Source organism: Peromyscus californicus, unplaced genomic scaffold, assembly GCF_007827085.1.
Source record: "Peromyscus californicus insignis strain IS unplaced genomic scaffold, ASM782708v3 Scaffold_4__1_contigs__length_199733344, whole genome shotgun sequence".
NCBI lineage: Eukaryota > Metazoa > Chordata > Mammalia > Rodentia > Cricetidae > Peromyscus > Peromyscus californicus.
Genome location: NW_026294562.1, coordinates 5233105 through 5521462, shown reverse-complemented (window position 1 = coordinate 5521462; position 288358 = coordinate 5233105). Strand labels below are relative to the sequence as shown.

General features: G+C 46.7%; 2 protein-coding genes, 2 long non-coding RNA genes and 1 other non-coding gene across 11 annotated transcripts; 4 read left to right on the top strand and 1 right to left on the bottom strand.

Annotated features, from left to right (window-relative positions):
- Nucleotides 1–103249: 103249 nt before the first annotated feature.
- On the top strand, nucleotides 103250–103356 carry LOC128095708 (U6 spliceosomal RNA). The gene has a single exon (XR_008213320.1). It is a non-coding gene; the product is annotated as a U6 spliceosomal RNA (small nuclear RNA).
- A 36624-nt stretch (nucleotides 103357–139980) lies between these two features.
- On the top strand, nucleotides 139981–149291 carry LOC128125270 (uncharacterized). Its single transcript, XR_008223127.1, has 5 exons — nucleotides 139981–140329; nucleotides 141194–141296; nucleotides 141795–141874; nucleotides 145321–145417; nucleotides 147477–149291. It is a non-coding gene; the product is annotated as an uncharacterized LOC128125270 (long non-coding RNA).
- Nucleotides 149292–170830: 21539 nt separating this feature from the next.
- On the top strand, nucleotides 170831–203390 carry Habp2 (hyaluronan binding protein 2). The gene is made up of 13 exons (XM_052713396.1): nucleotides 170831–170887; nucleotides 180567–180603; nucleotides 189946–190056; nucleotides 192658–192765; nucleotides 193493–193609; nucleotides 194445–194564; nucleotides 195001–195172; nucleotides 196255–196352; nucleotides 197314–197569; nucleotides 198870–199012; nucleotides 199801–199935; nucleotides 201473–201618; nucleotides 203226–203390. Exons 1-13 carry the CDS (start codon nucleotides 170831–170833, stop codon nucleotides 203388–203390), a joined length of 1665 nt encoding a protein of 554 aa, XP_052569356.1.
- A 462-nt stretch (nucleotides 203391–203852) lies between these two features.
- On the bottom strand, nucleotides 203853–275396 carry Nrap (nebulin related anchoring protein). Of its 5 annotated transcripts, none has more exons than XM_052762433.1 (42): nucleotides 275290–275396; nucleotides 274887–274981; nucleotides 274314–274401; nucleotides 269938–270042; nucleotides 267029–267130; nucleotides 265585–265692; nucleotides 264490–264594; nucleotides 263554–263661; nucleotides 263170–263274; nucleotides 262358–262462; nucleotides 260863–260979; nucleotides 257081–257185; nucleotides 255669–255776; nucleotides 254608–254712; nucleotides 248328–248426; nucleotides 247173–247277; nucleotides 246021–246128; nucleotides 245684–245785; nucleotides 243219–243416; nucleotides 242605–242709; nucleotides 238709–238807; nucleotides 237080–237184; nucleotides 235937–236044; nucleotides 234689–235000; nucleotides 233280–233384; nucleotides 230227–230325; nucleotides 228573–228677; nucleotides 227770–227877; nucleotides 227121–227234; nucleotides 225028–225225; nucleotides 223563–223667; nucleotides 221629–221727; nucleotides 220208–220312; nucleotides 219773–219880; nucleotides 218652–218963; nucleotides 212793–212897; nucleotides 211944–212042; nucleotides 210637–210741; nucleotides 207376–207483; nucleotides 205593–205904; nucleotides 204666–204797; nucleotides 203853–204108 (listed from the first exon to the last, which is right to left on the bottom strand). In XM_052762433.1, the coding sequence occupies exons 1-42, from the start codon at nucleotides 275359–275361 to the stop codon at nucleotides 204004–204006; spliced, it is 5193 nt and encodes a 1730-aa protein (XP_052618393.1). In that variant the 5' UTR covers nucleotides 275362–275396; the 3' UTR covers nucleotides 203853–204003. The 5 variants fall into 5 exon arrangements, with proteins under 5 accessions (XP_052618393.1, XP_052618394.1, XP_052618395.1 ...); XM_052762434.1 differs by having other exon boundaries at nucleotides 265585–265689; XM_052762435.1 differs by lacking the exon at nucleotides 257081–257185.
- Nucleotides 227182–275426, top strand: LOC128125268 (uncharacterized). 3 transcript variants are annotated; one of them, XR_008223124.1, is made up of 3 exons: nucleotides 227182–227296; nucleotides 245958–246147; nucleotides 275319–275426. It is a non-coding gene; the product is annotated as an uncharacterized LOC128125268 (long non-coding RNA). The 3 variants fall into 3 exon arrangements; XR_008223122.1 differs by having other exon boundaries at nucleotides 227187–227296; nucleotides 245961–246147; XR_008223123.1 differs by lacking the exon at nucleotides 275319–275426 and adding an exon at nucleotides 247709–248261 and having other exon boundaries at nucleotides 227187–227296; nucleotides 245961–246147.
- Nucleotides 275427–288358: the final 12932 nt, after the last annotated feature.

The following is a 288358-nucleotide window of genomic DNA, read 5'->3' as shown; positions in this document are numbered from 1 at the left end:
AAGCACAAAGATTGAGTAGAAACGGCACAGTCCTTTAAACTCTCTAAGCTGCATCCAGTGGCATACCCTTTCCAACAAGGCGACACCTCGTAAACCTCCCTAGACAGCACCACCAACCAGAGATTAAGTGTTCAGATGCCTGAGAACATGGGGGGATATTTTCATTCAAAACATACATCATTCAAATCAGATCTAGGAAATGAGAGGTAGTCATAAAGATACAGTCTTCAAGGGAATCTAGAAAACATTACAACCATTATGTTTGAAAAAGAAGTAAAATCAAGACATGTGTTTCTCTCCCTGTGTTCTTTTCTGTTGTCTCCCACCCCAGTCTCAGCTTTCATAGAAGCCAGTATGATGGCACCGTTGGCTCCCTGCACAAACTCTTGCAGGCATCCCAGGTCTATCCGTCAGCACTTGGGACTCAGCAAATTTCACACAGCAGAAACCAGAATTCCTAGGGAATCAGCAGCTCTTACAAATGGCCTTTAAACCATAGCTAGAGGTTAAGTGTCCCCCACCCTTATCCCTTGACACATGCTACTCTGGCTCTCTGTGGACACGTGATTGGCTGACTTTCCTGTCTTACTTCTCTGCCCTTAGCCAATGTGTTTTGGGCTACCACCCTAATAAACCCAGTGGTCTATTGAGGGACCTGCTCAAGCAGCCCGTCATGGCTCAGGTCCAGCATTTATGTCTCAATGCAGCTCTTGTTTCCTATAGCTCATGGGTAATTTCATTCCATCACACTTTGTTCAAATTTCCCCAGACACAGATCCTCTAAACTCAGCTTTTCAAATCATGCTGTGTTTAAAGGTGACCAGCATGGCCACAGATGGCCAGCCACCTTAGTTCAGATAACTGCCCCGGTCCAATCGTTGCTGGCCAAGAGGAGAGAGTTATGTCAGTTCACAGCGTTATGAGTAGAGAGGTACCCTGGGACTCAACTGGTACTGCTTACCTTTCAAACAATTGTCATGTCAGTAGATCTGTGGGATAGCCAACAGGCAAGGGTGTTTAGCAAGCATCAAATTACTGTTTTCAAACAATAATTTTGTGGGTTAGAATCAGAAGACATATGGATTAAATCTTCACTGAAATACACACTTGGATTTGCAAATGAACAGGCGCTGTACTTGCTAAGGGCATTTTCTCTCATTTGTTTTGCCAAGTCAGATTATTTGGAAAATAACTTAGTGATTTTTCACAGCCCAGACAACCTCTTGGCCACTCCCTCTATTCCTTTGTTTCAGTTTCCCCCTCACATAGAGGTAATTAGTAAAAGTAACATTTATCAAATATGGCAAATCAGTCGTACAGTGCTGTGCATGTCATATGGAGGTGGGGATGGGTGTGATAATTGGCAAGATGGGTCCACTTCTGGGAGACATGAATGACGAACATTCCTTGCACATATACCATGTGTCAAGTGCACTGCAGAGTGTTTAATACGATCATTTAGCCCCATGGGAGACCATCCTCCTTGAGGGAGGTAGTATCCCTACTCTTCATTTACATATGAGAGAGTTAGTCTGGCGTTGGGTGTCTGTTTCCCAGCTGTATGCGGCTAGGCGGTAACAGAGCTGGCATTTGAATCCTCTCTCTCTCCAGAAACTGTTAGGTGCTCTTGACCTCTCTATGAGTAGCGGTTCACATAACCTCCACATCATGAGGGGGTTTGAAAGCCCCCCCACCTCATGCCATTATACAGAGCCAGAAACAGGGACCCAGAGAGACACATAATTGAGCTAGATTGTTGTACTTGGGAGTCTGGTTTAGACAGAAAAAACGTCACCCCGTCATCTGATGGCTTCTCTGGATGTGAAATAGTTGAAAGAGGCAAAGGACAAATGTTTAGTCATAGATGTAACATCTAGTACTTGAGTGATAGTTCCTCACTCCTTGTACGTGTTCATTTACATGTAAGGCACAATCATGAGGGCAAAGTTTCTTTAACATCAAGCCAGGTGAATGTTGGGAATCCTTAGTCTGGCACTAAGCAAAGAAATAACTTCATATTAGAAGTGATCAGAGATGTACCAGATGGACCACAAATCCCTCAATGCCTCTTCCAATGCCTCACTTACTCCCTAATATTTCCAGCTAAGCCTTCCCTTTGTGGTGTTTCGTGGCACCGTGTGGTATCTCCAGGTAGTCCAAGATCTAGTGAGAAGTTGTCACAAAGGAAGAAGAACAGCTTGAACTCTTAAGGCCAGTCAACTTGATGGATTTGCTAGCTGCAAGGGTCACAGTCCTGAGGGGAAGGTGTACATTTGTACAAGTTCAGAAAGACAGGATGGAAGATCACAGAGACGATTGCTGTCACATGGACACAACCAGAGCCAGCCACACAGAGACATGTCATAGTCCAGATTCATCTGGTTGGAAATAAAGGAAACCCACCCAAACTAGCTTAAGCTCAAAGTGAAAAAAACTTTTTTAGGGCATGGCAGGTAAGAATCTCATCTGAGGCAGAGGACAGAACATAACTGAGCCCCTGATCCAGAAAAGCACCAGATATCAAGGCCGCCTTTCTTTCAGACCTTGCCTGGCCAGGGTCCCATGACTCATGCTTCCTTCTTTCTAAGCCTCTGCAGAACATGTCAAAGAACATGTCAGAACCAGACAAAGTCAACAGGAGGGGACATCTCTATAGTATCCTATGTTGTTCCTGCCGAAAGACCATCAACACTTGGAACCTTGATTCTGAATTCCCAGGAGAGAAAACATGGTTGATGTGGCTTGAGTTTTCTATACATTAGTCTGATTCATGAACATCTGGTGTCTGGATTATCATTATGACCACAGATTGATTGATCTGTCCCTGTTGCCAGAAGAAGGTGGCATGGATTGAGAAAGACTTTACCCAAAGCTATAAGACCTTAGGGACGGTGCAGAGACTCATAGTTGTTTCTCAAGACCTAATCTTCTTGTCTTGGGTAGGTGGAGAATCTCTTGGCTTTTAGCTGAGTATTTAGTCTGTCCAAATACTAATTACATCCCTATCTCTTCTTGTGGTCAGTTAAGGCCATGGGTATAAAGGTAAGTGTTGTTATCCCGACCAAGTAAACACAGAGACTTATACTGGTTACAAACTGTATGGCCGTGGCAGGCTTCTTGCTAACTGTTCTTACAGCTTAAATTAACCCATTTCTATTAATCTATACCTTGCCACATGGCTCGTGGCTTACCGGCATCTTTATATGCTGTTTCTCATCATGGCGGCTGGCAGTGTCTCTCTGACTCAGCCTTCCACTTCCCAGCTCTATTCTCCTCCTTGTCCCGCCTATACTTCCTGCCTGGCCACGGGCCAATCAGTGATTTATTTATTGACCAATCAGCAACACATTTGACATACAGACCATCCCACAGCACTTCCCCCCTTTTTTTTTTCTTAAAAAGGAAGATTTTAACCTTTACACATCTCCAAAGTCAGCTTGGTATATTTGGGAATTTGGGCGTAGCTTCTCTTACTACTATAAATGTAAGTGTTGTTATGCCTGTTGGGAGGAGGAGCCCTACCATCCTCCTTGATTTTCTGAAAGCAGACAATGTTTAGAGATAAAACAGCCACCTTGAACCAACAGTGGAAGCCATGCACGGGGAGATAGCAGAGAAAAAAATAATGAGAGTCTGAGGTCCTGCTGGCAGTGGGCCTGACCTGTTCATGCTGACTCCCCTGACAGGGAGATAAATGTCTGTTTTGTGTACGGTTTTGTTATTTTTGAGTTTTCTATCAATCTTGGCCAAAAAAACCTTTTATATGAGAGGGCATATAGAGAAACAAGCCTAGGCATTTGGGGTTAGTTTCTCTACACACACACACACACACACACACACACACGCACACGCACACACACGCACACGTACACACCTGTCACCAAATAGCAAAGGGCACATTTCTTCAGTTACAATGGCCCCTAACTCTGCCTCTCTAACCTGTGCACAAGACCTGAGTCTTCAGCATCTTCCTCTTTCTAGGCTGTTGATATTTACTGAGGGGTTTCTGGGAGAGAGTAACCAGGGATTCTAGGAGGTTTTCCTGCTAACGAACATAGTCTCTGTCCTGCTAATGACAGGAGAGCTTCTGGGGAGAGAAGAAACCCTTTGTTCTTTGTTCTCAAGGAGACACATTACTATTTCTGTCCTCTATAGAAGCTTCTCAAATGCTGGGCAAAATATCACAACTAATTAGACCAAATAGCGGTTAAAGTCCCATTAGAAGGGATGCACCGGTGATTTTACTGTCTGTTAGAGCTTCTGCCTGGTTTAGACTGGTGTAAAGGGAGCTGTGGGTAGCCCCTGTCCAAGAACTCTAAGCACGCTCTTTATTGAATGTTTCCCGTTTCCTATTTGCTTCTTCTCTTGACCCATTGTTTCACAATTGAGAAGTCCCACTACTCTTCTGAGCTCCTAGAAGCCCTCTCCAGCCCACGGATGCCTTGTTGATGAGACTCTTGTTGATGAGATGTCTTGGTGAAGTGTCTGAGCATGCCAAAAGGCTTGTGAACTGTGTAACTCGTTGTGTTCAATGGTGTTCATAAAGAAGCTTGCTGCAGAGCTGCCCCAGGTCTGGTGAGTTAACCAAATCACCCAGATACTCAGGGCAGAGTGCTGGCATGAGAGCCACCTGGGCCCAGGCCTCTTCCCACAAGCCAACAAGTGAAACTGGATGGGCATCATGGGCGTTCTGGGCAACTACTGGCCCTCAACAGATTTTTTTTTTGTCAGCTGGTAGGTAGAAGTCTACAAGAGTTTTAAGGCAAACACTGTGTTTCCACTAGAGACGAGATGTTGATCAAATTCTGTAGAAAGCAATAACATCAAAGGTATTGAAGACTTAGCTTGATTTATGTTCCATTTCTGAACTCCCAGTTGCTGTGTGAAGGAAATCCTTGTGATGTCATCAACCAATAAAGGAGTAATAGGTGAGTCCTCACTATGTATTCAGCACTGAGCCAGATGTCATGAGTCATATAGAAACAGGAGACGCATTTCCTGCCTCTGTGGGCCTTCTAATCCAGTCTCAGTGAGGGAGTAATTTAGCAAGGATGTATGGATGTATGAGGTATGTTTATAAATAATGAGACTGATTCAGCAAGCCAGGATACCAATTACTTATGGTAGGGAACCAGCCAAACCTCCATGGCATCCAAAATTAGTCCTATTTAAAGACTAATAACAGTCACTACTCTAATTTCAAATTCCTAATAGGAAAAAAAATCAACACAGTAAAGAGGCCAGAAATGAGGAGCAAAGTCCAGAGCTCCTGGTGGTATTACCGGGTTTTCTGGGTCCATGATAGGAATAATCTGTAATATGCAAAGCACAGTATAACACAGTATGAAAGTTTTAACGTATCTCCTATTGCTATGGCAGTATATCCCAAACCAGGGAATTTACAGACTTGATGTCTGTTAATTCACAGTATTAGAGGTGGAAAAGCTCAATGTCAGGAGCCAGCATCTGTGAGGGCCTCCTTGCGGCACCCCAGCATGGTGGAGGGCATCACAGGGTGAGACAGAGCAAGTGTGCCAGCTTGTGTCTCTCTCCCCCTTCTCATAGACCATAAATGCCAGTATGGAGCATCACCCGCAAGACCTCAGCTAATGTTGATTTATCTTCTGCAAAGGCTCTACCTCTGGACTTGATAAGAACTAGGGGTTTAAAATATGCTATAGGCATATTCAAACCATAGCAATAACACAGTGGGAAAGCTCCAAAGGAAGACAAGGGATCAAATCCCAGCTCCCCTCCACACCAGCTATGCCTGCGACTCCTACCAAGTCACTTCGCTTCTTGTCCAGGCCTCACGTTCTCCATCTGGAGGACGAAGGTGTTAATAGTAATAGAATCTGCATTGCAGGATTTAGTGAGAATTAAACAAGGTGATGCACACGTAGTGCTTGACTTAGAGCAGTGACGTCTCATCTCAGCCTGGCTAAATGACGGTGAAGGAACCTCATGAGACTACGCAGTGAATCGTGGTTCACTCAACAGCTACTCACTGAGTGTCCGATTTGGTACAGGCCCTGACCACAAGGTGAGAAGTAGGAAAAGATGCTGCCTGGCTCCTCAGGGCTTACAACACAGAAGGAGAGTCATGCTTCAGTAACAACACTCACAGATTCCTGAGAAGAACTGGAATTGTCAAGAGAGGAGCTACATGCTTGTAAAAGTTGAAAACAGAGGAACCCAAGCAAATCTAGGGCCCAAGGCAAGTTTCCAGGGGAAAGGAGGATCAGGTGAGGAGTCTGAAGCATGGTTGGAAGTTTTCAAGAGAAAAGGAGGGGAGCAAACAGGTTGCCAAGCCAGGGGTCCAAAAGGAGAGAGGTGGAGCTAGGGGTGGAAGTGCCAGGAAAGAGAACCCCAAGTCACTTAAGCCCTTGAACCCTTGCTGCTGCAGCTGCTGAGCTTAGGGCTTTCACTGGGAGAGCCTCTGCAGGGGGATGGATCTACAAAATAGTAATGTTAAATCACACATACTTGTATTACCTGGGTGATCCAAACATTTAGACATATCATTTCCCCTAGTCCTCATTTCAAAGGTTTAAATCATGAAATAATCATATCATCTTCTTCTGGTAGACATATATCACATGCCTTCGTTGTACTGAAGCCATTTTGAATCATCTAATGTAGCTCTTCATCATGTGTCATTTCTACTTCTAAATTCTTCAAGACACAGCACTTTGTACCCATGCAAGATGCAGTCATTCAAAACGTTATTCAAAGTCCCATGAACTTTTTCCCCATTTGTCCTTTTGGAGGGTATTTATTATCTCCTCAAGGTCATTGTTTACAATATGCTTTTTAAAAAAGAAAATGGACTTTAGAAGATTTGCTTAAAATAATACTCCAAGATGTTCAATGATGAAGTCATAGCTTCAGAAATAATAGCTGAGCCTGTGTTAGGTAGTTCTTGTTTCTCCTTTTCCTCCTCATACTATCAGGTGACATCTGAAAATCTCCTACCCCGTCTTTCCCATCAATCCTCACTCAATGACGTCACTTGAGGCTAATAACATCTTTCTCCAAACACTTCCTTCATGTTCAAAACAAAGTAATTGAGAAAGTGTCAGGAATGTGAAGTGTTTAGGGGTCTCTGTTCTGTGGAACAGCTTTTGAGCAGTCAGAAATGTACATTAAGTACTTATCAAATGAACACACTTGCTTACTTTGCCTTGGTCCCGGCTCAAGGGACACAAGGTAACATGGGTATTTTTGCCAGCAGAAGTATTAGAATGTAAAGTGAGCCCAAGGCAGGAGTGGTAACAATTTTGTCCACAGAGTACATTTGGTAATGTATGGAGACATTTTTGTTGGCCACTATTAGGGGAAGGGTACCATCAGTATGTGGAGAGTAGAAGTCAGGGATGTCACTAAACACCATCCATTCCACAAGGAAGTTCACAACAAAGAATTACCAGACATAAAATGTCGTCAGTGGTAATACTGAGAACCCTGGCTTACTCAGAATCAAGGACAACTGTCAAACTGAGTGGAGAACAATGGTGGATCACTGGGGAGCGTCTGTCCCCACAGGCTCTCTAAGGTCCCTCCTAACAAGAAAGCAGTCTCACAGTCCTGTGTACTGTTCCCTGTTCTTGAGAGAAATCACCCTCTTGCCCTATTTTTCACATTTCTTCCCTCCCTCACCCCAACTTGCAAGTTTCTCTGTGAGTGAATGGATGAACGAATGAATGATTGAATCAAGGATGCAAGTGCATCTAGTCTAGCCTTGTTTATCTAAGGAAGGTGGGATTTCAAAGAGTAACAGAGATTGCAAGTACTTCCTACCTTCCTTCCTCTTTCAAGACTGACCCTGAGATTCAGTTGGTTCTGAAAGTGGGGCCACGGTCAAAATGAAGGGTTCTCATGTCAGTCAGAGCCCGAGTTCTGGCATTAGGGTGAGTGGGCTTTGCCTCTCACTGAAGAGTAACCACAGGATGGGTAGTTCATATTTCTGGGTCTCTGTTCCCTTATTTGTGAAATGGCAATGATAATAGTCTCTACCGCATGGAGCTCTTAAAAGGATTGCTCAAGATAGTGTAAGTGACATATTTGGATGGGCATAGCATCTGGTCAGGAGTTAATAGTATCCATTACTGGAATCATAGTATTAAACTTTTGTGAGTCATATCTGTAGATTATGAAATATTTGATGGCTGTTCAGGAACTCTCCTATTGATTGAGTTATCGTGTTGTATAAAACATCCATTTCTTGAGATACGTGAAGATTAATTTTGATTGTCAACTTGCCTAGGGGAGATTGGTAAAGAATGTCTCTGGCTGTCTGTGGGAGCGTTTCCAGAGGGGATTGGGTTATGAGGACGCTGGTCTAACGGAGGGGTTCAGCGATGGCTTCAACCTTTGATTGGAGGTGATGGAACTGTGGGATGTGAGGCCTAGTCAGAGGAAGTGAACCACTGGGGAACCCCAGGGAGCTATAGCCTACTGTGGCAACTTCCTGTTGTTGCTTTACTCTTAGCTGCCTGCCTTGATGTGAGTTGTTCCGTGAAACCCTCATTGTTGTGATGGATTGAAACCTGGAAACCATGAATAGCAGACCTAATTCTTCCATTTACCTTGTTTCTACTAGACACTCAGTAAAAGTAACAATAAAGCTAACAGCAAATTTCTCAAAAATTTCTCTGTGCAAAGCTTTGTCCAATTGCAGGGCTTAAAGTATGAGGTGTACAGAACAGGCGGGGCTTCTCAGGAGAAGGACATTCATGATCGCACAGGCTAGCTTCTCTGAAAGGTGAGGCCTGGGGATCAACCTACAGATCCCAGAGTAGGGCTCATCTCCCTGTAGGCTCCTTCCATTGTTCTAACAACCCACAAGTGAAGGCAAATCAGCTGATGTCTAGGGCTGGCTGGTCCTTTTATGCACTTCATTCTGGACTTCTCAGATTCCTAAAAACCACATCCTACTGCCAGAAAAAAATATGTAGTGCTGGAAGCCCCCATGCCTCCCCTTCAAGTCACAGATAAATGGATAGCCTGTGAGGATTGAGGCTGGAAGGCTTTCCTGTGGGGGAGTTGCATCTGACTGCAGGTGCCACTTGCATGCCGCCGCTGTTGTGTGTCCTCAGAGGTGTGCAGAGTGATGGGGAAGGGAGACAGACCAAGCCTCATGTTGACCCCATGCACTTTCTCATCAGTCTCAGACAATTCCAACACTAAAGAAACATTGCTTCTCACTTTCCAAAGTGATCTTGATGGGCACTGATGTTTTTATGATTATTAATAAAATCTCGAAGGGTGAATTTTATGGGCACATGGAGACTCTAAAGAGTCACTCTTTGCCTTAGAAAATTGTATATGTTAAGGATGATGAAGGGAAATTTAAATTAAAATAGTCAAGTGGAAAGTGGGGGTGCAAGATGCAGACTTTACAGAACCAGCAGTAGATCTGAGACTGCATTTGCTTGCTGCACACGCTTCCATGGGATGTGTTTCCTGGAGACAGCACGCTCCAGGAAGTGGGGTTTAGGCTTAGGTGGGTGGCCACAAGTCCCCTCTGAAAGTGAGTCATTAAATATTGGGGTTTTTTGTTTGTTTGTTGTTGTTGTTATTGTTTTATGATCTTCTCTCCTTTCCCCTCCCCCACTTCCATTCTGCCAACATACTCTTCAGAGTTTCTTGGACTGGTTCACCAAAACTGAGAAATCAAAGCGACTTAAAAAGAAACCCCAGTTCCTTTTAACCATCTAAATAAGAATGGACTAAAAAAAAAAAAAGAGACAAAGGCGAGGGGCATGGTGAGTTAATCACTGGGAGCACCCTGGCTGAACGGGAAGGGCAGACCCCTGACATCTGGTTAGAAGTTAACTTCAAAATTCATGCAGGCATCAGGGAGGACATTCCTCAGAGAAGCCTGGAAAAACTTAGCTCTGCTTAATGCCGGCACTGAACCAGTGTGGTTGCTCTGTGCCGCTGCTGCTTTGGAGAGTGAGGGGGACTGGGGCCAGAGGAGCCCCACAGTGTCTCTGCACCACCTCCTCCCCCTCCTCCCAGCTTCCAGACTTCTCTAAAGCCCTGTGTTTAGAGTCCTGGAGAACTTGGTCATTACCAGTGTCTAATTACATGTTGATCAATTAACAGCAGGCCTTTCAAATGGGAGGGACACAAACTGGGGAGCTCGTTCTGATGACAAACAGATTTGAAGACACCAGATGACAGGGTCCTCTTTATGCAGTTCCGCACCAGCCATGTTTTTGTTTGGGTTTGGCATTAATTTTAGAAACTGTAAAACACAGCATGCCAAATTGGTTGATTGAAAATAGCGCTACTTCCCAGAGGCCAGCAATCTACTGCCTCATACAAGAGGAGAGAATATGCTAAGGAGCACGTGGGAGGTGAGGGGACCTCCACGTGAGCTGAGGAGTGAGGCCATGGTCCAGGGGACACCTTCGTGAATCACCTCAGCATTTCCATTCAGTGTCGTGTCTCTCTGAACTCACTCAGGTGTTTGTGTTCCTGCTTATTGTATGATTGGCTCTGTGGTAAAAATGAGCAATATTTTTTATCTGGGATATTGCCTTTTTTGTAGAATTTATATAGACTGTTCTCCCTTAAGTGGAGGTTGGCTGTTTTAAATAATGGAGTGCTTTCTCCTGGAAGGGTAGTGAGTTGTTACAGACTTTAAGAATTCAACAACATCCAGTTTTGGGGGGTTAAAAGGAAGGAAGGAGGAAGGAAAGGAGGGAAGAGAATGGGAGGGGGAAGGAAGAAGGAAGGAGGAGAGTGGAGGGAGGGAGATGGATTGGTTTGTGATTTTAAAATCAGACAAGCACGGAGGAAACACTTAACCTTTATTTACACAATAAATCCTGCCTGCTAAGTTGTTGAACTTTAAGGCCTATGATAAAGAGGTACTTGCTGATGCTGTCCACAACCAGGATAAACATTTTTGTTCCCATGGGATTTCTACGTAAGAGATAGGAAAGATTATCTTAGCGGAGCTTTGTCTGATACCACACACAGTAGCTGGCGTCTTACGACATGGCAGATGTTAATTTCTGAATCACATTTTGTGAAAATTATTAGTAAGCAGGGTTCAACATTTCGGTCTCAACGCAGGTTGACTGTTCATTAAAAGACTCACAGCACAGGACGTGATTTAATGGGAAGTGAAACTGGTCCTGTTTTAAAGGGGAGCCCTCACTGCTAGGAATGTCCCCCCAGAATACCAGTGAGGTACTTCAGTTAAGGATGCAGAATTACCTCCTGGCTAAACAAGCCAGTCAGGGAAAAAAAAAAAAAAGAAAAGAAAGAGAGAAAGAAAAGAAAAAGGAAAAAGAACAAATGTTAGTCGAGACCCCGGTGGCAAGTGGTAGGATTCGGAGCGGCTCGTGGATTGAGCCTGTAGTGTTTTGTGAGCTGTTTCATCTAGCAGCTCCTCTAGATGTTACAGCATCCTTGCTTGTTGCAAGATAAATAAAAATAAACATTCAGGCACTCCGGGAGAATTTAACTGTTTTTTGTTTTCTTTTTTCCTCATTAGAGTCTGTTTGGATCCCTCCCTCACCCCTTCGCAAGCCTTTCTATTTCATGCTCACTCTTTCAAGAAGAGATGGAAGCACAAAACAAACAGAAGTTAGAAGCAAGCACCCTTGTGCCCCGGGTGGGGCTTCCCGCGAATGTATTTAGAAATGAACACAAGTCTCCCTGAGCCAGCGTTTATGAAACTCCATCACCGGGGCCACTGGTAATGAGAAAGAGGCATGGTTTTGATTTACTATTGTCGTTTAAATAGATTTAAATCCACTGAAATGGTTTTGTTCCAATTCTTCTATCCATTTTTTCTCAGTTCACCGACTTCTCAAAGAGCGACTTTCCCAGTGTTGCTGACAGTTTCCCACTCCGAAGAGGCAATTGGGTGAGAAAGTTTTGTCCCGGATTTCTTTGTCTGCCCTTTCCACTCCTGCAGCACTCTGAGGCCCCAGGGAAATCCTTGGTGTGCACTTGGCCAGTATGGACCATTATAAATAAAATACAAATCAAAGGCATCATTTCTCTGGCTCCTTTAGGTTTCTTAGGCAGAAAAATGTTCTGATCACTGAAGCCATTTCGGGGCCTGAAATTAGAAAGTAATAAAAAATATCACACTCTCCCTGGTGGGCAGTGCATTTAATTGGTTCCCCAGCAGGAGTCCGGCTCTTGAGTCAGAAGTGCTTATGGTGTGGATCTCTGCTTTGGAAGGACTACATGCAAACACTACCAAATAAGTTTCTTAAAAATACAGCAAATGAAAGCATAAACACCAGAGGCAAATCCAGAGGTGGCTGAAAGGTGCGAGAGAACATAAAGGAAGAGACACACTTGTCCCGAATTCCTTTAAAAACCTGCTACATGGGATGAGAGGGTAAATGTTTATGTTTAGATCATGTGGGGCTCTCCCCAGGTCCCTGTTTAGGACTTGCAATTATCTTTTAGGTTAAATTCTGGCTACATGATGTTTTTAGGTAGAAAAGGGACCACGATCATTTTCTGGATATTTGGAGTTTGTCTTTGAAAGCTGCCGGTGCCTTGATTTTCAGATCACTCCTGGCTGAAGCATGCCATTCGTGGCTGCACCAGTGAGTTTTGTGCCTGAAGAGGAAGCTGATGCCTGAGAGGGTTGGGACGGTGAGTGTCCTCTGGACGGCTTGGGCCTTGCAGCCTGATGCTCTGCTGCCACCTCCTGTCCCAGCTGCTGTGAAGAGGCAGCTCAGCTCCGAGCTGTCTGGAAAACTCTGTGGCCGGGGCCTTCTGCTTCAGTGAGCCGGGTTCCACGGGAACCCAGTGTGTTCCCAAAGCAGAAATGTCCTCTCAAGGGCTGGGGGTTTGGCTTCTTGAAATAGCTTTTCCCAGAACAAGTGTCAACTTGTTCAGCTTGCCTCCACCCTTCTGTGTCTTCCCCCCACCTCCTTCCAGATCTGGAAGTTTCCACAGGTAGGGGATCTGGGAATGAAAGGAAAGGCAAAAGCGTGGCCTTTTGTTTCAACCACTGCATATGCCCGTCTGTGTCACTGCCAAAGAAATGGGATGGGTGAGACTGAACAGCGAGGAAAGGGTCCTGACAGGCGAGATCCAGCGCCCTGTGGAGAGGTATTCCCAGGTATGAGCCGTCAGTTGAGATATTTAAAACCTGAGTGGACAAAACATTAGACCCTTCACCCCAGGGAACAAGGCTCTGGTGGCTCTGGGGACCTGACCCTGGTGAGCACAGAGCCCTTCCCAACTCTACTTTGTTTCTGATTTCTCAATTGACTTCTTCCCATTCTATAAAAAGTATTGTGTTTCTGCTGAAAAACTCCAACAGCTTTGACATTCGGTCTGAGGTCAGGCTGGCTTCAATACACTTTCATTTCTGTGGAGCATTAAAATGCCCCTGTATCTACTTACTTTGTGCTAAGGGCAAGTGAACTCACATAATTAAGCCTATAAATACATATTTTAGACAGGAGATGGGGGAGTTTTCCCTTGACAACCAGCCAAAGCATGACTCTTAGTATACCTGGGAGGTGCCAGGAGGTCCTTTGCAGATCTACACCCACTTCTGGCTGCCCAGTTCTAATTTGTTGTCTCTTTGGTCAGGGTGCTGGTATCTGATGCTTGCTTTGAAGCTCTGGGCAAGACTGTGAGGTAGGAGAATAAACTTATATACTATATATATATATATACAATGTATATATATATATACACAATATATATATATGCATATATACAAGGAAATAAACATTTCCTTGACAAATGTTCCCTGGACAGATTTTATATTCTATACTGGACAGCAGGAGACAAAGGAAGAGAAGAGGGGACATATGTCACCTTGCTTAGAGAGTCCTCTCTTCCGGGTGGCTTGGTTCTACTATGCAGTTGATCACAATGAGGTTCCCATTGATTGTCAGGAGTTGAGTTCAGACCCAGTGGGGCAAAGTGGAATAAGCCCGTTAGGAGAAAACTCTCAGGAGCTTTGAACATTCTCAGGGAAAAGTTTAAAATCCCACACTCTTCAAACTACCACGTGACCCGGTCCCATCCTGTGTCTTCCCTCTCATCTCTGTCCTTCAGGCCAGGCCTGCTCTCCTGTCCTTGGGAACTAAGTTATGTCATTCTTCAGTGCCTGCCTGAGTGCTCAGCCCAGATATGGCCAGTCTTCCTCCCAGCACTCTCAGCTCATCAGCGCGGCCCCTCGTCTGCCAGTTCCCAGCTCAAAAGTCATATGTATAGAGAAGGCTTCCCAGAACCTTCAGGCTGGGTCAGGCCTCTGGAGCGATCATTTGCTCCCTTGGCTCTCGCCCCACCAGAACACAAGTCATGGAGACAACACAGGAGGCCAGGACTGCTGACATGCTGTTGGTCTCCGTGAGAGAAGCAAGCAGGCATCCACCTGTGCTGTTTGCTTGCTCCCCACGCCTTTTCCTGGGTCTTGCTCATGGTGTAGCTAGCAGGTAGGTGGATGAACAATAGGCTGAAATAACAAAGTTTACCATTCAGATAAGGTGAGAGTCAGCTCTGCAGAAATAGAGCTAATGTGTTCCACCTGGAAGGTCTTCCTAGCAGGAGGAATTTCCCAAAGAGAGAGAATTTTTTTGTAGAGGTTCTAGAAGCGATTTCCACAGGGCATGTCCCTGCCAGCCTAAGCATGGGACCATTCTTTACAGATCTTAGGACCAAATACTGCGTAACTATGGTAAGAAATCTAAGCATTGTGGAACTATAAAATCCTAAGACACAAATGTCATTCTTAGCCTCCATACAGCCCCTGCTTTCCGGTGAACCATTAGCCTCTGGGCATGCTTCCTTCCCATCCAGACCATCGTTTATTTGTTTATTTTATGTCTTTCTCCAAGTTGTGATGTTATTTTAAGAGGTATATTATCCATACAGAAAGATCTACTATAAAGTCCCCGAGAGGGCTGAGCTCCTTTTACTTAGCTGGGGTTCTTGGGCGAGTATGAAGGAATTTGTCATCATGGTTTACTTCCTGTGAACCAGGGAAGATTCAGTGAAACGGTTGTGATACAGTGCATCTTCCCTAACCTCCCTGCTCTAGGAAGTGGAGGTTTTCATTTGGTGACATCCCTGTCACAGGTACCATCACTACTAGGTCTGTCACTTAAAAAGAACTGAAAATCAAGACATACCAGGAGATCCTAGTAGAATAGAACATAGGAATAATTTAAAGGCATTTCTGCCCAATAATTCCTAAGTCAAATGGCTTAGTCAGGGTTTCTGTTGCTGTGGCAAGAACGCCAGGACCAAAAGTAGCTTGGGGAGGAAAGGGTTTATTCCCTCTTACAACTCTCAGGTCACACTCCATCACTGAGGGAAGTCGGGGAAGGAACCCAAGGCAGGAACCTGGAGGCAGGAAGTGAAGCAGGGACCATGGAGGAACACTGCTGACTGGCTTACTCTCTGGGTCGTGCTCAGTTTGCTTTCTTATATAATCCAGGACCACAAGTCCAGGGTGTCACTGCCCACAGTGGACTGGACATCAATTATTAATCAAGAAAATGCCTACAGACTTGTCAACCAGCCAATCTAATGGTGGCCTTTTCTTAGTTGAGCTCCCTCTTCCCAGATGACTCTAGTTTGTGTCAAGTTGACAAAAAGCTAACCGGGATGTCATACAAGATCTTCGACGCCATATTTTCTCATCCCCCTTCTCTCTAGCTCCTTCTCCATGGCCTACCTCCTGATGTCCTTATTGACAGAGATAAAGAAATGAAGAATGTGTGGGCAGATCAAGTGAGCACCCATGGCTGCTGTTGTGGCAAATGTCTGGGAAAACGACTTAGAGGAAGGAACCATTATTGTGGGTGCTGGTTTCGGAGGTGTTGGTCTCAGCCACAGTAGAGCAGCTCACTCTGTGGTAGCCAGAAAACAGAGGGATGGGGAAGACCTGACATGGCCTTTAAAGGCATGCCCCATTAAGCTATCTACTTTATCTGTCTAGACCTCACTTCCTACATCCCCCCCCCCCCCCCCCCGCATGCCATCAGTAGATAGACCCATTTGTTAGCACAGAGCCATCAGGATTTAATTGTCTCTGGAAACATCCTCACAGGTACTTCTTAATTCACTTGAGTATACAATCAAGATTAACTATCAAAACATCAGAACTGGAACTCGTGGCTCAGGATCCTACAAGCCAAACAACTGGGTAGTTGCTTTGGTGTTGAACTAAGTTTGAGATTAGGATAGGGAATCAGAAAACCCATCTCCATCCCCTCTTAGGGAATCAGAAAACCCATCTCCATCCCCTCTTAGCTATGGTGCTGGAGGAAATCCTTGGTCTCTGAGTCTCACTTGGAACTCTTATCAATGGAGACGATGAGAATTCAAGGGCTTCTGAATGGAATCCCAAGTATAACTATTCAATCCCCTCTAGTCCATTCTCTGGTTTTCACGAGGGGCTCTTAGCTAATTTCATAGTGGTCCTTTCATCATGGTTAAGGCTGGCTGAAGTCCCTGAGAAGAAGACAAGTAGCCAACAGGAGGTGGGGAGAGCTGGAGATGAGGTTGTCCTTCCTAACGAACTGTCTACTCCGAGTCTCATTCTCACATGATCATTATTGATGTGGCTTTATGTCCATAGTCTTTAACGTGACTACTTAAAAATTGTCTTTATCAAGTAATTTGTGCTGATAGAAGAATCAAATAATGTAGAAAATGAAAACTCAACATAATTTTAAGATGTTCACCCCTGTGCTTTCAAGGCTCTTGGCTTTGTGGCTCTAGGAAGTGGATTAGAAATTTCATATCATGTAGAACCAACTTCTCCAAGAGTGTGCAAGCTCTACCCTTCCCTCAGTCTTGCTGAGATGTCAGTAGGTAGACTAAATAAAGTATAGAAAGTCTGTTAAAAGAATCAGGTGAGCATTCCCAACCACAGCAATGAGGACCAGACTTCTCTCCTGCTTATGGATGTTCAAATTTCGATACCACACATGAGGAAGGAGGACCTTCTTTACAATGTCCTGAGAATGCCAATTTTGTTTTTTCTAAATAAAAACTCCCAAAGCATCACAGAGAGTGTGAATACTTTTCCTCTCCTGCTTTACAGTCTCATTCCTCCAGCAATCACGTGTGAAATCTCACACATACTCACGCTCACTAAGGTTGACTCAAGATGACAAGGCTGTTCTCCATGTGTCTTTCAGATGTGCCAGAACCCCCAAAGTAAAATGAGACCAAATGGGAAACCATAGACCTCTGTCTATGAAAAGGACCTCTGTCCTCGTCAGTGTGTTCTCACCTCATTTGGGTATTCATCAAGTGAAAAGACCAAGAAGGTCAATTCTCATTCTAAATCACACTTAACAAATGGGGCATCTTCACCTTGACCACTGGAAAGCCACTGACATGTCCATGTCCAACTTACTAGGTTTACCTTCCCCTGTATAGAATGAATCCCGGAACTAGAACCCAGATGCATTGTGGGAACAAAGGCTATCCTGATAGCAATTATATATCCTGGGTTTATGAGCTGCTATTTTGGTTAGTTTCAGTGGAGTGGATGGAAATCATGGAATTCTTTGTTCCTTTGACTCTCTTGGCAGCTGGCAGATCCCCCTCTTTTTTTTTTTTAAGCAGAGAAAGATAGTGAACAGAAGTAGCACCCAAATTATCCTCAGTGCACCTCAGACTGCCAAGCATTTGGTGTTGAGATCTCATTCGACTCTCTTGGCCATTATAAACTGAATAAAGCTCTTGTTCCAGTATCACAGGAGGGGGTATTGAGACTCAGGAAGGTTGAGCCACCATGTAGTTCCATCACATAGTAATGGGGCTGGGAATCCCATTCATCATGCCTTTGCACAGAACTCGTCTTGGGAGCTCCCAATGGACTTGCTCTTCCCAGAGCAGAAGATGAACTTAGAGGAATGACCCAAGCCAACAGTTGCAGGAACCCACTCTCTTGGAACCCATTTTCAGCTCTGTCCTGGACTGTGTAGTGTGCCCAGTGCCTAGTGTAGCTATGTGACCTCCTTCATTCTGCACAGCAGCTTGTCATGATCTGAGCAGAAGGCTGACAGTGGCCAGAGCTGGTATGTCTGTGAGTACCACTGTGATGGGGCAGACTGACATTGGGTGGGGAGGAAGGTGTCCTAGGTGATACTTCTCACACTTCGTTTTGAAAAACTGAAAAATCAAGTCTGGTTAGTGTCTCCCTGATCGGGCAGGGAAGGTTGTGGGTAGCATCAGACATGGTGATCTTGAGTTGCCCCAGGGCAGAAAGAAGTGCAGAGAGAGAAACACAGTTCTTTGACCCGCACGAATTTGAAGAAAACTGACACACTGGTGTAGCTAGAGTTTTCCTGCCTGGCCCACAGTCAGGGCAAATCTCTCTCACCTGCCAGTCCCACAGCCACTCAGACCCGACCAAGTAAACACAGAGACTTGTATTGGTTTCAAACTGTATGGCCATGGCAGGCTTCTTGCTAACTGTTCTTTCAGCTTAAATTAATCCATTTTTATAAATCTATACCTTGCCACATGGCTCGTGGCTTACCGGCATCTTCACATGCTGTTTCTCATCGTGGCGGCTGGCAGTGTCTCTCTGACTCAGTCTTCCACTTCCCAGCTTTATTCTCCTCCTTGTCCCGCCTACACTTCCTGCCTAGCCAATGGCCAATCAGTGTTTTAATTATTGACTAATCAGCAACACATTTGACATACAGAACATCCCACAGCACTTCCCCCCCTTTTTTTTTTTAAAAAAAAGGAAGGTTTTAACCTTAACAAAGTAAAATTACATATAATTTGGGAATTTGGGCGTAGCTTCTCTTACTACTTCCTGCTGGAGGGGGGCGCTGTATCTTATGGGGACACAAAGAAAATTTTAGGATTATGGAAAAGTCCATGAGGGTGTATCGTCTGAGCCAGTTGCCTTCAAACCATTCTGGATGTTGGATCATCTGGGCCATGGTGTCATCGGAGACCTTTCAGGGGGTCTTGGCTGGTCAAACCTGATGTATCTTAATCTGGAACAAATCCATAGCCTTTTGCTTTCTGTGGGAACAAAAGCAGAGTCTCCTTTCCAAAGTAACATATCCTTATATCCAAATTTTGAAGTCAAGGCACCTTTAAAATATACATTTTGGCATAACTCAACAGCTTTTACAATCAAATATTTTTCTGCAGTTAAAAGTCCCAAAGACAACACAATGCAGATTCTCTGTGTAATATCCATTTTTATGTGGCTTATTTTTTATACTACCTTTACTGTCTCTTTAAAGACTTTATTTTTTAAAACTATGTATTTATTTCTATAACTCTATATATCATCTTTTTTGTCTCTTTCAAGCCTACGTATCTTTTACACACATTGTAAACTATTACATCTGAATCTGTCTTATTGTGAATCTATTGCCTTAAACTGCAGCAGCTGTGGCTGCTGGATCCACCCACCTCAGCTTCCCAACATGGCCATGGTTTACCGCCAGCTCTGGGAGCTATCGGGGGTCTATGCTTTTAGCCAAGCAGCGTGTAGCCCAGAAACCTCCCCTTTTGCTCTGCACCAGCAAAGGCTAAATCCACTATGCAGCTCAAAGTGCCACTTGCAAAGGCCTCATTCCCGCCATAGGCAGGTCGAGCACGCACGTTAGGAACCCACCAGTAGCTCAAACCAGCAGCTGCCGCTCATTTGAGAGAGACAATTAGGAACTGTTTTTAGCTCCGTTTTAGAATCTTTTCTCAGGTTTTTAGGTGGAAACTCTTGCCACCACGTTGGACGCCATTTGTAGCTAGAGTTTTCCTGCCTGGCCCACAGTCAGGGCAAATCTCTCTCACCTGCCAGTCCCACAGCCACTCAGACCCGACCAAGTAAACACAGAGACTTGTATTGGTTTCAAACTGTATGGCCATGGCAGGCTTCTTGCTAACTGTTCTTTCAGCTTAAATTAATCCATTTTTATAAATCTATACCTTGCCACATGGCTCGTGACTTACCGGTATCTTCACATGCTGTTTCTCATCGTGGCGGCTGGCAGTGTCTCTCTGACTCAGTCTTCCACTTCCCAGCTTTATTCTCCTCCTTGTCCCGCCTACACTTCCTGCCTAGCCAATGGCCAATCAGTGTTTTAATTATTGACTAATCAGCAACACATTTGACATACAGAACATCCCACAGCACACTGGAGTTGTGCTGGCCCTTGGTTCCAACAGCTGAGACGGATCAAAGACCCCAGTGTTTGCCATGACCCTGGCCCTCATCTTCTTGCATTTGCTAGGGGACCATACCCAGGTGTATAAAATCCTCTTACAAGGGCTGGCCACTTGGTTGTGATTTGCATAAGATTCCACCAGCTGAGAACTGCCTTATTTAAACTGTCTTCAGCTTCAAGTTCTAGAAGCCCCTTCCTTCTCTACCTGTCAGCCACCTGCTCCCTTTCCCACCATTACAGTCTGCTCATCCTGTGGTGGCCAGATAGGAGCCTGGGAGGCAACTGGGAGGGGAAGCGGAGAAGACCCCTTAGTGAACCGTTTGCTTATTGGATGAATTCGAAACAAATGAATATTTTGTAGCAATAAGAATGCTGACCCAAGCACTATGCTAAGGATTTTATAAACAAGGTCTCAATTAATTCTTAGGTTAATTTTGATACAAATATGTTAGTATCTGCATTTTATAGATGAGAAAAAAAATGATGCTTAAGGAAGCCAGTGACCTCACCTAAAATCATACTCCGGCAGAGAGAGGTGGAATCCCCACACAGGACCAGCTTGCTCTAGAATATGCGCTGTGAGCCACTGTCCCCAGTAGAGTGACCCCCAGTCCTAGGTGCAGCTGAGAAGCCATTTGTCTTTTGGCTGCACCTGCAATTCTGCATCTCTTCCTCTCCAGCCCCGTCAGTGACAGAGTCCTTGGTGACACTGGGACAACTCTATTCCACAGTCAATAACTCAGCTCTGCTGAGTGTACAGGCCTGACTATGCAAGGGCAGCATTCTAGAACTACAGGAAGCAGAAAGAGTCAAGGATGGAGGCCCTTTTCTGATCCAAGTGTTGCCAGATAATATACATTTGCCTGGTTGATTTACATTCTGGGTGAACAAGGAATACATTTTTACAATAAGTATGTCTCATGTCGAATTCGGGCTATCCTTATCCTTAAAAATTATTCACCTATTTATCTGAAAAGCAAATAATTGGATACTTCATGTTTTACTTTTTTAAAGATTCCTTTAGTTTTATGGGTATGGGTGTTTTGCCTGCACGTGTTTGTGCTCCATGCAGTGTCCATGAAGGCCAGGAGAGGGCACCAGACCTGGGACTGGAGACATAGATGGCTGTGAGCTGCCATTTGGGTGCTGGGGATCAAAGCTGGGTCCTCTGGAAGTATAACCTCTGTGCCATCCCTCCAGCTCCCAGATACAGTCTATCTATGTTTATTTGCTTGCACTACTGTCCCTGCTGGAATTCGAAGCAAGTATATCTGAGTGAACCCTAAGAGTGTGCTGGAGTCTGGGTCCAAGAGTATCTCAGAGACACGGATCGTATTGTAGCTGTGGTAATAGCAACAGTTCAGCATTGGAACACTGGGATTTCTGGAAACATCTGTGTGGGACTGACATAACCATCTGGGACCATGGTTGCTGCAGTGTGTTTCGGAGGCATCTTGTCCACTGGGATTCTCAGTCTTAGCTGCATGCTAGAATCACATAAGGAGTTGTAGAAATACTGGTGTACTGGTCCAGCTTTGGAGGCTCTGGAGTAAGTGGTCCAGAGTGACAGTGGTGGAGAGCAAAAGGGAGAGAGCAGCGGGCACAGAATGCCGGGCTACTGCACTGGCTCAGCATAGGCGGTCAGGGAAAAACAAAACAAAACTGCGTGCTGAGTGCAGAAGTTGGGCCACTCAGACCCACAGGGCACACCTAAATGTGTGGATTGTTAAAAATCATTTGCTTTTCTTTCTCTGTAGAATAAAAAGTATATTAAGTTGCAGAATTTAGGAAAATGCAGTTAAAATTGACAAAAACATTGGCTATTAATTCATCATTAAACAGGCATCACTTTAAAATTTTTGCTGCTATTCTTTGCCCTTAGGACCTGTCTTAGGATTTCTGTTGCTGTGGAGAGACACCATGACCATGGCAATTTTTATAAAGGAAAACATTTGATTAGGGTGGCTGACAGTTCAGAGGTTTAGTCCATTATCATCATGGTGGCATGCAGGCAGACATGGTGCAGGAGAAGGAGCTAAGAGTCCTACATCTTGACTTGGAGGCAACAGGAAGTGGTCTGTGTCACTGGGTGTAGTTCAAGCATAGGAAGCCTCAAAGCCCGCCTCCCACAGTGTCAGTGTCACGCTTCTTCCAACAAGGTTACACCTAGTTCAATAAGGCCACACTCTTAATAGAGCCACTCTCTGTGAGCTTATGGGGGCCAATTACATTCAAAATACCACAGACATAGTTTAGAATACACTTTGTACTGATTTTGTCTCTGTGTGTATGTGTGTGTGTTGTGCACATGTGTGTACAAATACACACAGAGGCAAGAGGCTGATGTTGGTGTCTTCCTAAATTAGTTCTCCACATTATGTTTTGAGGCAGGGTCTCTCACTGAACTTTGAACTCACTGTTGCAGTTAGACTGGCTGCGACTACAGGTGTACATAGCCACGTGGGTGTGGGGCATCTGAACTCAGAACCTCACGCTTGTGTGGCAAGCGTTCTGCCCACTGAGCCATCTCCCCAACCCATTTCCACACATTTTTTATTTAACATTATGTCACAAGCATTTCCCTGTGTCATTAAGAAATTCTTCATGGACATCTGTGCTGGCTATAAACGACGGCATGTTACCAAGGCAATGCAAGGCTCCTGTGGTGGTTTGAAAGAAAATGGCCCCCAAAGGGAGTGGCACTATTAGGAGGTGTGGAATTGGGTGTGTGGCCTTGTTGAAGGAAGTGTGTCCCTGTGGAGGTGGGCTTTGAGGTCTCCTTTGCTCAAGCTATGCTCAGTGTGACGCACAGTCTCCTTCTGTTGCCTGTAGATCAAGATGTAGGACTCTGAACTTCTTCCCTAGCATCATGTCTGCCTGTATGTCACCATGCCATCCGCCATGATGATAACAGACTGAACCTCTGAAACTGCCAGCCCAAATTAAATGTTTTCCTTTATAAGAGTTGCCGTGGCCATGGTGTCCTTTCACAGCAATAGAAATCCTTACTAAGACAGCTCCCAACTTTTCTCCTCAAATTAGACATTTAGATCGTATATTTTTTAAAATGTATTTGAGAGGATTGACTGTGAGAACTGAGTGGTAGGATACCAAGTTTGTGTGTTTCACTAATAACCTCTGACTGAGAGACTCGGCAGGTGTGTGCTTCAGCTGCGCTCTTGCAAATCTCAGAGAATAGCCTTGAAATCTTCAACATCCAAACTGGGTTTCAGGTTCTCTTTCAAGGTCAAAATGAAACCTACTCTGGGGAATTCTGGGTAGTATGTCTCACATTCTCTTTCCAGCTCTGAAATCACAACTCCCAATAAATGGAGGTACCAATTCTTCCCTCCATCTGGCCAAGGAACTACTACTGTTGGGACCTAAGATATTTTTAACACCCAATTAAATTGGTGTAATTGGATAGAATTGCAACTTCTTTGCCTCTAGCTGTGAGCTGTAATCTGTTTCACACCTGAGTGTTGTTTTAGTCCCTTTTCAGTGCTTGTCCCAGAGTTGTGGAGATGGGGTTCAGGGAAGATCTCATTCTTGGTCCTCTGATAAATAGAGTATTTCCCCATCATCTTGGAGTCACAGTGTCACAGTGGTTGGATTAACCCCAGTAAGTTACCTCTGTTCTCCAAGACTCGAATTACCTCTGTTCTCCAAGACTCTTCTTCGAGTCTAAGTTTTCAGAACTAAATTTTCTCTGAGGCAGCTAGTTAGTAGCGAAACAATACAGAGAAGAGTCTGAGCCGGAAAGGACAGTGTTCAAGTCTCAGCTGACCTCACAGTTGCCCCAGTGGATGCTCGACAGTTCTATGGAACACTTGTTTGTTGAATTATTGTGTATCATCCTGCCTAAGTGTGCTCTGGAATCACCTGAGGGCACTGTAGGGAATCTGTCCTGATGCAGTGGGTTTGGGCTTGGAGCTCAAGAGGTTTCTAGCTGCTGCTGCTATTACCATGGGGACCAACTTTAAGAGTGGCTGTGTTAGATTTTGAAGGTTCCATTTTAAGCATATGGTTTGACTATGGGACATGTCCAGTCATTCTGTCTCCTTGCCCATCCCCAAGGAAGTATCAATAAGCTGTCCTGCTATTTTTTTAAGGGGGGGGGCACAACTTGGCTTCATTGTGTTTCCAAAACAGCAGTTTAGACCTTGCTTCAAAAAATGTGCTTCGTAGACTAACAGCACTGCATTCCCTGGAGTCTGACAGAACTTTGAAATCTCAAGCCCCGCTCCAAAGTCCTTGAGCTGGAATATATGCTAACAAGGTCTTAGGCGAGCTGCCTATACAATACATATTAAGAAGCAAGCTCTAGGCCACAGAGTTATAATGGAGTTGAAGCTTGTCTGCATACTCTAACTTAACCCTGTTAGCTAGCGATGAGAAAATCAGAGCTTACAAAAATCAAGCTGCAGCCTCTTATAAGCGGCTGGTTGTTCTGGGCTTGCCATGTTGATGACTTACATAAAACGTCAGCCAGTAACCTTAGGAACACAACACAGATCCCAAGTTTCACCACCTCCAGTAACACCTCCCCCATCTCTTCTCCTTTCTCTTCCCTTCCACTCTTGTTCTTCCCCTTCTCTCTCATTCATCTTCTCCTTCAACGTGTCTACGTATCTGTTTGTTGAGGCAGGGTCTTGCTACATAGCCCAGGCTTGCCTTGCCATCCTCTTGACTCCTCCTCCCCAGTGCTGGGATAGCAAGCATGTCAATACAGCCAACAAAAATTCTTGTTCAATCAGTCTAGAAATAGAAAAGTTTGGACTTGATGAGAAGATGCAGTGACAGTTGTCTGACAGTCAGAAGGGCCGAGATAAATAACACTTTCCCTGAATGCATGCCGACACACAGTGGCTAACTGGTCTACCCTGCCTCTGCCTGTCTGAGATTTTGGCTATGGGACCCAGTATCTATTCACACACATTCTGCTCTGTACAAATCAGGGCAACAGAACCTATGCTTATTACCTTTGTAGCTTTTCACAGACACTTGCCTTCCCATTCTCAAACGTCCCCCAAAGCTAGTCTTGCAAGCAAGTTCAGGTAGAAATGATCATCAGTTTGGGATATAACAAAGACATTGTGTACATTTTTGTACTCTTGTTTAAAGATGGAAAGGAAAAAGGGGTTGAATGTGGAGCTGAAATGGACCATGGCAATGAGCCACCTGGCAGGTCTGAGTCCTGCCACTGGAGCCATTTGGTTTTGGAGCCTGGGACAGAGAGGAGAGAATCATCTAATAGAGGAGCACTAAAGGAACCCCAGGAGGCATGTGGGTGGAAGGGGTGCCATGTGCAAACATCCATGATATACATGCAGAGCATGCCTAACTTAATTTCTCCCACCACCGTCCCAGCTTTAAAAGAAACGGAGATGGGTTCCTAACTCTTTCATCATGCAACCCTTAGGGAAATTGGTTAACGCTCTCTCTCACCACCTGTGAGTATCTACTTGGGCTGTTCACATCCAGGCACACAATTTCATGGATTTCATTGTCCCAGAGCATGGATGTCTAGAAGATCTGAAGACCACAAACGGAGACTTTTTGATCAATGGTTTAAGTCCATGCTTGTCCAAGTCACACAGCTGGGTGAGTGGTGAAAGGGGGTCCCAAATCCCTGCATAAAGGTCTCTAGAAGGTCTCAGAGTCTGCTGCTGGGAGGCATAGGAGGCAGCTGAATTTGGAAACTTAACCTAACTGAGCTTAAATCTCAAAATAATATCTTGTCTGTGCATCTTTGAATGTGAAATGAAAAGCAAAGGTCTAAACTGATGCATTCATTCCATAAATATGCATTAAACACCTACTATGTAAAAGACCACTCTAAACACAGGATGAACCAACCAACCAGATACTGGCCCTGCCCTTGGGATCACTGTGGTCTAACCGAGAGACAGAAAAGGAACAAGTGCTAATTATTACCAGTTGCTGCTTAATGAGCATGATAAAGGTTAGCTTGAACTCTTTTGGAGAAACTGTACTAAATAAATGATTAACTTTAATACTATAAATAGTGTTAAACCCTCATGTTGATGAATAATTAAAGGTACTTCCATTATAGACTCTCAAAGCTCAGGGCACCTCTGCCACACTGCTCCTCCTCAGAGCGCTTGTCCCAGCTTGGAGCCATAGCCCTCCCACATCCCTGTGGGGTTCTTCTGCAATTCATGTCTGCCTCGCCTGTGGGAGATGTGGATGGGCCACGTGGAGACCAAACCCAACTCTCCAATCAGAGTCCTCTGTAAATATTTACACTACTTCTCTACACGCTCTTCTCACATCAAATGCCAGGGATAATCAGAAAAACTAATGGCATCAAACCAGCCCTGTGTGATGCGCTGATACGTAGTTAGATGATGCATTTGGGAGGTTGACTGTGGAGCTAGAGGAAGTGACTGTTGTAGCAGGAATTTCAACAGTTCTTATTAATAAAATCAAACCTGAGCCAGGTATTGGAGTGAACTGGGAGATCAGATAACCAGAACAAGCCACAGCTAACCTCACCTGGCCAACTTCTCAGCTGATCTTGTTTCCTCAGACTGGAAGCCTCTGTGTCCTCATGTCCAAATGGCTCTCAGCTGAACTGTGCTGCTCAAAACCTAAAAGCTTAACCAGCCAAATGCTTAACCAGCCAAATTCTTCTAGTTTCTGGTCTTCACGCCTTACCTATCTTTCTCTTTCTGCTGCCACTCCCTGGGATTAAAGGCTTGCTATCTGGGATTAAAGGCGATTAAAGGTGTGAGTCCACATGTTTGGCTGTATCCTTGAACAGATGGATTTCTGCCTCTGGAATGCTAGGATTAAAGGCGTGAGTGCCACCATTTTCTAACCTCTGTATCTAGTGGCTGTTCTGTCTCTGACCCTAGATAAGTTTATTAGGGTGCACAATATTTTGGGGAACACAATGCCACCACAGACTGTGCGACTCTCACCACCATTCTCACTCTGACTTTTAAGCAGTCACAGCCTAACTGGGGACAGCATCCCCAGGACAACTGGGATGACTAAGAGTCAGTGCCATTTTATTGTGTTAGACGTTATCTTCTCATGTGGGTTCTGGGTAGTTGGGAGCCTGTGCATAAAACTGATGACTTAATCATAATTGGGGAATTGGGAGATGGACCCGTGTTAGCATTCTAGGACTGTTGAAAAGGCTGTGTTGGCTATCAATGTTTTTAAGTACAGTGTGCATCAGAAGACTGCTAGTGGAATTCCCTGAGTTGGTGGCTGCCATGTCTTTAATGTGTTCCTCAAAAGCTTACAAATTGGAAATCCCTAATTTATGTGTTGGAAGCATTTGGAGATGGGGCCCATGGGTTAAATTGGGGTTAGATGAAATCATGAGGATGGGGTGCCCTAAAATCAGGGTGTTATAAGAACAAGGAAGGAAATCTCAGTTTTGCACTCTCTCCACTATGGAGTTTCCGCCATGTTATGACACCTCAGAAAGGCCCTCAGCAGAGGCAGTCCCTCTGTCTCACACTTAGCCCCCAGTACCACAAGGGAACAACTTCCTGCTTGTAGACTACCAAGCCTCAGGTGTTTTGTTATAGTAAGACAAGACAACCTTAGACTTGCCTCCCAGCTATGTTTGGGACAGGGCAGATTTCAATCCTCTCTTTCCCCAGTTTCTTTTCTGGCATAGGTTTCCCAAGCTATCAGGATCTAATCACTAAACTGGCCAAGACTGGGTCCAAATTAACACCTGTAGGGCAAGATAAGAAGACAAGGAGAGGCGTGCATACAGAAGTACCTATTTCTGAGTAGCTGCCAGTATTTTAAACATGCCAGTGGGCTGGCAAGATGGCTTAGTGGTTAAGAGCACTTACTGTTCTTGCAGAGGTTCCAGGTTTGATTCTTCTAACCCATACCAGACAGCTCATACTACTTGTAAGTCCAGTTCCTGGAGTTCTGATGCCCTCTTCTGGCACTCAAAGGTACCCATATGCATGTGGTGTGCATAAACTCACACAGATACACACACACACACACACACACACACACACACACACACACACACACACACACTAAATAAATAAATAAATAAATAAATAAACAAATAAAACAGTTTAAAATAAACAATGTCTTCATTCTGATCTGCTCTGAGCTGTGCCTGTGAATGTGTGTTGTGTGGACATGTGTACCCACCTGGCAAATTTGATCATCTGGACTCACAGTTAAGTTATTGAAAAGAGAAATTGTTTTTCATGAGAAGGTGGCCTTTCTAAAAGCTTACGTTTGGGTATATCAACAAGCCTTCATAATCAGTCATAAGAATTGAATCAGTTTAGAAACCAAATCAACCATTGTACCAAGCTCCTGGTCTAAGTGGGTACCAGATGTTGGCGAACACACTTGGTCACAGCTTAGGGTCAAAGGGTCAGCATCTGACTGTGCTTCCCGAGTATCTCTGATTTCTGCACGTGTGGTTCTGCTGTCCAGGACAAGCCACACACATGTGCACGCACACCCACCCTGCCTCTCTCTGGGAGATTTTTGAGCTTGTAGCCTGGAGCACTTGCCTGTGTTGAGCGTGACATTGGCTCCCTAGGCTTCTCTGGATGGCCCGGCGAAGTTCATGCATTTGAGGAGCATGCTCAGCCACGTTGGGGAAACAGATGTCTCATGGAAGTAGAAAGATGTTATTGCTTCAAGGGTCTTGGCTGAGTATGTGTGTGGATTTGAACATTGAGTTGGGTTGACTGTTCTAACAGCAGAGGCTAAAAAGGAAATGTCTGTGTCGCCCTCATAGCACAGAACATTGCTCATTCAGTCGTGCCATCTACCTGCTGAGCGACTGGGGCTGGCCATGGAGGAACTCAAGGCTTAACAAGAACTATAATTTGGTGGATTGTAACAATTTCTCACAGTAGTATGACAAAACAGGGGATGATTTCATTCTGTTCTGACTCCTGAATGATGTTGATTCTCCACTTAACACCAAATTTGCACGTCTCTAGGGCTAAGCTCTATTCGAGTGTGTGTCCCCAAAGTTTTGTGGTTCTGAGATCTCTAAGCTCTCTCTCCCAACTTGGTCAAATGACTGAGAGTTTACTGTCCTTGAGGACACATACCTGGGTGGGTAGGCATGCAGGACACCTTCAGTGGGAGAGAGTTAGTTACCTGTTCTTTGGTTTCTTTATCTGTAACAGCAATGAGCTTTCTCACCTTGTGAATGTTTATCATTGATGGTGAGATCTGGGTCATGAGTACCTCACCCTGTCCCAGCATGAAGGAGGATTACAGAGAATACTAGCACCTCCCCACTGACCCAGCTCAGGGAGTAGCAGGCAGCCCCAGAGTGAAGGCGACAGGGGAGGGGTGGGTGCACAGGGCTCTTCAGCAGGGGTAGGCTGCCCCTCTTCTTTGCTGCAGTCCAGTGGGGTGGGAAGCCTAGGACAGCATTTCTCGACCTTTTTTTTTCCTTTTTCTTTCTATTTTTTTCATAACCTAGCTGAGAGCCAGATAAAAGCAGTGGTGCCCATGTATAAAAAAATGCAAACAGGAGGAGGAGGTGCAGAGCGTCTGTGAGCACGCACTGTGTGCCCAGTGTCTGCCCAGTACTGTCACCGGTTATTTATTCTTTGAACAACCCTGGAAGGCTATTGTGCATTGCCAAATACAACACAGAAGCATGGCAAGGCAAATGACTTGGCCGCAGCTACATGGCATGTGATTCCTACAACGGGCATCATTAAGAGTGACCGATGAAGTGGCCACAAGCAACAAAAATCGATTCTCTCACAGTTCTGGGGACTGGATCCAAACCAAAGGTCAGAGTGGAGCAGGGCTGTGTTCTCATGTCTTTGCATCCTGAGTTGGCAGCACCTCTGTCCTGGTGTCTGGGGCCATTGGAAGTCCCTAGCATTTCTTCACTGTGGCCGGATAGCTCCAGTCTCCTCACTGTCATGTCCGTTCTCTGCCTCTGCCTCTCTCTGTATGTCTCTTCTTCCTCTTCTATAAGGCTGCCACCTATGTTAGGTCCACCCAATAATGACCTCACCTTGAGTGGATTATTTATGTGGGAATTCCATTTCCAACAAAGGACACCTCACTGGTGGTAGGAGTGAGGACTTTGCATGTGCTTTTGGAGGACATAGTAGTCAAGTTGAGGCCTAGACTCCTGAGCCTGACTCCTTACTCACCATACTGAACTTCATCCTTGAAGCAGATGTGTGCCTACTCCAACAGCCGCATCTTCCTCACAGACACTTCTTCTCTGCTTCCCACATCTCCATGTGTTAGAAGGACATAAGTGTCTCCTCCAGCTGTCTAAAAGGTCTCAGATGCCATGCATGAGATGGTAGCTTTATCATGTCCCAGGACCCAGCTCTTAATCCCACATTGGAGTTGAGGGGAGCCAAGCATTCAGACAGCCACGGTGAGCATGCAGGCTGCTGGTAGACAAAACCCTTATCATAGACCCGAGCTCACAGGCAAGAGCAGAAAATTGGCCACAGCTGTTTGGAAGGAACAGCTGTAGGCAGGTAGGAAAATAAGCATGCCTGTCTTCATCTGATATATCTGTGAGACCATAAAACCTTTTAATTCATGGGCACATGCTTGAGGACAGACCTTGAAGGATCAAGACTCCATTCAAAACCTGTCTCCTCACCCTGTATGCCTTTGGGCAAGTGTCTCAGCCTCCCGGTCCTCAGTTCTCTATGTCAGATGTGACCATCACCTAGTCTTCTTTTATAGTAGGAATTGAGTGCAAGGGTCACCTACATGTAAGAAAGGATGAAATGACGCCGCGTGCTTAGTACAGCACCGCACAGAACACCGAACAAGCACCCAATCAACAGTCATTACTGAGAACACCACTCATTATTATGATAATGGCTTGGGTCAAAGATACCTGAGCAAACCAGAGCTATGCTCTTAGATTGGTTTAATCGGAACATTTAACCCAACCTCCTTTGTTGGGTACAGCTCTCCACAACAGCCACAGAAATCCTTTCAAGATCGGCTCGAAAGACTTTGAAATGATTCAGCCTCTTGACACGGGTGTATTTTCAAGACCCAAATGTTCCTTGAGAAATTACATTTTTAGGGTCTGTTATCCTCTCAACAATAGTTCAGGAATCCCAAAAGTGAGGTGTTTGATCCTTTTTCTCTGAAGGGCTGAGATGAGGAAATAGTTCAAGGTCAGACTCAGCTGTGAGATCTGTTGGATGCCAGAGAAAAAGGCTCTGCGGGAGGATGAACCCCCTGATGAGGAACGAGACTGGAGCCCGCAGGATGGAATTCACCCACACTTCTCACCAAGAGACCCGTGCAACTTTATTTCTGCACGTTTTAAAGACCTCTGTCTCTCCCAAATACAGGTCCTCATGCCTGGACTGTACGCATTCAAGATCAGTGTGAAGTGACTGGGCACCTCGCTGTGGCTCTGGCGGGTTTAGGTCTTTAGGCAAGTTACTCAACATCTTTGAACCTGTTTTCCCCATCTACTTAAAGAACACTGGGCCAGCTGACAGAGACACTCTCCAGACCTGGCCTTCTCTGCCAGGGTTCCGCCTACCTCCTGGTGCAAGACTGCCATTCACATAGAGAAGGTCGGTCAGGACCCGAAGCACATCTCATCACTAACACCTGGCCAGCTGCACTGGGGCCGCCTCGTAAGTACCCCTCTTCAGTTTCCTCTTCTGCAAAGGGGATGAGAGGCCACGTGAAGGTGTAAGTGAAGAGACACCCAAGGTTTCTGGCCCTGCTTCCCTCTGACACCAGCCAAGCTGTGCAAGCTCAGCTGCTCTCTCTTCTCCAGTGTTTCTCTCTGTTCCTACAAGACCTAGACAAGGAGGTGGGAGTCTTAGAACACATCCTTCTCCGTGGGTGCTCAGAGTCCTGTTCCCTGCCCCTCCTCGGGTGGCAACAGAATCCCCATTCCAACCCCCGCTCCCAGTGCTCCTTTTCTGATGAGGCTGTCAGGTGATGGCAGGTTTGTGCTGAGCCATTGTATAGGCATCCTGTGCTTTCTTCTCACACAAAGAAGACAATGTACCCAGTTACCCCTCTGTTAACATCGTTAAATGTTCAGCAGATCCTGTCTGATCTTTCAGGTGTATCTTTGAGTCATAATATTAATCCAACTTGTCAGTAAGTCTTCTAATGCCAACTCCCACACTCAACAATGTGGCCTGTCCGAAAATCAGGTGCTCCAGTGACATCACTGAACCCCATCTTGGGGCAGAGTGGCAACACATCTACTGTGGGTGGACTGGCTGATGCCACTGTGGCCCTAAGAGGCCAGCTCTAGTGCATCCTCACCTCCCCAGGCTCACAGGGGAAAGTCATATGTTCAAGGCTACAGGGCAAGTACAAGGGGTTCAAAACCAGCATCTGGAAGAGAATGCTCTAAGTGATAAAGGGCAATGCTGCTCCCATCATAGGAAGAGAATGCTCACAGTGATGAAGGGCAATGCCGCTCCCATCATAGGAAGAGAATGCTCACAGTGATGAAGGGCAGGGCCTCTCCCATCATTGGAAGAGAACTCTCTAAGTGATAAAGGGCGGGGCCTCTCCCATCATTGGAAGAGAACGCTCTAAGTGATGAAGGGCAGGGCCTCTCCCATCACAGTTGTGCAGACTCACGCCATCTCTTAGCCACTTCATTACATCAACATGTGCAGGAGAGGACCAATGAAGATTTTAGAAAAGGGGAAAGGGGGCAATTTTTTCTGAAATTGCCTTCTTTGGATGTGTTTTGAACATATACATCCCAAATAGCTGCAGAGGCACATGATTCCACCCTTGACTGACAAGACAATATGTGTGTATTTAACTTCATATTGCCTCAGAGCTAACACAGATGCCAAATTCTGCTTCAGAACCGTAATCCACAGCAATGGGGAAAGGTGTAGTCTTTAGATTACATTCAACTACATTGAGTTGAATATTGTCTCCTGAAAAGACGTAAAGTCTTGACCCCTACCTCCATAAAGTGTGGTCTCATTGGAACATAGGTCTTTGTAGACTTGCAAAAAGCTCATATTATGTCCAGGTGCTACTGTCCCAGTGACTGCTGTCCTTAAGTGAAGAGAAACATTGGGACAGAGATAGACACACAGAGAAAATGACACAGCTGGAGACTAGATGATATAGTCACAGCCAGAGAATGACAGGGATTCCCAGAAACCCAAGGAAATGAGGCAACAGCAGGAGAGGGCATTAAGTAATGCTGCTGCCACACAGAAGCCGTTTCCAACACATAACTGTGCTCTAACTCTCTCACCTGGCCTCCCCACAGCATGAAGAAAGGAGCCCCAGACAGTCATCCTGACGGTCTTAAACATGCTCTGCCCACAGCTTCCCCGAAGACTGCATTATTGACCTCTGTTGAGGAGCTTTAGGAATCCTGAAGAAATTCTGCAATGCACAGGAGACAGTGTCACTAATCTGAAGTCACTTTCCTGCCATGCCCCCAGGATTCCAGTGGGGGCCGTGAGACTGCAAGGCAAGGTTTCTCACCAATTATCCTGCCTAACCCAGCTGACTGGGAGTCAGGCAGTTGCTGGGAGACCAGGATCCAAGGCTGCCCTGGTAGGAAAGTGCACTTTGTAGTGTGTTAAATATTGGGAGTGGGTAGGGTAATGGGACTTGGCCACACACATAGTTGTCTCATTTGCTGAACTTTGTTGAGGAGGTCCAACCTGTCAACACAGGGCCTAACATCTTTGGGTCATAAATGAGTTCACCTATTCACCTTCTCACTCATTTACATATATTTATTCATAGGTATAAAATTAATTTTCAGGTACTCATGAGCTATTAGAGACTTCAGTGTGAGTGGTTGAGTCTTTGCTTGCTTATTAGATTTTACCACTTTCAAAACTATTAAGAAAACTTTACCACTTTCAAAACTATTAAGAAAACTTCTTTACCACTTTCAAAACTATTAAGAAAACTTCTTCTTCAAAAACTCTATTAGGAATAAGAAATGACCACCTCTCCATAAATTATCATTTTGGGTTCAGATTCCTGTGAGCCTGTAAACACAGAGCTAACATGTTGAGCATGCAGAGGTTCCAGAAGTTTCTTTCTTGACCTAGAGAACTTGGGGAGAAGAGGTATATGAAGAGATGCCAACTGGCTTTACCCCTCTCTTTTCTAAATATTACTTAAAAACAACAACCACAATATGGCAGCTCTTTTATTTCTAGTAGGGAAAATAAAGATAACAGCTCAGAGAAACTTCCAGAAACACAGATACTACATAGAACACTAGCTGCTACCCATAGTCCTTTAGGGAAAGAGAACCAATCATTTTGATCGGATTGAGAAAAAAACAGACTGTTGACTGGGTTCTGGATTTTTTGCCTTCATCTCTAGCCAGTGCCTGAACCTCACCTACACACAGGTGGAGCTTCAGAGGACCTTGGAGGATTTAAGATGGAGAAATTCTTAGAAGTTCCTATAACTGCCATGGAGTTTTCCAGACCTCCCTCTTCCTTGCACTCATTCTGGCTGGCATTACCCCCAGCCCTCACCAGGAAGAAGGCAATGAAGGTGCTCCAGGGAGAAACTGGTTTCCAGTGGCCACGATGACCGTGAGGAGGGCTGCATCTGCCCTGCTTCTTTCTGCCACCCCACAACTTTCACCCTGGTTGCAAACAATGGGCCACCTCTTCCCTGTCTACAGAGTCCACCAGACCCTCTGTCTACCGTGTGTGACTTGTGATCTCATGCTGGCTTTCCCATTGTGTCCTTATGCCGTGTCTTGTAAAATCGGTTTCCTATAGCAGGGAAGACCACGTATGGACACTTAGGTGTCTAAAGGGACCAAAGTGCAGTCCCCTGTCACCACATTCATGTCCCAGTACATGCAAATATACCTCTGGGGTCCTCTGTGTAGTTGACCACCCACCGTTCTGCATCTGAGCTTCCCTCCTTACACTTAGGACCTTGTCCCTGTTTGTTGTGACTTCCTCCTCTTGTTCTCCCGGACACCTACTGTGCCTCCACCTGTGACATCACTGCTCATCTCAGAGTTACCTCACCTCTGCCACGAGTCCACAGTGTTACCTCACTCTGTCTCAGAGTCTTTTCAAAGGTGTTTCTGTAGGTGTTCTGAGGTGAAGGTCATTTCCCAGATGCAGGAGAATATACTCAAAATTCTTATAGCAATGCTTTACTCTTAAGTACAAAACTAGGTCTTTTCAAAGGCTCCCTAAAAAGCCAAGAACATGCCCCGTGTAAAGAAGGACACCCTTAACCTTCATGGTTCTTAAACAGAGAAACACCCAAATGATTTGGCTGCTGGGGTGTGAAATCATTTAGACAGTGTACCATAGGGGTGGCCACAGTATGCAGAGACTCCTATAGTATACTGAAGATTCCTGGCCAAGGGTTGGCACAACCAGCTCTGGAACCTGGTCACCTCTGTTCTGGCAGGGCCAGTTCTGTAGCCATCAAGGCCAACACTAAGCACAGATCATTTGCTCATGTGCTGGTAAGGGAAGTCACCCAAATGCCCCCTGCCGCCAATTCATTGTACCCCAATGGCCTTGCCAAAGCAGTCCCTTTATACTCAGTCAATGTCAGAGCTTACTGCTGGCGTCATTCTCTGTGGTTTCACTCTGACCCTCTAGGTCGTAGAAGCCAAGAGCCAGAACGATGTGTCCATATCCTGATCGCTCTTGAGAAGGATTGGTTGCTATACCATTCCTTTCAGAGAAATGTTTATCTTATAGTTTATTCAGGGGGATTGAAATGAACATTGTAGAAAACAGGCTTCCATGTCCAACAAGGCAAAATGTCAGCAGAGTGGTTCATATTTTGCCTTCCGAAAATTTTTATTGAGTACTTCTTAGTTGTTCTTCTTGCTAGGTATATTAGGAGGACTCTCCAAAAGTTTGGACAAGGAAAGAAGAGATTGCATGCAGAAATACATGGGATGGAGTAGGAGAGGGCTGTAGTTACTGAAAATAGAAGGGAAGGCTTGTCATTCTTAGGAGGTGACTTTGGGCCTGAAAAGAAGGGGCAGCCTTTTAGAAAGAGGGACGGTCAACCACAAGGACTAGATGAATTGGGGATATTTCCATGTGGCAGTTGGACCTGGTAATGGAGACGAGGAGGCAATGAGGTGTATGGCTGGGCCTGCAGGTGGGCTGTGGCCAGGAAATGAAATGCCACATAAGTAGGGATAATGTCATCCAATTGCCCCAGGACAAGCACCCTCTCATGTGGGACATCCTTTTGTCACTGTGGCTTCTGAATGCTGAGATTTTCCTTTCTCAATAGAGGAGGAAGTGAGATTTCTGCTAAGGGGTCCAGGGAAGTAGACGTAGAGCCTGGAATCTTGTTTTATGACGGACAATGCTTTGAAATGCCTTGAATATATTCCCAACTGCTTCCCGACTCTTTCAGGCTGCTTGCAGCTCACTTGAGCTGTAATGAAGGTGGCCCTTATCAGTCTGAGCTTGAGCTGCCTTAATTAGACCGAGATTCTCTATCTTTAAATTGGCCTTACATCAAAGCTAGAGTTATAATTGCAGGTGATGTATTTGGGAGTTGCATTGTTATGTAGAATACAGCTGCCAGCAGGTTGTGTGGGGATTATTGAAAAGCAATTTGCAGGAGAGGTCTATGGGGGAAAGGTAGATCACCTCACTAAGCCAAAAAAAAAAAAAAAAAAAAAAGAGCAATAGATAGCTGGGGGTCTTGGAAAAGCATGTTTAACAAGAGGTATTATAAAGAGAGCCATTCAGTATTTTAGCAGCTCTATTTTACATGCACATCTGGTTTAAGCCACTCCTGACTTTAACATGCATGGCCCTTATGGTCTACATTGTTAGAGGTAATTATTGGTTCGCATTCGACATGGCTGTGGGATTGGCTTATGGGGAGTCAAAATAGGTTATCAGGACAGCTCAGGCAGCTGGAGGCAATTCCTCAGTCACTCACCAACTCCCCACTCTGAGTTCTGGACTAGGGGGAGCTTACAGAAACTGTTTGTCCCGGGCTGACTGTAACTTGGCTCTTGGGGACAGGGCTGCCCACAAGTGGGGAGGACAGACATCTCTTTGACACACTGATTTCAAGTCTTTAGGGCAAATACTCTAAAGTGGGATGTGACAACACAGATGGAATTGAAGACCATCATGCTAAATGGGATCAGCCAGACACAGGCACTTCCAGTTCTCTCTGTTTCTCCCCTCGCCAGACTGAAGCGACTGCAAGTAGAATGCTGGTTACCAGGAGCTGAGGAGCTGGGGGGCAGGGAGTAGCTCAAGGGGCTGAGGAGCTGGGGGGCGGGGAGTAGCTCAAGGGGCTGAGGAGCTGAGGAGCTGGGGGGCGGGGAGCAGCTCAAGGGGCTGAGGAGCTGGGGGGTGGGGAGTAGCTCAAGTGTATGAAGCTTTGTAGACAGGAGAGGGATCCTTGATCTTAAGGACCCCTACTGAAGAGCTCTGGCTCTCCCTTGTGATAGGAATTCCAACCATGCCCCCATGGTCATGCATGCCCAGCGGAACACTTAGTCATCTCTGCCTAGTCATTTCCAGGTCATACATCCTGCATAACCCATGCCCCGTGGCTGCGTGGTCTCGTAATTGTGCGGCTTGACCACGTGATCTATGCACATGCGTGGAGTAGCCACAAGGGCCTGTGTGTGCAGGTGCAAGCTGGCCCTTAGAAGACGAGCCCCATGTTCCCCCGCCATCTTTCTCACACGTGTCCTTCCACAGACCTGATCACATCTATCGCTTTCTTCTTGTCTTGATAAAACTCTTGTTAGTGGATTCTGTCATGTTTCGTGACTTTTCCTTGGGGGTAAGAATGCCGCTGAAAAACCATCACCTTGTCCTCATGATGATGTTGCCAGAGCTGTTTGCCTGTGTAACCAGGCTTTCTCAGTGAACTCTGACCTTTGGTATTTGGATATTGTTGTGTGTCACCTACAACTGTGCCCACAGTTCAGCTCCAGACACTGATGGCCTCAGTGCTCTAGAGCTTAGGGACAGGAGCCACCATCTGTCAAAGGATGGGAAAAGCTGAGGTTTTCAAGTCCAACTATTTTCCAGGGTGAACACTGTTGGCCGCTGGGGAGATAAGTAACCCCTCACCTCTTACACTGAGATAATTTTCCCCAGCCATAGGCAGCTTCATCTCCAGAGGGTTTAGGCTGGGGGAACGGGAGGTCAAGTTAGTCACCAAGGACAGGATCTCGGGCCTCAGCTCCAAACCACATTTCCCTTTCTAATCAAACTGCCTCATGTGATTCCAATTACTCTCCCACCCTCTCCAAGGCAGTGGGCCATGGGGTAGGCTGATGACCTGTGAAATTTCAATTAAAAAAATGAAACTGGTTTTGATTAACTCAAAACCCAGCCCACATTGCTCTAGCTGGTGCAGATGGAGAGAGGGCACCAAGAGCAGCCAGAAGACTGGATCACATTCGGTGACCGGCTCCCCGACTCCATCCTTGGTGGCCCTGCAGCCTAAGCCTACATACTGATGACCCTCAGCAAATACCCCTGACTCCACAGGGCAATGTGCTTCAGCCCCGGAGCAATCACGCTACTGAGCCTGGAAGTGCAGTTGGTGGTGGTTCGTGAGGCAGGGTCACACAGACTTCCTAGAAGGTGTAGGTTTGCCAGGGCGGCTACAACTGGTTCAGGACCCACTGTGCTGTGACGTCATCCTGCTCCCCCTTTATGGCAGATGCTGTTGAATGTGCTGTCTGTCTCCATCTCTGTAGGCCTGGGAGGAACCCTGCAGACAGTGCTACCCCCTGGGGGACATTCCTCTTGTTCTCTCAGAAATTCTGCCTGCACATTCTTTGTCTTATTGACGTCATACTGTAGCAAGCTGCTCAGGTGTTGGCATACGGTGGACTGTGTGTACAGGTACATATGCCAAAATACGTGGATCTTAAAAACAAGATCTCACATTAAAAATAAAGACAAAAGAGAAGGAATGGACTAAGATATCGGTGAAAGAACCGTAGTGGGGGAGACATTTCCTTCAGCGTGGTAACCACTAGTAAGGTGCCTTTCCTGTAAGTAGTCCTTCACCTTTGCTCATGTTAGCAACATTGAGTCACACATACACACATACACATATGCACACATAGCATACACATACATATACTCATATACACACACATATACGCATACACACATACACGCACATACACTCACATGCACATGTGCACACATGTATTTGCATGCACACATACATGCACATGCATATACATATACTCACCCACACATACACACACATGCGCACATCCATAAATTGGATGTAGAGAGGGAATCAGTTGGGAAGATCAGTGGGAGGGAACAAGAGTGAATAATGGGATGAATATAATTAAAAATTTAATAAACATATTATGTTTATTAAAATGTCATAATGAAATCCATTATTATGCATAATCAATATACACTAGTAAAATAAAATTGAAGTTACAGTCTATAAAGAAGAATCTGGCATAAGGACATAGAGATACAGAAATTCATGTTCAACACTAGATGAGCTACTTGGGGGAGGAAAGGAAAAAGGACTAACAAGAATAATACAAATCAGTGACTGACTGAACCAGCTCTTCAGTGGTGCTGACATGCCTGAGTGGTCCATTATGACATCAGTGAGTGATGCTGACATGTCCTGAGTGGTCCAGTATGATGTCAGGGATGCTGACATGCCTGAGCGGTTCAGTATGACATCAGTGAGTGATGTTGACATGTCCTGAGTGGTCCAGTATGACATCAGTAAGTGATGCTGACATGTCCTGACTGGTCCAGTATATGTCAGTGATGCTGACATGTCCTGAGTGGTCCAGTATGATGTCAGGGATGCTGACATGTCCTGAGTGGTCCAGTATGACATCAGTGAGTGATGTTGACATGTCCTGAGTGGTCCAGTATGACATCAGTGAGTGATGTTGACATGTCCTGAGTGGTCCAGTATGACATCAGTGAGTAATGCTGACATGTCCTGAGTGGTCCATTATGACATCAGTGAGTGATGCTGACATGTCCTGAGTGGTCCAGTATATGTCAGTGATGCTGACATGTCCTGAGTGGTCCAGTATGATATCAGAAATGCTGACATGTCCTGAGCAGTCCAGTATGACATCAGTGAGTGATGTTGACATGTCCTGAGTGGTCCAATATGACATCAGTGAGTGATGTTGACATGTCCTGAGTGGTCCAGTATGACATCAGTGAGTGATGCTGACATGTCCTGAGTGGTCCAGTATGATGTCAGGGATGCTGACATGTCCTGAGTGGTCCAGTATGATATCAGTGAGTGATGCTGACATGTCCTGAGTGGTCCAGTATGACATCAGTGAGTGATGCTGACATGTCCTGAGTGGTCCAGTATGATGTCAGGGATGCTGACATGTCCTGAGTGGTCCAGTATGATATCAGTGAGTGATGCTGACATGCCTGAGCGGTCCATTATGACATCAGTGAGTGATGCTGACATGTCCTGAGTGGTCCAGTATGACATCAGTGAGTGATGCTGACATGTCCTGAGTGGTCCAGTATGATGTCAGTGAGGCTTACATGTCCTAAGTGGTCCAGCATGATGTACTCTATACCTTGTTCTTGCGTAGAGAGACCAGCGAGAAGCAATGTGATGTTGATAAGCTTCCAACACTGAATGTGGCACCTCGGAGCCACATGATGCCACAATGCCAGTATGACCAGCTCAGCTTAGACTCCTCCATGCTCCTAGAGCCAGCACCTGCCAGTAGATCACATCGGCTACAGTCAGGCTACTTCTCCTTGATATAGTACCCATCCCCTGACAAGTGATGTGTATTGTTAGGAAGCCAGGTTGGGCTGAGAATCAGTCTTATAACATGTGCACTGCTGGCCCCTCTCTCCTGAGGCTGTGGAGAAGAATGTGAACATGTGGGACCTGCCCTCACCACAGAGCCTGGCTCTCAGGAAAGGCTCACCATTGTCGTGAGCACCAGCATGGTCTCTGCTGCACTCGTTTTGGCCAGGGTGCTGGGGAACTCAGTGTCCCATGTCCCTCCAGTTGACTAAGATGATCACAGCAGATTAATGACAATAACTGTAACATAGCATGCCATAGAAGCATTTTTCAAGTTCTTTTTAACTTTACTCAAAGGTCCACTGTTGTGGGATAATCTTTTTGTACAATTTGGAGATGTACACCTTCTGATTGGTTTAACAAAGAGTTCAGTAGCCAATAACTAGGCAGGAGAGGATAGATGGGACTTTCAGGAAGAGAGAGGAACTCTGGGAAGAATCTGAGGTGAATGGGATTTGCCAGCAAGATGCTGAGGGAGTAGTACATACAGTATGGGAGAGAGGTACTGATCCATATGGTAGAACATAGATTAATATAAACAGGTTAATTTAAGTTATAAGAGCTAGTTGGGAACAAGCCTAAGCTAAGGCCAAGAATTCATAATTAATAGGAAGTCTCCATGTCATTATTTGGGAACTGGCCATTCAAAGAAAGTCTGACTATGTCTACTTTTGGGATCATTCTGAAGACTTCTGTGATCAGCCAGAAGCAAGAAGCTTATATAGCCACTGAAGTCTCCTAGGGCCTGGGAGACAGAATGTTGTTTGTCTTTTAAGTCTCTCAAGAACCCTACAGGGTTGTAGCCACAGTTACAGGAGCGCTATCTCCCCAATCAAAGCCAGAATGAATACCTAATCCTAGAGCCTCAGACAGAGGGCTGAGTTGGTAGCTAAAACGATGAACTATGTGCAGGTGTTGTGAGTCTGGTGACCCACACTGCATGTGGTGACTTACAGAAGGAAGAGTTTATTGGGACTCACAGTTCCAGGGATTACAGTCTGAGACCGCCACAGTGGGGAGCATGGCAGCAGGAGGCAGGCATGGTGCTGGAACAGTAGCTGAGAGCTTACCTCTTGTGAGGTGCAGACTTCAGGTCACATCATTCATCATAGAGGGGTATGTGTGAAATGGTGGTACTGGGTCCCATCAGCCTCACTCTGAAAGGTCAATGGAGATCTTCACCAAGGGGAGTGAGATTGAGTTCAGTGTGCATTGACCTGTACTGAGTCTTCCGCCGTTTCTTAAATTACCTTCCCCTTCTCTTTCTTCATCTTGTGACCCTCAGCCTAAAAATGCATAGAGGTGACAATGGTGCTGTCCCTGTAGAACAAAAATGAAAACTGACGTCTACATCTAACAGCACAGTTTGTCCAGTAAAGCTTGGGAGCTAGCAGGAGTGACTGCAGACATGCTCTCTTCTACCCAGGGCTCTCTCCTCCTCAGCCCTGGGCCCATAGTCCTGTCTTCTGTCCTGATAGGGCTGACATCTGTGCTTACTCTTGCTGACCACAGGAGCAATTCAGCTCTGTAAGAGTCTGTAGAACCTCAAGCCCTGCCCTATGAGGACTTGCAGCACCCAGGCCACTGACTCATTATAGTTTTGAAGTTATAGCACTCAATGGTTCTAAAACTGTTTAAGACATGAATCCATTTGAGATTATGCAAAAGTTTTGAGCCTTCTTTGGGTCCACAGAATCATGATTTACATTATATATATATATATATATATATATATCCCTCTGAGGTCTATCTCAGACCTCTGCCTGTACAAACATCTACCTGTACAAACAGGTGTACACCAGTTCCTCTGGTGGTATCACTAGTTTCCTTTTGTGCTAGTTTCTCTGTTGCAAAATGAACAGCTTAGTTGGACCATTCATAAAGTTTTTTTTCCTCTATAGCACATGCCTGTAATCCCAGAACTTGGGAGGTGGAGGCAAAAGAATTGAGATTTCAAGGTTATCTTTAGCTACAAAGTGAGTTTCAAGACCATCCCAGGAAACCTGAGACATGAGATATTATCACAAAAGTAACACACACACACACACACACACACACACACACACACACACACACACACACAGTGAGAAGGGAGAGGGTTCTGTGCCCCATATTTGACCTCTTGCCTGGGAGCTTTTCCAAACTGGCCAGCCTGAAGCTATTTTCTGGGGGTGGTAATGGGAATAAGCAGAGGGAGACTTCTGGGCTTGTTTTTAATTTAACATCTTTGCTTTCGTAAGCAGAGAGAAGGAAGAATGATATGCCCAGGAGACTTCTGTGTATTCCCTACTTTCTGAAATTGGAGGGACCAAAAAAATGAACATAAGAAAAACCTTAATGTGGACTCTGCCTTAGCAATCTACTTGGGGCCTGATCTTCTAAATTCCGTCCCTCATTGTTACTTTGAGGATAGAGCCAAGCGACATAATTTTCTTAATAATTACTTCTTGAACACGGAGGATGGGCCAGGCAGCTGTCCTACTTGTTTTCTACCCCCCTTCTCCTTTGTTGTGGGGAGAGGAAGCTGATATATTTTTAACCACTCCTTTATTTTTAACCTTTGTATGTCATTTTATTTGGGGTATTTCTTCTAAGAACCACATAGCTTTTGGACATTTTAAAATTCAACATGAAAGTCTTTATCTTTTAATATGAAGGCTTTGATCCATTCACATTTATTGTGACCACTCAGCTGCTTGGATTTGTTGAAACTGTTTTCTTTTGTGTTGTTTCACTTGTCACATCTCTCTGTCTTAACAATCTGCTTTGTAAAAAAAACAAAAACCAAACAATCTGCTTTGTATTGAACACAAGAGATGAGAGAACTTTCTGTTGCCTTTCACTCTCATATAAAGACTGCACATCTGTGCTTCCCTAACTCCTTCAGGACATCTCTCCTTTATCAGTCTTCCAACTCTTTGTTTGCCTAAGGCCAGGAGATCAATTATAGGAAAGAAAATATTTCTTGGCTTAGAGAATGGGTCTTGCTCCCATCTTCCTGGCCACATAGTAAAGGGAATGGCTGGGGAACGAGATCAGAGAAAACAACAGCAGAGATGAGAAAGGGTAGCTTAAAATTTGGTCAAAGAGAGTTAGATTAAACTCACAATCTCAATCCTAGGATTCCATTTACCCAGTTGAGGACTCTGCTTTCATGCCATAGGGCTATCAGCCTTCTGAGTCTATGAGACTGGTCGTAGAGTTGTCTTTCTCTTTGCTCCAACCTCAACCATTAGGACACTTCTCTCTCTTAACTGTGGCTGATGACCAACACTTGGAACACAAGTATATAGTCTCCAGATGTTAGCAATCGCCTTTAGCTTCCAGGAGATTCCATCAACCTTCAGCTTTGCAGCTTCTCCAGTGGCCAACCTGCAAGATCAGTGGCCACACACTGTCTCTCAATTTGTTCTACCTCTGGGAACAAGTGGGGAGCTGTGCTGTAGAAGTCACGTATGTGTGGCCCAGCCGAAAGTGTTTAAAGGGTGTTCCAAGGGATACAACCCACAGCAAGCAGCTGTGAACTGTTCCATTCTCATGCCTCCAGCCAGAGGCCAAGAGATTTCCCAATCTTTTAATGGAGGAGGAAAATCAGTCTATAATCTGGTGCTCCCTGCTAGCCAGGAAGAGCCATGCACAAATACAGGGATCTTCAGTGGACAGCATGGGGCAGAGGAATCTACAGCCATGTTAACAAGCCAGAGTCATGAGCTGCTCATGTGGAAGAAAGCCCAGCTGCACCAGCGGGACCCATGCTGATTTTATGCTTTGTTCACATAGAGCCCACACTCCTCCCCAGTGGCTGTCTGAGGCAGTGGCCTGCTGCAGCTGGGCTTGGCCAAGACACAAAACACACAGGCTGGACTAGAGGAGCCTTGGAAGTCTCCACACACTGACTGCCATGCAGCTTTGCTGAGGCAAGGGCCTGGATGCAATTCAATTTCAGTGACATCTACTGGAGACAGGGGTCTCTGCTAGGGTGAATGTTGGGAGCCCAGCAGTATCAGACACAGTCCCTGGCATAGCACAGCAAATGTGCATGTGTGCTCTCATCCTTGTTCTGCTGGAGACCACACTCAGGACCTTGTGCATGCTAGGCCAGTGATTTACCATCTCCAAGACAATGTTTAAGTCTAAGCTGAGGCTTTGGGATGGAGAAGACACAGTAAATCTGATGCCAGTCAGCATGTGTTTCAGAACGTCTTCACTACCGAAAGCTCCATCACACAGAGTGGTCTATAGGATTAACCAATGTGAGGCTTTCTGGAACTCCTAGGAAGGCATTTGGCCCTGAGCATTATAATACAACCACCTGATGTGATGAGCACTTACCTGCAGAGTATGGACACTGGAGTTACCCCTTGGTGTACGCCTATCCCCTGACATTGGGGTGACCCCTTTTGTACACCTATCCCTTAGACATTGGGGTGATCCCTTCGTGTATACTGATCCCTCCAGCTCTGAGCAGTGTTCACGCTGTGGCTTGTGCCACAGATCTAGAGGTGACTCCACCTTTCTAGCAAACGATAACTTCAAAATGAGCAGTAAATTGGTTGAAGGTGATGCCATCGGAGGCTGAGAGGAGACTTCTGAGAGTGTCTGTCCTTAATGAGGGTCTTTCCCTCTGCTCCCATCCTGAGGGACTGTGTCAGCTGCTTTCTTGTTCTGGTACAATCAAAAGAGGTAGGATTTATTTTATCTCACAGTTCCAGAGAGTTCTGTCCACTGTTGGCCCATGTGTTTGGGTAGAACATCATGGCAATGGGTGTGCTTGGCAGAGAAACCTCTTATTGGCAGACAGGACCATGGTGAGACAGGACCAGCAAAATCTATTCTCAAGGCTTGCTCTCCAGTGGCCTTTGTCCTTATCATAGGCATCTCGTATCTTCCAGCACATCCTCATCATGTCATAAATCCATCAAGAAATTAATTCAGCCTATTAGGTCAGAACTCTCATGATCTAATCACAGAAACAATCATAGACACATCCAGGATTGTGCTTTCCCTGCCTCTTAGGAATCTGTGAACCAAATAGAGTTGACAATCAAAATTAATTATTGCACCCCTCCATCTGACCATCGTTGCTAGCACACTACCATCATGATGTACAGTCACCCATCCTGGATGATGCTAACTCCATGGACACCAGAGTGGAGAGACGAGAAGAGCCCAGTCGTTTGATGTTCTAGCAAATGGTCAAGAATCAACCTGAAATCTTGCTGCCTCTCGTCTCTCTGCATGAGGAACGCAATGCCCTCCAAGTGTTTAAACTAGTTTGGCTGGAGTTTCTACTGTTTGCTTTATATTTCATCCTAAAAGACTTGTAAAGTAGAGCCAGCAATCCTTTCAAATGCTGCCCTTCTTCAAAGGAAGAGGGTTCACCCAAGCCCCATCCCACCAACAGCCTCTAAGATGCTCAGGAACATGTGGATGGAATTCTATTAGAATTATGACTGATAGTGCTGCCAACCATTTGGATGGAGCCATGTTTAATAGTAGCAAGCCCTTTGCAGAGCATGCTGTGTGCACATCAGGAACCCTCTGTCTAGTTAACTTGAGTCTTAATCTTCCAGCAACAATAAGAGGAGTTCTATCATTCTCTACATTCTAGAGATGAGTAAAATTAGATAAGGGGATGTGCTGGCTAGTTTTATGTCAACTTGATACAAGCTAGAATCATCAGAGAAAAAGGAGCCTCAATTGAGAAAATGCCTCCCTTAGATGGGGTTATGTAGGCAAAACTGTAGGGCATTTTCTTAATTAGTGATTGATGGGAGAGGGTCCAGCCTATTGTGGGTGACATTCCTAGACTGGTGGTCCTGGGTTCTATAAGAAAACAGGCTGAGCAAGCCATAAAGAGCAAGCAAGTAAGCAGCACCCCTCCACAGTCTTTGCATCAGCTCCTGCCTCCAAGTTTCTACCCTGTTTGAGTTCCTGTCTTGGCTTCCTTCAACAGTGGACTACAATGTGGAAGTGTAAGCCAAATAAACTCTTTCCTCCTCAACTAACTTGCTTTTTGATCACAGTGTTTCATCACAGCAATAGAAACCTTAACTAGGACAGATGACATTAAGTTACTTGTCCAAGTACACACAGCTGAAACTAGATTCCAATTTAATTTGGTTCCAGAAGAATCCATGCTTCTCACTGTCTTGCTTTGCACTTTGTGGTGGGCAAAGAAAGAGGCAGAAATTCTTAATTAACATAGAACTCACTTAAAATTATAACATGGGAAAATCACCCCTTTAAGAGTTTGCCCTTTTCCTGGGAGTACATTGAGGGCTTTGGAGAACAGGGTGTTCAGTTACAGGGCAGTGAACTAGTCTCGTGGCATGACCCCATCTCCTTTATCTCTAGCCATCCCTCTTCCCAGCTCTTCATCTTCATGAAGGGCAAGTGTAACATCAGCCTACCCTGTCGGAAGAATCCTTCAACCTCTGGCCACGGTGCCTTGCCAAAAATTCCACATGTTTACCCGTAACTCGGGCAGAGAGGAAGCCCTGCTGGTGGGGAACGATGCTTCCCCTTCTCTTCCACGTGGCTCAGGCTCATTCTAATTCTATAGCACATTTGTGCTGCATCCTTTGTTTCCCATGTAAACAGCAAGCCAGATCATGGAAGGCCTGTAGGGATGAGCTGCCTGGCCTGGCCACCATGGTAGGCTGCAGGTGCTCAAGAAGGCTGGCCAACGAGGGAGTCTTCTTGGAATAAGCCTGACAAGTTACTAGGGTCTCATCCTCTCTGCTCAGGGCCTCAAGTCACCAAAAGGAAATGTATTTAATTTTGAAATCCCCCCTAGAGCCAAAAGGAATTTCAGCAAAACAGCCATAAACACTTAAAAAAAAAAGCCTTGTCTGATTTAGGAAAACATTCCATTGGATTTAAAATGAAATGTCCTGTGACTAATCTCGTGTAAGACTTGGGAATGGGTCTAACTGTTGGGTTTGGTGGTCAGGGAAGGGACTGAAGACAGACTAACCCCCTTCCCACCACCACTTGGGCACGGTACTAAATCAGTTGGGGCTGAGTTTTCAAACAAGGATTTGGAATAGTTTGCTGTTTGATCCTCAGGACCCCCCCTTTTTCTCAATTTGTCATTGATTTCCCATCAAGAGAGTTTGTGCAACCGAATCCCCCATGCAATCCTGGCACTTTGGGAGCCAGTAAATAAAACCCAAATGTTAATTCTTATGAGCACAGCATTGCCTGCCAAGAAGTGAATAATGCACGGTGGAAGAAACAGCGTCATGTGTCCTGGGGGGTGGGCGAGCCAGTGGGGGAAGTCGGAGCAGGGGGAGAGCCAGCAGGGCGAAGGAAGAAAGGAGGATGGGAGAGGAAGAGGAGGTGAAGCTAACCCTCAGGGTACACATCCTGTAGCCTTGAATCCAGTGTGGGGACAGTCAGCAATGAGGGATTGTCAGGTCCCCTGTGGAGGTTCTGCAGGGAGTACTGTCCATGCATGCTAGCTCAGTCTTTACAGTGAAGCAGATGGCTACTCTCCTCAGTCACAGATGAGGAAACCCAAGCTCACAGAGGCTAAGAAATTCACCCCACACGAGGCCCATGCTTGCCATGGTTTGAATGTATCCCCAAGAGTTCACTAAGTCCTCATTGTGGCATTGTTGGGACATGGGCTGTAGTGGAACATGAGTCATGAAAACAAGACCTTCATGAGTCCTGTCTTCTTAGTGAGTTATCAGTCTCGGAGACTAGATCAACTATCCACAGAGTAGGTAGTTATAAAGTGTTCTGTCTCTCCAATACACACAGCTTGCCCTCGGCTTTCCACTATGAGTTGAAACAGCACGAGACCCTCACTACAAGCTGAGAAGATGTATCTCAGCCTCTAAAACCAGTTTGCAAAAAAAAAAGAAAACCTTATTCTTTATAAATCACCCCATTTCAAGTAATTTGTTTTAGCCACGGAAAATGGACTAAGACAATTCTCCTTACTAGAATGAAGACTCAAGCCCAACGTATTCCCCTGACCCACATGGGGAAGGTGAGATGTGGGTAGGGAGAGGAGGGATGGAGCTCCTGGTAGACAGGATTTCCAGTGTTAACTCACAAATGTCCTGGAGTGACTAAATTAGCTGACACCATAGCTTCTTTTTATCCCCCAGCCCGCCAAAATGGGGACAGAGTGTCAGGATCTGACCAGCCCAGGTTAACCTTTCAATGCAGCTGACGATTAATGTAGCTGGTTTTCCTGGTCCTGCCTGGCCCACGGTCCCACAGCTGCTCAGACCCAACCAAGTAAACACACAGAGACTTATATTGCTTACAAACTGTATGGTCATGGCAGGCTTCTTGTTATCTAGTTCTTCTATCTTAAATTAACCCATTTCTATTAATCTATACCTTGCCACATGGCTTGTGACTTACCGGTACCTTACATCTCGCTTGTCATGGCGGCAGTGGGCAGCATCTCTCTGCCTCAGCCTTCCACCTCCCAGAATTCTCCTCTCTGCTTGTCCTGCCTATACTTGCTGCCTGGCTACTGGCCAATCGGTGTTTTATTTATTAACCATTCAGAGCAACACGTTTAACATACAGAACATCCCACAGCAGATGACCTTGAAATTCTTCTTTCCTTCCCGGTGCCACACCTGGTTTATGCAACACTGACGACAGAATGCAGGGCATTGTGCATGCTAGGCACGAATTCCGCCAACAGAACCAGATACCAGCCGCACACTGGACACCCAGAGGAGTTCATGCCAACAGACGAGAGACACTGTTGCTGCAGTGCTCCGGCACATTGGTCCAGGGGAGACCAGCCTGTTCATGCCTTTTGTCTCCCTCTCCCACGAAAATACTCGCCTCGTATAACAAATACTGAAAGATACAGCAATAACGACACTCTAGCTGTTGTGTACCAAGGACAAGAAAACTTTCCCTTCAAATAGGCAAGAAAAAAAAAAAAAGAAGAATACCTTAAATTCCAACCCTAGGAGGTTTGTAAGTAACCCATAGTGTCTCTCCAGTAGCTTTTAACCAGCAGCCCATTTGAAGGCACACAGGGACCGCCCATTTAACACTGGACCTGTGTAAAGCAGAAGAAAAAATACCTAATCAGGAACCCTGTTCCTATTTCTTGAACCCTACTTTATAAGGCTTGTGAGTTATGTGACTCCCAGCCTCTGGAGAAAGCAAGTGGATCTTGGAATGAACCCAACAATAATAGTGCCCGATTGCAAACAGAGCCATGCATTTGAAAACAACTTTGTCATATATGTTATCTGACTTGGGCTCTGGGAGACCCCATGACACAGGGCAGGCATAATGAGTTCCACATTCCATGAAGTGGGGGCTCAGGCTAGAAAACTTAAATGACTTCTAGAAGATTGTGCAGTAAAGGAGGGTCACAGCAGAAATCAGATCCACACCCTTTTTTATATTTTGCACTTGTGTGAGTGCATGCATGAGTAGATGTGTTCATGTGGGTGTAGGGTGTGCATGACCCAGGCAATGTGGAGGTCAGAGGACAACCTTGTGTATCGGTCCTCACCCTAGCCTTCAGGTACCTTCCACCGGCCTGAAAGTTTAGCATATAGACTAAGCTATCTGGCAACAACCCATGGGGCTCTTCCTGCTTCTTCCTCCCATCACTGGAGTCCTAAGCAAACATCCTTTTTTACACAGAGCCCTGGGCTGGTCCTGATTCTGTACCAGCTGAGCCATCTCCCCAGTCTCAAACCCAAACTTTTGATTCCAAATTCCACGTTCTTTTCCTGTATCCTACCATTCTGGTGTCAGGACAGCCTAATTGTTTTTTAGACAGAGATAGACAGAAACTACCTCACACAAGCTCTTTGGAAAGGAGGGGGTTGCTGTCCTAACACTAATCAAGCGCTCAGCTCCCCCCAAAGCAGGCGAGACCAAGGGAAGCATCTAGATTTTGATGTCAGCCAAGATCAAGTTTAAATACTAGCTTGAATCCCTACCGATGTGTGTCCACGCAAATTACCTAACTTCTCTGGCCATCAGTTCATTCCCAGACAGATGTGCAGGTGAGCCGCCTTTAGAACTTGTGACGGCTGGTGCTAACAGCCGAGGGGGACTTGCCTCTAAGTGGATGCTCACACCATGCAGACACTATTGCTTTCTGGACCCAGGACTTAGGGAACTTTCTAATGCCCCAATGGAAATATTCTGACCCAGGGATGACGCCCTGATCACTGGAAGTGGGTGCCTGACTCAGAGGCTTTCTGACCCTCTGTCACACTGAGCTCCCTTTCTTATCCTGACGAAGAGTGCTTATGATCCAGCCAGGCATTTACGGTGCTGCTGACTACCCCTTCCACTGTGCCTGGGGCCAAGCTACAGGTGATAATTAGCTCTCAGACAGTAGAAGGACATTAACTCTGGTATCTTGACTCTGTTCCAATTGAGATAATTAAATAAAGTGCCCACAGGTGGATCTCGTTAATGAGGCATTGATTGGGCAGCTGCTGAGCTGAGCTGAGCCGAGCCACGTGGAGCAGGGAGTGATTTTAGCGCAGATGCTTAAGCCGTGGGCTCAGGCCTCAGTGCTATCTGAAGCACAGAGCGTGGCATTTCCTCCTTTCCCGCCCTCACTGTCTCAGGCCTATGAGCATCCTCAGGAACACGCTGGGAGCAGAGGACTTGTGCTGTGAGCTCAGCTTTGCCGATACATGTGTATGGTTGGCCAAGCACCTTTGCTCTCTGGGTTCAGTTGTCCCAAGCAGAAACAGACAGAAGCAGTTCTGAGCAGAGTTCACAAAACCAAAACAAGGGCTTGGGACGGTTGGGTCCAGTCTCCCCTTCTGCTGCTGCTTTCTGCCCCTCCCTCCTGGCCCTTCCCTCCCGCTATCAACACACTGCTTCCTCTGCTGGCGTTATGTTACCTAAAGCAGAGCCCACCCACTGCCTGTCCATGATGAGAGATGGGCCAGGAAGGACTCGCCACCAGAAGACTTCACAGTTCCAGCCGTGGGAAGGACACTGATTGGCCCAGGTTAGGTTCAAGATTCACCTGGCAAACTAGTCACGGTTGTGTGAAAAGACACAGATCTAATTGACCTATCAACACAAGAGGGGACTAAGTCAGTCTTCAGCGGCAAAACCGCCCTAATCCAGATCTGCCATGAGGATGAGAGCCCTGCTGACGCTTTCTCAAAAAGCAGGAGCCTGTGCTCCTGACGTGTGAGTGCCCACATGCGTGTGTGCGTGTGTGTGCGCGTGTGTGCGTGTGTGTGCGTGTGTGTGTGTGTGTGTGCATGCGCACGCACATGTGTGTATGAGACAGTAATAGGAAGGTATCTTCAGACTTGAAAGAAATTAACTGGATGGCTGAAGGCATATATTCTTTATTCTTTTTCAGCTTCAGTTTCTGTATTAAAATTTCTATTGTATTTGTTTTTCTTTGTGTGTGTGAGAAGGGGTTCCCTTGAAGAGCAGACAAGGGCTTCTGATCGCCTTAGAGCTGGAGTTAAAGGTGATTGTGAGGCACCATGTGAGTTCTAGGAGCAGAATTCAGATCCTCTGGAAGAGCAGCCAGTGGTTTCTGTATAAAAAATGAGAACAATAGCAGTGCAGTCACCCATGGGTGGCTGAGGTAATTAAAAACCAACAGACATGGTCCTTGGTGCACTGTCTAGGTGTGAGGAAGAACCCAGGGTGGGTAGCCATTATTACTACAAAAAAATGCTGCATGGATGTGCTATAACAAAGAAAAAAATCACACCAAGCTCCTGACGAAAATGCTTTGCTTTTCTCAAGCTCTGCTGGAGGAAGAGATGCAGCCTCCGTAGAGGCTGGAAAGTAGGTCCTGAAGCGAGCTTTGAGGGCCTTAGATGGACATGTTCTTCCTAACCCTAGTAGTTCGCTCTTTCTCTGTCACTGCTTGTCTTTTTAGTGGTGTTTGATTGGGGATGGGGGCAGGAATAGGACCAAGAAGCAGCTAGGAGAGTGAGGAAGAGACTGAGATCAAGGTCATCTTTGTGTTTCTGGGAAGGGTGTGGCCAGGTTGAGGAAGCTGGGTCTGCCAGCCCCAGGAAGGATGACTGACAGGCTGACTATAGTAGTGAGCTTTGGGTGGGTAGAAGGCGGAGCAAAGCAAGAGCCTAGGACAAGTGTCCCTTGTCTGAGGGGAAGTGACGCACTCCTTGTGCTGAGCTCCAGAGGTGAGGGGGCCAGGAACATTTTTATTGCTTCTGAGAGTCAGGAGTTGGGCATCTGGGGGGGGGGGGCAGTGGTCCTGTTTAATGGGCCTCTCTTGAACATTCTGTACGGAGTGCCCTTCGTTCTGCAGCCACACCCTGTGAAGCATTGCCTTCCAGTCGGCCACAGCACTCAGCTGGGATCATGCAGTAATGTCTTCATTCTTCATTCAGCCAGCACTGCCTGCGGATCCTGCCGCCTGTAAGGCTGTGGTGAGGAACGCACCAAACAAGAGAGGCAAAATCAGCGGCCTCCTGGAACCCACACTCTGTGGGAGAAGTCAGATGAGAGACCGCCAACGGCACGTCACAGGTGGCAAACACTACCAGTAAAATTCAGATGCCTTCACAAGGAGGGCCTAACAGAACCTAGCAAGAGGCTCAGTCCCTGTTTCCAAAGCAGGATCCATCTTCTTCTTAGAACTCTTCTTATGTTTATATTTGTGAAGGAAATACTTTTGTTATGGGAAACATGGAAAATATAGAAAGGAAAGATACAAAAATCTCTCATAAAGCATGTTGCAGCCACACCATTTCGAGCCTCCTTGGGATCATGTTGCATAATTTGTAACCTGCTTTTTCACTTCAAATTACATGGTAAGCTTCTCCCCAGTCACAAAAATGTAATTTAAAACATCATGTTAAGTAACCGGATCACATAGCATTACATAGATGTGCTATCGACTGTTAAATCATCTCCCTATTGTTTCTGCTCTTAACAAATCATGCTTCGATGCTTTACCTCCCTTTTTCCCAAGTCCTGTTTTAGATTCCACTGGTTCTTAGGATAGTTTCTTACTCAGTCAGTGCGCAAATATTCATTTAGCTCTTATTACCAAGCATACTACCTTGGCCTCTTCTAAACCAATCCTGCTGAGAATTTGTGATGAAACCCCAGGTTTTGTCCCCCATCAGGTAGCCTTGGCTGTAGCTCGGGCTCTGGGTACGAGGGATTCCTTGCTTTATCTGCTGCTTTTCAGAATCTCATCTGTTCTGTTACTTGGCTCTCCATTACTTAGAACTCATGCTCCCAGGACTGTGTTCTGGGCTCTCATGGACATTCTATATATTACCCATTCTTCTGGGAAATTGGAGGCTCTGGCAGGGAGGACCTTCATAAACCTGCCTGGGGCTGCGTGGAAGTGGTTGGTGGTTTGTCCGGGTGAGGGAGGACAGAGCTGTTGATCCTCAAGTGGCATCATGGGAAAAGATGAAGAAAGATGTGTCCAGCTAAAGATGACCAATAGCTAATCCAACAGCTTCTTGACCATTTCTCTGGAAAGACTGAAAATGGACTTATCCCACTGACCTTGGTCTATGAATCTGACCAGAAATTCATAGACTGCAAGAAACCCCCAGGCCTGGGTTTCTTGGTTACCTGTTCCCTGGAGCAGCTTGCAAGAAGTGACCCTATTCTGAGCTCATGACAGCATCCCACATTCAGGCAGCACCAGGTTGGGGGAACAGGTGTTCTCTGAGCTGGATCAGACCACCTCCAGCTCCAAGCACCCCCCATTTGCCTCATATTCATTTCATAGGTGCTTGTGGGGCTACACAAGGCACAAAACCAGAACCAGACCTACAGTTCACACAGTGCGCGTCCATGGCTAGCCCTCCAGTTTCTTTTTCCTCCAAGCTGGCTTCCAAACTAGAGAAACACAAGTCGCCCTCCACTTTCCCTCAATATTACATGGTGGTTTCAATCTCATTACTATTGCATTATATGTAGCACATCTGTTACTGGGCAGGAGCCAACTATTTAATTCTATTAGATACATCTATACAGCGAAGTGATAATCTACACCAGGTTTGTGGATCAAGCACTTAATACTTGGCAGCAGGCAGCCAAAGGCTTGCTACACAAACGAGAGGAATGGAGGAGCCTGTGGCTGAGGGTCGGAGGAGTCCAGAGAGATCTGCTTCCTTCCTCCCAGGCCGGCATTCCAGTGTGGGAACGGAGTCCATCAATGCGTTGTTCCAACATCTGCAAGATATTGCTGGAGAGGGGAAACGTGAGGAGGGGAGGGAGAGGGGAAGCGTTTACCTAACCAAAAGCTAACTCTTCCAAGGGGATTCATGTCAGCACAGACTAAACGATGTGAGAGCCTCAGGCACATGTGGTAGCATTTACGCCCCAAGAAATGGACACAGATTCGTGTCTTGTTCAGTAACTTCAGCACGGTCAACGTGCCTTCTGCGTTTTCTCTGAGTTCCTATTTGGCTTCATTTCTGCACAGCGGTAAATGGGGGCAACTCTTAGCACAGCCAGTGAGAGTAGGCCCTGGGTTGCATGGAGAACTCTGGCCACGGCCCTTGCCACAGTACGCGTCCCATAGAAGACCGGGACAGCCGTTCTGTCCACTTTGCCCCCAGCCGTTGGTCCCTTTTGTCAGGTTTCCCTCTGAATTTACATCCAGAAGGCTGGAGGGAGAGGGACAGGATGATGACAGGACTGTGGCTGGGATTAGCTTCCCCTTCAGCCCAGAGGAAGAACCATTTCTAAACCTCAAATTGATGAGGAAAAGTGAGGAGGGCAGGGTGAGAAAGAATCACGATTCCAAGTAAGATGTCAGCAGTCTCCAGAGGCACCTCTCTTTTATATGTCACTAAGAAATCAAAACAAAAAAGTTGATTCAAACTATGACATGTCATCAATGAAAAGACAATCCCAGTTTCAGAGGTAGTAAAATGAGTGTGTACACATGTGTGTGTGTGCATGTGTGTACATTTGCATGTGAGGGGTTCATCTTGGGATGCCAAGTGCCAGGGTTCTCCAAACTGTTGGATAATGAGCAAATTATTTAGCCTTCCTGTGCCTCAGTTTACTCATCTGTGAATGAGCACAGTGAACTCACCCACTTCATGCAGCAGTGGCAAGAGCTAAACATTCAGGAGTAGAAAGCGATTAAAAGGTGTTTGGTGTTACTGTTCGACCTTTGACACACTGCCCAGTCCTCGGCTACAAAGTGCAGATACTAATACTGTCTGTTTAATGTCTACTTGTGCTGGCTCCTAGGTTGTGTGGATGACGGGAGTGTCCACTCTGGCTGGTGTCACAGGGTAACCTGTCCCTCCTCGTCCCCCTCCCAGCTAGCCATGCTACATCTGCAAGCACCTTCTCACTGAACTCACCGGCCATATCAGGCTGCCTTTCTCACCAGGAGCTTCAGGGAAGTCCAGGCTCTGTTCTTGCACAGGCATGCCACATAGACCCTGTGTTCTGTTGTTGTTTTGCTGTGCACCGTGCATGCGTGTGTGTGTGTGTGTGTGTGTGTGTGTGTGTGTGTGTGTGTGTGTGTGTGTGTGGTGTGCGGTGTGTGCATGTGTGTGCGTGTGTGTGAGGGCAGTGCTCACCACCAGGCCCAGGTCTTGGTACATGAGTTCTGGGCATTGAACTCAAGCCCTCTAACAAGGCAAGCACTTGCCCACGTGCTTGCCCGCTCTCCAGCTCCTAGAGAACCTGTTCTGTCACCCTCTACCTGGTTTTGTATTTGTATACACTGACTTTCTGGTAGACTTAAAAGCCTTTAGTTGGTAGGGTGCTTTAGGAATCTCTTTGCAGGGACTTCAGAGCATGCGTATGCTGGCTTTTCGAAGGGGCGCTGTCTGGCAGGCAGAACCATGACTCCCATTAACTGAACAGGTAGACTAAGATCCAGAGAAGTGAATGATATCCCGAGCTACTGGTTCTCCGAGAGCGAAACCATGGCTGGATAGAATGAAGTGACATATCTGATTTCTGTCACTCATGGCAGACCCCTCTCCCTGTGATGGATCCTCCCTGTGGAAAGATCAGACATTCCTGCCTGTTTACATAAGACTTGGCCATGCAACTTCAACTGGCCAGTGAAATGTGAACGCTATCCAAGAAGAGACCTGGGAGCGATGGATAAATTTCCCAATACCTTTTCCCTCTTTCATAAAGTCAGCAAGCAAAGTCCCACTCTTGGTCTTAGCCAAAAAGGCTGAGGAGCTATTCCAAACACAGGCTGCATCATCCCCCCAGGTCCCGTGGGGGTGTTATGGAGTGGGATCCTTGTGGGCTCCAGTGAACGTGTAGAATGACTACAAAGCAGGTCTTTGTCATCTATTGAAATGGGGTCTGGTGTTACCACAGCAAACCTAGCTCACCCTAACACATGTAGTGGATTCTCTCAACATAGCCCTCTTGCACAAGACCTCTGCTCTCTGCTTTCCCTCCATGAAGCACTTAGGAGGAGGTAATTCAAGTGGCCAGATGATGATGGCCTCTGCCTTACACTTCAGCATCATCAGTCTTCTATCTCACAGCAAGAGCCCTGAATCTGGTCACTGACCCTGAACCAAGGTGGTACCCTGGCCAGTGACATTAGAAGCTTAATAAGCAAATGCACTTAGTTCCTCCATCAAGACTCCTATGAGTCCTAATGGTCCTATTTCTGCCTTTCCTTGGTCCAAAGAGATGTTCTCTGGTCAGATAGGGCTCCTGTGTAGAATCCTCATCCTGATCATCCTCCATCTCCTTCCTAACTCCACGTGTGCTGATCATAGTGTGTGGAAGAAACTGTTCTCATCAAATCAGTGACTTGGAAATTGGAGTCCCTCATCTTATATGCAGCTGTACAATGTTAGGTATACAAGAGACACCTACATACATGTGTCAAATGAATGGTTAGTATGTAGAAAATCCTGCCAGCTTGGGAAGACACTGCAGGGGAATTCCAACACTGTAAAATCATTGTATACTAGGGTCATATGGCTTCTACATATGACTACATTTCTATGATTTTTACAAAGGCCAGTAACATTCTCTGCCTCAGTTTCTCCATGGAAGAAATAATGAACATGACACTCACTGTTAGAGGGGACGTGGGATGATGTCTTAGTCTTGTTACCTGTTGCTGTGATAAAAAACACTCTGATTAAGGCCGGGCGGTGGTGGCGCACGTCTTTAATCCCAGCACTCGGGAGGCAGAGCCAGGTGGATCTCTGTGAGTTCGAGGCCAGCCTGGGCTACCAAGTGAGTCCCAGGAAAGGCGCAAAGCTATACAGAGAAACCCTGTCTCGAAAAACCAAAAAAAAAAAAAAAAACACTCTGATTAATATAGCATAGGAAGAAAGACTTTATCTTAGGCCACAACACCAGGCTCTGCCCATCATAGCAGGGAGGTCAAGTGGCAGGAAGCTTAAGTGGCCAGTCACGTCTCTAGTCAAGAGCAGAAAGTGAATGGATGCATGCCTGTTTGCTTCTGCTTTATACAGTTCAGGATCCCAGCTTAGGTCTTCCCACCTCAGCATAAATACCACACACACATACAGAGGCCAACTCCACAATTCCTTAGGGAGATTCTCTGCCCAGGGGTTGTAGACTGTGTCCAGTTGACAAACTAACCATCACAGATGTGGTACAAAGACCCCAAACATCCAAGAGATTCGAGGGTTTGTTCTGCTGTGTGAGAGCTTGGGTTAACATCTTACCTCTCTAGACCTCAGTTCTCATGCACTTATAACGAGTGGGTAGAGTCGGAGGATTTATCAGGATCCTTTCTGTTTTCACCATTCATGTATCTTGTTATAAAGGGAACTGTGTCCCCTCCAAGCTTATACCCCCACCCAGTCTTCATTGTCAGTACATCACATGTGACCCTATTTGGAAACAGTCTTTACAGAGGATAAAAAGGGATTATTAGTTGGGCTCTAATATGGTATGCATGGGATGCTAATAAAGAGGACTTGGGACTCAAGACAGGTTCATAGAGAACACAGCATGTAAGCATGAAGACCATCACCCACGAGGTCTGGACCAGCCTCTGCTCACAGTCCTCCGATAGGAACAATCCCATACAACCCTGATTTCAAACGTGCAGCCTTCAGGAGTGTGTGATGACATTTCTATCACGTAGGCCACTTGCCTTAGGGGACAGCAGCCCTAGAAAACCGATGCAGGTCTCAACTTCATAAGGCCCTAGAGCTGTAACAAACTGTGCCTTTGAGTCAGACACAATCTGATAAATAAAAATGGGGTTGAGAGCTTGATGCAATGGGGCCGCATATAATTTTAGCACTTGGGGGACAGAAGTAGGAAGGTTGCCATGAGTTTGAGACCAGCCTGGATTACACATTGAGATTCTATTAAAAGCAAATAGCAACAATGAAAACCTAAGAAGACTAAAAAACCTGGCTAGAGAGGTGGCTCAGCTATTAAAAACACTTGCTGTTTTTGCAGGGGACCCAGATCTCATTTCCAGCATCTCAAGCTCACAACCATCTGTAATTCACTCCAGTTCCAGGGGCTCTCACACCCTCTTCTGGTCTTTGTGAACACCAGACATGCACATGATACAAACATACATGCAGGCAAAATACTCATACATATAAAATGAAAGCTAATTAATTACTTAATTAAACAAAGAATACCGCCCCCCCCGCCCCCCCCCCCCCCCCCCCCCCCCCCCCGCCGCCGCCATGGAGTAGGGGAGGAAGCGGCAGACATTCTAGACCAGGGAGAAACATCAGCGAGAACCTCAGGTATGCCGCCACCTTGTGTTTGAGAATCGGCATATACTTGATGCAGCCCCAATGAGGGGCTGGAGAGGTAGGTCAGGCACTGTGATGATTTGAGTGAGAACCGTCCCCATAGACTTATGCATTTAAACTCTTGGTTTCTGGTTGATGGTGCTATTCGGCAAGGTTATGGAACTTTAAGGAGGCGCAGCCTCGCTGATGGAAGTACACCCCAGGGGGCCAGCTTTAAGAGCTTGTAGCCTTGGCCCACTTCCAGTTAGCTCTCTCTGCTTTCTTCTCATGGTCGAAGGTGTGCTCAGGCTCCCTCTCACCCTAGCGACCCGCTACCGTGCCTTTGTAAGCATCATGGGCTCTCCTTGGGAACCATAAGCCAAAACAAACTCTTCCTTGGATCTCTTTAGGCCATGATGTTTCATCACAGCAGATTTGAAGACTGCTCAACTAGCCCAGTCTTGATGAATGGCCCAATAGAAGGGTTTTCATTCCAATGTCAGCTGTTGCTCCAGATTCCTAAGGAAGGATTCTGTAGGGGATCTGGAGTTTGTAAATGGTCAAAATTTAATACTAACCAATGTCCTAGAACAAGGGAAATCAAGTTGGCCCAGTAAATCATGAAGTAAGGAAAGATTCAAGAGTGCTTGACTTTTGTGACGTAGGTACATCTCCCTCCAACCACCTGGCTGAGCTTCCTAAAGAACCTACTTTGTTGGCTGAGTTTCTGGAACTTAAGATCCCTCAGCAGTGACCCTGCAACCATTGCCTAGGAGGTGGCTCTTCGGTATCCTGACCCAGCCATCCCAGAGATCATCCCTCCCAGTAAGCAGCCCCTTCCAGAGTTGGGAAGCCCAAGGTATTGCAGCATCAAGGCCTGGCCTGATGGTTCATGCCTATAATCTTAGTACCTGGGAGGTGGAGGCAGGAGGATCAGGAGTTCAAGGCTTGAACTACACAGAAAGTTTAATACCAGACAGGCTACATGAAATCTTGTCTCAAAAACAAAATATTGAAGCACCTGACTGGAACGGATGGAGTCTGTCATGGATGTGGAGTTTGTCCCGTGTTTGTGGCACTGGGCTGGCCAAGGCAGACCTCAGTCTCAATCTAACCTTCCCACATGAGCCCCACTCACATAACATGGCTTCTCCCATTGTTTTTACTTTCCATCTTAGCATTCCCATCACTCCAGATGCAGAGGGCTGAGTTTCAGCCTGGCCCCTGGGCCTCAACAACCACCTACCTCATCATCCAAGAGATTCTTCCTTCAGGCAAATGAGCCTCTCATCTGGAGAACTGACAGCATCCCTGGACCCAGCTCTGGTGGACCAGACTAGGCAATGTGTCACCTTTCTGAGAATTGGTTATCAGACTTTTAGCCAGGGTAATGTCTAATTAGCTATACCACCTGGACTGCCAAAGATGCCCCCCCACACCCACACACCCCTGATACATCAAAAAGCTCCATTTCCTGACTCAAAACCACCGTCTTCTTTTCTATAGAGAGCAGCACATGCTGGCCTGTTCCTGATCTCCTACACGTACATGGGACTGACTGCCTCCTTTTGAAGGTACCCAGGGGCCCACAGACAAATGGCAGCACTCAGAAGCCAGAGGCTCAAGTTACTCCAGAGCTTCCCCCCACTCCACTCAAGTGCTTTGGAATAGGTCTTTTCCATCTGTCTGTCTCCTGCTCCCTGGGGAGCTGGTCCAGGGCTCTGGAGCATGGGGCATGGGCTTGGAATCCATTCCAAGTTCATGAGTGACAAGCAGCTAGTTTCCAAAGCTGTGCAGCGGATATCTTTTCTTCCCTCAACCCTCTGGGAGAAGAAAAAAATGATGCAAATGAAATACCCCAAGGGGGAGCAGCTTGTTATAACTTACGATTAATCTTGAAAAACCACAGGAGTTGAGCATTCCAGTCCTGAAGCTAACCCAAACCCAGGAACGTGATACGGCTCACTCACCAGCCCCCTGGCTCTCTCCTTCCAGAACCTTTACAGGAGGCAGCTTTTTGCTGCCCACCTGGGCACCTTAGTTGGGACCAACTAAGAAAATGGCAGCCTTGGGGTCAGTTTTGAAGGAGAAACCCTTTTGATCAGATAAAAGCCACCACATTTTTATAGGTTTTGCTTTTCTAAGGCCTTGATCCCTACGTTCTTAGTGACAGTACCATGCTGGGGATCATTGCTCCCCATGACACTGTAGTGCTGGGGACCATCTCATCCTTCCCTAGGGCACCGAGAAGATGGAGCCATGGCTATTGTGGTCAACAGCTCCTGAAGGCAAAGGATGGGTCATGGCTGTGGCACATCTTCAGAAGCAGGATGTCTCAGAGAGAAGTATGAAGTGACGTCATCTGAAGGGAACTGGATGGAATGGAAGACTAATGTTAGAACAATCAGCTAGACTCAAAGGACAGACTTCATGTTTTCTGTCATGCATGAAGAATTTAGAAGTGTGTGGGATGCCTGTGTGTGCATGTATGTGGTGTGTGTGTGTGTGTTGTATGTGTGGTGTGTGTGTGTGTGTGTGTGTGTGTGTATGTGTGTGTGTGGTGTATGTGGTGTATGTGTGTGTGATGTGTGGTTGGTGTGTGTGTGTGTGGTGTATGTGGTATGTGTGTGTGTGTGTGTGTGTGTGTGGTGTATGTGGTATGTGTGTGTGTGATGTGTGGTTGGTGTGTGTGTGTGTGGTGTATGTGGTGTGTGTGTGTGGTGTGTGTGTGTGGTATATGTGTGGTGTATGTGTGGTGTGTGTGTGTGGTGTGAGGGGTGTGTGTGTGTGTGGTGTGTGTGTGGTGTATGTGTGTGTGTGTGTGGTGTGTGTGTGGTGTATGTGTGTGTGTGTGTGGTGTGTGTGTGGTGTATGTGTGTGTGTGTGTGGTGTATGTGTGGTGTGTGTGTGTGGTGTATGTGGTATGTGTGTGTGTGTGTGTGTGTGTGTGTGTGTGTGTGTGTGTGTGGTGTATGTGGTGTATGTGTGTGTGATGTGTGGTTGGTGTGTGTGTGTGTGTGGTGTATGTGGTATGTGTGTGTGTGTGGTGTGTGGTGTATGTGTGTGTGATGTGTGGTTGGTGTGTGTGTGGTGTGTGTGTGTGGTGTATGTGGTGTGTGTGTGTGTGGTATATGTGTGGTGTATGTGTGGTGTGTGTGTGTGGGGGGTGTGTGTGTGGGGGGTGTGTGTGTGTATGTGAGGGGTGTGTGTGTGTGGTGTGTGTGTGGTGTATGTGTGTGTGTGTATGTGTGTGTGATGTGTAGTGTGTGTGTGTGTATGTATGGGGTGTGTGTGTGTGTGTGTGTGTGTGTGTGTGTGTGTGTGAAATAGAAGGGAGCGCTATGTGGGGGAAAGAGAAACAAGAGAGGGTAAACTGGAGGAAGAAAAAGAAAACGTTTTTCTCAAATGTGTACTCTATGACATGGAAGGAGAAGGAGCCCCTTTGGTGGTGGGGTATCAGGAGGAGGGAGGGGAGGTGGGAGCTGAATATGAACAAAGTCCAGTGCACATGTATGTACGAATGTGTCACAATGAAACTCATTATTTTGTATATTAACTAAAAAAATAAGAAAAACAAAGAGTAAGTTAGACACATGTCCCCTAAGATGGGGGACCGTTGCTAGCTAGCCAGCTCTGACTACCTCTGACTATGAACAAGTCAACCCTCTACCCCATCCCAGGCTTCTGTCCTTCACATCAAAAGTGTCACTAACATTGTTTGCCTGACCACCAAGATGTCTTGGGGAAGCAAAGTCACAGGGGCCACATCTCCACCTGTCTCAGTCCCCTCTGGTGTTTTCATTGTCCTGTTAATCAATGTGAAATGAGCTAATGCACGTGCTTAAGATGTGCCTGGCACACAACAAGGGCTGCGTATGTGCTGGCCGGTCCTTCCGTGTGGCACTGATAACCACGGGTCGCCTCCCTGCTGTTGCGTATGTGACAGTTTCTGAGGAACCAGTTGGGAAAGAAGTCTTCCATCCTGACTGTGATCTCCTTGCACCCATGTCACCAGAAGCAAGGTGGAAGCTGTGGACAGGGCCACCTTAAGTGAGGAACCTTGACTCGGTCCCTCTGAGATTCAGCTGCCACAGTGTAAACACTTTTTTCTCTATTGAGACAAGGTTCGCTATGATCCAGGCTGGCCTTGAACTTGCAGCAATGCTCCTGCCTCAGGGCCTCCTAAATGTTTGGATTACAAGAGTAAACCATTATGCTCAGTTGAAAAAACACTTTTAGGGCCAGGCATAGTGGTAGACATCTGTGATCCCTGCACTGGGAGGTGAAGGCAGAAGGATCAGAAGTTCAAAGCCTGCCTGGCCTGCCTAGTGAATTTGAGGTCAGCTCGAACCACGTGAGACACTGTCTCCAAAAACAAACAAGCAAATGGACATTACCCTTAAAGTAGTGAATATTGAGGCAAGAGACAGTCTGGAGTACATTTTTGTCCTTGAATTTGACCCTTCTTAGCTTTAGTGGGACGTGTCCTTATCACCCACATTTCTTTTTTTTATTTAGTGTTTTGTTTGTTTCATTACAGTTCTAAGCATCTGTCATCTAGGATACATCAGGATACTGTGGTTCAACGTGAGGGCTGGAGTTTGTTTTCATCTCCCACTCCCAACCAGTGTTTTAAGGCGGGGCCTCATTCCTGGAGTTGACTTCCCAGTAACTGGCCTAAGAAGCTGTCAGGGGTGCCCCAAGGGTGGTGTGAGACCCCACCTTCCCCTAAAGGAAAGGAAGCAGCATTGCTGGTCACAGCGTGGGAGAGCCTGGGAAGGAGGACTGGGATGTCCTAGATTGAAGGCTTTTACATTATGTACGGTAGCAACAGTCTCGTTCCCAGCTCCGATTTTAATCAGCCTCTTCCACATGGAATCTCCCACCTCCATCTGTGTTAACCGTGCATCGGTCTGACGGCCCCTGATTTATGCACATCAATACTGTTTACAAACATGAAAGCCGACCAGCAGTGTTTGAACTTTAGGCATCACCATTGGTTATCAATAAGGACAGGAGTCTCAGCAGGTGGCATGTCAATAGCACCAGGTCAATATTCCACTCTGGAAGATCTCGGCCCTGGTGCCTGGCTGGGGGAAGGGGGTGGCCCCTGTGGGCCGAGTCTTCAGCTCTCTTGCCATTAACTTCTTCAGTGGCCATCTTATTTCCCAATTTGGGTGCCCCGTCATACCATGTGGGGCCCATCTGGTGATTTTAAGGAATTCCCTGTTGGGCAATAGGAGAAAGACACCATTTGAAACTAACACATTTTTTTGGTGACACTTGAGGTCAAGGTGCCCATGAGAAGCTCAGTGTGGCTTGTGGCCCCTGCCCTTCACTCTTCAAGTCTCTGAAAGTCAGAACTGTCCCAATCAGAGACAGAGATAATCGGTCAGAGCCAGCTCTGGTTGACCTGAGCATCGGCTCCAGCAGCGGGGGATGGGACTGGGAGAGGCTAAGACTCCAGGCTAGAAGAAATCAGGAGGAGGGCTCTGCGCTCTAGCTGGCTGGAAGGACAGACCAGCACTGGCGGTGTGATTCAACCTGAGTGGAAACCCACGAGAGACTGCCAGCTAACTCCAAACGAGTCTGGGCCACACACCACACACATGCTTCAAGTTCCAAGCTTCTAGTCACCAGTTTCAAACCTAACCCCTTCCCCACTCTCCATGTCGAGCATGGAGCCAGGCAGCCCAACCCTAGAGTCTAACTATGGCCACCAGGACTTCAGGAAGCAAGAATCTGGTTCTTCCCTGAAGGTCCTCAGAGTCTTCTGCTCTGCTTCCCTGGTTCCTCCTCACTGGTCCAGCCACCCGACCCTGACCCCTTTCGTCCCAACCTAAGAATGTTGACCAGTTTATCTGAGACTTGGGTTGGCTGGCTCTCAGAAGCATGATGAGCTGGAGATATGGGGCTGGAAGAGACAACTGCTCAAGGTTCTCCCCTAATGGAGTAAAGAACGGAAGTGTGAGAGTGGCAGCCGTACCTGATCCCGTGTTGTGGGACACTTCATGTGTACATGGGGGTGTCGTATGTGAATGTATGCCTATGTGCGTCTGGTGCACTTGCGTGTGTGTGAGTGTGCACGTGTGCACACCGGGTATGTTCATCTGTCACATTACCTTCCTTGATGCAGGGTCTCCCACTGAACCTGAGCTCACTCACTTAGCTGGACCGGCTGGCCAATGAGCTCCAGGAACTCGCTGTCTTTGCTCTCCCTCTAACCCTCAGCAGTGGGGATTCCAACGCATGCACCGTGCCTGGATTTAAACACGGGTGCTAGGGAGCTGAACTTCGTTTCCCCAAGCTCTCTCAGCAAGCACTCTACTGTCTGAACCATCTCTCCTCCAGCTTTAAGTTTCTGGAAGCCTCTTTGAGCTCCCAGGCACTGTGTTGATTATTCCTCAGTGGGAGAGCGTGGACTGCCGCCTTCACCCGTGTTCTCAGTGGGAGAGCGTGGACTGCCGCCTTCACCCGTGTTCTCAGTGGAAGAGCGTGGACTGCCGCCTTCACCCGTGTCCTCAGTGGGATAGCGTGGACTGCCGCCTTCACCCGTGTTCTCAGTGGGAGAGCGTGGACTGCCGCCTTCACCCGTGTTCTCAGTGGGAGAGCGTGGACTGCCGCCTTCACCCGTGTTCTCAGCGGGAGAGCGTGGACTGCCGCCTTCACCCGTGTTCACAGTGGGAGAGCGTGGACTGTCGCCTTCACCCGTGTTCTCAGTGGGAGAGCGTGGACTGCCGCCTTCACCCTGGTTCACAGTGGGAGAGCGTGGACTGCCGCCTTCACCCGTGTTCACAGCGGGAGAGCGTGGACTGTCGCCTTCACCCGTGTTCTCAGCGGGAGAGCGTGGACTGCCGCCTTCACCCGTGTTCACAGTGGGAGAGCGTGGACTGCTGCCTTCACCCGTGTTCACAGTGGGAGAGCGTGGACTGTCGCCTTCACCCGTGTTCTCAGTGGGAGAGCGTGGACTGCCGCCTTCACCCTGGTTCACAGCGGGAGAGCGTGGACTGTCGCCTTCACCCGTGTTCTCAGTGGGAGAGCGTGGACTGCCGCCTTCACCCGTGTTCACAGTGGGAGAGCGTGGACTGTCGCCTTCACCCGTGTTCACAGTGGGAGAGCGTGGACTGCCGCCTTCACCCGTGTTTGGAGCTAAGAGGCTCTGGAGCCATTTTGTTAAAACAACCAAGCTGGGTCTGGTAGATAATCACTACCTTTGCATCCAACCGGCTAGGTTGCAAATCGGCCTTTTTCCCCATCTCTCTCTTCTACCGTTTCCCTCCTTGCTAATTGGCAGAAAACTAATGAACAAGGCACTGTCTGAGCAGATGTTCCTAGTGGAAAAAGGGCAGAATTGGAGTTTGTCTTGCCTTAAAAAAAATTCTTTTTGAACACATCAAGAAGACAGAGCATGTGAGGAGGCGGAATGAAGAGGCAGTCACTATAGAGTGCAAAGCACACAGAGGAGTCGGGTGCCCGCTTGTGTGCAGAATGCACGAGGATTTTCTCTTTTGTCTTAATTTCCTTGCATCTTTTTTCCTTTTCTTTCTTTTTTTCCCCTCTCATATTTGGCTGTAGCTCATAATTAGCAGCTAGGCCTCTGGGACCTAATTAACCAATTCAATTAACAGGAGAAGCACACAAGTCACCCTGACATTTGTCAGCTGTGAGTCGGCATGTCAGGCCGGCAGCTTCAGCCACCACATTAGTGCTGATTAGCTCATTTGTGACTCACTCTGCTGGCCTGGAGGGAAGCCTTTAAGCCACACTGCCCAGAGCTGAGGGGTCAGCAGGTTGCCCTTCCCAGGTCACTAGGAAACCCCTGACCAGGTCTCCCAGTGGACCACAGGCTCTATACTAATTCCAGTCAAAACATGCCCCTGCTTCTCCTAAGTTCCCATGAAAAGCCAGTTTGGGTAACTGGAAAAGCTTGTCTGTCTCTCCAGGAGTAGAATTCTGCAAAGGTTTCTGTATTAGGGAAAAGGCCTTTTAAATGTCATTGCTGTTAAGATTTGGGGCCTGTTGATTTTCAGATCCTCTCCTTTCACTTGGCAGGGTTGCCCCAGACAGTGCAGCAGGCAGTGCCTTCATTCTGGAACTGCCTTTGTTTTCTTGGAGTAGATTCCCTCTAGCACCTTCTAGGATGCAGACAGGATTTATAAAGTGCTGCAGCCATCTTTGCCTCTGGAGAAATGGAGTTAAACTAAGGCAGATCAGGGCAAAGGAATCCTAGGTAGATAATGATGGTGGTGTCGGTGGTGGTGGTGGTGATGGTGTTGATGATGATGGTGGTGGTAGTGGTGACACTCAGGTGCCTGGATTAACAGAAAACGAGGTGGCAAACATCTGAAGCATTAGATTCCTTGTAATACGTCTCCCAGGGTAATTCTTTCCCTTTCTCTGAATCAGTCTCCAAGGAAGTTTCCAAAGCCTCGTTATGCTAGCTTGCAGAAATAACCAATCATCATTTAGAGACTGTGTATGGCCACGTGTAGTAGAGCTCCAGCAACATCGCCTGCAGAGGAAAATATTGTTCTCACAGGAGGTCCTATGGGGGCAGCTGAAGCCGGGTACCAATCAGTACCTTCACCTCCCTCCTGTTCTTCTCTTCCGTTCTCGTAAACGCTAGCAGAGTTAGTCCTCTTGGTTGCAAGATGGTGGCCCCATGATTCTACCCATCATGACTGCATTCCAGTCAGGACCAAAGGGAGCAGGAAAAATGTCAAAGGCTCATCTTCCTTTTTATTTAAATCAAAGAACCAATAGCTTTCCAGGACACTCTACCCCGCGGGCAACCCCTTCTGACTGACCAGGACTATATTATATTGTTGCTCCAACTGCAGGGGATGCTAGGAAACTGTTTTTTTCCTTGGGTGATGGCATTACTGTGCTGCAAGACCCTTACATAGAGGTGGTGGCACCTGCTTGATTGACCCCACACAGGTGCTCAGAGTCTCATTTGCCTCAAATCACGCTGCTGGTCAGTGACAGTGCAATGACTTGGCTTCAGATGTGCTGTATTCTAGGAATGCTTTTCCACCCTCCAGTCCTACGATGTACAAGTCATGGTTTCTTCAGTGCTTACTCTGAAGCCCATGACAGGCATCCCCAGTCACCAACATTCCCTACCCCCACTCCCCCGAAAATAAAAGGGCTGAAAACCCCAGAAGATGCTTTGGTTTTCAGTTTGCCTATGCTGCTTGCTTGGTGTCCAGCTGCATGCCAATGGGGCACATATGGGTCTCATTTCCTGGAGTGCTCACCCAAATAAGCCTCCAGAGGAACCTCGCTTGCCACCCTCTGCTCCCTCTCCTGCAGCCTCCCCCCACCCCCAGTCATGCAGCCACACAAAATTGACCCATTCAAGCTGGAGACGCCCTGGGCTGTGCAATTAGACTAGAGGAGAAAACAGACCCCCGTTTCCAAAGGTGACTCCTATCATTTGGTAATCAGACTTTATTAATTGCAGGCCCCTATTGATTCATCACCACAAAACAGCCTGGATTGCTTGCCTGGGCCATAACCTTTCTCCACAGAGGGAGCCGGACCTTCTTTACAGGTAATCTGCAGGGCCCAACAGCAAATACCGAGAATGGAGACTATTCACGCAGGAACACTGTAGCAGGCCCTTATTGTTACGCCCATTGTTCCCTCACAAAGAGCAACGGGCAGGTGAAATCTATTTTAGCTGAGAAGGCTCGACAGAAATCCTTGCTGCCGAGCGTTTGATACTGATTATAGAGTCGCATCAGGGAAGGGCGCTGGAGGGAGAAAGTCGTTTATATCTCTGAACTTTAGAGGAGACAGCCTCTCCAGTGCCCCGGCTCACCGGGACTTGGGCCTCTAAGTGGGGAGTGAGGGTTTTGTGTTGTGTTGTGTTGTATTTTGTTTTGCTTTTAATGATGCTCAATGAGAATGGGTTTTAGGGGGTGACTGAGGGGTAGAAAGCCAGGGAGGATATAAAAGATATTACAATGTCACATGCCGGCAACATATGTTCCTCTGAGATCATTCCATTCGAAAAACATGTTTCCGGGGAATGGAGCCTGAGCTGTGAATGGCAATGAAGGGTGTGGCAGACTGAGAGCTGGTGGTGCTAAATGGTACCATTTGGTACATTGGACCCCATGCAGGAAACAGGAACTTGACTCTGCTTTGTGTTGGCCTCTGTTCAGTGGGCAGGAGAAATGCCACAAACTCCCTCCCCTGACAGGAGACACTTTAGAGTGGTTCTCTAGAGACTTCTGCCGTACTCACCTGCACGAGGGCAGATGGGTGACTCAGCAGTTTGGCAGCAAAGAGGCCAATGGCATGACTTTTGTCCAGTCCAGTAACAGACGGGAGCAGCGAGGGAATGTGGCTGGCCCTGCTAATGAGTGTGGAGACTGAAGGACAACACACGCTCTTCCTCCTCCATGGAAATTTCTAGTAGGAAGCATGGTGCTGTGGGGAGACTGGGAGATCTACAGCACTTTAGTTTGGGGTGGTGTGTGTCTACAGCGGGAATTGTTAATCCCACCAAACTCGAGTGAAGACCATTACCCAAATTCTTTGGTCAAATTAAGCAACTTTTATTTTCTCTCAGACAGGGCTATCTCCCCAAAGCTGGGTTTGAAAAACATAGCACTGGACACAGGAAAGGGTGGGATTTATATAGTCAAGAAACCTGCAAGACTAGGATTTTTTTTTTTTAAGGATTTGGGAATTTCCAGAGGAATTTTGGTTATATCAGAACCTGGTTGAACATTTTAAAATTATTTAGCAGAACGTCTTATCTTATCAGGGTACATTCAAGGTGTGAGTCAAACTCCGTAGGGTGGGGAGCGTGGCAAACTCCAGAAACAGGTTGAAGAATGGTCAACTTGAACTTTGCAGCAAACAGAAATGAACTGTTCTGACCGTATGACAAAATGGCTTCCATCTTTAAGATGGAGTCAGGCTGGTCCATCAGAATATCCAAAATACATAACTACCAGTCTGCATTGGCACCAGGCATTCAAAGGCATGGGGCCATGAGACTGAGTACCAACTGTCTGAGCTCTGCCAGAAGGACTGAGACGGCCCATCTGGCCTGTTCTCGACTTCAGTGAAAGCATCCAGGCATGTGCCAGACCAAAGAAAAGAGCCAGCAGCAGTCACCCATTCACTGACTGGTGTAGCAAGAGACTGAATCAAGAAAGAAGGTGATTCCATTGATGGTTTGAAATATTATGTTCCACAAGTGTCTAAAAAGAAGCATGGGAATAAAAACCAAGTATATGAGAAAGCAAGGGCTATTCATTTTGAGCTTCCTGAAGAAGGGCATAGGTCACCATCATCCATGCTGGGCAAAGACTCAGAGGCAGGCAAGACAGTGTGGAGGTGTTCTCATAGAGAAAGCATGATTGGGGTGTGCCCTGACTAGAGGCTAATGGCTACCATGTTATTGATGAGTTAGCTGGAAGGGGCATCCATCAGATTAGTTCAATTCCAGTAGTCAGTTTTCTCTGGTTGCCTTAATTTGTAAGTAGTGGCAATATTAGAGACAGTTGTCAGTTACTGATCTAGATCTGCCTTCCTGGACTATCATTATGGAAGTTATTGCTTGGTTTCCTGGATGTTGTCACTAGAGATGGCAGTTGGGAGTTAAAGTAGACATTCAAAGTAGATGGCACTACAGAGTCATTCTCTGAATATTGGAAGTCTTCGTTTTGCAGGACTCTGACTTCCTGGGTCATTCATTTTAGATAGGAAGTTGCTCAGACTGTGGGTCCAAGTCTGATTTTTATGTGTGTGTTGTATCTGTTGGTACATTCAGTCTCTTGGATGTGTGAAGCTGTAAGTTGGGGCTTGATAAACTCAGGCCTTGGCTTCTCTCTTGGTTGGTTCAGTACTTCCTCCTTTGTCAATCTTCACCCCAGGAAAATGGAGACAATTCTATAGGTTGCTGTGATGCTCCTTCTTCACAGCCCAACCCTCCCCTTAAGGATTTATGTACGCATTCTCCCACCCAAAGTGTCGCATCCCACACCGCTCTGGGCCAGTGAGGGAATGAAAAGATGGGCAGGTACACACAGAAAAGCTGGGATCAGCGGGACTGGGCTACCCGATGGAGAAGCCGTAGCACCCCTGTAGTTAGCGGGTTTGTGTTTGTTATATACGGTTGAACAGGGAGGCGGGGTACAGACCTGACTCAAGGGTGCAGGGTTTATGATACACAAATAACTCAAGTAGGCAGGTTTAGCTAAGCAGTCTCTACAGTGAAGTCTTCAGGCTGTAAACATCCGGGCGAGAAAGCAACAGTGTACATTTTCTGGACACACTGTCAGCATCCTCACATGGACAGCGCAAGCCTTTGCCTCTGAGCCTTGCCTGGTAAAGGCTTTGCCATTTCCCCTGGGTCTAAGGCATTGGGGGATCATAACATGGCTGTGTCCCTGTTAAGAACACACATTCGCTTAGGACTTTATTCACTCAGGCTTCCTCTGCTCCCCACACCAAAGGTCTCTGTCTGGAACTTGAAGTTGACTTAGGCTACTACACACAGGAAACAGAATGCCACCTCATTAGCCACTAAACAAGAAGGGTTTTTATGTGTACCTCTCTTTTCTTGTGTCCTGATTTTTCACATAGTCAAGTACTCACTTCAAGTGTGGGCAAATTTCATTTTTTTCTTGGTTTCCTTACCTCTTCCGTCTAATTCCCAGGGCTGATATTCCCACCGTGTGGTGAAGAGCATGTGCTCAGTTCTATACCCGCTGTCACGTAGCTAGATTTGTGTTGCTTACCCTACAGTCAAGACGTAGAGCAACCTCATGGGCACAGAGATCTTCCCTGTTGTCTTCAGCCAAGCCTATCTCCTTCTGCCTTTACCTTCCGTCACAATCCCTGGAAACGACCACTGTGTTCTCCTCCTCATAGAGAGATGATAGATGATAGGCAGACAGACAGATAGATAAATAGATGATAGATGATAGATAGATAGATAGATAGATAGATAGATAGATAGATAGATAGAAAGGCAGATGATAGATAAATCATAGACAGACAGACAAATAGATGATAGGTAGATATAGATAGACAGATAGATACAGATAGGTATAGGTAGACAGATAAAGCTAGATAGATGATAGGTAGATATATTATAGATAGATGGATAGATGAATAGATAGGTGAGAGGTAAATAGACAGATGATAGATAGATAGATAGATAGATAGATAGATAGATAGACAGATAGATAGATAGATAGATAGATAGATACACACAGATGTTTTTCGTGTCGAGAATGCTGTTTAAAAGGAACCGTATCACACATAACTTCCTGAGATTGGCTGTGGTAGCTGTGCATAGTTCCAGAAGACTCACCTGAGTGGTCTTGCCTGTCAATAGGTCGTTACTCTGCTGAGGAATAGTCCATGACATAAGTGGACCACAGTTCTTTTTTTTTTTTTAAACCTATTGAAGAACATCTAGATTTTTTTTTATAAGTTTGGGATTTAAAGAGTAGAGCTGCTGTGGACATTTGCATATGGTTTTCTATGTGGATATGGTTTTGTTTCTGTGAAGAATACCATCACAGGGTCGTGCTTTAGTCTTAGAGAAACTGCTCCTGCTAGCAAAGAGCGAACAATATAGTCTGTCCACCTCTTCTCCTCCTGCAGTGGATGGACATCTCAGCATGGATTTCACCTGCATTTCCCACATGGCTCACGATGCTAACATCCTTTCATGATCTTGTCAGCCATTTGCTGCCCTTTTCTGTGTGAAATGTCTGTTCATGTCTGTTTCCTTCATCCACGGGTACCACATGGTTTTTATTTGTTTCTTTGTTTTAGTTATTTATGGGTGGTGGTGGCATGGGACTTGAGAGCCTCTTATAAGGTGCGTTCTAGACAATCATGCTTTGTCACACATGTGGCTTGGAACATATTTGCTCACAAAGATGTTTTTAAGAGCTCTCTAGGCTACATGTAAGCTCTTCTTCAAACCCTCCTTGGCAGACAGCACTTTTCTGTTGCTGTGATAAGTCAGCAGGGCCAAAGGCAGCATGAGGTAGAGAGCTTATTCTGGCTGACGGTTCCATTGGGCTGAGTCCACCATAACAGGTGGAGACAGCAGTGAGTGGCGTGTATGGTGGCAGGAACAGGAGATGGGAGATAGTGTTTTTAACACCAAGAGGGAAGCAGAGAGCAAACAGGGTAGGGTGAGGCTTCAAACTCTCAAACCCTGACCTTCCTCTAGAGAACATCAGGGGACCAAGTGTTCAAATGCCTGAACCACCACTCGGCTGACATTTCTCCATCTCAACCTCTCCCATCTTTGGGGAAGAAGATAACCTTTGTTAAGAAAACAGTCACCATCCACCTATCTACAAATCCAACCTGGGCATGAGCAATTCAATGTGGCTAAATAAGAGGCAGGCTTGCCTTCTCCACCAGCAGCAGCTACTTGGAAGGGCTCTTTGGAGACAGCCGTATTTCCTTTCCCTGTGTCTGCTTCTTCCTGGGCATGCTGTTCAGTTCCTTCTTTGCCCATTTAAAATGGCCAGATGAATCCACACCACACAGGAGAAACACTCTGAATTCCAGAGCTCCAAGATCTAGGTGCAAACTGGGGTGTGATGACTGCCCAGGTGAAATTAGGAAGCACAAGACCCATCAGCCCGACTGTCAGGAAGGGAACACTCACAAAGAAAGGCTATGCACTCACAGACGTCCCCTAAAGTACTCTTCACAGGGTTAGTGTCCACCCTTGCCCATATTTATAGAATGGATCCGTTGTGCCGGGCCTACAGCAGGGACTCAAATAGAAATACGACAAAGCACACCTGACCCCACACTCGTGGGGAGCGTGCTCTGTAGCAGCCGCAATCCACTTTCCTCACTGCATTCGCCCCATCCTTTCTCCTCTTCCAAGACTTCCACTTTACCCCCAGCTCAGAGAGACTCTTGAAAAAGCCTTGCAGCTGCCACTTTCCATCCCAGAGATGCTAACTTCAGATATGCCCAGGATCTCCACTCACTGGATCCCTGAATCTGGGTTCTCTGCTGAGAAGCAGGGTGGCTTCCCCTCCATCAGGAGCAGAGCTCATTCGCCTGTGCTCAGGTAGAGCCTTGCTTGTGCCCAGATGCCACAGCCGGCACAGCCGTGAGCATCACAGGACCTGGGGTAGGGAGTGGGGGTGGGGTGGGGGAGGATGGTAGACCGAGAACAAGACTCTGGGTCAATTTCAAGAACGAACAATTTCTATTTTCCCTGCTGCTACTTATATATTGTTGAGCTAGCTGCCAAAGACAGCACTTTAACCACAGAACCCCAAACCCTTCTGTGAAGGCTCAGCACCATGCTCCCCGCTCCCCTGACTCTTTCACTCTGAAACAATGGCCATTATACACAGAAACTGAAGGAAAGCCCAGTTCTCTCCAGCACTACCCAGTGAAGGAAAGTAGAAAGCAGACAAAGTGACTGAATGTTTTGGAAAGGTGTTAGAGGTTTGGTTAAGCACAGAAGAAAAATGAGAGGGCCAAGCTGTCTTTAGCTTTGGGGGAGGCCACAAACGGAAAGATGGAGAGTAAGAGAAGGGTGTTCTCGTGTTAAAGATGGAACTTGTAGGGAGATGAGAATCAGGCAAGTCTTCAGGCAGGAAAAGATCATCAAGCCCTCAGGGCAGTCCTTAGAGATCAACCCCAGCGCTCTATCAGCTGGACAAGGTAAGTTAAGCCTCATGCTTCCAGGGACTATAGTTGCGGCCAACACAACAGACAGCATCTTACATCAACCCGGAAGCCCACATGAAGACATCACTGTGGGTTGCCCCCAATGCCCTTTTTCCTAATTACTTCCTAAAACTCCTCCAAACAGATCTTGTTGGCTCATCTGGGGTCTTTGGGAACTGCAGATGCGAGTATGCTCGTGAGAGAGACAACATAGGCAGCGGAGCAGAGCTCCTGTGTGGAAGGGCTCCGCGCTCTTCCTCTCTGCCTACACCTTTCAGCTGACACAAGGGAGGTTCACCTTGAGTACCCCCAAGCAAAATCTCCAAAGCCTAAGACTCTGGGCACTGATAATTACACACAAAAGTTTCAGATCAAAGTTTAGATAAGTATTCCAAAATTGGAGTGAAAAAAAATCAATACCCACCGCTCTGGTCTCCATCATTTTGGATAAAAGATGCTCAGCCTATCTTGGCAGATAAATGCTTGAATGAGAAAGAAGGCACTGTTCTTGACCAGGGTTAGAGAACCAGTCAATTCCAGGATAGCTATTCTTAACTGTGTCCTCAGCAACTGCTCACAGCAAACCAGATTCTGTCATCAAATGAAATCTGGTCCTGGAAAGACAAGACACACATGAGCCTGCACAAGGCCGAAAAGCTACAGCTCAAAACCTGTTTGACCTTTTTCTACCTCCCCAGTTTTGAAAGCATTGCTGACCAGGGAGCTCTGTATTTTGTGGAATGAAAGCTTCAGGCTCACAGCTCCACATGCCACAGAACAGATTTCAGGAGTCGGAGTTAGTGAACAGTGTTGTTTATCTTACTCTTAGCTCTTTTGGGGGCCCACCACCCAGCTCCCAGATAAATCACACACAGAGACTTATTATTACTTATAAATGTCTGGCCTTAGCTTGCCTTGTTTCTAGCCAGCTTTTCTTAACTTAAATTATCCTGTCTACCTTTTGCCTCTGGACTTCTATCTTTCTACATTTTACATGCCTTTCTTTACTTCTTATTCCAAGGCTGGCTGTGGACTTGGGTGGCAGGCCCCTGACATCCTCCTCTCCTCATTTTCTCATTACCTGATCTTTTCTCTCTCTTTTTCTTCTTCTGTTTATTCTCTCTGACTGCCAGCCCAATCTATCCTTTCTCCTATTGCTATTGGCCATTCAACTCTTTTTGTTTTAGACAGGCAAAGTAACACAGCTTCACAGAGTTAAACAAATGCAACATAAAAGGATACAGCACATCTTTGCATCATTAAAACAAATGTTCCACAGCATAAACAAGTGTAACATATCAAAATAATATTCCACAACAAAGCAGAGGCACCCTATCCTCTCCACTTCCCTGTTGCTTTTCAATTTCGTAAAAAGTCAAAGAGAAGATGAACATCACTAAACTGAGAATCTGAGATCCAAACAGGAGGAGGAGAGTGGTCTGGGGCTGTGACTCAGGGGATAAAAAGTGCTTACCATGCAAGCAAGTTCCAGAATGTGAATTCAGATCCCAAGCACCACACACACACACACACACACACACACACACACACACACACACACACACACACACACGTGAAAAGCCACATGTGGCAGCATGATTGCTTATATCCGGTTCTAGGGAGGTAAAAACAGGAAGACACTGGGGACTTGCTGGCCAGCCGGGCTAGCCAGCTGATGAACTCCAGATTCAGTGAGAGATCCTGTCTCAAAACAAAACAAAAATAAACAAATAAAAACCCAAACAGAGAAGAACGAAGCAGGGAGCAATTGTGATTAGGGAGACACCCAGGGTCAGCCTCTGGCCTCCACAACCACACTGCACACACGTGGACACTCACCACACATGTGTGCTCACATGAACATCTACATACATATACTCACATCAAAATTTAAAAAGGGAGAGAAGGGAGAAAAGCTGTCGCCATGGAAGCTAAAGATGCTTCGGAGTTACCACAGGGTGAGCTGTCCAGAGGCCCCCGCCACTACAGAGGCCTTTATGCTCCTCTATGGAACTTAGGTTTGACCTGGAGGATGGTATAAGAAACCCAGATGACCAGTGTACAGGCTACCATGCTGTTTGGGTGGAAGACCCTAGGGTCTCATAATAAGCATCCTTTGGTGTAAGAGTAGATGATTTGCCATGTTTTATGTTCCCAGCCTGGACCAAGAACTTGAGAAAATAGTCCTGAAAGCCTGTCTACAGAGAGCCTGCTGGCACTAAAGGCAAAGGAGACCCACTGAGAAGGAGCAGTGGATGACACTATGACCAGGGCTTGAGGAAGAAATTGAGGAGCTGGATTGCTCCAGGACAGGGACTCCGCCCTCTGTTCGTTTATCTTTGCTTTCAGTTTTACTTTGCACTGTCTGGTACAGATTGGGCTCTCCACAGACAGCCTCTTGAGTGAATGAACAGATCAACTTCTTTGTTTAAAGCTGCCTTGGCCTATTTTCCATTGCTGTGACTGAATACTCCAGACTGAATTATTCATAAGTTATGAAGAGGTTTATTTAGTTCACAGTTCTGGAAGTTGGAATCACAGGATCATGTGAAATAATCTCAAAAATATTTATTTTATTATATGTGTATGAGTGATTTGTCTGTGTGTATGCATGTGTACCACATGCATGGTGGCGCCCTCCAAGGTCAGCAGAGGGTGTTGGGTCCCCAGAAATGGAGTTGAAGTTGGTTTTGTGAGGCATCATACGGGGCACAGACTTTGTAACTTATGGTGCAGATCACATGGCAGAGAAAGACTGAAGGACAGATGGACAAATGAGGAAAAGAGAGGGGAGAATGGAGCTGGACTAGGAGAGACCCATGTTGTGGTAACTAACCTACTCTTGTGATAATTGCATTAATCTCTTCAAGGTGGCAGAATTCCCATGATGCAACACCTCTCAGTGACCCTACCACCTCTCACTGTCATTAGACTGGCAATTAAATCTCAACACGAGTTTTGGCAGGGACATTCCATCCCAAACCACAGCAGTTGTCCGCCACCTTGAACAAGTCTACCCCTTTTCAAAGAGAGACTCACACAGCAAGAGCAGCCAGAACAAGATGCCCTTCGTCACTCGGATTTTTCCTCCAAGGTCTCATTAAGTTACTGTTTAAGATTATCAGCTTATCCGTTTAAAAACTGAGTGTTGGTTAGGGCATCTGGGACTTCAGGGGCATGCACACAGTGGAACAAATAAGCCTGTTGCCAGGGGACACAGAGGCTGTTCCAAGTCAGCCCTCTGCTCCCCGCCCTCTCCCAGTCCACCCCTCCCACCCCAGCCCATATTGTCCCAAAGCATTTGTCCTTAATGGTCAATTCGAGTGTGTTTCAGGGGAAATTTAACGCATATGGTTTTGATTCGTTTACACTTAACTCATCAAAACACTTTTTTTTCCCTGAGAGTTTGTTGCCATTTGGGAAACATTTTCAGATGTGATAAAAGCTTTTTAAATGATCAGGAAAGACCTGGAAACTCAGTCAACAAGGCAGGCTCAACATGGAAGCAGGCTGAGGGCCAAGCCTGGTTCCGAGATGGACAATTTGGAGACCCATTTTCCTTCCTTGGAGATGGGCCAGGCTAGAGAAAGATGGAAACCTCAGTATAGAAGACCCAGTGTGGATGCCTCGAACTGGGCCCATGCCTGCAGATGGACGGACGGCAGGCCAAGTAGAGTTCTATCTCCGCTGCCTTGAGCAAAACTCCTCACTATGCACTGTGGCATTGCCTGGGTCACTTGTTCCTGAATTTAATGCTTGTCTGTGGTTACAGTGGGAGGCCCTGAAGACCTTTGATTTATATCCAAGAAACCAAAGACCAGAAACAACTTTCCCAAATTCAAATGTACTTCGTATATAAAACCAGATCTCCTGTAGGCACGGCCCGCTGCAGGCACGGCCCACTGCAGGCACAGTCCGCTGTAGACACAGCCTGCACTGAAATGTCATTGGCTTCTCTGTGCTCTCCCTAACAGCTACTGAGGCTCACCAGGTTCAGGGACAAATAATAGCAGGCACTGTCATGAGGGATGTGACATTGGGCAAGTTTCAAAGCTTCTCTGAGTCACAAGTGATGGTTGATACCATGGCCAGGAGGCAATGCTCTGAACTACATGCTGGGTCCAAACCTCAGCCTTGAGTCTGACCAGTTGGCTGATCTTGGGCAAGCTTCTTATAATCGTCCTGCCTCTCATGGTGGTGTTTGCAAACTGGCTATTCTTACTGTTTCATACAATCCCTTACGACCAAGTGATGCAAGTGCTTCTGAAAATATTACAGATGAGTAAACTGACGCCCATGATGATTATGGGTCCTGTAGTTGTCCAAGGTAATTAGCAGATCATGAATTCAAACTTGGGTCTTTCTGAACCTAGAGCAGCAAGTTTCTGGGATTTATTAGGAATGAGGTCTAGAATGATGGCTTCAGATTATTTTCCGGTTGTATCGAGTGGGCATTTTCTAATATCTTTCATCTATGCAACATAATAATGAGTGATGCTATATGCCAGAGAAATTTCAAATAACATTTCCATTGAATTAACACCTAATATGCCAATTTGTTTTGGAAATGTCTCGCAGGATGCTTGCAGACCTATCTATCAGTGAGTCTAATTGCTCAGATATTCTCAGGATTCTCCACCATCCTCTGGCAAGCTTCAGTCTCAGGGGCAATCCCTATGGCCACCAGAAATTTTAGGCCAATAGACAGCCGGTTTAGCCATGTTGGAAGGAAGAGAGTGTTGTCAACATGTTCCATCAAAACCTCAGGATTGATTCTCATCTGATGTGGTTGGAATATCTCCTACCACCCTGCCACTACCAAAATCTCATCACTCCAGATGTGGAGTCCAGCCCTTGTAGTGGACTCACCTCTGGGGATGGTGGCAAAGTGGTACCCATTCAAACCAGAAAACTGGGGGCAGGGTTGACTCCATTGTAGAGACCCAACAAACCCTTAAGTGCCTCTTGCCAGACTAGGGACAATACCAAAACATTCAAGATAACATATTTTTCTGGGTGCCTTTGGACCCCACTTCCTATTTTATAAAATAAGGATGCTAAAATGCAAGCCCATTCTTTGGGCTGCCTTGAGAGTTACTTGAGATGACATCTAACAAGTCAGTAGCTACCCCTGTAGAAGTCACTCAACATAGGTGTGGTCTTCCTCCATTCATCCACCATCCCTTGGATGGTTCTCTGCCAATGTCCCTGTTCATCTGATTAGACAAACCCTCCTTCCGTGATCTAGAGCTTGGCACTTGTCAGACCATGAATGCTCAGAGAGAGTGGTGTAGGCTCATAGCCAGTTCAACTACATGAACAAGTCCTTCAGGCAGTAGGAAGGAAGAGGAAGGAGTTCTCTGATGAAAGTTGGTCATTAATCAGCCACGCATTCTGAAGTCCACCCTGAGGCCCTAGTTATGACTTCAAATGCAGGTTTAAATCTTTGTATTTAGCTCTGACAATTGAGGCATCTAAATCAAATAATAATGACAGGCACCAGGTATGGAGATCAACTTAGTCACATAATTTATTTATTTAATCCTCACAACAGCAGTCCCCCAATCACATCACAGATAGGTAACTGACTTATGCAATAAAGGTTGCCTAAGTAGGTTATGTAAACAGTGCCCTCTGGTGTTGGGAGGCTGCATAGCAGTAATTAAAACTACACAGCTCTCCTCTGGCATGTTGTAAATCCATACATTCCATTTATTCTTGAATTGCTACAAATATTCTATACAACATCTCAGGCTCAACACAAGGGCTCAGCTATTAGATGATAGAGGCTTCTAAAGTCCTTTCTGTCACCTTACAAGACACTTTGCAATAGAGTTCCATGACCTCAGCCTCCAGCCTCATATCCTAGATGAAGGTTCCAGGATGGAAGAGCTTTGTCCTGTTTCCCTGGAGAATCTGGCTCAGAAGATGCCAAACAAATGCCTATTTTAAGTGAATAAATGAATGGACTATTCAAGTCAGACACCAAGAAGAGTTTTCATAACAAACCTGCCTGTGAGGTCACAGTGAACAGCTGGTGCCGATGTTGGTGGTTGGAAGAACATGACTACTGGTCTTGATGCCAGGCAGATTAGATGAAGACCTCAGTGCCCAGACTGAGGCTGGAAGAATACGCTTTCTGAAGCACCCCAGAGTCCTTTGGCCTCATGTAACATCTGACAAAAAGGCATTTTCTTGGAGAAGTGAAGTCAACCCAACCCAATGTCCAAGTGGCCACTGAGTTGATGTTGTTGAGAAACCTGAACATGGGTGGACCTTGGAGATCCAGCCCTTCTGCTCTCCTGAAGAGCAGATCTCCTTGTCAGAAGTCTTAATGCCTCTTAACACAGGGAAGACAGGTCAGGCCAAGGCATCCCAGGGCACTGTAGGCTGGCCCCAGCTCATAGAGAATATTCAGAAACGCTGCCATCTTGTGGCAGCTCCAGGCTAGAACAAGGTGGTCCCCCAGCTCCATCTAGCAAACCAATCCTTGGGTCCCCATCCCTCTCTCATCTTCCTCCCCCATCTTTTCCTAGCTGAGCACCAGCAGAGTGAAGGAAAATTTATGTGTGGATATAATTTGGATTTTTTAAAATTTTCTTTCCTGAAAAGAACTGAAGAGAGCCCTTTTAAATTCTTAGAATCTCCCAAAAGAGCACTCTGTCAAAGCCACAAGAAGTCCCTCACATCTGGGACAATGTCCTGGACCCAGCTCAGGGTATAGGCAATAGAAACCAAACATGCCCATCAGACCAGCTGGTCCTGAGTGGGGCCTTGAGACTAAGAATTCCAGAGTGGGCATGAGAAAGACTCTCAGCTTCTGAAAGCTTTGATCACAAACTGGATAATACCACACTAAAATATTGATCTGAGCTGATAGGGCCTGTTGATCAGGGAGCCCAGCACACGGTCCCTCGGTTTCTAGATGGAGTAGGCACTTGATATGCCCAAGGAGACTGCACTGTGACAACAGATCAGAATACTCAGCCTTTCTCAGCTTCTCGATGTCTGCAGCATTCTAAATAACTAAAGCCCAGACAGGTGATTCCTCAGTGTGCTTCAAGACTGCACATTTGCATTGCAGTCACAGAGCTGTGTGCGGGTCTGCCCGCCCACTGCTGCTCTGCCTATGGAGGCTGTCTTGGGTAAAACTGTCAAGGTGAGAAGATTGAGCTTGGCACCTCCCAGCTCTCCTAGAAGTTATCAGATCTGTGGGGATCAGGTCTCTGAAGGAAGAGGTTGAGGGGGAAAGGTGATAAATTATGACAGAAAAGGGGAAGTGGAAAGCTAGACGTGGTTATGTCATTCATGTCTATAAATCCCAGCATGAATGAGGCGGAGGAAGAGCACTGCTACCAGTTTAAGGCCAGCCTGGGCTACAGAGTGAGGCCAGCCTGGGCTACAGAGTGAGCCTGTCAAAAAAAGAAAGGGGGAGGCTGGTTATATTGCTAAGGTGAAAGAATGGAAGGAAAGGAGGGAGGGAGAGAAAGAAAAAGAAAACCAGGTTAGGTTGCTGAGCACTGAACTGAGATACGAGCATATGAACTCAAGAGCAAGGGACAGTTCATCCAGATGCTTGCTGGTCTGCCCTGTGAGGCAGTCGGAGTGAGCCTCACAACCACAGCTTCGTACCGCAGAGAAGAGACTGGAATAAAGAGGAGGGCATCAAACCGACTGCTTAGTTTCCACCCTAGAGCGTAAGGCAGGCTGACCTCCCAGAACGGGGAAGAAGACATGAGATACAAAACTGGAGAGCTCCCCGAACCACAGCCCAGGTCTGCTGGGGCCCCATGGCTCAAAAAGGAGACGCTAAATGACAGCCCACTCCTGAGTGTCACCTCTACCAGCTCAGGGCAGGGACTGCAGCCCATCGTGGAGTGTAGCTAGGACTTGGGCTCCGTGCTGTTATTTCTGGATTTTAGAAATGCAGTCTGAGGGAGGAGGGGCTTGGACCTGCCTCAACTGAATGTACCAGGCTCTGCTGACTCCTCATGGGGAGACCTTGCCTTGGAGGAGGTGGGAATGGGGGTGGGTTGGGGGGAAAGCTGCGGGGTGAGAGGAGGGAGGAGAGGGGAATCTGTGGTTGATATGTAAAATGAAAAGAAAATCTCTTAATTAAAAAAAAAGGAAAAAAAAAAAGAAGAAAAAACGCAGTCTGTGTTTCTCCTATGACCATATCCCCAGGAAGAGTACAATATATGGTTACATGGAACTGTCATGAAGGCAGCCTGTGGGGATACAGAGCATCCTTGTGGAAGGTAGAGTGAAACAGGCTAGCACTAAAAGGCAGGACTGAGGGCCAGACACATCTCCTCCAGGAGGGTGGGGCCTTCATTCCCATCCCAGCATGCTTTGTTTCAGCCTCCTGCTTACATTTGACCAATGAGTTTGAGCAGAAATGACCTGGGCATCTTTCAAACTAGCGTAGACTTCTGAAGCTCTTTTTCTTGGGATTTGAAATCTAGATGATTTGATATGACGGTAGTGCCATCAGTCTCCTTGGCTCCATGGCACCATTAACAGATTCCTGATATCAACATAGGATGATGGTCTTAGAAGAGGTCCATAAATAAAGGTGAATTAAGAATGAATGTTTGTTACAGTGTGTCCCTGCAATGCGAGGGCTGTTTGTTACCACAGCACAGCTTAGTCTGTGCTGACTGATCTGTGGACTTGGATCAAGTGTGACTCTGCTTATCAAAGAAGGTGTGTCTTTGAACCAGTCACTTCTCTTCTCTCAACTTCATTTGACAACATGCTCCAGGAAGGCTGGGCTAAGGGTCAGTACTCAGGGCAGGAAGAAAGAGGAGCTGCAGACTCACTTACTGGTGAGTAAGACTCAGCAGTTTATAGAAAAGTCTAGAGACTGTCCTGCTTCCTTCAGCAACCCAAGGAAGGAGGCGAAGAAGTGGGTTTTCTAGAGTACTTCTGAGGAGAAGCTTCAGTCCTCCCGATCCCTGATTTCCCATCACTCCCCGCAAACCCACCCAACTCTAAACCCAGCTTACACACTGATTTACACACTGGTATGTGGTTTTTGCTTCTGGAAGTCTGTCAAAAAAGCCAAGTTCAGTTTTTATTTTACTTTTTTATGAACTAAAAACTTATTTCTGTGTCTTAAATTCATTTTTCACATGCTTTAGACTCACCCAAGTGACCCAAGTCTATGGTGACAGCTTTATACAGAGAAAAGTGATGTTCTCCAGGACCTGATACACGTATACATATGTACATAGAGATATACTTCTCTGAACATAGAATTTGAATTTCTCAACAATGGAGAAAATGCATCCCAATTTACAGTGTTAAGCCATACTAGTGCAGAAACATCAGGCTTATTTTTCCCGTCTGTGTGGGGGTAACTGTATTAAATATGAAAGGACTCACTTATGTAAGCTAGAGTAAAGAAGCTAGTAAAATATTGTCTGCACATACGAAAGGAGAAAATGAAAGAAAAACTGTTACACATGAATGTCCATTAGTTAAAAACGACATTGCCTAGGTCAACAACTTCAAGCTTTCAGTGAGAAATAGAAGTGGGAAGGTTCAATGACTCAAGCCAACGACACAGACAGGATTGTCAGTGGACAAATCCAGACAAACCCCACTCCCCAAATTTCCGATGTCCTTTTGTCTGTTTTTGTTTTGCATAAGGTCTTACGCAGCCAAGGCTGGCTACCAGCTTGCTGTGGAGCCAAGGACCACCTTGGATGTCTTGATCCTCCTGCCTCTGCCTTCCGAGTACTAGGATCGCAGGCTTGAATCACCACATTCTGCTTATGTGGTGCTGGGAATTGAACTGAGGGCCTTGTGTGTACAAGGCATGCACTCTACCAACAGAGCCCCTCCTAATGTTGTTTGGATGAACGATAGTTTGTAGGGTGTAGCTAGAGTTTTCCTGCCTGGCCCACAGTCAGGACAAATCTCTCTCACCTGCCAGTCCCACAGCCGCTCAGACCCAACCAAGTAAACACAGAGACTTATATTGCTTACAAACTGTATGGCCGTGGCAGACTTCTTGCTAACTGTTCTTACAGCTTAAATTAATCCATTTCCATTCATCTATACCTTGCCACATGGCTCGTGGCTTACCGCCATCTTCACATGCTGTTTGTCATTGCAGCGGCTGGCAGTGTCTCTCTGACTCAGCCTTCCACTTCCCAGCTTTATTCTCCTCCTTGTCCCGCCTACAACACTTCCTGCCTGTCCACTGGCCAATCAGTGATTTATTTATTGACCAATCAGCAACACTCTTGACATACAGGACATCCCACAGCAGTAGGGTCTTGAAATGGCAGAGCCAGCACATCTGGGATAAGGGTTTTCCAGGAAGCCTCATTTGGAAATTTCCTCTGCACAGGGAAACTGAGGCAGGAGAATCATGAATCCAAGTAAGGTCTGGATACTAAGTTGCAAGCTAGCCTGGAGTACCTGGTGAGTCCTTGTCTCAAATCAGTCTATCAAATTCCCCAAAGCAGAGAGCCCTGAGCTGTATGAATGAGCAATCAACTAGTGTTTGTGGGACGGACTCAGGAGTGCTCTTCCTGCTGCTAAGCTTAGGCTGAATGTGGAAAGTCAGCAAGAAAGCCGCAGACTGTTTCATAAGAGGGCCTGGAGTGAGGGCCATTGTCCTCAGGAGTACCAGAGGGAAGAAACCCACCCAGGGCCACTGCCACAGCATGTTCAAGCAGAGACTCATGTTCACGCCTTATCATTAAGCTGATCTTACCAGTCCATGTGGGCTAGCAGTTTGAATGATCGAAACTGGATTCAGACCCACTTTACAGATTGAAGCACTCAGAAGAGGCTCATTCAGTTTGGTGGCAAAGAGTCTGACTTAGCAGACAACAGGGTAGAGCCAGACTCCACAGTCCGTGTGTGGTACCAAACACCACTGAAGTGGTGATATAACCACAGGGCAAAATGAGCCTCCCTGGGCTAAGGCCAAGCGGCCTTGTGGAGGGAAGAATATACTCCCTGGCGTTTGCCATCTTTTGAGGTCACCTGTGTTCCATGGCTCCTGAACCCTCTTCAAAGCCAGGGTAGGATGTGCCAGTGACAGTCCTTCTGAGTCACATCTGAGAACGGATCCTCATTTTGTGTGACCAAGCACACCCATCAGGCAATCCCAGATCACATCTTCATCTCTGGGTCCTTAACCTCAAACGCGTCCACAGCCCTTCTGTGGCAGGGGTGGCATGAGTGCAGGTTCTGTGGATTCCGCACAGACAGCGGGGGCGGGGGTGTGGCTAGGTTAGAGCTCCACAGCAGGCTACAGTGTGCATCTGTCCTTCTTCCCTGTTCTTTCCCCCAACTTCCCTCAGATGCAGGTGGTGACTTCACCCCGGGCCACATCTGTTTCCAAACCACTCTCATAGCTCAGCCACAGCCACCATTTGATTCAGAAATTACATGCAGGACTAATTGTTGCTGGAGGCTACTTGTGAAATGGGGATCTCATGCAACACAAAAGCCCAGCACGTGGCTTAAGGTAAAAAATGGACTGCTCTAGGAGAAGCCGAGAAGACACACAGAACCTGATGCACCCTTAGCCCAGATTCCCCAGCGACAGCATCTTATAAAACTATAATGCAGCTTCTTAACTAGGATATCGACATTGATATAATACCTTGATTTTATTCATAATTGCCCAGTTTTACTTGTTACGTGTATTCCTGTGGTGTGTGTGTGTGTGTGTGTGTGTGTGTGTGTGTGTGTGTGTGTGTGTGAGAGAGAGAGAGAGAGAGAGAGAGAAAGAGAGAGAGAGAGAGAGAGAGAGAGAGAGAGAGAGAGAGAGAGAGAGAGGTCTAAGCACACATCCATGTGAGCTTAGATCAATGCAATTTTATCTCATGTTTCAGTTTGGGTATTTATTGCTCTACCCTAGAGACTGAACAATTCTTTAACCATAAAGATCTTTCATAAAAACTTGGTTTTTAAAAAGGGAGAAGATATAATAATACCTTACCTAATGAAAACAGATAAATGTCACTTCAGAAGAGATTAGAGAATGTAGCAGTCCCCTTTACCCATGGGGCATGTTCCAACATCCACAGTGGATACTCACAACCACACTTTAGCACCAAGTCCTGTGCATAAGAAGCCCTGAATTTTTGCAACTATCCTTAGGGTACAGTAAATGCAGGTGGTCATTGGTTCTGGGGATCCCCTGCTAATCACACAGGCTCAGTGTCTTCTGGTGAATCATGTTGCCGGAAATTGGAACACATTTCCTGTCTGTGTCTTCCACTCACAAACATAGTGCCTTCTCTGCTTTCGCTAAGCACTCTGGACTTGCAATCTGAGGTGTACTGACGAAATTTTAATATGGATATCTTTGTAGATGGAAGATTCCTTCTTAGCAACCTCAGCATAGGATATTCTTGTAGTGATACATTTTTATGAACATATCTCTTGACTCCAGAAAAGACTGAACTTGCAGCAGACCTCATGACAAAGTTAACAGTATACCTTGATATCATTTAAGACTATGCGCTACTGTGTACTCAGCCTGTTTAACCTGAGAACAATGCAACAGCCTTGGATTTCCCTGGAATCAGCTTTTACAACATAAGCTAAACGCACAGCTTCAACCTTCGGTTGTGTACTTTTCCATGCCCCTGACACAGAGTAATGCATGTGTGTGCGTTACCGCTAACATTTGTTGAAAGCAGCGAACAGGTTGGAGTAGACCTGCTTGATAACATCTGTTTGCAGTACTGTGTGTTTCTGGGTCAGCTGGGACCAGTAAAATGACTTCCTTCTTCCCTTGTAAAACAGTTCAAGATTCCTGTAAAGAAATCCCATGCCATGTTCTCTGTGCAGTTCAATACAGAGCAAAGCCTTTTGTCAGGGACAGACGGACACACACAGAGAGAGCAAGAAGCACAGATTCAGGCACACAGCAGACACAGGTGTAGATTCACTCATCAGAAACTGCCACAGTTAAGAGGCATCAGGTCCAATGCATACAACAGACAGATCACAGAGGTCACTAGCCTCAGACACAGACAGACAGACAGACGCAGGACACAGAGGGAGAAGTAGAGAATTTGAATGTGAGCTCTTTCTTGGTAAAATTAATATGAGAGGAAGTTGCTTTGTTTTCACCCCTTAGTGCAGGCCACACTTCCGTACCCTCTGTGGTTATCTTTAATGTGTGAGCTGACACACTTTTCCTGTCCTTAGTAAGCCGAGAACTTTCTCTTTTCCTCATAGAGGAAGCACAGCCAGCAGCAGCAGCCTTGAACTTCGGGGCTGTTAGTAAGCAGATTAAGAGCAACTTGAACACAAGCATATGACAGGGTGACAACTGATCTGACAACCAAGGTATCTGTTATGTGGCCAGTGAGGTGGAATGTGCACAGTGGCTGTGGATGCAGCATGGGCAAGGTGATAGATACGGTGACTATGCAGCTCTCCACACTAACCCCTACCATCAGAAGGCTTCAGAAACCAGTTCTGTTAAATGGTCGAGGAGGAGATAACCTCAACCTAATGGTCACTTCAGAAACCAGAAAGAGGCAAAACAGTCAACACATTTACTGCCAGACTATGCTTCAAAACTGGATGAGAACTGAAAAATCAAATGTCTTCGAAAGACTTCAACCAACTGAATCTAACATGCAAAAAATAAGAATGACAAGGCCAGGTGTGTTTCACAATGCAGAGATGTGTGGTGATCTATTGTGTACCCCAATAAAGCTTGCCTGAGGATCAGAGGACAGAGCCAGCCACTAGATTAGACACAGAGGCCAGACAGTGGTGGCACACATCTTTAATCCTATCAATGGGAGGCAGAGATCCAACTCGATCTCTGTGAGTTCAAGGCCACACTGGAAACAGAGCCAGGCAGTGGTGGCACACACCTTTAATCCCAGTACTGGGAAGTACACACGCCTTTAATCCCAGGAAGTGACCGCAAGGTGGGGAAAAAGGTATAAAAGGCGTGAGGAAACAGGAACTAAACCAGTTCAGCTGAGACCCTTTCGGGTGAGGACTCAGAGGATGTCAGTCGGAGGAAACAGGATTGGCTGAGGAGTTGGCGAGGTGAGGTTGGCCGTGGCTTCTTCTGCTCTGATCTTTCAACTTTCACCCCAGTATCTGTCTCTGGGTTTTTTACTATATGACCATCTAAGATTCGAACAACAGAGATGGCTAAACCGTGGAGAACCTCTTACCATATAATTCAACATACTGATAGACTAGAGGAGAACACCTGTGCATGTGTCAATGGATTTGGAATGCTTTAAATAAAATTCAATACCTAATTATTATTTTTAAGTCAGACAAAAAGATTCCTTCAAAATGTTTCTTTAGTTTGACAAATGCTAAAATACAAACAGTCATGCAAAAATTAAACTTGAAAACATTCAGATGATTCCATGGACATTGCCAATATGACAAAAATATATACTGTCCTTTTTGAGATAATCCAGCATGGGTGTTCTATCCCAACGACAATGTGAAGAAAAAGAACAGCATGCAGATATTCAAAGAATAAGAATAAAATGTGTACTTATTTAGAGAGGATAGTGATCTTTTCCACAGGACTCTAACAGAGTCCACTGAAAAGTTCTCAGGCACACTAAGATATCAGCAATGTTACCATATGCAACAGCAATTTACAGGCCTCAGACAAAATTTCATCTCTGCCATCTACTGTGGCCACACTGGTGTCATTTTGACTAGACTTAATACCTTAAGACAAAGAAAAATGAAACAGGATACAATATACAAAGTAGAATTTTTGGCAATGGACCGCAGGCAGTGGAAGGCTATGATCCCTGAAAAAGTGAAACAATTCAGGCCCAGATCCCCTGCCTGGAGGAACATTTTGAAATACAGCATAAAGAGGAGGGGCCAGCACATGACTACTGAAATGTGCATGTGTATGCCAAAAGTCCAGGAGGCCATCCAAACAGCACTGGAGACCTGTGAAGCCGACAGCCTCCAGGTCACTTCAGGACAGAGTGAGACACACCTGAGTTCTACCCATTAGGTAGACCACGTGGCTCTTACACTACTCAACCAGCCCAGAGAAAGGTTGACTCTAAGCCCATCCTAATAAAAGAGTTTTAAAGGCAAGAATTACCCAACATGCAAGTAACTAAAGCACCTGCAGAAAAAGCCCCACAGCCGTAAGAACAGCAAAACCCAGTAAACAACATAAAATGCTCAGTGCATAGAAGTCAGCAACAACTTCTATTAATATCCAGAGGCAGGAAAATATCAGACATGGCTGGGGGTCAGGGGTGGGGGACACCCAAAGAAACAATGGAATTAGTAGCAAGGGTTCTAAAGTGTCTGTTAGAAACATGTTCAAGGACTTAAAAGAAAGTATAAACACAATGATGAGAGAAATATGCATAGATAAAAATACAATCTGGGTGCAGAGAGATGATTCAGTGATTGAGCTGTCTGCTGTTTTCGCAGAGGACAAGAGTTTGGTTTCCAGTAACACCAGCTCCAGGGGATCCAACAATCTCTCCTGGCATCCACAAGCACTTACACACACATACATGCATGTAGCACGGATCTTAAAAGTTCTTATTAATAAAATCAAACCTGAGGCCAGTTATTGGGGTGAATGCTGGAAGATCCAGAGAAGCAGAACAAGCCACAGCTACCTCACCTTGCCAGTTCCTCAGCTGATCCTGTTTCCTGAGACTGGAAGCTTCTGAGTCCTTACCCAAATGAATCTCAGCTGAACTGTTGCTCAAAAGCCTAAAAGCTTCACTAGCCAAAAGCTTCTAGTTTCTGGTCTTCACACCTTATAAACCTTTCTGCTTTCTGCCATCACTCCCTGGGACTAAAGGCTCACTTTCTGGGACTAAAGGCATGAGTCACCATGCTTGGCTGTATCCTTGAACACACAGAGATTCAGATGGATTTCTGCCTCTGGAATGCTAGAATTAAAGGTGTGTGCTACCACTGCCTATCCTCTATGTTTAATATTGTGGCTGTTCCATTCTCTGACCCCAGATAAGTTTATTAGCATACACAGTATTTCAAGGAACACAATACCACCATACTTGCACATACCCACACACAGACACACATACTCCCCTCCACAATTATAAATAATAAAATAGTCAGGCTTGATAGCATATGCCTTCAATACCATCACTCAGGAGGCAGAGGCTGGCAGATCTCTGTGGGTTCAAGGTCAGCCTGGTCTACATAGTTAGTTCCAGGCCAGTCAAGGGTTATGTAGTAAGGACCTATGTCAACAAAATAAAATATTTTATAAGCATGACAGGCTAAATTCTGTAGTAAGCAGGGAAAACAGTGTTTTAAGGAAGGTTTATGGGCATCTGAGCTCCTTTTTAGAACATAACATTATAAGAAACTAGAAAAATATGAAAAAATAAGACAAAATTCAGCAGAAGAATGAACCTACTCAAGATAAAAATGAGAGACTGTGAAACAGAGGAAACAAGAAAAAAACTGATAAAAACAAAAGCTGGTTTATTACAAATATAAATAAAACTAATGCACTTTAAAAATAAATTGATCAAGAAGAAAGAGAACACAGAAGACTAGTAATAAAACAATAAGACATTATTACAGCCCCTACTATGTTAAAATGTAATTAAGACAATATATTATGAAAAATACCATGCCAATTAATCTAATAACCTATGTAAAATAATTTGATCTTTTTCCAACATATTTTTATTAATTTTTAAAATTTATTTTACATACCAACCACAGCCTCCCCTCTCTCCTCTCCTCAAAGAGGTTAAGGCCTGGGGAGTCAACAAAGCACGGCATATCAAGTTGAGGCAGGAACAAGCTCCTCGCCCCTGCATCAAGGCTGAGCGAGGCATCCCACCACAGGGGATAGGTTCCAAAAAGCCAGTTCATGCACAAGGACAGATCTGGGTCCCACTGCGAGGGGCCACAAACAGACCAAACTACACAACTGTCACTTACATGCAGAGGGCCTAGGTTGGTCCCATGCAGGCTCCCTAGCTGTCAGTCTAGAGTCCGTGAGCTCCCACGAGCTTGGGGCATCTGTCTAGTGGGTTTCCCCGTCATGATCTTGCTCCTTTCTTGCTTATATAATTCCTTCTCCCTTTCTTCAACTGGACTCCCGGAGCTGGGCCCAGTGATTCACTGTGGGTCTCTGCAACAGCTTCCATCAGTTGCTAGATAAAGGCTCTCTGATGACATTTAGGGTATTAACCAATCTGATTACAGGAGAAGGCTAGTTCAGGCATCCTCTCCACTATTGCTGGGAGTCTTAGCTGGGGTCATCCTTGTGGATTCCTGGGAGTTTCCCTGGCACCAGGCTCCTCCCTAACCCCATAATGGCTCCCTATCAAGATATCTCTTTCATTGCTCTCCCTCTCCATCCCTCCCCCAGCTCGACCATCTGGATCCTCTAACACTCCACCCCACCCCACCCCACCCCCACGAAGTTTACCCAGGAGATCTCATCTATTTCCCCTTTCCAGGGCAATCCATGTGTCCCTCTCAGGGTCCTCCTTGCTAGCTAGCTTCTCTGGGGCTATGGATTCTAGCCTGGTTATCCTTTGCTTTACATCTAATATCCACTTATGAGTGAGTACATACCATGTTTGTCTTTCTGGGTCTGGGTTACCTCACTCAGGATGAAATTTACTAGTTCCATCTATTTGCCTGCAAATTTCATGATGTCATTGTTTTTCTCTGCTGAGTAGTACTCCATTGTGCATATGTACCACATTTTCTTTATCCATTCTTCAGTTGACAGGCATCTAGGTTCTTTCCAGGTTCTGGCTATTAAGAATAATGCTGCTATGAATGTAGTTGAGCAAGTGTCCTTGTGGTATGATTGAGCATACTTTGGCTATATGCCCAAGAGTGGTATTACTGGGTCTTTAGCTAGATTGATTCCCAGTTTTCTGAGAAGCTGCCATACTGATTTCCAAAGTGATTGTATAAGTTTGCATTCCCACCCACAGTTGATGAATGTTACTTACTCCACATCCTCTCCAACATAAGCTGTTATCAGTGTTTTTTATCTTAGCCATTCTGATAGGTGTAAGTACGATAGTATCTCAGAGTTGTTCTGATTTGCATTTCCCTGATGACTAAGGATGTTGAGCAATTCCTTAAATGTCTTTCGACCATTTGAGATTCTGCTGTTGAGAATTCTCTGTATAGATCTGTAGTCCATTTTTAATTGGACTGTTAGGTATTTTGATATCGAGCTTCTTGAGTTCTTTATATATTTTGGAAATCAGCCTTCTGTCAGATGTGGAACTGGTGAAGATCTTTTCCCATTCTGTAGGCTGCTGTTTTGTCTTATTGACAGTGTTCTTTGCTTTACAGAAGGTTTTCAGTTTCAGGAGTTCCCATTTATTAGTTGTCAATCTCAGTGTCTGTGCTACTGGTGTTATATTCAGAAAGTAGTCTCCTGTGCCAATGCGTTCAAGGGTACCTCCCATTTTCTCTTCTATCAGGTTCAGTGTAACTGGATTTATGTTGAGGTCTTTGATCCACTAGGACTTGAGTTTTGTGCAGGGCGATAGATATGGATCTATTTGCAATCTTCTACATGCTGCCAACCAGTTATGCCAACACCAGCTGTTGAAGATGCTTTCTTTTTTCCATTGTGCATTTTTTACTTCTTTGTAAAAAAAAAATCAGGTGTTCATAGGTGTGTGGATTTATGTCAGGGTCTTCAATTCTATTCCATTGATCCATGTGTCTGTTTTTATGCCAATACCAAGCTGTTCTTATTACTATAGCTCTATAGTAAAGCTTAAAGTCAGGGATGGTGATGCCTCTGGAAGTTCTGTTATTGTACTGGATTGTTTTAGAAATCCTGGGTTTTTTGTTTTTCCATATGAAGTTGAGTATTTTTCTTTTGAAGTCTGTGAGGAATTGTGTTGGGATTTTGATGGGGATTGCATTGAATCTGTAGATTGCTTTTGGTAAGATTGCCATTTTTACCATGTTAATCCCACCTATCCAAGAGTATGGGAGATCTTTCCATTTTCTGATATCTTCTTCAATTTCTTTCTTCAAAGACTTGAAGTTCTTGTCATACAGGTCTTTCATTTGTTTGGTTAGAGTTACTCCAAGATATTTTATATTATTTGTGGCTGTTGTAAAGGGTATTATTCCTCTGATTTCTTTCTCAGCCCATTTATCACTTGTATATAGGAGAACTACTGATTTTTTTGGGTTAATCTTGTATCCTTCCACATTACTGAAGGTGTTAATCAGCTGTAGGAGTTCCCTGGTAGAATTTTTTTGGGTCACTTATGTATACTATCATATCATCTGCAAATATCAAAAGTTTGACTTCTTCCTTTCCAATTTGTATTCCCTTGATCTCCTTTTGTTTTCTTAGTGCTCTAGCTAGAACTTCAAGTACTATATTGAATAGATATGGAAAGAGTGGATAGCCTTGTCTTGTTCCTGATTTTAGTGGGATCACTTTGAGTTTCTCTCCATTTAATTTGATGTTGGCTGTCTGCTTTCTGTAAATTGCCTTTATTACGTTTAGTTATGTTCCTTGTATTACTGATCTCTTCAAGACCCTTATCATGAAGGGGTGTTGGATTTTATCAACGGCTTTTTCAGCGTCTAATGAGATGAACATGTTTTTTTTTTTCCTTTCAGTTTGTTTATATGGTGGAGTACATTGACAGATTTTTGTATGTTGAACTATCCCTGCATCTCTTGGATGAAGCCTACATATCTTAGCTAAGAACATTTTAGATACTAAAGTTAGATTCTTCAGGATAGGACAGCTATCGGAGTAATCTCTGTAACATACTATTTACCTATGGTCTGGACATTTCTGAACGTTTAGTGTGTGTTTCTTGCTTGACGTTTTTGTTATTGGTTGTATTTCCGTTTTGTTTATGTTATTACCTTTCCCCTCTCCTGGACAATACTTGATAATCATTCCTATTGTATATAGTTTTGTATAAGGTTAGAACTTTCTTATTTAGACAAGAGAGGGAGATGTAATGTATATCTGCTCTACCTATGACCTTGAAGTACAGCCTCTAGAGATGTAGCAGGTAACTGTTTTACCTATAACTTGAAGTACTTGCCCCTGGGGCAAGGTCTCAGGGTTATTGTTAAGACCTGAAACACACATACAGGCTCTCTAGCTCTTGAGCTTGGGTGGTACAGATTGATTTAGGCAGCAGAATAGCATGGGGGCTGTACCTCAGCCTTCCAGGACCCTGCGACAATTCTCCTATTCTGTTTAGTGAGTTTTCTTTCCTAATAAATTCCTTTTATCCTTTAAGCAGTCTCCCGTGGCTTTCTTGCTATATATGGTGGAGTACATTGACAGATTTTTGTATGTTGAACCATCTTTGAATCTCTGAGATGAAGCCTACTTGATCATGGTGGATGATTTTTTGATGTGTTCTTGGATTTGGTTTTCCAGTATTTTATTGAGTATTTTTATATCAATGTTCATGAGGGAGATTGGTCTGTAATTCTCTTTGTTGTATCTTTGTGTGGTTTGGGTATCAGGGTAACTGTAGCCTCATAAAAAGAGTTTGGCAATATTCCTTCTGTCTATGTTGTGTGAAACAATTTGAGGAATATTGGTATTAGCTCTTCTTTGAAATTCTGGTAGAGTTCTGCGCTCAGAACTTTTAATGACTGCTTCCATTTCCTTCAGGGTTATGGTTTATCTGGTCTTAATTTAATTTTGGTATGTAGGACCTATCCAGAAAATTTTTCATTTCTTTTAGATTTTCCAATTTTGTGGAGTACAGGTTTTTGAAGTATGACCTAATAATTCTCTGGATTTCCTCAGTGTCTGTTGTTATGTCCCCCTTTTCATTTCTGATTTTGTTAATTTGGATGTTCTCTCTCTGCCTTTTAGTTAGTTTGGATAAGGGTTTGTCTATCTTGTTGATTTTCTCAAAGAGCCAACTCTTTGTTTCATTATTCTTTGCATTGTTCTCTTTGTTTCTATTTTACTGATTTCAGCCCTGAGTCTGATTATTTCCTGTCCTCTACTCCTCCTGGGTGAATTTGCTTCTTTTTGTTCTAGAGCTTTCATGTGTGCTATTAAGTCACTGGTGTGAGATTCCTTCAAAATCTTTATGTAGGCACTTAGTGCTATGAACTTTCCTCTTAGCACTACTTTCATAGTGTCCCATAAGTTTGGGTATGCTGTGCATCAATTTTCATTGAATTCTAGGAAGTCTTTAATTTCTTTCTTTATTTCTTCCTTGACCCACTGGTGATTCAGTTGAGCATTGATCAGTTCCCATGAGTTAATAGGTTTTCTGTAAGTTGTGTTGTTGTTGATTTCTAACTTTAAGCCATGGTGATACAATAAGATACAGGGTGTTATTCCATTTTTTTTTGTAATTGTTGAGATTTGCTTTGTGACTGAGTTTGTGGTCAGTTTTAGAGAAGGTATTGAATGCTGAGAAGTGCTGAGAAGAAAGTATATTCTTTTGTGTTTGAGTGAAATATTCTGTAGATATCTGTTAAGTCCATTTGAGTCATATCTGTTAGTTGCCTTATTTCTCTGTTAAGTTTCTGTCTGGCAGATCTGTCCATTGGTGAGAGTAGGGTGTTGAAGTTCCCCACTATTAGTGTGTGGGGTTTGATATGTGATTTAAACTTTAGTAATTTTTTTTTTTACAAATGTGAGTGCCCTTGTATTTGGAATATAAATGTTCAGAATTGAGACTTCATCTTGATGGATTTTTCCTGTGATGAACATGAAAAGTTCTTCTCCATCTCTTTTGATTAATTTTAGTTTGAAGTCTATCTTGTTAGATATTAGGATAGCTACACCGGCTTGCTTCTTAGGTCTATTTGATTGGAAAATCTTTTCTCAACCCTTCACTCTGAGGTAATGTCTGTCTTTAAAGTTGAGGTGTGTTTCTTGTATGCAGCAGAAGGATGGACCCTGTTTTTTATCCATTCTGTTATCTGTGTCTTTTTATAGGTGAACTGAGACCATTGATATTAAGAGGTATTAGTGACCAGTGATTGTTAATTCTTGTTATTTTTTGGTTCTGTTGTTGTTGTTAGCAGTGTATGCATGTTTCCCTTCTTTGGGATTTGCAGGTGTGAGATTATCTGTTGCCTGTGTTTTTATAGGTGCAGCTAATTTCCTTGGGTTGGACTTTTTCTTTTAGTACTTTCTGTAGGGCTGGATTTGTTGATAGGTATTTTTTAAATTTGTTTTTGGCATGGAATAACTTGTTTTCTCCATCTATGGTGATTGAAAGTTTTGCTAGGTATAGTAGTCTGGGCTGGCATCCATGGTCTCTTAGTGTCTATAAAACATCTGTCTAAGACCTTCTGGCTTTTAGAGTCTCCATTGAGAAGTTGGGTGTAATTCTGATAGGTCTGCCTTTATATGTTACTTGGCCTTTCTCCTTTTCAGATCTTATTATTCTTTCTTTTTTCTGTATGTTTAGTGTTTTGATTATTATGTGGTGAGGGGACTTTTTTTTTTTTTTTTGGTCCAGTCTATTTGGTGTTCTGCAAACTTCTTATACCTTCATAAGCGTGTCCTTCTTTAGGTTGAGAAAGTTATCTTTTATGATTTTGTTGAATGTATTTTCTGTGCCTTTGAGCTGGAATTCTTCTCTTTCTTCTACCCCTATTATTCTTAGGTTTGGTCTTTTCATGGTATTCCATGGATGCTTTGTGTTAAGAATTTGTTGGATTTAACATTTTCTTTGGCATATGAATCTATTTCTTCTATTGTGAATGCAATGCCTGAGATTCTTTCTTCTATCTCTTGTATTCTGTTGGTGATGCTTGCATCTGTAGTTCCTGTTTGTTTACTCAGATTTTCCATTTCCAGAATTCCCTTGGTTTGTGTCTTCTTTATTGCCTCTATTTCAATTTTCAAGTCTTGAACTGTTTCTTTCACCTGTTTGATTCTTTTTCTTGGTTTTCTTGCCTTTCTTTAAGGGATTTATTGATTTCTTCCAATTTTTTGTTTGTCTTTTCCTCGATTTCTGTAAGGGAATTTTTCATTTCCTCTTTAAGGGCCTTTATCATCGTCATAGAGTTATTTTTAAATTTGTTTTCTTCTGCTTCATCTGTGTTGGAATGTTCAGGTAAACCACTAGGCTCTGGTGGTGCCATATTGCTCTTTATGCTGTTGAATGTATTCTTACACTGCTGTTTATCCATCTGGGTTTGGGATAATGATAGGTACATGTATTGATTCTTGTGATGTCTTTGTTGGATGGGTCTTTTGTTCCTTTATTGTTTGTTTCCTTTATTGTCTTATCTGCTGGCCAGTTGCTGGGGATGAGATGGGAGGGGGAGAGGCATGAGATGTTCCCTGAGGCTTAGGGCCTTGAGATAGGGGCAGCTCAGCTAGGAGACCACTCACCTCTTCTTCCAATTGGTGCAGGTGATGCTTGTGCCTCTCAGGGCTGTTGATGTTGAGGGGGATGGTTGGCCAGGAGGAGGGTGATGGGTTTAGTGGGTTTGGGCAGCAGAGTGAATCTTGTAGGTTACAGAGTTCAGTGGGTGGAGGTGGTGGTGGAGTGACCTGCCCACAGGACCCCAACATAATATATTTATTGATCATTTGGAAATTTCATACAATGCATCCTAATCACACTCGGTTCTCGTTCTTCCTGGATCCATCTTCCCACTCTATGCCCTTCCAAAAAAAGAAAAAAAAAACACCAAGTCCAATTTATATTGCCCATATACTCATTGGAGCATGGTCAAACTCCCGCAGTGGCCAATTCCTTAAAGATAACTGAGTCTTCCCCCGACGCACACTCCCATCTCCCCCACACCAGAAGTCATCAACTATGAAGAGAATCACTTCAGCATCTTTATCACATTTTTTTTTTTAATTTGGCACTCTTTTCCTCCCATACATTACATTCCTACCACAGTTTTCCCTCCCTCCACCTCCCCCTTTCCCCCAGATCTACTCCTCCTTCCCCCCTCCCCCCCACAAAAGAAAAACAGTAGCCTTCCTAGTGATATACACTAACCGTAGCACAGCAAGTTACAAATGAGACTAGGCATGAACCCTAATAAAAATGCTGGACCAGGCAACCCAGAAGGAGGGAAATGGTCCCAAGTGTAGGAAAAGAATCAGAGACAGCCCCTGCTCCCACTGTTGGGAGTCCCACAAGAACACCATGCTATACAAACACAACATATCTATGTATGTATGTATGTATGTGTATATATATATATATATATATATATATATATATATATATATATATATAGAGAGAGAGAGAGAGAGAGAGAGAGAGAGAGAGAGAGAGAGAGAGATGACCTATGCCAGGCCCATGCATGCTCCCTGACTGGATTGTCTGTTTAGCCTCTGTGAGCCCCTATGAGCCCTATTAGTTGATTCTGTGGCCTGTGTTCTTGTGGAATCCTTGACCCCTCTGGCCCCCTCAATCCTTCCTCCCCCTCTTTTGCAGGGTCCCTTTGGCTCCACCTAGTGTGTGGTTGTGGGTCTCTGCATCTGCTCTCATTGGTTGCTGGATGATGCCCCTCTAATGATGATTATGCCAAGGCTCTGGTCTGCGAATATAGCAGAATATCATTAAGAATCATATCATTGACTTTTTGTTTTTGTTTTGCCAGTCATATTTGGTTCTATCATGGGTTTCTGGGATGTCCTGCCTCTGGTTCCTGGTTATCCAGGCAATATCAGATGTGGGTTCCCTCTCATGGTTTGACCATCAAGTTGGACTAGTCATTGGTTGGCCACTCACACAAGTCCTGCAACACCATTATCCCAGCACATCTTGCAGGCAGGACAGACTGTAGGTTAAAGGTTTTGTGGCTGGGTTGGTATCCCAATCCCTCCACCAGAAACCTTGCCTGATGATAGAAGATGGACAGTTTGGGCTCTGAATCCTCCATTACTAGGAGACTTCTCTAGAGTCACATAGATTCCAGGGAGTTTCTACTGTCTACATCAACCCCCCCAAGTTCCCCCCAATTCCAGTCATCTCTCCCAGTACTCTCTCCCTCAATCCCCTCCCCGCCTCATCCCTATTGTTCCCATTCCCCACCTTCCCCACAAAATCTGCTCATTTCCCCTTCCCAGGGAGATCCATGCATCCTGCCTTGAGCCTTCCTTGTTACTTAATTTTTCTGGGTCTGTGGGTTGTAGCATGGTTATCCTTTACTTTACAGCTACTATATACTTATGAGTGAGTACATACTGTGTTTGTCTTTCTGGGTCTGGGTTATCTCACTCAGGATGAATTTTTCTAGTCCCATCCATTTGCCTGCAAATTTAATGTGCCATCGTTTTTTTTACAGCTGAGTAATACTCCATTGTGCAAATGTAACACATTTTCTTTATCCTTCTTTGGTTGAGGGACATCTAGGTTGTTTCCACTTTCTGGCTATTACGAATAAAGCTGCAATGATCATGGTTGAGCAAGAGTCCTTGTGGTAGGATGGAGTGTCCTTTGAGTATGTGCCCAAGAGTGGAATAGCTGGGTTTTGAAGAAGATCAATTCCCAATTTTCTATAGTGGTTGTACAAGTTTGTACTCCCACCAGCAATGGAGGAGTGTTCCTCTTGATCCACATCCTCTCCAGCATTTTTAAGGACTCTCCTCAATGGCTTCCTGTCTGAACTGTTTCTCTTTGTGTGTGTGTGGGGGGGGGTTGTCACAGAAGCCTTCAATGTCCCCCATTCTCTCTCAGTTATGAGTCTGTAGTCATCAACACCACTTCAAAAGAAGCTTCCTGAAGCACAGACTGTGGACTTCCACATGGTTCCCGGTGGTAGCACAGACCACGGACATCAACATGGCCTTGGTTGGCAATGTCCACATGTCCTTCGGTGACAACGTAGACCATACCCATACCACTTCTCTGGTTTGCTTCTCTCCACTTAGCTACACCATCTTTTTTTCCAACTTCTTGAGACCACTTTTTAAAAGTGTCTTCCCATCAGACCTGCTGTTCTCAGTTGTTCCGGATATTGCACACTCTGCACACTCACTCTCCTCCTTCTCCCCTGCTGCCTCCGCATCTCTGCTCAAAGCCTCTGTGGGTCTCTCAGGCTCCTCAGAGTGGCTCCCAAGTCCCACAGGTGCCAGTGGCCACTGCCATCTTGAATCAAGTGTCTCATTTGATCTGAAGAAGAGGAAAATCTAGCAAATTCTCACAAAGGAAAACTCCAATTCAAATGGCTTTACTGGCCATGACTAGCAAATATTGGGGAAGAAACAGTGTTGGTCTCAAATTCTTTCAGAAAACAAGTAAGAGGCCACAGTTCCCAATCCATGTGATGAGAAGAAACTCTATGCACAAAATTTTCCGTATTTATACATCCTGAAATCCATACCAAAATATGAATAAATCTAATCTATGGATAATACACACAAGACATGTGACCAGGTGAGCTCGTCACAAGAATGAAAGGGTGCCTTAGCATTCAAAATCAGTTACCATAACTCACCTTGTTAACAAACTAAAACAGAAATTTCCTGTGATTATTTCTATGTAGGAACTTCCTCAAAGTAATAATGGTCTTCTACAAAACACTCTATGGTTGACATCACATTTAATAGTAAAAAAACAAAAATTCTTAAAGATTGAAAAACATGTTAAGGCACTTGCTCTCAGTATTTCTGTCTGTTCAGCTTTATAATGGAGGTCCTAGGATGTGCAATACAATAAGAAAAAGTTTAAATAAGAGGCCTGGGGTGGATAGGAGATGTAAGAATTAATTACAAAGGGATGAGAAGGAACTTTGTGAGGTAGATAAAATAGGCTATGTTTTGATTGTGGCAGAGATTAAATGGATACACACACACACACACACACACACACACACACACACACACACACACACGAACATATACAAAGCCTAAAGTTAAAATGAATTTTATCTTATTGTTGATAACATTTTGTCTCAATAAAGTTGATGTTTCAAAAATGAAACGGTGTTGAGGAAAGACCCCACTATATCAGCAACAACTTACTAGAAAAATTAGAAAGACCCCAGTCTCAGCTATGAATGGCCTGCCCTACATCCATCACCATGAATATCTAGGAATTAATTGAAAAATACACAGGATCCTTACAGAGAAAAATATAAATAAAATAAGACCCAAATAAATAGAGTTATAGAACATCTTTGGGAACATATTGACATCAAATCCCTCAATTTTAATACTTTAAATTATATGCAAAACTAATAAATTTGATTTTAATGGATCTTAATAAAAATAAATCTATATGAATAGCAAAGGCATTTTGGAAAACTGAGAAGGAGCAAAGAAAGAAAACTTTGCTCTGATATTTAGACATTCTACCTGGCATGGCCATAAGCCATGTGTGTGGCCATAAGTCACACACACACACACCAGGGGGGCACCAGTGTGGAGATAGGTAGAAAAATGGAGTAAAGAAAGGAACTCAGAAAGAATTCCTATCATGACCCGTGAAGAGGAGGCACCAGACTCGCAAGGCAAAGGAATGGATTATGAAGAAGGTGCTGTTGGTTAACTGGCAACTCTAATGAAGGCTGTAAAATGAAGTTGTAGCTCCAATTCAAAACACATTCAAAAACACTTTTAAAAAAGCACTAAATGTGAGAGAAAAATGTTAGGGATTTGTAGAAGTCCCACCATTGGACCTGAGGGTGGTAAGGGCTTAGTAAGACACACAAAACATAAACCATAGGATAAAAAATGGTGAATTTGATTACATTAAAATTAAAAATATATGTGCAAACACAGCCATTAGAAGCATAATTAATGAGTTGCAAATAATGAGCATTGTCCAGCTCAACACAGAAATGGGCTCTAGAATACAAGATTCCGCAAAGCAATAGGGTGGAAGCAAGAAATTCAGCAGGGAGAATGGACATTCGCAGAAGGGGAATTCGAAGTGTCATGAGTGTGGGAAATGTTGAAGCCCATTGCTGGTTTAAAAGATGTAAATGAAAATAGTGCTCGCTTCAGCAGCACATATACTAAAATTGGAACGATACAGAGAAGATTAGCATGGCCCCTGCGCAAGGATGACACGCAAATTCGTGAAGCATTCCATATTTAAAAAAAAAAAAAGATGTAAATGAAAATAGCAATGGAATGCAGTTGCTAAAACCTGGAAGTCAGAGAGTAAGCGTTAGTGTTGGTGAGGATGTGGGCAACGGAGCCCCATGCCAGCACTCAGCATGGTGCACAGTTCTGAAGACATCCTAAGCATGGTGGTGAGCTCATGGTTGTTGTTAGGATCTTGTACATGTGCAGCTCAGGGTCTTGTGTCTTACATCATCAGTGGGCTCTGGCGACTGTGTACCCACTTTAAAAAGCCGGACGCAGACCCCCACCCTCTCTCTCTCTCTCTCTCTCTGCTCTCTGCTCTGCTCCCTGCTTCCCTCCCCCACCAGGCCTGGCTCTCCTCTCTTTCCCTCCCCCCTTCCCTTAAGCTCTAAAAACTAACAGTGGGTTTTGCCATGGACCATGACTTTTCTGCCAGTAACCAGAGCCACCAACCAGTGCCGTTTACCTTTCAGTTGTTAGCTGTGTCCTTGAGAAAGAACATCCCACAGCCAGGGTGCAGTCCTGCAGGAGAGACCCTGGTGGCCTCCAGGTCCTGTAGCTTGTCCAGATGAGACAAGGAAGGTGCAGAATGCAGCATCTGTTCAATCAGCACGGAACAGGTGGGAGATGTGCAGGTCTGTCAGGGGTGTTAGGGTCCTGAACATCTCTTTCTCAGTCTTCCAAGGACGGAAAGCAGGTAGGGCCTTTAGCACACTCTGGGAGCTTCTGCGGGCCCTCCCCACCTTAGAATGCCCATTCATGCTGTGGACAGGCCACCACTCCCACTCTATCTCTGGGGCCAAGTTATATAACCAGGCAGCAGGAAGCATTTGCAGGGCCCTCTGAGGTCTGACCTATTTATTTTCCACCAGGAGATTTTTTTTTTTTTTGAAAATTCTCTTTGTTGAGATTTCTCCTCTTCTCCTCTTTTCTTCCCTCTGATTTTGACATCAACACAGAAGCCAGTGTGGACAGAATTTGGGAATTCAGAGATACTGCAGTTCACTGAGTACTAGTCCCTGTCCCCTCCTCACCCTTAAGAGGTCTCTATAAGAGTTTCCCTGCAACCCAAAGACAAAGAACAAGGTTCCACCTCCACCCCCAGCCTTCCTCCCCAGGTCTCATCTTCTGAAGCCTTTAGAAACCCAGGGCTAGGATCCCAAGTGGAGGCCTGAGGGCCCAACATTCGACCTGGACTTTCGAGCCTCAAGACCTAGTCATACTTCTTAAATCCATTACTCCAAAGAGGATCTATGGGTCTACAGAGTATGTTCCCAGCAGAACACGTCAGGGGACAAGATAGATCTACCTGTGGGAAGGGATGCCAGACACCAGCTTTGAGTTGCTTAACATCTCCCCTGCCTGGCTGACCCCTGTCTGGGAATGTGTCATTAGACGTGAAAGCAAGGAGTCTCCGAAGGGGGTTCTATCAGTCATGTGTACCTCAGTGTGAATAGGATGCAAACAGACTTCTCTGAGGGTGGAGTGTAAGAGCTCTCGAGCATTCTGTCAGGAAAGACACAGACTTCTGAGGCAGAAGGCGGCACACGAAGAAGTGATGGGGTTGCCGATGACAGGTCTCCCTCACTCCTGCCTGGCTCGGGCTTGGGCTGCTCCAAAGCTTACAGAGCCCCTAGTATACAGGACACCTGCCAGGCCTGGCCACTCCGCCAGCAGTAGGCGACTTCGGACAAACCTTCCCGTGCTTTTTCCCTCTCTAGAAGTTGCTCCTCTTTGTCTTTGTCTCTGTTCTTCTGTGTTCTTTTGTCCTTCATTTTACTCATCTGCCATTTTTTTCTCTTTGTCTTTCTCTTCTTCATCCCCTCTTCCTCCTACGCAGCTGTGACTGGCCTGATACTCACAAGCTGGCATCAAGTTCACAGCAATCCTCCTGCCTCAGCCTCCCAAGTGCTAAGATTGCATGGGTGGGCCCTCAACACCCTGTACTTGCTTGTCTCCTATTTATCCTGTCCCCTCTCATGGGATTTCCTTATAATCTTCTTGTTTCCTGCATCCCCTTTGATGTCTCTTACCCACTTTTTAACTTGTAAGAGTCTGTTTTTAAAAATTGTACACTACTTTTAAAAATATGTTTATATGTGTGCATCTGTGCATGGGTTTGTGAGCGCAAGTGTCCACAGAAGCCAGAGGAGGGCTTTGGAATCCCCTGGAACTGGAGTTATAGAAGGTTGTGAGCTGCTCACGGTGGATGCTGGGAACCCAGCCCATGTTCTCTGCAAGAGCAGCAAGTGCTCCTGACTGCTAAGCGTCTCCCTAGGCCTCTGCCCACTCTAAAAATCAGTCTGTGGTTTCAGAAACATGGTATTTCTTACTTCATTCATTTTGACCACATGCACAGAAATAAAATTAGTTGTGTGTGGGGGAGTTATTAGGAGCACCTCTAGGCCTTGCACGTGCTAGGCAAGCTCCTGTCACTGGGCTTCATCCTAACCTCTTATGTTTCCCTTTGTTTGGCTGGTTGGTTTGTATGTGACATGGTCTCACATAGCTCTGGCTGGTTTTGAACTCCCTATGGAACTGAGGATGACTTTGCCCTCCTGATCTTCCTGCCTCCACCTACCGAGTACTGGGGCTGCACCACACCAGGCCTCCTTTGTTTCATTTTTCATTTTGAGACAGACTCTTGCCATGTCACCCAGGTTAGCTTTGAACTCTCGGTTGCTCACACATTCCTTGATATCTCTGCCTCAGCTTCCTGGGTGCTTGGATCACAGACCCATACCACCAGCCCACTAACACTTCATTCTTCGTGATGTGTGCACTTTCGGGGAGTCACTTTTTCCCTTCCTTCTCCCATATGCGAGACTCTTCTCTGTAAAGACCTTCCCTCTCCTCTCCCTCCCCTCCCCCTCCCCCTCCCTCCTCCTTTCTCTTTCCTTCTCCTCCCGCTTCCCCCACTTCCTCCTCCTCCATCTCTCTTTCTTGCCTTCCTCATTTCAGCTTCCTAAACATCTCAGTCATACCGTGTCTGCAGATCTTTGCTGGTCTGATACTTTATACTAGGTGTGTCTGCTTCAACCATTCCCCTTAAAAATTAAACCCATCTGCCCTGAACTGAAAACAGCCTCCCCTCTACTGGGGACAATAAATATTGATGACTTGAGGCATGATTGGCTTTTATGATGTTTGATGACAACTGGTATCGGTTACAGAACTTAATCATTTAATAAAAAAATAAAAAGCCTAGCAGGGATGTTGCTTGTCAACAGACATTATTAAGTGTCAAAAGAAATCCGAATCTTCCCAGAGTCTGGGATCTAAACAGTATGAGAGTGGGCAGTGGATCCAGTGGGGGAGTTTGGTTAGCTTTTGTGCAAAGTTAGGACATTGTTTCTCTTTGTGTCCACCCTAATTTGTGCTAATGGAGGGACTGCTGTAATCCCTGACACAAAGCCTTCCTCAAGCAAGGCTCCTTCCTCTTCATCATGACTTGAAAGCAAAGCCTGTTTGGTGTCTTTCACCCTCACCGTGGGAGGCCTCTGAGACACCTCCAGTCGGATAAACTGAAAGCCACAGGGGCTGGGAGACCAACGGGAGGTAAGGACACTTGTGCCCCTCTTTATTTTTGTCATCAGCACAGGATGAGAGGTGCCTGGCTCTGAGGTTTAAAGCGAATAAACCAAGATCTGGTACAAGAACCCAGGATGCTGCTATTTATTCTTGGCTGTGTTAAATATAAGTAGCACTATTAAAGGTGGCTGCCGGCATTTCTATTTAGAGTATATTCAGTCATAAAAGGAAGAATGGAAACCATTCGCTGAGGATTTGAGTGTATTTATATGGTTTCTGGGGCCAGATTCTGACTACCTAAGATACTTCCAGAGACTCATTGGGTATTTTTAGAAGGATCATAAATTCCTGTGGTCTTGAGGGTGGCTTGGTAAAGTAAGCCACTGAAAGGCTTTTGTAATTAGAAAGAGTAACCCGGTTTTGTTGAGCTGTTGACTGGCCTGTCTCCCACCCACCTGCACCTTTGGCCCTGGGAGAGTTAGGCTCCTTTTTAAACACAAGGAAGGTTATGGAAAAAGAGGCCACAACCCGGCAGATAACATGGGGAGTCAAACATTGATGAGACAAGGTAGCCATGAAAGCTCCCACGGGGTCCTCGTGAAAGGTCACAGAGTTTGTAGAGGGAGTTTGAAGATGGGAACAACTGAGTGTTATCTCTGGAGAAGCAGGATTTCTCTTAGTTGGAGACTCACCATCTGTGAGATGGAAATGGTACTTGTCACCTTGGAGGCCTTTCGTGGGAAGTATAAATAGAGTGTGTATACGATTTCATTCTGAAGTATAGCAGCACTGGATGTGTGCCAGGGAGGCTGTGGGAGCAAGGCTGGAGAGAAGGTAGAGGAAAAGATGCTTTCTGACCCTGGAGGCAGCAGTGGGCAGCTCTCAGATGGAGGCGCTTCAGTTTCAGCAAAGGTGGGTGCAGGAAGATGAGAGGCAGAAGTCACAGGGCAGATGTATAGCAAAGAGCAAAGGGGTCCACAAATCGCCCTGGATTCGGAGGATGGCAAGCCCAACCCTGAGGTGTCAGGCCATTGCCCTTCATTTGTTGGAGTCACCCAAGGCCAATGGAGACACAGGAACAGTGCTGAGTGGGAAGAGTGAGGCTCAGCTCGGCATGAGGCAGGGAGTGGTGGGCTGCGAGGTTAGACTAATGTGTTCCAAGACCCAGGATGAGGAGGCTGTGGAGGAAAGTGAAAAGTTTGTCAGGACCTTTATAGCTCCTGGCTGGTTTTTGTTTGTTTGTTTTTGCATTGTTAAGGTTGTAATGAAACAGGACTGCTCCGCACTTGGAAGGTGCTATCTGGGCTCAGATTGGCCCTTCTAGGGAGTCACTGGGAGCTGGGGAGCTGGCAGGAGCCTCTCAGAGATGCTTTCTGGTGATATGGCAGCAAATCCTTCCCTCAGCCAAACCAGAAATACCTCTGCCCCTGAGACACTTGGCAACATGGTGATGGATCCTCAAAGGACAAAAGGCTGTAAAAGTCAGTGTGTGTGTGTGTGTGTGTGTGTGTGTGTGTGTGTGTGTGTGTGTGTGTGTGTGTGTAGCTTTACTAAGATCAAATGCTAACAGACAAAGCAGTGGTAATTATGAAGGATGCTTTCCTTGACCACCATCACATTAAAAAGCAAACCCCCTGCCTCCAGTTCCCCTCCTTTTGGATTTTGTCCCTGTAAGTGAGGTAGGCAAGCTCGAGTTTTACCCCATGGGACTCAAGGGAATCAACATGCTTTCCTTTTCTAGGTGCATTGCTGAAAATACTTCGTTACTTAAAAATAACCTCCATTTGTTGGGCTAGATTTTTGGGTTTTATTGTTGTTTTTTAATTTTTTCTTACAATATACATATATAATTTTTTAAGGTCTGGAAAACCAGCTTTTGGAAAAGAAAAAGAAGAAGAAGAAAGAAAAAAACCCACCGTAACTCCTAGTTGTCAGAAGCGAGATGCATATCAGTTATGCTGGGAGACAATGAAAACATCAAAAAGCGCATACAGACCATAAAAAATTCAAGTCCTCTGAAGCAATGTGGGACACGCTTGGTTGTGCTCCTCATTTGCATGTCGGTACCCACAATGCTCTGCAAGCTCCCAGATCTTTCTGAGCAGCCCTGGTGTCTGAGCTCTAGGGAACAAAGCGAGAGGATCCAGCCTGCTTGTGGGGAGGCTCTTCTGTGTCTGCACTGGAGCGCTGGGGCTGGGGTGGGCCCGGGAACCTCTCCCACTGTGGTGATTAGCAGGCAACCCTTGAGGGCTCCATCACAGGCTGCGGAGCAGGGCCCGGCCTTGTGTTTTGTTGTGCTGTGGTTGGACTTCCCCTCATTGCCATTCCCGAGATGGCTGTGCTGCGGAGGCACACGGTGAGCTGAGCGTGCCAACCCTCAGATGTGGCGGCCTGGGTTGCTACAGCCGCTAGCCTAGAATCGGGGGGCGATGTGCAAGGTGTGCTTTCTTTGGCGTGGCCACACCACGTGAGGCACACAGAGAGTTGGTGTTTAGTGCCCCCGTGGCTTGCTGCTGGTGGGATGCTGTTTCTCGCATCCTCGCTTCAGGGCTCACCTTTCCTGCTCGCACACATTACTTTCCCCTACGGAACTGATTGTTCACAGAGCCCAGCAGGGCCATTGTCTACATCTAGGGGGTCAAAGCCCAGAGGAGGCCTGGAGTACAAGCCTCAAACTTAGAGCTGGAGGAAAAGAGTCGAATCCAGCCACCACACAGGCCCTAACATCCCACCTCTCTCTCTCTCTCTCTCTCTCTCTCTCTCTCTCTCTCTCTCTCTCTCTCTCTCTCTCTCTCTCTCTCTCTCACACACACACACACACACACACACACACACACACACGTGCCCATATCCCACTGGCCAAAGCTACCCTGAATGCCCCAGAGTGGCTGAGAACTATTATTCTTGTGGGTTTAGCATGATAAACTATTCTGAAGCATTACAAAACATGTCATCATCATCATCATCATCATCATCATCATCATCATCATCATCTTGGAGTGTATGACCTCGAAGGTTTGGGCCTGGGTTTGTGCTTTGATTTTCCAGCCTTACGTTTCTCAATGCCAGTGAGGAATTCATAGGCCAGATTAATTTTGCAGTAAGAAAGCAGGTGAGAAAAATAAGCGAACATATCCGTGGGCTGGCAGCCCACCTCCTGCAACACGGGCTTCAGTGGTAAGATGAAAAGAGCCTCGTGTCCCCACACTCAGGAGCGGCTGGTCCACCCAGGAAGCGCCAGCCAGCCAGAGACTCGTTTGCTTTGTGTCCGATGGCTTGCCTACGTATTTATTGTTTGCTCATTCATTTGTTTATTTTTGTGGCACAGGGTACTGAACCTGGGCTTTGCACCTGCTTGCCAGGCACCACTGAGCCTTATTCACGGCCCCCTATCCCCATTTAAAATTCTCTGTGAAGGTTTATTTTTAAAACAGGATAACATTAAGTTGCCCAGGCCTTGAACTTGAGGTCCTCCTGCCCCACTCACTCAAGTACTTAGAATTACAGAACTGTACCACCAGGCTCAGCTACAGGCCAACATGAGGCTTGCCATTTTTTCATAGGATCCACCAGATAGGACTGTGTGGACAGGGTTCCTTCAAGTCAGGCTCCTTCTTGCTGGGCCTGCAGTGGCGGATCTACCAGTCCTAAAGGCCTTGGTCTTTCTTAGGGTAGCCTGAAGCAAGTGTGCTCCTGCTTAGCTCAGGCTTGGCATGCTCATTCCTGGCTGGACTCACAGACCGAACCCCTGATTGTTTCTATTTATTACCCAGAACTCCAGCACTTGGATGACCCAGCCCCTAGTCTGACAGTTCATCCTGGTGTGGGCAGAGAAGAGTTGGGCCCAAGGTCTTGGCTCATAAGCATCTCCAGCTTTGCTATCTCAGTCCCAATCTATCAGTAGATGCATCCTGTACCTGCTCCAGCCTGAAGGGTCCTCTCTGGCCTCCTACCTCCTCCGAGTATTTGTGTTTCCCTTCTGTGTGATACTGCAAGAAACATAGAGGGAGTGGGGTGGTGGACGGTTTGGATTTTAAAATTCCTCTTGAGGTTTGTTGTGTCTAATTTGGGCTGTAAGTGGTTTGGGGTGTCAACAACTCACCACTTTTAGTCTGCACAGTCCTTTCTGTTGAACTTGGGTGGTGGTGAAAGCCCGTTTCCCCCAAATAAAGTCTGCACACTTAACCCACATGCATCTTTATATTTCTGCCTGTCTTACCACACCTCAGAAATCACAGAAGCAGGTGTCTGAGGGGAAAACAGGCAGGTGAACCCAAACTTGTGATGTAAGCTCTGGAGAAGAAAAATCTCCTGCCAGTCAACCATGGCCACAATGAAGATCTGAGTGAGAGTTTGGTCTGGAATTGTCTTTTCTTATGACCCAAAGAACAAACAATGATGCCACTAAGCCAATGCATGGGAAATAAAATTGGAGGTAAGAAAAATAAGAAAAAAATAAAGGAGGAGGTCACTTCTTAAAATGACCCTCTTATCTCTAAAACAGAACTGGATTCCTCAGCTATACCGGCACCCTAAAGAGGGTTACCTGCCACCATTTGCACAGTGGTGGGAAGCAGGGGTTGCACCCGTATTAGCTTCTTCTTATGGCTGTGACAAAACACTTGAGAAAAAACTTAGGGAAAGGTTTAGTGTGACTCACAGTTGAGGACACGGGAGTCATGTCCACGGGAGCTTGGGCTAAGCCACCGTCAAGAGGGAGTGAGCCATGAATGCCGATGCTCAGCTCCGTTTCTCCTTTTTATTCAGTGTGGGAAGGGGGTCCCCTCATAGGCACACCCAGAGGTGTGTTTCCACGGAGATTCTAAACTTTGTCAAGCTGACAGTGATAACCATCACTCCTAGGTTGTAATAATGCTGCTGATGATGATAGTGTTTATCAAGGGCTCGTTTTCTTCTAGCAACACAGCTAATGTCTTCTTCCCTTGTAGATACTCTGTAAAATCCACATGTCACTGTAATGTCAAGAAAATGGACACACTCAACATGAGCAGGTCTAAAGCCAGACAGGGGGTGAGGGAGAGTCTGCATGGGTCACCGCCTGGAGGACTCTTCATCAGGAATCCCCAGGCTAGGCTGGGCCTTGGGGTGTGCTCCATACCTGGGGCCAGGGGGAGCTGGGGTCTGACTAAGCTGAGGAAGCCAAACCTAAGGCAAGGCCAAGGTGGACCAAGAGTCTGTGCTGAAAGAGAAAAGCCACATGAACCTCTGTCACATCTAAGCCCCAAAGCACATGCTGGGAAAGACACAAACATTGTCGGGAACCCTGGTGACTTCTCATGTTGACTATCAGATGTGGCCATTGCTTAGTTAGGCAGGGTGAGGCAGGAGGCCCCACCTGTAGGTACCCAGCTCCTACAGATTTGGGGAGACACCAGGGGGCCAAGACAGGATCTTCACTCGTCAGATTCTTGGACAGATTCGTGTGGGTAGCAGAAAGTGAGTGTATGTTGTGTCTGTTGAGGCTGGACTTGAGAGAGAGAGAGAGAGAGAGAGAGAGAGAGAGAGAGAGAGAGAGAGAGAGAGAGAGATCAACAGCTTCAATACATAGAGCATGTAGCATGGAGCCTGGAGGTTAAGAACCCTATGGCAGCAGGATAGCTTCATGTGTACTCTGTATGACTTTTTCCTGTTTTTCTGCTCTTTGATCTTAAGTGCATGAATTAACCCCAGGATTGCCTTATGGTACCAGGACAGCTGCTGGAGCCCCATTGCTCACACCTACTTTCTAAGCAGGAAGATGTAGTATTGGGAGAAGGGACCATCTTCCCAGAAGGCTCATTAGACTTCTGCATATTTCACTGTCCATTTCTAATTAGAAAGGAGACTAGGAAATATCCTCAATTGTAGCTAGAATTTTCCTGCCTGGCCCACAGTCAGGATAAATCTCTGCTACCCGCCAGTCCCACAACCGCTCAGACCCGACCAAGTAAATAAGGAGACTTATATTGGTTACAAACTGTATGGCCGTGGCAGGCTTCTTGCTAACTGTTCTTACAGCTTAAATTAATCCATTTCCATTCATCTATACCTTGCCACATGGCTCGTGGCTTACCGGCATCTTCACATGCTGTTTGTCATCCTGGCGGCTGACAGTGTCTCTCTGCCTCAGCCTTTCACTTCCCAGCTCTATTCTCCTCCTTGTCCTGCCTATACTTCCTGCCTGGCCACGGACCAATCAGTGATTTATTTATTGACCAATCAGCAACACATTTGACATACAGACCATCCCACAGCACTCAATTTCCTGGGCGTGTTCGCAATTTCAGTACAATCTGTTAGTAAAGACAAAGAAGAGGGCGGATAAACACAGAGCACTCTGCTCTGAGAGCCCAGGTCTTCTGTACAGAATGTCCAAGGGAAGGAGTTCACCAGGTAACACCCATCCATCCTCACTCCCATCCTGAGAGATCCTCAGCTCTAGGACACTCCTTATTGTGGCCCTGATGATGTGGCATATACGATGCTCCTGTGGTGCCTGGGGCACAGAATTAGCTCTTTTTCTGTTCTGATCCTGCTGCCAAGGGCTCAGCTAATTGCACTGATTTCCCCTTCATTATTTTCAGCTGTTTAGAGTGCCTCTCAGACACTCTGGCGAAAGAGGGATCCTGACAGGTATGTGGCCAGAGCCCCTTGGCAGTGGCTGGCAGAGTTGCTGGGTTAGCCAGGCAGGTGGATGGGTTGGAAAACCTCAAGCACTACTCAACAGAAAATTTACTGCCTCTCCCTGACTCAGGTGCCTACAGAAAATTTAATGACTTCTGCTAAGCAAAACACTGGAATTTCTTGGTTTAAAAAAAAAAAAAAAAAATCCAGCCGGGCGGTGGTGGCGCACGCCTTTAATCCCAGCACTCGGGAGGCAGAGGCAGGCGGATCTCTGTGAGTTCGAGGCCAGCCTGGTCTACGGCGCGAGACCCAGGAAAGGCGCAATGCTACACAGAGAAACCCTGTCTCGAAAAACCAAAAAAAATAAAATAAAAATAAAAATAAAAAAAAATCCACAAAAATTAAAGCTACCTTAAAGCTCTTGTGTAAGTTAAGGGCCAATTTCCACTCCTGTTTGTTCAGCTTCCTCTGCCTTTCCCACCCCACTGCCCCAACCCAAAGCAGAGACACTATCAGTTTTCCCAAGATGGCAGCCCCAAAGTTAGCCAGCTGCTCTCAGATAAAGTGAGTTCTTTGGTCACAGAGCTTACTGGGAACCTGATATGTTCCAGATCTCTCTACCTCAGGGCTAGGGAAGCCAGACCAGGTTTTGGAAGTGGAAAGGCAAGACTATAAAATGGGCCCTTTGGGGCACCTCCTACCCATTTTCAAAGAATCGCAGGAGGCAAAGGTCACCTCTTGAAATCACCAGGTACTTACTTCTAGGTGTGTTGACAATGAGCAGTCTTCGAAAGCAAGGCCACTGTAGAGGACCCTCAGTCTCACCAACACCCCACTCTGCAGAACCACCCATCTGGAAAGGATGTCTGCCTGTAATCATGCTGGCTAGGTTCCCCTGCAGAGGCAGTATAGCAGGGACAGCACAGGACTGTGTCTTTCCTGATTCCGGCTCTCATTTGTCCAAACATGAGCAGTGCTCTGAAGTGTTAGTTTAATGATGACGGAGCTAATGTCACCTCACTTCTTTCTAGAATCATGTCAGGGCTGGCTTCTCCTTTCTCTTTCTTACTGCATTTTTTGACATATTCCCTCCTTCCTGCCTGCCTTTCTTCCCTCCTCCTTTTTTAATATTTTTTTTTTAAATAGAGTCTCATGTAGCTCTGGCTAGCCTCGAACTCACTAGGTAGCCAAGGACCTTGGAAATCTGATCCAGCTGCTTGCTAAGTGTTGGGATTGCAGGCATGTGCCACCATGCTTTGTTCATGCAGGTAGGGATGGAACCCAGGGCTTCATGCCTGGAAGGCAAGTGTTCTATAAAGTGCACTACATCCCAGCCACCGCCTGGGCATTTTCTTTATACGCACTGAGGACAGAACCCAGGGCCTTGCTCCTGCTAGGCAATCACTCCACCACTGAAGGAACCCTCCCACCCTTCTCTGTGTATATTTTAGTGATCAAGGTTCTATTGCACATGCATTGTGCAGGATGTCTCACCAAGTGGCACTATAGCATGATGTGTTCCCATGTATGTTATAAGCTGCTGTAACAAAGATACCCAAACACAGGGGATTAAACTCTAGAAGTGGAATGTGATGCTCTCTTGGATGACTAGTTCAGGCAGGTGGCTAGTTCTCTACAAGACCATTCAGGAAGCAGGCTGCAGGAGCAGCTCTGACTTCCCTGAAACACATGTTTACATCTTGGTCCTTTCTTCAGTTTTCATCACTTCCAAGTCAGGAGGAAAAGAGAGGGAGAATGGAAGACAGTCAACTTTCCCATAAAAACACAACCTATAAGTGTCCATTCACTTCTACCGATGCCCCATTGAGCAAAATATTCAGGACTATAGTTACGCGCTAAGAGGCTAGAATGTACCATCTCTGACACAACAGTCATGTGTCAGGAATTGATGCTAACTAGTCAGTGTTAATATTCCAAGTTTACAAAGGTGATCTTGGAACTACTGGTAATACATGGACACCCTGAACTCAAGAGTCATTCTTAAGCTATCTCAATGGTTTGTGTACTACTACAAATATCTAACAAAACTACTTAAGTGAATAAGGTTTTTCTCTGTTTCTTTTGTTTTTATTTATTTCTGTTTTACATCCTGATGTAAGTTTTCCTCCCTTTCTCCAAGTCCCTCCACCCATCCTGGCCCCCCACTCCTCCTCCTCGCTTTCTCTTCAGAAAAGGGTAGGCCTCCAATTAATCAACCATGGTATATCAAGTTGCAGTGACACTAGGCACCTTTTCTCCTATTAAGGCTAGATGAGGCAACTTGGTAGGAGGAAAGAATTCCAAAAGCAGGCAACAGAGTCAGAGACAACCCCTGCTCTCACTGTTAGGAGTCACACAAGAAGACCAAACTACACAAGTGTAACATATATGCAGAGAACCTAAGTCAGTCCCATGCAGGTTCCCTGGTTGTCAGTTCAGTTATATTTAGAAAATTTACAAATAACTACAGTCTATAGTAACTAAATAAAATTTTAAAGATACTTATGAATATCATTGGGCAATATTCAAGTGAAATGGTTTTCAGAGCTTTTAGCTAATAGATACAAAGAACCATACCATGATTGCCAATTGGGGACTGACTCAGCTTCTCAAAATTAGTATTTCTGAGAGTAGAGTATCATTAACAGGGTTTGAGAAACACATGTATATATATGAACTTAATATTATTTATTTCCAATTATGACTATTAATTAGCAGCAGCTGGGGTCACAAACAAAGACTTGGAAAACAGGACAGCAGCCACAAGCACTCCAACTAATGGGCTCAGGATCAGGTCCTACTTGTGTCTCTTAGTCTGCTTCCACGACTGTCACCCTGGCCCTGTCCAGGGTGTCTCTTACATCTTCTTCGACTCTAATGCATTTGACTCAGTGATACATCCATGTGGATGCTTGCCCTGGTTTGCTGTCTGCCACTCTTGTGATAAACAGTGTGACCAAAGCAACCTGAGGAGGAAAGCTTTTATTTTAGCTTACAGGTTCATGGCTGAGAAAGTCAGGGCAGGAACTCAAATGAAAACCATGGGGAAGTCTGTTTGCTGGCTCATGCTCAGCTGGCTTTCTTATACAGCTCGGGCCCACCTGCCGGGGATGGTGCTGCCCATGATGAGCCAAGTCCTCCTCATCCATCACCAGTCAAGATAACCTCTCATAGGTAAAGTCCCACCCTGTAGCTCAGGCTGTCCTATAACTCAATATGCAGCCCAGGCTCGCCTCAAATTCACAGAAATCTCCTGCCTCAGCTTCCCAAGTGCTGGAATTATAGATGTAGGCCATGATTCCCAGCCTTGAGGTGTTTTTTTTTTCTGTGTTAAATATCTGTTTTTCCTCTGTTCGTTCTTAAAATATGCAAAAAAAATTAAAGAAGCTTGCATAGTAAGAGCATTCAACATGAAGTCAATACTCTTGTTAGTGTGTAGTAGAGTTATTTATTTATTGGTAATTGAACTCAGGGCCTTGCACGTACTAGACAAGCTCTCTACCACAGAGCAAGATACAAGTGCTTTATCGCTGGAAATTAGGCAAGCACTGAGTCCTCTAGAAGTGTTCATTTCTCATAACTGAACCTCTATCCTTTTTTTTTTTTTAAGACAGGGTTTCTCTGTGTAGCTTTGTGCCTTTCCTGGAACTCACTTGGTAACCCAGGCTGGCCTTGAACTCACAAAGATCTGCCTGCCTCTGCCTCCCAAGTGCTGGGATTAAAGGCGTGCACCACCACCGCCTGAACCTCTATCCTTATGATCCCCATTTTCCCATTTTCCTCTCTCCCAGCTCTGGAAGCCACAATTCCATCCTTTGCTTCCATGAATGTGGATACCCCTGTGAGTTCTTTAGAGACCATATGTCCCTTTTAAGCTTGTCCGGCTGGCCCTCTCAAAGGGGGCTTTGCAAAGGAATTCTCTCCAGCCCTAGACCCCTTGTTGGCTGTAGAAGGTTGAAAATGGTCCACAGTAATGGTATCGCCAGGACCTAAACAGAATGGATTTCTTCATCACAGAATGTCCTAAAGGGCATCTTAAGATGAAGATGTAGGTCCTGGTCTCTGGTAAGATAGAGGAATCTGTTCTTATTTTAAAGGTTCCCAGAATTCTATGCTCAGACAAATACCTGGCCAGCTCTGGGCCAACCTCCTTACCTTTACTTAATCCTCCCAAGATGATTCCAAGGCTTACTCTCCAAGCTCCTAAATCCCACAGTTGCCTATTTACTCCACTCCCCCTACAAGGCCCCACACATTTTTAAACGTCCATTTGTTACGTTCACTGCAAGGCAGGGGGCACTGAACGTGTGTTAATACCTGAAGCAATGGCTGTGCTCCAAGAAGGAAATGATTTCCCATGGGCTCAGCCAGCTGGGGAAGCCAGACCTTGTGCACTCAGCTCAGGGGCTCAGGAGACATTGGTCTGGGAAGATGTCGGTGTTTCCAAGTCAACGCCCAAGGCTTGGTGGTGGGCAGAAGAGCCATTGATTTTTCCTGCAATAATAACTCAAACGTGTTTGCTCAGTGCCCTTCGGAAGCAGAGCTTTGTCTGATTATATTTTTGTTTTGGGTTTGGTTTTTCTGTTTGTTCTGAGAGAAAAAAAAAACAGACAGACTAAAGCAAAATCTTCAGTGTTTTTGTTCAGTGGCTCCTGGGGTCGAGGCATCCCCACTCTTCAGTCAGATACATTGATTTTCAACACATACTTAATGAGTGCCTACTGTGTGTTGCTGTGGGCACTGAGGTCTGTGGGGAAGTCCAAGGCTCGGTGATGTCTGAGAGGGCGGCCTGGTTTCTGAAGTCCACCATCCTCTCTGAGGGGTCTTCACCCGAGTCCTCCATTAGCAAGCCAATGCTGGACCACAGTACTGAAAGGAAATGGACCAAACGTTCAGCCAACCATGCTTGCTTTGGGCCGGGTGCCTCATTTCCTCTTCCTAATTCCTGCCTTATTCCATGTGAGCCAGTCCTTCCCCATCTTGTCTATTGAGGGCCAGCCTTGCAACATGGTGCTCAATGCTGTGTGCTTGCTGGCCCAGTTCATCAGCTCACAGCCATAGCAGGGAAAAACCGCAACACCTCTTGTGCTGCTTGTTTTGGAGAGGTGTAAGAGTGTCTACCAACCTCAGAGAGGACACAGACAGACCAGAGAGATTGCCTTCCCCAGTCCAGTGCAGTGAACAAGAGGTTTATCAGAGTTACTCACAGGAGTCACTACAGCGTGGTGACTCAAACGTAACTGCAACATTACACAGCGATGACAATGACAAGGAAGCTGTGTCACTGACTGCTGAAGCCCAGCTTCCCACCTCTAGATACTCTAGCACACACCCTGCGAAGACCACATGTAGTAGAGGGGGGTTACAAACAAGCATTTGGGGTGATGCAAGAGGAATCTCAGGTGGGCCCTCTCCGTAAGGGAGTAGGAGAGTCTCATATAGGTAATCACAGATACTCTAATTTTAAAACAGCAGCCAATGCTCATGTACTGTCTAGACAACAGAGTTCCAGTATAGTAATATTCGACAGGTAAGGACATGGAGAGCCAAGGATCATTGATCTGGGCTTTGAAGCCAAGTAGCCGACATCAAGAGTTAGTACTTCCGCCTTACGCCATGACTTCAGCAACAGGATTAACTGTGCCTCTAAACGGGATTTCATCTCAAGGCCCCCATCCTGGCCATTACATATCAAATATTCTTTCACCGCAGTGATTGGTTGGGAAATAGTACATTTCTATGTCAAAAAACAGGCCTTCAAATAATCAGAATCCCTGACTCACACTTAAAAGATTACATCTCAAAATACAATCCCTGTCTCAGCAGCACCCACAGCACCTGGAATTATGAAAGATGTACATTTTGGGCCTCACTCCTGACATATTGACCCAGAGCCTCCAGGGTCTGACTCAGGAAGCGTATTTTAATTCTATGTGCAGGCGGCAGAGATTCACTTCAAGTTCACATTGAACATGTTTCATCAGGATCAAATTCCTTGATGCTGTGCCGGACATTCAGGAACATAATGTATAATTTTTAACTTTCCCTTTGGGATCTGTGCAGACCAGCAATGCTTCAAGGGACTATCCACGTGAACAGGGACACCTACCCACCCTGGACTTGGGCAGCACTTGAGTCTGGACCTATCACCAAGTACTGGATTAATGAAAGGCTGGAGAACTAAAACATTTCCATCTACCAGAAATCATTTGAGATCTCAGGGTTTGAGGGAACCCAGGGAGCATGTTTCCAAGATGCTCTTTTAACTCTTTTAACAGCATGGAAAATACTTCAAGACTAACTTTGCCAACTGTAACAATGCCAACAAACCCACTAACCTGGCTGTGGTCCTTCTGGATCTCTAAGGCCAGCTCACGCTACATTTTGACAGACTTTGATAGGAACACTCTTCATTTAGGTACCATCTTCCATCACTAAGTCTCAAGGCTCTAGTAGAGAGACGATTGTCAAGAGAATTCCCCAACACGGAAGTCCCTCCTCCAGTGGGATGGCGACAGGAGCAGGGGACTTGCAGATGCCAGAGTCATTATCTCACTATTGGTGATGTCATCAAAACTAATCAGCAGACCGAGGGGTCAGTCTAGACACCTATAGGCTTCCCATTTCCATGAATTAGTTTAAGAACAATAAAAGGAATAGATAGTTCTTATTCTCTTTGTGGTATCATAAGAACTTCACATTTCGTCAAGAGATACTTGATATCTGCAGGTCCCAGACATGTTTGAGAAGTGACTCCAAATTGCTCTGCAATAGATCTGGTTCTGTGTTGGTCAAGGAACCTCAAATGCTAGACACACATGGAAGCTGGGCATGGGGCAAGGCAAAGGCCAGATGTATGTACCTCTCTGTTTGGCAGGTGATTTCTTTCCCTCTTATTTTCAAGAAAAATTTATTACTTTTTTTTCTTTTTTAACAAGAATACATTGTTATTAGAGGAAATTTCAGCAAAATAGCAATGCCAGACACAAAGAAACTCCCATCATCCAAAGAGAAGCCCTATTAACAAGTGGGTGTATGTCCTTCTGGTCTTTCTTCCTCTGAAGTTTAGGAGACAGAAGGGAATGTGGCTTACTTGGTAGAGTGCTTATTCAACACACAAGAAGGCCTGGGTTCCATCTCCAGCAATAAACCAAGCATGGTGGCCCCAATCCATAATTCCAACACTCAGAAAATGACAGGAGGATCAAGAGTTCAAGGTCATACTCGTCTGCATTGCAAGTTTGAGGCCAACCTAAATACATGATGCTGTATTTCCAAATATGCAATGGAGACCAACCTTGAAGGTGAGAATCACACTTGTCTTTACTGATCTTAGTGACTCTGGAACCCAGCACAGGGCTGCTAAGTGGATGTGGCCGAAGAAAACAGCAATGGGCAATACAGTGTTGAGTGGGACCGTGGGCGCTCAGGGAACCCACCCTCAGATACACTGTGGTATGCAATGCTGCAGTTCCGTTGGGCTAATTAATAATAGAAACTGTCATCATGTCAATCATTTACCCTCAGCTCTCCTCAGATGTGAGAAGACAGTCCCTGACAGTTCCCTGGCTTCCTGTGTCACCTGCCTGAGCTTGTTCTCTGGCCAACTGGGCATGTACTTGTAGAACAGCCTGGATATACCAGTGCTGGTGGCCCCAAGCAGTCCTTCCCCAATGGGGACACAGTTGTTAGATAATGTCCCAGATCCCTTGTTTTTCAGAGTGACAACTGTAAGGTCAGCTCTGGGCAGCCCTTCTGACAACGTTCAAGGATTGTCCATCGCCCTCAGCACAGCTCAGTAGTGTATCCATCCCTTCTGATCCCTCTCAGCCTTGCTTCTCATATTTCCCACTCCCTGTATTTCCCAGGATCACCTCCCAGAGAACTGTCTGCAGCAGATCCTCCTGTCAGCCTCTGCTTCTAGAGGGATCCCAGCCAGACCATTCCCTCTGGACAGTCTCAGAAGCAGAATTAAACCAGGTCAAGTCTTTAGAGACCCAGGGTACATATTGATTGGCAAGTAACTTCCAGGCGCTCCTTTGCCAGCCCTTGATTTGACTCTTGAATCTGAACTCTGACCCCAACACTTAGGAAGAGGGGAAAGGAGCCATAGCCCCAGCCTGCTGGGTCAGCTCTGCGGGATCGTTAAGCAGCCTCGTTTGAGTTTGTTCTTTGTGGTTTCTTCTCTGTTGTTTGCTTTGTTTGGTTTTCTCCTGCACTCCTGGACAGGAGCCAGTGCTCTGGGAATTTTTTTTCTTTTGTCTCTACAAATGGAAAGGGAGCAGGGATTGAACATGGCAGAGAAAAGAACCCGGGAGGAAGGCAAGCAAGAGACAGCTTCGGAATATTCCAGCCCTAGGTCTCGGTGACAATCAGAGCTGGGTACTTTCAGGAAAATGAAAAGGGACAGACTGCAGAGGAAACAGGTTTTTTCATTACGAGACCCTGCGATCTGTGAGGACCGTGTACAGTTGTGTTATAAAACAAAGCTGTGTTGGGGGGTTGTCATGGTGACCTAGAAAGCACACTTCTCAGGGGAATCCCAGGAATGAAACTTCCTGGTGGCTGTACTGATGAGCTGGTGGCTGCACTTAGCAGAAGAGTTGAGGCTAACCCTGAAAGCAAAAGCTAGGCATGCACTCACCCTGCTCCAGATCACTTGGACATTCCCCGAAAGCATGAGCTTGGCTGAGTGACAGGGACTGGAACACCCCCACTTTGTGGAAAGAACCCCAATCAACCCAGTTCTGCTGTCCGCCACCTCCCCGGCAGCACATTGCCAGCTCTCTCTGGCCCCTCTACCTTTTCCTCTGTAAATAGGACAAGCTTCTGGCCTTCTTGGCTTTGGGCATTCCTGCTTTATCTCATAGGCTTAACCCATGAGTTGATCATGGACTCCGAAGAACAGAGTTGTTCATCCAGGTGGTATTTCAAAATAGCTGGGAATATTTATGCGTTATTAGTATTAACTAAATAAAAGTAGATAGAAAAAAAACAGTACTTATGAGTTCAGCAACCTTGGCTGGAATTCTTCAAGCTCCTCTGGCCTCCACATCTGCCTTGAAGATGGGCATCTGTAGTCACCCAGAGATTCCAGGGAGGGAGTAAACGAAACACACAATGTGAAAGTACTTTGCTCACAGCCAGCAGCTAGCCCTTCCTACACTTGAGGTTCCTCCACTCTGTATGAGAACAGAAGGTACAGAGCTAGTCCAACTGTACAAATGAAATGTCCCCCATGGGCTCGTGTGTTTAACACTGGATCTCCAGCACGTGGCGCTGTTTTGGAAGGTCATGGAACTTTCCGAAGATAGAGTCTTGCTGGAGGAAGCGAGTCACTGGGGGGCAGGACTTGAGATTTTATAACTCAGTCCCTTTCCTGTCCACTCTGCTTCACAGTCATTCAAGATGTGAGCCCATGAGGGGCTCCCGCTGTCCTCTCCGGCCACCATGCTCTCTCTTCTACCCTCCCTCTCTTCCTCCATGGACTGCATCCCCTTGAACTGTAAGCCAAAATAAAGTCCCTTCTTGTCAGGTATTTGGGGCACAGCCACAAGCCAAGCATCTGACTGAGAGGGTGAACTAAGGACCCAGCACCAGCAGCTCTCGGAGTGGAAGCCAGTTGCCCTGCAACACACTCTCAAGTTTCCTGCTCAACCTCCAGGTGACCTTGAAGGAAGAGTTGTTTCCTCTGCCTCTAGCTGAGTGTTCCCACCACAGGGAAAACATGCCCACCCCGTGTCCCCCAGGGTGGGTTGTGAAGGTTAATGAGTTGGAATTTGTGAAGTGGTTTGAGATCCGTGGATGAAAGGCCCTATGAAGTCAAAAGCATTTGGATGATTATTAAATTGCCTTGCCTGAGGTCAGACAGCACAGGACGAGGGGAGCCGGGAGGGGAGGACACTGCCTTTTCTTCCATTCCCTTGCCAGAATAACTAAGACAGTAACCTGTGCTTGTTAAGATGGGCTGTCCCACGGTGTGCGAATGTCCTCAGGCCTCGCATCCTGTCTCCGTTAGTCACAGAACTCTGGCTAGGCCCACTCTCCACACCTCACCAACTCTGCTCACCAGAATGCCAAACAGCCCCCTCAGTCTTGGGGGAGACTTCTGGTTCACGGGGCTGAACTCAAGCAAGCTGGTGAAGGCAGACACTCAACTTGACCTTCACACGCTGCTTGGAAACAGGGCAGTCATTTTAAGCCAACCAGACGTCCAGTGAAGGAGGAGCTCAGCTCTGGTCGGATTTGGGGGGCTGGGTTCCACCTCCTCTGAGTCTTTCCTGTACCCTGTTTTCTAGGGGTTGCGATATTTGTTTTACAAACATCTTTCCGGCTCTTTTGTTTTTTCCTCCCCCACTCTGGCTGTTGCAGATAGCTCATTGCAATTCAGACACCTGTCACTTTGGAATGTCAGTGTGGCTGTTGCCAAGCTGATTAGTTAAGATGAAGAAAAAAAAATACAGCACCATATAAATAAAAAATTACAGACTGTCACATTGTTTCAAAAGAGCCCACCTTGCCGTACTAGACCTCAGCAAAGTGGCCTCCCTTCTGTTCCCAGCTAAAGGGAACACTTATAATGTCTTGTTTTTAGTGATTAAGTGGTTAATGATTTAATGAACTAAAAAAAAAAAAATCCTCATTTGTTGCTTCCCTTGGACTCAGGGAAAAAAAAAAAAAAAACCTCAAAGAGCTGATTTTCTGTGTACCTCAGTCCAATATTGCTACCTGCTGGGATACGAACACAGTCTCTAAATAAATTGCTAGTGGCCTTAGGCGGGTGGAAGAGCCTTTCTTTGATCCTGCCGGAGCGGATGAAGTCAAATGTTCAATCAATCAATCACATTCATAACTTGCAGCTACTATCGGGTTGACAACAGCCTATTATTTATTTTTAAAATCATATATTTCATTATTGTAAAACACACAGGCTCTCATGAGGGGGAAGAGACTAAATTATTGATAAGCCACATAGATGGTGGAGTCTGTTGTTCCTGACACGCTTGTCACTAACTATTGTCAGGAGGAATTTACTAAGGTGCAGAGTCTAGAAAGTTGGCCAGGAATGCGCGTCGTGCTGGAGCAGCGACGGGAAGAGGAAATGCTAACGGCCTCCCTCCCTTATTGAATTCTTGTAGGCAAAAGGCAGCTGAAGGCAGAACAGGTTTCTATTGTAAACTGAGACTTGAAAAGGCCCCCATTCGATTGCTATGGCAAGGGAGATTTGGTTCTCAAAATAGCCATGCGTTTGGGAAATGAATTTTTGCTGGTGTCTGTTATTCCTGGAAATAACAATTGCGACTCTCCAGAACTCCCTCATGGAGCTGGGCCAGACATATTTATTCAATATTATGCCCTGGGGTGGGGGAGTGTGCAGCCGCAGCAGCTGAAGAATCGGGCTCGGAGGAGGCCAGCTATGGGCTCCGCTGGCTTTTGAGGGTGGGCAGCGAAGGAAGGGATCTTCTGTTGCAGCCTGTTATGATCTCTGAGTTACAGGACATTAGCAATGGGGCTCCTTCCCCTATGGACCCCTAAGAGTGTGTGTGCGCGCGTGTGTGTATGTGTCTGTCTATTCTCTCTTCCACTGTGTGGGTTCTAGGAATTGAACTTGGGTCCTTAGGCTTGTTGGCAAGTGCTTTTAGCAGCTGAGCCACCTAGCCAGCCATGCAAATGAATTTTTTGTAATGGGCTTCGGAAAAGGAAGAATATTTAGAAAAATGTTGGCCTTGCCCCTCCCCCAAGTAGTAGGACCCAAATTCAGGGGCTCATGCACTCTACCACTGAGCTTAACCCTCAACTCCCAACCATTCCTTTTTATAGTTCTCTATTTCTTGTTTTCTGGGTCACTGGATGATGAGGCCCTGACGAGCTAAGGTCCTGAAGCTGTACATACCTCTCCTGTTTGGACTGGAAATTCTCCCAGATTGTCACCCAGTTCTCATCTACACCATGGAGAAAAAGTTGTTCCAGAGACAGGCTAAAAGAAAGAGCCCCCTGGACTGAGGGAAAAGAGATGTTTTATTAAAGGATGCAGACCAACCTCATCTGAACAAGTTTGACACACTTGAACAAAACATCTGTGGAACTAAGATTTCTAACAGTCACCTCTCCCCCATCCGATGATGCCCGCTAGAACATAAGTACAATAAAGTGAAATCAAAGCTCCTGTGGGGGTCTGTGGGAGGTTTGGCTTGTACTCCTAACTCACTCTCTAACCACAGTGTGGCATGGAGTGGGATGGGGCTACAGGGTGCCCTGGAGCCAAGATTTCTCAAGGTCAAAATGCCCTTTGGGATCCATCTGTTCAATTCTCTGCTTCCGACTCCATAGATGAGAAAAGTAGAAGGCAGAGGAATTCGAATTAGATAGCCGTTTAGGGGCAGATCTGGGGAGAGAGTGACGTAGGGAACCAGACCCCTCTCCCCCAAGGTGAAGCAGGAAGCTTTAGCAGAGTTGAAATCAGAAGAGAGGCGCCTGCTTGCTGTGCTTTGGACTCAGAAGGTGAGGCTAACTCCTAGGGTGAGATCCCATAATGCACTGGTTGGGTTAGAAGGCCAGTTGCACTCGCATAGATGGAGAGCATTGGCCCTTGTCTTTCTCATCCTCTTCTGCTCTCTGGGTTGCATGGTGCATTTACACACTAGCTGCACACTGGGGACTGCTCTTTGCCAGTGTCCATAATCATTTGGTAATTTCCTGTGTGTGGTTCTCTTTTGTATCTTGTTCGCAGCTCACATCAGTGAGGGCTGTCTCTTCAAGGATGCCTGAATTACCTGCAAGGGGATGGATGAGGGGGAGGGCAGACAGATAGTTCCCCCACCCCCCACAAGAGAAGACTCTATTAAGTATGACTATTAATAGTCTCTGTCCAAGCCCTGGATCCCTGAGGAGCCTTCTGTGATTGGTCAGTTGGACAGTTATAATGGGCACTAATTATACCTAGAAGCCAAGGATAGCAGGCCTGCCTGACAAGGCCTTTGGTGATTCGGATTCGGGTAAACAGGAAGAGTTAAAACGACTTCACCATTCCAAAGGAACAAAGGAATTTCTTCTTGAAAAAATGAGCAATTTAGGAAAACTGTTAAAAATGAGAATAAGAAATAAAACAGAAATGCTTCTGGCCTTTTCCTGGTTAGGGGAGAAGATGAAATGACCTCTCTGTGGGCCACTGTGATGTCAGTAAGCACCGTCCTCATCTTGTCCGGGAGGATGCTGCGAATTCTTGGACTTGACAGTGACTCCCCAAACGTGGCTCTTTTCTTTAGATCCCAAATAAATACACTGAACCAAGAAATGGGCCATGTGCAAAAAGCTCCATCTTCTACCTCCAAGTGACCCCTCCACAGCTGTGACCCCTCTAGATCCTTGACCCTCCTACAGCTGTGACCCCTCTAGAGCTGTGACCCTCCACAGCTGTGACCCCTCTAGAGCTGTGACCCTCCACAGCTGTGACCCCTCTAGAGCCGTGAATCCTCTACAGCTATGACCCCTCTATGTCTGTGACCCCTCTACAGTCATGGTCTTTCTAGAACTGTGACCCCTCTACCCCAGACTGTGAAGTTAGTTGTTAACTTACAGCTCCTCCACTAAGCATTTGTCAGACTAACTTTTCCACATGAGCTGCAAAAGGAACCATCTAGAGTGGGAGTGCTAAGAAGAGTTGGTGATTTGCATAGACAAGCTGACCCCAGTGCCTGACATACCATAAGACTGAAATTCTCATTCATTTCCTCCCCATAGAATGGCTTAACTTCCTGGTGTCTCAGCAGCAGCCAGAGAAACAGATGGAATTGTCAATGTTGGGGGGCTGAATGCTCTATCCCTTTGACATGTCTGGCTACACTGGGCAGGACACCCACCCACGCCCAACTCTAGTGTAGAGTGAGTTTTTCACATACATGAAGGGGTTCAGGTTGAAGTGGCAAACGGTTTGGGAGTAGACAAGTTCATCTGGTTCAGTGAGTGCAGACCCCAAGTTTGGGGTTCTTAGACCTCATAACCCATGTGTCTGACCCTGCCACTTTAGCAGCCTCCTTTATTAGTCTCCTACCACATGTTCCCCATGATCTGCAACTTGGTGTTCCGTTGACTTCAGGCTGATCTAGTTCCTTCCCCAAGACTGTCCTGCCCCTTCTCCTCTGTCTTGGCACTCTGCTGCTGCTTCTTACATCTTCCTTCGGATTTTTCTCCAAGGTACCCCATTTCATAAGCACCCCCCAACACTCTGAACTTCCTGTGTCACCTTTACTGGGATATGACACACCATGTGGACTCCTTTATACCCGGTGGTCTAAAACCGCAACTAGAAGAACTCTGTGTAAAAGAAGACAGCCATATTTCAACCCAAGAACTTCCTTGTGGTGGGTGTACCAGAGGCCTCTTAGCACGCTGTTGTCCTGTGGTATTGACCTTGATGAATACTCATGGTTGAGTCCCGGTGGAGAAAGGTCCAGTGACCAGTCCACAGATGATGCACAAAAGCACAAGTTTGTTCAAGTGGTTTCTAATCAGTTTAGGTAGCTCTCTTCTCAGGCTGCTTCCTAGGGCAGCTGCTGAGGACTGGGATGTGACTCAGGTGGAAGAGCATTTGCCAAGCAAGCATTCATCAACGCTGCAGGTCACCAGGTGCACACCGCTAATCGAGGCACTCCAGAGGTAGAAGCAGGAGGGTCACAAGTTTAAAGATGTCTTCGGCTACATGACATCCTGTTTCAGAACAGCAGCGACAAAAGGAGACGTGGAGGCCCCCTATCGGCCTGCAGTAGCTGGCTACGTGGAACCTTCCAAGCACCATGTCGCCACTGCTCTCAATTTCATCTATTTTAACAGAAATTTGTTCCTAGACTTTTTGGCAAACATCAGTCATTTCTCTAGATTCTCCTCACCTGGTATATTAGATACTTTTCTATTGCTATGAGAAAACACCATGACCAAGGTAACTATAGAAGAAAGAGTTTGAGTTTACAGTTCCACAGGGATATCAGCCCATCATGGTGGGAGGCGTGGCAGCCGGCAGGCCTGGCATCCGGAGCAGGAAGCTGAGATCTCGCATCCTTGCCAGTAAGCATGAAGTGTATGTGTGCATGGGGTGGGGGTGGAGGGACTGGAAAGAAAGGCAAATTGTAAAGTTTCAAAGCCTGCCTCCCATGACAAACGTCCCCCAGCAAACGAGACCACCTAAAACTCCCCACACAGCATCAACTGAGAGTCAAGTGTTCAAATACCTGAGCCTACAGGAACATTCTCCTTCACCTAGGTTATCAGAGGGAATGAAACGCTGTTCTGGGGTTCAGTGGGAGACTGGATTGGAGAAGGCGGCTTCAGCTGCTGCCATTCCTGCAGCCCCTGAACCTTACAGCACCTCACAGCCAGGCCTCCGGGCTTCCAACCCAGGCTTGTGGACTGAGTGAGTTATCTTTACATGATGTCCCCTTCTGTCCTTACACTGCTCCCTGTGAGTGGGGTATACGTCCTTGCACCTTGGGTATCAGACTTGGCTAGGTAACTTGCTCTAGCTTGTAATAGGGACAGAGATGTGCCGGTTCTGAGCCTACGGTGACAGAAGGATTGCTTTTAGTTTCTATCTGTCCCTCTGTAGGTTCTGATACTCACAGTGAGATGAGCTGTGAAGAGTGAGTAACCCAAGGGATACCTGAGCAGAATCCACAACTGGAAGCACAGCTGCCCAGCCAACCCCCAGTCTCATGAGTAAGAAAGGCGTGTGCTAGTTGTCAAGATCATTTGTTACCCGGCATTATTGGACCAATAGCTGACCAACACATTTCAGTCATTCTAGTGCCCCAGACTTTCCAGTCTAAAAAAAAAAAATGCGTAACATAGAGGTATAAGAGAAAGACAAAGGAAGGTATAGCTCACAGTTTGTGAGAGATGGAGGATGTCAGGATGATGTATTGACATTGGAGTTGTCATTATGACAATGGATTGGCTTTGCTTGTCTCTTGTCCTATATTTCAAAAGCAAGTCTCTAAATTATTGATGACTTTGGTGGACTCGGATGCTCTCTAATTAATGATGGAGGTTTTCCTGGATGAAGGCAAAAACTGATTCCCTGGAGTAAAAGCTTTCCTCATTGACTTATTTAATCATTGTCCTGTTTGAACAACAAGGCTTTGGGGTGTCTTGCCATTAAACAGCAGGGTATCATTCCAGGAAGGAGAGGGTGGGATAAAGTAGATGACCTCTTAGGAAAATTAACCGAGGCCGTTACTCCTTTTAGGAGTTTAGAAGATACTCTTGGACACCTGCATACAGGGGCAGCATGGATCTTGCAGATCCCACCATTCCATCAGCTTCCTCCAGAGGGTGTGCACCATAGCAACACCTCCTGCTCCCTGGCTCCATGGATCAAGGACACCGGTATTGATGGAGGGCCCATTGAATGTCAGCTGCTCTGTACACTCCACACCAGGGGCCTCATCTATGTCTCACGGAAAATCCAATTACAAACTGCATTTTACTCATGGGGAGTCAGGTACCAGCCCAGCGAGGACCTGGAGGGCTACGTGTAGACCCTGACAGTCTCTGAGACCTTGTGACAGTCTCTGAGACCTTGTGTTCTAGAAGCTCCCCCGAATTACTTTTTAAATTATTACCTTTTAATTAATTGATTAATTAATTGGGGGTGCATGTGTAGAAGCATAGGACAACTTGCAGGAGTCAGTTCTTTCCCTTGCCATGTGGGTCCAAGGATCAAATTCCTGTCTTCAACCTTGGCTCCAGGAGTCTTTACTGACTGAGATACCTTGTGGCTTCCTCTCAGCTCCTGCTCAAGAGGATGCGCTCCAGCTCCTGGCTCCTTGACCAATTGTTGAAAGCGCAGCTAAGCATATAAAGCAGATGTGGACCTTGTTCCATATCCCCGAGTGCACGTGTCTGGATTAAGGGAGCATCACAGAAGAGTGACTCTTGACCCTTCCCAGGGACTCCGCTAAACTGCTCTTGCGGTCAGGTGAGTCATCTTACGTGGAGGGTGCTGGGTGAAGTGCTATGTTACACTGTCCTTTTGCACGGGAAGGATACCACTAGGGGCCTTGGCCTCAATATAACCCAGTGACCACCCCATGAAAATACATGGAGAAGTTCATTTATTCCAATATCAAGCCAAGGCGTGGAGACACACCTTATAGACACAGCAAACTGGGTAACTTAGTTTTCCCTGCTTCACACCGCCTGTGGGGATGGAGTACAGGAACACGTGGGAGGGCTTCATAGCTCAAGCTCGGGAGCTGGCCTTCCTCTGACACGAGATGATTCCTCCAGCTTTGCTCCCCTTTGCCCTGCATTTGAACTGTTTTAGCTGCATTGTGTGTATGGGAGGGCAATGCATTCATTGAACTGTACGCTTCTCCAGCTTAGGGCTCCCTTCAACCCCCACCCCTTCCCAAACCCCTGAGCCGCCGTTAAAGACAGTGAAATGTTTGGGTCTACTTCTAACTGTGGGATAGACAGAGAAACGGGATGGTGCCCTGGGCTTTTGCTGTGGCTACTGGTACATGGCACCCCCGCTGGTCCTTCATAGTCCCAGATTCCTGCTGGGATCTCAAGGTGGCTACCATGGACCTTTTGTCTGCTGCTTCGTGCCTACCATTTATCCTCAAAGCAAGACTCAAGCCAGAGTGACAACCTTAAGCACACAAGCCCCAAACAAAATTCCTAGGTCCTTGGAATAAACATGGACCATCCGTGAGCAGTGACCCTCCCCTGCCTGATCTCTATCACCAAGAGCTTCTAGGGAGCCTTTATCTTCTACAGGATAGAAAGATCTATTTATAGAGAGAAAATTAATAAATGTATCAAGTTCAGGATGCATTCATAAGCAAGAATCTGGCAGATGTCTTGGTTCTTTCTTGCACTTCATCCTGGAGATGGTTTCGTGGTCTCCTTAGATAGCTCGGAAAGGGTATCCAAAGCCCCGAAGGAGGAATCCTTAGGTGAAGCCAAGGGAAAGGAGAGAGGCACATGCTCAGAGAGCAGAGTGGGAATCAGAGAACTCCAGAAGCCCCCTGAGATTGCTAAACGGTGGGCAAAGACCTATAGATCAAATGTCTCCTAAACACTCCTCTTCCTTGTTCGAAGCCGTGTTGAAACATGAAATCAGTGTTGAGAGGAGAAGTCAGGATGTGCCCAATGGCATGTGAGGCATTCCCCTTGCTTTTGGTGCAAGAAACTTAGGTCAGCCCATAGTCTCCTCCTCTTCTGTGGAGAGCTTTCCTCTGCACTCAGCAGATTTACCCACTGCAAACGCTCACTGTTTGGGTCTCCTGTTTGGTCACTGTGCCTGTTACAGGATGAATGCACAGCATGCACACTGTATGCTGTGTCTGTTGAGCAGTATGGTGTCCTTGGAGCCTTTCTCAAAACCCTCCCCATAGACATTATTTATCAATCAGTGGTTGCATTCAAGGGAAAACCTACTTCCTTCCCTGTCCCAATGGATAGTTGTTCTCCCTGGTAGATATTCGACAATGTATTCCAATAACTGTTTTTAATTCTCCTTCTGCCTCCTCCAATAAGTATTGATAAATAGGTACTTTCTCACACCCTTCTTGAAGTTAAGTATGGCCCTGGATGCACCAGTTGGAGTACTAGAGATATTTTTGGGAACCTTTCAGTTTCCAGACGCCAGGAGCTAGACCTAGTGACCCACCTCTCCCTCCTCTTGCCTTGAACATAGACATACTCTTTAAAGAAACACTGCTCACTGGTGACCATCCCATTCTTTTAGACCCACCAGGAGATCATTTAGCTTCAGGTGATTAGCTGAGTATGTAGCAACATCCTGATAGCTGATACACTATTGGTTTGGTTTCTCTTACATAAACAGATTTTTAAAAAGTCCTTCAGGTATACTTGTATTCTAGTACATTTTTATTACATTAACTATAGTAGATGGTAGGTGTGGTGATCAACTTTAACTGCCAACTTGACACAGACTGAGTCACCTGAGAAGGAGGTCTCAGTTGAGGACTTGCCAAGCTCAGATTGGCCTGTAAGCATGTCTGTCTTGTGGGGGCACATCTGTCTTCATTGTTAATTGATGCAGAAGGGCCCAGCCCACTTAGAGCAATGCTATTCCCTGGGCAGGTGGTCCTGGGTGTTTAAGAACACTGGAAAAGCATGCATTAGCAAGTGAACCAGCAAGCTGTTGCTCCCAGGGTTTCTGCTTCAGATTCCTGCTTGAGTTTCCACCCTGTCTTTCCCTCAGTGATGGTTATGACCTGGGAGCGCAAGCCACAGAAGCCCTTTCCTCCTCATGTTGCTGTTGGGCAGAATGTTATTATATCACAGCAACAGAATGAAACTGTAATACTGAGGGTATTACAAAGATTTGACCGCCAAATATGCAATGTTTTGGAGACAAAATAAACAATAAATGTACCACTTTCACCATTATGTTTTTAGTGCATTAGAGACAGAATCTTTTGCTTTAGCCCAGGATGGCCTGAAACTCACTATGTAGCTCAGGCTAGACTTGAACTGCCTCTGACTCATGGATGCTTAGTGCACTCATAATACCATACACCATCACCACTATTGAATGCCAAAACATCTGTATCATTCATAAAGGAAACTCCATTCCCATTCAGCAATCACCTCCTCCCAGCCCCTGGACACCACTCATCTTTCTGTCTCTATGGATCTGACTTTTCTTAACCTTGCATATAAATGGAATCATACAATAAGTGGCCTTTTGTCTGGGCTTTTTCACATAGCGTAATATTTTCAAGGTGCAGCCATGATGCAGCATTCATTGGTGCTACAGTGCTCTTCGTGGCTGAACAATCTACGTATGATCTTCCATATCTGGCTTATCCATTTATCAGTTGATGGGCATTTGGGTTGTTTCCACTTGGGGGCTGTTATGAGTAATGCCACTATAAGCACTTGGGTACATGTTTTTTTGTTTGAACAGATGTTTTCAATGATCATGAGAATATACCTAGAAGTAGAATTGCTGGTTACCATAGAAATTCTATTTTTAACTTCTTGGGGAACTGCCAAGCCATTTTCCACAGTGGCTCCAACAATTTACATTTCCACAGCAATGCAGAAAACTTCCAATGGCTTCTCATCCTCGGCAACATTTTGGGCTTTTTGAGATAAAGTGTCCTGTAGCACAAGCTGGCCTTGAACTCCTACTTTATCTTCCAGAGTGGAAGGATTAAGACACAAGCTGCCATACCTGGCTCTAACCAACTCTTACAATTGTTGTGTGTTTTTTTTTTCATGTTGGCCATCCTACTGGGTGTAAAGTATCTGCAGTCTGGGTGGGCATTTTCTCTAATGACTGTTGAAGCTGAATTTTTTATTGACACATTTCTTGTCAATTTATGCATCTTCCTTGCAAAAATGTCAGTTCTAGTTTTTTTGCCCATTATTGATAGGATATTTCTTTATGTTGAATTTTAGAAATTCTTTTTCTATTGTGAATACTAAACCTATATCCAGTATATGATTTGTCAATATTTTATCTCATCCTGTAGATTGCCTTTTCATTTCATTAATAACATCCCTTTGACCCAAAATTGTAATTTCAGTGAAATCTAATTTACTTACTGTTTTCCTTTTGCAACTGGTGTTTTGGTGTCGTGTTTTATAAACCGTTGCCTATTTTAAAATCATCAGGGGGCTGGAGAGATGATTTGTTAAGAGCATCTGTGGCTCTTGCAGAGGACAGTGGTTCTCTGAGTTCTGCCAGCTACTCCAGCTTCGGGGCTCTGACGCCCTCTTCTGGCCTCTAAGGGCACTTGCACTCATGTGCACATACCCATACACAGACAAATACACATAATTTAAAAAATAAAGTAACCTCCTAAAACACAGGGAGTCCGTAGCTATGCTTCCTTCTGTTCTGTCTTCTTTTGGCTTTTATGTATAGGGGTTTGGTCCTTTTGAGTTATTTTTTAAACACTCTAAGAGGCAGGGGCCCAAGCTAGTATTTTTCTAGGTGTAACTTCAGTTGTCTCAGATCCATTTGTTGAAAACTATGGTGATATTTTATTTGTACTGAAATGTGATTTTATTTGTATGTTAATAAATAAAGTTGCCTGGGGGTCAGAGCTAACAGCAAGCCATAGCAGAGCTGGGCGTTCGTGGCACATGCCTTTAATCCCAGCACTTGGTAGGCAGAACTACGTAGATCTCTGTATGGTCAAGGATACAGCCAGCATTGGAGACACATGCCTTTAATCTCAATACTAACCATAGAAGATCTGGAGGTCTGTACAAACAGGCAGTGATGAGGCAGTCATGTGGTTGGGTTTACAACCAATGAGAAGGCAGAACAGAAAGTCTATATAAAGACAAACAGACAGGAAGTAGGTCTCTTTCAGAGAGGTCTCTTGGCTGAAGAGGCTAGCTGCAGGGTAAGGCTCTTAGCTCTGATCTCTTGGCTTTCTTCTTTGCATTTGGTTCTGTTTCTTATTTAATGAGACGGTTGGTTACATCTACAGAAAACATCATTCTTTTCTCCTTGAATGATCTTGAAACTCTTGCCAAAGGCAATTGATAGCATCATATGGGCTTAAATTTGGATTCTCAATTCCACCTCATACATAGTACTTCATCATTCATATTGAGAGGATCTATGCTTTGAGGTGTATGAGTTACTGTTATGACAAACATTTTCTGGAGTGACTTTTTGGTAACATTGTAATCTCTTTAGTCTCTTTAACAATGTTTATCTTAAGGTCTGTCATGCTGGATGATGTAGTGGGTAGCCATTCCAACCTTGATATGGAAGTTCCAACCCCCATTGAGGCTTCAGTAACTGTCATGCCTAATAAGATGGGACCAAGAGAAGACCCTAAAGACCCGAGATGGTTGGAACTTCCAGATCAAGGTTGGAATGGCTACCCACTACAGGATATCAGTAGTCACTTAGGTTCCTTTTGGTCACTCTTTCTAGACAGATATTTTCCACTTCACACTTCTGACCTATTTGCCTCTTTGCATCTAAAATGAGTTTCTTGTAGACAGCACACAGTTCTGCTCTGCCTTTTAAATGGACACGTTGGACCATTTGCTTTTAAAGTTATTATTGATAAGAATGAATTGAAAGAAATTACACTCATTTTGCTGTTCTGTACATATTGTAGTTCTGCCTCAAGTCTACCATTACTGCCTTCTTCAGGAATGTGTGTACATGTATGTGCACATATGTGTGTATATATGGGTGTGCATGAGTGTGGCAGTCAGAAGTCGACATCAGATGTCCTCAACAATTGCTTTCCCAGTCCTTATTTTTTTTTTGAAACGTGTTCTCTCACTGAACCTGTAGCTCACCCATGTGAGTGGATGAGCTAGTCAGTGAGCTTTACAGATCCTCCTGTTTCTGCTCTGGGACTACAGATGGGAGCTACTGTACTCCAACTCTGGCCCTCAGGCTTGCACAGCAGGCACTTGATTGACTGAGCCTTCTCTATAGTCCTTCCATTTTTAATTTTGTTGATTTTTTTTCTTTCTCTCACTCAAGTGTGTTGTTGGGTACACATAGTATACTTTCTTGTTCCTTTTCAACTGAAGCATTTATTTTTTATTTTATAATTTACATCTTTCTACTGTGTTCCATTGGCTTTCTTTATTCTTCCTTTCTTCATCTTTTTATATCCTTTATCCTTTAAGTCTTTGAGCACATTTTAAATAATTATTATTTTTTACCTAGCTAACTAGATTGCTAACTAACCATTTTTAGTACTAGAACATAGCCACCCCAGAAATCAGATCTCCCCGCCAGTGTGCAGTCAACACCCATAGCTATTGCCTGTGTAGTGATTCTCTGAATAGATGTTTCCAAGTCTGTAGTCACCATCATCTGAGACTACCAGAATTTCTGCTCTATTAGCCCGGCAGTTAGATAGTGAGTGGGCTGAGCTTTCCTTAAACGCAATAGAGCAAAAATCAAGCAGGCATCTACCCCTAGTCTTTGAAGATGGGCTCTGGGGGTGTTTGGGGGCAAGTCTTCAACATTCAAGTGGCAGTCACTTGATGTTAATTTGCCCTTGACTTCCTGCCTATGTGGTATCTGAAGGTCAGCCAGAGTTGAGAACATGGAGCTTCCTTGACTCATTCCTGAGCCTGGAACTGATTCTGAACTGTATGAGTCCCAGGAAAATACCTGTCTGAGCTTTTCCAAAGCCTGTATTTGCCAACCTGTCTCCATGCCAGGCCTTTGCTGCCAAGGTTTCTAGTTGGTCATTCATCTCAATTGTTGCCAGAGATAAAATACAGAAGAATAAGGCAATACCTTTTGTCCTAATACCATATAATATGAACAGAGACTCTTGGTAAAGTACTCTGGTCCTACATACCAAAACACCCCATGGCAGGGCTCCTCAGTCCAGGACATGTTCCTTTTTCTCTCCTCTTTTGTGTCCCCCTCCTAACTCCTTTTACTTTTCTGTCCTTTCACGAATAGATGTCCTAGGAACTGTCTTATCTATCATAAACTAAAGCACTAACAAATGCAGACTTGGCTTTGGGAACCCTGAAATCCAGTGGTTGGATCAGAAATTTGAAAGGCAGTCATGGAACACGACTGATCACTGACTCCAGAGAACAGCAGATCCCAGGCTGAGGAACGTTTAACAGGGGTAAAGACAGGGAAATAATGAGCCAAGAGAAGGCAATGAGGGGTGTACTAGGAGGAAGACTGGGGAGATGCCAAGGACCCAAGACGGGTGGAAATCAGAGCAAGCCAGAGAGGAGGCCTGGTACCAGGAGACACTGGGAAAGGACCAGTGCAAGACCCTCCATCTGGGGTCCTGGGGTCCAGATGTGAACCTTATCTTAAAAGCAACAGTAGCTATAAAATGATCACCGACCCAGGTAAGGAGGGGGCCTAAGCAACATCTGGAAAGATGTGGCTTCAATGCCGGTTTCAGTCAATCTTGGTGAGACTACAAAACACCCTCCATGCCTGCACATTTGCCAAGAAAGAGGCAATTCACAGCTTATGCAGACTTGATTAAATAAATATATAAATAAATGGCGCACTTTAAAGCGTGGGGATTAAGTGGGTAGGCTTTATGCTGAAGTCGGAAGAGAGACAAAAACATCAGGTCATGTATCTAGGTTTAAACAAACATCTTCTAATTCTTATTTATTTGGATAACACTTCGGAGCAGGAGAAGAAAGTCAAATGTTAGTCTCGGCATCAAAAACACATGTAAGGGAGTTCCTGCAAGCCCACAGTCGATGGGAACTGCCTTTCGGAAGGGGCAGGCGAGAATGCTTTGTGCTGTGCTGCCGCATTTCTGTGTCCTTCTTGACTTAGCAGATCAAGGACAAATGCGAATGCATTTTCTCCTTCATAATCAACAAGGATTATTGCAACCTGAAGCAGAAGGGGAAGAGAGCAGCTCTTTCTAGGAAGCAGTTCTTTCTATTAATGGGCAGAGAGGGAGCTTTGCGTGTGTACTTGGATTCTTGGAGAGAAATATGATCTGAGGGAGGAGAGGGGGCTGAGGTGTCTCCTGGTGCTATGAGAAGCTTCCCTGTGGCTTCCTGGGGTAGAGGCACCTCTTGGAATCCACTGCCTATCTTGTCTGGTGGTCCCAAACCAGCAGGAAAGCCTTTGGAGTTAGGAAGAACTAAGAAGAACATTCTAAATCCTGTATGGTGAATTATGTGCATTACCCCATTTGATTTCCAGAATCATCTTCTGAGGAAGGTCTTTATTCAAAGCTTTATAGGGTCTGACACATTTTAAAATTGAGACTTTTTATATATGGGATTTTTTTCTTTTCATTGTGAAGCAGAATCTCATGAAGCTGCACAAGTTAGCCTTGAACTTACGATCCCTGCCTTGGCCTTGTGAGTATTATTTAATGTTTTTGAGACAAGGTCTCTCATACTGTGGCTCAGACCGGCCTCGCCTAGAACTCACTGGCTAACTCGGGCTAGCCCTGGACTCTCAGCAATCCTCCTGTGTCAAACTTTGAGTGCTGAAATTATAGGTATGAGGCACCAAGCCCAGCTTGAGATTTTTTTTCCTTTTAGATCTCAGAAAAAGGATAATTTGTTGCCTAGATGATCTTATGTAACAGCCACAGCATCTGCAGTGGTGCCTTCTGCTCCGGAAGATTAGTGCATTCCATGAAATTTGATTAATATTCACATTTGGTGGGACACACAGAAGTTACAATTGGCTTCAGAACCACTCAGGTCAGGTTTTCTGCTAAGTGAGAGTTAGTGGCAATGGTTTTGGGGGAGGCAAGGCTTTCTCCGTCAACAGCCCTTTGGATGTGAGGAAGGCAATGCCCTTGCCACAGAGAAGGCTGAGCTTGACTCAATCTGGTTTCAGTGATGGCTTCAGACGCCGCCATCTCTGATAAGTCTTTGCACCCTGAAGGCCTCTCCCCCGACACATCAATCCAAATTAAACCGAATCAGGAAAATCTCAGGTTTGATGGGTAAAGTGTTCCTGGGTGATTCACCAGCCCCTCAGAGAGGAGACTGGGAAGAGAGACTGGAAGAACCACGTGTCTGTTTTCTGCGATGCAGTTTATATACCTTGTGGGAGTGGTCTTGAGCCTCTCTGGGGGAGAAGCTGTGTTTGGCAGACTTTGAAGGGGTGGGTTTGGGGAAAGAGATGGGGAGGGGAATTGAGGCGGATCTTCCACCAGAACAGTCTCTTTGGGAGATGAGCTCAATCCTTCTGGAATTTGAGCTCCGTCAGTCTTTGCTTCCCCTCTCTGCCAGCCCCTCTGCTGGGCACTGTGGTACCTGCCCTACTTCAGAGATCTGCCTACCTCCCTCCCCTCAGCTAACACTGCTTCTTCCTCCTTGGCTCTCAAGAGGGAGGATCAGCCAACAGGTAGACAAAAGGTAAAATATGGCTCATTTTTACCAAAAAATAGAAAAAAAAAATGGTCCCACAGTAGACTCCTCTGCCTGGGATGCTGCATGGCTTGGGAACTGTCATTGGGGGTCTGGAACAGTCCATGTCAGCATTACAGTAAACATTTCCAGAGCAGCAGGCAAGGTCCTTGTCTGGTGCTCAGAAAAGGGGGGAGATCACCCCGATTCTAGGGCAGGTGAGTGGGTATCACTCTGCCTCTGAAGAATACCCCCTGGGGTCACCAGGGTCTGGGACAGGTTGCTTTTGGCCTATGTGAGCGAGTCTGTGGGCCACCTGGAAAGGCCAAGTCTTAGCAGAGCGCAGGCCAGCCTTTTTCAATAGCAGAGTGTTTTGGATTGTCTCTACCTCTCTCTCCTCCTAAGTTCTGTTCAAGTGGAAGCATAAAGGCACAGAGCCACGAGGCCGAGGCAGTGGATATAATGTTTGTACAGCACAGCTCAGGACCAGGAGACCGTGGCAATAGAGAAACTGTGTGGGCAATAGGACCCAGAGCCTCGAGGCCCAGGCAATGGACAGACTTTGTGTGCAGTAGGGCCAGGCACCATGGCCCTGCCAGAGAACCCCCGCTCTGCCCACTGATAGATGACTAGTCTCTTCCACAAATTGCCAGCTGTGAGTGACAGGGGCTCCTGGCTCATTGCTCTGGGTCTGCAGAGCTAGCAGCCACTGAGGTTGCCTCTGGCCTCTGCAGTCGCCTTGTGGCTGACTTTCAAGCAATTGAAAAGGCCTCGCCATTGCAAGAGCAAGCAGCACTGAGCTGGGGATGGGGAGAGAACTCCATCATGCCTCAGGAGGAAGGAAAGTTTTGCTGCAGCACAGAACTTCTGCTGTGTGCTTGGCTCCCTGCTGACCCAGCTAATGTTCCAACTTTCAAAGAATCAGGTAGGAGTCTGACAGGCTCACCGAGAACAGAGAGGAGTCAAATTTTCCCGGAGAATCTTGCAAGGTACTTTCTTCTCTCTGTTTCTGAAGGGACTTGGGTCCAAGTTCTTGCCTGGGGAGAAACTGCTCCCAAGAGCTTGGGGGCATGAAGAGAGAGCGTGCTAGAGAGGCACTCCCTGAGGGCAGAGGGAATTCCAACAGGGACCCTAAGCAAACTGCAATGTGGCTAATGAGCCCCATATTCCATCAGTGGTGGCTCTGAGCAAGACACTTATGCTAAGGGATTTATATGGGGACCACAAGGTCACCATTTCTTGAACAAACATCCATTACATGAGATAGCATCATAATGTGTGTGTTTCTTACAATACATAGCATTTCATCATTGAGATATAGTTTAATTGACATCTGTGTGTGTGTGTGTGTGTGTGTGTGTGTGTGTGTGTGTGTGTGTGAAAAGATCTCACACTATAGTCCAGGCTGACCACAAACTCACTGTGATCCTCCTGCCTCAGCCTCTCAAATGCTGGAACTCAAGGTGTTCACCACAATACCCAGCTGAGCAGCAGTTTTTATTTTTATTTTCAGTGATAATTAAAAGCAACTGGGGACCTTAAATTTGTGCAACACAGTGATACTTCATTGTTGTGACTTGAGTGTAACGTGTCCCCTGAGTTTGAACACTTGTTCTCCACCAGTGGCGCCATTTGGGGAGCTCATGGGACATTTAGGATGTGTGGTTTGGGTGGAGGAAAAAACCTGTGGGGGCAGGGCAGGCTCTGAGGCTTTGTTGCCTGGTCCCTTCCCTGTTCTCCCGTCCTGTTCTGCTTTGTGAGCACAGCTGCACTGAACCGTGGCCCCGCTGGATCTATAGAAGATCTGTAAGCCAAAATTAACCTCTCCTCCCTTACACTGTTTTTAATCACAGCAATGGAAAAGAGAAACTCACCTTGTAGACTGAGAACACTGAGGCCAGAGAGGTTAGAAGACCAACCCAGGGCCACATCGCCCCTGTCTGGACTTGAAATGAGGTATGCCTGGCTTCCTGTGAAGCAGGAAAAGGGGAAGCCATCCTTCAGGGACGGGAGCGCCTGCTCTTCAGGCAAGCCTGAGGAGAGGAGGGTGATACAAGAATCCATCCAGGCTAGCCGCTGCAGGGAGGCATGGGGAGGGAAGAGGACCCAGGGCTGGCTCCATCCTCACTACAAGGTCCTACATTGGTCACTGCTCAGCTCACAGACATCAACTGACTTTAAGACGCTGCCCCTAAGTTAGATTCCGTTTTTAAATAAATTATTTCACTGATGGGTTGATTGATCAATCGATTGACTGATTTGGGGGTGCCCTGGAACTCGTGCTGAGGTACAAAGAGAGCTTAGAGGAGTCCTAAGCACTGAACTCCGTCATTGGTCAGCACCTTGGTCTGCTCAGCCATCTCTCTGGCCCCAGTTCACTTGAATTCAAGGTAACTGAATTGTCAAGGGAAAAACAAACAATCAAAGCCCCAGAAAGGAACTTTTTCCTCGCAGATCAGATCAACAGTGACTGACTCTTCCATCGAAGCAGCTGGAAATGGAAGAATTCTGAACTTCCAGGTTAAATGAACACAGTAAGTTTGGATCTTGGTTCTTGGTGGCTCCCGTGTGTGTGTGTGGGGGGGGGGAGGTTGGTGGGGGTGGGGGTGGGCAAGGATTCAGAGACTGAACTTACTCTGTAGCCCAGGCTAGCCTTAAATCTTCAGTCCTACCTCAGCCTCCGTCCGAGCAGCTCGGGCTCCAGGTTTATGCTACCAGGCCCGGCATCTTGCACTTTTTAGCGAGTCTCCGTTCCTTAAATCTCTGTGCGTCAGTTTGTTCAGCTGTAAAATGGGAACAGTAAGGACAAGGATGTGCTACTGTATGGGAAAAGCCTGGCGCGGCCGTTCTCAGCAAACCAAAATTAGGGTTTTATTGTCGTTGCTGTGAGATCATCGCGGTGGTAGTGATAAACACACATGGTTGGACCTTTCCATCCATGTGGCCCCCTGAGACCACAGGAACCACGCTGCTCCCTCAGCCTCCAGGAGACAGCAGGAAGGGTGTACCTGCCCTCTAGCGCCCCCAGGTGACAGTTCCTGCACAGTACTTCGGCGGCAGCCTAGCTTGCCACGGTTTTCCAGCTGTGGTTCCACAAACTGAGGGGAAGAGAATAGGCGACTACCCCAGGGCTTCCCAGGGACTTAGCCCACCACCCTTGCCCTGGTGCTACCACTCCCCCAGACCTAACCCCCAAGATTCTCAGGCATGCTGGGTCCACAACTCAGGCCATCCGAGGAAGGGACTATGATGAACAATCTCAGTTATGAAACCTATCTGTCCTTCTCCAGTTCTGCCTATCTGGGATGCCCACCTTTGACTGTCAATGTAAGCTCAAATGTCACCTCCTCCAGGATGCCCTCCTGACTCTCAGACAAACTCTGGGCCTCCCAGACTTCGGGCATCTTTCCACAAATGCACTAGAGTTTGCCAGTCAACCCTATCCTGCATGGTCTTCCCTCGCATCCCAGACAGCACAGAGCTGTATTATAGTAGACACTCAATAAATATAGGCTGGACAAAGAGATAGATGGCTAAATGCCCATTCCCGCGTTCTCCTGGAAGTTGCAAGGAAATTATCCATTAGATCTTTGCGTCAGCCTGCTGTGACAGCAGCCACAATAAAGAAACAACCACACTCCCGCCACCGGATTCCCCTTGCTTTATGAGGCTGTGTAGGAGTTGGGTTTGGTAGCCTTGTCTTTACTGCCCTCTTGTGGAAAAATGTTGCTACTGCATCTGTGGAAGTTAGACACTTCATTAGGAGTGGAGGGGCCGTTTTGACCCCTGGAGCAGTGTGTTTAGGACCCCTGAGACATTTCGAACCAAACCCCACGTTCTATATGCATCTGTGATCTTCAACCCATATTCCCAAAATATAACAGAACTGTAAGATGTTAAATAGACCCACCCCCAAAAGAGCAGGGACCCATCAGTTCTGGATTGGCTGTGCTGGGTACTTCCCTGTGTCAGAGGAGGATACAATAAAGTATATGACAAGTTTCTGCCTCAGAGACTTTACAGTAGAATTGTAGCAACTCCACCCAGAGCGAGTGTCTCAGGATCGCACCGACCACCAGTACACGCCGAGAAACATGTTAGTCTAACACGTCAGGGCTCGGGCCAGAGGGTCCTGGTCCCACCACTCACTGCCTCGTTGACCCTGAAAAGGCCACGTATCACTCTGAACATTGTTTCCCCACCCCCAGTGGCTCTTCGAGAGACCCTCCTTCATGGAGTGGTGACAGGGACAGGGACATGGCCAGCACTTCAGATGAACTCTCATCAGAACTAGCCACGACAATGATAAGTGGGGTCCTTAACTATCTGGATCAGATAGAGAATGGAAATGAGCCAGATCCCACCCCCACCCCCCCAGAGCCCCTACAATAAGGTGTTTATTGATAGGGTAGTCTATGATGAGCAAGACAAGCCATTGTTATAGGCTGCATGGGAGAGGCAGATATCCATTGGCTCTAGCCAAAGTCCACTTCCTCTTCTATCCATGGTAGGCACCAAAAATCAATAATGTCTCCTTCTTTTACCTATGGCAGACATCATTCATCAATAACGTCTCCCTCCTATAACCATGGCAGACATCACTAATCAATAACTAACTTCCTCCTATACTCATGGCAGACATCACTAATCACTACTCTTTCATGTAGATCATGTATCTATTGCTGAGTATACATCTTAGAGGGCTCTAGGCAGTTACAATAACTGAGCAGAGTGGGAAAATGTCAGACAATGGAAGCTATCTTTCCAGGTCATGGCACCTGGGTAGATTAAAGCCGCACGGAGGAAGGAGGAAGGCATTTTAGCCAGAGGCAGCGGAGTAAGATGAAGTGTGAGTGAAAAGACAGATCTAAGAGGAAGAGGAAGTGAATTAAAGATGGGCTGGGTTATGGAGCCCTTGACAGCAGGCTTCCTACATGTCAGAGACAACAGGGAACCACACAGGGTGCTGGGCAGGGGAGGGTGTGGCAGCGCTCCCATGAGGCACCTTCTCTGGCAGCCAGTGCCAGCTGAACTGGGCGACTGAGTCCAGCTTAGGCTGAAGGTGAGGGAGGTACCTTGGAGGAAGGAAGCCTTGAGGGACCACTTCCTCTTGGCTCCTCAGAATGAAAGAAAAGGTGCCCACCCACGTGGCTCCTTTGTCTCTAACTCCACTTGCTGAGGGGCAGTGGCTCCCACCAGAAAACAGATTGGGGAGAGAACAGAGGAAATGCCTTCTTTCCTGCTCCTGGCCTTCGAGGGCTTTGGGCCATCCAGCTGTGACTTCCTGTGGGCAGCTCCTGGCAGGGAGACTGGAGCCAGAACTGGCGTTTCAGAGAGGAAAGACAGGAGACGGTTAATGCTTTCTGGGTCCAGCCTCGTTTCCATGCAGAGCAGTGTAAGTAGGAAAAGAAAGCCAGAGACAGGAAACAGCTGAACTGGGTGAAGGTCACAGCTTAATTAAGAGGCATTCTCTGCGATCTGCTTATTGGAAGAGACACTCCGTATCTGGGTCAAGTGTCCTTTTCACATCCTCGCCTAAAATGAGGAGGAAAAAGAACTTTTTTGGTACTGGGGTTTGAAGAGTCTCATACACAGGACCCCTAATGTCCCTGTTGCTAAGAAAGAACGTACACATTTAACTGAAATACCCAAGGAATCAGAAGCAGGGTCAAAGCGGCAACCCCTTTATTCCAAGACTCCATTTCCTAATAGGTAACAAGGTCCCTCAGACTTAAAGGTCAAACAGACTTGGATTTGAACCTCGGATTCACCACTTCCTAGCTGGGTGACCCTGGACAAGATACTTAGCCTATCTGAACCTTGATTCCCTCATCCATCGAGCAGAGATAATAGAGTGTCTAGTTCATAGGGCTGGGGTGGCAATCAGACGAAATAATGCATATGCAGGCTTGGTGCAGGACTTGACACATAATTGAACGGATTAGAATCATCTTTTTATCCAATCACCTGCCTGTTTCAGGAACCAATTTGAAACATCCAATCTGTCTTTTCATGGCTGACATGGCTCCTTGTACCCGCCAGGGACACAGAGAAACAGAACGCTGTAAGTCAACAGGGTAAGTGCCTTTCATCTGAGTCCTCCCCATCATCCAGAAGGCACAACGTAGAAAAAGACCTGGGAATGGGAAGGGAGAGCACAGCTCACCAGCCACAACCCCTAGGTCTGTGCTTCTGGGGGGCTCTGTCGCCCATCCTCTGGAACAGGCTGCAGTTTAAGGACGGGGCAGTTCGCTGAGGGAGGGTTCTGATACAGTCCAATGACAGTGCTCACGTTGACTGAGCAATCACTGCATCAGGAACTGTGCTGGACCTAGCACCAGCTTCACCTTCATCGAAATCTGTGAAGAGTCACCCCACTTTTCACATGATCACTGTGTCCCAGAGTTCTTAACCAACCAGGGTCTTGCAGGCAGTAAGTTGCAAAGAAAGATTGGAGCAGAGGCAGCTGGGCTTCAAAGACTACGGTAACAGTTTCCTAGGGTGAGCTCTTCTCTTTCTTGGAATAAACAGAAGGCAGAGACAATTTCTCCCATTATGTAGTTTACCTGTATTAGCCCACCGATCTTTCCTTCTAGTACAAGACATGAACACATCAACTGTGGTATTCACCTCCTCCTAGCTGGTGGAGCAACTGCAAGTGTAACAAGTCACCCGCTCCTTACCCTCCACCTGGTCCACAGCAAGGCTGAGGGGTGCGGGCGAGAGTGGAGAGGCCCCACCTCCCAGCCACTGGCATAAAGAGTATGAGAATGAGTCTTGGATTCTTAGCAGAGGTCTCAGGTAGAGACAGCAGATATGAGAAGGGAACGTGTCTTTCAGACACGGAGACCTTTGGAAGTAAGGTGCACAGACCCCCGAGGCTCTCCTGAGCCTGGTCTAGTCCAGACATAGGAATACGATGGAAGGAAATATGAGCACACTCATTCATGGATTTGCTCTTTCATTCCACCTATATTTGGGGAGTGTTCGGCTGTGCCCAGAATCCTGCTGTGAGCTGGGGACTCAGAACTAGAAGAGAAACTCTCCAAGGACACTGGAGAACAGGCGCCCCCAGGCACCCACTGGAGGTTCACCCGTCCCCAAATCACTGCCTGGAAATTCAGAGACCCCACGGTACCTTATCACTTATGATCCAACAGTTGATTAATTTTGACTCCGAGACTCGGAAGGCTTTCAGCCTATCCTAAGAGGGAGGCAGGAAGGAGTGTTCTGTCCATAGCTGTGGGTCCACCAGCCGGAGCAGCTGCCTACATGGTGGTTGACCTAGAAGTAGGAAACACAGACCAGAACCAGGGGCCGGTATAACTTTCAAAGGCCCACCCCTAATGCCTCTTCCTACCAGCCAGGCCCCATCTCTTAAAAGCCCCACAGCCTTCGAAACAGTACCACAAACTAGGGGCTGAATTTTCTGAACACAAGCTTGTGGAGATGTTTCAAATGCAAACCACCACAGCTCCCTTTATTACAGCCTCCATTTGGAAGATATTGGCAAAGTGACTCTACCTGGGCATTGGGGGAAGGTAGGTGGCCACTAGCACCCTGTCAAGTGGGTTACCTGTGGCCCGCGTACCCAGCACTCAGCCTGCCTTCTTCCTTACCCATCCCAAGGAAACTCTGCACTGGCTGATCTCAGCTAAGCTGAAGGTGTGGAGAGCTGCTTTCCCCTGTTCTCATCTTTTCAAACAGCATCAGGTCATGGGGACATGGACCCCTGGAGTCATCCTCTTTGAGGAGCAGGCAAAATATTACAAAGGTCACACACACAGATTGGAAGCCAGATTCATCTTGGTTCCAATCAGGGCTCTGCCCCGTGGGCAAGTGTCTTAATCTCCCTGGTCTTCGGCTCCCCCACCTGCACACAGTGGAGGATTAGAGGACCTTCCTCACAGGAACGTGGCGACAATGAAACACACGGGTGACTTCAAGGCTCTTAGCATAGCGCCCAGCACATCGGAGCCTGCAACAAATGCCGGCCGTTACTACAATGGTATCAAAAGTGTTTTTCATCGCGTTCCCGGGCTTTGAAAATCAGAGTGAATTTAGAGTCAGAGGAGCTGGCTTAGAATCTGGTCCTGTCTCACCTCGCCATTCTTTATGTCCATCTGTATTCCCCAGGCCTCTCTTTCCCGGTCACTGAGAAAGAATGTCTGCCCTACTGTGTTGTGAGAATTAAATACCATGGAGGATGGACAAGAGTTTTGAACATCAGGAGCAGTGTGAATGAAGATCAGGAGCCCAGTGTTCCTGCCCTCTTTCATCTCTCTGGGATAAGCACTGCCTGGCACTCAGCCCCCTCCTAACCCCAGTCTTCCAGAATCCCTTTGCCATTAGTATTCCCACCCTGTTCAAATCTTTTTTGACTTTTCCTGCTCTCCGATGCAATCCTAAGTCTCCCAAGGATGAGCCTGCACCTATCACTCACTATATAATCAAAGTCGCATTCCCTGCCCTGGGGATATGCTGGCTTTCTGTGGCCATCACCTCATCCTACATGTGCAGCTCAAGGGGGGCGGGGAGCTGGAAACTAGCCTGTGACTTTGCCCCAGAAGTTTGAATCAGCTTAGTTCCAAGCCAAGTTCTTAGTCTCACACAGACAGGCTGGTGGTCACCTCTCCTTCATGCATGCACTTTCTAAATTAATTTTCATTTCTGTTTTATTCTCTCCTCACACTATAGGAGAAACAGCACAAGAATTCATGACCCAGCTCCCAATGCCTCTTAGACCTTACTGTGTAGGCATTTTCCTGTATCCTGGGAGTCACTCCCAAATAACCACAAGAGACTTAATATAAATTATAAATGCTGGGCTGATAGCTCAGGCTTATTACTAACTAGCTCTTATAACTTAAATTAACCCATTTCTATTAATCTATGTATTGACACTTGACTCGAGGCTTTACCTGTGCTCCTGCACGTCTTATCCCCTCTGTGTCTCCTGGTGACTCCACTAATTCCGCCCTCTTTCCCATCATTCTGTTTGGCTTTCCACCTAACTCTATCCTTTTCAGCTATTGACCAGCCAGCTTCTTTATTAAACCAATCGTAGCGACATATATTCACACAGTGTAAAGGAATATTTAGAGTGTAGACAGCCTGGGGCCTTGCTTCCCTCCAAACTGGGGAAAATGCACAGATTCCCATGAGTGAGTCCCAGTCTCTGCCCTGATTTCTACACCTCTTCTTTCTACTTCATGCCAAGCCTGGCCTTCCAAATAAGTGAGACTGTGCAGACCCTGGAAAGAAGGCTTCTTGTTTGCCCAACAATGTGAATGATCTTTGGGAAGCCGCTGCCTGCAGCCACACTCTGTGCCCTCGAAACTTGAGTTTCCAGCTTCCTTCCAAAATCACCCCCAATGGAGGCTGCCAGGCCCCTTCGCATTTTATAAATTATATAAAATAGGGTTGCTGAGTCTTCAGCCTACACTTCCCCAGGAAGAGGCAGCACTCACCCGCCCCCACCCCATGTCAACTCTAACATGACTAGGGTGGTTCTGGTGTCAGTGGCTGATTCCTCAAACACTAATGTACATTGCTCATGCGAGTTCATCTCAGCAGAGACGCCCTGAACAGGGTCTTTCTGTCTCCTCTGAGTGCGTGAGGCTGCCATGGGTTCCACTTGGCATAGAGGTTCCTTCTCTGGGTGTGTCAGCAAGCTCACACTCTGCCCATGGTTGCCCTCCATCACTGCCCACAACATTCCTCTTCACTTCAAACAGCCAGACTGTGATGGGCCACAGGAAGGCTGGTCAAGTCAGAGCCTTGAGACCTGGCACTGGGCCTCATGACTGACATCTGTTGGGTGGGCTCGTCCCCTCTCTGAGGCTCTGCTTTCTCAGCTGGAAACTTCCCTCCGTGGGTTGTGAGCAGGAGATGAAACAACACCAGCGAAGCAGCTCCTAAGCGGCAAGGAGGATGCTCTTCTGATCAGTGGTTGGTTGTGCCACAAATGGAGAGGATGGCGGGGAGGAGGATGGGGAGGACGGTGGGGAGAATGATGGGGAGGATGGTGGGGAGGACGGTGGAAAGGACGGTGGGGAGGACGGTGGGGAGGATGGTGGGGAGGACGGTGGGGAGGACGGTGGGGAGGATAGTGGGGAGGATGGTGGGGAGGATGATGGAAAGGATGGTGGGGAAGATGGTGGGGAGGATGGTGGGGAGGATGGTGGGGAGGATGGTGGGGAGGACAGTGGGGAGGATGGTGGGGAGGATGGTGGGGAGGACGGTGGGGAGGATGGTGGGGAGGATGGTGGGGAGGATGGTGGGGAGGATGGTGGAAAGGATGGTGGGGAAGATAAGGGGAGGATGGTAGGGAGGATGGTGGGGAGGACGGTGGGGAGGATGGTGGGGAGGATGGTGGGGAGGATGGTGGAAAGGATGGTGGGGAAGATAAGGGGAGGATGGTAGGGAGGACGGTGGGGAGGATGGTGGGGAGGATGGTAGAAAGGATGGTGGGGAGGATGGTAGAAAGGATGGTGGGGAGGATGGTGGGGAGGATGGTAGAAAGGATGGTGGGGAGGATGGTGGGGAGGATGGTGGGGAGGATGGTGGGGAGGATGGTGGGGAGGATGGTGGGGAGGATGGTGGGGAGGACAGTGGGGAGGATGGTGGGGAGGATGGTGGAAAGGATGGTGGGGAGGATGGTGGGGAGGACAGTGGGGAGGATGTAGGGAGGACGATAGGTAGGATGGTGGGAAGGATGGTAGGGAGGACGGTGGGGAGGATGATGGGGAGAACACTTCCTCTAGATTGAGTTAGTGCCCACCCCTTGGGCTGAGCTGGCGTGAAGCAGTCTTGTTGGATGTCCCTGTTTGAGCAGGTGAGTAGGTGGAGGGATGAGCTGGCATGTGTGAGGGTCACGGTGGCCCTCTTCTCCCTGAGGAGAAAGCATCTGAGGGTGTTAGAAAGTGAGACAACGCAAGAACAAGTTTTCTCTTCTGCCTGGTGCATGGGAGCGGGATTGGAGAGCAGAGTTCTCACACTAACTTTTGAAATCATTCCTGTTTAGCTCATCAATAGTTGCCTTATAGGAATGATTCCAGGCCTAAGAAGCATTTTAAGCCTTTTAAGCTCCAAAGATTAGGGTGGGGAAGGAGGAAGACAGATAAACAACAGACCTGAGAGGATTCTCCATGCAGAGGGGTAGATGGTTCACTTGGGTTAGATTAATCCCCACACTGAAACCAGCTGAATATCGTTCCGAGGACGGAGAGTGGGAGATAAGAGAAAGCCCCCTTGGCAAAACCTGACATTGAGCAGTTTGCAGAACAGTAGACCACGTCCTTTTCTCTGCAGCCAAGGACACGGAGACCAGCTTGTGGAGGGCGGGTAGAGGGTGAGCAGTAGAGGGACCAGATGAGGAAGGAAATGGGGGGAGGTTACATGGATGGTACCCGCACATCCTGCAGGGGTGTGCCGTATCTTTCCTCCTCAGACCATTTGCCTGCCTGGTGCACACCATAGGAAGTCATGGCATTGGGCAATGCAAAGGTCAAGAGGTAGGGTGGCCAACCTTGGCAGGAGGACCTTCACAGAGGACCTCAGCACTCACCAGGGGAAGCCACCCTTTTCCATTCCCAGGACCTTGGCCTTCTTGGAAGAGGGAGTCTAGGCTGGAAGAACAGAGGCTGGCATCAGAAAGGCCAAAATAGGGCAGGAGATACCCCAGCTGGACACCAGCTGGAGGGACTTGGTGAGGCTCCAGATGGACTCAGGGTTCTGAGACGACAGCGCTCATTTGGAGGTGTTGGTGGCTTAAACATCAGTCAGATGGCAGCATAGTCACCTCTAGAAAGACCGAACTTCAACCCCTGCAGGCAGGACCCGGAGTTGCCTGCTCTCAAGAGAAGGCAGTGATGGAATCCTGTGTGTCAGGAAGGGTTGCTAGTCAGGAAGCTAGCCAGAGCAGCGGTGTGACCTCAGAACTGGAGGAGGGCAGCAGCTGGAGAGGCTCGGGGAAGGAGAAGCTGCAGAAACCTGGTCCTTGCTGGGCCCTCCTGTGGAAGGTTTGGAGCACTGCTGGGTCGGATGCAGCCCAAGCCCCAGGGCCAAGTGAGGATGAAGGATGCCGGCTGTGGACCACGGCCCCTGGAGAGCACATTGGGAAGAACCCTGAGATGTCGCCAAGGTCTCCATCTTCATTCCTGCCCCACAGAAGGGCCCAGCCTGCCTCTGTGGGGGTGTGGACTTCAAGACACCATTTGGAGTTGTATCTAGCTGCTCAATGGCTCTATTGAGGACCGTCTTGCCTACCCAGGACCATGTGGGTTACATCGTTTTCATTACTAAGACCGGATACAAGCAATTAGATGAAGGAAGGGTTATTTGGACTGCCTTTTGAGGATACGGTTCCCCACAGCTGCGGAAGCTTGAGGCAGCTGCTCATATTCTATCAGTCAAGAAGCTAAGATGAATGCTGCTTGCTTCCTCTACTCAGTCTGGGACCCAGGCCCGTGAGAGGCACCTCCTCACAGTCAGGACATCTCTCTGCCCTGGTTAAGCCTCTCTAGAAATACCTTCACTGATATGCCTGTGGTCAGGTGCAATCAAGTTGGCAGTGAATTTTAACCCTCATAGAGACCCAAGATATTTTCCAGAGCTCAGACTAGGGCGGGACTGGAGGACAATGCCAGACGGGCACCAGCTCAGGCAGCCAGCCTGGGAGCCTGGGAGACATTACGGAGGAGCAGGTCTCAAATAGTTCTCCAGATTACTAAGGCATCCGGCACCTGCCTCCACCTAACCTGGTTGCTCTGATACCCTATCACAGATCTTTTCATTTCAAAAAGAATTTATGTCTAAGAAAATATGACAAATTTTATAATTGTATCCAAATTACAGAGCAGTACAATTATATAATTGAAGTCAAGCATGGTGGTACACAGCTTTAATTCCAGAACTCAGGAGACAGAGGCAGACAGATTTCTGTGAATTCCAGCCCAAATTTTGCCTATATAGCAAATTCCAGGCCAGTCAGGGTGACATAGTAAGATCCTGTCTAAAAATAAGTGAGTTGTATCAAGTTATAGGAATGCATGGCTTTAAAAAGTTCATAGTGCTGTCCGACTTATGATGGAAAACAGCTCTCCTCTCAAAACCAGAGGCGACTTCCCTGCCGTTCAACGGTTTCTGGTTTTAGCCTTGGTGACCAACTCCCATGCTCAAATTATCTACTTCTTACCTCTCTATTGGGCACTTACCTGTTGACCTTGGAACTTTGCAGAAGTAGACTCTCCACTCAGAAGGCCTCAGCTTCCTCTCCCCCTCCCTTCTTTCCTCCACACAGCTAAACCATATCATCTCTTGGTCACATTCTCTAAATAATGTTTTCATAAGTATTACTCAAAACTACAATCACAGGCCACTAACAACAGGATCTGTTCTGAGTGACCCATCCTTAGGATCTTTTGTCATAGTTTAGAAATGTTTTCATCTGTGTGATCTCAGGATGGGTAATGAATTATGGCCAGGTGGGGTGGATGCATGTGGAGCTCATGTCCCCAGTCGTAGACACAGACTCAAGTGAAATGATAAACTCACAGCCTACATCACCACACATTTGTACACATGGTGCTTTCCAGTAGAGGATAGGACATCAGTAGACAAGCTAGCCTTCTTGTCCCCTCCTTGACCTCCCACCTCCCAGCAGTCAACAGACTGCATTCTCTGCCTCTCGGGGATGTGGTCACCTCCGGACCTCTTGCAGCATCTACCTGCGCATCTAAAGCTCTGCTTTCCTTCTCTGCACCAACCAGCCATGGGTTCCACAAATATCTCTCGAGCTTCTGCTTTGTGCTTGGACACCAACGACACAGCAGGCATAAACACACAATTCTCTGAATCCTGGATCTGAGACATAAGAGGCCACTGAAAGGGATAGATAATAAATAACTGTGTGTTGTGGGATCTCTCAAAAAGATGTTGAGTTAGAAAAAATAGACCTCTTCTCCGGGGAAAGATGGAACCCAGCATGTCAGCAGCTGAGGCCAGACGGTGTGAAAGAGTGAGACTCACAGACAGCTGACTGAAGGGATGTCCAGGGGAGGAGAATCGGTGTGCAGAGCCTGCAGGAGTGACGATGGAGAAGAATGTGTTGAAGAACTGTGGAGGAGTGTTGCTCACTTGGAGTGTGGCAGTCAAAGGGGAGAGTGGTCCAGGGTAAACTGATCACACAGGGCCTGCTTGGCCCACTAATGCATTCTGACTTTTTCCAAGTACACCAGGAAGAAGGTAACAAATGATTTCAACACGGAAAGAGCCAGATTTGGGTCCTGAAGGGCATCCTTCCTGGGGCATCCACAGGACCCCGCTTTTCTAACCAGAGGCACACACATCCCATTTTTGTGGTCCTTACTGCAGGTTTTATCCTCTGTAGCCAGCAAGCATTCAGGGATCTGCTGGGAGGAAGGGACGTAGCAGGAGAGGCATTCAAACCAAGATGTCTGCGTGGCGCATTTAACGCGAAGACGCTTTCATCCCAAGCTGAGAGAGTGTTCCTCAGCTCTGAGCGACCTCTCGGGATGTGTGCAGTGTAGCTGGGCACTAAGATGCAGCAGCCTGATACGCTCTGCCCCCGGGATTCCCACTGGGAATTAGAAGACAGTGTGGCAGCTCTCTATTAACTTTTATATATATATTTTTTTTATCACCTGAACTCATTCGAGGTCCCCCTGGCTCCACAGCAGGGGTCCCCATGTGATATCTGCCAGGATCCACCCCCACTTTCAGAGAGTGGGTTTGTATGCTGCCCTCCATTTTTCAAAGCCTTTCCCTGGTCATCAGAGACTGTCTCACAGGGTTGGGCTCTGTGAGATCAGGGGCTTTCTCTCCTCTCGTCTTCTCCCTCTTCTACCTCCTCCACCCCTTCACTTTCTCTTCTCCTTTATACCGAGTGATCTGTTCAAAGCAAGCCATACCCTGGAAGTGCCTGCGTGGGATCTGGTCTCCCATCAAAGCTACAGCTGCTTCCTGCGGCTTAGCCCGGGTATCTGTCACAAGAAACCACCATAGATTTGGGGGGCTGCTTCCCACTTCTTGGGGCTGCAGTGTTGGGTGCTAGGGCTGGCCTGGTGGTTGGGGTCACAGTTGGCTAATAGAAGTGAGCCTTGAACCAGGTCAGCCCAGGTGTTCCATTCTTGGCTAGTAAAAGGGCCATGGTAGCATGGTTACAGACACATTGGTAACCTTGGGTCTCTTTCTGGCTGAACCACTGACTGGCAGCAGATGGTGGCAGGCAAGTTCCCTACTCTGAGACTCAATGTTTTCATCTGCAAAGTGGGGCTAATGATTAGAATATCCTCTTCTCGGGGTTATTGAGATGGTGAGATGAAGTAAGATGCTCACTGAATACTCAGTGTGTGGAACTGGCAAGCTTCCCTGACAGAGCCAGCCGAAGTCCACTAGATTCTGAGCAGGCACAAGAACGGTAGAGGAGACCACATATACCCAGAGTGGCTACAGGAAGCAAAGGAAGAGGAGGGACCCCAACAAGTACTTCCTCCCATCTTCTAATCTCTCTCTAGTGCTCATGAGTGGCTAAACCCACTCAGAAGCCCAAGGGCAACAGAACCGAAGAAATACAGTTCCCACCATGCAAAGTGATGCAGGGGAAGGACCGGGGCTAAGAAAACAGTGTCCTGTGCAGTGTGTGAGTGTTGTCACACTTGGGTACACACAGTCTAGGCTAGGAGGAACATCTAACCTTCACAAAGACCCTGAAAGGGAAGGAAACTGAGGCTCTGAGTGGACCAGACCAGGGTCCAAACTCATCTCCTGGAAAAACCAATGTCCGTGGACAACTGGTAGGAAAGAAGAAGGCTTTATTCAGTGGGTGAAGGATGGACCAAACAGAATTTTACTTGCGAATCAGCTCCTGGACTCCAGGAGTGTGGAGGAGTCACGGATACAGAATGGGAATAACAAGGGGGAGGCATGTGCTGATAAAGGGGCATTCCCGTCTTCTCAGGAACAGCAGCCATCTCCCAGGAACTGGAGTGCCATTTCACTTCCCTCCTCCAGGCTCATGGCGGCTGCTACATGCCTTTTGGATCCAGTTAGCCCTGCGTCATTGTCCTGGGCAGATTTCTCAGTGATTGACATGTTGATGTGCAGAACTGAGTGGCATTTGACCCGTAGGTTAAGACGACACAGAAGACAGGCAGAACATGAAGGGAGAGCTGGCACACCTTCACTAGTTCTGGCCATCCATCACATGTCTACAGAGCCAAGTGAAGAGCTAGTGTTTTCAGAAGAAAACCGTCCTTCAACACCAGGCATGGCAGCCCATGCCTGTAGTCTCAGCACTTTGGAGACTGAGGCAGGAGGCTAGTGAGTTCAAAGCCAGCCCAGGCTACACAGTGAGGCGTTACTTCAAAACCAAACAAAAGGCTTTGGAGTCCCTGCACAGCTGCCTAGGCCACTGTGACGATGACCCATCCAGACATGCTGTAATGGCTAGGCTAGTGGGAAGCTAACACTGTGTCCTCCAGCCACGTTGCCACCCAAATTAGTGATCTTCAAGTTAACTGAGAGCGAAGGAAGGCAGATGGTGTCTTAAGGCACTTTCTCAGCAACACCAAGGGGGTCACGTTCTAAAGGGACAGAGAACCTGACACAAGAAGCTGCTTGACAGTTGTGGGGCTGCTCTTGATTGTCAACTTGACTACATCTGGGACTAAAACCCAAATGGCTGGGTACGCTGGTGAGGGATTTTTCTTAATTAAATCATTTGAAGTGGGAAGATCCACTTCTAACTTGGGCCACACCTGGTGGCAGCCTATCCAGAGGACATGGAAGAAGAAAGCTCTTGCCCTCTCCTGCTTGTCCTCACTCTCTCTGGCAAGTTCATTCCTTCACTGGCATTATTGCCTTCTTCTTCAGGATTCTAGCGTATGCTGAGGACCCGATGAAACATCCAGCCCGTGGACTTTCCATTGGCAGTCAGCCATCATTAGATAAGCCACTCGAATGAATCCCAAGCTCTCCTGGGTTCGGTGGCCAGCCTTGATTGTCAGCTTGACGGAACTTCAGAATCAGCACAGAACACACCTCTGAGTGTGTTTGTGAGAGGATTTCCAGAACGGTTTACTGAGGCAGTAAGACCTGTGGACGTGAGCAGTGGCCTCCAATGCACATGGCCTGGGGCTGGATTAACAGGACAAGGAAGCTGAGTGTTTGCATCCATCTCCCTCTGCTTTGTAACCGTGAACACAGTGTGACTAGCGGTTCAAGACCCTGACACCACTGCTTTCCCATCACAGTAGACTGTGCTCAAACTATAAGCCATAAAACAACAATAACACCACCACCACCACACACACACACACACACACACACACACACACACACACACACACAAACCCTTCCTTAACTTTTTCCCCAGGTGTTTGGCTATACGAAGAGGAGTAACTAACACACTTTCTGACAGCAGGCATTGATTCATCCAAGGTCACATGTGCCTTAAGCAGTAGACTCAGGCAGCTGCCCAGCTGGCCTCACTTGGAACAGAGTTGTGGTGGTATTGTGTTCCCCAAAATATTGTGCACCCTAATAAACTTATCTGGGGTCAGAGAACAGAACAGCCACTAGATACAAAGGCTAGAAAATGGTGGCACTCATGCCTTTAATCCTAGCCTTTTGGAGGCAGAAATCCGTCTGGATCTCTGTGAGTTCAAAGCCACACTGGAAACAGTCAGGCATGGTGACACACACCTTTAATCCCAGGAAGTGATGGCAGGAAGCAGAAAGGTATATAAGGCGTAAGGATCAGGAACTAGAGTTGGTTAAGCTTTTAGGCTTTTGAGCAGCAGTTCAGCTGAGATCCATTTGGATGAGAACTCAGAAGCTTCCAGTCTGAGGAAACAAGATCAGCTGAGGAACTGGCAAGGTGAGGAAGCTGTGGCTTGTTCTGCTTCTCTGATCTTCCAGCATTCACCCCAGTACCTGGCTCCAGGTTTGTTTTTATTAATAAGAACTTTCAAGATTCATGTAACACAGAGCCTGCGATTCTGATCTCACGGCATTGTGCAGTGGATGAAGTGAGCACACGTCTTCTGTCAGGAGCAGCAATCTACCCCTTTGGGAGGGAAAATCCTGCTGAGGAAAATCTGGGACGGCGACCACTCTAGCTTTGTCTACTTCTGTCTGTGCAATTTGCCACTTAGAAATGCTTCCTCAGCAAACCGGGTCTAGTGCTATAGGAAAGTAGGAATCAATCACCCCAGATAGATAGATAGTAGCTTTGGGGAAGAAAAATATTGAATTCTGTCCACACAGATGAGTTTCTGGCAAGAAATTCAAATCACTGCCCTCCCCCCACGAAGTCTGAGTGACAAGACCAAGGAAGGGGCTGTGCACCATCAGTGCAGGTCTGAGCCTGTCCCTAGCTTGGCTTCCTGCAACAAGGTCCGGGGTCGAGGGGAAGTTGGGGGTTTGCTAAACCAGCCGATGCAATCTGTTCCTTCTTCCTTTCTCTGGAGGTGGGAGTGGGCTCTGGGGGGTGATCATATCCCTGCGTTTCATAATAATCACCTAGACTGCAGCAGACAGGCCCAGCCCTTTCCTCCTTTAAGACCAAACTGCTGAGTTTGGGGCCTAACTTCCTGCAAAGGGGGAGGAGACGGGGCCTAAAATCCGGGGAGCAGGCCAGAAGCAGGAAGCACAGGTGTGACGCTCTCACCCGCTCTTGGACATCCGATGGATTCCGGGCTCCTGGTAGCTTTTTATTCCAAGGTCACCGGGAACCATATTCCAGAAGGGTCACGATGTGGGTGGGACTTTCTAGATGGACCAAAGGCCCTCACTGATCCCTTGTCCTTCTCTTCCCAGAAGTTCAGTGCCACAGCCTCCCTCTGCCATTCTCCCCTCCCTCTGCCCTTCCCTCCCCCCTCTGCCGTTCCCCCCTCTGCCGTTCCCCCCTCCCTCCCTCTGCCCTTCCCTCCCCCCTCTGCCGTTCCCCCCTCTGCCATTCCCCCCTCTCCCGTCCCCCCCTGCCGTTCCCCTCTGCCCTTCCCTCCTCCCCTCTGCCCTTCCCTCCCCCTTTTGCCATTCCCCCCCTGCTGTTCCCCCCCTCCTCCGTTCCCCCCTCCATTGTCACTGTCAATGATCTTCTAGGCTCTATGGTAATCTGCATTTGCAGCCCCATGCCACTCAGTCACAACTGTCACTGTCCCTTGACATCAGAGCCCTGGAATTACCTCCACTCCGGCTCCTCTTGCCTACCCCTACTCCTTTGTGAGATAAGGTCTCATGTATCTCAGGCTGGCCAATGCCACTGAGGATGACCTTGAACATCTGATGTGCCGGGACTATAGGCAGGTACTACCAATACCAGGTTTATATAGTGCTGGGAATTGAACCCAGGACTTTATGTATGCTAAGCAAGCATGCTACCATGAGCCACAGGTCTCTGTGGGTTAAAATCAAGGTGGAGGCAGGGCTAGTTTCCTCACTGACCTGCACTTTCATGCCAACTATCAGCAGAGGGCCATTTCTCTGCTTGGCAGGCCCCTCTGGCTCATGGTCCCCTCTGTCCGACTTCAAAGGCTTGCCTCTCACATCTCCAGCATCTCTTCTCTTGTCTTTATGACACAGCCAGGAAAGCTTTTCTGCTCCTCTTAAAGGATTCATGGCTTTAAAAAAAAACAAACAAACAAGCAAACAACAGCAAAAACAAAAACAAACAAAAAACAAAACAAAACAAAAACAAGACTTCCAGATAGTCTAAAGTCACATTTCTACCAGAAGGTTTTCGTAGTTAATCACATCTACAAACTTCCTTTTGACACAGGAAGTTCTGGATTCATGGGTTCTGAGGGATGGATGGGCACCTTTGGAAGCCATTGTATGTACTATCAATGTATTTATCTATGTAACCAAGTGTGGATCCATCTCCCCATCTACCCACTCTGCACCTACCTGATGTCCAATTCAAACCTTTCTAAAATGCCCTTCCTGGCACCTCTCAACCAGTGTGCAGCGTGACCCTGAGATGCAGTTGACCTCTCTGGTTCTCATTTCCAGCAGGTGCTGGGCAGGCCGGCAAACTTGAAACTGGCTCTGGGTTGTAAATACGCCCACGTGGCTGACTTCAAGCTGCTGGTCTGAGGGCAGGAAATGCAGTCAGTTCTTGCCAGCCAGACTGCACCAGCCCTGCAAGCCTGCCTGGTATGAATGAGGCCCTGGCCACTTGATTAGTGTATCACTTGTGAATTAAGTATCTCTCAAAAACTTGAAAGTTTTCCACAATTCTCCATATCAGGCCGTTCCTGTTTGGGATTGGAACTATCTGCCGCATAAGCATTCCAAAATCATCTCTGCAAAGAACAAGAACAGAGAGTCAGTTTCATGAGGAGGGACCAGAAGATGCCCACCTAAAGGGAGGCCTAGCCCCAGAGGCCCTTGGGATGCGTTGGTTGCGGTGTGGCCACAAAGTCCCAAGAGCAACAAACAGCAAAATGAGTGTGGCCTCGGGGCAATGTGTGATTTCTTCCCGGAAGACCAGCCAGGAATGTGTGCCGTGGGTTCTCTTATGATTTTTCAGATGCTCATGACACGGGACAGACAGACTGTCTGCTTCACGAGAGAACTGAGTGGCATGGGGCTGCAAATACAGATTACCATAGAGCCTAGAAGATCATTGACAGTGACAGCAGAGGGGGGAACGGCAGAGGGGGGAACGGTAGAGGGGGGAGGGAACGGCAGAGGGGGGAATGGCGGAGGAGGGAACGGCGGAGGGGGGAACTCCCAACGTGTCAGATGAAGCCATTACTAAGTTTCGGTTGTAAGTATGGTAGCTGATGGCTGCTGCGTCTCAGTAGTCCAGGCAGGGATCCTGACTCAGCAGGTGCTCACACCCTGTGAGTGTCCCGCCCTAGGCCTTCACATATGTTCTCTCATCCAAATCACCTCAATGGCCTCAAAGGGCTAAACAGCAAACCCAGATTACCACACTTGTGTCTGAGTTAGGTTTCTGTTGCTGTGATAAGACACCATGTCTAAAAGCAGCTTGGGGAGGAAAGGGTTTATTTTACCCTATGGTTTGTAGTCCCCCATCCAGGGAGTCAGAGCAGGAACCTGCATGCAGGAACTGAAGGAGAGACCACAGAGGGGCGCTGCTTACTGGCGTGTTCCCTATGGCTTGCTCAGCCTGCTTTCTTATACCATCCGGGACCACACACCCAGAGGTGGCACCATGCCCTGTGGGACGAGTCCACCCACATCAATCAGTCAAGAAAATGCACCACAGACTTTTCCACCAGCCAATTCGGTAGGAGCTTTTTCTCTATTGAGGTTCCCTCTTCCAAAATGACTCTTACCTGTGACAAGTGAATATAAAAAAACTAACCAGGACAATTGACTCCTTCTCAACCTGACACACAAATACATTATTGTTAAACCATAACCTTTTCTTGCTTATCTCCAAAATCTCATATTAATATCAAATACCACAGTATAAAAGAATCATCTCTCAGGGGCCCCATGATCCAAGCCCTCAGCAGCTTTGCTCCAATGCTCCCGCCTGTGAACAGCAGCAGGTCTCAGAGCAGGCTCCCCACGATGGTCTGAATGGAAGCCAGGACAAGGGTCAAGCTGAGTAAGCTCCCATGATCATGAGCAGGGGTGGTGTAGGGAGACCTCTCTACACGTCAAGAACCAGGCATAGTGGCCTGTGCCAAGGCAGGGGGAACCTCCAGTGTGAGATCAGTTTGAATGATGTCACAGTTACAAAGTGGAAGCTGGAGAGAGAAAACCAGTTTCCACAGGCCCGTTTACTGCCGTGTGCTTTATTCGCTGGCTGCTGCTGACTTTCCTGTGACTGAACTACAAAGATTGGTGTCTGAGGAGACACAGACTGAATTCAGGGACCTGCCGTCTCTGTTACTCCATTTCTAAACACACCTTGCGATTTCTCTTCTTCCTTCCCTTCTCCCTCCCAGCCACACCCCTCCCAGCCATCCCTCTGAGATCTGGGTTTTCTCACACATCCATAAAGTGATGCATCCACGTTTACACCTTCAGGAGACAATTCTGAGCACCAACTGAGCACAGTGTCAGCCCCGAAGTGTCCCCAGAATGACACACCAGGGTCCTAAGGCCACAGGTGGACAAGATGCCAAAGTGGCCTTTCTGTAAGTGGAGAGCTAGCTCCAGGGAAGATAAGACCTTTGAGCTTAGATAGAGGATGTGTGGGACTCTCCAAAACCAGAAAGTGAGAAGGCTTCCCTCAGCAGTGAGCCCTGGAGTATGAAAAATGAAGACATTAGTCAGGACGCGTGTTTAGGAAATGTGCTGGAGTGGGTGGGCACGGTCATGAGGAGTTGAGCCGGGAAGGCGGAGGAGAGGGCACACACTACTGAGAGCAGATGACCAGGGCCTCTTGTGCCACATGAATCCATCTGAACTTTGTCCTGTACGTAATGTGGCCTGGAGCTGAAGCGGGGTGGAGAAGTCGGGGTGGAAGCTCCTTGACAGGTGCACAAGCAGACGGCTTGCTGCTTCACGTCCTCTTCACACCTCTCCGCCTGAGGGCAAGCTCCTCCAGCGCAGTCAGCAGGTCAGAGGACAGCGCAAACTCCAGAGACAGAGCTACTCAGAAGACAAAACTGCCCGCTGCCGGGCGGGTTGTCAAGCGGGGCTGACACAGTCAGCAGCGGGAGAGCTGCAGGGCACAGAGTACAGTCACACCCCAGGATCAATACGCAACAGGCCGGGAAACTGGCAGGTCGGCGGCGGGAGCAAGGAAAGAATGGACGGCATGCTTTCACGGGCACTGCACTTCTGACCCATGCCAGCCCCGAATAACGACATTGTCTCGAAGGTCAAATGAACTGTAGTTTATGGTGTGGACTACTGGGGCTCAGGGAAGTCACTCATTTGCTTCAGGGTGTGGAGATGGCCCAAGAAAATTAACCCCAACCCATGGGCCAAGTTTCAGTCAGAGTCACATTGTCCTGTCTTCTAGAATTCAGGGATTCTGTTCCACACATAGGGCAGTGACAGCTTAAGCCTTGGGGTCTGTACCACCTGTACCTGTACCAGCTGTACCTGTACCACCTGCCAAGCACAGCTCCAAACCCCTCAGGGCACCAGTTCTCAACCTGTGGGTCTCAACCCCCTTGGGGTAGAATGACCCTTTCACAGGGATCACACATCAGATATCCTGCATATCAGATATTTACATTACAATTCACAACAGTAGCAACATAATGAAGTTATGAAGAAGCAATGAAAGTAATTTTTATGGTTGGGGGTCACCACAACTTGAGGAACTGTATTAAAGGGTCTCAGCATTAGGAAGGTTGAGACCCACTGCTTTAGACACTGTAGACTGACATGAGCCAACCAAGCTTTTAGTAACTGCCAGGCTCTTCTAGAAATAATAGGGGACTCTCTTGACAAGAGGTGGCGGGAGCCATGCCTCTCTGCTGCTCACTCTTACTACATGGTGAGTGGCTAACCTACAAAGCAGTTCCACCGCATGCACAGACACCCAGGGGAGGTTCCCATTAGTCCTCGGGCTGAGTCTTCAGGCATTCTCACAACACACTTAGGGAAAGCGTCACTTCTGCAAGCACAGCTCAGCCAACGGTAAACTGCCCAAGGGTTGTGTAAACCTGAATGTCCACCCTGAAGGCAACGGACAGTCAGCCTTCTTCCCACATCTTTTATTTTTTACAGACTAGGGCAAAGGTTCATTCCTTTACTTAATTGTCTACTTCAGTATTGTTCATTTGTTAGAGGTGTCTTTTGAACGATCTTTGTGCTGACTGACTCGGTGGGACCTGAGACAGTAACATCGGACCCCATTTGGCTCTCTGGCTTGCTTAGTAATGACTCCAGAGACTGTAAGATTGGAAGAGCCTTCTGTAGACACTGGAGGGTGGGCTGCTTTCACAGTCTCAGATGAGCCCAAGCAACTTTGAACTTGGACCATCCTAACCCATGGAGTTACAATTCTATAAGATACGTCCTAATGTCCCCCACATCACAGAAGAAAACTGAAACTCAAAAACAAGGGCTGTGAGTGAGGCTTCTCATCTCCACTCCCATATTCAAAGTCTGCACTACACACACACACACACACACACACACACACACACACACACACACACACTTACATCAATGAAGATCATCGCCCAGGTAACTATTGGTGTTACTCTACATAAAGGTCTGTGGTTGGAATGCACACTGAGGGTGAGGATTTGTGTCCCACCATGATGGGTGGAACCATGTGTTCCCACCATTCTTCCACATGCCTTCCTCCTCTAGCTGCCAGGTGCTTTGGCAAGGGCCCCACTTTCACGAGTGTCTATGGATCTGTCTTTTAGACTCTTCCACAGAGACGGTCTCTGGTGTGCCTTAGAATGCAGTGGTATCCACTTCCACAAAGGGGTGGAAGAATGAGTGTTCAGTGAGAGGTGTCACACAGCTGGGTGGCACTTCTCTGAGGATCTGATGCTGTCTCTACCCTTGCCTCACTCATTTTGTAAAATTTCAGCTGACTGCTGTGCTCACTTGGAAAACAACGTGTATACTTTCCATGAAGAAGTAGAGATAACCCAGGTAGGAAGATCATGAGTTCAAAGCCAACACTACAAAGTGAGTTCAAGGTCAGCCTGGGCAACTTGGTGAGACACTTGTCTCAAAACGAAAAGTAAGAAGAGTGCTGGGGATTCAGATCAGTGATAGGCTAGAATAGGTGAGGTTTCGGGTTCAATCCCAACCCCACAAAGGAAAAGGACAATGTAAAGTAGGCAAAGAAAGGAAGGCAAATTAATACAAATTAATTATCTGTTGATTTTGAGACAACTTTGAAAATATCATCTTGCACATTTAAGCAAAAAAAAAAAACTTATTAAGGGATACTCAGAAAGACTAAGCAACTTATCCAAAATAACACAGCGAGCCAATGGCTTTTCCATTGGCTCTGTCTGATGCCAACCCAGTCTGTTGCTAGCACAGCACAAAACCCACATACTAATGTACTTTAGGAAGCCAGCTTGCCAGGAAATGTCTAGAAATTCATTTTAGAGAGGGACTCAGAGGTCTGTCTTCCTTCAAAGTGAAGAGGTGTTAAGAACATTGGTACACTGGATTCAGAAATCCAGGAAATCTAGACACCCAAATCACTAGACCCTCCCTCTTTCAGGTTTTCTATTTCATGGGAGGGAGAGGGTCTTCCACATGCTAAATGTATGCAGAATTTTACTAAAAAATGTTTAATAAATCAAAGATACGCCAAGAGCAAGAAGCATCACACAGCCCAGGTGATGGCTCTTTGTGAGGCTGCAGATCCATGGAGGCAGGCTGTGTTTCCACAGAACTGATTGATGGGATGGGAGCGAGTGCGGGGGGGGGGGGGGGACGGGCATGACACTCCCTGCCTTAGACAACCATCTCAACAGAGGAACTTTCAAATGCGAGCAGAAATACTGAAGTCTCACTGAAGATAAAAGAAAAGACACACGGGCAAATGTGTACAAATGGGTAAATCAATTGCTGGGGAGGGGCTATGGTGTGTCTTGAAATCGGGCTGGGCTCTGCCAGGGCTCCCATGTCTCTTCAAAGCTCACAGTGGACAGAACTATCAGTGACTTCAAGCCACAGTCCATGTGGCAAAGGGGAGCACCTCACAGTTTGGAGCTCCTAACTTGGCCATGAACTTTGGCACAAGAGTAGCTTCTGTCTTCTCAAACACGGCTGTCCACTGTTCCTTCATCCTTCCATCTGTCCATCTATTTATCTAGCCCTGTGTACATGTTTTCATCTACATTCATCCCTTCATCTATGCATCGATCCATATATATGTTCATTCACATATTTACCTATTCACCTATATATTTGGTCATTTATCCAGCCAGCCATACACCCTATCCATGCACCCCTTACCCCATTTATCCATCCATTTACCCTTCTATTGTCTTTCCACTCATCTACTCAACCATCTACCCTTTTATCCATCCCTCACTTCATCCCTCTCTCCATCTACCCATCTATACATCCTCTGTTTACCCATCACCCATCATCTAACCATTTCTCTATTCACTGATCCATATATTTATCGCCCACCCCTCAACTTTGCATCCATCCAACAAACATTTATCAACGTTGCTTCACAGCAAGTCCTAAGTGGGAGAAAGGCAATGGGACACAGAGAATGATCTTAAGGAGAACGGCACACAAGTGACAGGCTGGTGAAGTTGGCAGAGGCCAGATGAAGCAGGGCCTTGGTAGAATGTGGGGCTTATTTATAGCTCAAAAGGAAGATACTAAGAGTTTTTTATAGGGCTATGACATAATCCCACTGGGTTTTTATAGGCTGGAAAATAGAAGTGAAAACGGGCTGAACGATGTGAGGGCTGCGGAGGAGTCAGTAGGTGGTGTCCACTTGGACAAGCATGTGTTAACAGGGAGTAAAGGGCTGAGGAGACTTGTGTGTATGTGCACATGCGCACCCAGATACATGTATGCATGTACCATGTGTGTATAGTGCCTTCAGAGGCCAGAAGAGGGTGCTGGGACCTTCTAGAACTGGAGTTACATATGCTTGTGAACTCCAATGTGGGTCTAGGAAACAAATACATCTTCTGGAAGAGCAGCCAGTGCCTTTAACCAGTAAGCTATCTCTTCAGCCCCAAACTGAAAATTTAAATGTCCGTATGGCTAGCAGTTACTCACCAGAACTTTCCAGAGGGTATGCCTCTGTTGTGACTGTACTGCTAGTCAACTCCTCCCTTCACCTAACCCTGCCTCCTCCACATAGAGATCCTGAAAGTGTCACCCCAATAGACTTCTTGCACCCAAATATCAGCAGCTTTGTCTCCCACGACACCCAACTTAAGACCACAGGGATGCTACTGCCAAAAGGACGTCTTTCTTCAGTAAACTCTGGGGACTGGACACCCCAACAAGTAACAGTAAGAGGGAAAGGTGGGTGCTGAACAGGAAAGAGGTAACCTTTGCCAATGAGTGCTCACAGGAAAGCCACCCTAACACCCAAGGGTCTGCGTGCCAGGAACATTTGCCCGGAAACCAGAAAGGTCGGAATCCTGGCCTTGCTTCCACTTACGCGACCTTAAGCAAATTGCTTAGCCTCTCTATACCTCACTTAACGAAAAATGGGCCGAAGCACCTTGTGTGGGAGTTAGGAAGACTTCCATGTGCTTATAAATGTCCCTAGAAAGCAAAGGTGCCCGATAAGTGCTGATGTCTTCTCACGCTCTGGGCACAGTCCAGCATCTGCCAAGCCTCAGATCACAGAGCAGCAACTCTGAAAATACCAACCAGCTAGAATGGAGAAAAGCTAACATCCCCTGCCCTTCCCAGGTGAGTGCCCCTAGAAGTCAGTGGAGGGGACAGGAAGCTCTAAAAACAGGGGGCTATGAGCACAGTGAGAGAGAGCTGCATCTCTGCACCTAAGTTCTTGTTGGGGATGGCACGAAGAACCTGTCTGCAGATAGCCACCGCGGGGGGAATTTGTAAGATGGGGGCAATTCTGAGACTAGAACTGGGCCTGTCTTCCTTATTCCCTAGCTCACTGCCCAGCCCTAAAGTAGGTGCTTAGCAAATGCTTGCAGGATGAGTGGCTAAGTGAACCCTTGTCTTCGACCCCACAAAGATGTCTGTTGTGGTCCTGAGAAATAAAGTGCCTTCTGGGTTCGCTTGAGGAAGCCATGTTACACCCACCCGGGGTCCTTCCCGTCCTACCCAGGGCACTGAGTTATCTGTGTGCCTCCTTCTCCTGCGGCAGTGATGTGAAAGCTGTGACCCTATCGTTTGCACAGCTGCCCTGGAACATGACCATGGTCTTGGCATCAACCTGGTCCCTGGCTGCGTTTGTGACTCAGTGACAGGGCTGAGAAGTTGCTGTAGAAACTCTGGCCAGAAATAACCTAACCTATTTATACTCTCCGAACTGTTCAGAAAAGTTTGCTCACCTTCTTTCCAGAGAGGCTAGTTAGCAATCGGGACCTTCCCCCCCAAAAAGCCATCCCATGGAAAGTCTTGACGTCATAGCCAGCGTGCTCTGCAGAGTTCTACTCCCTGCCAGGCCCTTGACTAAGCACATTACCCTTGGCCCTGCCCTCTCATACACACCTCTCAGTAATGCTGTGAAGACGGGACTGTGTGTCCATTTTACAGGTGGGAAAACTGAAGCTCTGAGGAATTAGACAATTGGCCCAGAGTTACATGGTAGGCATGGCCAAGGGGCTGGATGCTAGATCTATTGTGAGTCCAGACTGCTGTCTCTCCACATTGAAGGCTTGGCAGGAGGAAGACTGGCTTTGAAGACAATGAGCAAACATGAGTCATTTCCATCTGGCCACAACATGTGGCTTCTGTTAGCAAGAGTCCCCGGCACACCAGAAAGGATCTGTCCCAGCTGGGACTCTGAGGGTGCCTTTCCTGAGGACAGAAGGAGCGGCTCACTACAAACCAGCGTCCCCAAGCTTGGGGCATAGGACAGGGCTCCATTCAGAGGCATGCGTGTAACCCAACACATGAGAACCTGGTACTCAGAGTACCCAAAGTATAGCCTAGCGGTGGCAGCTGAAATATCCACCACACCAGGACCGAGCGCTCTCTGCTCAGATGTGAAAAGCACAGCTCTCAAGTGACTGCTTAAGCTCCCCAGATGAGCACAGATTACATGATAAGCCAGTCCTCTTTGTCCGACAGAACCAAAGGATCAAGGGCCTTCTAGAGAATTCTCTCTAGAAAGTGTAGTGTAGAAATGTATTCAATTCATACTATCATGGTAATAAACTTTGGGGAAACAAGAGACAATGTGTTGGAGGCCTGTGGTTATTACAAAAAGTGAAAACCTGCCCACCTCACCCCCTTTTTCTTTTTTACTGAGAAAGGAAAGATTGCCTGATAGAGAAATGAATCCAGATTACAAAGACAAGCAGCAAAGCTGCCCTGGCCACTTCCTTTTGACACAAGAAGAGAAGCTTCTGGTTTGTTTTCTGGGCATTTCTCCACCAAGTGAGAAGTTCATTAATTCGTGAGACCGAAGAGAGAAAGCTGAGGTGCCTGCATCCTGTCAGATTGACTGCTGGGCATACCTTCCCTGCCTGACTCCAGCTTCAAAACCAGAAAGCTGGTGATGTCTCCTGTGTGCCCTCTGACCTTGCTTTGTGATCAGATGACCAGCAGCAGCAGCCTCAGGACACCCCAGGGACCCACTCAACTGTCATCTCCCTGTCTCCTCAAACCTTCCACCTGTGCGATTCCTACACCATCACCTAGTCCTCCACCTTTTGTGCTTACCACTAACTACAGTTAACTAATTTACTTTTCCAACCTCACCCTGCCCTGTGGGGGGCCATCCCACCCCCATATTTCCCCAGAATACTCTTGAGTAGGAGCAGCAGGAAATACTAGTTAGAAGAGTAGAAGGGAGAGAAAAAGAGAGAATATGCAGGATAGACTCGGGAAGGCCGGGATCCTAATCCATCAGGCCCTGACTGTCTCTGCCCTAGGGCTTTTAAAGGGATGCTAAGGGGTGGAGCAAAAGACCTCCTCCTCCAGCCAAGCCAAGTACAGACCATCTCAGACAACTGGTACTCTGGCCCGTGGTTCAATCATTCTCTTTATGTAGACCTGCTGCATGGGCTCCAACACTGCCCCTTAAGAGTGAAACATACAGGCTGAGGATATGGTTCAGTAGGTCAGGCATCCTGAATTTGGATCCCCAGCACCCACATACAAAGCCAGGCCTGCCTGGTGTCACACACCTGTAACCTCATCATGGAGAGGTGGACACAGAAGGATCTTAGCACTTGCTGAACGGCCAGGCCAGTCTGGCTGAAATGGTGAACTTTGGGTTCAGTGAGAGACTCTCTCAGGAAACAAGGTGAAGAATTTTAGAGAAGGACACCAGATGTTTACCTCTGACTTACACACACACACACACACACACACACACACACACACACACACACACACACATTCACGCATGCTTATGTGTACACAAAGAGTGAAGTTGATGGCCACCTCCTTCATCCCGAAACACCAGTGCCCAGCTCACGGTAGACTTCTGTATTTTAAGGCTACTAATGTGAACAGGCAGTGCTGTGCTGAGCAGTTCATAAATGCCTCGGATTTTTCACACTCAGTCTGGTTTTCACATGGAGCTGCCTCTATTAAGACATCTTGATATGACACACCCAATTGCTACATCAATGAAGTGATTGTTCACTTATTTATTTCCCCCCACATAAATCTGCCGAGGGTCCACCCATGTTGGGAGCTCACCAGTAATCTAACAGGATGCCCAGCCTCATGAATATTCAGTCTAAGGGAGCAGAGAGGGAACAAATATTGCTGAGGTAGTAATTCAGGTACCTCATGATGGTCTTGTGAAAAATTAGTTGGCAGAGCAAAGCCCATCTGATGAGTGGGCTTCAACTTCAGGCTCCTCCTGGACCAGGCCTGTGGGGTCCGCCATGGTGAGCAATTAGCTTCCAGAGGTAGGAGCAGCCACTGGCTGAGCACTGAAGGCATGTGCCCTGTGTGATGGCTGAGGGGAGAGGTGGGGCACCACCCATGCATCAGCTGGCACAGTTTCAAGCCTACATTGCAGAATCAGGTTGGAGGATTCCTGGAGCCTCCGCATAGATTACTGTGGACAGACAGGAGCTGGGGATCATGTCTATTGATGAGATCAATTGAGTCCACAAGAACCCACCCTCGCCAGGTAACTGCTGCTTTCTGTAGCCCTACCTACAACCTGTGCTGCTAAATCGAGAACACTGGGAACAACTGTCCCAAAAGTGAGCACCGTGGTTGTTTTTCCTCCCACTGATCAAAGAAAGTCTCCAGCTAAAGGGGGAAATAATTAAAAAGTAAAAACCTTATGTAATGAGGTTTAAAAAAAAAAACTTTTGAAGCCAATAAGCAACTATGGACAGTGCTTCAAAGGGCCTGGAATCAATGTTTGTCAATTGCAGTTTGGCATCTTTAATTTATCTTTCGTGAATATAAAGTGTGATGTTATTAGGGGCCAGTCTGTGCCTTAGTTCTGGTTGAGAGTTGAAGAGCAGAAATCTATCGGCATTCCCGGAGGTGGCAGAGGTTCTTGCCTCATCTGGAGCCCTTTATCCTGTGGGTGACACAGCAGCGTGGTGTACAGACCCACAGCAACGAACACTCACTAGCTCCTACAGCACCCTCAAGCCATGGGCTCTTTATTTTAGCCGCTATCTTTGGAGACTTTTTTTTCTGCAGAAGACAAGGCACCCCTTGACTCTGCCCAACCCCCAAGTTACCATTTGTTTAATCAAGATAGTTGGTTTGCAAAACATTAAACAGTATTTGATGCCTAGTTAATAATTTGCATCCTCTTCATTTGTTCCAGAATCCTCAGAGACGGACATCCCTACCCCCACTCCCAAAGGCACACACAAGAAAAGAAATCATCGTAGGGAGAGCAAACCAAGAGGCCTTCAACGGCGCAGACATCGGTCAGGATGCTGGATCTCCGTGTTCTGCTGTTAATCGCCCTGGTGGGGAAGTCAGCCATCGGGGTAAGTGGTCATTTCCAGTTTCTATGGTTGAGAGATTATGAGGGTTTTAGCAAAATCAAGCCATCTGGGTTTGAAGCAAGAAAATCTTAAATTGGGAAAGGCTGGTATTGCCAAGTTGAGTGTGGCCTCACTACAAGAGCGTATGCAGACTGTCTCATGAACTTCTGAGTGGTTTTGTAATGACATGTGGGTAGCATGAGTCTCTTGGAGCAGAGCCTCCATGAATTCGTCCCAACAGAGATGACGAGGGCACACAAATTCTCTACAGTACAGATAAAATCTGGTATACACCTCAAGGACCCCTTTGAGAACCGGTCCCTGAGAGAGCAGATTAGGGCACTGGCCTAGCACCCCTGTCAGATTCTCCAGTCCTCTGGGGGACACTAAGAAAAGGACTCCTGGGCTTTGGCCTCAGGGCGATTCCCTGGTGGCTCAAGTGAGCCCAGCAAAGGGTTTACTTAGCTGCATCCAACTTGAGGAGAAACCCTGTGGCTAGTCCTTTTTCTTCTCTTTCCCATGACCATAGTTGGTGGGACAGAGAAGATGAGCCAGGGCCCAAGGGAGTCTGCGGTGAGCCAGGAAGGGAAAACTGTAAGGCTTTGACTAGGGCCCTGGAGACCTTTGGGCTGGACAGTCCTGGAGATGCTGGCCCTTCTGTGCACCCCTGTGGGGAAACTGTCGACAGGATCCTTGGGGAAGGGAGGAATAGAATTCCTGGGGTCTCCTGCTGGCTATAGACTGAGGCTTGAATGTGGAGCCTCGGAGCTGGAGCCGGCAATGGTCCTGACTTTGTCACAGGGTAACTGTGGCGTATGTGGCCGAATAATCTCCCTGAGCCTCCGAGTAATCACCAACACCCAGCTGTTCGCCAGGTAAAGGTCATGACAACAAAAGGTCATGTGTGGCCTCCATAAACCTTAGCTCAGTTGCTTTTGTTTCTCTTTGTGGTGTTGGTGATCAAAACCAAGATCTTCAGTGGGTACTAGGCAAGCTCTCTACTGGTGAGTCAACTGCCCCACCCCCACCCCCGCAACCCCACAGTGTTAGCTCTTTTCACGGATAATGTCCAGAATATGTGCAACTTCCCTGTAAAGACCAGAGCATAGTCCCTCTGATGAAGCGATATGGAAGGGAGAGATCGAGAATAGTCGTAAACTTCTTGAATCTGGTTAAGCACTTTTGAGTTGTGTTTCCCTTTGGGAGTGTTTCCTGAGGGAATGGCATTAATTACAGCCTTGCTCATTAGTTCATTCATAAGATAACATCTTTAGCTCCACTCAAACCCCCTCCCGTAGTTCCAGATTCAGTTGCCAAGTGACTTGTTTTAGAAAAGATTTTCTTGCCAAATTATGAGGTGGGAAGATGTGGTGGCTGCAGTCACAGATGGCGATCAAGATGGGTGATCTGACCATGTGATTTCTTGGCGGGCACCTGGAGCTGAGAGCCGCTGTCCCAGAGGTGTACAAAAAGGCAGTGGTGATTCTCAGAGGCCCAGAGGAAAGCCCAGTGGGAAACAATTGCCTGAAGTCTGCAGGCACGAAGGGTTGACAGGATATGTCTGAAGTTCCCGAAGATAATAGTCCCAGCCCCCAACCCTTCCACAATTTTTTTTTGTAAGATCCAGAGAATTTTTAGGGTTATCAATGAAACTGTAAGTCAATAGTGGATAAAAGAGAACATATGAGAGCTAGCCTCAGGCAATGAGCTTAGTCAACTCCAAAGAAAGGACTCGTGGCTTTCATAGGCTTTCTTACCCAGATGTGTGCCAGACAGATGTGTGGGAAGTCTTCATGTTCTATGGCCTGGAACACTGCATCCAGGACAAAATAACCACACTGGATGCTTGGGAGAGTTTGGGGCTTCATAGAGAGACAAAGCCACATAGCCTGATGGACTGAGTGGCCTTTCCTACCTACATAGCTAAAAATAATAACCAGTTGTCTCTCAGCATTCAGGAAGTTGAGGCAGGAGGATTGTGAATTCCAGGTCAGTCTGGGCTACATAGTGAGCTACACAGGCCAGTTTGGCCTATGCAGCCAGATCCTCTATCAATAACATAATAATTAATAATAATAATAATAATAATCTGATAGCATATAGTAGAGTTGGTCCTCAGTAGTAGCCCCAAAGTTTGCTAAAGATTGGTTCACTGCCAAAAGGACCCCAAGTCACAGGTACTGTCACGTTCCCACTTTACACACACACAGAACTAAGGCCCACAGCTGGGAAATGACACAGATAAGCTTTAAACCTTTAGAGGATAGGCCTGGGTCCCTAAGTACCATCTAAGTACCTAGGGACCTAAGTACGTTTCTTGGTGCATGTGGTATTAGGGGCCACATCCTAGCTGGAAGCAAACGGTCATTTGCAGGGACTGAGGGTCATGGGCTCCATGTGCTTCTGAAGCTGAAAGAAGACAGTCTTAGCATCAGTGCTGACCCAAAAGGTGTCTTGTGCATCATGCTAACTTATTCTTAGGATCATCTATATCAAAAGCTCTTCTTTAAAAAACATTTTATCATCATCCTCTTCATCTTAGTGTGTGTGTGTGTGTGTGTGTGTGTGTGTGTGTGTGTGTGTGTGTGTGTAGAACAAAGGAAAACTTGCGGGGATCAGGTACCTCTCTCCACCCCGTGGCTTCTGAGAATTGAACTAGGGTCACCAGGCCTCGTAGCACGCACTTTTACCAGCTCAGCCATCTCCCTGGCTTCTACCTGGGATTTCATTTAGAGAGTCACTAAGCAGAGACGCAGCAACAGGGCCATGAACTCCAAGTGTTGTTCCCGTGCTTCATGTCTGGTCTAGATCGGTTTGTGCATATCTGTTGTACAAATCATTCGAGTGTCCATCCCCAGCCTAGCTGTGTGGCGTTGTCCCTGCTCTCCAAAGAAGTAACAGGTTGGGGGTTGATAGGCTGTCTTGTGCCAGACGGAGTCCTCTGACCCCCATCCTTACAGAAAGGCCACCCAACTGCCAAAAAGCCAGGGACGGCTTAGAAATATCGTCAGTGGTGATTCTTAGAGTGCTGGGGGCACATCGCGCTTGACCACCATGAAATTGAATTCTTCCAGGGTTATAATGAGAGTAAGCCTTGTTAGCCCTGTTCCACCCCAGAACAGAGCAAAGACGGTGATTTTGCACAAAGGGACCTTAGGGACAAAATGCTTGTTTGTTTACATCTCTGTACTGTTTCACTTCTGGAATCTTCCCGGGTACCGAACCCCAGAACAGGCTGTGTGGATAAGAGATTGCAAATTGGAGTACATTCTTCCGCTCACCACCTAGTTTTCCTGTGTAGGTCAGTGTGCAGAGCAGTCTCTTTGTCTTGTAGTTGCCAGGCAGCATTTGAGAAGCAGAACGTCTCAGATACAGACAGAGCTCTCCAAGGTTCCATAGAAATTGCACACTCTGTAACAGTGAGCACACCTTCGTGTGCACACTGGGAAGGGGAGTGCACAAGTCTCCCCGTCAGTCCTATGGATCACCATTCTACACCTTCATCGCTTCACTGATGGAGGGAGGGGTGGGGGAGGGAGGGAGGGAGAGATAGGGAGAGAGACAGAGACAGAGAGATGGGGAGGGAGATTATATGGTTATTGTTCAAACACACTGTAGATGGTGAAACATTATTGCCAGTTTGTAGTGGGCCAGTTCCCAGTCTCAGCACTCCAATCCACATATGTCCCAGAGCAGCACTGGGAGACATCCTTTGTGAAACCCCAACACCCCAGAATGCAGTCTCTTTCATGCCTAGGAGTCCCCTCCTCTTCTCCAACCTAAGCAAAGACTTCTGGATAAAGGAAAGGATTGAATTCTACTGAAACTTCTCACAGATTTAAGAGGGGAAAAAAACAATCAAAACAAAAAAATGTGATTGCAAGCAGGGGTCCAACTCATTAGCTTTGCAGTGTACACTGGTATTTAGGGAAATCAGGTTGCTGAAGTCACATGTGTATATAAGCACGCATATATTTATATTCTAAATGCATTAGATTTCCTAAATGCAAAAGAAATTCTGCTGTCACAGAGAAACAGCATGGCAGAAAATCCAGCAGCCGGGATTTTAAATAAAACATGCTTTCTCTTCATAATTAATATAACAAGGTTTCCTGGCTTAGGGTTTGGCAAGGATCCCAGGGAGAACCGGTGGGGGAGGGGGCTGATTTGACATGCTTGTGATTGACCCAAGAAATAAGTTCCTGGAAGACCTTGTGCTGTGAGGGCTCCCCCGACTGTGCCCTTCCCTCCCACACTGTGCCCCTCCCCTCCACACCATGCCCCTCCCCTCCCCTCCACACCGTGCCCCTCCCCTCACACCGTGCCCCTCCCCTCCACACTGTGCCCCTCCCCTCCACACTGTGCCCCTCCCCTCCACACTGTGCCCCTCCCTTCCCCTCCCTCCCACACTGTGCCCCTCCCCTCCCCTCCACACCGTGCCCCTCCCCTCCCCCCACACTGCGCCCCTCCCCTCCACACCGTGCCCCTCCCCTCCCCTCCACACCGTGCCCCTCCCCTCCCCTCCCCCCCCACACTGTGCCCCTCCCCTCCCCTCCACACCGTGCCCCTCCCCTCCCCTCCCCCCACACTGTGCCCCTCCCCTCCACACCGTGCCCCTCCCCCCACACCCTGTTCACCAAGTAATTTGAAAATAGTAGCAATAAAATCAATCCATTGACAAGGATGTCTCATCATAGTTCAACCGGCCATGCACTGACTTACCACACATTTCTTGTGGTTTACACTTCCCGACAAGCCTGTGAGGCAGGCCAGCATCCCTCTGCTTTCACAGATAAAGGCAGGCTACAGAGACAGGATAACCCGTCCAAGACGGCACCCACGGCAGGCCAGCGAGCTGGGCTCAGACCCACCTCTCCAAAGCCAGTTGCTGTGCTCGTAGCCGTGGTGACGTGGGTGGTCACTCCAGGCTGGCGGATGTGGAACCACAGGTGCCAGGCTAGAGTGCGGCCTCCGCATCCTGCTTACGCCAGGGGTCTCCACCAAGAGAGGAAGCTGGATCCTCTTGGCGGCTTCTCCTCATCGCAGGAAGCTTCTGCGATGAAGTTTCTGACATGAAACGGCTCGGTCTTGCCAACTAAGTCATCAGACTTCAGTCAGGGCTGAATCCACTTCAGAAAACGCCACAGACTCACCTTTACCTGGACTTTGAAGATTTATTTTTAATACTTGTGTGTGTGCATGAGTGTACATGCATGTGTGTATGTGTATACATAAGTCCACATGCCTGTGTGTGTATGTGTACACATGAGTATACATGTGTGCATGAGTGTACATGCATGTGTGTATGTGTATACGTGAGTACACATGCCTGTGTGTGTACGTGTATCCATGAGTGTATGTGTAGGTACATGTGTACATGAGTGTATACATGTATGTGTGTATATGAGTGTGTATGCATTGGAGGCCAGAAGCTGGTGTCAGATATCTCCGATCTGTCTCTCTTCATCTTTCTTTTCTTTTTTGAGATCAAGTCTAGCCCAGGCTAGCCTAGAAATCAGATCTACCTGCCTCTACCAGAATTAAAGACACATTCTACCACACCCAGCTTCTGCCTTATTTTTGAGCCCAGATCTCTCTCAGGCTGGGGCTCACCTCCTCAGCTGAGCTGGCTGCCTGTGAGCTCCAGGGTCCCCCGGCTCCATCCCTCCTTAGAGGGGTTACAGGCACATGCTGCCACATGCCAGGCTTTCCACATGAGTCCTTGGGAACTGAATCTCTGTCTGCACGACAAACACTTTACTAACTAAACCACTTCCCCCAACCCTGGGATTCTTTGTAATTGGGGAAACTGAGGCAAGATGTTAACCGGCAGCCACACAAGAGAAACATGAACTCAGTTTCCTGGGCCAGGCACTTCATGCCTAAGAGAACTGGCTGTAATTCAGGTCAGATTCAGGAGACATGGGACATCAACTTCTGTCCTCCACATGCATGGACTGTCATGGACACACACACACACACACACACACACACACACACACACACACACACACACACTAAAAATAAGGGCAAAAAACAGAGTCACCAGGCCCTAGTTGAAAACGCATTTTCTGGTCCCACCTGCGCCCACTGGGATCCTGCAGGCCCCAGCTCTCCACAGGGTCCCTATGTGCTGCAGTGTGAAAACCAGTGACTTTAAACCAGAAGTGCTCCGGGTCTAGAGAGCTCTCTTTTCCTTCCTGACCCCCTTCCCGCCCTGCCAATCTCTACACACTGTTGTCACATGAAGCCATTGTCAGGTAACTAGGCAGGGACCCAAGTAGGACAACTTGGGGCCATGTAGCAGGGGAATGCTTGGAGTCCTTCTGAGCCAGGGACAGGGGGTCTGTTAGAACTGGGAGACCTGAGCTCCTGCCCCCACCCTGCAGTCCTTCAGAAGCCACTTCCCTGGTGTCTGGGGCTAGCTCCTCTCTATAAAGCACTTCCCCGAGGTCTCCAAGAAGGAACTGATCTGCAGAGATTGCTTGCCGGGACCTTCTCCTGGGGCATCCGCCCCACAAGAGCCTCTCCTCACCTGAGCATTAAGGCACAGCCACACTGAGCCTACCAACTGAAACAGCACTGAGCACATTCTGGGCCAAATTGAGAATCCTTGCTACTAAAGAACAAAGAGACAGTGTTCTGTACCAATCACAGTGGCTATAATTTTTTCAAATGGAAAATAACAAGTGTGGTTTGGCTATGAAGCACACCCCAGCCCCATGGGATCATTTTTGAACTCTTGGTCCCCAGTAGGTGACACTATTTTCTGAGGTTACAAACAGAATCTTTGAGACATGGACTCTTGCTGGTTGATACAGACCACAAAAAGTGGGCACTGAAGGTTATACACCAGCCCTACTTCTGGTCCATGTCTCCACTCTCAGCTCCTGCTGGGATACGATCAAACTGTGTGGCAAGCTCCTGCCACCAGGGCCAACATGCACTGGCTACCCTGATGGACTGTGTCCCCCGAAACCGTGAGTGAGAACAAACCCTCCCTCCTTTAAACTGCCTCTTCTGTTTTGTGCTGTACATGTAATGACTACAAGTGTGTTGAGGACATGAGAAGCTGGAACCTCATGCTTCACTGGTGGGAGGAACATGAGGTGATGCAACTCTGGGAAATCCCACATAAACATTTGCAAAGAATACAGACAGAACCGCAACCAGAACCAGCAACTTCACACAGGGACACGTCCAGAGGAGCTGAGAGAGGGAATGTGAGCCAACTCCAGCATTTAGAGCTGGAGTAGTCTTTCTAAGTCCATGTGTAAAAATTCCCTCTCCCCTTTTAAGAGGCAGCCATGCCCAATCCTTTAAGAAAGACTGGTCAGTTATGACTGTGTGCTGTTCTAAACTAGGAATGGAGGTGAAGGGGGAAATGGGCAGCGATTTGCACTCCCTATCATTGACAAAGATGTTTCTTGAGATGTGTTCACCACAGTGGACTGGCTGAGACACCCTTTTGTGCTGCCACTGTGGCTATGGGGCTCCCTCAGCCGCTTCCCCTAGACCCCTCTGGATAGGACTTGGATAAAGTGTCTCGATAGCAGGGTCTTTGATATTTCCCCTCACTCGAAACCTGCCTCTTTGAGAGTCAGGAACTCTTCTATCTCTCTCTATGCTGGTCCTGTCAACTTGATATAAACTAAAGTCACCTGTGGGGAAGACTCTCGATGAGGAATTGCCTCCAGCAGATTTGGCCCGTGGACAGGTCTGTGGGGCATTTTCTTGATTATTGATTGATGTAGGAGGTCCCGGCTTACTGTGGGTGGGCAGATGATCCTGGGAGGTGTAAGAAAAGTAACAAGATGAGCCCGGGAGCAAGCCAGCAAGTAGCACTTCTCCAAGGTTTCTGCCTCTGCTCCTGTTTGATTCCTCAACGACAGACTGCAACTGGGGGGACATGAGACAAATAAGCCCCTTCTTCTCCCCACTTACTCTTGGTCCTAATATTTACCACAGCAAGAGAAACCAACGCAGGCCAGTGTGGGCACACTGTGGCTCCCAGACTCTGACATGGCGACTAGGAATAAGGACTCTGTTGGAAAATGGGCACTCCCATTCCAAGTCTGTGTTGCTGCTTTGGGGTAAATTGATGATTATAGTATCGGAATGGACAAGTGCCTTGGACAGTAATCAGGACAAAATGTGTATGGCAAATATTTATCACCACCCCTGGTTCACTGTCAGCTCTTAATAATTGGATGGAGCACTCCATTTTCTTATTTATTTCTTGGCTATCCAACACCACTTCCTCCACTAAATTTCATCTTTGGATTCTCAAGTCTCAGGAGCAGGGGTTCTTCTAATATTCCCTGACTGTAGGAAAGCAGAATAGAACGATGGGACTGAAAAAGACAAAAGGTACCCATTCTTCCTGCTTCTGACACAGTGGAGGTGAGCGTCTGGAAACCTGGATACCAGTCAGGTGTTGGGCTGCCTCCGTCTGGCACCACAGCCTCTCTGTGAGTGGAAACAGGGTCATAAAGTGAGTGTGGAGCACTTGCAGGGGGTGGAGGGCTGTCCGAAGGGCCAGGTTGGCTCTGCTGAGAAGCCTCCCTAGTTCAGTTCAGATTCCTTCAGCAAGCATACCTAGAAAGGACATGTCTGCCACCTGCTGGCTCCAGGCAGCACAGCCTCAGCTGTCCCTCGGGCTCTAGGTCTAGCAAGGTTTGAGACTCTATTACTAGGCTTCTCTGCGAGCTCGTAAAGGGTATTTCTCCTGTCCTACCCACTGCTCAGGGCTGGCAGGATCCAGGCACAGCCCGTCCTATTCTGCTCAAATAGAAACCCCTGAGTGGTATTTCCCTGAGTAGAGAGGGACACAGACCACAGGTTCCACAGAAATTCAATGGCGGGAGGTGAGGCAGAGCAGGAAACCAGATCCCAGGTACAGCCACTGGCTGCTCTGGGGGTGAGGTCGAAAGAGGCAACACTCCTTCTCAGGGGACCCCCAGTCTTCCTTCTGGCTCCTCCTCAGCACTTTCCCTGTTTTCCCAGGTCTAAGACACCCCTTTGTCTCTCCCCCCACCTCCCATGAAACATGTGTCCCTGTCTCATTCCCTATAAAAACAGGGCTGGGGACCATGAGGTAATGAAACGGAGACACAGTCCCAGACATCAGAATCACTGTCTGTCTTTCTTTTTACCCTTCCCCTCCCTGAGTTTCATTTTGTCACCGTTCAAACCTATAGGAAAATTAAAGAGGAATGCCACAAGTCTCCTTCAGGACAGGTGTTAGTGTTTTATCCCAAGAACGCCGGGAAACCTCTGGAGAGTTTCCTAATCTACAGAGGCAGTCACCCCAAGAATCACTTAAGACTTGAGCATAAATCCTAAGTGTTATAAATCCTGTGGATGAGGTTGTCATGGGAACATAATGCAACCATGCTACTCATGGTCCAGGAGCAACTGACTAGTTAGTATTGTAGCAGATCCAAGGGAAGCCACATTCCAACAGGTGTGTGTGTGTGTGTGTGTGTGTGTGTGTGTGTGTGTGTGTGTGTGTGTGGACAAGATGTGTGCACAGGAGAGGGAGTATCTTCAGATAGGTTTGCCTCTCCCCCAGCAGACCCCCAGCACACCTGTGTCTGAGGACTAGCAATGTCTGGCCCAGGGCATCTGGGGAAGGAGCAGCAGCTCCTTCAGACACTCACTGTGTTGTTTTGTTTTTCAGTTCTCACTGATGCCCTTCATTGCGCCCCCAGACCCAGGTGAGTGTGCCATTACCCCAGGCTTCCACCAGCCGAGAGCCAGAGCATAGATGTGCTTAAGGGACCTTGGAACTCAGCTGGTTGCAGGGTATCACAGAAACCTTTGAGAATTTATCCAGAAACACTGCAGCTGTGTGTGTAATAGTGGACACTGCCAGTCTCAACCATCTAAGGGAGAAACTACCAATGTGATTAAACACCCTGATTTTACAGAGAGAGAGAAACTGAGGGCCAGAGCAGTGAGGCAAATGACTTCTTGTCTATTGGTGACTGAGGAGAGAAAGGATGGAACTGAGCAAGGGGCCACCCTACTTTCCCCATTCCCCCACAGGGAAGCCGAGACGCTGGACAGGCAGCTCCAGGATTAGCTACTCCAGCGACGCCCCCCACAGCACCACTCCACCACTGTCCTCGGGCTTAGTATGTCCAGATAACCCTCGGGAAGTCTCAGAGTGATAACAAGGCACACGGTACTGAGAGTCAGGTTGATCTGAGGTAGATGCCATGTCCAGCATTGGCGTGGTGTTAAGATTGCGTTCAAAACTGGGCATGGTGGGATGCTCTTGTAATCCCAGCACTTGGGAGATAGAGGTAGGAGGGTCAGGAGTTCAGGGCAGGCTTCAGCTACATAACAGGTTTGAGGCCAGCCTAGACTATAAAGACCCTGTCACAAAACACAAAACAAACAGCAACAAAAAACACACAAATACACGAAACAATTGCATCAAAGAGGTTGTGTCGTACAGTATCTGACACAGAGAATCCTCCCATCTGTGGCAGTTGAGTGGACAGGGCTGTTTCTCACAGGCTCTCTGTCTCTCCCAGACTCACTCTGTCACCTTGAACACTTTCTGTTTCCTCTGCCTAGTGCCCATACCACAGTGGGCTGGACAACATAATGCCTGCTTGAGTCTGGAGTAGAAATTCCTCTCACTGCTCCAAGGGACCAAAGGCAGACATGTCCACAGGTAATAGACTAGGTTGGTTATGCTTAGAAGACCAGAGCAGGCAGCCTGTGTATGGAGATGACAGACATGATTCAAGCTTGCATCCAAGGACTTACTTAGAGCAAAGATGGTACCCACTAGCCAAATCCTGATCAGCCACCAATATTCTCCAGAAAAGAGTTCTGGATAGGCAGATAGACTGTGGCGGTTCAGAGCAGGTGACCCAGACCTTCGCCCCACATGCTTAGGGAAGGGAATAGAAATGTGTGTCCCTGTGAGCATGGATGGTAGAGGGACTCTGCATCTTTACCCAAAGCAGGGCAGAAAGTGGGAAGGGAGGCAGTCCAACTGCCCGTAAGGCACCAACTCAGACTCCAAGCATGGATGGAGTTCAGACAGAGGCCAAGGCTAAGGCTGGAAGGACCACCATTTCCCCAGCCTCGAGCACACATCCTTCAGATGCCAGCAAAGGGTCCTTGGACCTGGGAGGTCAGAACAACAGGGCTGTGGATGCTATGGGGCAAACACAGGAAGAGATGGGGCACAGAAGAGTCAAGGGACCCCAGCTTCAAGTGTCTACAAAGCGGTTCCACTTGTAGTCCATAGTTGAACTGTAGGGATTAAGAAGTATCTTTATGGGCCAGGGAGACAGCACAGTGGATAAAATACTTGCTTTAGTGTGAGAAATGGATCCAGAACCCACGCAAAGGCTAGATGGGCATGGCAGCCATCCTGTAATTCTCACCTTGGAGGATGGAGACGAGATCCTGGGAGCAAGCTGGCTAGTGTGGCTAGCTTTACCAGGGAGCTCTGGGTTTGAGTAAGAGTCACTGCGTCCATGAGCAAAGTGGAAGAGAAGCTAAGGATGATTCTGTCCTCCACATGCACATGCTCACACATGGAAATGGAAGAAAAAGCAAGAAGTGTCTTTACCACAAGGCACTTTACTACCGTCTTCTAGAATGTTGTGTACAATGTCTACAGGGAGTTTATGATACCTAGTATTTAGTTTATGATACCTAGGACTTAGACAATGAACTGGTAGAATAAATGTAAAACCCTGTAGACAAAGAAAAGAGTGGATTCATTCATTCTATGTGTCCACATAAGGTTTTAGTTGAACAGATTACAAAGCATAATGTCTGAGTCGACCTACACACAGGAAGAATTTCCTAACATTAGAATATTCCAGAATTTGAATGAGCTGATGGGCTCTTGGGGGGCAATGAACTCCCCAGCACCAGAGGCGTTTAAGGCAAAGACTCAAGTTAGAAAACAACTCGGACAGAAGTTGACAGGGTGGGATTTAGAACGCCAAGACACTGATCCCGACAGGAACTCTACAGATAATGTCAGCGAGTTTGGAGTTTGGTGAGGACGCAGGCTGGCCCTGGGCCCTGTCCCCAGATGTTCTGTTGGCTTCTGGCTGTGGAGTGAGGAAGTTAGATTTAAAACATATCCTCATCTGGTCCCACCGCACATGGGGCTGTTCTTTGATGAAATTCATCAGCTCCATGCTCCCTTCAGACAACAGCATGGCAGAGAGACACCCCGCTCATGCCCTCAGGCAAGCTGCTTCCTTGGTTGGTCTTACTGGTGCCAGTACATGGCGAGGGCCTTGCTAGAGCAGAAGGTGCCTGGTCCCTGGTCCCCAGTGGGTGGTAGAGGAGGCAGCCATCTAACAGCACAGGCCCTGCCCATCTCCCCAAAGCAGGTGACGCACAGCCGGCAGGCCTGCGGAAACGCATCTTCAAAGCTGGCTTGGCTCTGCCCAGCACCACAGGCTGTGCCCGTCCATCAGCTGTCCTGCTGCCTGCCAGCGAGGCTCTCGGCTGTACTTGCCTGCCAGCGGGGCTGGAAACGTCACATGCAGGCCGACAGGGCTGGGATTTTGGGGGGGGGGGGGGGCTCAGCGGAGCCAGCTGTGGCTCAGTGATGGATGAAGCCAACAGGGATGACATTCCAGGGGTTTTCATTCCATTCCACACATCTGGCAAGCTCCTTTAGCAGAGCAGCTGTGAAATACCCATGGCGCTAACTGTGAGCTCTTTCCAAGAGGCCCTCACCACGGACCACAGGAATCCTGGAGAGGGATGAGGGTCATGTGCTAGCTACAGATTTCCTGATGCAGACTCCTTCCTGGAAGCCAAAGGCCAAAGGCCTTCTAACCTGAACCACAGAGATGCCAGGCTCATGAAAAGACACACAGAACTTGGAGTTGGGTGAACCTGGGTGTGGATGCCCTTCTGTCTGGGTGTTTTGATCTGTGGAACAGGAATGATTACCCTCACCACAGAGGTTGATAGTTAAGGGGAATTTTGTTTGTGCATAATTTCATAGAGTACCTGGCACACAGAAAATATTTAATATGTAATAACCTGCCATTGAAATTGTTTATGTCAATTCAGGATGCCCCTAACACTCTTCATGGTTACTTGCGGCTAGATTCTGATAAAGTGGCAAGGCCATAGGATTTCTTTTTATATCTAATATAAAAGCCTCCAAGAGCCACCCGTTCTCCCCAAGGCTCTCCCCTTTGCAGTAGTTCAGAAGGAGTCTCAGTAACCTGAGTTGGAACAGCAAGCAGTCTTTGCATGTGTGAATGCATGTTTATAGATTCCAGAGGGCATGTGAGGTAGGCTCGCTCGCTTGCACTCACTCTCTCTCTCTCTCTCTCTCTCTCTCTCTCTCTCTCTCTCTCTCTCTCTCTCACACACACACACACACACACACACACACACACACACACACATACACACACACTTTTGTGTGTGTGCATATGAATATATGTGTGTGTGTGTGTACACATGTGCATGTTCACGGATGGACGAATGAATGTGCACACATGCTGCTGGGCTCGGGGTCAGAGGACCACCTCACCTTTGACTTTGCTTGTGACACTGTCTCATGTTCATGGCCTCACATGCCAGGCTCCCTGACCCACGATTTTCTGAGGAGTCTGAGACGGGTCTGGAACTCAGGAGTGGGCTAGCCTGGCTGATCAGTGGGCCCCAGGGGCCACACTGTCTCTGTCACCTCAGCACTGGGGGGATTACAAGTCTGGGCATCCCACCCCTGCTTTTTTAAATGTGGATTCTGGGGTTGAATTCAGGTTTTCTTCCTTTCAAGGAAGGCGCTTTACCAGCTACCTCTCCAAAGCAGCTTTCTCCAGTCTGCCAGAGTGGGACCGGATTTCATATCAGGCAGCAGTCCCTTTCTACCAGAATAGCAGTTAAACGACTTTACAGACTTGTACAGAGCTCGTCAGGAGTTTTTAAAAAGTGAAAATCTCACCTATTTTCTTCCTAAGGTCCCTATCATGCTGCTTGAAGCTGGACCAATCAGAAGGCAGGGAGGTTTGACCATAGGGAAAACTAGTTTGTCCCGTCTGGCTCTGTGCCGGGCACTGTGGGGAAGAACAGAAGCAGCCCTGTTTTTAAGATTCAAGGAAACAAATCAGATAGATGAGTTAAACCCCAAAGAGAAATGAAGAGGTTCCTGTTGTTGGTTGTTTTTACTCTTTGCTCTTTGGGGGGCCCACCACCCAGCTCCCAAATAAATACACACGGAGGAGGCTTATTCTTTCTTATAAATGCCTGACCTTAACTTGGCTTGTTTCTAGACAGCTTTTTTAAAATTATTCCTTCTACCTTATGTCTCTAGGCTTTTGCCTCTCTCCATTTCTGTATATCTTTTCTTTATTTCTTACTCTGTATCCGACTGTGTGGCTGGATGGCTGCCTGTTCCCCCCTCCCCCTTATCCTATCCTTTCTCCTGCTTTGCTACTAGCCATTCAGCTCTTTATTAGACCAATCAGATATTTTAGACAGGCAAAGTAACACAGCTCCACAGAGTTTAACAAATGCAATATAAAATAATGCAGCACATCATTGCATCATTAAACAAATATTCCACCGCATAAGCTAATGCAACACATCTTAAACTAATATTCCACAACAGGATCCAGCAAGGACTTCCACACTCTGCAGCCAACAAGGCCAGTGAGGAATGCCCCCAAATCCCATGAACAACCCAGTGCCAATCAAGCCCTGTATGTCTGTTGTTGTTATTATTGCATAATATAGGACCTCAACCTTGGAGATGTCAATCAATAACCATGTATTTAGATACTAATTCCTTGGGTTAGCAGTTTAGTCTGGGTTCTGCTGGGCAGTTCTTCTGGTCTAGACCAGGTTTAGCTGATCTGAGCTGGATTTCCTTGCATCTTCAGCCAATGAGAGATTGGTCAGGCATCTTGTTTTGCTATTGGCTGGCTTTCTCATGTCTAAGCCTTCATCTGGTCATGCTGCTGACTCGTGTGACAACATAGGCCAGACTAAGGAGTCAGGAGGGTCCAGGAAAGTGGGCAGGAGGAGCAGGGACAGGAGGAAGGAAGGGGAGAGAGGAGGAGGGAGCAGGGGAGGACCACACTGAGGTTTCTTGGGGTCAGCCTTGTTTCAACCATAAATGTCAAATCAAGTCCCAAAGTCAGCCCAGAACCAAGCCGAAGGAAATGCACTCCCTCGGTGGGTGTATGAACTGGGAAGTCCAGTCCTGCTGTGAGACGGTAAGATGCAAGGAGGGAAGAGAATTGGAAATATGCTGGTCCTCAGATTGACTCAAACCGAGTCAAATTTCAACACTGAAAGGGAAGATACCAGGGTTCCACATGGCCACACCCGGGTTCTCTTCCCCTGCGCCGCCCTTCAGTCTCCTTCTTTTGCTTCCTTCCTCAAGGCTATTTAGACTGGAGCTTCCTCGAGGACAAGGCCATATCCTAGTCTTGTTGGTCTACCTTTATAACGTCCCATGGTCCCCAGTGCCTTCAACTACCTGGCATAACACTTCATCCTTTGTAGGTTTGCTCTAAACTGTTCACACTTATGGTAGGATGGAGTGTCAACAGTGCAGAAGAGGTAGGGGTCCACCCAAATGGAAAAACCTTGGTAGCATGCTTGTACAGCCGCCACTGAATGGCTTCTTCTTCCCTGGTGATCAGGAGCCACCAAGCCTTTGCTGAGTCCATTTCAAACTAGGACCTGGGACACTCACAATCTATAGGGGTTTCCTGTTTTGTTCTGAAGGATTTGATCCAGATCTGGTATGTTTTCACCCCTTTTCAGCTCACTGAGAAATGAGCAGACCTTGCACATAGGACTAGGCTAAGTCCAATGCCCACAACAGGTATTTTGCCCATCCCCCACCCCCTAAAAATGTCACAGTATTCCACATGTGTAAGCATCGCCTCTATTTTCTGTGATTTCTTTTTATGTGTGTGTGATTAGTAAGTGAATGTGTATAGGCTTATATGTTTCATTGATTTTTATACGTGTGGGTGGTGTGTGTATACTTTTGTGTATGCATGCCCATATGCATATGGGTGCAAAGTGCATGTGTACAGATTTGTGTTTCATGTGATTTTGTGTGTGTGTGCATGTACTTGTGTGTACAGGTACATACACATTTATATGTTTGCATGTGTATATACATGTAGAGGACTGGGGTTAATAGTGGGCATCTTCCTCTGTCACTCTCCATCTTGTTGTTGTTTTTGTTTTTGTTTTTCGAGACAGGGTTTCTCTGTGTAGTTTTGGAGCCTGTCCTGGATCTCGCTCTGTAGATCAGGCTGGCCTCGAACTCACAGAGATCCACCTGCCTCTTCCTCTTGAGTGCTGGGACTAAAGGCATGCACCACCGCTGCCCGGCTTTTTGTTGCTTTTTGAAATGGGGTCTTTCATTGGACATAAACCTCCCCAATTCAGCAAAAGTAGCCGGCTAGTAAGCTCCAGGAATCCCCTGTCTCCACCCTAGCCTCCTCCATGTTCTTCCTGTGAACATAGGTGGTGGATATCTGAACTCAGGTCTCAAACATGTGCAGAAAGCATTTTACCAACTGAGCCATCTCCCTGACCGAAAAATGGGGGTGCAGAAGGGGCTCCCCAATAACACAGTCTAGATTAGCCAATCTGCCTCCAATTTGGGGGACTATTGAGAAGGGTTCTAGGCGGTCCCCGGAAGACTCTTACCTGTAAACATACGCAAGAAAAACAAAAGTAAGTCCTCCAGTGAAAAAAGAGATCGATCAAAGTTGCAATCAACTTCCTGTCTCCTTCAAACATCAGTTTGAAATCTTTCATGGCCAGCTTGGACAAACGTCTCTCCCCACCTTCTCCCTCCTTTCTCTGCTTTATCGTATTTATGGGAGGAAACTTTATTGCTCCAGGAAGACTGTGGTCTTACCTTTAGCCCAGCTCCTCATCTCTGGAGAGGTGGTCTCCTCTGGGAGCATTTTCATCCTGGGGAAAGCAGTCGGGGAAAAATAATGAGCAAAGAGAGTCTTGACACTGCAGTAAATGAGGTGGAACTTTGCCAAGGAGCCAAAGTTGGTGGATTCAAAAACGAAATAAAAAGATAATTCCATTTTTAATGGGAAGTATAAAACAGCCATTGTGCAAAAGTCAATTTTTCAGAAGTCATAGATGTAAAGACTGTAGCAGAGTGATGGGGAGATGCCTGAGACAGTGTGCTTGGTAATCAGGCTTCACTAGAGAGCCGTCCTGCACACCATCACTGCCTCTGTTGGGCTGCCTTTCAAGTCAGGAGTTTGCATTTGCTCCTGCCTCGTTACCATATCTCTCTCTGGAGGGCTTCCTCACAGCTTCTACTGCCAACTTGCCACCTTCTCATCAGCAGGAAAGGGCAAAGTGAACTCAACTTTCTCCCAATTCCAAACTTCTCTCCACCAGCCACAGAGCACCCAGCATCTTCCAAGACTGCACACTGTCAAGAGCTTGAGTTAAGACGTACACACACCTGCTTGTCTCAAAGTCCCATCTAACTGAACTTTCTGTTTGTGGGCGTCATCACATTCTGTCTCCATTGGTAACCAAGGTCCAGAACAGTCCGAGGGCTGCACTTGGGTGGCTGTTAAGTAGCAGGTTGGACATTCAGTGGGGATGGTTGTCTATATGTGTGTGTGCAAAGCAGTGGGAGGAGCCAATTAAAGCAATTGAGCACTATCATTGACTAGAAAGACATGGCGGTTGTACGGAGACAAACTTTAGTTGAAATCTATCTGTGAACTGGCTGTGAGACCTTCAGCTGTTGCCTATTCTCTCTGGGCCTCAGTTTCCACAATTTAAAGCACAGCCAAACATATACTTCCCAGATTTTTTTTTTTTTGAGACAGGGTCCCATATGTGCTAGCCTGGCCTCCAACTCTCTCTACAGCCAGTGGTGGCTTGAACCTCTGATCCCTTTGCCTTGACTTCCTGGATTCTGGTGTGATAGTGTTGTCAACATGACAACTTCTGAACTTATCTAGGAGACAAGCCTGCAGAAACACCTGGGAGGGATAATTTCCCATCTAGGCATGCACACGAGGGAGTCTGTTGGTAGGATTCACTGAGGAGAGCGACATCGTTTCCAGGCTTTAGACCTAGACTGCCTAAAATGGAGGAAGCGAGCCGAGTGCCGGCATTCGCTCCTCATCCCTCTCCTCTTCTAATTGTGGATCCAGTGAGGACCAGTGCTGCAGGCTCCCGCTGCCTTGACTTCCCCACCACAGTGGACTGATCCTGAACCATGAGCCACAATAAAACCCCTTTCCTTAAGCTGGCTTTGTTGGGGTTTTCTTTTTCATAGCACATTGAAAGAAACGAAGTCATTTGGGATTACAGGTGTGTTTCATACAGAACCGGGATCAAGTCTAGGGTTTCCTGAGTACAAAGGTCAAAAATCAGCACTCTGCCAACTGAGCTACGTCCCCGGCCCAGCTTCCAGAATTTTGTGAGGATGAATGAGATGGTATCTGCAAATGTTTAGCACGGGGCCCCATAAGAGCGCAGTAAAGATTAGCGGTTAAATGCTTTGTAGATGCAACTGAGAGATGTTTGGCCAAGGAGGAAATTGACAAGTGTCTTGGACTGCATTAAGCAAAGATGTCTAATGAAGTTTCATGGAGAAATACTATCCTCAAAGCTCCCCGTGAGGCACCGTGACAGCACCATGTGCTCTAGTCCTGGTAGACCCTATGTAGAATTGTGAAGACCTGAAGGCCACAGGAGGCTTCCTGCTGTGCTCAGAGCTGAGAAACCCAAGGCATGGAGAGTACAATAGGTGTCCCCAAGGGCACAGTTGGTGGAAATGTGGGACTTGATCTCCTTCTCTGTTTCTAGTCAGGTTCTGCCATGCCCAATACCAGCACTGCGTTGCTGGACCATAACATCCCCAAGCCCGACCTTCCTGTCTTCCTTCATCACTGGGGAGAGCTGAAAAGATACATAATTCCTCCTTAAGGATATTGAGCTCTCTGGGAAGAGGTGTCCCCCAAGCCAAAGACTGACTTCCTCGGGCCTAATGACTAGGCTGTCTTCTGCCCTTTCCTGCCCTGCAGATTGGACACCCGATGACTATTACTACAGCTACGAGCATTCCAGCCCAGATGAAGCCCCCAGTGCCATGCCGACCTCCCCTGAGAACCCCGATTGGTACTATGCAGATGATGGTGGGTGCCAATTGGAGGGAGAGACCATGACTGAAGGAATTTGTGTGTGACCATGTACAAGGAGCTTTCTCTCCCCTCCCTCTGCCTGCATGGTAAAATGGGTATTGAAGAGCTTTACAGGCTGGATTTCCTCCCATGGAGCCCTCCACTAGGAGGAGAGGGAAGGTGCTAAGAAGCATCTACCCACCAGGAACAAGTGAAGTAAGGGAGGCCAAGAAAGGAACTGACTTGACCAAGGTCACGCAGTAAGGCGATGCTTCATCATCTGACTCTCCTGACCAAAGTCAGTTCTGTGTCTGTGACCTCAAGCTAAGTTCCCAACTGTGCAAAAGAATCCAAGTTATCTCTGAGCATTTAGACGGCAACGTGGACAAGTATGGCTTTGAGGATTCCCCAGCTTTCCCATCTTCTCCCTCTTTCTTTCTCTTTTTGCTATTTAGAGTCTGTGTGTATGTGTGTGTAAGTCTGTGTATGTGTTAGAGGGGTGTGTATCTGTAAATGCTCTTGTACATGTGTGTATCTAAATGCCAGCGGGCAACCTCTGATGTTCCTCCTCAGGAGCCATCCACCTGGGTGTTTGACTCAGGGCCTCTCACTGGCCTGAGCCCCACTGTGCCAGCTGAGGCCCAGGGTTCTGCCTGCTTCTACCTCCTGGGTGCTGGGATTTTAAGTATTTGTTACTGTGTCCAGCTTTTTATTCAGAATCTTTTCACAGTTGTTAGTGTGTATGTATAAATGTTTGTGTGTATGTGTTAGTGAAGGTGGTTGTATATATGTGTATGCATGTGTGACTGTGGTTGTGTGTGTGATTGTGTGCATATATGTGTGTATATATGTGATTGTGTTTATGTACATATATGTATGTATATTTTTGAGTGTGGTTGTATATGTGTATATGTGTATATATGCATATGTGTAGTGGGTAGCCATTCCAGCTTTGATCTGGAAGTTCCAACCCCCATTGAGGCTTCGGTAACTGTCACGCCTACAAGGCGGGGCCTAGAGAGGACCCTGAAGACCCGAGATCTGGATGGGCGGGCTCTTTTGGTTCTTGGACCCTGGACGCTGGAGGTAGACCAAGCAGAGTTCTCCAGAGAACACCGTTGGACTGTGCTATACCTTTCCCAGACCCTGTTACCTATCCCTTCACTTGTGAGTTACCCCACAAAATAAACCTCCCTTTTTTTTTTTTTTTTTTTTTTGGTTTTTCGAGACAGGGTTTCTCTGTGTAGCTTTGCGCCTTTCCTGGGACTCACTTGGTAGCCCAGGCTGGCCTCGAACTCACAGAGATCCGCCTGGCTCTGCCTCCCGAGTGCTGGGATTAAAGGCGTGCACCACCACCACCCGGCTAAACCTCCCTTTTAACTATGTGGAGTGGCCTTAATAATTTCACCAATATATATGTGTGTGTATGTGAATGTGGTTGTGTGTGTATATGTGAGTGTAGTTGTATGTGTGTATGTGTGTATTTATGTATATGTGAGTGTGGTTCTGTGAGTGTATGTGTGTGTAGTATGTGTATATGTGAGTGTGGTCGTATGTGTATGTGAATGTAGCTTGTGTGTGTATTTGTGTACATGTGATTACAGTTGTATGTGCTTGTTTTGTGTGTGTATATATGTGAATGTGGTTGTGCGTGTTTTTGTGTGTGTATATATGTCAGTATGGTTGTGTGCATGTGTGTGTATTCACATACTTGGTTTTGGTTTATGGCTCCTTAGACTGACCAATAGGACAAAAAGGAAAGTAAGAATCTGGGTCCAGGCAAAGCCACATGACTGAGCTGAGAGAAGACGTGGAAAGCACTTAGAGCTGGCATAAAGGCTGTGTTACTGCAGAGTGGCCTGGGAGGCAGGGCCAAGATACAGGGCACCAGGAGAACATCAGAAGAGACCATCAAAACAGGAGCCAGGCCCCGGGATCCTACTTCCTGAACCAAAGAACAATGAGTGTAAGCGGAGGACAAAGAATTCCCCAAGGGAAGATCCATTCAGACAACCATGAAAAGCCAAAGGCACAGATGAAATATGACAAAACCTAACTGAACAAGGAGTTGAAGACAGATGGAGGCCACTGGGTCACTTCCTCTGTGCTGTCAATTCTCTGTCACCCTCTTGTCTTTGCTCTTCCTCTCTCCTGATGTTCAGAAAGCCTGCGTTTCATGAGGGGTGGGTTAGCTTTGCACACTTCTGCCTGACCTCCACCCCGGGGCACTGTAAGTAGGGGAGGTCTTCAGGCTTGTGAAATGCCTTCGGCATCAGAGACAGACCCCAATGTACTCCCAGCGAGGTGGGAGGAGAAAATCACTCACGGGAGGAAGGGGACTTTCTCAATGAGAAAGCCTGGCCCAAAGCGGGGCTGAGGGACACAGTCACAGCTGCATCTGCCTGCCTCCCCTCTAACACACCTGCATTCCTCTCCCCGGGCATGTGACCGCAGTCGCCCTTGATCTTGAAGGATGATACATGTTTTCCCCTTTGTCCAAGCAACAGCTCTATTGTTAAACTTTCATTTGGGGCAGGAGGCCGACGTTAGGTGAGAGGTGGGGCTTCTCTTTGGATTCCCCCTTCTCTGACCTTGACTTCTGCCTTTGTGTCTTAGATCCATGCCAGTCCAACCCCTGTGAACACGGTGGGGATTGTATCATCAGAGGGGATACCTTCCATTGTAACTGCCCAGCCCCCTTCTCGGGAAGCCGGTGTCAGAATGGTGAGCCCATTTCTTTCCATTCCCTACGGGTTAAACATGAAGCCCTTTGGCCTCTGCCTAAAGGTGGTGGGAAAACACTGGGTGATCCTGGACAAAGGTTATAATTGCATTTCTGTGATCATTCATGATGATGTCAGGCCTCTGTGTGGTCACAGGTGGCATCTGTGTGCATCCTGCTGCTACACTGTGACTCGTGGGTCCATTCTGCAGAGAAAAATATTGAGGCTCAGAGAAGGGAGAGATAGTATGTAACCCAAATACGGCCCAAACTAGGAAATTTACTTTTAGACTAACCACAACAGAGAAATATGATCCTCAAATGGGATGGCAGGAAGGTCTCTGGGCACACAGGGCCAGTGTGAGAGGGAGTGAACAGAAAATGCAGACCTGCCCCTAACCACACAGGTTAGGATGTGAGCAAAAATCATAGAGGCCAGGTGCCTGACTCCTGCCTGGGCTCTTCCATCTACTCCCCTCCTGGTAGTCTGCATTTAGAACTCATGTGGGCTTTACAGCCCCGAGGGTAAAGACATAGGAAGAAACCTTATTTAGGTTAAGAGAGAAACCTTACCCTGGGACAGCCTGGCATTTCAGGACTGTGGACAGCTACAGACACGGTCAACTGCTCTAACCTCCAAAACTGGGGTAAGCATGGGCTCCTCTAAGTCGAACGTGCACCAGATAATGCCCCACCCTCATTCTCCACTTCTCTGCGTATCTCACACAGCACAGAACAAGTGCAAGGACAACCCGTGTGTCCATGGTGAATGCCTCATTACCCAGAAGCCTCCTTACTACCGCTGTGCCTGCAAATACCCCTACACAGGGCCAGACTGCTCCAGAGGTAGGAGGCAGGGGCTCTTCTCTGCACAGCGTTTTCTCTGCTCTAACACGTGCCCACGGCATCTGCATCTCCCTGTATGGAAGTGGGGGAAGTGGATCTGAAGTTTTTGTGCCATTCAAGACAGCCTTATTAATTATGGTTTCAAAAAACGTAACCTGAAGAGAACTCGGGGAGAATTCACTAGTGTCTATATTCCTACACACACACACACACACACACACACACACACACACACACACACACACACACACACACACACGCACGCCTGCATGGGCACTCACACACAGTCCCCTTGGAAGTTGATTCCTCCAGGAAGCAGGGACTGATCTATTCCTGAGATCGGTCATATGGGGAGTTACACACTGAGTCTCTGCTGTGAGTAGGACACCATCCCAAGAGATTTACTCCCCTCTTTCTAGAAAGAAATTCATAGGTGAAGAACCCGCAATTCAGAGAAGTTAACTTGTCCATGGTCACACAGCTCTCAAGGTCCAGACAGGTTTCCACATAGCTCAGTCTATTTGAAAGCTTCCAGATCAGTCTGTATCTATGGCTACTCCTTACTCGGTGACCCATATACACATCTTTTTATTTGCGGGGGTGAGGGTTGTGTTTTTGTTTTTGTTTTTATCTTTTGCATGGCCTCCATCCATATGGCTCATCTATGTTCTATGTTCTTCAGGTTTCTATGATATTTGCTAGTGTGTCAATGATCTGTCTATACCCTTTGGTGTCCCATCATTTGGGAGAGGATGACCCCAGAAGAGTGCCACCATCATGGGGTGCCATATCTCCTGCTAGCGTGCCCTCCTGGCCCCACTTCCTGTCTTCACAGCACTTCCGGCATGCAAACCAAATCCCTGCCAGAACGGTGGTGTCTGCTCCCGTCACAGACGGAGGTCCAGGTTTACATGTGCCTGTCCAGACCAGTATAGGGGGAGATTCTGTGAAGTAGGTATGGATCTTCACTACTACATTGTCAAAGACTCTGGGACAAGTGAGGCCTTTTCTGTTCAAGTGTCTCGTAAGCTCATGGTCCAAGATCTACAACTCCTCACTTCTCCAACCTCAGAGTTCTGAGCTTGTTCAGTCCCTGCCAAGGAGGTAATGGTCTGGAGTGTGATACAGGCAAATCAGTCCTCCACCTGGACCACATCGGGTCCCCTTTCCACCTCCCCCTCATCATTTTGTAAACACCCACCTCCTCAACTGGAGTATTTCATATTTTTAATTCAGGTTTAATGTGGAACATTCTGGAACTTTGTGGTGAAACCCAAAGACAATACACAGTCAGGCCCAGTCCTGTGACCCATTTGATTTCCCCGGCAACCCTTATTGAAGGCAATGTGTCCATGACTGACAGTTCTCACAGGCAGCCTGCTCTCTCCGAGGTCCGGACGACTGTTATGTCGGTGATGGCTACTCTTACCGAGGTAAAGTGAGTAGGACAGTCAACCAGAACCCATGCCTTCACTGGAACTCCCACCTCCTCTTACAGGAGAATTACAACATGTTTATGGAGGACGCTGAGACCCACGGGATTGCAGAACACAACTTTTGCAGGTACAAATTACTGTCTCCCGTAGGTTCCATTTTGGTTGCTTGATTTCAAAACAGATTGCAAGTCAGCTGCCTTTCTGTACAGATTATCCTTCTCGGGACGGGCGTGGTTACACTGACATAACAGCAAAAACTCCCCTAGTCTCATGGGCTGGCATCAAAGTCCATTTCTTACTAATGCTACATGTGTCCTGTGGTGGTGGCTGAATGCTCCACACAATTCTACAAATACCAGGGAGGGTAAAAACAGAAAAACAAGGCTTAAAAAAATGACAACCCAAAACCAAGAAGTGACACATTATCTCCCACATGAAGTTTGTGGCAGAAGTAGTCACATGACATCAAGAGGGATGCCAAGGAGCAAATGGAGTATCTGATAAGTGTTATAATTCCCACCGGGGATGGTTGTGTGCTCTTTAGTAAGGGGAGTGTAAGGAGTGTAATGAGCCTTCTTGGGGATAGCCAAACGTTTTAGTGTCTCTGGGCCACTCTGCTCATTTCCTTGTTCTGCCTTTGATCTAACCAAGGTCGATGACTTAGGTGATTTGCTTATGGAGAGTGAGGTTGTTTTGCTTGGTTTTGAACTGGTTCCAAAACAAGAGTATCTTCTTGCACACAATGCCGCTTCTTTTTTCCTCGTGCCCACTGTGAGCCACCTTCTTGTGGTGCGATCTCCATGGGGAAACCCTATAACAACTTCTCAAAGGATTCTCATGCCCGGAATTCAGAGGTTGGGGCCAGGATTCCAGCTCTCATCCTGTCCATCAGTCTGTAATCCTTTCTAAAGACGTGGAGAAGAGATCTTCAGTAGGAATCTCACTTCTCCCATGAAAAGTTTCGTGTGTCCCATGGTCCAGCACAAAGGTTGGAAATTACTTCCTGGTCCTTGGGATACTCATCCAGAAGTAAAGATTTTGCCAAAATTCTGTGACCATGCACACCAAGGTTTGCTAACCTATTGGATGATTCGAATAAAGAACAGTAGCCAGACAGTGTAGGGACTGAATATCCTCTGATTCAGGGTGCTTCCATGATGTCTAGGCCTCCGAGCTTTGATGGTCAGTCCCTTTGATTTTGTATTTTAGAAACCCAGATGGAGACCACAAGCCCTGGTGTTTCGTTAAGGTTAACAGTGAAAAAGTGAAATGGGAGTACTGTGATATCACAGTCTGCCCAGCCCCAGGTAAGTCATGGCTACCCAGAGGGACCTGGGGTGAAGAAGCGATGTTCCTGGCACTTGACCACTCCCACCCTACCTACTCCTCTGTAGCCCTCAGGATGACGAGCTAGCCTAGACACTTCTATCATCTCAGGTTAGCTCTAAAACTTCCTTCCCCAACCCTCAGTCAGTGTCCTCAGCATTACATGCTGTTGATCACATGCCCATGTGTCGGGATGTACAATGTTCATCACTGGTTGGGACCTCATGGCCTCTCAGGATGAGCGATGTTCTGAAGCTCCGCTTCTCATTCTTCCTGACAGTCTTCACTGGCCCACCTCTGCACCCACATCTGAAAGAACATGCCCCATCTATCTGACCAATGGGATTCTCTCCCTGTTCCATACAAGTGAGATTGTTATATGGGTCACTGTCTGTAATACTCCATGTTACATCTGCTTTTGTCTGTTTCTCACTATTCTTTGAGACCTTACCAAAGCACCTCTTCCTCTGACAAGTCCTCTTGATCTCTTGAATCGGGTGTTACATCTTCCTCTGTACAACCTCCAGGAACAGAACAAGGCCACAGCCTCACAACCCTTACCACAACTTTCTGGGTAAACCTCTTACTCCACGATTCTACTAAAAAAACTCCCAAACATAACACATGCATTGATGATGACATATTATGCATGCTACATGATGGATTTGTATATTTCATGTATATGCTTGTAGATCCTAGGAGTAATGCACTTCAAAATGTGAAAATGAAAGCAACATCTTCACCATGAGTTCTATGAACTTGCTTTATATGAACTAAATTATCCAACAAGTCTCAGTCACTCAGCAAACAGCATGCTGACAGCGTTCAGCCTCTTGGCTCTGGATGCTTGGTCAGCTTGTGGTCAGAGTCATAACTCCAGCTATGACCTCCAAAGGGACAGAGGAGGCTGGCTTGTGTAATTTATCTTCATGTGCCCCACAGATGCTCCTGACCCAGAGGGAAGTCTGCTGGAGCCTGTGATGGAGCTGCCAGGATTTGACTCCTGCGGGAAGACAGAGATAGCTGAGCGCACAGTCAAGCGTATCTACGGGGGCCTTAAGAGTACGGCGGGCAAGCACCCATGGCAGGTGTCCCTGCAGACCTCACTGCCGCTGACCACCTCCATGCCCCAAGGCCACTTCTGTGGGGGTGCCCTGATCCACCCCTGCTGGGTGCTCACTGCGGCCCACTGTACTGAGTAGGTGTCCACTAGGAAGCGGGGAGCAGCACGATTGGGGTGCAAACAGGCTCTTCCCACAAAGTGGTTTCTTGGAAGCTATGGCTGGACTGGGGCTGAATGCACCAGAGGGGGAACTGAGCCTTAAGTGCGTGGGGATACAGCAACCGTGGCTTACCACAGCTGTTCCATGCAGTTTACCATAAATAGCTAGCGACCAGGAAGGTTAATTGTGATGTCCCTGATGCAGTCAGCACAGAGGCCTTTCCACACAGGAAGTATTTAGTCAGTGTCTGTGGAAGGAATGACACAGTGTTGTTCCCTTTTTGTAAAGGGGACATGGGTCTTCGGAAAGTTTAACGCCTAATCTAAAGTCTCATGGAAAGAAGGCCAGTGAGTGGGATTGGACTCAGGTCTGTCTGCTGCCTGAGCCTCTATAGTCCGCCCTGAATAGGACAAAATAGCCCATTGTCAATGAACCTCCAGGTCAGGCGTCCTCATCTATACCTCTGGTGACTTCTAGGAGCTGAGAAATTATTACCTGTTCCAGGTTCCCTAAGTCCATGGTCAGGGCTGATCTCATGAGCCCTGGCTTAAGAGCCAGCCTGCATATCTTCTAGTCTACCTAGAAGTCTGGGATTCTAGTGTGCTCCCCAAGAGAAATCATGCACATGCACATTAACACCTACCCACAAATTGCAGCAGATTTGTTCAAGACTTCAGTGGCTGACTTTTAGCCAAGCCCAGAGAGAAAAGAGAGGTCTCCCAGGAAAAGTGAGATAAAACGAGTGTGTGTGGGCAGAGCTTTCCAGTAGCCATTCCCAAACAACCACGTGGAGACTTCTTATTATGAAAGCTCAGCCAATAGCTTCAGTTTGTTTTTAGCGAGCCCTTATAACTGAAACTAACCCGTTTCTATTCATCTATATGCTGCTCATTTACCTCATCTTTGTGCTTTCCATTCTGCTTCTTCCGTGTCTGGCTGATGACTCCTTCTTCCTCCCAGCATTCTCTCTACCCCGAAAATCCTGCCTGGCCATTTAGCTCTTTTATTAAACCAACCACAATGACATATATGCACATAGGGTAAAGGAATATTCCACAAGTGTGTGTGTGGACTCTTCATCCACTGATGGAGAAGTTCCCTTGCATTGTCTTATTTGGAACTGAGGCTGAGCTTTTTAAGGAAACCAAGGATTGCAGAGAAGGATGCTCAAGCTGAAGGTCAGGGGCTTCACAAGGTCACATGGCTTCCTAGGAGCAGAGCTCCTGCCTCTGACACCCCAGGGCCATTTCCTGACCATCTTATTTGACTTTGCAGCATAAGCACTAGGCACCTGAAAGTCGTGCTAGGGGACCAGGACCTGAAGAAGTCAGAATCTCATGAGCAGACCTTCAGGGTGGAAAGGATATTAAAGTACAGTCGGTATAACGAAAAAGATGAGATTCCATACAACGACATTGGCAAGTATCCCCCGAGCCTCCCATGGGTCTTGTCCTGGGTGGATTTCTCCACTGGTAGGAATCTGGGGTTTGATTACACAGAGTGCCCTCAATCATTGCTATCCCTTAGGGATTCTGTAAGGTGCATTGTTTATTTCAAAGTTTTTTATGACTTGGGAGTATATGATAGCATTGTTGAAAACTGAGTAAAACTTTTCAATTGAAGGGAAGAGGTGTGGAGAATACTGTGTCATGAAAAGCACTCAGCCTTGTAAACCAGCTCTCTTATTATCTAGGATTCAGGTCATCTTCCTGAACCTTGGTTTTCTGCTCCATAAAATGGGGGTGCTGTTACACAGCTCTCGGATGACTATGTGTTGTGACACAATGTATATTTGCACATATATGGAACCTAAGAGGTGCTCGGGTGAAGAGGCAGTGCTGTTTTAGGCTGCTGGGTGCTCAGTGCCATCCCTATCACCTCCACAACATGGGGTCTTCTCTTTCTGCCTCTCCCTTCATCCTCTTTCATCAGTAGCCCCTCCCCACAGTCTGCTTCTGAAAAATGAGTCAGGAATGATTTTGAATCCAATTAGTTTTGCTAACTGTTGATATTCTATCTGTGTTGACCTACCCTTCTCTGGAAGTTTAAAATGTGAAATGTGGATGAAAAAGTTTTTTGGTCATAGGAGGAGCAGTGTGGCTTGCTAACTCACCTTCCAAAGCAAGATGAAACCAATCTCTCTCTCTCTCTCTCTCTCTCTCTCTCTCTCTCTCTCTCTCTCTCTCTCTCTCTCATTCTCATCCAGCTTTGCTCAAGTTAAAGCCAGTGAATGGTCACTGTGCTCTGGAATCCAAATATGTGAAGACCATATGTTTGCCCAATGACCCTTTTCCCTCCGGGACTGAGTGCCACATCTCTGGCTGGGGTGTAACAGAAACAGGTGAGTCTGGGGATGTGCCCTCCATACACACAGGAGAGCTACACCATCCAGAGAATAAAAGACCAAAGTCATCTGCTCTCTCTGCTCTTGAAACAAATTCAAAATGCATCATGAAAGAATGCATCTGCCTCATTGTTCAGGCTCTAGTTGAATGTAACCATTTGCATGGAACTTTCCCTGTGAGCCTCTGATCACCATAGTGGTCTCTGGCCTCCTGCTTTAGGTGTGTGACCTTTCTCAAGCACTCATTGTACACCAGGGAAGACTCTCTCCTTCTCTAAGCAAACTGCAAAGATGCTGGGTGTAGCATATGTGGGCACCGGTGTACATGATAGGATACTGGGCACGTGTGGTACCTGAAGGATGCTGGGTGCAGAGCATATGTGTGCATGTGTGGTACCTAATAGGATGCTGGACGCAGAACATTTGTGGGCACGCGTGGTACCTGGTAGGTGCTGGGGGCAGAGATAACGCTGTTTTAAGCTGCTGGTGTTGGACAGCTCTTCGGTGTCAGGTACTCCTTCAGTAGGCTCTTGGCTTTGTTTCTCAAGCAGTTCAGTTGTGCTTTCTCAATTGTCATTTTTACCACCAGGGCTTGGATTATGCATACCAAAATGATATCTTGAATATTAAGAAGTTCAGAAGAGTACTTTCAAGTCTTTACCAAATACTCAAAATATGTCACCCCCCCCCATAATAATATACTTAATAATGGACAGCAAAAATCACTTTGAATAGGTTGAGATTCATGAAGAAAGGGAAATAGAATGTATGTATGCATTTGCCAGAGGCTTGTGGGAAGGAAAATCTCTGCCTAAATGGACTTAAGGTCAACCAGGAAAGTTTCTGTATCTCTTTGTTGTAGTTCGTCCAAGCCTTTCCACTCCCACTCTCCTTAATAGGGTCCGCTCAGCTGGCGATGTCTTATTGGGAATCCTATAGGGCCTCACATTAGAATGTCTTTATTTTTCACAAATAGCCCTTAAGACGATGTTCAAAGTCAAAGATGCTTTGAGAAATTTCATTATCTTTGAGAAGGGGGTATCTTCTCCAGGAAGCAGATAATCTAACATATCAGAGCACTTAACCATCCATCTACCTATCTATGTATGCATAAATCCATCCATCTGTCCATCTGCCCCAGCCATCCATGTATCCATGAGACCACCCTTGCATTTATCCATGCATTTCTTCAGAACCTACTGTGTGTTAGCCCTTCTGCTAAATGTAGGAAATTAGAGATGGTTACAAACCATCTCCACATTCCAGAATTCATGATCTAGTTGAGAAGATAAGGAACAGAGCAAATGGTTCATTCAACTGTGATCAGAATGGCTTTGAAAGTCTGCACAAGCATAGAATGAGGAGGATGAAGGAAAGCAGCCCTGGTGTTGGAAGATGGGATATTCCTTCCCATCCTCTATAAAAATACCTTTCTCCCTGAACTGAGAGCCGGTGGCTTCTTCTTACTAATGGTGATGTCTCGTAGAGTGAGCATCACTGCAGTCTTGTGGCAATGACTGTTTTCTTCCCACAGGGGAAGGGTCTCGCCAGCTTCTGGATGCTAAAGTCAAGCTGATTGCTAATCCTTTATGCAACTCCCGCCAACTCTACGACCATACCATTGATGACAGTATGATTTGTGCAGGAAACCTTCAGAAGCCCGGAACAGACACCTGCCAGGTCAGAAAGTACACATGGGACTTGGAGGTAGAGGCTTGCTGGACACCAGGCTGAGAAGAGAGGCCAGTTATAACTCTGGTGTGGGAACCAGGGTCAACAGGCTGCCTGCTTCAGTGTTAAGACACAGGTGGGCAGACCTCTCTGAGCCTACATCAAGTGGGGATGAGTCGGCATAACAACCATAGTGGTGTGTTGCTGCATTGTCTAGTTTAACTCTCATAGCATCCTCTGAAGGGGATGTCATCATCAACACACTACAGAGGTTTGGAGGCATTATCAAAGCCAATAGCTGCAGTGCCCTAAGTGATGGGCCTGGAATTGGAACAACCCAGGTAGGTATTTGGAACACCAGCACCTTTACTACTTTGCTCCACTGTGAAGATGTCATACTCCCAGATGCTGGGATCTATGGAGACTCAATGGTGTTCCTGGAGAAAGAGGAGGTGGTGATTCTACCAACTCTATGCTCAGGGGACCTCAGGTCCCTGCTCCAAATCAAAACTCATACTCCATTGAGCTCAGGGTTCATGTCACATGGAGTACATCCTTCCTAGACTCCCAGGATCAGCTCAGTTTAGGCTTTTCCTTACACACTGCCCAGCTGTCCTCAAAAACCTAGCATCACCACGTTCTGATCCCACACTGTGATAAAGCCTCCATACAAAGGGACCCAGAATAACTAGCCAATCCAAAGCCCATTGGGGCAGGAAACTGGAGTTTCTCTCCCCAGAGTCTGAGGCTCTGCTATGACCCTCTACCCCTCTCCAGGGGGGGCATGGAAAGCCACAAACTCAGGACAGAACAAGTGGGTGTGGTTTTCCCTAAGCTCCTGGGAGATGAGTGGGACCACAGGCCACTCAGTTCTCTAAGTAACTCAAGGGCTCTACTGAAAGGGTTTGGAAGCTGACAGTCGCGGGTTTGAAGCCTGGTTCTGTCTTGTGTTATAGGGCCTTGATCAATGTGCCCATAAGATCACAAGGTGGTGGCTATGATCAAGTTAGGAGAGTAGTCATGTGATAAAAGCTGTCAGGGGCAGTGACTAAGCAAGATGTTTTCCTTACTGCCTTCCTCCTGCCCATCTCTATCCTGGTCTAAGCACTTCATAAAGAATCTTCACAATTCCTCTGAGAACACAACTCCTCTGTGGTTATCCACAGCTCACCACTGAAAAAGCAAGGCCCCTGGTCAATAGGCAGTGGGTTGAACATACAGGCTGCCTCTGAGTCCCTACCCTCCTTACATGTGAGTCTGTCCAAACAAACCATTGCCCACCTTGGTCAGCTACTTGAAGTTGAGGGCCCCTAGGAATTGGCAGTGAAACCGTTAGAACTGAGAGTCAGGAAGCATTACTTGCCCACAGCACTGTGGCTGCAGCCCTGGGCTTCATGCTTCTTCCAAATCAGCAGCTGAAGCTGGTATTAGCTTCTGTCCCTTTGGAGCTATGCATCCTGGGAAGCTTAGGAAGAGCTTTGCATCATGGGAAACTCAGGAAGAGCTTTGGCCCAGGGTAGCTGGCAGGCAACTTCACTCCATCACCCCCTTGTAGGCAGTTTGAGACACCTCTGGATCTAGTTCACAAGGCTGACCCCCTGTGACTCTTCCCTCAGGGTGACTCTGGAGGCCCTCTGACCTGTGAAAAGGATGGTACTTACTTCGTCTATGGGATTGTGAGCTGGGGCCAGGAATGTGGGAAGAAGCCAGGCGTCTACACTCAAGTCACCAAGTTCCTGAATTGGATCAAAAATACCATTCACAGGGAGGCTGGCTTCTGAGGTGCTGTCTTTGGAGTCTGTGGCTTAAAGTTTTCCTGCCTGGCCCAGGAAAACTCTAGCTACAGGAGTCTTGAAGCCCTCTTCTACAGCACCAGACAAAAGGGGCTTCCTGGGCAGGCAAGGCTCTCCTTTCAATTCCAGAAGACCGTGGGGCTGAAGGACCATGCTCTGGACAGAGATACTGCTGCCCAGCCTGGGTCTTATTTCATGAGGCCCACTCTGTCCCCCTCCCCCTGGGAACCAACTAGAAATATGACTCCCCTTCTGACAAATGTACCTTCTGGAAAAGCTGAATTCACAAAGACTATCTTCACCATGGATACCTGCAAATATGACCCAGTACCAGAGATGGCACCTTGACTTACTCCTCGGCCCACAACATCAAGGTCCTGCACAGAACTTATCCAATCTTACCCAGCAATCAGAGAGAAGCCCCAACACACAAGCTCTTTTGTTTGCTTTTCAGAGTTGTTTTAATAAAGGCAGGTGTGAGAATGAGGAGAGTATGCCATTTTTTAGTAACTCATGCAGACTGACGCCACGGAGGCATGCCTCTGGCAGGCAACCCTCGAAAGTGGCTTCTCTCTCGAGGATGATGGTGGAGGCCACTGGCTCACATTAGCAGAGTCTTCTTCCTGTTAATGTGCAGAATCTCCGAGGCATCTGGGTTCACCCCCCGGCTCTGATGATCTCCATGCCCCGCTTCCTCCTGCCCCACCTGCAGAAATCACACACAGCCCCCCTGAGTGCCCACGAAGCTCCCACAAGCTGTGCTAAGATGCCCAGCAAACACCCAACACGTCCCCCCCCTTTGTCCTCTCTTCTACCCTGCCCGAGAAAAAGGACCCTCAAGGCAAAGATGAGAAAGAAGCAAAGCCTGTGTCTCATTTAGATGTGGTGTCTCTGTTCTGAACAAAGTCGGGTTCAAAATGCAGACTGTTAGAGCCAGCGAGTCCCTGACCCTTTCCAAGCATGTAACGAGCAAGCACTCAGCACAGCCTGGGCTGCCCTGGCCCGGGATTGATGTCGTCCTGGTAGGTTTCCCTCTGCAGAACTAATGGCTATGACTTCAGAGGAAGCCTGCGGGAAGTTTAACCCGTGTGTCATCCGCCCGGTCATCTCAGACCCATGAAATTAGGCGCCTTGTTCAGCTGCCTTTCACGCTTCTTTAGAACTGGCTGACCTTTGCCCAAAAATAAACTTTGAAAAGCAACAATGAGTTTGTGTTTCCCGCGGTCTCGCCAGGCAGGGTGCAGCTTGCTGCTTCTTACTCACGTAAGCCCCCCGGAGACCCAGGCCCCTCCTGTTGGCCAGTTCTGCAGCCCGCCGAGCCATTTCCACTTTGTAGGAGCCGGGAGGGGTCCAGCCAACACCTCGAGTCAGGCTCAAGTCAGATCTGTACTTGACCTTGGAGGAGGAAGAGACAAGAGGAATAGTCAGTGAGGACTGGGGGCTTTGACCACTGAGTGAGTGGGATTTAAAATGCAGCGAGGAGATGTGGACCACAGTGACATCATTAATGTCAAGACAAAGAGCGGTCACGTGGTGCACAGAGGACCCTGTGTACAATGAGCCTGGCCACCGTGCTGCCACTCCTGGAATCTTCCCATTCAAATAGTGGGAGCTGCAGTGGGGCAAAGTAGGCTGGGGACACCTGGCTCAAGTCTGAGCTCCTATCTTAACGTGCTCTGTGGCACGAAAAAACTCACCTCCCCTCTCTGAGCTTCGGTCGCTTATCAGGGAAAGAATAAAATGACTTAAATAATTCTTTAGACCCCATGGAAAAAGTAGAGCAGAGCCCACCAAGGGCCTGAGCGTTCAGATTGGACATCTGCTAAGTGGCAGGGTACTTGCCTAGCATGCATCAGGCTCTGGGCTCAATCCTCTAGTAGAGAGAGAGAGAGAGAGAGAGAGAGAGAGAGAGAGAGAGAGAGAGAGAGAGAGAGAGAGAGAGAGGAAGTTGAGCTTTCCCGTCCAATACCCCAGGCCTGCCACTTATTTCCTGTGTGCTCTTAGGTTGTCTAACTCCTCTGTATCTGGGTTTTTATCTGTTAAATAAGGTGGTACCAGGATTGGAAGGGCTGCACAGCACAGTCCTTAGACAGCATTTGCTACAGGTGTGGCAGAAGTGACAATGGCTGTCACTGTGCCTTCTCAGCTGGCTCCCCCAGGAGGTAACAGGGATGTGTGGAGGTGGCTCACATCACTCTGCAGTTGATGGGCCTTCTGGGCATGCTTCAGGCCTAGCTGCTCTGAGTCACTGGTGTGCTGCGGCAGTGGCTGCCTGTAGCGTACATCACTGGCCAGTTGCTGGCTCCTCTTGGCCTGGAGGAAACCAGGTTGGTCAGTGCGGCTGTGGAACTGGGAGCAACCCTTGGCAAAGTCCTTCTTGTACTCATTGTCGCTCTGGAGCCTGCCAACACGGAGGAAATGCCTCATCCTTGGGTCATCGTTGATGCTGCGGTACCCAATCTGTAGGCCCCGGTCCCTCAGGAACGCCTCTTTGTACCGGAACTGCAAGTCAGAGAAGCAGAGAGCTGATGGGGATGTCCCTCCCCTTCAAAGCCAGCCTCCCCAGAGGGGCCGGGCCCTGGGGCTTCAGCAGGAAGCTCAACAGTGGGTAAGGGCATAAGCTTTGGAGTCAAGTAAACCAGCGGTGTGGCCTTGGACCAGCTGTGGAGCCTCTGAGCATCTGATAAAACAGGAGAACCAATCTCCACCCCATGGGATATGAGAGAAGTCAATGATACGGGACTGGAATTCAACAGATGCCCATTGATGTCTGTTCGTATGGCTGCTGTAACCCTCCAACAGGAATAGAAGTGTGCCATTCTTCTTTCTGTCCTCCTCGGCATGCAGGGACCTTGTCTAATGCTTCTCAAATTACTTTAAGTGAAGCATCTAGTTCATTTTACATAGTTACATTTCTTCTTATTTTTATCTTGTGTGTATGTGCATGAATACATATATGCATTGTTGTGGGGGGGCATGTATGCCACAGAGCACGTGTGGAGAACGGAGGACAACATTGGATGTCTGTCTGTCTTAGCCTTCTACACTGTTTGAGTTGGAGTCTCATGTTAGTCACTGTGTATGCCAGGCTAGCTGGCTATTGAGCTTCTAGAGGATTCTCTGAGCTCTGTTTCCCATCTTACCATAGGAGAGCTGGGGTTACAGAGGCATGCCACCACATCTGAGGTTACAGGTGCATGCCGCCACATCTGGGGTGACAGGTGCATGCTGCCACATCTGAGGTTACAGTTCCATGCAATCACATCTGAGGTTACAGGTTCATACTATCACATCTGAGGCTACAGGTACATGCTATCACATCTGGGGTTACAGGTGCATGCTATCACATCTGGGGTTACAAGTGCATTCTATCACATCTGGGGTTACAGGTGCACTCTACCACATATGAGGTAACAGGTACATGATACCACACTTTGATTATAGGTGCATGCTACTACACCTGAGGCTACAGGTGCATGCTATCACATATGAGGATACAGGTACATGCTATCACATATGAAGTTACAGGTGCATGCTATCACATTTGTGATTATAGGTCCATGCTACCACATCTAGGGTTACAGATGCATGCTACCACATCTGGTTTTAGATGGGATCTTCAAATCTGAATATAAGTCCTCATACTTGCACAGAAGCAATTTCATAAAAGGTTCTTTACTACAAATTAAGCAGCCAACCATAGAACCACAGGGTCCTTGGCTTCTAGGCTCTCCAGCATCAACTGTTGAGTACCTCTCCTAAAAGAGTTGCTAGGAAAAATAAAAAAAAAAATACAAAAACAAAACAAAAAGGGGCCTTCCAAAATTTCTGGCTACAATCCTAACCACCAGGCCTATGTTCTCTTTCCTTTGAAACCTGATTCTGTGTCAGTGTGGAGAACTGCACTCTGACAGTTCAGGAGGCTGTCCTGTGCCTTTCAGCACATTTGGTAAACCACAGTTTAGAGTCTTACATCACTGGCAATATCCCTGGAAACCCTGGCAGTCTGGAATGGGATGGCATCCAGCCTGAAGTCATAGCCACCAGCCCGGTTCTGCTCCCAGGAGTTTCTGTAGACTTTCTGGTTAAGAAAACAAAAACACTCATGAATAAGGAGCAACCATGCTATATGGTCTCAGCAGGAATTATGCTCCAGGGATGTCTGAGGTCATGGCTCTTTATGATGTTGGGGGATTCCCCCAACTCTCGGGTTAATGGGACTGTCCATAAAGGGTGTCTGCTCTTCAGAAGCTGTGGTCTGTGAGTCTAGCTCACTTGATGCACCCTGCTATTCTTGGGGGCCCTGCACCATCCTTCTGCATCTGCATCTGCTCTCTGGGTCTCAGCTTTTCAGGTTCCTGACCCCAGAACCTGGAGCTCCGGCATGCTGAAAGTGCTCTTCTCTGGGTCTTGTCACCCAGAGGCTTCCTCTGACTCCTTGAGGTTGGGAATTCAGTCTAGCTGTGATGCCTCACCCCATCACTAGGAGAAATGCTGCACCTCACATGCACTCTAGAGACTTGTGGGGAGGCCAGACCTTCACCTAAATTAAATGGATTATCAAGAACCTGACAGGGTACCTGATCCACATGCTTTCTATCTTCCTCTTTTATTCCCCCCCTTTTCAAGTTGATCCACGGCCCTCTGGGGGTCTGTAATCATATCCTCCCAGGCCTTATGCATGCCACATCACCTATGGAGGCACCAAAATCTTCAGTGCCTTCATGTAGCTGTATCTTCCCAAGATGAGGCAATTCCCCCATGAAAGGAGTCTCCGGGAGACCCCAGTAGACGCTCTCCTTTATTCAGCCTTAGAGAAGCCAGACAGCAGGGGAGTCACAGCAGCAACAGATGACAAAATGACAGCCCCACACTGTGATGGACGCCGGCTCATTCTGAGAGCTGCAGCAGGTCAAGGGCCCCTTAAGAACCTTCCTTTTGTTGCCTGGAAATGGAAGTCAGGACCGGCCCTCTGTTCTGCAAAGGCTTGGAGGACTGAACAGAGGCAGATGAAAAGCAAAGGGCTCCACCCACTTTTATTCTGTGCCCAGCACTAGAAGGGGATCATGGAGTGCCTGGGCCAAGCAGGGTAGATCTCATCGTCTATGTGTGACTCCTGTCGGCACAGCTGCCTGCACCATGACCTCCAACCCCAACAACCAACACACAAGCCCAATACACAAGGCCCAAGAAACACAGACCTAACATGGGAAACCCCCTAACTGCAGCCTCACAGCCAGGGCCAAATGTGTGGGTGTACTGGGTCACTATCTAATCTAACAGCCAGGATTGGAAGGTATTCAAGAGATGGGAGAGTCAGATGATAACCCATCAACAATCCCTCCAGCAGTCTGCTTCCTGTTTTAGTGGCTTCCAAAGATATCCGAGTAGGAAATGGAGACGACACCCCTAAACACTCTGTATGAGGGGGACCCAGTTCCTTCCCAGTAAGAGCCTCTACCCTACATCTAGGTCAGTTAATGACATCAACCTTTCCTTGAACTTCAAGTCTAACACCAGACTATGTGGGTGGCCTATGGACCCAGCCCTGGAGCCTGGGTAACCCGGGGACCCCTGTGGAGACAGTGGTCTAAGTGGGGTTGTCTCCAGTGTGCCGGCTCTCTTTCTCCTGGGGCCCCACACACTGCTTGCTTATGGAGGCTTCCTCCCGTGTTGTCTCTGCTGCTGAGGTTTCTGCTCGGCCGCTGCCATTCTTTAGATTCCGCAGGCGCTTTGATTTGGAACCCTGGGCACCCCTCCTCTTGATCACAGTTTTGTCCTCGTCCTTACACATTAGAGTCATTTGATTTTGAGTTATTTCGGCTGCCTTGCACATCTCAATGGCTTTCTTTGCTCAGGAAGGTCACTTTGCCTCCACATCCTCCTCACAGAACACTTGATCCAATTGTGCACATTCCACACGCCCCTGAAGAAGTGCTCTTTCAAACGAGGTCCACGAGTTCTCCACACCCTGTGAGCCCTGATGGCTAATTTCAGCTCCAGGACTCTGCAGGCTGCCCCTGCACCTTGTGAGAGGACCACACCTCTCTTACCAGCCTGGGGTGGCTGTCCTCCTTAAGCTGGGACCCTCATGAACTAGTTAGTAGTTTCATCCCTGTCTCTGGGCTGTGGTCCTTGGAGAGTTACTCCAGTGGAGACCTGGCCTCCCCATCCTTGGGAATTAATGAGCTGGACCCTCTGTGCTAGCTCTGTAGAGGGGGCGGTCCAGCTTCCCCAGATGGAGGCCAGCCCACCAGAGCTGCTGTTCTAAAATTATCCCTCGCTCATCCCTGAAAAGCATCAAATGCTTCTAATAACTCATATTTACAAAGCACGAGAGCATTCACCGTGTGGGATCCCACAGGGCTTTACAACTGCAACAAACTAATACACACGCTAACTAGAAGGCGCCTCTCTCCAACCCCTGCAAGGCAGACACCTCTGGGGTGAAGAGCAGCAGCTGTCGATCCACACGCAGCCCCAGGACACAATGGCCAGGCCAGGGAAGGAAGAATGGCTGGACTCTAGGAGGCCGCTCGCTGCCCCAGGCTGACACACTCAGCCTGTGTTATTCCAATCTGACAGTGTCTTTTGATTGCATCTCTTCTCTACCTGTTATCTGGGGATCACAGCACTGCCGGCTGAGCAGCTGCCTATTCTATTACAACCAGGGGCCTCCAACCCCTGCCAACAACAAGCCCGGGTTTGGGAAACACTGTCTTGGTTATGTACGCAAAGGGCACCTGTCCAGGGGAAGCTGGAGTGTTGGCAGGCACGGTTCCGTGCACAAAGGAGCCAGCTACATTGAGAACATCTTTTCAAACTGCAGAGTGAGATGGTGTCATTCTATCTCTGCAGTCATACTTCTCTGAACGGCTAAAGAAAGAGGTCCAAGAAATCATCAGAACCGTTTGCCTACATCTACCAGAACCTGGGGACCATACCCCTGACCATTACCAGGCACATGACCAGGCACATGGTCTTCAGAGTCCAGCCCAGAATCAGACTTCCATTTAGCTCAGCTCCATTTCCTCCTATTTTACAGGTAAGGAAACTGAGGCCCAGTGAGGGGAGTGATAGGAAGTCACACGAGCAGTTTGTCCTGTTCTGGTTTCTGGGTTCTTTTACTTTCATGTCCTCCTTCTTAGGACTTAAAATAATAATAATGATCAATAAACTCAACTGGCCGGGAAATGTTACAGAAGCAGGCACACACCGCACAAGACCTACTTACATCACTCAGGTGCATTGCGTTCAGTCGTGCTCGGGTGAAATCCGGGTGGTCTGGGATTGGGGTGTACCTATGCAGGGAGTCTGCATCTCCCAACCTGTACAGGCGCTGTGGGTGAGACAGACTGATGGTCAAGGCAGAGCCTAGATACAATTATACTCGGTAAAAGCTCAAGAGAAGAGTAGCCAATGCCCTCTCCTGGCTCTTCCATTTACTAGATGAAGTGGAATTCAGCACTGCCCTTAGAGACAATCTTTCTAGAAGTATCTGGTGAGTAGAAGGTTCCCATGTGGCCAGGGTCATGCAATGGTGAACACTGTTAAAATATTTGCCATGATCTGTTCCAAATGGACCATAAACCAGCTCCCTGGCTGGCCACGCCTGTGCAATGTATTCCGCCTGAAATGGGTGGCTGTCTCAGACCCTCTGCAACCCAGTGCGGGTGTTCACTGGTAACAAGAGACAACTCCCAGGTCTTTGACGCTCTGTTGTTCAATACAAATAGTAGTAATATAAAGCAAATTGGCCTTTTTTTCACTTTAAAGTTTATTAAATGTCTTAGTGTTTAAAACCTTAAGGTTTTCATAGTTTACCCAGATCGCACAAAGATACAACTTTAAAATTAATCTTTGTCTTGGTTTTCACTCTTAGAGCAGTGATTTTAAGCCTTGCCAGCAACCTTAAGAAGCATTTGAATCCCATCTATTTCTACAGGTGTAGACATTTTGTTCCCATCCTAGGCTTTGAGAATGGGAACTGTTCACGACAGCATTTGGGCTGGGGGCAGGCAGTCCCATAACTGCATGAAGAATGGAAACTCTTGTAGCCTCCTGTCCCCTGGAAGAGGAAACAGGCCTAAAGTACACAGGCAGCAAAGGCATAAGGAAGCTCTGAATATAACCATCCTTTCTTCACTCCCAGGGTTCTATAAGCCTTTTAACTCCACTCCATACATCAGCAATTAAGATGTACCTGACCTCGTGTTTGGAGAGATCATCAGTAATGCTAAGTATCATTATGATTATAACTCAAACCGTAGCAGGCCCTTTGTAGAGGACTCACTGTGCTCCTGTGCTCACTTAAAGCTTTATTTGCTTTCACTTATTTAATCCTCTTTAAGTTCACTCAACTGTGCCTTGGAATGGTTGCCCTCACCATTCTCCCATCTGTTTCCTCCTTCAGATAAGGAGAATGGGGCGGGAAGAGGTTAGCAATTGGCCCACAAGCACCCAGATGGCTTGCACCTCCATCTAGTACCAAGCCACAGCACCCCACTACATGCCCAAGCTTAGTGAGATTGGAGAACCCACCTCATTACAGTGCATGTAGCTGTTCTTGGCATGAACAAGGTCTGGAGAGTCTACCACCGTGGTGAACTTGATACTGTCTGGTTTTTTACGGTACTTGGTCTATAAAAGAAAAGAGTCTCGTGATACATGGTTAAATATCACTTCCATCTTTAATCCTGGCTTCTTGGGACCAAATGTATAAATCACAATGGCATATCAGAAGACAAGCCACTCTGTTTGATAGGCACCTGACAATCAAGAGCATGGGAAGGACCCAAGCTTCCTTTATGATTAAAAGCATGTGACAAACATTTCATTTCTTAAAGAAGGGATTCTTTGCTGTGAATAAGTTCTATTAAGAGAGGTGTTAGGCATCCGTGGAGCCTCACTTAGACCCTCTCCAGGAAAGTTCTGTTAGTAAGAAAACCAAAGATGGCAGTGTCTCTCTCAAGGAGATTCTAGGACAGATGTCCCCAGGCCATCAATCAGTTGGTATTGCTAGCCCTGTGTAACTTTTAATACCCCCAGAAGCCAGGTGACCTCAGTCCATTGGACCAAACTCAGTGGGTAAATACAGATTCAGTGAATTGCCAATGAAAACAGTGGTCCACATTAGATGATAACTGGTCATAACGTATCTAGTAAGAAGCTCCTAATGTATTTAATGCCTTCAACTCCTCGGCAGTGAGTTAGTTGCAGGGAAATATCGTTGTTTTAGGTTTGGGTTGCAAACAGCTCCAGAAAAAAATGCTGGGAATCCATCAGCCTTGGGTCCATGGTGGCATGATCTGCACTGTGCAAACAGGTTCTCTATTCAAAAGGAAACACTCAGGCTGCCCACATCACTCAGGAAGGTTGGGCTGACGGTACCTCACTGATAAGCTCTCCGGCCTTCTTTGCACTCTCTATCTGGGGAGATCTCAGAGCCAGCCATCCTGTGCCCTTCATGCCCATCAAGTCTGACTTGTATCGAAACTGCAGAAAGAAGATCAAGAGCTTCTGTCAGGACCGTGTCTAGTACCCAGCGGGCATTTCAGCAAGGCCCTTGTTTTGTAATAAGAATAATAACAATAAAGAATAATAAATCATGCTTTGCAATCACCCTTCATCCCAGCAGTTCAGTGACTTCATTGAGAGAGGATTCTGAGTCCAGATGTTTTGAGTTTGCACATTTTCCATGAATAAAGTAACGGAGCACAATCAAGGTGCAAGCAGCCCCCATTAGCAAGACTTGAAGCCGACAGCGATGACATCCGTGGACAAGCATTTAAAGAAAGAGCTATGCGCTCAAATCCAGGGATCAACCAGGATTATTTGGGTTCTTTCTGCCAGTGAGGCAATCTACCACCTGCCAAACAAAAACCATCTACACACCGTTCAGCTGATCAAAGGGTTCTGAGCCCTAGATCGAAGCGGCTATGACTCGGAGCAAATTACCTTACCAACATGCAACTCAGTCTCTCTGTCACATTTGAAGGTCAAAACAATCCTTGGGGAAAACCTCAGAGTCCCCAGGGACAAGAGACCATTAGATTTTTGCTCTTCAGCTAATGGCCACAGAGGGGGCAGGGGTCAACTACAGGAGGAAGTTAAAAACTAAAACAAATTTAAGTATGATGGGCTAGCAATGAATAAGTCCCTTTAATCCTTCTATGCCTCAGTTTACCCCCCACCCCCCAGCTGTATCTCATTATGATTTGCTTATATTGCAAAATCAGGCAGAATCTTTTCCTCTTTCTTCATGTTAAGGGCTTAGAAGATTAGGCCAACAGCACCATTCCTGGGAGAAAATAAATAGGAGCATTACAACGGTGGCCCTGATTGGCGCCCCTAAACTGTCAAATCTTATTAGGAGTCCTTGATCTGCCTGCATCGGCTACAGTGACACCGTCACCCGAGCGCCTTTCTTCTCCTCTTTATGGAAATTGGGTATTTTTAAAGGTGGAAAAAGCCTCTCTAAGGAAATCTGAAATTTGGATCTAAATGAAGTTGATGGCATTTCTCTAATTTAGATATAAGCCCTGCTGTAACGCAAAATATCGCTCCGGATGCCAGCCTCTCGGCCTGTTTAGTTCTCTTTCATTTCAGGATCCACAGTGCTCCTCACAGCTGGCCTCAAAGCGGGTCTGCGTCTGATCTACTGTCTGCCGGTTAATGCCCCTGTGCCAATTCCACACTGCTTTCTGACTGGTGAAGGGAGGCATCACTCGGGCTCAGGAGCAGGTTTCAAAACCCCATGTCAGTAAGATTGCTTTTCATACAGTGTCTTTTCAGTCTACACCAGCAATGCTTTTGCCTTCGACTCTGATAAAGAGCAGAGAAAATTGGATAAATTTCTAAGTTGGAGAGAATAATCCTACAGGGCCTCTTCACAGCCAGGCCCTGCTCCTTTCATGAGCGAGATGGAGTGGGGAGCACTCTTTCAACTTGTCTTTTGTTGGGCTGAACAGTACGATTACAGGTAAGTCAGGAAGCAAGATGCAGGTCCCCAAAGATCCGACTGTGCCTCTGACTCTGATAAACACATCATCTATTGATATCTCCCCAGCCCAGCTTTGACTATTCACACAGACCCTAAAAACAACACACCTGCCCCAGACTTCATGATCAAAGGAGGGAGAGAGGAGGGGAGCCAAGAAGAGTCAGCTATCCAGACGGCTTCAGAGACTGAGTCTAAGAATAAACCTTCGCACACTGCCCACCCCGACCTGACTCACCCAAATGGCAGATTCTGTTTCCCCTTATACTAAGGTCTGCAGGCCACTTGAGAATTCATTCATGGGTGTGACTTTCCAAACACCCCCATTTTGGAGCAATCTCTTGCAAAGTGATAGTAAATGTAGGTACCATGTAAGCAATTGTACTGAGGCGGTACCTGGAGGAAAGGGTTTATTCATCATGTGGATAAGAAGTGGCATCCTTACTACCTTTGCGGGACTGTTTAGACTCATTATCTCAATGCATTCTGTAGTGCAAAGGAGGGCTTCTTATTCTCACCCACAGAATAGTTTTAGTGATCAAATGATGGTTTGGACACTGAGAAGCGCTATGGGCTGCTATGCTCTAAGTAAGCCACACTGGAAGCCATCAAGAACACAGACTAGAATGCCTAGGTGATAACACAGCCACCTACAGAAGCCCTGCCCCACCTCTTTCTAGTTCTAGAGCCTTGGGAAAGTCATTTCCCTGCCAGCTTGTGACCCAAGGCAGATGACTTAGATGATGAGGGTCTCACATTTGCATCTGTAAAAGTAAGAGTGATACTCAGACCTACCTTTATATGAAATGAGACTGTGCGACATATTTATATTAATACCCGGCCCAGGAAGTAGGGGTTCTATACATTTTAGCCATTATTGTTGTTGTTTCTGATAGGGAAACTGAAGCCTGGATTGCTTCAAGAGACAACCTGAGGTTACCACACTGGGGAAGGGTGGGAGACGATATGTTTTGAGCCCCTACAGTCCTGGAATGACATCATGCAGGAGCAGATAACAGTAGGCTCACAAAAGACCAAACAGGCAATGAAAGTCACTGCGTGTGATCATGATGGATGCCCCCAGGCCAGCGTGTACATTCAAGTGACCTTCAAAGGGAAGCAGAACTCGACATGACATCAGCAATCATGGCCTTGTGGAGTTTAGCTCAAGTGAGGAGCATCTCTCAGACCTTCTGGTACAACCTAATGCTTTCTTCCGGGCCAGGGCAGGGAAATACAGGAGAAGCTTCTCAACCAATGAACTCTTGTTGAGGGGCTAGGGTGGGCCCTGCAGTGAAGAGCACTTGCTGCTCTTGCAGAGGACTGCACCTGAGTTCCCAGCACCAAACAACCATACAAGCCAACTTACAACTGCCTGTAACTCTAGTTCCAGGGGGTATGATGCCCCTTCTGGTCTCTGCAGGCACTGCACTCACATGATGCACACATACACATGCACACACAAACAGTTTTTAGAAGAACAAAGACTGGTGAACTCATGTTGAGCATGTGTTTCCTTTTCTATATAATCTAGCCATGCAAGATGGAGATTTTGACAAAGACTATAGCAAAGCCAACACCCTGAGCATCATCACTGTTGAGTGTAGCTGGGAGTTCAGACTTCTTACATCTAACCAATCATAGGTTAAAAACAGTGCACAGAGCATCACACTGTTATGTGAAATTGAAGCAATCATTTCTTAGCCCTCAGAACTGTAAATCAGATTCTGTTTTTAAAATGTTAATATACAGTTGCCAGCTGCCATTTCTCCTTTTGAAATTATGTTCTTGATATTTTTTTAAATGTTAAAAACTTTTTCTTTCTTTTCAAAAATAACAGTAACATAAATCATACCTTCAGGTGATGTTTAGGTTTTCCTTTCTTTTTCTTTCCTTGGTAAAATAAAAGTTGGCATCATGTTAACCCTATTATGACTCTCAAAAGTCTGAGATCATGGGCCAGATCAAACCTTGCTGCTTTTCTGATTCTGGGATGGAGTCCAGGGAATAAAAAGACTACTCAGGGTCACCTAGCCAGCTAAGGGCAGAGCTGGGTGAGCAGCCACCTTCTTGCTCAGCAACGTATTATGATGAGTCATTCATTAATAAGATCATTATTATAATAGTCAATAACCACTTTGTGTTTATGGTTCCCTGCTTATTGAACTAAGAGCAGGCCCTGTTCTGAGGGCAGCCAGAACTGGGGACTAGGTCAGGGGACTTAGGAAAGTGGCTGTTTCCTCTAGGATCCTGTAGATCAGGCTTCATGCTAAGTACTTCACACAGAACAGCTCTCGACTGAAAACTGGCTTCTCAACACGAGTTAACCTCACTTCCCCAGGAAATGCTTGGAGGTACTTGCTACTTTGGTAATATAGGCTTGAGGCCTGGGGTGCTGCTGAGTGTCCTGCAGCGCTCAGAACACACTTCCACGGTTTGGCCTAGGAGTCCCCAAAGGTGCAAACGCATGACAAGGGCCCATGGCCAGCAGGTCCATGGCTTACATCTAAACTGGGAATGGCTTCTTCTTAGGGTTGTCACAGGGCCCAGAGAAATGATGGGTGGCATTATGCTTGCCACTCAGTGTGTCCTACATACACATTGCATATGACCACTTTATTATTGTCACCATGTCCAAGACTGGGCAAAGATGAAGGACCTGTGCAACTCACATGGCCAGTGTGGAGGAACGGGATGTATACCTCAGAAATATGACTCCAGCGCCTTCCTCCATGACACAGAGTGTAACTGCTTCTACCACTCCAACCCCCCATCCCCCAACTCACCCTTGCTCTTAACTAGAGCTAGATCTCTCCTTTGAGAGCCTTGGGGTCTACACCTCTTGATCCCAAAATTGGCACTGCTTTAAGAACCTTCCTTTAAGAGAGTCAGAGTTCAGAGAGTAGAATCTGAGCTCAACTCACCAAACCTGCTCTACCAGCTGTTCCCAGCCCAGAGCTGCAGCAACAGCAAAGGTGGCAGTCAATGTCAGCCATGGCTGCATCATCTTAGCCCTCGTCCCCACCCTTCCCATCCTCAGTCTAGGCCAATGCTGTCTGCCCCATCCACCGAGACCTCTTCATTCATCCACATCTTTTTGTGTATGTAGTAGTGTATACATACATGTTCACATGTGTGGGGGCACAAGTGTGTGTGGGGGGTGCACATGTGCATATGCATGTACAAGCCTGAAGTTGGCATCAGGCAGACTCAATCATTCTCCACTTCATTGATTGAGGCAGGGTCTCTCACTGACCCCGAAGCTTGCTGCTTTCTGGCTAGCCAAGCTACGCAGCTTGATCCGGGGACCCTGTCTCTGCTTTCTCAGTGCTGAAGTTGCAGGTGGCTGCCACACTTGTCTGGCTTTTATGTGGGTTCTGGGGGTCCAAACTCTGGTCCTCTCACTTGCATGCCAAGTGCTGTGTCCACCAAACCGTCTCCCCAGCTCCAATCATGGGCTTCTGTTTGCCCTCAGACATGTCACTATGTTCCTGCTCTTGCCTTGGAATTTACTGTTCTGTCTGCATAGATTTTCCATCCCCCTCCCTCATCCCACTCAGGCCTTTGCTCAAATGTTACCTTTCCAATGAGAGCTGCAGAGATGCCCTAGTGTAAATGGCACATAAGCTGGGTGGTGGTACATGCGGGTGCCACCCATAATCAGAGCATTTCAGAAGCCGAGGCAGGAGCACCTCACATTGGAGGCCATTTGGGGCTACAAAGCAAGACCCTGCCTCAAAAAAAAAAAAAAAAAAAAAAAAAAAACAGAAAGATTGCACATGTGCATGAACACACACACACACACACAAACACACACACACACACACTCCCACCCCACTTCTGTGTTCTATTTATCTCCCTAGCAGGTATCACCATCTGAGATATAAGATATCCACCATATCAATCACCATTAATCTCCCTTCACGGCAGTGGAAGCTCCACACGCACAGGGGATATTTTTCACTTCTTTGCTGAAGAAGAATTGAAGGGAGGAGAGGAAAAGGGAGAAGAGGACAGGAGAGGGGAGGGGAGGGGAAGTCAGAAACTCAGAGCAGGAACTCAGGTGGAGAGAGCAAAAAACAAGCCAGCGAAGTGTTCTCCATACAGTAGCTGCTCAATAAATATCCGTGGAAGAAATAATCCAGGCCTGGAGGTCACAGGCCAAATTTGGGGTGGAGAGCGTTCAAAAGCTCAAAGATAAACCTCAGGTATAGCAGAAAGGTGGGACTAGCCAGTGCTGTGCAGCCTACCTCACTCTGTAAGGCATGGGCTTTCTTGGCCCAGGCCATCTTCAAATCCTCAGGCAGAGCAGTGAACTCATGGCATCGTGTCCGGTAGTCATGGTCACTGGCCAGGGCCTGGGCCTTCCTGGCATGGACCAGGTGCACCATATCCATGGGCAGGTGGCACTGGGCTTGGCCGCTGGCTGCCTCCTTCTTGTACTGATGCTCACTCTGCAGCTGGGCCATCCTCCGGCAGTGCTGTAGCCTTGGGTCATCACTCACACTCCGGACCCCAATGAGCTGCCCACGCTCCTTCACGAAGTCATGCCTATAGAGAAACTAGAAGGGACAGCCAGCTGGTCAGGGGCAGCATGCAGCTAACACATACCCACCTCACAGCAGCACATAACCAATGTGTGCCCACCTGTGTTACTTCATCACAGGCCTAGGGGGAGGGGTCACCTTTTCTTGTTCTAGGCAGTAGTGCTTCTAAGACCTACCACAGGCAGTTGGCCCGAAGCATGCCTCCCTCCCTCGGGGCTGAAGGATGAAAACATTAGATCTCTCTTCCAATCTAATTAAAATCAGATCCTCAGAACCTCAGGGAGCATCCTGCTCCCCTTGTGTATCCTGTGGCCAAAAGGAATTTCATCAAAAGGGGTGAAAAAGAAACTTGTATTTTATCCACTCATATTTGGAAAAACATTAAACCCTAAAGACAGGATCTGCTCATTTGAAGTTCACATTTTCTGTGGTTTGTTTGCAGGAAAGAGAAAGTCACCTTCATGTCCCAAAGCTATGGACATACGAAGCACAGCGGGCGGATTGTGGAGGGAAGGACAGAGCCAGGGGGAGGCGACCGCCATCTCCTTTCTCGTCCTTGTTCTGGGTGGTGCTGCAGACAGGCAGCTCTCACGTGAGACCTGAGTCACCAGCGCCTTCAGCCGGAGACCTCTGCACGGATTTAGCCTGTGCTCGGCCCTCCTTTTGCCGAAGGACCTCATTCAGAACTAATATATTCCGCAGATGATGTCTTGTCTCACACAGTTACAGATTTGCTTCAATTTGGGAAAACTCAGCCTCACACATTGTTTTATATGAAGTTAACAGAGAGGAAGCAAGATGGAAGGTCAGAGAAGTTCACTCACATCACTAGCTATGTTCCCAGAGGCCCGAGCAGCCTGGAAGGGGAGAGCGTCTACTGTCAGCTTGTAGCCTTGGGCACGAAGATTACGCCAAGATTCCTTGTATTTTGCCTAAAATGGGAACACATGTATATCTTTAAGAAAATACATGGATCAATGAATAAAGTCTGCATGCCCTTTCATTAGTAGCATGGTGTCCTAGAATCCATTTGTGAGCAGCAAACAATTTCTGTTTTACAGAGCAAACTCTCATTAGCACATGCCCTGTGGAGGCTCTGAGCATACATGTATATACAACACCTATAGATTTTACACGGCATCTAGAATGGGTGCTTTTTGAGAAGCTCCAGCAAATGGTGGGAAAGTGGCTGTTGGATCACTTGTGTGACACAACGCTGGTGACTTTGAACTTGAACCTCAGCAGGGAGAAAGACTTACCTCGCTCAGGTTGTCTGCATTGGCTTTTGCTCGAACGAACTCAGGCAAACCAAGGGTCGCTGTGTATTGGTGTCGAGCATCCTCTCCAGCTGCTTTATAGAGGCGCTGCACCCAAATTAAAAATAAATAAACAGTGAGGAGATAAGCGGTGTGAGTCTTGTGTGTGCAGCTGGGGAAATACGGCAGCAGAACGCCTCCTTGGACACAGCCTCAGCCTGGGTTGTGGGGACATTCCTTTCGGTCAAGTCAGGCTGTGTGAGTGGAATCATGTGAAATGGAAGGACTGTGTAGGGAGCTGCTGTTTGTTCTACTAAACACTGAGGAAGGAAAACAGTGGAGATTGTACTGAAATCCATTCTCCTGATACAGCACAGGCGTCTAAGACCTGGGACACAGAACAGACGTGCTGCTGATGGGAAGAGGCAGCCCTGGTCTTCACCCTTCCCTGCTCCCTCAGGATCCCTTCTGAGAGCAAGCTGAGCCAGGGCTGCCCTGGAGGACTCGTCCCTGTGCTCAGAAATGGGTCAGTGCTTGCTGACTTCTGCAACGTCGGAGGCCATCCTAAAACATGGTTACCCCATGGCTCACAGTTTAGAAAGAGAGAGCAAGGGCGAACAAGCATTTTAACTTGACGGCCTCTCTGTGCAAGATGATGAACTCTGTCTCTTTGGGCGTCCTTGTCCTCAGGTGCCCCTTCCAGGCTTAGAAGGCTTGGGTCAAATGTGGAGGCGAATGGTAAAAATAGCCGGATCTACACATAATTTCTGAAATCTAGTGTTGGGGGAATCTTAAAAATGAAAATAATCTGATAATATGTGTCTGCTCAGCTGACAGGAGAGCCAGTAGGCAGGGGAGAAAATTTCGGCAGAGGGGATCCTTCCCTTCCTTGTATTTTTTATTGGGAATAGTAATTTGGGGATGAATACATTGAGTGAGATTAAGACGAGACAAAGGTTGAAGAATCCAGACCGATGTCGTACCCTAGACCTGCCTTCGGGTTATCACAAGCCCTCCATAAATGAACACTGTATTGGTTTGCACCATCTGCCTAGAGTAGAACCACAGGCCATCATTTCTCAGATTCCTTTGCTCAAAAGAGTCAGCTAAGGTCCTTGTCCGGTGGCTGTTTGGATCCCGCCCCTCTAGGGTGTGGCCCGAGGCTGAGATTCCAGTCTGCCCTTGGTCTAGAGGAACCAGACTACAGACTACTTCCTCTGGAAGATGTGTTAGGGTCTGTATGAAATGTTCTTTTCTTTCCAAATCCCCCCATAAACTCGAATACCTTTCCCCTCTCAGCCCATAAAACACACACACACACACACACACACACACACACACACACACACACACATTCCACCACCACCCCTTTTTTTTCTCTTTAAATCTAGCCATCCTTGAACAGCCACCACTGAAGATTTCACCTCATTGGTGATCTGGTTGCTGAACTTGGCATGTAGAAGATTGGGAGTATCTGTCACAGCTGTGTACTTGAAAGACCCAGGATGCTGCCGATATTTACTCTAAGAAAGAAAAAAGATGGCTTAGTAAGGTAGAAAACAGTGAATGCTGTAAATCTCAATTAAAGCTCTGTGTATGTGTGTGTGTGTGTGTGTGTGTGTGTGTGTGTGTGTGTGTGTGTGTGTGTCCCCATCCCTATGTGCACAGGCACGTGAATTCCAGAGTATAACTGGGGTATTGTTCCTCAGGAATACTATAAATATCTTCTTTTTGAGATGATGTTTCCCATTGAACTTGAGCCTTGCCGACCAGAGAGCTCCAGAATCCTCCTGCCTCTGCCTTTCCCCACACTGGAATTATAGATGTATGCCACTATCACCAGTAAAGCCTCCTTTTGCCCAGCCCATCATTCCAGAGTCCAACTGGCCATCTCCCTCTTCAGGCGAACAGAACCAACTATGCTTACAGTCTGCTCCTGACAAGACTTGGTGTCCTTAGCATTAAGGATTCCCGAGGCCAACTGTGGTCCTTCAAACCCACACTCAAGAGAAAAGCTGGATGTGGGGTTTCACATTTGTAATCCAGCACCAGGGAGGCAGAGACAGGCAGATCCCTGGGGCTCACTGGCCAGCCTGCTTAGACAGGGAGAGACCCTGCCTCAAAGAGCAAGGTGGATGGTTCCTGAGGAATACCATCTAGACCCTGGGTACACACAAACACACACACACCCCTCACAAACACCCCACCTGCCTGCACCAGGACTCAGAAAGCCACTGGCAGAGCCCAGCCTCTCTGGGTTCTTTGAAGATACACATAGGACTCTGATGGGCATGGGCTATGAAGAGCTTCGATGCAAACACTGTTCTGGAAATGCTGAGCCCAGGGCCCCTGAGCTCCCACAGGGCACTGTCCACCCTTAGCTTGCTGACTGGGGCCAAACATCTATCCAACTATTCCCACTACTTCCATCCCTGTCCTTGAGTCCACCATGAACATCAACGCATGTCACCTCTTGGGATAAGTAAGGCTCCCCGTGCACTTAGAGAGCTTAGAATTCTGTGACTATTTTTTATCAAGAAATCACCAAGAACACAGCTGCCATTTCAAACACAGCTGTCAGAGAAACACTGGGTTTAAATCAGTGCCAGTCCTTACAAAGCCAAACCGAGGCGTTCTGTGTAACCCCATGTGACTAATTTTGAAGCAGGGATCAGAAAGGACAGGTAACTAGGCTGAGGTCACAAAGCAAATGAGAGCTGACCTAGAATTTCAATCCCTTATTTGTTGGTTTCCAAAACCTGCCTGCTTTCCATTGTACCATAGGGTTGCCCTTTGAAGGACCTAGAAAAAGTACATCTTACTAGCTCATGAACTAGTCTTATGTATTAATAGAGGAACTGACTTGATATTCTTGTGTGTGTGTACGTGTGTGTGTGTGTGCATGTGTGTGTGCACATGCGTGCATGTATGTGCATAAAAACCAGAGGTCAATGTTGGGTGTCTTCCTCTACCACCCTCCACTCCTGGTCTCTCCCTGAGCCTGGAGCTCACTGATTCAGCTAGACTTGTTAGCCAGTGAGATCCAGGGATCCTCCTGCCTCCCTCCAGAGAACTGGGGTTACAGATACACACCATGGTATCTGGCTATTTTGGTAAGTGTCGGGGATCATTACTTAGATCCTCACCACTTGCTCATTGAGCTTCATCTACTAAGCCATCTCGCAGTCCCCAGCAAGCTTTCTCAAATGGTCTGAATGGAAACTCCAGTAAGAATGAGTACCTCAGGCAAGAGGTGACAGCTTAACCTCCAGCTGCCTGAGCAGGGGGACACAGATCCACTGGGACATCTGCCATGGATTCCCACACTGCCATCACCCACTCTGGAGTCCCGTGTTACCTCGCTGATGAGCTCAGATGCTTTCTTTCTTCCTTCAATCTCCAGTGTGCCAGGAATAACACAGGGAATGCCACGCATGAAGTTCAAGTCCGAACGGTACAGACTCTACAAGGAATACACAAACATCAGAAAAGCCAAACTCTGAACAAAGAAGCAGAGAAGTCAGGGTCTTGGGACGTTGTCTGAAATCGCACATCCAGAACTCCAGGCAGCCATCGGTCTGTCTGGACAGATGTGGTGCCGCTCAACAACAGTGTACATGCTTCTCAGTAAAGGCTCATCTGGGGAAAATGCGGGTCAGAAGGAAATCATTCAGCTGTCACTTCTCTGTGAGTAGCTGTGACAGGGATGCCGGATGGATTTTTGTTTTAATGTGGGCTATCAAACCATAAATGCTGGAGAGGATTGTGGCTAGAAAGTCAGGTGTCTTGGGGCAAATGTACAAATGGTTTAACTGATCTTTCAAACAAAAGCCAGCAGCAGCGGGCGGTATTAATTAATCATGGGTTAAGGAAGAACTAATGAATTAATCCAAAATAACTTGGCAAAGACTCATTCGAGTCCACACCTGCATGAGAAAGCAAGGACCACCTGAGTGATTTGGAATGACAGTTTAAAGGGTCCCCAAATCTACTCCCCTCAGCCAGCAAAGCACCCCCTGGGTGTGCTGCCTTCCAATTGTCACCACAGCACCAGACAGGGTAAGCATCAGGGCTCTGCATAAGTGACAAATGGCCTGAGACGAGTGTGGCAGTTCCCTCATCCCTACAGCTGCACTCAGGTTCCTGACAGCGCATGTCACTCAGCGTTCCAAGGGATGACAGACTCCACATCTGAGCACTGCTTGCCTTGCACACACTGTTGAACCAAGACAGAGGTCTCACTTTCCTCCACGGGTCTTGTTGCCTGCACATGCCTGGAAGAGGCAAACCCAGCAGGCTGGGAAGGAAGACAGGTACCAAGGGTGCTGCTGTCTTTGGGTAGGACACGCCTCACTTCTGCAGGAACATGAGACTGTCTAACTTCCTGTGCCTGCCTCCTTGCTTTCCAGAGCAGGTATTGGGGGCTGGACATGTCACCAGAGGAGTGAAGGGTTTCCACTCAGCCTGAGACCGGGGACAAAACCGGGAAATCCTGAAAACCCGAAATCCCATGTGGCATTTCCCTCCTTGTGTCCTGTACAGTTTTTCTGAACAGTAAGGACTGTTGATGCAGGGATATTATGAGGGTTAGATGAGGTCATTTCAACGCTTTGAATTCAGCAGAAATACTCAAGGAACATGATGATCTCACTTGAGCACTGTAATTAGTTGTGCATTAGGACTGTGTGGAAGCTCTTAGGCTAAGAAGAGTTTAGGATTCCTGACCTCTGGAGGCTTCATGGAGTCAAAAGGAACTTGAGGGACCTGCCTTGTGATATGTGCTGCCAGGAGAAGGCCCTGATGGAGAGGCCCGGGCTCTTTACCTCACTCTGCAACTTGTGAGCTTTCTTGGCACAGCTCAGCCTCAGGTCTTCTGCCAAGGATGTGTGTTGGGGGAGCGGATGTCTGTAGTCCTGGTCACTGGCCAGGGTCTGAGCCTTCTTGGCATGCACCAAGGTTACCATGTCCAGCGGCAGATGGAAGTGAGCCTTTGAGTGTTCAAAGGCTTTCTTATAATTCACCTAGAGGGGCAGACAGATCGACAGCCACTATTTCAAAGCGACTACTTGCACAGGACCATCAGGGAGAGCGACTCTGATGCTGTTGTCCCTCCACCAGCGACACGATGCAGGCCCTACTCCCTCCTTGCAGACACTGACCTAATGAGCATGCTTGAGTCTGGCTCCTGACTTTGAAACTCTTGGTCCCTGGAAGTCACTGGCCTGGGTTCGGGGGTTATGGCTCCCTTACCAGGGGAAAACACAGACAAGAGACATCTAATGCCAATGACTCCCTTGCTCTGTTTCCTAGATCATCCCATTTTAGAGTGTCAAGAACGCTCCTGGGCAACCTGTGCTCCACCTTTGCCCAGTATCTGCTGAAGTATCTCCTGTACCCCACCTGGCAAAGAGCTTCATCAAACATTACATGATGCCCTAGTCAATCTTAGAGCCGGCAGGAGTAGCCGGCTGTTTGAAAAGCCAGTTCTGAGGATAGATATTCATCCCTTAAGCCCAACGTATATCCTGAAAGATGAGGGAGAAGCCCATTCCAGCCCCACCAGCCTGGGGAGGAACTGTGTGAAGTTGGCAGTCCTCTGAATTCAGGTCCCCATTGTCCTCTGACACTTCAACCCAACCACTTGGCCCAAGGCCCCACTCTGGTGTCGTTGATTGTATCCTCACCGTTAGAACAAGGCCAAGGCCTCCATCTAATTCCATCCTCAGAGGTCAGCAACCCAAGACAGAAAGCTCAGTTGGAAAAAGGAGAGAGACAGAAAAGTGGCAGAGAACAAATGAAGCTGGGGGAGGGGAAAGAGGGAGAGGAAGGTGGGGAGAGAGAGAGAGAGCCGCACTGCCTCCATGCCGGAGCCTGCCTCCTTCTAGCTGACTCTGAGCAAGGGACTGAACCATTCCGACTTGACCTCCTTATCAATAAGCCAGAATGAATGTAAAGTGGAGATCCTGGAGTGACAGTTTGGCAGCTGAATGAGATAACACATAGGCTAGACCTCTGTAACATGTTGGGCACAGCTTTCACCCCTAACATTTATCCCTCATACATGCGCAAGGAGGTTGTGTATACATATGTGTACCAGAGTCCACAGGATCACATTAACTGTCAGAGGGGAGTAGCAAACCAGGTGCCTACATTTATGTGAGCACAAATAAGAATGAAGAGGTGTGTGTGCCCGTATGAATGCATGTGTGTGTGCGTGTGCGTGCCCGCATGCATGCATGTGTGCGTGAGTGCGTGTGTGTTGTGTGCCTGCATGCATGCGTGCGTGCGTGTGTGCGTGTGTGTGCCCGCATGCATGTGTGTGTGTGAGTGCGTGTGTATGTGTGCCCGCATGCATGCACATGTGTGTGCGTGAGTGTGTGCATGCGTACGTGTGTGTGTGTGTGTGTGTGTGTGTGTGTGTGTGTGTGTGCATGTGAGTATATCTGGCCAAGTACATACTCCATCTCCACATCTCCACTGTGAAACACTTCAACTGACTGTAGCCTCCAGGAATCCAGTCTATCTAATAACATGCAACCTAGAACTTCTCATATAAATCTTTTTCCATTTCTACACATTTGCAGGAATTCTCTCTGTAGACCACACACACACACACACACACACACACACACACACACACACACACACGCACATACACATCTCTGCAGGCCAAACACATCCCATAGACCACCTAAATCCAAATCCAAGAATGCCCATCCCAGAAAAGAACTAGGAGCCACACAAATCCAACCTCATTTTATGGTGGAAGAAGCTGAGACCCAGGAGTGATTTCATAACTGTACACAGCAAATCAGCAACAGAAGCATCACCCACTTCCAAGAGGCTGGCAACGTGAGGCCGTGCCAGGAGCATCGTCAGGTGGGCCCCACAGCTCCCTCCATCTCCTCCCACTTACGCCACTCTGAAGCGAGGTCGCGTGTACTGCGTGTGCGAGGCTGAGGTCATCTTCCAAGCCCCGGGAGCCAAGCATCTGTCCTTTCATTCTCTCAAATGCTTCTTTGTATTTGTACTAAAGGGAAAGAGAGCGGGAGAGACCGACGGCTCAGGGACAAGGGACACAGAATGGAAGAGGTGGGTACTGGGCGAAAATGTTTTGTTCTTTTGACAGTAACTGGGTGAGTTAAAAGAAACCGCGCAGGAGTTGTCAAAAAGTCTATTCTTTCATATGCAAGACTCCCAATGACTAAAGGGCTCCTATTTGAAACGGGAAAAGCGTTAGCACTTGGGCGGCCCAAGCTGGGAGAAGGTGCAGGCATTGTTAGTGGGCTCTTCACAGGCCAGCTTTATGGAAACTCTTGGTGGAGGGTGCATTTCATCTGCCCAGGTTCCATGTTTACAGTCAGGCATTTGGCTTTGTGCCCTAGGCTGGGGAATTTTTTGTGTAAGATGCACTCTCTCGCGCTGGTCATTATCAGGTTGCCCTAACACAGTCAGTTCGGACAGGAGAGGATATTATATCCACAGGCAAAAGAAGGCAAGAGTTAGAGGTAAAAGAACTGCAAACAGGTTTAGATTAGAGTTGTCACAGGATTTTGGATGCTCACATCACTTATTATTTCACCCGACGCCTTTGCTGCCTGGAACGGAAGGGCATCCAACCTCAGCTTGTATCCACCATCCCGAAGTCGGCTCCAGGATTCCTTATAGCGTGACTGGCAGGGAGACAAGCACAAATCTGATGGTCTCCTAAATTCTGGTTTTCTCCAACAGGAATCTAGTTTACAGTGGGTCCCTGCCCCCCACAGCCCCATCTGGGGGTTAGATATCACTGTGGCTTAGAATGGATTATCCAAGAGTCAGCTCCCGCCTTCCACCCACCCTTGGCAGGTGAAGCTGTAGAGGGGGCTGGTTAAAAGCAAAGGTTTTGGAGTCTGATAGACCTAGATCTTACCGAGCAGCAAGCTCAGTGGGTTATGAAGGCATAAGGGTGTGTTTGTACAGCTCACTACACAAGTTAGAGAACAGCCAAATGCCTCAACTGAAGACCAGGAAGGACAGAAGGGTTCTTATAGAAACGACTGAGTGGGAAGAGTTTAAGTCCCCGAATGTGTCCTTGGCACAGCCACCAGCTACACCAAGCTTTCCTGAGGTGCTTCCGCATTTCAGCTCCTATCTACAAAGGACCTGGCAGGAAGGCGGGTGCTTCTGTCTCTGTCTTCTCAGTGAGCTTGGGTCTTGCACAGGACTAGCTATATCATTCACAGGGCCCAGTGCAAACACAAGTGTGGATTCCCTTGTTCAGAGAAGCCATAAATGTCAACACAGTGACAGTGCAGGGCACCATGCATGCCCATGAGGGCACCCCACCCTCCTGTCTCTGAACCCAGTATCCCTCCAGAAGTTTCACCTCACTGATGTTCATGGCGTTCAGCTTGGCCAGCAGGACTTCAGGCAAGTCCACAGTCGGCGTGTAGTGGTGCTTTATGTTTTCTCCTTGCTCCCTATACAACCTCTGTGGGTCAAGAGAGGACTTTGCATTACACCCTGAGCCTCCCCTATGCAGCCAGCAGCCACGATGTATTCCAGGATACAGAGGGCCTGCAGCTGCTGAATCATTGTAGAGACCTGATCACGGCACCCTGCCTCCACCCAGATCTCTAACGGCTGGCACAGTGACACTCATGTCACTCTCTGCTCGACTTTCCAACCTCAGAGCATGACGGATGGAAACTTTCCCGCCACCAATGCTACACTCTTAAGCACCGCTGAGACAAGCATCAACTGGGGAAAATGAGTTCTGGCCACTCTTGACTCACATGACTAGTCACCTCGAGCTATGCAATAGGGACTAGGGACCCAGAAGGTGCACTGACAATGACCATTCTGCAGGGAGGCTTCCAAGCCCACCTCTATCTTCTTCCCTTCCCCACATCTGGGGTCCCTGACCTAATCAATATCCCTCCAGTAAGTTCAGGTTTCCTTTCCCAGAACTTGGAGTGAGCTTTGGGCAGCCTACGAGTTTGCTAGATGGCATACAGAGTTAGCAAACCACCTAAGAAAATTTCTAAATCGTGTTTTTCCATCCCAGCACCCATCAGACATGCCCAAGGTTCTACATATCACAGCAGCGCCCCCTAGAGTTGGTTAGGGTGAGGACACAGCAAGTGTTTTTCTTCTTCAAGAAATGCAATGAGATTCTAATGAGCAGGTAAACAGGAAATCAATTCCAAAACCAAAGTACAGGACTCATGCCACCTCACAGCCTGAAGAGCACCCAGGCAGGCCCTTTGGGGGGTGCCTATAGAAAGACACAACCTGAATTTCCTATAAAGCCGTAGAGGGAATTTTGAAAGTTGGATCCCCAAGGTTTGTAAATATTTTTGTGTGTCAGAAGTTGGATATTTTAAGATATTTCAAAGCCAAGTCTGTCTTACACACAGATCTGCAGACTTTGCTCAGTAATAGCAGCCAATTAACTCCTGTGTTTAGGGGAGTCTTTTTAAGACCTCAGTGTTCCATTCAGTCACTAGTGAACTGAGCATGGGTCAAATCTTGGTTTCCTGAAATATGTAGAATATGGGAAGTAGCTTGAAGTCAGGCTAATATCCACAATCAGACTCAAATCATTTTTTTAAAAGCTTGGGAAAATGAGAACACAATGTCAATCCCTGCCCTCAGATCCCAAAGAGCCCCAAGCACGGCCTCCTCATTCCAATTAGACAGAATTTTACTCAAAGTTCTAACTCTGAAAACAACATTTGGAACAAAAGGAAAAGGGGAAAAAGGCCCTGTGGCCACAAATCTGCAAGCTATGCAAATGCAAGGAAGGAGGCATCGGGGGCAGTGGGGTGCAGAGCCCCACTTGGCACGCTGAGTCCAGGAACGCCCCATTTGCATCCTAATGAGGAAGCAACCCTGCCGAGGGGAGCTTCATAAAAGACAAGGGGACCCTTCATCCTCAGGACGACAGAAGGAGCAGGCCTGAGATCCCCTCTGCTTCAATCACACCGCTGAAAGAGAGCCCACTCTCGGAGTCATAATGTATATACATTATCACTTACATCCACTGCTTGGGTATAACTAATCCTGGCCTGGACCATCTCCGGAGTGTCTTTAATACTGGTAAACTTCAAAGCATCTGGATGCTGACGGTACTTCTTCTGTTGAGCAGGAAAAGATCAAAGCCGTGAATTTTGTGCTGCTCTTTCATGCCATTTGAAAGAGAAAATCACAGGTTGCTTGAGATTAGAGGTGAATTTGTGAACATAATTATTATTCGGCTTCCTCCATCTTTATATCCTAGGTACCTTCAGGTTAATATTTGTTTCAATTTAAGAATAACCTCATGTCAATTAACATTAAAGTATTTCTACCCAGTGCAAAGACAACATCTCAAAATTAGATTACACCAGTAAAATACTGTAGGGTACACACTTCCAAAGTCATTCTTTCTAGAGGCTTCAAATGCTGTGTTGCAGTTGTTTACATATCTTAGTTTGGCAAGAAAGTGCCTTTCCCACTACATTTATTGATTGAAGCTTTCTGTTTCCTCCCCCAAAGGACTTGGCAGGCATTATCACAGCCAAAACCGCATTTAACATGCAGGGTGTAGCCACTTTAGAACAAGGTTCCTTTAACATGCGTGGTAATTCTCAAAGATATTACAATAAGGAAAAGTAAACCGTCATCATCATCGAAAAGAGCTGTCAGAGCATTTGGAAAACATGGAAGATATGTATTAAACAAAACACAAAGCAACAGAAAACGTAAATGCTGTCAAAAATCTAGATGGCTCATTTTGGAGAACTTTGGATAACACAATTAAGTTCATTCCCTTTTCTTTTAATCAATTTTTCAGAGCCTGAAATATTATAATTTTAATGATATAGTGGGGTTTATTTTTCCCCAAATCATGTTATTTTCTAGACACCTGCCCATTTGTCTGCTTGGCTTTGTACATGCTGCTCTATGTTGCACACGGTTAACTCTGGTCAGCCACCTGTGTTCTGCAAATGACATCTCACTGTAACACAGTCACGTGCATTCGCTGACATATTGTCTATAATCATCTTCAGCTAGTTGTGACAGAGACTATGTAATCTGCAAAGTTGGGGCTTCACAGAATAGTTTTAATGACTCCTGCTCCACACCACAGGGGTGCATGTGCCTCTGTGTGTGTGTGTGTGTGTGTGTGTGTGTGTATGTCTTTGTCTATGTGTGAATGCATGTATACATGTATGTGTGTAAATGCATGTATACATGTGTATGCATGTGTGAATTCATTTACACATGTGTAAATGCATGCATGTGCATATATACATGAGTGCATGTATACATGTATATATACGTGTGTGTATGAGTGAATGCATGTATACATGTGTATATGTATGTGTGAGCATGTCCATATGCATTTGTGCCTCTTTCCACAGTGTCTGGTATTCTCTCTGAAAGTTAATTAGCCCAATTTGACAGGAACCTAGAAACATCAAATAGTTGGGGAAAGTTGTTAAAAAATATCTCACCTAATACACAGTTTGAAGACTGGTCTGAAGAAAGATGTTAAGAAAACAAACGAATTTCTTGAGAAAGTTTGTAAAATGGGGAAAGTGGTGTGGCAAAGTTCTATCACTGTGGGGCAAATGATTCCCTCTGCAGTTCTTTGGTGCCAGACTTAGACGCAGAAAGGAACCATCTGGAAGTTTACACTGCACATGGAGCAGTCTGTAGGGAATGAAGATCCTCCTTTATGAAAGGGCTCGATGCTGTGGGACGGTTAATCCTCGAACCTAAGCGTTTGCTCCCATAGTTTTTCATGTTCGAGCTCCTGAGAGGGCCTTTCTCTAACTAAACACAGGGCAACATTGACCATGCTGAGGTCTCAGGTTCTTTGAGTCTTAAGTGTTGAGTAAGGTCTCTGAAAATTGGGTCAGTGGGAACAAGGCAAGTTTTGCAGTTTCCTCTAACATGTAAGGTGACTAGAATACAATCCCTTGGGAGACTGCAACACTGGGCAAGGGCGTTGCAAAGCCAACGTGGCTGCAAAGCCAACGTGGCTGCAAAGCCAACGTGGCTGCAGTCATTCTGCATTGACTATGTATCAATAAGAATCTCTCTTTAAACATCATCCCAGGAGCCTCACGGTCAAAACTAAAGTCTTCCAGGGTTATGCACACTAAGGGCTCCTTCCTGGCCAGAAAGTTCCAGAAAGACCAGTCTACCTAAAGCCCATGAAATGCTCACTTGCTTCCGGACACAGTCCTTCCCAACAGGCATAGTGAGGGGCAATTTGGAGAGTTTGATGGTGCTGGTCCTCTGACAAGCTGGAGCCTCCAGCCACAGCTCTGAGAGGTGCTCTGTGCAGCAGCAATTCTGCCCCCCAGAGGGCATCTGCCAATGTCTGCAGCCTCTCAGGTCGCCACCTCTGGCAGAGAGTGATTCTGACATCTAGAGGCCAGAGAGATGCTCCTGAGCATCCTCTAAGATGGAGCATACCATCAGAAAGACAACATGTTAATGGCAGGCATTGAGGCAGACCCTTGCCCTGCCCTCACAGTCTTTAAAACTGCCACTCAGTGCGGCTGCCCAGGGACGCGGGTGGAAGGCTCTTCTCATAAACAGAACTGCCTTGAGGACACTGACAAATGTGAGATTTAAAAACAGCAGAAGGGATACGTCCCTCCCACAAGAAAGAACCAACTATGTCACTGTGTCGGACAGCGTTGTGAATATTCACAACCGTTTTCACTGTGGCAACAGAGGGGAAGCGTGTGTGTGGTTATGAAAGGGCTGTCCGGGTGCCACCGACGTGTCTTTTCATCACCTCTCCGGTGCCGCCTCGTTAAAGAGGTAAGGGGTGGGCAGCAATTGAGCTCTGTTTGGTTGTCATTATTACACATAATATCACTTGTCACCCACTTGGTTTTCGCTGGGACTCCATGGCCCCTACTGGGGTATGTTTGGTACGTGGCTTTTCTCTAATTACCAGCCCTCGTCCCGGTTTGGAGGCCTTTCATGTGGCTCTGCCTTTTGAGTGGAAATTAGTTTAATTTTATACAGAAATGCCGCACGCCTAATGCAGCCAAGCCCCATCACACACACTGTCAGGAAATCTCACCTCGCTAATGAGTTCCCCTGCCTTCTTCGCCTGCTCCACATTTAATGACCCGGTGGCGACCCAGCCTGTGCCTTTCATCCACTTCACATCTGCCCTGTATTGGTTCTGACAAAGGAGAAAGAGAGAGAGAAAGGCAGGGCCACTGTCACTGCGCAGACGTTTAAAGGGCTGTTAACAGTTCCCAATGTGCCCTCGGTGCCAGCTGAGTCAAATTAAATGTCACTTTGTCTTACCTGTTTCTGAAGAGCCGTGGGTGAGGCCCCCAAATCTACAAAGCAGTCCCCCCTTTAATCAGAGGTCTCCCTGTAGACGGTGGCTTTGGGCCCTACCCAACACTACTTGGGGCACACGGAAGGTGCTTAGTCAACCTGGGCCCTCATTAGGGACGCATGTCTCCCCTCCAGACAAAAGCATCCTCCCCGTCTGCTGTACCAGTTTTCCTGTTTAGAATGGCACACAGGGGTGAAGACAGTGGCTGCCTAAACAGAACCCAAGTAGGAGAGAGAGACTCTCATAAAACCTGGGTCTTCCCACGGTGCCAACTCCTTCCTCCCGTCCCCATGGGGCATGGAGGAGAGTTCTCATCTCTTCACTAGCTAGGAATGAGTAGTTTTAATGAAATTATTTAAACGGAAACTTTTCTCTAAAACCATCCTATCATCTCTCTCTGTCTCTGTCCCTCTCTCTCTCACACACACACAGAGAGAGAGAGAGAGAGAGAGAGAGAGAGAGAGAGAGAGAGAGAGAGAGAGAGAGAGAGAGAGAGAGAGAAAGCTGTGTGTAGCAGCCTGGCTATAGCTGACCCACTCACACATATTTTTTTTCCAAGAATCACCCAAATCCAGAGAGAAAGCAGCACCAGGACAGGGGTACAAGGAGGAGGGCGAGGGGCCGTTGAAGATCCACAAGCTGGTCATTCAAAGAATGGGAGCCATTAGAGCTGGGATGAGATGTCAGTGACACTCTCATAGTTGACCATATGTGGGGATGACACCAAAGTATTCAACTCCAGCATCAAAGAGAAACCTAAAACATATGTCAATCAGAATTCCAAAAAAAGGAGCTCTGTCTCTCCGGCTATTGGTACACAACTTCAAGTCAGCATAGGATGAGCAGTTAACCAGGAGGAAGTAAGAGCATTTCCCCTGAGGGATCCATAAATATTTACCCCAGAAGCATGAATTGTTACCCCAAAGGATCTGGTGAAACAAAGATTTCAAAAGCAACAACAAAACCCAGCATACACACACACACACACACACACACACACTGTATGCATACACACACACACACTGCAGGCACACACTGTAAACACACACTGTACAAACACACACAGTGTACACACACGCACACACACTGCACGCACACGCGTGCACATGAGTGCATGTATACACAGGCTCAGAACTTACATCACTCTGCAGGCCATAGGCCTTCTTGGCCCACTCCACCTTCATGTCTGTGGGCAGAGCTGTGAAGTAGTGTGACGCTGTCCTGTAGCCTACGTCTGTGGCTAAGTGCTGTGCCTGGCGGGCATGGGCAAGGTGGAGCATGTCGAGGGAGGCATGATACTGAGACTTGGCATCCTCAAAGCCCTTCTTGTATTCCAGCTCACTCTGTAGCTTAGACATCTTCAGAGAGTGGCTCATCTGTGAGTCTCCCTGTGCACTCTGTGCTCCGATGAGTTTCCCTCTGGACCGTTCGTAATCCTCCTTGTACTTCACCTAAATGTAAACCACACAGCAGGAACATGGGTCAGTCTCCTCCAGATGCCGGGAGGCTTCTAACCGTGGGCATGAGGGTTAACACAAAGCCATCTGATAGAGTCCTATTCGACAACTGATGCACTTCCTCTAATCAAACCGATAAATGAAATATCACACTGATGCTAAATGCCACAACAGGCCGACACCACATGTCTGTGAGACCTCCTCTTTTCTCTCTCCGCTTGAGGCTTCATGCTCCTGATTTCTTCTTAATTTTTTGTATGTTTTAAGACTTACTTATTTTTATTTTATGTTTATGGCTGTTTTGCCTGCATAGACATTTATGCATCACAAGCATGCAGAGCTCCCAGAGGCCAGAAGAAGGCATCTGGTCCTCAGAAACTAGAATTACAGATAGTGTGATGGATATAGGAATTGAATCCAGGTCCTCTGGAAGAGCAGCAAGTACTCTTAACTGCAAAGCCATGTCCCCAGCCCTGTTTTAAAATCACCTCTGTGTGTGTGTGTGTGTGTGTGTGTGTGTGTGTGTGTGTGTGTGTGTGTGATGCTGCTTTGGTTTATTTTTTATTTTTCTAAACTTTATTATAAAAATAACTTGCAATTAAGTAAAAATGCCACACACCAAAACATCCAGATCCAAAGCCTATACAGCTCAATGTACTCCTATACAGTTAAAACAGGCATTTGGAATAGAAGCTGTGGAGCTGTGTATTAAACTTTACGTTTTCAGTACCAAATATATTTTATTCACATATCCATTGCTGAAACAAACAAACAACTCTATAGCAGAATTAAAACTAGAAAAACAATTAGCTTTGTATCTTATTTCATAATTCTTGTCTATTACCTTTACTCAGTCCATTTTTATATTCTTTTTTAAGGTTTAGTGTGAGTATGTATATGCCTGTGTATGTGTGTGACTGAGGGACTCACCTCACTGGCCAGGTCTCTCCTAGCTTTGGCCATCAGGAATGTCAAGGAGTCGAGTCTCAGCTCAAACCCTTTTGCCTTCTGCCTTTCCCAGCTGCTCTTGTACAGTGTCTGGGGAGATGCAGGAAAGCAGTGCTTATCCTAGTGAGACGGTTCCTCTAGACTCTGAAAACCCTTCTAAAAAGCACCAGTAATGGCATCCTTCCCTAGCCTGAGAACCCGCCGGCCTTTGTCCTGCCTGCAGGCCTTTAGCACATAGCACTTCCATTGGAAGAAGCGAGGATTAAACCTCAGAAAACCTCACAAACAGAAGTTTCACAAACATCTCAGATGCAGCAACATTCCACGGCACAGCATTGGAAGGTCTGTTCTCTGGGTCTAGGACTCAGCCACAGGCTCAGCAGGACTCTCTCCCGCACTGCCAGCCTCCAGCCTCCAGCCTCCAGCCCCTGGGGCCTTTGTCCCTCCCATGCCGATCCCCTGCCTCCAGATTTTAAGGTCCTTCTTCTGGAAGGCCTGCCTTCCTTTCAGGAAGGGAATCAGTTCAGCCTCTGCCCCTCCTTCTGTTTCTCCTTCCTGCCTAGTCCCAGGTCAGGACTACAGGGACCTGGGAACATTGTGTATAGAGAGCCAAGAATAGGCACAGAGGGACAGGAGGATCAAGCACGGACACTGTCACATCAGGGAGCCATGACCGTGCACACTTCTGAAGAACATCATGCGTACACACTTGTTGAAGTCTCACGGCCACCCTGCAAGCAAGGCTGGGATTAGCCTCACTTCATAATGGACGTCCAAGAGTGAAGATTTGGTCTACGGTTACACACCCCGTAAGTGGTGACACTAAGGACCAAGGTTTGCAATCAACAGCTGGGTGTCCCTCTGCCACCCCTCAATGCCAACTCTTAGAATAACCACTCTCCCACCCACCAGGACCTATTCAGTAACTTAAGACCCCTGCCAGCCATTGCTAGGACGGTCATATTCCTCTTCCCCAAAGTGTTGCTCAGGAACCAGATCTGCTGGAATGGCCAGATATACTATAGTTGAACCAGACGCTACCAATGTGGCTGGTAGTTTGATGACCAGGTGACTATAGAGACACAGGAGAGCACAGCCCACGTCTGCGCACTCCTCCTGTGGTACCTCACTGAGTTGAGCAGCATTGGCCCGGGCTTGCAAGAAGAAAGGCTCATCTTTGCTGATGGTGTACTGATGGACAGACTGCTCATTGCCGGCTTTGTAAGCTACCTGATGAGAGAGAGCAGAGTTGGGGAGGAGAAATGTGGGTCACCCACCACAACTGGAGCCACTTAGATGGAATCAAGGACATTGAGGTAAATACAGTAAGTCAGGCACAGACAAAGACCACATGATGTCACTCATCTGTGGAGACTCACAAAAGTAGCAAATAAAGGCAAGAAGGGGGACAGGGGTTAGGAAGAATAGAGAGGGGTGCATGATGGGTACAAAAATACAACTGTTGGGAAGTAGTTCTGTTATATAGCACATATATGTACACATATATATGTATACACACATATGTAGACCACCCATGGTCCACAGCAATTAATTTTGCACTCTTAAGAGAAATACCAAGAACATGAAAGGTTCCCAGCCCATAGAAATCACATAGAAATGCTAATTACCCTGATGTGATCACTATACATTGCATTTGTGTATCAGATTATAATATCGTACCTCATAGTAGAAATAGTATAAGTCAGTTAAAGGAAATGCATGCTTATACCTTAATTCTAGCACTAGGGAAGCTGAAACAGGGGATTGCTGAGGGTTCGAGGCCAGCCTGGGCTGTAGAATAAGATCCCCATCTCAAAAAACAAAAACATATAGAAAACCAAATGCATAAAACCAGGACAGACATTAAGAGACAACACAGGAAAAAAAATGTTTAGGGGCAGAGATCAACATAAACATCCTCCAGGTATTCTGTTTCCACATCTTATCCTAGAATCACCATTGGCCTCCCAAATCTTTTACCATCTACATTCGCCTGTGAACATCAAAGATTACACCCCTACCCAGAGGACTCCAAAGTAGGCTGGGCAGGAAGCACATTCCCTCTCCATGATCAACCTTCCTGCGCTGGGAGGAACTGAGCCCAGGAAGTGGGCAGGGACCAGGCCAGCTTCTCCGCGGAAACAGACCTCAATTCCTCTCCTCCTTCCCCTTCCCTCAGGCTGTGTTTGTAAGCAATGGCTTCCCCTGCCTCTGACAGCCCTTCTGGTGTGTATGTGGGGGGGGGGGGGGTTGAGGGATGTAGCATCTGCTGGGCCCATGGGAAGGAAGGCTAGGAAGACCAGACCGTGGCTATCAGTGGAGTGGCTCTGGACTGGACAGCAGTCTGCACACCATACAAATGGCACCTCGAGCTGTGACTCCCTCATTTGAACTCAACTGACACACAGCCAAAAGCAAATCCTCCCCCAACATAATTCTCTGTTAATCCAGAATTATAGTCTTGGATAAAGGACAGAATAAAGAGAAACCAGAAAGGAGGCATTAAGAAATACAGGCAGCAAGAGAGGTCGCATATCAGTCTATCTTGGTGACAGTCAGAGAAGCAGGGTGTGTGTAACAGGGAGGCTAGTGATGAGTCTGCAGATGTAGGCCTGAGGCACGCCAGGTCCAGCCTCCTGAGGGAGGATCTCTGACTCCTGAGCCATGCCTGTGCTGCATTTGCTGTTGTCCCCAGAGATCCCAGGCCCATGACACAGCAAACTGGTGGCATCCAGAGGGCAACCCGGGACTCACCCCACTCTGCAGCTCCTGACTCTTCTTAGCATGCTCCATCTGGGAGCTGTCAGCCACACTGGTGAACTTCAGCTCATCAACCCTCTGCCGGTAGTTTTTCTAGTTCCAAAGAAAAAGTACCCCCGTAGCGTTAGGACAGGGTTGCCCCCTTCCACGATATACACATGCACACATGCTTTTGTACTTTTTATGGCTTGAGCATTTCCTTGCGGGGAGAGGCATTCTTGCAGGTCCTAAAACAGAGCCTCACAGCCTATTGTGGTGAAGTTGTCTTTTCTCGTGTGTGTGTGTGTGTGTGTGTGTGTGTGTGTGTGTGTGTGTGTATCTATAAAAGAGTGTACATATATGTGTGAGTGTATATGCATGTAGAGGTCAGAGGTCAATCTTGGGTGTCTTCCTCCATCTCTCTCCACCATACTCTTTGAGGCAGGGTCTCTCACTGAACCTGGAGCTTTCCTACACTACACTGGCAGGCCAGGAAGCCTCGGGTCTCCTCCTGCCTCTGCTTCACATGAGTCTGCTTTTGTTGTGGTGACGGATGAGAACTTTGGTGCATCTCAGCAAACCCTGCATTGCACTGTGTATAGTGGGGTGTTTCCATCTCCCAAATCAAGGTCTGTCATTAGAGGGGGAAGTGGAGCAAACGTGGTTAAAACTATACAGGCAGGTTCAAATCTCACCTCCACCCTTTTCCAGTTCCCTCACTTGGCATACCACTTAACAGACCCAAGACCCTCTTCCTCCAGTGGCACAGTGATAAAGGAAGCTCTGTCACCCTGAGGTGGAGCAGATGTTTCAATGCCATCCTTTCCATGTGACCCAAGCGCGTGGCATACAAGGCTGGGGCCTCTCCAGGACAGCTGCCCATGATGTCCCCATGACTATCCAAGGAACTAATGAAAGAGGAGCACCAAAGCCACAGGTGGAAGGTCAGAGGTCATATGCCATTCTGTCTCTCTGAGGTCTGTCTTTGTTCCACAGCCAGTAACTAATTGGCAAACTTTCAAATGTGCTAATTCTGTCTCCCCACAGGGACTTCTTGTCTTTCCTGAGGATTGTTTCTTCTGCCTTTTCCACTGGAGTTGCCAAAACAGATGAGAAAGGCAGCCTCTGTGGATGGCTTGTTGGAGCAACAGTGTAGGGAGCTCACAAGCTGGTGCCCCAGAACTTCTAGTGCCATCAGCAGAAGCAGCATTTTGAGGACCAAACAGTGATGGGAATATTGGACACCTCAAATTCCCTTCTTTTTTTTTTTTTTTTTTTTTTTTTTTTTGGTTTTTCGAGAGAGGGTTTCTCTGTGTAGCTTTGCACCATTCCTGGGACTCACTTGGTAGCCCAGGCTGGCCTCGAACTCACAGAGATCCGCCTGGCTCTGCCTCCCGAGTGCTGGGATTAAAGGCGTGCGCCACCACCACCCGGCCAAATTCCCTTCTTTCAAGAGGAAAACACAGATGTAAGAGAAGGCTTACTACAAGCATTAGAGTCTAGTTCAGAAGAAATCATATACCACCTCCCCCAACTCAGGCGAGATGCTTAATCTTCATTTCAACCTGCTGAGATGTAGAATTGGAATGTAGCATAGATAGCCTCTGGGTGTGCTATTAAGGGTATTTCTAGATGGGTCCAACTGGAGTGGGAAGGTACACCCTGAGTATAGATGGTATCATCCTAGGAACTAAGGATCCAGACATCATCATCATCATCATCACCATCATCATCAGAATAATAAAAGAACTGAGTATCAGCATCCATCTCTTTGTACTTCCTGACTGTGGGTGTCATGTGATCAGCTGCCTCCTGCCCCAGCCACCATGCCTTCCCCACCATGACAGACTGGACCATCAAACCCTAAGCTAAAATAAACCCTTCTTGTCTTAAAAAAAAAAATTCTGGAGACAATATTCCAAGAGACTGTTGACTTTCCTCCCTAGTTCCTGTGTTGGATGGGAAAGCTCACTTGCCATGTAACTGAGGGAAGTCACATGACTCTTCAGTCTCTGGAAATTCCCAGTCACCATAGTGCAGGCCCCAGTGAAATCCTAAGGACTTACTTTGGAGCTAAGAGTGCATTCTACTATTATAGCACACCAAAAAAACAGTAAAAGAGATTTAAAAAAAAAACTGCCTCTCAAAAGTTTAAAACGCAGTAGCCACCACAGGAAGTGAGGCAGTCACCCATATCTCTGAGGCTGAAAGGACAACTTCCTGGACCCTCCTCACACTGCACCCTGATCCAAGATGGTGTCCTTCTTGTTCTACCTAGATCTCAGTAGGTCTCCAAGGAGGGAGGTATGAGAGCCTCAGGTGATGTTCTGTTCTTTTCCTATCTACATATTTTAAGATCAAATATATCTTTGAGAGTAAGTAAGGTAGAAAAATGAGAATAAATAACAAAGCATGTGTTTGGGGATGAGATATTACCAAGGAGTCACTGAGTCACATGAAAAGTACTGAGTACTGAGGTCTAAGTAGCTCTGCTTGTGAGTGGAAAAAGTGACATAAGTTTATTTCCCCTGTATAAGATGGGACGATAGGAAAGATAACAGGGTCACCGCAGGATCATAGAGGACAGTAGTGACCAATTCATTGCACCGTGAACAACACACTCAAAGTGATCAATCAGCCTCACCAGGGACTGAATTATTGCATCTATAAACAGTGGCTTTTTTTTTTTTTTTAATCTCTTTGCAATGTGCCGACTCAGCCTTCCTGGCCCAGAAGCAAGAATCCCCTTGAAGATCCCAAACAAAGTTCCTGGCATAGTCACACTTCCACATGAAACGTCCTTCTAAAGTCCCTCTCTGCTTGCTGCCAAAGCAGCTCCCCAAGTCATAAACAAATGCACAGGCTTAGACCACGTGCCTGGACGTATCTCTACTCAGCCTTCTCATTTTCACATGAGAAGAGGGTCCACAGGTGTAGTGACTCCGCCCAAGTCTCCAGAGAGTGTGGCAGACATCTACTACAAATGCCAGACTCTGAGTCCCATGTTATTTCTGTCAGAAAGGTTGATTTCTTGGGATGAGAAGGTTTTTTTTTCAGATTTCAGGGGACTTTTCTCCCCATTGGTTGGTTTGCGGGGAATATTTGTATATAATGAGATATTTTGGGGATAAGACTCCAATTTAGACTCATTTATGTTGCATATATACCTCATGATAGCTATAACCTCAAGGCAATTTCATGCAATAGTTTCAATAATTTAATGTATGATACAAAATGTCATGATGTGACTTTGTGATTTCCTGTTCAAATTGTTGGGAATTTTGGAGCATTTTGAGTTTTTCAGGTTTTCGATTGCTCTATCTGTATACTATGCTACCCTTTCTACACTAAATTCTCTGAATAAGACTACTTGTAGGGTGGTGGTAGTGCACACCTTTAATCCCAGCACTCAGGAGGCAGAGGCAGTCAGACCTCTGAGTTCGATGCCAGCCTGATCTACAGAGCCAATTCCAAGACAGCCAGGGCTACACAGAGAAACCTTGTCTCTAAAAACCATTTTAAAAAGACTGCTTCTTAAAATAAATTGTTAAGCTTCTTAAAAATACCTCCCCAGAGCTGGGCATGGTGACACAATTCTGTAATCCCAGCACCCAGGAAGCAGAAACAGGAGGATTTGGAGTTCAGGGCCTGCTTGGGCTATATAGGAAGATCTTGTGTCAAGAAAACAAAAATCAAAACCAAAACAAACCAAAAAGCTTCCTACAGGAAGTTTAAGGGGGTGGGGAGTTAGTTCAGGGGACATTTCAGGTACAGACATGAAGACGTGTCTTCCCTTTGATTCACATTCGGAATAAAGCCCTGGAGGTTCAAGAGGGCACTGGAGGGAAGCAGCACTCTGTGACTCGGGAGTTGAGAATCATTTGGAGGCCAGGGACAGACACTCAGGTTACCTCACTGACGAGCTGTCCAGCCTTCTTGGCCTGTTCTAGGTTGAGACTCCCCTCGGTCAGCCACCCGACCCCTTTCATCCATGCCAGGTCAGCTTTGTACTGCAGCTGCAAGAGAAATGTCACCAAGCTCTCATGTGACACATACACACAGGGACATGACCAAGTTGATGGAAAAGTCAGGGAAATCCAAATTTGTCTTCCCAGAAAACTGCGCCCCCATTTATCCTCAGCAGGTCTTTCTTTGGGAGGTAAAACCACTGGGTCCCCCTTATGACTGAGCTGGGCAGGTTCTACCTTAGTGTTGAAACACTTTGGACTGACCGAAAGTAGTGTCTCATATCATTGGACCAATATTTCCAACACGTTTCTCCTTGGCTCGTGTCGTTTCCAGTACATCTTGACTTTCCCACGGGCTCCGAGCCTGCCCCATCCTGAGTCTCTACTATCCTGACTGGCTCTTTCTCTCATCTTCTTCCCTGGACCTGGGGCAGCTCTAGTTCTTCCTAGTTCTCTGCATTATACAATGGACTCACGAACAGGTTCAAATCACTCTGAGAGTGCATCTAATGGCAAGCTTCATGGGTGCAAGGAGCCAGCGGCTGGCGGGCACTCACCTCGCTCTGGAGCCCGTAGGCTTTCTTGGCCCACTGAGTCTTCATGTCTTCGGGCAGCACAGTATATTCATGCAGTTTCTTCCTATAGTCAAGGTCGCTGGCGAGAGCTTGAGCCTTTTTAGCATGCCTGAGGTTTACCATGTCCATGGGCAGGTGAAAGTGGGTCTTACTCTCCTCAAACCCTTTCTTATATTCAACCTTGAATGCAACAAGACAAGGCTCATAGTTTAAAGGCTGTTCTTGCAGGAGTTATATGAAAGTGTGGGAGAGCCTCTCAGGCTCTCAGAAACTCAGCATTCTGGGTAAGGCCATCTGTCTGTTGGAAAGGTGGCCCCAAGTCAGTGTCACCAAGGTCATACTGGTGCTGTTTCCTACTCTCTTGCCTCTAGGACTGTCTTTTACCAAACTTTGTCCCGTGCATGGCTATTGCAGGAGAGGACACCATCTATGCTTTCTGCAGAGGCGATCAGAGGCAAAACAACAAACAAGTATGGGCTACAGAGCCAGACAAGCCTAACTCAAACCTGAGCAGCCCTTTGCCAGCCGGGCAGCCTCTGGAAAGTTAAATCACCTCCCTGAGGGCTCACTTTCCTTGAGGAAACCGTTGTGATGAATATTAATATAGAGGCAGAAATATGCTTAGAATAGGGACCATCACATGTAAAGAACACACATTCATGATGAGAACACAATGGTGGTGGTGGTGGTGGTGGTGATGATGGATGGCAACAGTGGTATCCATGGAAGCCATGATGGTGACTGATGGTGGTGGGGATGGTGGTCACGATGTCAGTCACAGTAGTGGTGACGGTGATGATGACAGTGGTGGTGGTGATGGTAGGAGTGATGATGGTTGTGGTGGTGGTGGCAGTGATGGTGGTGACACTGGTTATATGGTGAGGAGACAGTGTAAGCAGCAGGAGAAGTACAATGCAGGGTAAAAAGAGCTCTGGGTCTAACTCTCTCCTCTTCTACCACTATCATTGACTACCATAGGGTTTTGGGTTACAACTACTCAAATATAACAACTTGTTGTCCGTTTAAGCCAAAGCTCAGTTCTAACTCTTACTGTCTCTTTGTGCATGTGACCATGAACTTCCCAAGACCTCTCCTATAACGTGTCTAAGTGGGTGACTTGGATGCCAGCTCCCACACTTTACTCAGTCTATGGTCTCTCTTTTTTGTTTGTTTGTTTTTGTTTTTGTTGAGGCAGGGTTTCTCTGTGTAACAGCCCTAGCTGTCCTAGAACTACCTCTGGAACTGGCCTCTGCCTCCCGAGTGCTGGGATTAAAAGCGTGTGCTACCACCTCCTGGCACTCCATGGTCTCTTAAGGGCCTGTCAGGTAATTATGCTTAGCTGTTGAGCAGAGCTGCATGACTTCATCCTGGTTGGGAAGGATAAAGCAGGAACACAGGGCTCACGTGTCCACTGTGCATGCTTTGCCTGGGTAGAAGATGTGACTGAAAACCACAGATGTCTCTTTCAGCAGCACTCTCGTTTCCAGTGACTCTGCGACCAGCCTGCCATGGTCTTTTGTAGGTGACACTCGCCAATGTCAATCTCCAATTATTTACACACAACAATATTCAAGTTGGTTGGAGCCTTGGATGCTCCATCTGCCTGGCAAATATTTTGAACACTCTCTGTTGTGACTACAAGATTCACCCTGAGCATTGTCACAATGAACTATAAGCTTACTGTTTAACCCCTGCTATGCTTAGATATGACTCACCCCCACTGAAAGTTATACTGAGGTTTAATTCCTCAACAGTAGGCGGTGGTAGTGGGGGTGGTAGGGCCAGGCGGAAGTGTTTGTTTCTTGGGGCAGAGTCCTCATGAACACACGATTTCAGCCTCTTGGACTGGATTCCTTACCATGAACAGGCTGTTATTAATATAAAGCAAGGCCCACCTTGTGCTCCTTCTCTCTTTTACATACATCCATTCCTCTTTACACTTTTCCATCCTGTGCAAAACAAGACCCATACTAGATGCAGCTGCACATCCCTGTACTTTCCAGCCTTCAGAATTATGTGAGAAAACAAAGCTCTTCCTTCACAAAGTGCCATCTCTAGCATTCTGCCTTAACAGCAGAACGATGGACTAAGATACTCTCCCATCTGAGCTAAGTTCTGTGAGGCGGGAACTTGCAAACTGTTCATTCTCATAGCTCCAGAATCTTGTGCAGTACTTTACCCACAGTAACTGCTCGGCAAATATCTGTGGCATAGACAGATGTGCTTGAGCACCCATATTCCTTGATCAGTGGATGCTGTCATCCTCGGGCCATACACCTCACGCACTTTTAAAGAACACTATGCTTTGGCAACATAAAGGAAGTGAACAAGTTCCTCATATAAGCCCAGAAAGAAAAGCATTGCAGGTGCCAGTCCACACAAAGGCAAGAGTCACCCAGAAGCACAGCCATCAGTTTGGAGCTGGGGGTGGGGGAGGGGGAGTTTACCTCGCTGCTCATCTTGGCCACCTGCAGAGAGTGCAGAAGCTTGGAGTCGGTGGTTCCCAGGGCTCTGCCTTTTGTTTTTTCATATTCTTCTTTGTATTTAATCTTGAGAGGAAGAAGAAAGTCTAGTATGAACAAGAGAGTAACTGCCATGGAAGGGACTCTGACTGTAACGAGTTCGAAGAGAACAATTCTGGGGGGATAAGCCCCCATCTTTTTCAAGAAAAAGATTAAAGTGTTGTGATGTTTACAACGTTAACAGTCATTATTTTTCTAGCAGGCGCTGGCATCGCATTGGAATCATTCCTTCCACATGTCTGAGTTAACGAGAAGAACTTACATTGCTAGCAAGCTCCCCCGAGGCTTTGGCGGCCAACAGAGACATGGCGTCCAGCTTCATTTCAAACCCTCTCCCCTTGGTCTTCTGCCAGCCTTCTTTGTACTTCACCTGGCGAATAAAAACACAGGTGAGTGGGAGTTGCCGCCCACTGGTCTGCCAGAAGTTCAGAGGAGTTTTCTGTAAAGCAAACTTGGTTTCCTCCGTTGTTGGCGGGCGGGAGAGCCTGGCTGGTATTGTCAAGACTGTCACAGTAATCATTAAAATAGTTCACTGATCCTTAGTGCCACTCACATGGGACAGGACAAAGAAAGAACCCTCATTTGCCTGGTCCTGTGACTTTGGGCAATTACCTCTCTGACCTGGGGCTAATCGGTTGCAAAATGCATATTATCATTCTCTGGGCTGCTGGAAGAAGAAGTGGGGTGTGGAGCATGAAGAAAAATCCTGAACTGGTGAGGTGCTGCCAAGATGCAAGGGATTGATGCTGCCTGGTAGCAGCTACTATGTGTGGTCCTTTCCTAAATGCTTTGCAGACACTAACTACAAATATCCACACAAGTGGAAGTGCAGGAGGTTGAAGGTATTTGCTAGGGTCACACAGATAAAAAGGGTCCAATGTGACTTCTGAATCCAGGTCTGTCTCATATCAAAACCCATGCCACCAAACAGCAGGAGTTATGCTAATGCTACGCTGTATCGTGGAACACATCACATTTTTATCAACATATCCTCTGCCTCAACATAGAACAGTCTTGCAAAAAGCATCAGTCCCTCTTTTTAATTCGTCTGCCCCAGAAATCCCATCTAGACTAGTGGCTTAGTTACAGCCACCCCATAACTCCCTGTGTCTTTGCTGATCAGATGAAGATGATTCTTGAAACTTGAAATCCCTCCACACAAAGTCACCAGTTAGTCACCAGGATGGTGGCAGTAATGGTGGTGAGTATTCATGTTCACATACCACACATGTGTTCACACAAGAATTGCATTGCTATGAACAATTCATCCCCAGGGACTGACCAAGTGTCAAGATGACAAAATTCTAAATTGTCCTGGGATGAGCACCCTAGAAAGAGCCTTCCTTGGGAGGAGAGTAGGCCCTGCTCGTTGGACCATTTCCACATTCACAAGTTCCCTCCACCTTGCTCTCACCTCACTGAATAGTTTGGCATTGGTCTTGGCCTTCACCAGCTGAGGAGCATCCTGAGGCAGTGTGTAGTTCAGCTTGTTTCTCTCATAGTCAGCTCGGTAATTAACCTGTGGGATTTAAAATATGTCTGCAAGGTCTGTGTACAGTGGGAGGAAAACCTGGGGGAGTGTTCTGTTCCCACCTTCCTCTGATTCCCATTGCCGAGAGCGAGTGTCTGAGAATGCCCCTTTACAAGAAAACCTGTAATTTGAGGGAATGGTTTATTTAACAGATTGAAGATGTCAAATGAAAAATGAAACAGCTCACAGGCACATTCAAGTTTGTGAGTTTGCAAGACGTTTGTAACTTGCTGTTGGGCTAAACATTTGCGATACACAGGCTAGACACTCACCAGCAATCAAAAGACAGCATTACGGGTAGCGATAATTGATAATGTGTAGTTGTCAAATGCACATTTGCAAAAAAATGCATCTTAAATCGTGTGTGCACAAAAGAGCTACACAAGCAGGTGATTTCTTTCTTCTTTTTTCCAAGACAGGGTTTCTCTATGTAGCTCTGGCTGTCCTGGAACTCACTCTGTGGACCAGGTTGGCCTCGAACTCACAGAGATCTGCCTGCCTCTGCCTCCTGAATGCTGGGATTAAAGGCATGTGCCACCACCACCCAGAAAATAGGATTTCTGACGGAAGACTTCAGTACCATCTGTGAGGAGTGTTGCTCAAAAGTTAACCCTGGACCTTGGACACTGGTGACAGTTGGAATTATTATTAGTTTTTTGATGTGCTATATTAAATTATAAAAACATATTTTATTACTTTTTAGAGATTCATACTAAAATATTTATAGATGAAGCTAGATAATATCTTGGAATTCCTTCAGAATAATAGAGAAAGGAAATAGGAAACACATAGATGAAGCAGAATGTGCTGTGAGTTAGTTGATAGTTATCAAAGCTGGTACTTGGGACTTCAATACAGTGTACTCTACTTTCGCATATACTGACATTCCCTATAAAAAAAAGTTTGAAAGGAGGGGCATCATTTCATGGCTGTAATTAGATATTCCAGCATTAGTAAAAGTAAAATCCTTGGGGTTAGCTATCCAGAGGCCTCATAGCAATTGCAAGACTCCCAGCTGGGCAGGCATGTGCTACATACGTGACTCAGTTGCTGGGCATTGATTTTGGCTTGAACAATCTGAGGTGTGTTTGTCACTGAGCTGTACTTCAATTTGTCGATGCTCTGCCTGTAGTTGACCTAGGCAAGAACAGGCACAGGAAATGTCATTTGCCATTATCTCTATGATGTGCTTGGCTCCCTTCCTCAGCCCTGTAGTGACTCTCAGGGAATTAGAAAAAAGAAGGAAAACTCCCAACTGCATACCAGTGGGCATGCCGAGCCAACAGACTGAAGTGGGGCATGGAAGGGTGAGTAACTTGGAGAAGCGGCACAGCAGAGATCAGTTAACTCGGCAGTGAACACAGGAAACATGCATCTTTACACTGTCCACCAGAACAACGCCCTTCATACCCACCCACAGAGAGAGAAGTAAAATTACTGGCAGTAGTGAGTGTTGGCAAAGACAAGGTAGCTATGGGAACTCATGATGCTGTCAAGACTGTGGTAACAGCCCTTGGAATCCAGAACTGCATTTGAGAAGAAACAAGAAAAATCTCTGTTCCATTCATTCCATCCCTAGGCTCATTGCCAGAGAAAATGGACACAGGGTCACTTTATAAAACAATAAAGGGGCTGGAGAGATGGTTCCATGGTTAAGAGCATGCACAGGTCTTGCAGAGGATTAGAATTTGGTTCCCAGTACCCATATCAAGTGGCTCATGATCATCAGTAACTCCAGCTCAGGGAGCATCCAATGCCTCTGGCCTCCCTAGGTACTAACACTCAGGAGTACACACCCACATTCACACACACACCCTTAAAAATAAGATAAGTAGTAACAAAAATTCAAGGTGTATATGTACTATAAATGGGATTTTTTTCTGTATGTCTAATACTTCATAAAAGAGATGTGCTTTAAAAAGGGAAAATAGGCCAGGTGGTGGTGGAGCATGCCTGTACAGAGAAACCCTGTCTCAAAGATAGATAGATAGATAGATAGATAGATAGATAGATAGATAGATAGATAGACAGATGATGGATAGATGGATGAATAGATGGATGGATGGATGATGGATAGATAGATAGATAGATAGATAGATAGATAGATAGATAGATGGATAGATAGAGAATAGAAAATGAAAGAGGGACAAAAGGTCTAACAATGTCATACAGGTGTCATCTGTTTATCCCCTGCAATGCCAGGATGCCAGGGATAAACCCAGGGCCTTATGCCCTTAGGTGAGCTCTCTCCCACTGAGTAATGCCCTAGCCCTATGTGTGTGTGTTGAGTGAGATGCAAAGTACCCTTGAAGAGGTGGTCCTAATGAGACCAGAGAGCTGGTGCGTGCACTTGTACACCAGCTGCTGCTTGGCCTCTCTTTCACCTTTCCACGGTCCCCAAAGAAGCCACCCACATTTTAGTGTCTTCCTGGAAGAGAGGGAGTCGGGGTCCCCAAAAGCTTCTTGCACTGGCTGCCAGCTTTCCTACCTCTAGACAACTGGGGTTACTAGATTTAATTTTTGAAAATGCAAATCATTTTTAAAAGAGTAAAGTATTATCAGTCATTTGTACAGAAGAATATATTCACCAGTCCAGTCCATTCCCCTCTAAATGCCCCTGACCATGACCCAGAATGAGAGGAAAAGGAGCATGAGAAAAAAAAGTCAGGGCCTAGGTTCATAACCTCAGGGTAGGCAACATTGGAGAGGACTGAGATGGAGTGAGCAAGAACCCCCAAATATACCTAGAGCAGCAAGAGAACAGGTGAAGACAAAGAAGCGAGGCTGTGGCTGCAATGAGCTGTCCCAGTTTAATTTACCTGAGATCCGAGGAAGAGTGTAGGAACAAACTCGTCCCCAGCTCCCTTCCCACCTGTCTGGTCCCAGATATTTCCAATTATCTCTATCTATCCATCTATCTATCTATCTATCTATCTATGTATCTATCTATCTATCTATCTATCTATCTATCTATTCATTCATTCGCTCTTTCAACAGACGTGGAATCGGCGCTGAGCAAGAAAATTTAGACATAGCCCTACCCACATAGCTATTCCAGATGAGTCTCTACTGCCTATCTATCCCATTCTGGTAGAATCCACCAGAGTATCTAAGCCTCTCTCATCCAATATCTAAGCTGAGTTGTGGCTTAACTCAAAGGGGCAACTCCCTACTGAGCATCTCCCTATGTCCTGGATTGCCTAAGTCTGGCAAACCCATCATGACCCCAGAGTGTATCACTCAGTCACACTACCCACTGCTCTCTCTGCTTGGGCCCCCTCACATGGCCTCAGGAATCAGCACACAGTGTCTCTATTTTCCAATTATTACCAAGAAGCAATAAGTCCACATTCTTGTGAAAACTACTGTAATAATCTGAGCCAATGGATTCATTAGCTCAACTTAGATGGCCCACAATGTATACTTGTTTTAAAGCATGTATACGGCAAATGTATACACATGTTACTGACAATTTTAAAAATAAATGTATAAAATCCTGGCTTAAGCAAGCCTTGATGTGGTTGTTTCTTGAATAATTTCCCAGCCTTTAAAAACCCACAGCATTTTGTCACTTCTAAAGACAGAGCTTCAGGACATGGGACTTTCTAAATTTGGTTTTCAACATTTCTTTTTACAAAGTGTTTAATTTATCATTTTGTTAGCTGACCATTTCATACTGGTGTACAATGTATCTATTCATTTCCCATTCCTCTCTTATCTCCTTCCTATCCTCACCAACCCTCCCCACCCCATCCTTACCAGTCCCTTTCCCAATTTCATGATTTTTGTTTTTATTTTATGAGCCATTTAGTTTAACCACGGTCATCTGGAACCACCAGGTAGGGAGCATCAGTTGGCTTCTAGTGTGGTCTCCAGTGGGTGACAATTGAAGACAAAGAGCCCCGTCTTCTCCCTGAATCTATTTGTAGCAAATCATTCAACAGAAAGAGATGGCTACCCCTGAACTCCTCTTCCGCCATGCCTGACTTTTGCTAGGCCTATCCTTGTACAGCCTTCTGATTGGATTTCAGGGGATCTATGCCTGGTAGTGTAAACAGAGCCAAAAACTCGTGGTGAGATCTTGAGATAATAGGCCCTGGGGTGGAGGCTGAATACAGTTGTTACCTAAGCTGAAATAATACCAAACTGACTCCTAAGTACATATGCTTATAGCCATAGACCAGGTTATTCTCAGCCTTGATGTGTGCTGAGGTGAGTGATGTGTGCTGAGAATGAGTGATGTGTGCTGAGTGATGGGTGCTGAGTGATGTGTGCTGAGTGATGTGTGCTGAGAATGAGTGATGGGTGCTGAGAATGAATGATGTGTGCTGAGTGATGTGTGCTGAGAATGAGTGATGGGTGCTGAGAATGAGTGATGGGTGCTGAGAATGAGTGATGTGTGCTGAGAATGAGTGATGTGTGCTGAGATGAGTGATGTGTGCTGAGTGATGGGTGCTGAGAATGAGTGATGGTGCTGAGGTGAGTGGTGGGTGCTAAGGATGAGTGGTGGGTGTATGCTCAGCCATCAACAAGACACTCATGCCATCTCCCCTCAGGCTCAGGGAACACTGTAGAAAATGGAGCTGACTGAATGTAAATACCAGAAGACAGAAAGGCTATAAAGTGTCTTCTGGGCAAGACCCACCCACCGCAACCCCAGACTCCCAGCACACCCTGCTCCAGATCCACTCTAATGCAGAGCTGGCAAATAAGCCCATATTTTTACAGGAAAACAGTGGCACTCATGAAATAAACCTGAGCACCAGCTTGGGTGTTCTGGCTTCCAGCTTATTTATTCCAAGTCTTCCCTCTGCTCATTATCCTTGCCCCTGCCGATTTCAGTTAGTAGCAATTATGAGCAACACAGGACACTTCCTGTACCTTTCACTGCTCCAAGTGTTCCACACACTCTAACTTAGTAAATTCCCCAACCATTCTGCAATCACCCCTACCCTACAGTGTGGTAACAGAAGCATGGGGAACTAAAGCGATTGCTTAGCTAGTGAGGGCTGAAAGCTATGATTGGCATCCCAGACCAACTGGCAAATTAGTCCGCAGGCTGTGCCCTTGGGTCTTTGCTCTGTAAGCCCAGTTTCCCTGGAGAGCTTGGGACTATTACAGATGGGTGGGGGTTCCCCATTGAGAACCCTTTGACTTGTATATTTAGACCAAGGAATGTATTCCATGTGCAAACAAATGACAGATAAGTCTGTCTCTAAAACAGCACATGGACACTACAGAGCTTCCGGAACTTAGCTGGCTGCTCTGCTGGGCCTAGACACCATCGCCTCAGTATTCTTTCATTAATAATTCAAGGAGAAAAACTTTGTATGTCTGGAGTATATAGAGAAAACCGGGGAATATAAAGTCATTTCAATGTCAACTACTAATGAGATTAGAGTGGTGTGACTTCCTAATTCAGAGGGGGAAATTATCAGCTCATAATAGAGTCTTATTAGAATTCAGAACGAAGCATGATAAAATGTCACAAAAACTGTATTTTTAAAATAGCACATTCCTTCCTGATAATTCTTCACTAAATATGTGACTGCACACAATTACTTTTCTCTGCAGGACATAATTAACAGCCTCCATGATTAATCACATCTTCACAGTTTCATAAATGTCTGGTCACTGCTTCAATCTACATTCTGAAAGGCTCTCTGCTAAACACTGAATCCCGTTTTAATTCTATTAGTGTTTATAAAAACCCATCTAAAGGAATGCCCTCTAATTAAGAACCCATGCTATATTTAATTGCTTGGCTGTCTTTACCACCTTTAAGGCTACCAGATGGCAAGACCACAAATTCTCCTGGAAAATAAAAGTGGACTGCCCAAACTTCCTGAATGTTAATAATCTACACTAGAAATAATTTGCTCAAACACATACCAGAGCCAAGAGAGTAAGAGGAAGGAGGGAAGACGCATCTGTTCATCAGGCATGACTCAGTGCCAGCTGATTGCCGCACACGAGACGTAGCAGCCCTTTGTATGCCATGTTTTGATTTTACTCCTCACAGGCACAAGCAAACAATGAGCTGCTGTGTGCATGTGCATCGCCTTAGATGCTGTCTCTGAACCCAGTCTCTACTGCGGTCTAGTTTTCTGAACTAGCTACAACATTTCCAGCAAGTCCTACAGACACAACTCTAGTAGCAAACAATGCTACAATGGAAATACAGAGCTATAACAATCTGTCTCATTTTGTCTGTGCGGTTCATTAGGCTTGGTCTCTAGAACTTAATTGCAAATGCACACACTCATGATTTTACTTTTAATTGCTAAGTATTTGGAACCAAAGTTAAAGAAGTTTTGGGTTCATTGGGATATAACAAGGCAGCCTAATAAAACTTCCTGGGGGAAAAGAGTCAGAAAGCATTGGTCCCTTACATCCTTCTGGTTCTCTTCCCCTGCTCCATTCGACTTCACAAAGCCATGTGCATCCAGTAAGCTGTCATTTACCAACTTGATGGTCCAGACACTGTTTTAGATCCAGCCAAATCAATTCCATCACATCTTACTCTCAGCAAAAGAGAGGGAGAGGCAAGATCCTATCTACCGTGGGAAAACCCAGCCACTAGCTGGAGTTGTGCTGAGCCCATGGTAGCAGAAGCAAATCACCCTGGGCAATCGGTGGACACACACAGAATTACTTATTAGATTATAAATTGATGATCACCTTCCCTGGCAAACTATGAGATCAGCTCGTTTTTAAGAGAGTAAATTACTTTATCCTTTTCAATTTTTTCTAAAATTTAAATACTGAACACATAGTAAAATTATTGTGATAGCAAAACAGTAATTTTAATCAATTGTATTATTTTGTTTGGGATGCCAAACCATAAATAGGCTCACTGCTGTACTAAGATATCAATCTATCCATCCATCCATCCATCCATCCATCCATCCATCCATCCATCTCTCTATCTATGCTTGCCAATATACCCCTGAGAAAAGGGTATAGCTGACCCTGTTACTAACTCTTAACTAACACCTACTTTAGCATACTATGTTCTAATTTTTATAGGTCATCATTGCTATGGAATAATTATTATAAATGTGACCAGCAGATGTAGCTACCCAAATTCTATGAGGAGAAATTGAACTTCAGGATACTTTTAAGACAAGAGCAGAATCATCCATATTTTACACAGAAAGTGGGTTTTTAGTCATACATGGACTTCCCAGAGGAGGGGCAGGCCCCTTTCCCAGTCCCTCCAACCTCCTGTATATCGATGGGATTTTTTCCTTCCCATCTTGCTGCCTAAGCTTTCCTCCACATCAAGCATAGAATAAAAGGGTGGTGGAGGACTCACGTCCTTCAGGGGAACCAGTTTCATTGTTGTTTGGTAGGCTGGAGTGAGAGTGGCTGGGTAGTTGTAATCCACAACGTCGTGTTTATAATCAGCTTTGTAGGCAACCTGAAACCCAAAGAGAAGAGACATCAGCTTCCACTTTCCCTAACCTTCTCTGAATATTATAAATATTTTTAAATAATGAGGAACAAAATTAATTCACTTTCATCACCTCAAAAGAAAATTACATTATGTTCACACGTTCGCCTTTAACTAATTGAAATTATTCTTAATTAGTCCAAAATTAGTCAACTTCTGTGTGTAGTACGTTTACTTTATTTCTCTTTTGATTTATGAGACCCTCGTTTTTGTTTAAAATAAGCACTTGCACACAGGTATACAGTGAAAGTGCTTCTTGGCAATTTAAGAAAATGAATGAAAAGTGTAAAATTTCAGTGTTTCGGTTATTTTTACAACAGTCGACATCAGCATGCTAAGGCAGAAGAACCCCAACATTCAGATGTTCTGAATGTGAAATCAGCCTTCTTTAAGAACTTGTTCCCTCCAAGATTTAGAATCTGGTATTTGCATATCTGTGAACTAGACTGATAAAGCTAGAGAGAGAGCAGGAATGGCCATGCTGTTCCCTGGTGTTTGGTTACCCCATCACTCGAACTGCTGTTCAGACACAGCATGTCTTCAGTGACTGAAAAAAACAAAGTTTCCAGCTAACTAACCAACTCAGAGTCACAAAGCACTGAGATCCCACAGCGCTTCAAGTAGGAATCACACATGTCCATCTTACTGTGTCTTTCAGAAGCTGAGCATTTTACTATACTGGATCAATTAATTATGATAGATCCTTCAAGTCAAAGAATGCTAACTAAGGCTTAGCTGAGCCTCTGAAAGCTTTAAAAGCTTTTTATACATTCTTTATTGTATTGGGTAACATTTAAAGGTCTATGTGGGTCTGTTTTTATATATCAAAATATATAATTTTTAAAGTGGGGTTTAAAAAATAATTGGCCAAATTTTTCACACCCCAACCAGCCAATTCCCACCATCCATTAATCAGAACTCACATTGCTGGCCAGGCTGCCAACTTTGAGAGCGTGGAGCATGCGTCTGTCCATGCCGACTCCTTCATAGTGGCCTCTCAGGTGGGTCTGATAGTTTTCCTTATATTTATTCTACATGAAAACATTAAACTTTGATGAAAATTTCCCAACTAGATGAAGGTAAACTAAGTCTAAAAATAAACATAATTCTACTACTGAAAAAAAATGAACTTAAAAAAAAACCCTTAAATGTCAAAAGAACACAAAGACTTGGTAAAAGATGGGCAGACAAGCACACAGAAACACGTCTCATGGGGAGCACCAAGCAGACTGATTCTGTTTGTTCATTTTTACATCTTTAGTTTTAAATTTACCAGACTTTTCAGGTATGAAAATGCACTGTGAGAGTGTGGAGCTGGCAGCAGACAACCATTGAACAAGTCCTGATAGTGTGGTCACGGTCCACGAGCCAAGTCATTACGTGTTATCGCCTCCTTGTCTAAATACAGTCAGCCCTCTGTATCCATGGCATCTACATCTGTAGATTCAACTTACCACAGATTGAAGACATTTGAAAAGAAGGCTGTATCTGCAGTAAACATGTGTAAGCTTTTCCTTTAAAAATTTAGCATATCTATCAATATAGCATCTTTGATGCATTGAGTATTATAAGTAATCTGGAGATGACCTGAAGTGTATGCAAAGGCTATGTCCCATTACTACATCATTTTTATGTAAGGGACATTGGAATCTGAGAATTATAGCATCTACCAAGGGGGTCCTGAACCAGTCAACCCCCTGTGGATATTGAGGGATGATTATGCACAAAAAATAGAACCTGATCCTTGTCAAATTTTATGATGTAAAAATTCATCACTATGGCAACCATGTAGAATAATGAGTCATGTCCTAAATGCTGTTCACCAAATAAAAGGAAAAGCAAAGTGGACTGAATACATCTTCTCTGAGGATATACAAATTTGTAAGTGACATCTAGTATTTGGTGTCTGATCATCTGTAAAATGGGGAAATGTTATCTGGCTCTTCAGCTGACTATGAGGGCTAAGTGAGATTGTATATTAACTCAGAAGGACACAGTCTCAGGGAGAGGTACACTGCATGCTCAACCAGGCTCCCATGCTAGCATTCAGCACCAGGAACAGCCACTGTGCCACACAGATGGGATGTACAAACACAGTCCTGCCTTGAGGACCCGGTCACGTACAGACAAGCAAGGAATGTTGAGGCTGTGACATCATTTGATAATAAGCAGACTAACCCCAGAAGACACTCTTAACCAAAACTCAGTGTACCATGCACCTGGGAGGTCATGCTTCTCCCGGACACATGGAAATAGTCACAAAGACCATCTCTCGGGAGGCCCAGAAGCTCAACTCACAAAACGTGCCCAGACAGGTGCTCTAGCAATAACTCACATCGCTGGTGAACTTTGAGATCTTGCTCACGTTCCTGAACTGGGGTGTCTCACAGTAGTTGATACTGTGACCTTTACTACTTTCCAGATCCTTCTTATACTCCACCTTGGAAAACCAAACACCAAGAACTTTCTTTAAAACATCCCCAAGACTTGACTGGGATATTTTTTTAGAAAACTTTCAACCCAAGATTTAAAGTAGGGCAGAGGATACTAAAAGTGTGTGTGTGTGTGTGTGTATGTATGTGTGTGTTTGCATGTGTGCACACATGCACCTGTGCATATTTTTTTTATAAAAGTAAGTAATAAAGCAAGTTATTTCATTCTGAATGTTACACATATGTAGTCCTTCTCAATAGCAGGTACTGTAATGCTTCACAGATCAAGAACTGTAAAACAGGTTGGGGTATAACTTGGTGACAGTGAGTGTCCCCAGTATGGGGTTCTGGGTTTGCTCTGCAGCATCAAATAATAATAATAATGATTATGGTGTCAAAAATTATTTTAGAAATGCTGTGAGTACCCTTGGGGTAAAATGTCTTATGTGTTTATGTGATGTCCAAACTTCTAGCTATGCCCTGTTTCTTCTGAAAGCCCCCCACATAGACAAGTGCACTTGAGAAACTCCTCCCACTGTAGACCCACACCCATGTCTCTCTGTGAACACATCAAAAAAAAATTAACCACAGAGCTTTACAAAGGAATACGATGAAGGAGCCCACTCTGAGGTAGGCCATCTCTAATTTGAAATAGGCTGGTAATGGGGCTCCCCGGTGTGCCTCACATAGGATGTGAGGCTATTGTTACCAAACAGACCGTCCCAGGTAATTGCCGAAAGCAGCTAATGGTTAGCACCATGAAGAGAGACAGAGCTGGCTCATCTTACTGATAATCATAGGGGAAAATGAAATAGAAAGTGCCCTTGGGATCACTCACTGAAGGAAATACAACTTAAATTGTTACAGTGTGATAAAACTGTGTGGTGGAGCTATGCCTTTTAAAGGTATGCATGGTACATTTTATTTTATTTTATTTTTTTTAAAGATTTATTTATTATGTATACAGCATGTGTGCCTGCAGGCCAGAAGAGGGCACCAGATGTCGTTACAGATGGTTGTGAGCCACCATGTGGTTGCTGGGAATTGAACTCAGGACCTCTGGAAGAGTAGTCAGTGCTCTTAACCTCTGAGCCATCTCTCCAGCCCCGCATGGTACATTTTAATGCTGACAAATGATATATAGTTAAAAATACAAAACCGTGTGTTCATTTAAATCCTTACTCTAGAAATACATCCTTATTTTAAAGTGGGTGGGGGAGGCTAGAGAAATGACTCAGTGTTGAGAGGCCACTGCTCTTGCACCCACAGTTTCCAGCACCCACATGGAGGCTCTCCAGTTCCAGGGATTCAACGCTTTTCCAACCTCCAAGTATGCACATGGTGCATAAACATACACTCAGGTACATACACATAAAATAAAATAAAATATATTTAAGGACTAAAAAGCTTTTAACTTTGTGTGTGTGTGCTTGTGTGTATGCATGTATACACACTCATAAGTCCACATGTGGCGGCCAGAGGCCCATGTTGAGTGTCTTTTTTATTACTCTCCACCTTATTTTTTTGAGGCATGGTCTCTTGCTGACTCTGGAACTTGCTGTTTCAGTCACAATGGTTGGAGAGCAAGTTCCTAGGACATAGTCTCTGCTCCACCTACCCCACCCCACCCCATCCCACCCACAATGCTAAAGTGAAAAGTTTGTGCCACCATTTCTGGCTTTTAACTGGATGCTAGGGATCCAAACTTCAGTCCTCACTTTACCCACTGAGCCACCTCTCCAGGCTCTATAGATATGTCTTGATAGTCATACGTTCAGGTATGTATATCACATAGAAAAGGAGTGGTCCTTTTTTATGTGCACTCCTTTTCTATGTGCACATACTCCTTCTGGTAGTTGAACTGTCCTTGGCCTCCACCTACCCAATAGTCTCTGGTTCTACTTTTGGTCCTAAGATCTCTATATCAGGCCAGGCACTTTCCTTTTCTGGGCTATGAAAAAGAGATGGTCCATGCCAGGCAGCGGTAGAGCACGCCTTTAATACCAGCACTCGGGAGGCAGAGCCAGGTAGATCTCTGTGAGTTTGAGGCCAGTCTGGTCTACAGAGTGAGATCCAGGACAGGCACCAAAACAACACAGAGAACCCTGTCTTGAAAAACCAAAAAAAAAAAAAGAAAGAAAAGAAAAGAAAAAGAAAAAGAAAGAAAGAGAGAAAGAAAAAGAGATGGTCCAATGATTGTCAAGGTTTACCAAAGCTAACAAATGATCGTATTATATGTATCACACATATCATATGTTAATATTAATTATATATTAATATAATTGTTATTATATCATATGTCATATAGCTAACAAAATAGATCAAATATTTCAGGCTTTGCCCTCCACATAGTCTCTATGTCAGGTGCTCAAATTCACTGTGAGAGCCTAATGGCAGCCAAAAGCAGTTTGTAGGCAGATACAATGTGGCTGTGTCCCAAACACAACTTCACTTATAAAACAGGCCCTGAGCTAGACTTGGGCTGTGAGTTAGATCTGAAACTAAGGCCATAGGGTGCTGACATCTGCTCCAGAGTACTAGAATCATCTAGAATGTCTAATCTCTCAGCACCAGACCACCTCAAAGCATCCAAGGCTCCTAATGAGGCTCAGGGAAGTCTGATTCTGAGTATTCAAAGGTCAGAAGGTCACCGATCAGATTGGTTTGAGATTCAGGCCTTACAGAAGAACAGGATGCTCTATGATATCTGCATCTCAGCGCCTAAGTTGCAGAGAACACGGTGTGGGGGCACTTTTCACAGCCACAGTTCTTCCCATAGTCGGAGCTGCCACTCAAAGGTACTGAGCAGCAGTGCAGCTGACAGGAGCCACTAGGAAGGGACACTAGAGCCCCAGGGAGCTGGAGGACGTGTGTTCTTGCCAACTAGTCCTAGTTCCGAAAGGCTTACACACAGGGTGGTTCAAACAATATACACCCAGCAGCCAGACCAACCTGGAAGGCAGGTGGAACTCACGGAATAGACACAGCTTCTCTGAACTCTGACTCCAGTGATAAGAGAAATGTGGCATTTGAAACAGTCTTTCTAGGCTTTGATTCCACACTAATGTAACACTTATGATTTTAAGAGTTGGGGCGTACAGGCCGGGCGGATGGCGTGGAGGGGGAAAGTGCCTGCTGCTCTAGCAGAGAACCTGAGTTTGCTTCCCGGTTTGGGTGGCTCCTAACTGCCTAGAGCTCCAGCCCCAGGGGGACCTGGCACCTTCTTCTGTTTCCTGAGGGCACCCGCATTCACATATGTGCACATGCATGCACACACAAGCAATTAAAAATTAAAACAAATCTCTACAAGTTGTATCGTCTAGTAGATTTCTGACAGCTACAAATCTGGCACTTCTGAATATTTAGTAAGAAAGTTTTGAGCCCACAGAGAAAGATTTGTTTGGTTCTATATATGCATTATTTGGAAAGTGGTAACATGCAGATAGTATGCAGTTTCATTTTGTTTGATTTGAGGCAGGGTCTCACATAGTACAGGCTGGCCTCCAACTCACTGTATAGCCTAGAGTGGCCTTGAACTCCTGACCCTCCTGCCCTACCTGTCAAGTGAGTGCCAGGGTTATAGGTATGTGCCACCAGCAGCAGCACTCTTTTTAAACAGGGCCACTGCATTCCGGTCTGAGAGAAAAGGGGACAGTACAGGAGTATGGCTCTCCCCAACACTCACCTCACTCACAAGCTTGTTCACACTCTGAGCTCGCTGAAGGACCAAGTTGTCCTGGGCTGTGAGGGAGTGAAAATGCGCAGCGCCTTTCATCTTGTGGAAGTCCTGCCTGTATTTGATCTGGAAGAAGCACACAAAGAGAATCTTGGGTTGTGGTTGCCGCACTCCGCACGAGACATCTGCAACAATCCGGATTTAATACTAACACTAATGCAACAGAATTCTCTAAAGGAAGGAAAATTCCTCTGGATCCTTTAAAATCTCTTATTAAATTTAGAAACCACTCGATTCTTTTTTTGTGTTACAGCTTTCCCTGGCCCTTTCCACACTTCACTTCCCACACTTTGCACTCTAACACTGCCGGAGAAAGTGAGAGAGGTTCTTCCGGCAAGCATCACCAAGAGACATTCCAACCCATCCTGCACTCAGTCCCAACACCATCTCTGCTCTGTCTGCAGAGGAGAGAGGAATAATGTCTTGCATTTCCCTTCTCGGGGCAAAGGGGGTGCTGCCCTGGGTGCCTGGGTCCTCACTAAACAGTAGCAGAGAGGAGGAGGAGGAAGAGGAGGAGGAGGAGGAGGAGGAGGAGGAGGAGGAGGAGGAGGAGGAGGAAGGGTAAAAGGATGAAGTGATACTAGTTTCCAGTCAGAGACCAAGTCCAAGTTGGCATGTTAAGAACTACAATAAGTGCCACACTTTACTGAGTTTAATTATAGCCCATCTCTCAAGGACCGCCTGCTGCCTAACATTCTCCAAATAAAAGCCTCTTATCACTCACTGGGTCACATTTGATCATCACATGACTTCTTTTGTTGCGGGACAGTTGTATACTGTGTGACGATGTATTTGTTGTGATTGGTCTAATAAAAAGCTGAAAGTCAATAGCTAGGCAGGAGGTATAGGTGGGACTTCCGGGCAGAGACAGGAAGAAGGAGGAGATAATGGAAGCTTACAGGAGCTGACAGGAGACACGGAGAGGAAACAGGAGGTGCAAGATGGAAGAGAGGTAACGCCATGTGATAGAATGTAGATTGATATAAATGGGTTAAAGTTGTAAGAGGTAGTTAGGAACAAGCCTAAGCTAAAGGCCAAGCTTTCAGAATTAAAACTAAGTTTCCGTGTCATTATTTGGGAGCTGGCTGGTGGGACAGAGAAAGACTTGTTACATTCATTCAATAAGCTTTTCCCCTAAGAGGCTCAATTTCACTATGGGGTTTTGGGAAAGATTCTCTTCGCACCTGCTTATCTGCCTGGACCAGCATTTGTACCTTTTCAAATGACAAATGACCAGTGTAGTTAGTCTAGCCCCATTTTCATGTGAACAGATAAATGGACTCAAAGTCTATGAGCAGATCAAGAAGATGTCATGAGTTTGGACCTGGGGGCAGGCTAGCATTCTGCTTTCACTTGGCCCTGAGAGGTGTCTGTACATGACTTTCAGTAAGCACAGCCCTCAGCATTCCCTTATCTCCACCTCTGTGACTCTGCCAGTACTTACGTCACTAGCAAGTTCATTGGCCTTCTTGGCGTTCCGATAAGCTGGGGTGATCATGGCCGGGAAGCTGCCCTTTCCCCTAGGTTCATCAGACTCTTCTGAGTAAGCCTGGTGAGTCAATCAAAAGCATTGGTCAGTAATGCGTTCTTCCTGGAATGTGCGGTGCTCAGCAGTGACAGCTCAAGAGACTGATCTCAGGAAAGCTCCTCCACACAGGACATTCCAGTGACTGCCAAAGAAGTACCATGTGGTAAATAAGATGCTAGATCCTGGAGCCTGGACCATTATATAATAAATACATAAAAATCTGTCATCCTCCTCCTCCTCCTCATCATCATCATCAATCATCACAATATCAGATAAGCCAAGAGATTCTCCACCCCCGATGCTGTTATTGAATACACATGTGGTTGTATTCCGTTGGTCTCAAATATTACTTTGGGAAGCCCAACAGCAGATCTATGCAGAAGGGAGCTTTGACATCTCCATACTGCTCCTCATCAGCCATGTGTGTTGTGTAACCAGAAACCACGTAGAATAAAACCTTTTGTAACTTTGTGAGGAGGAACTGCATGCTGCTATCAGTCTCTGAAATGGGGTAATTGTCCTTCAGTAAACAGATGAAAACATCGTACTATTGGCCAAGTCACCACACTGGTATAGCTTCTCTTTTCAAGGTGCTTGGGATTTGTGGTCTGTATATTGTTTGGACCTAAGTCCAAACTCTGATAATAATATCCATGGCTGTCACAGCTGTAGGGAACAAACAGAACTGACCTTGGAGAAGACAGGCCACTCCCAGAAGCACCTCATACCTGGCCATACCGGTCTGCATATTCCTTTGCCATCTTGCCCTCAGCTCCTCCGACAGAACTAGCCACACCCTTCATTTCTTTTTGATATTGTTGATGGTACCTCACCTGTTCGGAGGGTAAGAAAAAACTCAATGAGTCCCGTTAGGAGAGCCACAAGAGTAAGAAAAAACATGCTTTGTGGGGCCTTCTGTCTCTGTGGGGGTCTAGGGAGTCCATCTCAGACATGAAGTGGCAAGCCACTGTCACAGGAAAATGGTTGACAGTGAAGACGGAAAGGTCCTTCTTGGCTCTGGTAAGCATGTAAAAGCAGACAGGAAGTTGGATCCTGATCCAGGTTGAGATCCCGCTTCCTCCTTATCATGGTGCATAGCCACAGGCACTTACATCACTTGCCAGCTCATTGGCTCTCTTGGCTATCTGATAAGCAGGTGTGATCATGGCAGGAAAACTGCCTTTCCCTCTCTGAGCTCCACAGTCTTCTGTGTATGTCACCTGGACAATTCAAAAGAAAGCAGTGAATGACCTGCTGCATCGCCATCTGAGGGGCTGTCCTCTCAGAGTACCATGAGCCCCTGCCTACCACCTTGGACAGTCCTTAATGTGTTTAACAGCTTACTGCTTGGTGGGCTGAATTCGTCTTATCTGCCTGTTCATTCCCAATACCTGGCTCATGAGGACACTGTGTGGCTGGCGTTCAGCACATCCCTGTGTTGTACCGGGTGGGGCCGGGGTGTGGCTGTGGGCCAGGGGTGGGGCTGTGGGCCAGGGGTGGGGCTGTGGGCCAGGGGTGAGGTTGTGGGCCAGGGGTGAGGCTGTGGGCCAGGGGTGAGGTTGTGGGCCAGGGGTGAGGCTGTGGGCCAGGGGTGAGGTTGTGGGCCAGGGGTGAGGTTGTGGGCCAGGGGTGAGGCTGTGGGCCAGGGGTGAGGCTGTGGGCCAGGGGTGGGGCTGTGGGCCAGGGGCATATTGTGTTCACATGAGGGTGGGTACACACATGTCTGCAAGCTCCTTTGCATATGGGTGTGCTTACATAGAGAGGCCTGAAGGTGAGTTTAGTATATTCCTTGGTTGCTCTCCACCTTATGTATTGAGGCAGCGTCTCTCACTCAACATGAAGCTCTCTCTAATTCTAGCTAGTCTAGCTAGCCAGCTTGTCCCAGAACCCCAGTCCCTGCCTCCCAAGCAACTGGGATTGCGAGCAGGGCAGTGCACTTGTCTGGATTTTGTAAGGGTTGTGGGAATCTGAACTCTGGTCCTAATGCTTATGTGGCAGATGTTTTGTCTGCTAATCCATTTCTCCAGCCCTCCTACATCATTTCTTACATCACTCTGAAGCTGTCCCCCAGCTTTGGCCCGTAGCAGCTCAGGGGTGTCTGCCACCGGAGTGAACGTGGAGATGCGCTCATCGTGGCCTCTCTTGTATTGTACCTGATAAGGAGAACCTGAGTCAAAACCGTGGCCATACCTACTTCAAGCCTCTTCAAGGACCCTGCCTTACAGCTCTCCAGAAGCTAAACCTTCAGACATGCTCAAAACAAACCAAGTCTATGCTCACAAACATTATCTTTGCTGATGTGCCAACTTAGAGTACCAGGTGTTTCTAAGTGTTACTAAATAGCAATTCATGTGACCATTTCAACAATTACATCCAGTGGAACTATTATTTACCACAAACAAGAAGTTGAGGGATAGAGAAGCTAAGTAATGTGACCAGAGCTACACAGCGAATGTTTGAGAGAACCAGGGTTCAAATCCTAAGTTTTTGTCTCTAGAGCCAGAGCCCTTAACCCTCAGGCTATGCCATTCTCCATGTAGATCCACATCTGTGGAGGCCACAAAGGTTTCCTAGTGAGATCTGAGCTTGCTTTACCCAGCAGGGCTGCATTAGAGGATGGCTTGACCATGTGTGTGGTTACCAGGTGACTGGAAGGCTCTGCACTTGGCTGTGCTAGGGGAGGTCTTTCGCTCCACTCCTTGGCAGTCCTATAAAAGGCCCTTTAGAAGAGACAGGAGGGGCCAGTGGATATTGATCCAGGCCTTCCCAAGGCTATCCTGTGTTTCTATCTGTTTCTCTCCCCTCTATCTTTCTACCTAATATCTCTTATCCCTCTCCTCAAGAGTACCCTGGGAAAAAAGTGGGGGCAGGTTCCCCCACATACATCCATTCTAAGAAAAACCAGCAACCTGGAGAAATGTTTATTTTAGTCTTTGGGTGAGTTATATGGTCTCTGCATCCCTCCCTTTCCACATTTTGTAAATGTGGCCCAATCAAGATGCAGAAGACACACTATAAGGAAAACTTTGTTTTCCCCACAACCCTATAAAACATTCTTCTTGTTGTTTTCCTGAATAGCAGGGCTGGCTGCATTCATGTCAGAAGTTAGCATCAAGGGTTCACATGAGCCCAGGGACTCTCACCTGGCTGGCCAGCTGGTTGGCTGTCTTGGCCCTTTGGTAGGCAGGTGTGATCATCGCTGGGAAACTCCCCTTACCTTGCTGCTGTTCGTAGCCTTCTGTATAGCCCTGCTGGAGAACCGCAGAGGCGTGAGAACCAGTCTGGTCCTGGATGAGAACTCACGAAATGGCAATGACATCAGTGACACTGGACTCATGTCATACATGGGAAACACGTCAGTTTCTGGGATAAGTTTGAACATGATCCTTGAATAACACCATCAAGACTGAGGACCCATATTCCCCTAAGTCAAAGGGGATCAGTGTTTAGAGAATATTGTGGGGAGCCTGGTTCAACTCCCTCGGGTGCCCTTGTGTCATAACACGGTCATTAATCCAAGCGACTCGGCTGGAATTCATCTCCAGGGAGAGCTCTCCAGCACAGGAAGGAAGATGTCTCATTTTCCCTGCTTACTCTCTGAGCAACCCATGGGTTAACTTTTCTAATGAGAAGTAGAACCTCAGCAATTGTGTTTCTCTTTCTTTCTGTTTTTCAAAGGAACAAATCACAAGAGCTAACAACGATTTCCCAAGCAGGGTCTTCCATGGGCAGAATGTACAGAGCCGTGTACAGGAGGAGCAAGGGCGCCATCCTCAGTCAAGGGTTGCTCCAGCTCTCTCTACTCCAGCACTGTCCAGGCGTTCCCTCACCGTCCTGGAGGTGAGAAGTCTAGTGTGGGCCACGGGACTGGCTCCTTCTGGAGCACCAAGAGGAGAATTTTTCTCTTTCCTTTCCATCTTCCAGAGGCCCTGGTGTTCCTCACTTCTTGACCCGTCATGGCTTTGACCTCTGCTTCTATCACTACAGTGACTTTTCTCTGACTCTGGCCTCCCTGCCTACTGGCTAGAGAGAACCTTGTGGGGAGCCCTCAGAATCCAGGTTCTTCCTATCGAAAGATCCTAAACTTAATCACATCTGTACATTGTCTTTGACGTGTGAGGAAACCAAGTGATGGGATTCAGAGATTGAGACATGGGAGTCTTGGGGAGAGAGGCATTTTAGCTCAACTACCCCCTTCCTGGCTTATGTCTTGAATACTTTTTCCCTGGCTTAGCATGTGACACTATTTTGAGGGTGGCATGGAGCCTTTAGGGACGGAGTATGGCTGTCAAAAGGAGGTCACTAGGGACCAGCCTTTGAAGGTCATATCTACTTCAGGTTCTAGACTGATTTCTCTGCCTCTTGGTAGACATTGTGAACAAGTCACTGCCATGATTGACTGAGCTCCCCTGAACCCATGAGACAAAGTCGAACACCCCCTTTGTTTCTGTCAGGAGTTTTTTTGCCACAGTGACATTAGTCAAGACAAGACAAGGGGAAGGTGTTCTGTCTACCACAATCTTAAAAAGAAAGGAATATGTGAAGGAATTGTTACATACTTATTGTAAGTGGTTCATAAGCCCTTACCTCACCGAGAGACTGAGCTTCAACCATCCTTACAATCTCAGGGTCTGGCAGAGCTCCTGGACACCAAGTGTTCCCTTCTCCATACCCCGGCCAATAGTCTCTCTATAAAGAAAGCAGGCACACGCATCCAGATACATTCCCTGCATGTTTGGTTGTTCACCCCACACCCCCACAGCCCACCCCACACCCCCCACAGCCCACCCCACACTCCCCCAGCAATCCTTCACTATCAACACAATCTAACAGCAAGTTGCTCCTACATGCAGGGTCTCAGCCAACCAAACTGCCCGTGTTTTTCAGACTAGAAAATGACCTAATACCTTGGATAACTGAATTCCCTGAGATCGTCTGTTACAGAAACCTCCCAAATGCAATAAAACATTTCTTTGCCCCTCAGTACAGTAAGCCTGGGCAGGGAGAAGTCCCCATTGGCAGGAGGTCTGAGGTAAGTTAGCTTTACCCAGCAAAATTTTAAAAACCTACTACTTATTTTGTATCTGAAGATGCCAATGGGAAAAGCAAAGGAAAAAGAAAAAAATAGATTTTTCTTTTAAAAATATTTGCTGTAAAACTTCAGGAATAAAACTAAGGAAATAAATAGCAATGAAAAGACATTAATGTGCTTACATATACTTTAGGGAAAATAAAGGATTTTAAAGTAACCTGTATGAGAGAGCAATCAAAAATCAGAAGGCATGTACGCTGGGACAACACAACCTCACTTTTCACTGTCTGTTCTAAGGAAACACCTGCTGTATCCAAAAGAGATTGTGGGAAAGAGTAATTGTTGCAACTTTATCATTTGTAAGAGCAGACAACCCTGCCTACCCTACCAGGTTGCACCCTACATCTGCTCTCAATGGTGTATCCTTAGCACACATCCACACAGCTGGAAAGGATGCTGATGTGGAGATAGCTCTATAAATAGTATCTGTGAAATGGAAAGACAGTTGGAAAGTAATAATAATTGCTTAATGGAAAAAATACATTGGCATATAATTGTCAATAGAAATAATAACAGCCGCGATTCTTGTACCTAACACTATTTCTGACATCTTTACATCTGCCTATTCTTTAATCTTCACAATAGCCCTGCGGGTTAACAAGTTCTTTAAGTTTACTTTATAGGTGATAAAATTGTTTTCTGATTTGATTTGAGGCCCTATCTCCACAGGAGGGAACTTAGGACACACATGGATCTGGCACTGTGACCTGATCAAGACACCAGGGCCGGAGAGGTCATTGGCACTAGGGGCATCCTACTACTGTTCTGAATATTGATGATTATATCCATGGATTAATGATGTTCTCAGCCTTTATCAGACACACAGTGGTTAAGGCACAGACCCATAACTGCTCAAAGTTCCAAGAATAAATGCCCTAAATGCATCTCTATCACTCCCTCCAAGGCTCAAGGAAATCACAGGAAAGGGGGAGAAAGAACATGAGAACTGAAGGATGAGGAAATGGGCCACCATAAAAAAAAAGTCTCTTGCAGCCTGGTGTGGTGGCACACGCCCTTAATCCCAGCACTTGGGAGGTGGAGGCAGGTGACTCTCTGTGAGTTCCAGGCCAGCCTGGTCTATAAAGCTAGTTCCAGGACAGCCAGGGCTACACAGAGAAACCCTGCCTTTAAAAAAAAAAAAGGCATCTCTTGGACTTAGCACTCAAGACTCCGGGCAGCTGGCGACATCTGTACAAGACTGGTCCCAGCAACACCACACCATGGATGGGAGGAGCCCGTGACGTCACATCCTTCCCTGAGGGACTATTGGCCATTAAAGGTTGATGGGTGAGGGAGTGTCGCTTTTCTCCAGTGGTGTAGCTACTGATTAGTGGTCCACATTCCAGTAAATAATCTCCCATCCATGCTCATGTCAGTAATCTGTCTCTCTCTCTCTCTCTCTCTCTCTCTCTCTCTCTCTCTCTCTCTCTCTCTCTCTCTCACACACACACACACACACACACACACACACACACACACACACAAAACCATGAAAGTAGGAGGGTGACTTGAAGGCTTCAGTGGGTGAGATAATAGGGGCATAATAATGACCAAAATTCATTATATATGTGTGTGTATAAAATAATAATAATAATTTGAAAAATAAAAATTAAATTAAGAAAAAACAGTGGCTAAATAGCTCAGTTCAGATCCTTCAGTAAGGTAGTAGGTGTGCCCAAATTACGTACTAGAAGTCTGAGATGGATAGAACATTGAGAGACAGGTAGATGATTGATAGACACAGACAGGGGACAGTTATAAACAGATCTCAGGCAGATATAAGCACACAGGAAAGTCTAGAAGGACACCTGCAGGATCAGTAAGGTGGGCACGTGAACTGCGTGGTCTGGGATGGAGATGGGAAGTTAAGGTTTAGTGCTTGCTATGTGTATTACATTGAGAAGAGTGCAAACACTGTGCATGTGCACAAAACACATAGCCCAGGGATATCTTAAGGAGCAGGTCATCAATAAACAGGCCATGGGAAGATATCCAGGAAACCGTGTGACTGATGTGGCACACTGGACTGGGACAAGAAGAGGGGAAGCCGTTTGGGGAGGCCCTCACAGGGCCAGGCAGGAGTGACTGAATCAGAGGGGGACAGAGGAACGGAGAGGAAGGACTGGGGCCAGGAGAAGTGTCACAGGAAGAAGAGCAACACTGGCCACGAGCTGGGGCCACGCTTCCTGGCGACAGAGGCCCTGTGGTTGGAGGAAAGAACATGACAAATCTGAGCCGGGCAGATACAGTTGGGGTGCTCTCAGGAAGGACTAGTGGAGGTCTCTGGTGACAGGTGGAGTGACATGGCGGGTAAAGAAAGGCTGGTGGTTTCCTTAGAAGTGGTAGCAATAGCGATCTTCTCTTGCATAGTCCGCATCCTCCTCTCTCCTTCCAAACCACTCACCTCACCCATCAACGGCTGCCTGCTGGGTGTGCCTGCTCCATCCTTGGACTTCATGTCCCAACGGAAAATGGATTTAAACGGCTCGCCATCTTCTTGGCCGTTGACCTGTGTACAGTGAAAGCGTTGCCAGTGACATTTCCATCGGAGGAGGGAAAGAAAAGAAGCAATGCCTAGCTGAATCGGGACACTTCCAAGTCTCAGCCGGGAGGCCTCTTAGCGGTAACACAGAGCTCGTTGTGTCAATGTCTCACGGCGGCTTCGTTGTGCCACCAGCCAGGTGACGTGTGTAAAGCTCTACTGAGCGGTGCGACTGAAAAGCTAGAGGTGTCACGAGGCCTGACAACCTGAGCTCAATTCCCAACACTCACATGGCGAGAGGAGAGAACTGGTCCCCATGAGCTGTCTTCTGACCTCCACAAGTACAGCCAGGCACAAATGCTCACACACACACACACACACACACACACACACACACACACACATACACACACACACACACACACACACACACACACACACACACACACACACACACAAGTGGATATGTAATTTTTTTAAAGCTAAATTCTCCACAAACTTAGCACAGGGGAAAGTCTTCCAACTCGATTCCTTCCCACTAATCTGTCACTCACCATCCACCAGGCTAGATAAAACACTGGCTCTCTGATGTCATGGAGATTGTCTCTTTTGTGTTTCCATGCAAGTTTATCCCTTCTCTGTTTTGACTGGTAATACCCTTTCAGTTGCTTTTTTGTGTATAGTGTTAGGATGGGAGTCAAATTAATCTTCCCCCATAAAAATATCTAGTCTTAGCATTCTTCACCATTTAGCTGTAATCGAGTGTACAAACATCAATCTCTCCAACATGTGACCGAAAGAGCATTCTTTCGACATTGAACGGCAGTGATTTTTTTTTTTTTTTTTTGGTAATTTAAACGTTCACACATGGGCAACTCATTGCTGGGCTTTGTATTCTCATCTACTGGTCTGTCTCCGTGGTCTGTCTCAGTGGACTGTGTCACTGGTCTGTCTCCCTGGTCTGTCTCCCTGGTCTGTCTCACTGATCTGTCTCCCTGGTCTGTCTCCCTGGTCTGTCTCCCTGGTCTGTCTCAGTGGTCTGTCTCCCTGGTCTGTCTCCCTGGTCTGTCTCAGTGGACTGTGTCACTGGTCTGTCTCCCTGGTCTGTCTCCCTGGTCTGTCTTTATGTCAGTCCACTAAGTGACTAGGTATTGCTTTCACAGTAAACCTTGAGAACTGGTAAACTAAGCCCTTCTACTGTATCCCTCAAGACCTCCTAGCTGTCCCAGAGCCTTCATATTTTCACACCAATATTATAGGCTGTCGGCAGTATCTATAAATCACACCATGATTCTGACTATGATGGCAAAGACACAGATGTACAAATGTCATGCCCACATTCCGATCAATTCGGAGAGCACTGACATGTCAGTACCTTCATGATTTGGGGAAAAGCAAAGGTTTCTTAAAGAGAGCTGTGGAAGGACTCACCATAAGAGAAAAATCAACAAGTTCTTAGGTCCAAAGCCAAGATATCACAATTTGTTGGATCGGAGATGGGGCCCCAAAACTTCAGTTTTTACAAGTTGAAGTTTAAATCCTTAATTTTACAGACAATGGAGAAACAAGGGCAGAGAGAAAAACCTAGGAATTCCAGTTTCCTGTCAAGGGCATTTTCTGTCTATGACTTCCCAAGCCTGCTGCTGCTGCGTAATGTCCTCCGCAGACCGGCAGGCTGTCGGTACAGGACTGAGATGACTTTGCACACGTCCCTTACTGGACTGGAAGAGACTGTCATGAGCAGTTCAGAGACTCACGGCTTCTGATACATAGGCCCAGATGAATCTTTGTCTTGGGGGATTCCTTGAGCATGGCAGGATGTTTCACAGCAGCCTTAGTTCTTACCCACCAAATACAATAATTCCTCCCTCCCAACTGTGATAGTGACAAATGTCCCCAGTCAGCAAATGTTGTCCTACGAGGGTAAAACTACCCTGCTAGAGAACCATGACTTAAGGAATAAGCAACATGTCACCGAAACAAGAGGCTCTATCCCACCTTCAGAAAGCTGCCCTGCTGCCCTTGCCCAACACTGTGAGCACCAAGTGAGAGTCACAGCCACACCAAGGAGTAAGAGAGGGAACAGCCAAAGGCTGGAAATGCCACTGGGGATCCTGAGCAGGAAGTTCATTCTCTGAACAGCAGGGAGCTGCAAGGTAGCATTTCTAGAAATTCCATCCACTCTCAGAAAACAGGAAGTTCTAGCTTAATAAATATTTATTTTTCCAAGTGACATTTGTGAAGCAGAAAATCATAGACCTATGACAAATGCCAGCTTAAAGTCTTTACCCAAAATCCCCATCATTGGCGCGTGCCTTTCTTTTGAAAATTTTAGCACATAAGCAATGCATTTATTTCTTTTTGAATTGGCCATATCTCTCAGAGAGGTGGAAGGGTAGTGTTGAAAATTCATTCATCACACACCCTATGGTAGCTCAAAGATTTGAGGTCTAGAAAGGACATGATTGTTCATTTCAATTTTTCCTAATAAAAAAATAGGAGAAAGGGGTCTCAATAATAAATTGCTTATATGCACACATACTATACACACCATACATACATGTACACATATACACATGTACATACCATATTCAACTATACATGTGCACACATATGTATATCCATGAACAAAAATGCATGGTGTAGTATTCCAATGTACAAACACATATGCATATAAATATATATGTACATACATATTTATACACAAACATACCCACACATGCATATATGCACACCACATACATATATACACATATGTGTATATACATACATACCACAAAGATACAATACACATGAACATATGCATATATACAGCAGTGCATGTATCATAGATCTGTATGTACATGCATGCCTAGTCACACTTGCTAGCACCCATACACACTGACCATGTGCAAAAACATATGAACACGTACACATTGTCACATAGTCATAGATGTGAACAAATAGACACACTCAGGCATCCCAGGAAACTGGCATTCCTGCCTATGATCTAAAAGAGAATGATAGATTACCCTGGCACCCTGCCAAATTAGGTCGGTCATACACAGTTAAAAGGGAGTGAGTGAGTCCACAGCCACCCAAGGAAAGGTAAACACTGTGTGCCCTGTTGTGTAACTGTAAGGTAGCCCTGCCAGGCTTGAGGGAGGCTAGGAAATGGCGGAGAGTAGACACAAACCAACAGCATTCTGAGGGAAAGTTCTTCTCCCTGTACCTAACTGCAGAAACATCTGGATACATGAAGTTTTAATTTTTCTGGCCTTTGCAGTTTACCGCCTTCCGGGAATGTACACAAGTGAGGCAGTAATATGGACTCTGCAGTCAGACAGATCCGGATTTGTACACAGATGGCAGTGTACAGGTTGCATAATGTCTCTGAGCCTCAGGTTCCTCTTGGGAGAACGGGACAAGAATAGAACCTGCTCCGCTGGGTTGTAATGTGTGTGGAGTGATGTAAGCAGCCTCCCGGTCAGGGCCACGTGTTTGTTACACACAAACAGTGCAGAGCACTTAGGGAGGGAGGTCTGCTCTCAGCAGCTGCAGTGATACACACAAGGACAGCGGCGTTAACACGCTTCCTTAAGTCCAGTCCAGTGAGTCAGCCCAAACAGGGGTGGCACCCGGGAGGGAGTCTCGGGTGAAGAGAGATTACTAGAGAGTCCTCCACCTGTTGGGTAATTCCTAATTTTAGAAATCGGCCTAAATCCCACCCCACAGAGCCGTCTCATGGGCCAATGATTCATCGTATTAATAGATGTGACAATTCCAACAGCTGGGTGGGTGACAGAAGCAAACTGTTGGACTCATGAACACACCACCCTCGTCCGCCTAGCCCTTGAACTCCCCTCCCAAAGCAAACTTCATTTCTCAAAATATCTCTGAGCTGTCCCCCACATGGGGGACAGTGAGATTACAGCCACTTCTCAGTTCAAGGGAGTTCTACTCCAAAATACTGCCAAGGGAGAGAGAGAAGGGCTCTTTGGAATCTTTGTCAGCTCTGTAAATTTTGTTCTATGTATTAACTACCTAGCATATGTGAGGCCTATTATATAAGGTGACACCACTGTGTCCTGGCTGGTGGCTGGCCAGATACAAAGATCATGTTCAAATCAAGGACCTGTGGGCTGACCTCTAATGTTGCAGCAAGACAAAGAGCAGCATTAGTCACTTATGAGCACTTTGCGTGTGTATGAGGAGGAAGTGAACTGGTCGGTATATAGACAGAAACAAAGATCAGCAGGAGTCTGAGCCCAAGGATTTCCCTTACAGGCTATTTCAAAATGCAAAGCCAAGTGACTTACCCCACCCGCGGCTGCCACAGGCTTCTTCAAGGTTAGATTTAAAGGCGTGTGGTAGACACTGGTGAAAGTGTTGTTCTTAGGGTTATGGCTGCAAATACAATGCAAATGGAAATTAGTAAAGTGCTTGATCCAAGGGGTTGAGTGACTTCTTAGAATACTGGTCTCTTTCAAGATGGATGAGCTCAAAACTCAAGAATTCAGCTCGTGACTTGCCACTAAATCTTATCCCTCAAAAACATCAAGTAAATTTAACACATGTAACATGGAGATGAATTTTCACTGAGGATGGTCATGGATCTGGACATCATTTTAGAGGAACTTTAAAGCCCTGTCTATGCGTATCTTCAGCAGTTACACTGTTCTGCAGGTTTTATAATCTGACACAGGGTTATGGTGGGTGGGGATGGTCTTTCCCCTAAAGTCCCACTAAGGGCTCCTCCGTGACTGGATCAGAGTGAGCACTTTGGGGGAGGTGCTCTCAGAGTCCAGCTTGGAGCTTAGAACCAATCCCTCAGTTGGCTACTTATCGACAACCAGAAGTCAGGCCGTGGCGGCCGGGTATCAGACACTTACGCATGACAGTATGGTTTTTTCTGGTGACTCACGAAGTTATTAACAGAAAGCATCATCTTGCAGACCTCACAGTGGAAACATGCTTTGTGCCATGTCTGAAAGACACAGAAAAGACCTGGCAATTAGTGGTCTTTGTCTAGACTCAGGGCTCACAGACTTTAAGCTAAAAAATTGAGAATTATGGATAAAATTAAACTAAAACTCATGAGCTATACACACGAGTAGAATATGTTAAAACGAAACAGTTTTTTTCTTGAAGCAGCACAAAAGATATAGAAATGAACAGAGCCTAAGAAAGGTAGAATGCGTCCTTCCCTTATCGTTCAATGGAACTCCAGAGGTGACGAGATACATGTCCCAGGTACGTCATTCTTCCCAAAGACCACAGAAGTTCTCCACTGACCTGGTCTATACAGCTGATCTTCTCCGCAGGGTAAACTCCATAGCCACACCTGGAGCAGGCCTGCACATTCATCTTGGAGTGTGGGAGACGGAGAAGCAACAGGCAAGGCCGAGCAGAACCCCAGTCAAGCTGCTGACGCGTTCAGATCAAATCCCACCACTAGGAACCTCCGCGGGACGCCTTGAGCCTTCGCAACCCAACCTCTACTTTCCTCTGCTGACCTTCTGCTCTGGAGTCCTCAGCTGGCCGGGTTTTAAAGCTGCCACTTACTCAGGGGACAATTTTGGCGACTCTGTCAGCACGCATGCGTCTGAGACAAGGTGGAGGTATTTTGAGTTGATGTGCTTCTCAAAATAGAAAAGTTAACTCATAGCAGCATCATGTTTATGTGGATAACCAAATCTTGGTGTGTGTGTGTGTGTGTGTGTGTGTGTGTGTGTGTGTGTGTGTGGTCAGACACTTGGGCCTGGTGAACACTAGCTATGCTCATACTCCAGAAAAGGACTCTAAAGAATAGCCATACCCCACTCCCTCTGGGAATCTAATTAGAAAGCTGGCTGTAGCTCCTCTGACTAATGCAGACAGGACAGCTCCCTAAAATATGGGGACAAAAGAGGATTGATTCACCCTCCTGGAAGCATAAACGCCAAATCTGAATTTTATCTATTTTGCAGTAACAAAATTAAGTACTTACTAAGATGCTCATTTGTGTTTAACTTTTACTGGAATTTAAAAATAAATAAGGACAAACAAGAATGCTTGGTGTTTGGGCTTCTATATTTTGTCCTAGAATATTCCTAAAGGCCTTTTGCTCATTCCCTTGCTACAAAGGTCCTCACAGGGGTGGCTTGGTGACAAAAATCCCTCCTCCTGGCTTTGGGGAGTGTCCACTGCCCTTAGTCTCTGCTTGCAGTCAACCTCAAGGTTTTCAGAGACACTCTCTACAAAATGACATCTCACTTGTCCCCACCAGGACCTAACTGCTTCACATGTCCTCTACCTGATGTTTAGTCTTACAGCAGTTACTGCCGCCTAGCAATGCTAACTATGAATGAATCTGCTGTTCAAGTGTGTCGCCTCCACCAGAATATGACGCTATAGTCTGTGTTGCAACTTCCGTGGCCCAGGGTCTAGAGTTAGGCCTGTCCTTGGTGCTCAGTTAGAGCTAGTAAACTAATGGAACAAACTTACTGCTCACACTGAAATACCTACAGAGGCCCTGTGAAGTTCTAGGCAACTGTAAGACCTCGAATGGATGCGCAAGTGTCCCATGCACAGCGGGCAGCACTCCTCAGCCAACAGAAGTCAAGGGACTGTTCATCATTGCCAAGTAGTCTCGTTTTCCCACAGAAGCCAGAAATTTGGATTTACACATGGAATTTCCTTTAAAAAAATTTTTACATAAAACATCAGGAGTGGAAATATTAATCAGGGTTATAGTCAATACTTTCACAGCAGGGTATCAGCTTGTGACCTTTGGCCTCTGTCCCTGGAATCGAGGCTAGGTGTGGTAAGGACAACCTGAGAAGCGGAGGAAGCAGACTGGGGTGGGGGTGGATGGGTGTAAAATGGAAAGTGGGTGGGGCAGGAGGAGGGACTCCCAGCAGGAACTCCAGGCTCAGGTGCCTCCCACAAGGAATCCACTATCCTGGTAACAGGATTGTCCCCAGCAATGGAAACAGAGACCTGGGTGCTTTGCTGGTACCAGACTTCTCAAGCCTGACTCAGGAGTTAGGTGGGAGCCCCCAAACCATGAGAAGGAATCAGGGACAGTTTCAGCTATGGGAAAAGCTAAGAGCATTTCTACCCTGTCAAAGGCTGGCTGTACCCCACAGCTGTTCCATCTTCTCCGTCCCACTTGTGAAAACAAGGATTGCTGTAATGGAAGATGTCCAGTTCCATCTGTGCCACTGCTTCTGCTTCACCAGTTCCAGGGTGACAGCCACACATAGACCTGGAAGTGGGACAGTCTAAGCAGAAGAAAACACCTCTTGCAAGACAGATGCAGGCCTCCCTATGTTATGTCTTGGAACCTCTATCCCAGTGTGATGTTGGGAGATCAATGTCACCACTGAGACACTGGGGTTGTCTCCTTCCCCTCTCCTTCTTGCTCTCACCCGTCTGCCAAGGGATGACACAGCAGCAGGGCCCTTGCCAGATGCCAGCGTCGTGCCCTCAGCCAGTCTAATCTCCAGACTATGAGGTAAATGTAGTTCATCGTGGAATGCTGAACCCTGACTATTATTGTAGTGGTAGGAAACAGGATAAGACAATAGGGTCTGCACTTGGCTCACACCATCTTTCTCTAGTTTTCTTTCTTAGTCCAAGCCCTGGCCCCTTGAGTCCTTGACTATCAGGCCACCAAGCCAGGAAGCACAGGGGTTTCCTCTGACCTCAGAGAGTGGCTCAGACAATATGGGCCTTAGCCTAGGTTCTCCAAACAACAAGCTGAGGCAAAGGCCTGTGGTCAAGGACATTATTAGGAGAGCCCTTTTATTATTATAAATCAGGGATCAGAGTGAGGAGGCAGGAAATGAGAGGACATAGTTGGTGTGAAGTTGGTCCTCAAGGTGACCATGACCCTTATCTAAAATGCTTGGGACCAGAAGTGTTTGGGGTTTCAACTTCCATTTTAGTTTGAATATTTACATATTTTATGAGATGTCTTAGGTAAATAAGTCATATAAATATGGAACTCATATTTTATACACACCTTAAATACACAGTCAGGAAATAATTTTATGCATATTTTTAATAATTTTGTGCATAAAGCAACATTTCCTGGTGTGGAGTTTTCCACTTGTACCATCATGTTGGTGCATATAAAGTTTTGGACTCTGGATTGGGTTTTACGGACACTAAGTCCTATAAAGTGCATTAGCCCATATGATCTCCATCTTTGGGGGGGGGCACATGTGTTAGCCAGCTTTTTATTGCTGTGAAAAACATCAGAAAGAAACGACTGGAAAGGAGGAGAGCTTTGGGTTGGGGTTTCAGAGGGCTCCTTCCACGGCTGGATGACTCCGTTGCTTTAGACCCAAGGGGAGGCAGAAATACAGCAACAAGAGCTTGATGGAGGGACCGGCTCACCTCCCCACAACCGAGAAGAAGCGGCAGACGTGAAGGAAAGAACCAGAAAACAGACACATCCTCTGTCTCAGCTGCTCTTCTGTTAATGTGAAGAGACACCAGGACCAAAGCAACTTAAAAAAAATAATAATAAAGCATTTCATTGGGAGCTCACAGTTCCAGAGTGCTGGAGTCCCTGACGGTCATGGCAGGGAGCATGGCAGCAGGCAATAACTGAGAGCTGACATCTGGAGACCACAACCACAGGCAGAGAAGAGACAGAGAGACACACACACAGAGAATGTGCTGACTGGGAATGGAATGGGCTTTAGAAACCTAAAGCCTGGGCTGGAGAGATGGCTCAGAGGTTAAGAGCACTGACTGCTCTTCCAGAGGTCCTGAGTTCAATTCCCAGCACCCACATGGTGGCTCAGGTGGCTCAGAACCATCTGTAATGAGACCTGGTATCCACTTCTGGCCTGCAGTCATACATGCTGTATACATAATAAATAAATAAATCTAAAAAAAAAAAAAAGAAAGAAAGAAACCTAAAGCCTGCCCCCAATGACACACCTCCTCTAACAAGGCCACACCTCCTAATCCTTCCCAAACAGTGTCACTGACTATCCACCAAGTATTCAAACATATGAGCCAATGGGGGCTATTCCCATTCAAACCATCTCCCCTTCAAAGGTGTGTCCCCAGTGACCCCTCATTCTCCAACTGGATCCCATCTCCACATTCCTACCACTTCTCAGTCTACTCAACTGAAACCCCATCTATGGGCTAAATCACTCATTAGGTCAAAGCCCTCATTTCCTAATTGCCTCTGGAATGCCTTCTCAGACACACACAAGAGTGTGCTTTATTAATTTTCTAAGCATCTCTCAATCCAATAAAACTGACAATTAAAATTCTCAGTCACACTATGTGAATGACTGCCAGAGGAAGGAAGGAGACAGAACTGATGATCAGCCCTTGCTGGTGAAAGCTCATGAGTATTAACTCTCTGTGTGACAGAGGTCCCAGAGCAGCTTAGCCCTCAATACCAGCAGGTAAATTCCATGGCAGCAGAAAGCCATGGACACTGATACTTTGTTGGGATAATCTTCTTGTACACTGTGTGAAGATGCATCTCTGTCCTTCCTCACCTGCCTAAGGCACCTTCTGATTGGTTTAATAAAGAGCTGAATGGTCAATAGATAGGCAGGAGAGGATAGTTGGGACTTTCAGGCAGAGATAGGAACTCTGTAAAGAATCTAAGGTGCAGGAGATTCACCAGCCAGACACAGAGGAAGCTGGACATACGGTACTGAGAAGAGTTAATGAGCCATGTGGCAAAACATAGATTAATATAAACATTTCATATTAATATAAAATATATATTATATAAAATTAATGATATAATATAAAAATAAAATTAATTAATATAAATTTATTTAAGTTTTAAGGGCTAGTTGGGAACAAGCCTAAGCTAAGGCCAAGCTTTCAAACTTAATAAAAAGTCTCCATGTCATTATTCGGGAGCTGGCAGTCCAAAGTAAGACCCATTACAAATACTTGTATCCATGTGAAGATAGCCAGTGCCCATAGAGCCGAGGCTGGGCTGGCACCGGAAACACAGTCTTTCCCACCCTGTGAATACACAAATGAGGCTGAGGGACTCTAGAGTAGCAACTGAGAGGGCTCTGCTTCCCTGTCCAGTCAGCAAAGTCTAGCAGGTGGGTCTGATGATGGACACAGTGTTGTCGACCCTTGGCCGGATGCTTCGGTCAACACCATCCACTTGGCTTTGGCTTTATGTCTTGACTCACCAGGAGCTTGTGTCGATGAAAACCTCCACAGGCTTGGTGGACAAGAATGACTCTGTCCATCATGTGACAAGGGGTTTCCTTAGACCTTAAGAACAGCGTCCTTTATTCACCTTTCACGTCATCCTGCTGAGGAGGGGCCCCTTGATTCAGCTAATCAAGATCTTTTTATACCTTGCATGTGTCACCAGAATAGAGTGCTTTTCCTTACCTCTGAGTCATTTCCCGCTCTCTTTGGGACTATAGACGCAAACTGGTTTTGAAGTGTCAAGACAGCTACTGGTCACTGTTGCTCAGATTAGAACAAGGCTGCCTGTTCTGTGCTGGCGGTTTATATCTGTCTTGGTTTAGGCCTCCCTCAAATTGGAACTTGAAGCAGGGACTTGGGTGCAGGAAAACACTTAAGAATTGGCAGGGGTGAGGGTTTGAGAAGAACAGATCAGAGAAAGTCAATCATCCATATGTTCTGTGCTTACTACGACACTTATCCACTCAACTGTCGTCTACCTTAACTCCCCTACACCTTCGAAGTAGACCTACCTCAGAAGCTAAGTAAACGCTGGGATTGGTGGCATGGATGGGTGGGGCTAACACTGGGCATGAGTGGGTGGAGCTAACACTGGGCATGGATGGGTGGAGCTAACACTGATAAGTGAGGGGATGAGACACTGGGTAACATATGAATTGGAAATTAGAAATAGGAAATTGGTAAAGAGTTTATATGAGCCTCACTCACCATAAACTTCCATGGTGCTATGTGGTGATATATTGTGTACCCTAATAAAATTTACCTGAAGATCAGAGAGACAAAGGAACAAACCACCTCTTACCTCCAGGACTCCTCAGCCTGAAAAGCCTCAGCCAATAGGCCTCTAGCCAAATGAACTTCCTCAACTGAAAAGGCTTTAGTTCCTGTCTCCTCACACCTTATATACCTTTCTCCACTCACCATATCACTTCTTTCTTAGTGCTGGGATTAAAGGTGTGTGACTTCTCAAGGAAAGGCATGAGATCTCAAGTGCTGGGATTAAAGGTGTGTGCCACCACTGCCTGGTTCTGTTTTCTCTCCTAGACTGAGTCAATCTCATGTAGTCCAGGGTGGCTCTGAACTCACAGAGATCCAAACGGATCTCTGCCTCCCGAGAGCTAGGATTAAAGGTGTGTGCCACCACTGCCTGGCCTCTATGTTTAATCTAGTGGCTGTTCTGTTCTCTGATCTTCAGGCAAACTTTATTAGGGTACACAGTATATCACCACAGTGCTGCTCTTCTGAGTTGACAGTGTCAATTCCACTCCATTTGTCTACTCCTCACTCCTCTGCACCGGAGACAATGCCGGTGTGGGAAATCCACACACCAGGGCTGTGTCTATTAACTTTCAAACTTTTCAATCAGACCTTCCATCACAGCCTAAAATACAACAGCTATCGCTATAGCACACTTGCAAAGGACATGATTTAATTTGCTAATGCTGTCATCCAAAGTCCTTAGAGAAGATGGCATAAGCCACAGAAACTCACTTGTCACAATTGTGGGTGCTCAAATCCACAATTAGGGTATCAACAGGGTTAATTTCTCCTGAGACCGCTCCACTTGCAGGTGGCTACCTCTTCCCTGTGTCTTCACAGGTCCCTTCATGTACCTCTGGGTCCTAATCTGCAGCTCTAACAAAGACAAAGGTTATGCTGGGTTACAGCCACAGTGGCCTCATTTTACCTCTGTAAAACTCCCATCTTGAGACAGCTCAATGGTTAAGAGCTTGTACTGCTCCTGCAGAGAAACTGAGTTTGGCTCCTACCCCCCACATAGTCCCCACATGGCTCACAACCTCCTGTAACTCCAGCTCCAGGGGGATCTGTAGTACTCTTCTGAACTCCGTGAGCATCTGCACACACACACACACACACACACACACACACACACACACACACACGCACGCATGCATGCGCACGTGTGCTCTCACATGCATATACACACATTTGAGATTAAAAGAAGTATATTTTTTTAAAGACACTATCTCCTGTGGTGATATATTGTGTTCCCCAATATATTGTGTACCCTAATGAAACTTATTTGGGGTCAGAGAACAGAACAGCCACTAGATTAGATATAGAGGCCAGTCAATGGTGGCACACACCCTTATTCCTAGCATTCTGGATCTCTGAGTTCAAGGTCATATTGGGAACAGAGTCAGGTATGGTGGCACACACCATAGCTTTAATCCCAGCACTTGAGATCTCATGTCTTTGCTTGGGAAGGACACACGCCTTTAATCCTAGGAAGTGATGGCAGGAAGCAGAAAGGTATATAAGGCATGAGGACCAGGGACTAGAGGCTTTTGAGCAGTTCAACTGAGATCCCTTCCGGGTGAGGACTCAGAGGCTTTCAGTCTGAGGAAACAGGATCAGCTGAGGAGTTGGCAAGGTGAGGTGGCTGTGGCTTGTCCTATTTCTCTTATCTTTCAAATTTCATCCCAATATCTGGCTCTGGGTTTTTTATTACTAAGACTTTCTAAGATTGGTGTTACAATCTCCACATGCAGATAATTCTGAGGTGCTGGAGGTTAGCACTTCAGATTTGCGGCTGTCACGTACCGTAAGCACACCATAACAAACGTGCAATGTAAGATAACAACACAGCACATTGCAGTTCACAGAGCTGAAATAAGGGGCTTGTCCCAGTTGATTTTCTGCTGCTGTGATAACACTGACCAAGCCAACTCAGGGGAGGAAGGGGTTAACCTGGACCACATTTCCACATCACAGTCCATCACAGAGGGAAGTCAGGGCAGGAATTTAAGCAGGAACCTGGAGACAGGAACTGAAGCAAAGACCATGGAGGAGTGCTGCCTACTGGCTTGCTTCCTGCTCCTGTTCAGCTAGCCTATTTATAACAATTCAGGCCCATCTTCCCCAGATGGGTCTCCCACTGTGGGTTAGATCCTCTTCCACCAATCAGCAATGGAGAAAATGCCCCACAGACCAACCTAATGGAAGCAATTCCTCAGTCAAAGCTCTTTCTTGGTTGACAACTAAGAATAGCCATCGCAGTGACAAGGAAAGTTTCCATCACTGTTGTTGTTGCGTCTTTACTCTTTTGACTCTTTGGCCCGCCACTCAGCTCCCAAATAAATCACATACAGAGGTTTATTCTTATTTATAAATGTCCAGCCTTAGCTTGGCTTGTTTCTGGTCAGCTTTTCTTTCTTTCTTTCTTTCTTTCTTTCTTTCTTTCTTTTTTTTTTTTTTTTTTTGGTTTTTTTCAGGACAGGGTTTCTCTTTAGTTTTGGTACCTGTCCTAGATCTTGCTCTGTAGACCAGGCTGGCCTCAAACTCATAGAGATTCACCTGGCTCTGCCTCCCAAGTGCTGGGATTAAAGGAGTGCGCCACCACCACCACCACCCTGCACAGCTTTTCTTACTTTAAAGTTATCCCATCTACTTTTACCTCTGGGCTTTTTCCTTCTCTTATTTCTGTAAATCTTACTTTCACTCTTACTCTGTGGCTGGCTGGGTGGCTGAGTGGCTAGGTGCCTGAGTAGCTGGGTGGCTGTGTGCCTGGGTGGCTGTGTGCCTGGGTGGCTGGCCCCTAGCACCCTCTTCTCTTTGTTCTCTTGCTCTTTCTTCTTCTCCTCCCAGATTTCTCCTTCTATTTATTCTCTCTGCTTGCCAGTCCTGCCTATCCTTTCTCCTGACTTGCTGTTGGACATTCAGCTCTTTATTAGACCAATCAAGTGTTTTAGACAGGCAAAGTAACACAGCTTCACAGAGTTAAACAAATGCAACATAAAAGAATACAACACATCTTTGCATCATTAAACAAATGTAACAGCATAAACAAATGTAACACATCTTAAAGTAATGTTCTATAGCATGTCACCTCCTTTGATCTCTCCAGGGCTGAGGTCCAAACCTTGTTGGAGAGGGCATGGTTAAGACTGAGTGTATATCCAGTGGAACTTGCTAGAAGTTCCTTCTCTAGAACTCCATGGAAATTGATACTGTAGGTACTAGACAGAATTGGTCTCATCTTGGAAAGCACTTCAAGAGGATACCAAAGGAAGTCCCTGGCTGTGGAGTGCTTTTTACCACAAGCTGGCCTGTGATACGCTGGCAAAGAGTGTCAACTTTCTCTGCAGGGTACAACAGGCACTGAGACTACAAGCAAAACCTTCTGTCTCATAGTCTCTCCAGCCCTGCCCCCCATCCATAGTCCTAACACTGGCATACAAAACTACTTAAATGAATTTTCAGAGAACAGACAGGATATATCTGGAGTTGAGGGGCAACCATGAAATCCTTCTGTAGGAAAAGAAGGGATTCTGCCTGGGCCCTGAGCTTCCCACGTGAACTTCTCGCATAGCAGAAGGCCATCGGTATCTCAGCAGGAGCCTGAGTTTGGATCTAGGTCTGTGGGTACAGACAATGACATTTCTGCTAATATTGGGGTATCTCTAAAGGAGTCCTGTGTAGTTATAGTCTGACCAGAGCTGTCTGGTGCAGTATTCAATAGAAAACATCACTGTGGCGCATCTGAGAGGGAGGTAGGGGCGGGTGTGCCCTGCAGGTAGGGATGGGAACTTCCTGGCAGTGTGGATACCAGAGGAGGCTAGAGACAAAGTCTTGAGAGACAAAGCCAAGAACAGCTAAGAGGCCAGGCCTAGGTAGACATCCTGACTGCTGGCGAAGGTCTGAGGAGTGAGGAAGAGGCTTCCATCCACCATAGCCTCTTAGTACAGACCATAATCTTACACAATGACATGGTTGGGAATAGGAATATAACTCAGTGGTGGACTTCTTCACTCCAAGACCCTGGGTCAAGCCATCACACCACCACCACAATAAACAAACCAACAAATAAATAACAGAGGTGGGTACGGCAGGGGGAAGAGGTCGGGGTGGGGGAAGTGGACTTGGGAAGAGGAGGCATCAGGTGTGGGAAGGATGGAGGGAGAGTCCTGGGAGAGACAACTGGAATCAGGGGCATCTCTGGGGTAAGCCAGAAACCTAGTGCAATGGAAACTCCTGGGTATCTCGTATAGATACCAGCTAAGACTCCTAGCAATGGGAGATAAGGAGCCTGAACCGGCCATCTCCTGTAACCAGGCAAGACTTCCAGTGGAGGGAGTGGGACACTAACCCAGACACATAACCTCTGACCTGCAATTTGCCCTGCCTACAAGATGTGCTGGGACAAAGGTGGTGCAGAAATTATGGGAGTGGCCAACCAATGATGGGTCCAGCTTGAGACCCATACTAGGAGAGGGAGCCCACCTCTGACAATGCCTGGAGGGCCAGGACCCAGAAGCTGGACAGCCCAGAAACCTAGGATAGAACCAAACATGTCTGGCAAAAAAAAAAAATCAAAGAAATGATTCCTAATGATATTCTGCTATACTCATGGATTGGTGCCATCAGAGAGGTTTCACCCAGAAACTTATGGAAACAGATGCTGAGACCCACAGCCAAACATTAGGTGGACCTTGGAAAATCCTGTGGAAGTGGGGGAGGAAGGATTATGGGAGCCAGAGAGGTGATATTTTATTTGTGTACCCCAATAAAGCTTATCTGAGGATCATAGGAAAAAGCCAGCCACTATATTAAACATAGAGGTCAGGCAGTGGTAGCACACACCTTTAATCCTAGCATTTGGGAGGCAGAGATCCATCTGGATCTCTGTGAGTTCAAGGCCACACTGGAAACAGAGCCAGACGTGGTGGCACATGCCTTTAATCCCAGCACTAAGCATGGAGGTCTGGAGGTCTGTACAGACAGACAGGAAGTGATGTAGCTGGACAGAGAGGGGAAGTAAGAGGGCAGGGACAGAAAGGCATATAGGCATGGGTATACAGGAAGTAGGTCTCTTTGGCTGAGGATTTCTAGCGGTAAGAACGTGGCTGACTTCTTTCTGCTTCCCTGATCTCTAAGTTTTTACCCCAGTATCTGGCTCTGGGTTTTTTATTAATAAGACCGTTTAGCAATTCGTCTTACAAAGGACACCACAGGAAAACACACAGAGTCAGCTAACCTGGGCTCATGAGGGCTCACAGAGACTGAACCGACAACCAGAGAACTTGTGTGGGACTGACCTGGGCCTTCTGCACATGCGTTGCAGTGGTATGGCTTGGTCCTCTTGTGGCAAAGGGAGAGGGGATGGGGGTGCTGTTTCTGACTCAGTTGCCTGCTCTTGGGTCCCTTTCCTCCTTCTGGATTGCCTTGTCCAGCCTTAATAGGAGAGGAGGTGCCTAGTCTTACTACAACTTGATATGCCATGGCTGGTGGATACACATGGGAGGCCTGCACTTTTCTGAAGAAAAGGGAAAGAGAGTGGATGTAGGGGAGGCTGTGGGGGAGGAACTGGGAGAAGAGGAGGGAGGGAGGGGAAACTGTGATTGAGCTGGGGAAAATTAATAAATTGATTAATTAAAAAATAAAGTATTATGAACAAAAAATAAATAAGTAAATTTAAAATAATTACATGATCTGAAGGTGGGAGAGCCAGGAGAGACATTTAGGAGAGAATATCATTTGTATTCAAGTTGCCAGTATAATATTACAGAGGGAGAGTCGAGACAGGTCTCTTCCCTTTTGTGTTTCCAGGAGTTAAAATGTTGATATTGTAATAATTCAGCCTGGGAGCAAATAACTGGCCTTTCTCATGCCAGCCCACAAGAAAGAAGGGAGCGAAGCTTTCCCTTCATACCACACTACCTCTCCATCTGAGCCAGCTGTGGATTCCTGTAGGCTGATGTGTCATGCATGCTGTAACACAGGGTGGAAACTTCCTGTGGATGGAAACATCACTGTCTTTCTAGGCGACAAGACGCTGCCTGCACCAAGCTTTTCCTTTGGGGCCACCAACCAGCTCCCAAATCATGACAGGGAGACTTATTATCAGTTTTGATACTCAGCCTTAGCTTAGCTCTTATTTTAATCTGTTTCTCTTTATCTACATTTTTTTTCTTTCTTTTTTTTTTTTTTTTTTTTTTTTTTTGGTTTTTTCGAGACAGGGTTTCTCTGTGTAGCTTTGTGCCTTTCCTGGATCTCGCTCTGTAGACCAGGCTGGCCTCGAACTCACAGAGATCCCCCTGCCTCTGCCTCCCGTGTGCTGGGATTAAAGGCGTGCGCCACCACCGCCCGGCCTCTTTATCTACATTTTTGCCTTGGGGCTTTTTACCTTTATTTCTTTCTTTCTGTATGTCCTACTTTCCTGATTCTCATGTCTGGCTGGAGGCTATCCGGCTTCTGGCCCCAGGAGGGTCCCTCTCTATCTCTCTCTCGTCAAGCCTAGATTTCTCCTCCTATTTAGTCTGTCTGCCTGCCAGCCCCACCTGTCCCTCTCCTGCCTAGCTATTGGCCATTCAGCTTTTTATTAGACCAATCAGGTGCCTTAGGCAGGCAAAGTAACACAGCAACACGTCTTTACATAATTAAACACATATTCTTACATCATTAAACAAATGCAGCATAAACAAATGTAACACACCTTCACATACTTAATATTCCACAGCAATGTAACGCTTCCTTGCTTAGTCAAAACAATATTCCACAACACCTGGCTCCTTCACTTACCAGCCGGACATGGGCAACTTCTCAAAGCCTCATATTCCTTATCATCAAATGAGCAGAGACGCACTGTTATGGTCCCTTCCACATTTCAGGGCTAACCTGGAAAAGTCTAAGTTTACAACTTAGATAAATCAGAGTGTAGTTTCACTTAGTGGAATTCTTCAGTTTTCAAAGGAATGCCAGTTGAATTATCTTAAAAAGCAAATCACCGTAGTGTGAGCCATGGCTTACTGCAACATTTACCTCAACAGTTCAGGGACACTAGCACTAAATAAAAAGTAGGCAGTCATATGAAGATTTGTCGGTTTTAATTGTTCCCACACACTTGTCTGGGTGAGTCTTTCTTGACATCCAGGAAGTGCCCATACCTGCTAAGATTTTAGAGATAGTGCTGAAATTCTCAGGCTCAAGTAAAAGCAAAATAACAAATAAAATAGCCCTGGTGACTTCAGAGACTTGCAGGTCCTAGAATTAAGTATCTCTGGTATGCCTAAAACGACCATTGCACTCAGTTCGCTTCAGTGTGAATTTAAATAGCAGTTCTGGGGACTCTGCTGAGGGGAGGAATTGGAAGCCTCTATGATGGGAGTGTGTGTGTGTGTGTGTGTGTGTGTGTGTGTGT

Bases quoted from the DNA above. Each gene is read 5' to 3' on its own strand.
- Habp2 (XM_052713396.1), top strand. From the start codon at position 170,831: ATGCTGGATCTCCGTGTTCTGCTGTTAATCGCCCTGGTGGGGAAGTCA. The intron at 170,888-180,566 runs GTAAGTGGTCAT...TTTGTTTTTCAG, and splicing joins TGGGGAAGTCAGCCATCGGG to TTCTCACTGATGCCCTTCAT. The intron at 197,570-198,869 runs GTAGGTGTCCAC...TTGACTTTGCAG, and splicing joins ACTGCGGCCCACTGTACTGA to CATAAGCACTAGGCACCTGA.
- Nrap (XM_052762433.1), bottom strand. From the start codon at position 275,361: ATGAATGTGCAGGCCTGCTCCAGGTGTGGCTATGGAGTTTACCCTGCG. The intron at 219,881-220,207 runs GTAAGTCTTTCT...TTCCCATTTTAG, and splicing joins ATGCAGACAACCTGAGCGAG to GCAAAATACAAGGAATCTTG. The intron at 204,798-205,592 runs GTGAGCCACCTC...TCCTCCTCCAAG, and splicing joins CCCATCAACTGCAGAGTGAT to GTCAAGTACAGATCTGACTT.